General features: G+C 33.4%; 8 protein-coding genes across 14 annotated transcripts; 4 read left to right on the top strand and 4 right to left on the bottom strand.

Moving 5' to 3' along the window:
- Window positions 1–12,522: 12,522 nt before the first annotated feature.
- LOC106708093 lies at window positions 12,523–19,209 on the bottom strand. Of its 5 annotated transcripts, XM_045684763.1 has the most exons (19): window positions 19,110–19,209; window positions 18,787–18,813; window positions 18,550–18,609; window positions 18,100–18,138; window positions 17,760–17,819; window positions 17,616–17,648; window positions 17,386–17,442; window positions 17,195–17,251; window positions 16,294–16,353; window positions 15,854–15,895; window positions 15,650–15,676; window positions 15,538–15,561; window positions 15,409–15,429; window positions 15,075–15,107; window positions 14,909–14,968; window positions 14,272–14,298; window positions 12,891–12,905; window positions 12,679–12,699; window positions 12,523–12,570 (listed from the first exon to the last, which is right to left on the bottom strand). In XM_045684763.1, the coding sequence occupies exons 1-19, from the start codon at window positions 19,158–19,160 to the stop codon at window positions 12,535–12,537; spliced, it is 750 nt and encodes a 249-aa protein (XP_045540719.1). In that variant the 5' UTR covers window positions 19,161–19,209; the 3' UTR covers window positions 12,523–12,534. The 5 variants fall into 5 exon arrangements, with proteins under 5 accessions (XP_045540719.1, XP_045540720.1, XP_045540722.1 ...); XM_045684764.1 differs by lacking the exon at window positions 15,854–15,895; XM_045684766.1 differs by lacking the exon at window positions 17,195–17,251.
- Window positions 19,210–22,647: 3,438 nt separating this feature from the next.
- On the bottom strand, window positions 22,648–31,258 carry LOC106708092 (actin-related protein 2). Of its 2 annotated transcripts, XM_045684711.1 has the most exons (12): window positions 31,118–31,258; window positions 30,924–31,034; window positions 29,084–29,098; window positions 27,762–27,833; window positions 27,002–27,145; window positions 26,600–26,702; window positions 25,471–25,577; window positions 24,646–24,795; window positions 23,902–24,027; window positions 23,229–23,381; window positions 22,922–23,050; window positions 22,648–22,745 (listed from the first exon to the last, which is right to left on the bottom strand). In XM_045684711.1, the coding sequence occupies exons 1-12, from the start codon at window positions 31,163–31,165 to the stop codon at window positions 22,704–22,706; spliced, it is 1,200 nt and encodes a 399-aa protein (XP_045540667.1). In that variant the 5' UTR covers window positions 31,166–31,258; the 3' UTR covers window positions 22,648–22,703. The 2 variants fall into 2 exon arrangements, with proteins under 2 accessions (XP_045540667.1, XP_045540668.1); XM_045684712.1 differs by lacking the exon at window positions 29,084–29,098 and having other exon boundaries at window positions 31,118–31,257.
- Window positions 31,259–31,802: 544 nt separating this feature from the next.
- Window positions 31,803–44,189, top strand: LOC106708090 (CCAAT/enhancer-binding protein zeta). The gene is made up of 20 exons (XM_045684632.1): window positions 31,803–32,047; window positions 32,123–32,231; window positions 32,428–32,528; window positions 32,627–32,714; window positions 33,135–33,308; window positions 34,010–34,119; window positions 34,830–34,975; window positions 35,244–35,379; window positions 35,818–36,020; window positions 37,246–37,516; window positions 37,802–37,991; window positions 38,854–39,053; window positions 39,798–39,933; window positions 40,624–40,797; window positions 41,307–41,391; window positions 42,184–42,302; window positions 42,484–42,639; window positions 42,841–42,903; window positions 43,594–43,680; window positions 43,861–44,189. Exons 1-20 carry the CDS (start codon window positions 31,889–31,891, stop codon window positions 44,178–44,180), a joined length of 3,027 nt encoding a protein of 1,008 aa, XP_045540588.1. The 5' UTR covers window positions 31,803–31,888; the 3' UTR covers window positions 44,181–44,189.
- Window positions 44,190–45,044: 855 nt separating this feature from the next.
- LOC106708114 (ribosomal protein S6 kinase alpha-4) lies at window positions 45,045–121,637 on the top strand. The gene is made up of 18 exons (XM_045684723.1): window positions 45,045–46,471; window positions 55,383–55,451; window positions 78,741–78,874; window positions 79,591–79,675; window positions 86,427–86,542; window positions 87,015–87,203; window positions 113,027–113,199; window positions 113,432–113,513; window positions 113,812–113,974; window positions 114,453–114,565; window positions 115,087–115,206; window positions 115,459–115,563; window positions 116,270–116,437; window positions 117,775–117,893; window positions 118,818–118,917; window positions 119,746–119,848; window positions 120,277–120,416; window positions 120,591–121,637. The coding sequence occupies exons 1-18, from the start codon at window positions 45,661–45,663 to the stop codon at window positions 121,536–121,538; spliced, it is 3,738 nt and encodes a 1,245-aa protein (XP_045540679.1). The 5' UTR covers window positions 45,045–45,660; the 3' UTR covers window positions 121,539–121,637.
- An 8,346-nt stretch (window positions 121,638–129,983) lies between these two features.
- LOC106708078 (mitogen-activated protein kinase kinase kinase kinase 5) lies at window positions 129,984–166,876 on the top strand. 2 transcript variants are annotated; one of them, XM_045684742.1, is made up of 21 exons: window positions 129,984–130,226; window positions 148,536–148,739; window positions 150,389–150,495; window positions 151,158–151,296; window positions 151,376–151,448; window positions 151,530–151,720; window positions 151,851–151,958; window positions 152,191–152,548; window positions 153,358–153,481; window positions 156,082–156,120; window positions 158,021–158,889; window positions 159,280–159,410; window positions 159,482–159,563; window positions 159,729–159,851; window positions 160,170–160,307; window positions 160,595–160,719; window positions 161,437–161,569; window positions 162,319–162,437; window positions 162,869–162,989; window positions 165,510–165,636; window positions 166,723–166,876. In XM_045684742.1, exons 1-21 carry the CDS (start codon window positions 130,116–130,118, stop codon window positions 166,817–166,819), a joined length of 3,519 nt encoding a protein of 1,172 aa, XP_045540698.1. In that variant the 5' UTR covers window positions 129,984–130,115; the 3' UTR covers window positions 166,820–166,876. The 2 variants fall into 2 exon arrangements, with proteins under 2 accessions (XP_045540698.1, XP_045540699.1); XM_045684743.1 differs by lacking the exon at window positions 156,082–156,120.
- Window positions 166,877–174,417: 7,541 nt separating this feature from the next.
- Window positions 174,418–174,917, bottom strand: LOC106708081 (DNA polymerase epsilon subunit 3). Its single transcript, XM_014499553.2, has one exon. The coding sequence runs from the start codon at window positions 174,813–174,815 to the stop codon at window positions 174,456–174,458; it is 360 nt and encodes a 119-aa protein (XP_014355039.1). The 5' UTR covers window positions 174,816–174,917; the 3' UTR covers window positions 174,418–174,455.
- A 746-nt stretch (window positions 174,918–175,663) lies between these two features.
- Window positions 175,664–214,156, top strand: LOC106708079. Its single transcript, XM_045684664.1, has 20 exons — window positions 175,664–175,907; window positions 188,445–189,354; window positions 201,599–201,691; window positions 202,740–202,843; window positions 203,404–203,553; window positions 203,862–203,988; window positions 204,172–204,286; window positions 204,559–204,676; window positions 205,513–205,602; window positions 206,131–206,254; window positions 206,527–206,656; window positions 207,199–207,302; window positions 207,667–207,687; window positions 208,213–208,425; window positions 208,838–208,926; window positions 209,269–209,366; window positions 209,784–209,871; window positions 211,003–211,203; window positions 211,847–211,999; window positions 213,939–214,156. The coding sequence occupies exons 2-20, from the start codon at window positions 188,737–188,739 to the stop codon at window positions 213,985–213,987; spliced, it is 2,685 nt and encodes an 894-aa protein (XP_045540620.1). The 5' UTR covers window positions 175,664–175,907; window positions 188,445–188,736; the 3' UTR covers window positions 213,988–214,156.
- Window positions 214,157–219,410: 5,254 nt separating this feature from the next.
- Window positions 219,411–234,842, bottom strand: LOC106708080 (protein enabled). The gene is made up of 14 exons (XM_045684663.1): window positions 234,187–234,842; window positions 228,017–228,182; window positions 227,308–227,463; window positions 226,968–227,071; window positions 226,606–226,750; window positions 225,068–225,207; window positions 224,006–224,093; window positions 223,869–223,931; window positions 223,580–223,795; window positions 223,040–223,240; window positions 222,396–222,498; window positions 221,235–221,323; window positions 219,584–219,704; window positions 219,411–219,497 (listed from the first exon to the last, which is right to left on the bottom strand). Exons 1-14 carry the CDS (start codon window positions 234,678–234,680, stop codon window positions 219,469–219,471), a joined length of 2,115 nt encoding a protein of 704 aa, XP_045540619.1. The 5' UTR covers window positions 234,681–234,842; the 3' UTR covers window positions 219,411–219,468.
- Window positions 234,843–244,533: the final 9,691 nt, after the last annotated feature.

Raw genomic sequence — 244,533 nt, 5'->3', positions numbered from 1 at the left:
TCGCCCATCACTAGTTTTTTAGCCAAAATAGTGAAGTGACCGTTGTCCATAGACATCCGCATCAGGTGCGTTGCCACCAGTCTTAATCGAAGTAAAGGGGAAGCACAGAAAAAGGATATTTTTCTCTTCCATTGCACCGGTCGAGCTAGTCAATTCGTGCAACAGATGTTGTTGCTGGCTCTACCAATGTCAATACTCCCTTCTTACGCATAATCTTTTTCACATAACCCATCTATACTTTCTTCAATCTTTTTCTACCTTTCTGGCCATAAATCAATCAATCTAATTACTTTCTTGTTTATGTAATCATCGTCTAAGTATTCGACTGATATTCTACTCATCAATAATTTGCAATTAGTGGTAAACGAGCGAAATCTGGTGACCAGTGTATAACTAAAAATCTTGTCATGATCTTGCCTCAATTTTACTTATCACTTTTATTTGCTTTTTCATCACTACATTATGAACAGCTAAGATATTTGAGAAGAGGTATACTTAAACCAAATGCCGACTACTTCTCAATTATAATTCGAATCGCTTCGTTGTTCCTTCAGATTTCGCACAATAGTACTTTATCATTGGTTGATCCACACCACCTCGACATTTGCCTTACATATGGAATCTATTTTCATCGTATACGTATTAAATAGATAATTAGAAGGGAAAAAATAAACTTTGGTTATTTAATTAGATTTATTTGGTAATTTCAAACGCTAATTCATTTTGGTAATCTTCATGAAATCTGAAAAAAAAAAATTTACACGTCATAATTATACTTTTCCATTTTTATTTTACAAATAAACATGTAGTTTTGTGTGGGAAGGGAAAGAGGATTAAAATTAGACTTCCGGTACCAAACTCACCATACCTATCCATACCCGTACCCATACATACCTTATTCAGTTTTCTACATCAACTACATCCTGTAAAAAAAATAAGCTTTAATAATGTAGCCATGATCAGTTTTTTGTATTTATAGTAATTTTCATTAAACTTACCTCATCAATCTCGGGGAAAGCTGATTTCCAAAGAACCTAATAAACATTTGAATAATTAAATTAACGTCACATATAAAACATTTTTAAAATAACACATATTGTTATCTCTGTCTTGTCAAAGATAATGAGAAGGATGACGATATTTGATACAAGGATTATGGTCTCGGAAACCAACATGTCTTAGTGATCATCATTTGGTTTTATTCCAAAGACGTGGGTCAGCTCACAAGGTTTTATAAACCTTTAAGTTTTGGCTTAATTTTTTACGGCCATCCGCCTGCATGTCACCAACTCTACTTGGGAGAAATATTTTTAACAATAATTAAATCACACACAAACAATAAAAAATAATAATAAGACATTGTAAATGGAAAACAACTTCAAGTTCGTGTCTTGATAATCTTCCTGTACTAGTCTTTCAAAACTTTATTCACTCCAATAGATGAGGTCGATATGTCTTAGTGATGTTTTCTAAAAATCAAAGAATTATACTCACGTTTGTGTATACCTAAAACAACAGAAATAATATAAAAGTTGTTATTTATATTAAAGGGTGCGAAATACGAAGATTCATTTCCCACCCTTTTCTTATTAGGAAAGGATTGGAAGGGGAAGTGGATTTGGCGGAGGAGGAGATGCATAGGAAAGAGAAATATCCTCTTTCTGTGCATCCTCTTCTCCGTTGATTAAAGGTAGGCAACGCATCTGCATTTGCGGATGTCTATGGGCAACGGTCGCCTCGCTATCGCGAATCCAGGTGGCCGTTTGCTCGTTTGCCACCTTATGATATAAAAAATATATATCTTTAAATTATGAGGTAACAAAATTAACTTACACGTGGAGCTGCTCGTTCAATCTGAAACAAAAGAATGTACCTTTTAACCATAGTTAATTATTAAAACACTTTTATTTTTTCAATGAAAAGAAATCTATATAAATCTTACTAATATTATAAATGCGAATGTTTAGATGGATGTTTGTTTGAAGGTATCTCCGAAACAGTTCAAAGGATCTTGATGAAGAACATAGTCTGGAAGAAAACATAGGCTAATGTGTCTTTTTTTAATGCCGCATGGACGGAGCCGCGGACGACAGCTAGTAATTAAATAAAGTCATAAAATGTCAAAGTATGAGAATTAAAAATTGCTTACCCTTGGTTTTACGCGTATATCAGTCTATGAAAAATATAATATTTAAATACATAGACACGTACACGTATATACGTACGCAAGTAGAAGTGTACACGTACACGTACGTACGTACGTTATATAACTTCAACTTAATCATTATTCAAAGAACTCAAAATGTTATCTCTGATGAATAATAAATATTAAAAGTATTCTAATATTAGAGAATAAATAAATATTCAAATATTATAGAATAATATTATAATATACTTTTACTCAATATTCCTACCTTCCAATACTGTAAGATGTGTAATAAGAAGGAGAAAGTATTTTCGTATCGTTACTTCTCTTGATTTTTAAACCAAATCACGCTCGTATTGTGAAGTCATATCTCATATTGAAAAAAATAAGTAGGGTCAGTAATATAGATATATACCTAATTTAAATAAAACCACTTACGTTAGGACTTTCACGTTTCACAACCTATAATTTATAATTACTTTTTATCTTTATCCCTTTAAAATGTTACTAAAAATCATTACAAAAAAAATATTGAAAAAAAAAAATCAACTTACATTAACTCCATCTGCTGCTGGTTCTATTTCTCCTGAAATCTCATTGACTTCCTGAAAAAATTACGCGTATTTAAATTGTTTTTATTTTTATTATAAGGTGATAAACAAGCAAGCGCCCACTTTCGTCTTTTCGGACGTATTCGCCGAAATAGCGTAGCGACCGCTACCTATAAACATCTGCAATTGTGGATGCGTTGCCTACCTCTAATCGTCGAAGGAGACCCAATAAAATATTTCCCCTATACTTTCTCTTCTCTGTCAAACCCACATCCCCTTCCGATCATTTCTTTATTAGAAAAGAGTGGAAATTGAACGTGGGTTGAAATTAGGCCTCCGCCATTCAATGCACTCAATTCTACATATAGTTAGATTTCACCAACATATATATGTGTGAGTCAAGTGTTACATCTCAGGCACTTAGATAAAAATATAAATTCAACATTAAGTATTCCATGGACGCAAGGAGGAATTATCGGAAACCATCAAGGATTTTATGATAATATATTTGATCCACAGCAATGTTACGATGCATTTTAGGGCCACTGTCCACGGAGGCGTAGCTTCATAGACGCTTCAAAATACGCCGTGCAGCTTAAGCAGCCCAGCGTACTGTTCTCTATTCACGAGGCGTATTGCAAGCGTACATTGTCAATCATTTGTGAAAATGCAGTCGGACGACGAAGACGTTATTTTGGCTTATCTCTACATTCGAAATCGACGAAAACGACGATTTTATTGGACCCATCCAATATAGAAAGAAATATCAACTGTAGATTTCTTTCGCCACCTCACTCCAAGCCTTTTCAGTTAAATCTTTTCTAGCATATTCAGCAAGATTAGTGTTATACAAACACCGATATTTTTCTATGATCTGAACAAATTTGGCAGCCGTTCCCGCCATTTTTTACAATAAAAATCACGTGCGTTCACTGTTCCTTGTACGCCCAGGCGTACGACAGCCAGTACGGCAGGCGTCATGAAGCTTGCGCGCTGCCGCTCCGGCGACAGAGTTACATTGTTTTGTATGTAAGCTGCAAGCAAGCGTACACCAAGCGTATAATGACGAATACGCGTCTATGAAGCTACGCCTCCGTGGACAGTGGCCCTTAAAATAATGATGTATTGTGTGCCTCTGCTCCCGCACCTCTTACCGGACCACACAGTTGCTACCCCCACCATAGATAACAATGAAGCATTATCGGTATATAAGTCGACCGGCAGATAGTGTGAAGATGGGAACTTAGACGAGAGACAAATAGACATGTAGTTAACTATATTTCATATTTTAATTAGTTTAATCGGGAATCCGCCCATTTCTTTTTGTAATTAAATAAAGTATTTTTTTTAAAGTGAGTGTTTCTTCAACAAATTTAACTGGCGCCCAACGTGGGCCCCTTAAGCAGTTGTTAAGAAGAAAATATTGAAGGACGATCATAAGAAATACTGCAAGATTGGAATTCATCAGTTGTTGGTCCGAACATAAGCACGACCATAATCCTACGAAGTTAGTAAGACTACAACTTAGACAACAACTAAGTCTTTAAAGACTTGAAGTCTGCAGACAGGCAAAAGAAGCCCTGCCGAAGATTAACAGTAGGTTGCTTCAGTTAAAGAAGGCACAACTTCAGTGCTGTGGCTGCCATTACTGGACATGGAAATTTTAATAAACATTTGTTTAATACAGGTATAACGGACAGCCCCCAATGCAGAGCTTGCATGGGTGAAGAAGAAACAGCATCCCACGTGATACTGCACTGCCCACTGATCACCGAGAACACTCCCAGAGATCACCGACAACATCAAGGGGTTGCTGGGATTCTTTGGAGACTTGGGTGGCAGGCATGAAACCAGATCCTGCTCACACGCAAAATACGCGCCAGTCGTGGAGTTGTGGAAATCGAGCCCTTACAACTAACTAACCAATTAAAGACTAGAAGCGTGGAGGACCTTTAAAAAAAAAATCAAGATTGTTAAAAGAACCTCATGAAGCCTGTAATATTTATGTGAGTACCATTCGCATTTTCCCTTTCAAAATTCCCTTCCAACTGAAACCTCCTACTTTAATGTATAAATCAAAAAGAGGTATGACGTATCACCTACATTTAGTTCTAATAATCCTAGTACTTCTAATAATTATAGTTCAGACTTAAGTTTAAAAGAAAAAACACATAATAACATAATATAAAAATAATATAAAAAACACAAACATAATATAAAAATGGACACGTTAAGTAGAATTCATTTGAACCACTGTAGTGACGATAAACTTGATGTGCAGAATAACAATGAGTCGTTATGAAGTCACAATACCTTAATCAACAGCAGTATTAATTCATGGAACGATGACAATAGGTCGTTATCGAATACGGTTCATTCTTGTCAAGATAGTGACACTGGTATTCTAATAGTCCATTGTTACCAGCCGAAACGATTGAATCGTGTAGTGTTTGAGCATGCACCGTTTAAACAAGTAAAAAACCAAAAAAAAATTACATACCTTTTTCATTTTTAAATAAAAAAGGAACACCTTACGAAGTTCATTTTGGTAGAAAACCGAAACTTAGAAGTTTCGACAATTTATGTGTATTTGTTCAACGATATACCGCACAACATAGAGAGTTTGCTAACGATTTAAATAAAAATGTACATGATTTATTGATAAAGCAAAAGGAATATAGAAATAACAGAATAAGTAAACAATTGAAACCAGTAAAAACATTTAAAATAGGGGACACTGCATATTTAAAAAATAGTATGGCAGAACGGCACAAAACAAAAAGTCGATTCTTAGGACCATTTAAGATAGTTAGCATAGAACCACGTAATAAATATAAATTAAGTAATGGCAAAATATATCACATAGAAGAACTCCTTGTTGCAGATTGCTCAACGTCTTCAGTTATGGATATCGATTCCGACAATTAGGACCAAAAGAAAATGTAATAATAGAACAAAAAATTAACAAGAATAATTGAAAAAAAAAATGAGTATTATACACAAATTAAATATAGAAACTATAAAAGAAAAATTAATTAATTTAGAATCACTAATTACACATGCTAAGACTAGAGATAAAAATAATGATTTTTTACACATTTATCAACGCATTAATATTATTTTACAGCACGTCAAAGAAATTTGTAAGCACTTAAACATACAAAGTAAAAATAGAATTAAGATAGGATTAATTAATGGATTAGGTACTATAATTAAATATGTTATATTACTGGAAATTTAGATGATAATGATTTAGATACTATGCAAAACAATTTACAAACTTTAAAAATAACGTATTATAAGCCAATATCTATAACAGAAGATAATTTAGAAGAATTTAATAAACAATTAGCAAATATAACTAACTAGCTTTTACCCACGACTCCGTCCGCGCGGAATAAAAAATAGAAAACGGGGTAAAAATTATTCTATGTCCGTTTCCTGGATCCAAGCTACCTGCCCACCAATTTTCAGCTAAATCAGTTCCACCGAGCTTGAGTTATAAATAGTGTAACTAACACCACTTTCTTTTATAATAGATACAGAATGAAATTAGTAAACAATTCGTTAATGTTATTTCAAATAAAAACGAACAAAAAGTTGTTTTGTCTTTTTTATATCAAGAGCAGACGTTACAAGAAATCGTGGAATGGTTAACAACAGCTATAACTTTCGCAGAACACGGAATGTATCACTATAGTATTGTTCAATCACAAATTTTAGAACGATTAAAAATATCCCTAAAGATAGAATTATTTCAGATAATAGATATAGAACAATTTATTAATGTAGAAAGTAAAATTATTAACAATATAGTATATTTCATTATTAATATTCCTTTAGTAAAAAATAAAACTTATAATACTAGAAAAAGTATACCCGTTATCCTGAACAATCCTACCTGCTCATATCCCTTGCGGATGGTAACGTTTGCGTTACTGTAGATGAAATGTACGTAGGTAATAATTGTATTGAATTTATATGTAAAGATTGTACTAATGTAAGTAATATAAGTAATTGTGAAACTAACATTCTATATAAAAGGAAAGCAGTAAATATAAGATGGTTCCAATCCAATGTCCTAAACAAATAATTAATATTGTTTCAACTAAAGTTATTAACATGTATTTTAACAATACCACTGAATTAAGAATTAAATGTAATAAGCATAAACTGTATGGTCGATTTTTTTTGTGACTGATTAGTCACTGTTTGCCTTAAAGAGGCATTTACAGCTTCACCGGGCTTGACATGGCCGGGCGCAGATGGCGCTTAGCCTAAACCTCGTGTATGGTTGAAGTATTCAAGTGTGTTATATGGAGAAAATTGTGAGTTAAACGTTTCAGGATTTAAAACATTGTATCATACCAAAGAGTCAACAGAAGACATCATTATAGCTACGGTCTACTTACAAAGTATAAATAATTTAACTTATGTATGAACGTGGAGTAAGTATTACATCGGTAAGGGTATGGTCTAGGTTTAAATTAGATTACATGAAAAAGTGACGACTTGACCAAAGATTTATCGATTTGGTAGACGAAAACTGGTGCGCCGACCTTACCTAAGATACACACAACTCACACCTGTAAACCAGAGGGTAGGCAGAGATCACCGACCTCCATTTGGTATGACCAAACATTAAGATAACCTCAAGAAGATAATGATATATTTGTGTTTAGACACGTATAAAAAGAAAAAAAATTTTGTTAGTAAATAAATTAACTTACTTGTACTCCTTCTAATGGCGATGCAAACCATTCTTGGCTCTGAAACATAAATTAGATACGATATAAAAAAAAACTTTAAAAACATTCATAAAATTATTCACTGCAAATGAAAACTGATAATAAAACCTCTTATTATTTCTCTAAGAACTTATAAACTTTTTAAAACAATTGAAAGCATTAACAGCCGTACTCAGAGACATTTAATAAATTTGTCATTTAATGTAAATTTCTTATACGTTTGACACAGAGTTAATGTAGCGAAATGCAGAAAGCAATTTTTAATCAAAAAATTCTTTGATTATGAATTATGGTCGAACTTCGATCAATGGGCGACCTTTAGTAAATAATTATTTCATATAACTTGTATTTTACCGCGTAAACGATAGGCAGGAGAACGCAAACTACGATTAAAAACTTCATTGTTGTTGGGCAAATAAAATTATTCTAGTAACTTTCCATGAGAATACCTTTTTTATATGTTGTGAAAACAATTTGACGCTTCATTTATATTAAACCTTGATACTATCGCTTTTGCGTTTGTTACATTTTAACGATTTTATGCTACTCAATCTTATTAATTTTATAAATGCGAATGTTTGGATGGATGGATGTTTGTTTGAAGATATCTCCAAAACCGCTCAACGCATCTAGATGAAATTTAGCATCAATGTAGAGCATAGTCTGAAAGAACACATAGTCTACTCATTATGTATTTTTTTTAAATCCGCGTGAACAGAGTCGCGGGCAACAGCTAGTTTCTACATAATTGTAGATTGTACATAGCGAATTTAACGAAGGAGGAGACACATAGGAAGGGGAAATATTTTCTTTGTGTACGACTCTCCTCCGTCGATTAAAGGTAGGCAACGCATCTTCACTTGCGGATGTCTATGGGCAACGGTCGCCTCGCTATTGCGGCGAACCCAGGTGGTCGTTTACTTTGCCACCTTATAATATAAAAAAAGCATCGGCAATTGCGTATGTCTGTGGACAGAGGTCGTTTATTTATTTCGGCGAATTCAGCTGTCCGGTTGCTCATTTCCCACCTTATTATATAAATAGATATACTATGTTACAATAAAAAGCGCAATTGAAAGTACATAAGTACTTCATACTACAAATTTGCTTGATTTTTTAACGGTTTTGTAGATTTGTAAGTTCACAATTCTACAAAAATTATACATTCGTAGATCAAAATTATTATTCAATTCAATATTATAAAGTAATTTATTAATTCAGCAAATCATTTATCATTTTTAATTGCTATTTCTATCTTAAAGTTTGATCATAACGCATACCAAAAGAATTTATAAAAGAAATTCACGATATAATTATACGTTACAAACCTTTACAAATGGATTAAATTCCCGCATTGTTTGTTTAACCTTCGCCTTATAATTTTACTACCTGCCGCCCGCGACTCTGTCCGCGCGAAATTAAATAAAAACTTTATAATTAGCCTATGTTTTCTTCCAGACTATGTTTTACATCTGAGCTAAATTTCATCAAGATTCGTGAGCCATTACGGAGATACCTTCAAACATTCATCCAAACATTCGCATTTATAATATTAGTAAGATTACTTTATATTGATTTTTTAATATTAATACCTATTTGTACTAAAATATTGAAGAAATACTTCAGCATTTTTTATGCTAAATAAGATGAAGTTTTATTTAACTCGTGTGTTTTATTTTTCTATATAAAACAGAAATCAAAGCTTGCTTATCTGTCCCGTTCTTAGACTATTGGACAGATTTTGAAAGACCTTTGATAGTACGTCCTAAGTATAAAAAAATAAATTTAAAAATGTTTTTCAGTATTAATTTTTTTTTTACTGTTCTATATCGGTATAGTACAAGAGGTGGGAAGAGATTGGATCAAACACGGAAGAGATAGGGACAGGTGGAAAAGGTTGGAGGAGGCCTATACTCAGAAAGGATACCAAATATTGGAATAAAAAGGCTAAAATAAAAAAATTAAAATAAAATAAAATACCTTTTGAGTATCATTATTGAATACGTAAAGTTTTTTTAACTCTCTTTTTTGTTTTTATGACGATAAAGTAGATGTTATCCAATTAAAGAAGGTTAATTAAAATTTCAATTTAATTAAAAGTACAGTAATTATTAATGATTTAATTTAGTTTTTTTTCATTCAGTTTTCAGCCATCGATGTAGAGACATCATAAATCTTGGAAGTAAGTTAAAAGTAATATTTTTTTAATTATTTTTTTTTTTAGCTTATGCGTATCATCCTTTGGTCACATCACCGCTTACAATCAGGTGGGTTTGTGTTCAAGCACTAGTTATTGTAAAAGAAAAGTGTATGTTTCCAGAAAACGTCTCTACAAAAATATTTAGTCATCCCTTTCATTTAATTTGTAAAAACTATGACAATTACATCGTTTAACAGTGGTAGATCCCGCAACAACAATATTTGTTGGGTGTACGAATTGTCCGGGTCGACCGGTGAAATACCACGACCACACAGAAGACAGGCGTGAAGTGGAAGCAATTCCGCGTTTCGTCTGATGAGTGTAGCCTAATTTTAGTCCTCTTTCCCTTCCCACCCTCTTCTTATTAGGAAAGGATGGGAAGGGGAAGTGAATTTGGCGGAAGAGGGGGCGCATAGGAAGGAGAAATAACCTCTTTCTGTACGTACCCTTCTCCGTTGATTAAAGGTAGGCAACACATCTGCATTTGCGGATGTCTATGGGCAACGGTCGCCTCGCTATTGCGGCGAATCCAGGTGGCCGTTTGCTCGTTTGCTACCGTTTGATATAAAAAAATCGTTTTTATTTTTCAGTTTTAATTAATCAAAATGTATATCAAACCTTTGTTGTTATTTATCTGCACCTCAGCTATTACTACAAAGGTAAATTTTAATAAAAGCATATTTATTTATTTTTACAATTTTTTATATTAAAGTTAAATATTTTCAGCAAGTAACAAACAGACGAGTATTCGTCAATGTACCGGGTTTAGAATCATTTACTGAAGATGCGGATAACAGAAATACGGTAATAAAACCCTTTTTCCACTAAGTGATTAGATTAGCGTGACCTCTTTGAGTGATATGTGCCTTATTTCCATTGATACAATACTATTTGTTAGTTAAAAACTAAAATTCTAACTATGATACTTACGATGGGTTTCTGAGACTAAAATCCCCGGTCGAAATACAGAGATTTTGGTCTTGTAAACCCCCTATTAGAGAAAGTGTTGACGCGGTAATGCGAAAGGTTCTTGAAGTCGGTCGTTGCACGGTGGGACGAGTACAAAACTGCGGGAAAACGATATTTGAGACAGTTCTGCTAAAAGGAAGGAAGCACAGTACCTTGTCTCTTTTCACCGGTCTTCTCCTGCTTCTGGACACCTCCAGCTCGAACTTGCACACACTTTAAAGACTTTTTCGAATAAAAGTTGCGGAGCGGCACACGCACAACGACGACGATTTCAGCCATTATATTTTTTTTCAAAACGCGCGATTGCGGGGCGCGTCCTTCTCGCTCACCTGTACTGTACGGGAAAAGGACGGGAAAGGAAGCAACGACCAAACGCAAAAACGGCGTAACCAGAAAGAATACGAATGGAATGATATCTTACTCGTCAAAATTAGTTCAGACTGACTGACAGAATCTTAATCTTACTAATATTATAAATGCGAATGTTTAGATGAACGGATCTTGATGAAATTTGGCACGGTTGTAGAACATAGTATGGAAGAACACATAGGCTTCTAAAGATTTTTTTAATGCTGTACGGACAGAGTCGCGGGCGACAGCCAGTAATGTTATAAATGCGAAAGTTTAGATGGATGTTTGTTTGAAGGTATCGCCATAAAGACTTAAGAGATCGCGCTGAAATTTGGTATAGAGGTAGAACATTAACTAGAAGAACTTATAGACTACTAATTAAGTTTTTTTTTTCAATATGTTTCATAGGAATTTGACATAAAAAATTTTTTAGCGGCAAGGCAATGGGAATTACCGTACACTTGGCATAAATTCAAGTTTCCATTGCGTAAAAATGATACTAAAAACAAACTGAAATGCAGATGTAGAAATTGGAAGTCTTCTGATTGGAGATCTGGAAATAATTTTGATACAAATATCAGCTTAGAAGATTAACAAATAGATGACGAGAGTAAAGTTATTTATCTAGTTAGCCAGCATCCGATTAGTATGACAGAAAAAAGTAAATTAATTTTAATATTTATATAACATATATCTGAATAATATATAAACTTTTTTTTATATTTCAATGTCACCAACAAATCGTGAATCTCGAAATATTAATTAATTGCAGAATCGTAGTAAGAGTAATTCGCAGAATTAGCAAGTTGATTATCGAACGGGTTCATTCACAAAGTTGTTTTATGTTTCGACACTTTAAATTTAGACATTTTATAAACGGGTGAAATTCACTATTTAACAGTGACATTGATATGTGAAGTCTTGTAAGTGAAGTGAAGAGGGAACGCACAGAAAGAGAATATTTCTCCTTCCTATGCGTCCCCTCTTCCGCCAAATCCACTTCCCCTTCCCATCCTTTCCTAATAAGAAAAGGGTGGGAAGGGAAAGAGGACTAAAATTAGGCCTCCGGTACCACACTCATCGAACGAAACGCGGAATTGCTTCCACTTCACGCCTGTCTTCTGTGTGGTCGTGGTATTTCACCGGTCGACCCGGCCAATTCGTGCACCCAACAAATATTATTGTTGCGGCATCTACCACTGTTAAAACATCCCTTACTAGAGATTTAATTTCAATTACGTTTAAGTTAAAAGAAAACAAACATATTTTATATGCATATTTATTCATTGCTTTATTAATAATAAGAGTTAACGTTTAGTCAATCTGTCACTTCCATAGATGATCTGGATCTGAAAAAGAATATAATAATGCTTTAGTAACGAAAATCTTTTTTTTTTTTACAAAAATTGTCTCGACAAAAAATATTCTGAACCTCGTATATAGTTATATTATTGTAAAAAAAAAGTTGGACAGTATTAGTTTAACGATTTCACATTATAAATATTATTTTAGGTTAGGAAATTTTCATAAAACAAAATTACGAAAAGATTCTTACATCGTAAGTCCGGTTTAAAATAACGGGTGCGGTGGTGGGATAAGAGTAACCTAGAGAAAAATAATGTATAAAAGTTAAAAATAAACTCAAAGCATTAATTAAGATTATCAACAACGCCATCTAGTTGAAGAATTAAAGGTGTAAAACTAGTTACTCACGGCTAACAATCCAGCAGGGTCCTGGAAACAAAATTTAATTAAAGGAATTAAATAAAACAGCCGTAACATGTATGGTTAGAGGCGACGTAGTACTACTCCTCCATACATCTCTATCAGCCGTCATATTTTTCACTCCCTCCTTCCGCATGTTCTCTTTCACACAATCCATACATACTTTTATTTTATTTTTTACATATTTTTTATGTACTTACATGTTCTCTTTTGCCCTGGGAAAAAAAAGTTTTTAAATTAAATAAATTTACTAATAGATGACTTACATAAGTGCTAATTATATCTTACCGAATCATAGGATGTAATTTTATATAGGGTCTTTCAACAAGAACTTTGTTTTTCAATTGGGGCCACACCGACAACATGACAGTTTTGACATTTAGTTTTTTGATCTATTCGTAGTAGATGCTTTGGCAATTGCTACAATGAATTCAATTTCGCTCGAAAATCGCATTAAAATAATTAAAATCCACTATGAAAATGGTGCAATTTATTGCAAACCAAATTTCCCGAAATTCAGCTGTTAAATGGCCAGCCAGATCGTGTGATTTAACACCACTGGATTATTTTTTTGTGGGGCTATGTTAAGGACAGAGTCTATACGGAGCCAATCGAATCGATCGCGGCGTTAAAACTCAAAATCCTTGACGTGATTAACGAAATAAACCCGCCATTTTGCTTTGATGCAAACTTTGATGAAAGAATCGATATCTGTCAGCGTGGTTTTGGTAGACATTTGCCAGATATCATTTTTCATTCATAATTGCCAAACTTTCTCTTTGTAATACAATAAAAATTTGAATCATCTTCATCTAAACTCTTTGTTTTATTTTGTTTTAGAAAACAAAGTTCTTGTTGAAAAACCCTATACTTTGTTCGTTTATTTTTTGATTATTTATTTTTGTACTCTGTTCGTTTATATATATGTATATTTTATATACTTATATAAATATCTCAATCTTATACAAATCTTTTTTTTAATATTGAATAAGCTAGCGCTTGACCACGATCCCACCCGATGAAGTGATGATGTAGTCTAAAGATGGTACGCGCTAGCTTAAAACCTAAATTAGACCCACTTCCCGACGTCAGATTTTTCTGAAATTCAGTACACACTTATCCTAGATGGCGCCACAAAATGGTGGATAACATATTGTTGCACTACCTCATCGACATGGGCATCAAATGGGTTTTGCGAGCAGAGTATGATATACTATAAAAATGGCCGCCATAGCAAAATGGCGGATGACAAATGAAAATGTGATAAATAAAATGTACAAAGATATGTCATCCGCCAATTCATGACTGCAGCTATTTTTTGATTGTTCACAGTACACTGTACTATACTAGTCAAGCCTTATCATTTGATACCCATGTTTAGTTATTTTGCATGTGCAAAAATATTTCAATATGTCATCCGCCATTTCGTAATGGCGGCCATCTTGAATTTAATATAGTGGTGTGTATTCTACTTGTTTTTTTTTTTATATATTACTTGATTTATAGTTGATGGTGGCGCATTGGCATATCTTACCGCCTGAAAATTTATAGATTTGATTATGCTACAAATAAAAATCTTACTCTAGTCAAACCAGCTACACCGGGAGCCTGAAAAAGGATATAAGTAAAGTTTTATATGAGTAAAATAAATTTGCACATATATTAAAAAACTCAATTTGGATGGATGTTTATTACTAGATATCTTCAGAACACCTGCATAGATCTGGTTGAAATTTGGCATTTAAAGATTTAAAGCCATTTTTTGGAATCCTGAAGACGATCAATGAAATTAACTAATTTATAACATACAAAGTTAAATAAAACCGCTTTAAATTATAGTAATTTTCACAGTTTCATGGTATAAACAAAAAAAAAATTAGCGCATCACTCAACTATAAAATATGGAGTCAAATTGAAACCGTTATGTACAGTTGCCTTTGTTCGTGGTGTTCCACTTACGGAAAAATTGCCTCGTTCTACCCAATGAAGTTGAATTCTAACTTTTATATACATATAATTAGTTTGCAATCGATGTCTCAAATTAAAAACTACTATTGTATAATGTGAAGTACGAGATTGATACATTTAACAACATTGATCGTTTCAAAGCATCAGAGATACTCAAACGGCTTTTTAATGGTGGAATACCACAAAAGAAGGAGACTGTACCCTTGAATTTGGTTGTATCGATGTTGTTTAAAAAAAATCAAATACTGACTTGTGGTGATCTTCTTCCCCGACGCGATCCAAGTTCTTCAGGAGGGTCCTCTTGCAGTCCCTGAGGATCAATTTAAAATAAACTCTTTTTGTATTTCCGTAAGATTAAAGCAGAGTAAATCCGCTAGGAAAGAGCACTTTAAAAAAGTAATTGTATAAGTACTTACGTTTGAACGAAGTCCTGTATTATCCAATAGTCCCTGAAGAAAAATAGTTGTAACTTAAAATAGCATAATGTCGATCGCACTTTATTTAAATACTAACTGTTGTCCGCGACTACGCTCGCGTGCGATTAAGAAAAAAGTAAGTATATCAATTGTTCTTCCATATTATATTCTACATCTATGCCAAATTTCTTCAAGTTCCGGAGATACCTTCAAACAAACATCCATCCATCCATCTAAACATTTGCATTTATAATAAATACCTACATACGATCCAATTATGACAAAAATACTACATATTTATTTTATTTCACACATATACTTTCAAAATACTTACTACCCCATTTCGTCTTCTGCCCTGAAATTAAAAAAAAAACTTATAAATGACTAACATAAGTGAAAATAACATAAATTAGTTTTAGTTTTATTTTAAAATACTTTTTAAAATATAAAATTTTACACTTACCCCGCCATTCGATCGTCTTGCCATCTAAAAATTTATATGTAAAAATTAGAAAATGTGGATATATTCATTTCATGATTGATTAAAGATAAATTCAAATAAAATTAAGTCTTACTCTTATCAACCCAGCTCCTGCAGGAATCTGAAAAAGGCAATAATATATGTTAACTATAAAAGCAGTTTTTAAAACAGACGTAGTTTTAAGGAAACGACATAATTCCCGTTAAACGTTAACCTTTTGAGAGACTCGGTTCTTAATCTTTTGTATAAATTTTTGATACATTAAAGATTAAATTTAATCAATTAATAATAGACTTACGGATTCAAATTCAACGCCATTGTTGTTGTTATCCATGAAATTCTGAACATAACAGTTTTGATAAATATCTTTTAAAGATAATTATATTTAATATCAGAAACTATAGATGGCGTTGTCTCCAATCTAAAAGTTTCTATTTTGCTTTTTAATCCTGATGATATAACTTTTTTACCCCTTACTGAATAGGTTGAGCCTCTCATTGGGGACGTATCACTAGCTGATAATAAATTTCAATTTAACATTTTTTTTTGTCGTGGAAAATTTAAAAGAAACTGTTACATAAATATAACAGAAACTCATTAAACAAGTATGTCAATTTTTTTTTAACTTAACACGAACTATTTAAATTTTTTACTTTCGTTTATATTCAGCACCTGTACTCAGTTCCGCACGCTTGAAATTGTACCTAAATTTTTAAAAGAGATCTTTGAAAAACTTACTTGTACCGAACGTTTTCCCCGACTCGATTCAAGTTCTTCTGGAGGGTCCTCTTGGAAGCTCTGAGGAACAAATTTAGCTAATTTATTACAAATTTTATAAAGAGGTTTATTACAAATTTTTAAAAAGAGGGCGGCACAGAAAAATCGCCAGTAGAGATAAATCGCTACTGTAACTTTCGGTTTTCGCGTAGCTTTCTACCGCGTACTGCCGCGTTGTTGAATGTCCTCGGCGGCATTTCCAAACCGCTACGACTTAGGGTCCTTCAAGAAGCGAGCGTATCACCATCTCAAAGGCCGGTAGTACATCTGGTATTGCATATGTCCAGTGGCGTCGATGAACACAAGGTGTTCGCGCTGCTCGTTTGCCCCCCTTCTCTTATAAAAAAAAAACAGAAAACGATTGACTGTGGCCCTATAACACTTTGGATGAGAATATTATGAAACAAATAACACCTTACCACTTATTAAAATCAATTTCGTTGTTTAGGATACATGCGGACACAACATAAACAAACTTACTTGTGGCGAACGTTTTCCCCGTGATTCAAATTCTTCTGGAGGATCCTCTTGCAGACCCTGAAGAATAATTTAATTGTAATTAAAAAAAATCGACTGACTGTCGCCCTATAACACTCAGGGTAAGAATCCGAACGTAAAAATCAGTTTAATTATTTAAGCTGCAGGTGAACACAACATACATAAACACACTTACTTGGGGCGAACGCTTTCCCCGCGATTCAAATTCTTCTGGAGGATCCTCTTGCAGCCTCTGAAGAACAATTTAATTGTAATTTTAAAAAAAAACGACTGACTGTCGCCCTATAACACTCAGGGTAAGAAGCCGAACGTATGAATCAGTTTAATTATTTAGGCTGCAGGTGAACACAACATACACACTTACTTGTGGCGAACGCTTTCCCCGCGATTCAAATTCTTCTGGAGGATCCTCTTGCAGCCTCTGAAGAACAATTTAGTTGTAATTTCAAAAAAAATCGACTGACTGTCGCCCTATAACACTCAGGGTGAGAATCCGAACGTAAAAATCAGTCTAATTATTTAGGCTGCTGGTGAACACAACATAAATACACTTACTTGTGGCGAACGCTTTCCTCGCGATTCAAATTCTTCTGGAGGGTCCTCTTGCAGCCTCTGAAGAACAATTTTAGTAAATTTGTTACATTCAATACCAAAATACCATCTGTTTTCGTATTTTCGTAAGAATATATCAGTGTAATTGCGCCTGAAATTACTAGAAAACTTTTGCTTATTTTGAGAGGTAACAGAAATTAGAAGAGTCGAAATTAAATTCTATTAGCACTTACGTTTACACGAATTTCTGTGTTATCCAGGGGTTCCTAAACAAAGATAGTTGTAACTTTAGAATACCATAATTTAAAAAAAAGTTGACTGATTGTCGCCCTATAACGTCCCGCGTAATTAGGCTACATGATAAAAAACACACTTACATGTGGGGAACGCTTTCCCCGAAGCGATTCAAGTTCTTCCGGAGGGTCCTCTTGCAGTCTCTGAAGAACAATTGTTGCAAAATAGAAAGTTTGAAGACTAAAAACTAGACAATTTTTTACGTAGCTAAGGGACAATTTTAAGCAAGGTTCTTACGTTAATTAACTACATTTTGCGTTGCTTAACTTGCTGAATCAGAATATGGCTGCGTAATTTTGTATAAATTTTTTTTCTTGTTTTGTTTCACACAAAAGCACACTTCTTCCATATATCGAATCAGTTCTTTTTATTATGAAAGTAAGTAACATATTAAGCAGTTTCAAAATGTTATAGTATACTTACGCTTTCAAATTCGAATCTTATCTCTGTGTTATCGAGTTCCTAAAAAAATAGTTGTAACTTTTGTATAGAAATATCAAGGACAATGTCACTAATTTTAACTAAAAAAATAAAATAAAAAAAAAACCCGACTGACTATACGAATCAACACCTCACTCGTTAAAATCGGTTTACTGTCAGTTTCTGACACCAAAATAACTGTACAAAACATATCGTCACCCCTGTCATTATCTTTGACAAAACAGAGATAACAATTAAACGGAGATTTCGGTTCAGAAACCCACAGTTCATCGTTTAGTTTACAGAAGGTCACAATGTAATTTATATACATTCAAACGTATATAAGAGATGCTTTTTCGGTTATCTTTTTAAAGTAGAACATCGCGAACGAAGGTGACTGTACTTTTGCCGTATTTTATGTGAATTTGTTTAATTTTTTTTTTTAATACTGACTTGTGGTGAACGTTTTCCCCGAAGCGATTCAAATTCTTCTGGAGGGTCCTCTTGGAATCCCTGTGGAGTAATTTTAGCAAAGTTCTTACTTTAAGTATACTAAAACGAAACAAGATTTCACGTAGTTTAAATATAAACATGGGAGTGTTATTCTGCCACAAAAAATGTCTAGATAAGAGCATTTTTTTCGTCACTGAGTAACTTAATTTATAATAATAGAAAACAGATTATATTTACCTTCAAAGACTCCAAGCCATTGGGTTTCTGTAAACAAAGTATCAATTTAATAAAATTTGCCAATTTAACATAAACAAAAAAAAACATTTAATGTATATTCCAGCCACGCATTGCTGGATCGGAAACGGTCTGTTCTCGGCAGTATTTCCAAACCAGTACTACTTAGGGTCCTTCAAGAAGGGAACCTATCTCTTTGTTAAGGGCTGGCATTCCATAAGCATCGATGATCAACTCTGGGTTTCTGTCGCTCCTTTGTCCTATTGGGAAGAATCTGCCTCTCAAAAGAAGGCTCTTATATATATATAAAAAAATAAACAGTTTACCTGTCCGTGGATCAGAGGCAGTAAAATACAGAACAAGATTATAAACTTCATCGTGGTTCTTTTTTGGAAAACCGGCCACGAATGTGAAATATTTCCAACGCGATATTTATTTATACGAATGGCAAATAATTTGACGCGAAAGATTTAAATTAAAATAATTTATACAATTTCACGGTATAACCTAAAAATTATTGAGATTGAATGGAAAAATTTAACACACGACCGACGAAGTAAAAACTCGGGTACAGTTTTTAAATGTCAGCCTAATTAATCCATTGCGAATAAAATGTAATTTACTCCGTAACAAAATAGATAGATCGGTCGTACATTTTTCAAACCCTTTTTTTATATTTTTAGGTGGCAAAGGAACAAGTAACCACCAGGCATTCGTCGAAATAACGGCGCGACCTTTGCCCATAGACATTCGCAATTGCAGATGCGTTGCTTCCTTTAATCGACGGAAGAAGAGACGCACACATAGAAAATATTTCCGCTTCGTATGATAATTGTTAAAAAATGTATACAGATAATTTGATAATAAAGCAAATTAAATTACAAACTATGTAAAAACAAAATTCACAGTTTCTGCCTATTCTTATAGGTAACGGGCGGATTGTTTATTTCACATAATCAAACAATTTAAATTACAAATTAGTTTCACGCATCATAATACAAAAGTAATTTCAACATCTGTAAAAAGTAATTTCGTATGTATGTCGTGAAATTTATATTTATTGCATTGTTTTAATAAAATAGATCGCAGAATATGTTCTTGTATTCGCCTCGGCGGGGACACTGCGGCTGACCCCCTTGATTTACATATTACAGTGATTTGATAACACGACTTACCGTAGAATAAGTCGCCAGCAACAACTGTTACAGGAATGAGCCGCCTCGGCCGGTGCAATACCACAATACAGAAGACACGCTTCAAGTGGAAGTTATTCCGCGTACAGTATGATGTTGCCTGCCAGAGGGCTTTTTTAGTCCTTTTTCCCTTCCAACCCTTTTTTATAACGATGGGAAGGGGAAGTTGGTTTGACGGTGAAGGAATAGGAAAGGGAAATATTATCTTTTTGTACGTCTCCTTCATCCATTGCAGGTGGTCAAGGCATCTATAATATCTATGGGCAGGGTTCGCTCCGCCATTTCGAAAAATTAAGGTGGCCGCTTATTTACTTGCCATTCCTTTCATTGTCAGTACACAGAAACAGCAATTAGGATTGAACGTTATCATACTATTATAAATGCGAATGTGTAGTTGGATGTATGGATGTTTGTTTGAAGATATCTCCAGAACGGCTCAATGGATCTTGATGAAATTTAGCACAGATGTAGAACATAGTCTGGAAGAACACATTGGCTAGTAAATAAAAAATTACATTGTGAATTTTCTTTGTATACAATTTTTAAGTACTATAACTAAGCTTGGGCTATCTTAATATTATGAAGCACTAGCTTTCACCCACGACTCTGTTCGCGCGATATTAAAAAAAACTTTATAAGTATCCTATGTGCTCTACATCTATGCCAAATATCATCAAGATCCGTTGGTCTTTCCGGAGATTCTTTCAAACATCCATCCATCTAAACATTCGCATTTATAATATTAGTAAGATTGTTTGTTGTTGATCTAATTTTAGCTTCACTGAGCTGGCTTTCTTTTGCCATATTTTGGTAATTTATGGTTTTTTTCTTTTTTTTTTTTAATGAAACACCATTTATCTTAGTTATAATTTTATTTTAAAATGTATATTAAAAAAACCAACGCCAGTAGTAAAAGTTATTTTATTGCAAATTATAAATGCAATACAGTCTTCATAATAACATTTAATGAACTTAAAGCAAAAAAAAATTATGTCAGAAATTTTTATTACCAATGAACACAAAAGGAAAAAAAAATATTTATTAATAATTCATATGAAATTTTTTTAAAGATGTCTACACACTTTTAGCTTTAATTCAGTTAAAACTCGTGTGTAAATGACTTTATCAAACATGATTTTAAAAACGAGTCAAATTATTTCGTAAATTCTTTATTTTAATTTCATTTTTATATTCACTGCTTTTCTATGTATGATGAACTTCATTTAATACTGGACGATATTGTATGGAGAGCTCAAGTTAATTTGGTTATTAAAATTGACAAGAATTATACATAATTTTTCATATTTAAAAAAATCCTTAAAAGTACATACAAGAATGAATTAACATACAAAGAGGTTAAATAATTTTATTGTATTTAAATATAGTAAAAATCGGTTATAACAACATCAAATGATTGATAATATTCAGGCGTAGAAACCGATATTTAAATTTTTTTATCCATTTAGCAGGGATACTGTTTAGGTTACTATAACCGATAGGTCGTTTTAACCGGTTTCTACTATAATATTTGGAAAGAGATCTTTAAATGATGTACAATCGAACCTTGATAAGTGAGAGTCCAATGTATCATATTTTTCTCGCTCATAGAGTTTCTCGCTCAAAGAGTTTCTCGCTCATAGAGTTTCTCGCTCAAAGAGTTTCTCGCTCATAGAGTTTCCTCGCTCATAGAGTTTCCTCGCTCATAGAGTTTCCTCGCTCATTAGAGTTTCTCGCTCAAAGAGTTTCTCGCTCATAGAGTTTCCTCGCTCATAGAGTTTCCTCGCTCATTAGAGTTTCTCGCTCAAAGAGTTTCTCGCTCATAGAGTTTCTCGCTCATAGAGTTTCCTCGGTCATTAGAGTTTCTCGCTCAAAGAGTTTCTCGCTCATAGAGTTTCTCGCTCACAGAGTTTCTCGCTCATAGAGTTTCTCGCTCATAGAGTTTCTCGCTCACAGAGTTTCTCGGTCATAGAGTTTCTCGCTCATAGAGTTTCTCGCTCATAGAGTTTCTCGCTCATAGAGTTTCTCGCTCATAGAGTTTCTCGCTCATAGAGTTTCTCGCTCATAGAGTTTCTCGCTCACAGAGTTTCTCGCTCACAGAGTTTCTCGCTCACAGAGTTTCTCGCTCATAGAGTTTCTCGCTCACAGAGTTTCTCGCTCATAGAGTTTCTCGCTCACAGAGTTTCTCGCTTATAGAGTTTCTCGCTCATAGAGTTTCTCGCTCATAGAGTTTCTCGCTCATAGAGTTTCTCGCTCACAGAGTTTCTCGCTCATAGAGTTTCTCGCTCACAGAGTTTCTCGCTCACAGAGTTTCTCGCTCATAGAGTTTCTCGCTCACAGAGTTTCTCGCTCATAGAGTTTCTCGCTCACAGAGTTTCTCGCTTATAGAGTTTCTCGCTCATAGAGTTTCTCGCTCATAGAGTTTCTCGCTCATAGAGTTTCTCGCTCATAGAGTTTCTCGCTCATAGAGTTTCTCGCTCATAGAGTTTCTCGCTCACAGAGTTTCCCGCTCATAGAGTTTCTCGCTCACAGAGTTTCTCGCTCATAGAGTTTCTCGCTTATTCAGGTTCGACTGTATTTGACATTTTCTATAAAAAAATCTACAAATGGAATATTTTATTTCTTGTTACATATATGTTTTAAGTATCATTTTTTTTTATCTATAATTCTTTATAATAATACATTTTTGGAATAAAACTCATAATTGTTATAAATACGTTGTGAATTAAATTAACTTGCTCTTGGGCCGAGTTTTCTGAGACAGGATATACCCTGAAAAGAAAAAATATATAACTATAGACAAACTGTCTAATAAAGCTAGTTAATTTCAAGAAAAAAAAACTGAAATAATTATTTATCGTAATGGCCGCCATGTATGGAAATTGAAGTATATTTATTTACATAAATTTCAACATTCGACTGAAAGTATATTATTTTGTCAAATTCACCTGTTCTTGATATTCAGCTCTGGATAGCCAGAAATTATCTCTATTTTTGCAGACTTCAGCGAGCACAGCGCCCCCAATGAACACCATGTCTTTACGTCGAGGTGGATCTTCGATGCGGATCTTGAATTTCTGAAAAAAAAAAAACATAAAATATCTTTAAATTCTAGTAATTAGCGTCATATAAAAAGAACCACAACAAAAAAGTAATTAGGCTAAAAAAAAAACTTAAATGTTTAGTTACACACTACAAAAAAATATATTTTCTAATTTTGTTGATAGCAGCTTCATCGTCAGTTTACAAACTTACAGCAAGTTTATCGCAATCATTCTTCAGCACCCTCTCCAGGTAAAGTTGTTTGATCTCTCTCTCCAAGCGAGAAGGCAGACCGGGGTACATTGTGGACCCACCTGACAACACTATGTGCTTGTATAGTTCATTGCGCATGTCTATATCTGCTGCCTGAAATAAAATAGGAAAAGGATAGATAAATACAGTGTAAATTGGATAAGCGAGAGTACAAAGAATAGCGATATTTCTCGCTTATAGAGGTTACTCTCTAACACGAATTTCTCGCTTATGAAGGACTTCCTTTCCACACTGCATATAACATGTCGATGTTTCAAAACTAGATGGCACCACTTTCGTGTTAAAACACGACATAGAAGTGTTGTGTGATTTATCTATCTTCATATTTCTCTATAAAATACATTCACAATCTTCTCTCTTCATCTCTCTTGGGATATCTTCACAATATACCCTGCTTTTTGGGGGAAAGACAGGGTTATGTGAGACTTATCTCACTAAAACTCGGTGGTTATCCTTAAGTGCTGATGAGAGTCCTGGCTTCTCCAAAGGAATTCACCGAGACTTATTATTATTATAGCATTTTGTATATCAATTTTCGAGTAACAATTATCACTTAAAATCGTAAATAACCTAAAAAGGTAACAAAAACAACAATAATATTGCACAATATTACCTGTATAGTGTTAAACACCAGCTCAGCAATCCCCTGACCCTCAACATTAATGAGATGTGGCTGGAATAGAGCTTCAGGAGCTTCAAATCTTTCACCACCAACTTTGATCACTCTACCATCAGGTAGCTATAAAAAAAATTAATATTTAACAAACTGCCAACATGTCCGTCCTTAATGACGTTTGGATTAAAAATGACATAACACCTTATTCACCAAAATCAGTCAAGTTGTTTAAGCTTAATTGACAGAAGAACGCATAAAAAATATTTTTTTTCTGTGCGTCTCCTTCTCTGTGGATTAAAGGTAGGGTAACACATCTACAAATGCGGATGTTTATGGGCAACAATCGCTTTGCTATTTTAGCAAATTTAGGTCGCTCAGTTATCATCTAAATAAAAAAAGGTGATGATCATCAGCTCATATTAACTAAAGGTTCGGAACCTACACTAAGGGATGATTAAGTCATAGTCAACCACATTAACCCAGTACGGGTTGACTTCACACATATCTTTAGAATTTCTTCTAAGATATGTGCAGATTAGATAAATGTATAGATAATAGCAAAACATATAAGTACACGTCGGGATTCGAACCCAAGACCTTCAGAAACCAATTTAAGTGTCAGTCCTAAGTCACCAACTCTCTTAACTCATAACAAAACTAATTAAATAGAATTCAAAATGAATTAGACAAATTTTATTGTACAATAACTATATTTTACGCGATTTTAGTTCTTATACTTACGACATAAGGTTCAACGAGTACAGTTGTCTCCCAAGCGAGGCGTTGTTCCTGTTCTATATTGTACCCGATATAACAAAGTTTCTCTTTCATCATACGAACAGTTTCAAAATCCGCGGAATGATTGAACGCATACCCGCGTAGTAACAATAACTGTTGACAAATATATAAAAAAAAACTAGATTTTTTTAAAAAAAAAAGTAGCCTATAACATTCCCTCGTGAATTAGCTAACTTTCAGACAAAGTCCTACTAAAGAACTAACTCGGACTTGATCAGAAATACTTCGTGTGTATTAATTTTTTTTTTTAAATAAAGACACTCCTATTAACAAACATTTAAACATTTCTTATAAGTAACAGCTGCAATCTTTAATAATATAGCCTGTAAAATTTGCTAGAAAAATCCAATTCTGTACCTTAATTAGCACCAAACTACACAAATAAACATTAAATTTTCTTTTAAAACAAGAAATAATTAAATTAAAACAGAACGAAATCTCTATATCTCATTACACTACATCTATATATACAAAAGAAAGTGGTGTTAGTTATACTATTTATAACTCAAGAACGGTCGAACTGATTTAGTTGAAAATTGATGGGCAGGTAGCTTAAAACTAGGAGACGGACATAGGAACTTTTTTATCTTGTGTGCATTTTTTTTTTATTCCGCGCTGACGGAGTCGCGTGTAAAAGCTAGTCTTTCATAAAAAGAGACAAGTCTACTTTCATTTGGTAGAGATGTCTCTCGCAATAACTCAAACCAAATTACGACAGAGATAACAATAAGAAGCCGAATTTGTCTTCTAAATATTTATATAACTTACTTTAATCAAATATCTAGTGATATCACGACCAGCTATATCCAAACGCCTTGTCAAATGTGGCAAAGCAAATTCTTCATACACCGGACATATATGAGTTACACCATCACCTAAAATAAACATTGATGTAGGATCTCTTTTATATTTTTTTTCTTTTTCTATATTTATTGACTTTTTATACAGTGGTAGAACCCGCAACAACAATATTTGTTGGGTGCACGAATTGGTCGGGTCGACAGGTGAAATAAAACGACCTCACAGAAGACAGACGTAAAGTGGGAGCAATTCCGCGTTTCGTCTTATGAGTGTGTTGCCGGAGGCCTAATTTTAGTCCTCTTTCCCTTCCCAACCTTTTTTATTAGGAAGGGATGGGAAGGGGAAGTGGATTTGGCAGAAGAGGGGACGCATAGTAAGGAGAAATATCCTCTTTCTGTGCGTCCCCTTTTCCGTTGATTAAAGGTAGGCAACGCATCTGCATTTGCGGATGTCTATAGGCAACGGTCGCCTCGCTATTTCGGCGAATCCAGGTGGCCGTAGGCTCGTTTACCACCTTATGATATAAAAAAAGATCTTTTTTTAAATTAAATGAAAATATATATTGAGACAGAGGAGAGAAGGACGTAAAGATAAAAATGCGATAGTAATAAATCTTATTAATATCTTACTTCTTACTAATACTATAAATAAGAAAGTATAGATGAATGTATGGATGTTTGTTTGAAAGCATTTCCAGAACGACTCCACGGATCATGCTGAAATTTGGCCTAGATGTAGAACATAGTCTGGAAGAATACATAGACTACTAATTAACGTTTTTGTTTAATACCGCGCGGACAGTCGCGGGCGACAGCTAATAAGTAATAAAAAGAATTAACGAAGTCAAATCGAAGTTTTTAAAATACGCTTCACCCCTTTCATACATACAAAGACATTCAAACAAACCATAGAACCAGGTCTTATAAACATACCGAAATCATTTATTAAAACTGACTTCCGAAAAATATTAGATGTCGTTAAAACCGAATATAACTGTATTTAAATTAAAAACCAAAAAACCCAACTGTCTATTAAGTTAAATAGATAGATAATAACTTAATTTACCCTCTAATAGTCGGGTAAAATGATATCTCACCTGAATCAACCACTACTCCGGAGATGAGACCTTGTGCATACAAAGTCAGTACTGCTTGAATAGCAATATATGCACTGTCAAACCCATACTTCTCAAACATCACCTGAAAACAAACTAGTATTATATAAATAATAAAGTATACTAAAGAAAAAAATAAATTTTATCCTTGGTATTCAATGTACATAGTTATATGTACCATATATAACCATTATTAAGAAAAAAACTTAAAGAAAGAATTGAATAACGTAACAATATTAATTAAATTACAAAGTATAAAAAAGATACAGTCTTTTGGAAGCTAAAAAATTTATATCATCAAAAAATATATTGATTATAAAAAAAAAAACAATTAATATGAGTCTAAAAAAATATAATTTTTTACTACTATTCAATAAAACAAACCTCAATCATCTTCTCTCTATTCTTAGTAGGGTTCATAGGGGGTTCCGTAAGGAGTATCTTAGTCTCCCGGGGGTCAATGTTCATCTTGCTGGGACCAAACGTGTAATCCCACACGTGACACATATCCTCCCAGTTACGTACAACCTAAGAATTATAAATTTTTATAACATCATCATGATTAGCTCACTATACATCCCTACTGAGTGACTCAGAGTCTACCCTAAGTTAGGGGTGGCCAAGTAAGTTAGGGTTAAGTTAGGGGTGGCCAACGCTGGCCCAGTGCGTGTTAGTTAACTTTACACATGTCTTTGATCACGATGTTTTCCTTCAACGTAAGAACATCGGATAAATGTGCACATGTAAATCGAATTCGAACCCTGGATCTACAGATTACAAGTCAAGTGCTTAAACGCTGAGCCAACACCGCTTCTATTGTAATATAATACAATATTTCATCTGAGACACCTCATGGAAAGGCTTGTAGTTGTGTGTTGACACTTGCTGCAAATTCATAATTTTGTCTGCGAGGTGACATTTAACCATTTAGTAACACATCTTACTAGTTACTAGGGTTTCTAGTACTATTGAATGAACTACTTGTGGGGAAACCCACTGCGCATATCGAATGATAGGCAGATGAGATGTCAACCAATTGGAACTAGACAGCTAGATAGTAAAGTGCTTGTTATGTACATATATGTATATGAAACATTGGAACCAATGTCTTTATTCAATTTTTTTTCTATAAAACTATGCTTACCCCATTCTCCATTGGATAACTGACTTCTAGCATCGAACGCAATTGTGATGCTTCATCACCAACCATCAAATCCTGAAATAAAGTTAACCTTTAATAATAATTTAAAAAAAAAATTCATGTTAATAATTAGTAAAAAAAAATACAGCTGAAATAACACAAAATTAAACTTTAATTAAGCTATTCACAATATAACAAAATTAAAAAAAAAATTAAAAACTATATCTAATTAAAGAAAATTATTTGATAGCGGACTACATTGCATTTAATATCAAATTATATTAAAATTTTTATTTAAAAATAAAAACTAATAATATAAGCTAAACAAAAAAAAAGACGCAATAGTATTAAAATTTAATGCAATGAAATCATCAAATACCAGTATTAAAAAGTATCATTTGTGTAAATATATTAAACTCTATAAATATTAAGCTATAAAACTTCTTTTAGATTAGGTTCTCATGCCATAAACAATACCTCTATAGAACTATACAATTAAAAGTTATATCTCAATTAATTATTTACAAATGTAACTCTTTATATGAATTGTAGCTATGTGTAAATTCCTAATCTAACTTTCAGTTATGCAAAATAAATTGTGCAAGCGTCTGCCAGTGTTGAAGCATTCGCTTTTACCTGCACAATCTCAGGGTTGAACGTCTGGGATGCATGAAATGTTAGTTTCATATTGTATTAATTAATACTAACTATCGCCCGCGATTTCGTCCGCGCGGAATAAAAAAAACGTAATAAATAGCCTATGTGTGCAAAACTTTCTGTGCCAAATTTCATCAAGAACCATTGAGCTGTTCTGCAGATACCTTCTAACAAACATCCATACATCCATCTAAACTTTCGCATTTATAATATTATAACAAGAAGTAAAATGTCATACGAAATTTTATCTATTTTTTTTTTCTGTCCCCTTTTAAGAACATCGCGCGCATTAACACAATCACATTGTACAAATGCATAAGGCTGTTTAAATCAATATACCAATAGTAAATTTAATTACAACATAATATTTAAAGAAACTAAATAGTCTATCATTTTATGGACCAAAGTTTTTACAAATTAAATTATAATATAAACTATACATTTAAATAAAACTTATAAATGAATTAATATGTATATATACACAACATCAATAACAATAATTAATAATTATTAAATAATTATGATTATTTAAAAATATATACACAAAAAAATGCACAATTAATTTCAACAAAACAAACATTGTTAAAAACTCAATCGTCAATTATTAATAAATAAAACTATTGTTATTTTATATAACATTCGTAAAATCATGCTTATATACCACTTACTCCGATAGTTATTCCCTGAAAAATATACGACATATTAAAAAGAATAAATGGTAAAAAATTGCACATATCACTTGTCGAACTAAACAATGCCTAAAAAGAGTGTCCAGACTTTTGCTAATACCAAGGACTCTATTTGTATAATTTTTTTTATTATTCAAAACTATAAAGGTCTTTACACACTAAGAAACATCTTTTAAATGTGTGTGGAGTGACCCTAACAATACTTGGTATGAACAAACACTAACAGAATTCTGAATTAATAACAACCTTTTATAACATTTTATATTGACTATCTTAATATCTAAGAGTGAGGTCACACTAGCAAGCGTCATCGGAATGTAACAATGTGTCACATAAAAAAGTTATACACCAGTGAGACCTTACCCTTATTGTTGTATTCTACTGTCAAAATTCTTCAAAAACATCTCATTAACTTTGAAAACAACAAACATAATAATAATATATTAATATACAAGTGTTATAGTGGTTTCTGCAGTGAAAATCCATATATATTCCAACAAACTTCATAACCTCATACATATCCCCCCCAAGGGGCTCAAAGTCTACCCAAATCAAGAGTGACTAGGACATAGTCAATCAAACTGGCCCAGTGTAGACTTGTTGCCTCAAAACATATCTTTGAATTTCGTCACAGATAATAATCCCACATTCTTATATCATAAATATTTTATATATTACAATATAGGTCATTTAAAAATAATTTCATTATCAAATTAATTGAATATAATGCTGATTACTCATACATTCATGAATTTAATAAATACAATCAGCATAAAAACAATACACCATTGCAAGTACAGTACAATCTCACTAATCCGGCACTATTAAGAACCGGAGTGTGCTGGATTATTGGAATGTTCAGATTACTGGGTTATACTATATATAATAGAGAGAATAAATGTATATAATGTATTATGGAACAATTGAATTAACATGTAGGCACATATGTAATTAACTAGTTTTGAAATAATCACAGGCACCCTCCGCCCACGCCTGTCTTTCCCCTCTATACCTGTGCGACCAAAGCGCAAAGGGAAGCGCAAGGGCGAAAGGTGCCGGATTATTGGACATGCCGATCTATCAAAGTACCGGATTAGTGACATTGTACTGTAATTAATATGTACAGTCAGCTGCATAAATGTGTATGAATTTAAGAGCTTAGAATTTGTATAGGCCTTTATTTTCAGAAATATGTATGCTTGTGTCAATAACTTGTATTCATTGTAGGAATCATATGGATGAATATGTTAAATCAGTTTTAAACCGAAGGCCAAATTCAAGTTTTTGCATCTTTGTAAATGTATATATATTTTTACAGTTGACTGTACAATTGAGGATATTATTTTCTTATCTGTTTAGGTAATTTCATTTGACTCAATGCAATTCGATTGAAAACTCATCACTGTAATATACTTCTCTTATGGGACCAGTTTGTCTTACATAATTCTTAGGGGAAAAACACAAGGAAATAATTAACAAGTTAATTTCCACACAGAGTAGATAAAAGATCACTTAAAAAGCTTCCTAAATGTAGATTGATATGAGTTATCCGCGGAATTAATTAAATAATTTAAGATACAGGATTTAGGTGTAAAAATTGATATGCTTTGTCAAAAATTTACAGATTTGTTCACTATTATAGAAAATTTATTTTCATACAAGTAGCATATTTGGTTTTAACTTTGGTTTAAGTAAATATTGTACAGATTTGACTAACTTTCTTACCTACTTTAACGTAATAGTGTTAATAGAAAATAACTGATACGCTTAGTGAAAACTATACGTCTTTAATATCCGGTATAAACATTTTTTTTCTTACCTTAACATCAATTTCTCCTATTTTGTTTTCCGCCCGAATGATTGGTCTGCCAACCATTGAAGGGAAAATAAAAGCAGGGAAATTGCTGCCAGCATATCCGCATTTTACAAACTGAAATAAAGTAAATGTTAAGTGATGAATCAGTCGCTTATCTGACGAGTTTACACCTCCTTAACATTTTACACTGAACTTACCCCAGTACCGTTATCGCAAACGATAACTTTTCTTCCTTGATCATCCATAATAGATTTTTAACTTATTATTATAATTGAAAAGTATTGAAACAATATATTCTTAATTAAATCTCTCCCAGAAATCAATGATGCAAAATAGAGTTTATAAGAGTGACAGTTAGTGTTGGTAAGTGCGCTATGTCAAATCCAAGTATTTGTTTAAGAAATATCACACATATTTCGATTGAAATAAAGAATAATTTGAATTGAGTTTAAAATTTTTTGACATGACACACCTACATAAAAGTTATATTTAATTATCGCCTTCAGTAAAAGGTATTTAATATACTGCCACTAAAGAACTTTTAACAAAAAAAAATTAGATTTTTATATTGTTAAATTATTCCGATTTTCCTATAGGCAGACAAACTTAATAAATTTTGAAAAAAAAAAAACACACAAATGATGAGTTATTTTAGGAAAATTCATTAAATATTGTTATGATAGTCCAAAAAAAAATTAAAGGTTTATTTTTAAGAAATGTTTATTTTTTGCTTAAGAATAATCAAAAACACTTTTAATACTAATAATAATAAAACTTTATTTTAGACACATAGTCCATTCAAGAAGTTAACATTTTAAGAAGTATCTAGTTTCTGGCAAGACTTGCCAATCAAACTCAAAATATTTGACAATAAAAGTCAAAGTCTTGTTAAAGTCAAATATCGTGCTTTTCACGTGTTTGTATTTTGGAAATGTAATTGTGGTTCTAATTTGAAAAATAATAATAAAATGAAGCATAAAAGATTCGAAGAGAATATTTTGGTGGATGAGGCGTACACTAATTATGGTAAAGTTGATAAAAATGAGGATCAAAAAAAAGGTGTGGGTATTGCCAAACATTTCGCAGAAACATTAGAGTATGGCGAGAGGAAGAAATGGTTTCACCAGGTAATTAATCGCCATTACTTCATGTTCTGCCACAATAACAGCCACTTTATCTAACTAATTTTTTATAATATATAGATACCAGAAGAGCCAACAGCAAGTAAATCTTTGACTCAGGATCAAATTGAAGAGCTTAGAAAGGAAGCAAACAGTGCCTTACATGGTGATACTTTAGCTTATGAAACAAGTAAGTAATTTTAAACTTTTTTATGTCAATACTGTCCCTAAATATAAGTCTTTTCAAGTCAGTTTACCCCTCTTGGTTATGGTGATGAGTTGTGTTGTTGTTTTGTCTTTTATGGCATTCCAATCTTAAACAAAAAGTCATGTTACCTTTCTTAAAGACACACAGTTTGAATCCAAAATTTTTAAATTTATTCTAGAGTCAAATAGAAGTGGTTCATCTGACCAACAATGGGCCCGTACCCTTTTAAATAAAGGTGCTATTGGTGATAGAGTGGCTGCTGCAACTATCTTAATACAGGTATACTAAATTAGTTTTATTTATTTAAAATTATAGAAAAATATATTTTTACTACAAATATTACTAAAACATGTGCTCATTAATGTCTATTTTTCCAGGATAATCCTATTTACAATTTGACAGCTTTAAGAAATTTAGTCAACAATGTAAAACCAGCCAAAAAGAAAGATGGAATAGTAATTATTGGTGAGGAAAATCTTATTACATACAAAATCATCACCATCATATCTTAATTCCAATCAAATTGACTCCAGATCATCAATCTGATCAATCTTAATATTTCCTTCATAGTGATATATTTATTTATGTTATCTGTGACCTTCTACTATAATATGAGGCACCACTACTTTAGCCTTTGACTCCATTCATGTGGAATTAAAAATAAAAACTTAATAAGTAGCCTACATGTTCTTCCAGACTATGTTCTACATCTTTGCCAAATTTCATCAAGATCTATTGAACTGTTCTAGACTTCCCTTTTAACAAACATCCATCTATTTAAACATTCACATTTATAATATTAGGTATATTATCTGAAGGCCATTTAACTTAAAGAAAATCAGAGTTATTGCTTTTTATTAATTATAAATTTATTTTTCTTTCCAGATGCATTATCAGAACTTTTTGTCTCAGAATTATTGTTGCCCGATTTAAAGTTACGTAAATTTGAACAACATTCATTGGGACATATTGATGAAATGACATCAGGCAATAAGCAAGCTCGTAGAAATATATTGAAACTTTGGTATTTTGAAGATCAACTGAAAGAATTGTATGGATGTAAGTTACTATGTATTGATATGTTTATTATTACAGTCAAAACTGGATAAGCGAGAGTCATTTTCTGTTCCTAATGGACAACCTTCAAATGTGAGAAAGTTCTATATGTGAGAAAATTATTGTGATCCCTTTGACTCTCGCCTATCCTAGTCTAATTGTATACTAAAACTAGCTGTCGCCCGCGACTCCGTCCGCGCGCAGTTAAAAAAAAAACTAAATGGGGGGGGGGGTTATGAACCACAAACACCGCGACACGAGAATTTTATATATAAGATAATAACTGACAACTTTATTCTCCTTTTTAAGGCAATTGCACAATCAGATGAATTTAAAATTCGACACAATAAAATTTTATATAAAAAAGTGAACAAAACTATTTAAAAAAATCTGAAATATGGTCGAATTTCGAACAATTAGTTACCACTAATAATTCAGCGTATACTTGTTTAGAATCTTTGTAACAAAGACATCAATACCTATAAGATTTTAAAAAAACATAAGGAATATGTGCAAACACGGACCAAGAGTCTGTAGATGTCATTTAAAATGAAAGAAAAAAAAATATATCCACAGCCCAGTTATATATACCAATGTAGCAATAACAAACATATATTCATCTCTTTCACTCACCTTTAACAAACAAGGATAACAATATGTACATTTCTCTGCATTTGTTAAAATAGTGTATTTTCTCTTTACAGCATATGTAGAAGCTCTCAACAAATTTGCTCACGACTCTGTCGAAGCTAACAAAGAGAAAGCTGTCAGCTCAATGTCTTATTTATTGATGCATCATCCTGAAAGAGAAAAGGTAACATTTAAATTTAAAAAAAAACATACAATTCTAATAAGGAATTCACTTTTAAAACAAGATATAGGAAAAAATCTGGGGAACTTTAGAAGTTATAATGGCATAGTCATAGTAACATTTAGAAGGAACATCATAAGCTCAGGGATTAAACACTTGATCTGTGACCAGTCCTGGGTTCAAATTCCACATACTAATTTTATTTTTCGATGTACATATGTACATTTATCCGACGTTCTTACGGTAAAGGAAAACATCGTGATGCAACCTGCACATGTCTGAGAAGAAATTCAATGATATGTGTGAAGTCAACCCGCACTGGGCTGTAGTTGACTATGACCTAGTCACCTAACTTAGGGTAATCCGAACCACTCAGTGGGAATCTAAAGAGATCTGATGATGATAAACATTTAAGAAATGTAAGATTCATAAAGTTAAAAGACTTTAGTATTAAGATAATGTAATCCATTTTGTTTAGAGGTCTTGTTAATATCTAATAGCTTAATAAAACAAGCTTAAAGTTACTAAAAAATCAACTGTATTCAAACCTATATAAACGGGAATTCAAAGGATCTCGCTTATAAAGGAATTTCTAAACCATGATTCTCATAGAGGCGGGGATATTAACTCTCGCTTCTAGAAGTTTCTTTGTAGATAAATTAAGTAATTAAATAATTTCGTTCTTAATAAATTTTGAATACTTTGTCTTGTAGATGTTGTTAACAAATATAATAAACAAATTAGGAGATCCATCTCAAGCGGTGGCATCTAAAGTGATATACCATCTTTGTCAGTTATTATTTAATCATCCCAATATGAAGGCAGTGGTGCTCGCTGAGATTGAGAAGATGTTGTTTAGGTAAGATTTATGTAGAATCTTACTTATAAATGTGACCAATTAAAGTTGTTTTTTTTTTCTATCTACTTTTATAATTTTGACAAAATCTAAAATAAACTGGAAAGATTTGATTGTTTGTTTGTTTGAATTTTTGTCAAAAAAATTACTGAAATGATCTGAACAATTCTTTCACAGTTGAGACTGATTGTTACTAGTTTTTTTTAGTCTAAAATAAACTAATTTATTATTATTAATAACATTTATAACAATATAATACATCTGTTTTCAGAACAAACATTTCATCTAGAGCTCAGTATTACGGCATTTGTTTCTTAAATCAATTCTTCCTCGGCAAAGACGATTCAAAGATAGCTGAAAATCTGATACGAATATATTTCTCATTTTTCAAGGCTTCCATTAAAAAGGTTTGTAAAAATATTACAAGTTATTTGTCTTAAATCTATTTTTAATAATTCTCTTGTTATATAAAAACTACTATATTTTCGAAACTCTTCTTGCCCTTTCATTCTCTCTCTTGTTCTTCCTGTAATTTGTTAGTATGTGCTCATATTAAATAATATTAATTAATAAATTCAGTTTTTATTCAAGAATCAGAGTTTTTATTGCTTTTTATAAAAAATGTACTAAAATCATTACGAGAAAAGATTTGTAGTTTTTGTATGTAACGCATAAACTCAAAAACTACTGTACCGATTTCAATAATTCTTTCACCGTTAGAAAACTACATTATCACTGAGTAACATAGACTATATTTTATTTTATTATTATTATAAAATAAAAATAAAAACTAACATTTCACATTTATCCGCTTCAAATCTTAATATATTAGTTATTAATTCCAGGGTGAGATAGATTCTCGTTTAATGTCTGCGATATTAACGGGTGTGAAGCGTGCGTACCCTTTCGCGGACAAAGATCGACTGGCGATAGCGGAGCACGTGTCTGCGGTGCACAGACTGGTGCACCTCGCGGGACTTAGTGTCTCTGTGCACGCATTAGCGCTGCTGTTTCATATCAGTGATGCATCTGAAGGTACTGCGGATAGGTGAGTTAGTGTCTCATTAGCTAGCACAGTTAGACACGAGTAGATCGTGTATAAATACATATTGGTGATAGCGGAGCACGTGTCTGCGGTGCACAGACTCGTGCACCTCGCGGGACTTAGTGTCTCTGTGCACGCATTAGCGCTGCTGTTTCATATCAGTGATGCATCTGAAGGTACTGCGGATAGGTGAGTTAGTGTCTCATTAGCTAGCACAGTTAGACACGAGTAGATCGTGTATAAATACATATTGGTGATAGCGGAGCACGTGTCTGCGGTGCACAGACTCGTGCACCTCGCGGGACTTAGTGTCTCTGTGCACGCATTAGCGCTGCTGTTTCATATCAGTGATGCATCTGAAGGTACTGCGGATAGGTGAGTTAGTGTCTCATTAGCTAGCACAGTTAGACACGAGTAGATCGTGTATAAATACATATTGGTGATAGCGGAGCACGTGTCTGCGGTGCACAGACTCGTGCACCTCGCGGGACTTAGTGTCTCTGTGCACGCATTAGCGCTGCTGTTTCATATCAGTGATGCATCTGAAGGTACTGCGGATAGGTGAGTTAGTGTCTCATTAGCTAGCACAGTTAGACACGAGTAGATCGTGTATAAATACATATTGGTGATAGCGGAGCACGTGTCTGCGGTGCACAGACTCGTGCACCTCGCGGGACTTAGTGTCTCTGTGCACGCATTAGCGCTGCTGTTTCATATCAGTGATGCATCTGAAGGTACTGCGGATAGGTGAGTTAGTGTCTCATTAGCTAGCACAGTTAGACACGAGTAGATCGTGTATAAATACATATTGGTGATAGCGGAGCACGTGTCTGCGGTGCACAGACTCGTGCACCTCGCGGGACTTAGTGTCTCTGTGCACGCATTAGCGCTGCTGTTTCATATCAGTGATGCATCTGAAGGTACTGCGGATAGGTGAGTTAGTGTCTCATTAGCTAGCACAGTTAGACACGAGTAGATCGTGTATAAATACATATTGGTGATAGCGGAGCACGTGTCTGCGGTGCACAGACTCGCGGGACTTAGTGTTAGTGTCTCTTTAGCAATGCTAGATCGTATCTAAAGGTCTGTTAACGTTAGCGGAGCACATTTTCTGTCATTAGACCCCTTTTCCACTAAGACTAGTACAACACCAGCGCTATTTGCGCTTATTTTCGCTGGTTTAAAGTTTATTTTAATCCACGGGCTATCATATTTTATAATTTTCCAGGTACTACACAGCGTTATATCGTAAACTGACTAACGCAGAGATATTCAACACAAGTCATTCTGCGTTACTCTTCTCTCTCATATACAAGTCTTTGAAGCAGGACAAAAATATAGATCGTGTGACGTCTTTTATAAAACGATTATTGCAGTTATGTTGCTATATGACACCCGCACAATCTTGTGGCATGTTGTTTTTGGTGTCACAAGTATTAAAAGATGGTGCCAAGAAAGATGCTATCAAACTAGTATGGACTAAAAGAGATTATAAAGAGGTATTTTATTTTTGTACTCGTAGTTAAATCACAGTTTAAAGGACTGCTAAGGTTATTGTTAAACGAGTGTTGTATTTAGTAATGATTTTTTTTAAAGAATTTTAGCAAATAAAAACAAAATGTCCCTTAAATATTAACAAAAAAATATTTAAAAGGATGTTTATAGAAAAATTAAATTTCATATTTAAACCAAAAAGTTATTAAAGCCAAATTTAAAATGGCAACAATTTTGTATTTTTAAAATGTCAGACAGCAAAATATAAATATGTTTTAATTCTAACCTAGGAAAAAAAAGAAGAAGAAACAATCACAGAAGAAGATACAAAGACAGAGGAAGATGATAACGAAGAGAATACAGAAGTTAATGAGACGGTAAATGAGACAATTGACTCGGCAGAAGATATTAACGAAGAGGTTAAGGTTGAAAGTAAAAAAATAGATCTACTGCGAGGTGACAAGAAGGATTTATTATTAGGTAACTTTTTTTAACATATATCTTGATCCAAACCAAAACCTAAATCTATTCGTATATATAAAACTAGCTTTAACCCGCGACTCCGTCCGCGCGGAATAAAAAATAGAAAACGGGGTAAAAATTATCCTATGTCCGTTTCCTGGTTCTAAGCTACCTGCCCACCAATTTTCAGTCAAATCGATTCAGCCGTTCTTGAGTTATAAATAGTGTAACTAACACGACTTTCTTTTATATATATAGAAAGATAGATAGTGTGACAATGTTAGTTACCATACTCCTCGGAAACAACTTGACAGATTTTTATAAAATTTTATATGCATTTTTAGTAGGTCTGAGAATCTGTCACTATCGATTTTTCATACCCCTATTAAGTTTTAAAAATGATAGACGTCAACAACAACATCAGTTGTAGGAATTGTCCTCGCTTAGTGAAATACCACGACCTTACAGAAGACAGGCGGAAAGTTGAAGTAATTCCAACTACAGTCTGATGAGTGTGGTGATGGAGGACTCATTTTACTCCTCTTTCCCTTCCCATCCTTTTCTTATAAGGAAAGGATGGGAAGAGGAGGTAGATTTGATTGAGGAAGAGATGCATAGGAAGGTTAAATATTCTCTTTTTGTGCGTCTCTTCCTTCGTCAATTGAGGGTAAAAATTAAAGGAATTTCATGCGAATAATTAAAATATTAACATACTAGCTGTCGCCCGCGACTTCGTCAACGCAAAAAAACTAGCCTGTAAAATACCCGCGTACATCAGCTATCTTCCCATTAAGCGATTACGTAAACTTGCAAACAGACGGACAATTTTTTTTTGTATTATTTGGAGTGTAATTTTATTAATTATAAAGATTGTTTTTAGATGACGATGATGAAGAAGTTTATGTAGATCTGAAGATGGATGATGAAGGTAATGTTAAACCGAAGAAGCGTAGATCAGCTGCGGTCACTGGTTGGTTCCACGCTAGAGTTAAATCAGAAGAGAATGGAGAAGAGAAAGGAGAAAAAGATAAAGAAATTGTCACCAAAATACAACTTACAAGAGCCGCTAATACTGATAGGGTGAGTTTTTAAAACATAAATCAGCCCTTCTTTAGATAAAAATACTATTTTGTATATCTTTAGTAATAATTTGTTACTAGCTTTTGCCCGCGACTTCTTCCGCAAGGATTTAAAAAAATAACTTAGTAAATAGCCTATGTGTTCTTCCAGACTATATTCTACATCTGTGCTAAATTTCACTAAGATCCGTTAAGTCATTCTGGAGATATCTTCAAACAAACATCCATCCATACATTTAAACTTTTATAATATTAGTAGGAGTAGGATTCTTTTCAAATATGCTGGCGGTCCAAGGTCATTTTTCTGCTGTGTTCTCCCCCCCACATCCCGCTATCCCTGAACACACCTAATATCGTATTTTGCGCAGCAACTTGCAAGAAGTTTAGAGCTGTTAAGATATCTGAAAACTATAATTCTAACAATTATCCTAGATCTAGTCAAATTAAAGAAACTGATCAGTTTATGCGGTATTCCAACATCCAAATCCGTTCAGACATTCAAATATAACGCCCATTAATCTATACTAATATTATAAATGCGAATGTTTAGATGTATGGATGGATGTAAGAAGATATCTTCAGAACTCAATTCTCGGAATGAAATTTGGCACAGATATAAAACATAATCTGGAATAATACATAGGTTACTCATAAAGTTTTTTGTTAAATCTGCGCGGACAGTTTCGCAGGTGAAAGCTAGTACATCCATACATCCATCCATTACTTATATACTTTGTATTACCAGGTAATATCAGAATACAATCCATACGCTCGCAATCCAGCGTTCGCGGGAGCTTCGTGTTCTGCCTATTTTGAGTTACTACCACTCGCCAGACATTTTCATCCAACTGTTAAATTGTTCGCCGAGAAATTATTGACTGGTGAGTTTGTTTGTTCATCTTTATTTAATAACTAGCTGTCGCCCGCGACTCCGTCCGCGCGCATTTAAAAAAAACTTAATACTGGTATGAATTTTTTCTCGCGTTTTAAACCTTCCCTAGACCTCCACGAACATTTCAAGACTAAGATAAGATAAATCCGTTCAGCCGTTCTCGAGTTTTAGTGAGACTAACGAACAGCAATTCATTTATATATATATAGATATTACAGATTTTTACAATAATTATAAAGTATAGCTGTCGCCCGCGACTCTGTCCGCGCGGCATCAGATTAACTTTATAAGTAACCTATGTGTTCTTCCAGACTATGTTCTGTGCCAAATTTCATCAAGATCCGTTCTGCCGTTCTGGAGATACCTTTTAACATACATCCATCCATGTATGATACAATTTCGTGACATTGTTGTTGGAGAAGTAGTTTAAGAATGTTTTTTTTCCTAATCAATTGAAATATTAATCATATAAACAAAAATGTAATGAGATTGAATGTAGGCTATAAAGGTAGAGGAAAACCAAAGAAAGTATGTATGGATTGTGTGAAAGAGGATATACGTAAGAAGGGGGTAAATTCAGATATGACGTCTGATAGAGATGTATGGAGGAGTACATACTGTGCCGACCTATAGGGATAAGGGCAAATTGATGATGAATCAATTGAAATATAAATTTCAGAACAAATAGTACAATATAGCGGTGATCCGCTCAAAGACTTTGCCGGTATCAGATTCCTTGATCGGTTCGTGTTCAAAAATCCCAAGAAACGTGAAACACAACAATACGGAGAGGTGAAGAAAGTTAAGGGTTCACATCCCAAGTTTGCTATCAGGAAAAATTACTCCGCTAAAGGTAAATTTAAAATTATTAAAATGCTAAAATTAATTAGATTATTTTTCATATTTAACTATTAGAATAAATTAAAGTAATTTAGTTCATTTCAATATAAAATTTGGTAAACAATTTTCATTATTAAATAAGGTTATTTATTTCAGAATTGTTATATTTTTGAGGATGTTTTTATTTTATTTTTTTTATTTAGTAATTTAAGAGGCTTTGTCGCAATGCGACCATATCGCCCCATAAGCCTTCCAATAAAAACACATTACATCTAATTATCTACATTGATTCTTAAACACATGTCGGTCAACTTAAACATCATCCTGGCCTCGTCAGAAGATACCCGTCTTCTGACGAGGCCAGGATGATGTTTAAGTTTAAAGTTATAAAATGTTGCATAAATATAGTGTTGTTGTTTACAATTATTTCAACTTACTTTTATTTACTCTCTTACAGACTCATAAGATGTCTTTTTTAGTTTTTTTTCTTTTTTTCATACATAACTTTATCTTTATCTTCAGGTCTGAAATCAATTCCGGTTAATTCTTCAACATATTTAAATGAAGATGCAAAGAAAATACCAGTCGATGAGAAATTTTTATACGAGTGAGTTTTTTTTACAATTTTTTTATCATATCATTTGATATAAAAGAATATATATGATAACTAGCTTTTACCCGCGACTCCGTCCGCGCGGAATAAAAAATACAAAACAAGGTAAAAAAGTTCCTATGTCCGTCTCCTAGTTCTAAGCTACCTCCCCATCAATTTTCAGCTAAATCAGTTCGACCGATCTTGAGTTATAAATAGTGTAACTAACATGTCTTTCTTTTATATATATAGATGTAGATTTTTTTTTAGATGTAAATTAAGATGTCTAATAATGTTTTTATATAGATAAAACAATATTAATATGATTGTAGTTTAATAAGTAAGTACTTTTCCTGGGTTTCTGAGACCAAAATCTCTCTTTAAAACATTATTATTTCCATTTTGTCAAAGATGGTCTCAGAAATCAACAATAAAACAGTCTTTTAGTATATGTTTCTTAAACTTTTTTTCCCTTCCCACCCTTTTCTTATTAAAAAAGGATGGGAAAGGGAAGTGGATTTGGCGGAGGAGGGGACGCATAAGAAAGAGAAATATCCTCTTTCTGTGCGTCCCCTTCTCCGTTGATTAAAGGTAGGCAACGCATCTGCATTTGCGGAGGACGCCTTGCTATTTCGATGAATTCAGGTGACCGTTCGCTCGTTTGCCACCTTTTGGTATAAAAAAAAAATGTTCATCCCTGTCATAATCTTAGACAAAAAACAGATAATAATATTTTTTAAATGCAGATTTTGGTCTCAGAAACCCATGGTTAGTTTTTTTTTTTAAGTAATGCTTTTGTAATTTCAGTTTCCTCCAGAAACGTCGTGAAGCGAAGACATCAGATGATGAGGACAGTGATACAGATTCCGTCACCAGTGAAGATTTCAACAAATATTTAGATTCTGTTACAGGGAATAGAAGGCAAGGTAAATACAAAAAAAATATAGCTAGCTTTTGGCCGTGACTTTGTCCTCGTGGAATTAAAAAAAAAAACATAGCCTATGTATTTTTTATCTGTGCCAAATTTCATCAAAATCCGTTGAACCATTCCGGAGATATCTTTAAACATCCATCCATCCATCCAAACTTAATTAATATATTTTTTAGATTCAGATGATGAGTTAGATTACTTGGCGGAGATGGAAGCCTCTAAACAGAAACAAGGCTCTAAGAAGAAAGACGACAGTGATGATCAGCTGGATGATGATGACGATGATGATGATGATGGAGGAGGAGGTGATTTCGATGATGATATTGATGAAGGTTGTTTTTTTTTAATTATTTAATTTGATTAATATCAACTTTTCAAGTATGTAATTTAAATTTCACAGAAAATTCTGCCTAAATATAATCTTTTTTCGCTATTTTGGCGAATTCAAGTGACCCCTTGCTCATTTTCTATCTTATAATTGTATGTTTATATGTGTATATTCATATAATAACATAACATAAATATTTTTACAGATGAAGGGGAACTTAATATATCTGGTGATGATGATGAACCGGATCTATCAGCGGACGAGGACGGTGAGAATATACTATTAAGATTCATATTTAAAAGTTAATTTAGATATTATCTTATATGTATATAAGATAATATCTAAATTAACATACTACAGTAAAAAAAGATTTTTTTCTTTTCTTTTTTTTTTCTAAAACTAGCTTTTACCCGCGACTTCGTCCGCGCGGAATAAAAAAAATGTACACAAGATAAAATAGTTTTATGTCCGTCTCCTAGTTCTAAGCTACCTCCCCATCAATTTTCAGCTAAATCAGTTCGACCTATCTTGAGTTATAAATAGTGTAACTAACAAGACTTTCTGACTATATATATATATATATATATATATATATATATATAAGACTGAATCCATAAGTTCAAAATAGCTTAATATTTTCTTTTTATGAATATTTATAATTTTATATTATTAAAATATTTATAAATATTTGTTACTTCACCACATTATATGTTTTTTATAAAACTGTATATACTTACCTTCTTTATTATTAACTAGCTTTTACCCGCGACTCCGTCCGCGCGGAATAAAAAATAGAAAACGGGGTAAAAATTATCCTATGTCCTTTTCCTGGTTCTAAGCTACCTGCCCACCAATTTTCAGTCAAATCGATTCAGCCGTTCTTGAGTTATAAATAGTGTAACTAACACGACTTTCTTTTATATATATAGATTTACCGTATTTTTAATTTTTTTTTTAGAACTCCGCTTAGAAGGCAGTGATGATGATTTTATTGATGAACCTGAAAAGAAATCTGGCAAGGGTAAATCTAAAATGAAACTTAAAGGTAACCTTATCATTTATTAGCAATATAAAAAAATGTAGCCATAGATTCCTACTAAAACGTTTTTGTAAAATTTTTTTTACTAGTAACACCAAAAAATTGTTTCTTAATAATTTCAATATTAATTAGATTAATTATTTAATTTACTTAAAATTTTTACGTAATAACACAATATAATTCCAGGTAAAGATGATTTAGGATCGTTATTCGCGTCAGCAGAAGAATTCTCCACCCTTTTAGAAGAAACGGCAACGAGTAAAGGACAAGGTTCTAGTCAAGCTGTATCCAACACAGACAATGCTAGTACAAAACAATTAGCCTGGGAACAAAAACGGGATAATTGGATAAAAGGATATAATAGAAAAATACTCGGCAACAAAAAACAAGGAAAAAAGAAATTCAACAAACAAAATGGTAGAGATTTCAAGATGGCGGATAAAAAGGGCGCGAAACGTAAAGGCGGGAACGATGGCGGTTCTGGCGGGAAAAGAAAGAAGAAATAATTGCTTTTATGTTATGAATAAAGTGTAATTACAATGATTTATTTGATTATTTTTAAATATTTTCTACTATTATGTGGTAATTTTAATAATTAAAAATATTTATCTATACATTTAGCCCAATTTTGCTGTTAATTCTAAGTTAATTGTCATTTACTAATAACGTATCTACGTACGTACCATTTTTGGACGACATCGTCACATAACACTAGGGAGGATGGTGATAAGCGCTGACTTACTCGATATAAAATAAAATTCATAGTAAATGACTTCCTGAATTCCTACCTCATTGATTTCCTACCCAATTTAGTGATTTATCTCGTCAATAAAAATCCTAGCTTTAAGAATATTCAATAATGTCGTTACAAGTCGGTAAGTACAAATTATAAACAAATTTGTGAATTCTCTTTTATTAATTAAATCAGTACTTTTTGCTCGTAATATGCTAAATATCCTTTATAAATTTCTAACCTATCCAATGTATTTCAAGGGCAAACGCAATAATGTGACCTTGACACATTTGCCTCACAAAAGATGGCGTTAGCTAGTTATTAACGAAGTTTGTGCAAAACTAAAATAGACCGAAACGCGAGCTCTGTCTTTCGATTTAAAATAAAATCACTGGAAAATATAACTCAAATCCCTGATAACGAGTACAAGTTTACGGTGACCTTCCGTGATAATAAGTGTTATAAATTACTACGCCATTCCCGCCTTGAGAAAGAAAAACAACACAATTCCTTTTTTTTATTAGGTATAGAGTTAAAATAATTTAAACATTATTTATTAAAGCATTTGAGCTGACAAGATATATGTAGAAGTATTTTTCCTCGCTCTATCCGCCCAGCGGACATAAAATGATCGGAACTGAGAACTGTTTGTTGACATTAGTACGTCATACGGCCGTGTTGTAGACCGCTCTACCGAGTCGCATCTCGCGTTTTTAATATAAATTACCTGAATTTACACCAAACTTCCACGTTACACCTGTACAGTGAAAGCGTTAAAGTGTATCATTGACATTGTTGGATTGAACGTAATACGAATGGCGAAGTTATTGTGAATGAACAAAAAGAGCGGGGAAAATCTGTGCAAATGTCGCTTGTTCGGCTATTTTTAGCTGTACACACGGCGCGATAACCATGTTATAAATATTTTTGTGTATTAACATTAGAATATTATGCATTTGTCGAAAGTTAATGGAAAATAATTTTGAAATCATCAAGTTTTAATCGCTGAATTGACTTATTAGAAAAGCGAAGGCGCCTAAACACGTTTGACAGTTCGTGGACACACACAGATACAACCGGCAGACGGCGCATGTGTGCGTAAACACAAGTGATGTGAAATTGTTGCGCTTATCGATTAGTAAGATAATTTCAAGGACATTGTTATACAAGTCTTTCCTTTTATATCCAAATATGACCGTCATAAATCAAATATGATATTTTAACATTAACAATATTTTTTATTTTCTTTAATCATGGAGTCGTTTAAAGAGCAAGTAAAAAGTTTTGACACTGAAACAAGTAGTGAATTAGCAACAGGTTGTGATGCAGGACTTTCCGAAAATTTAAAGGGATCTGATGCATTCCTGACAAGTATTGACAATGTCTCTATAATTGGAGAAAACGTTGTTATTGGAGGTAGAGATTTATCTCTAGATCCCAATAGGATTGGGCCAAGTGAATTAGGGGATACTTCCCCGGACATGGAAACACCAAAGATTCTAGATTCGCCAATGCTAGAACATGAACACGTACAAATTATAAACGCAGAAGAGAAAAATATTACAGACGTACAAAATTCAGAAACGTCGAGGGAGGAAAAAGAAGAATCTTTGGACGAACAAAAACCGGAAACTTTAAAAGCACAAAAATTAGATGTTCGAGACATAAAAATGCCAGAATCTCCGCAAAAGCAAGGACAAAAATCACCACAAATATCAGACACTCCAAAACTAAGTGAAGATCTAGAAAAATCTAAACGTCATAAATTTTTAAAACTAACACTGACAAAGAATAAAGACGATGTTTTCGTGAGACCATCGCCAATTGCAGAGGTTATGTCTCCCGCGAGAATGTTACAATTTGAAATTGACGTAACAACCAGCTCCACACCGACTATGAAACGTGCTGCTATTGATTTTAATTTCTTCAACGAAAACAATTTTGAGGAATACTTTACTGACGTACCTAAAAATACTGATGGAGAGGCGAAAACTGTAGAAGAAGCGTACATAGAGACACCGGTTATTGTAAAAACCGATACTGTGCGACACGAAATTGGCTATGGTAAGTTTAATAATTTTCTATACTACCAATTCATTAAAAATAAACGAGTTGCAATATTTTTTTTATATAGTAGAAGACCTCATTATCAGGTAAACTTAATTCTGTGTTTTCACCTTTCTTGATATTAGTAATGCTAATTTATTAGAAGGCAAAACTTGTCTGTGAGATTTTAGGTAAAATAACCGTTCATTCTAGTTTTTGAGAGCTGTTTAAGGATATTCATTTACTGTTTTTGGTTTTTACCTGACATCCAAAAAACGGAAACAAGAAATGTAATTGATAAAAAAACAAATTACCTGCAGCCTAATGAATGCACGAATCGTTCCGTAGCAACTTATTTAATTACTAGTCGCCGGATATTTCGCTAACCGTTGGTGTTTGAGACCAAAATCTCTGTATTAAACATATCGACGCTGGAAAGCGTAAACGCTGTAACCCCGAAAGTATGAACTTTACAGGAGAGCCAAAAAATGATAACTCGTGAGCTGATACGCCTACAAGCATGCGGTATTTAGCAATGTTGTGTAGTTTGTGCTAACCTATAATAAAATCATTATCGTTTGATAATGGTTGAAATTATTAACGTGTGAAAAACATATTCGCGATTTCAAGGGTTACAGCGTTTATGCTTTCCAGCGTCGATATCGTCATCATTGATTTCGTTCTCAGAGACCGACAACAAGTAGTATTGTCATTATCTAGACTAAGCTGAACTCTATTTTAAACGTTTGTTCAAACAACTCCCAGGTCAATTAACATTGGAAATTAATATACACAAAATTGTCGATTTCAATCAACATAACTTTTTTATGTATGCACCGATTAGTGCATCCAGGGCTTTTACGATTAAAGTGAACTCATTTAAGTCTTGAATCAATACAATTACTTTATGGTCTAATTCTAACCGTAATATTCAACTGTAACACTTGTACAAGAACATTTTGTTGTCTTTGTCTTTTACGAAGAGTTTAAGAATGATAGCAATATTTTTGCTATAAATTACTCTAATACATATATTTATGCAAACGAACCGATAATAAAACAAAATTTGCAAAACTCTACGGACATCGCGAACTAATCTAACAAATGGTAAGTACTATGTATATTGATTTTTACGTCCACTGCGGTATTCGAGACTTGAAACTCGATTCGACTCGACTTTTCTTTGAAATTATTTGCTCCAGATACAAAATACCTTAATATACTTAGGAAGCTAATTTTAATCGAACTGTAATATGATTAGAATGTTTGTAAGTAATAAATAATCAAATAAAATATACGTTATTTTTTCTTTTTTTTTACCTCTGCTGGTCTCAAAACGCTAAATGGTTTAAAGGTTGAAAGAAAACCGCTATCGATCTTACTCTAAAATATTCACATTTTTAGCGAAAATCAATTTTTAAATATGGGTTTTTAATTCAGCTGTATGTTTGTTTCTTGGTAACTTTGCTCCTAGTCGACCGATTTTAATAATTATGTTTGAAGATATTTTAAGTACTCAATAATTTACGAAATCTCATCAATATCTGCCCTTTTTCCTATGGAGGGTCTGTCTGTATTCACTTCCTCCTATAATGCAAATGCATGAAAGGATAACCTCTTCTACACAATCTACACTTTAATACGAGTGGTTGATGACATTTGAAACAATTATCCATAACAATGATATTTATTACAGTTAAAAATTAAAGAATTCTTTCTTTGGTGGTAATTTTATCAAGAATCAAGTTATGTTTTGAAAACATCCGTCGGTTAAGACGTGATACTTTTTGCTTTTCTGTTGTAAGTGCGAAGGTCGATCGTACTTCCGTGATTTCAGTAACCTTCCGTATCAGTACAGTAAGGAGTTGCCAGTTAAAAGTATTTTGAAATCATTTTGGGGACATTTTTTTATTACCATCGTGCTTGTTATCCTTCGCCTGAGATTCTTAACATAAACTTTTCCATGGAATTCCACTGTACACTGTACACACCTGTACAAAACTGTTAACGCTGCGACCCAAATTGGTTAAAAATTTACCATAAATCATGCAGATTATGGTAAATTTAATACATACCTAAAACTAGTCTTTTGTTTAGTATTTTAAATGGTAATGACTTATTTTTGAAGAGGTTAGTTACAATGTTTTCATGCCTTAAACTGGTTGTAGTAATGATAATTACGATAGATAAACATTGATAATTATTTCTTGTGGGTTCTCACTGCCGTGACACTCGTAGAATAACATATATTGTCACCCTTCTTGTTCACCTTAAACAACTGATATAGCAATATGTTTCAGTGGAAACTTAAGGCTTGACTGTACTTATAATCACCAAGTTACCATAATATATATAGCATGTTACATCATCTGCCGTTTCATTAAATGGTTAGTCTAAAATACTGAGAAGTCTAAATCATGTTTTTAATTTTAACCAAGTAGATAAATGTCGGTTAATTCAAAATGATATAAATTTCAGACACTTTAGTTTTCAGTTTAAAACAAGACATTGAAAGACAATTTTAATTATTATTTAAAGATATGTAACATCACTATAATTATAACATTGAAAAAGTGTTAAAACTGTTGTTATTCCATTACATTTGCTGTCTTTTTCTGCTTGATAGATAAGCAATACTTTTGTCTCTCTTTGTTTACGTCCATGAAATGGTTACTCCACAGTACAAGTACAAATACAAGCAAGAGCTATTTCTTTTTGTTCCCACAAGCATAATAATATAAAGTACAAATAATATTACAATCGTTTTATGTTCTAAAACTACGTCTGAAAACAAAATGTAATAAAAAAACTAGAGTCGTAATGAGTAGAGATTATAAATTTGTCTCTACATTTTACATGTACTGTCTGGCCTCGTAAATCGTTTTGTAGTGGGGGAACCTCCGCTCGCAAGTTGCACGGTTTCTATTTTGCGTTTCTCGAATTCAGTTACTTTATCGCGTTGAGTGGGGCGTCTCATTCTCGCGAGCATTTTTAATTTATATTATTATAGTTCTAGTTAATTTAAATTTTATTAGACAACCGGACCACTTGTATGTAGTTAGGTGATAAGTAGAAAATGAAAAAATTGTAATACTAATATTTAAAGGTGAAGGAATTATATGACAGTGCAGTGAATTCTTTCAGTTTATGAAAACATCTGGATTGACGTGATCTTTTGTGGACAATCAGACGACAAAAAGGCTGTGATTTTTATAATAAAAAGAAATAAGACCGTGTGATAAAACTAAATATTTGACATCTCAACCGAGTGAACATAGCCGCAAGTGTTATTTGTGTCGGTGGAATTACGCAGGCATTTCATAGTTCGCGTGTACATTACAGTTATATTGCCATTCAATTTGGTCGGATAATAGCCCGCAGCCGCGCCATCTGCACCGAGTCGTCCGAAGTGAACTTCGCGCACGTCACAGTACGAGTTTGAGTATGCTCGCGAAATTTTACGTGTCGTGTTTACTTTCGCTGGAGTAACGTTCCGATTAGTTTGAAAAATAATTGACTTGGAAATTTGTAACTGTACACGCATAAAACTAGTGACAGATGTGTAAAAAGTGAAAGTTGTCGTGAAACCTTTGGGGGTGTGTGAGAGTCTACATGGTTTTGGGGGGTTAGACCATGGCGACCGCCGAAATGAGCCTGCCTGACAAGAAACCGGAACACGAGTCGGGATATTACGAAGGCAGCGATCAGGAGGGTAGCATGGAGTGCGGTTGCCCCTCTCCAGTAAGCTCTAGGAACTCCTCGCACTCTACAAAGTTGAAGCGTCGGCATAGCGCCCACAAGCACAAGAAAGTTCCCCAGAAGAAGCTTCGTAACGAGCACGTGAATGGATGCATGGGTAACGGGCATGCTGGTAACAGTGTGGAAATAGTGGACTGTTCCAGTTTGCCGTCAGTAAAAGATGTGAATAATGCTGTGGAAACTGTCCCTGAGGCAGGTCCGAGCAGCAAACGAAGCAGTTCTGTGGAACTAATCGGAGGAACTGTCCCCGCCCCTGCTAGAGACTCTGTGGATTGGAATTTGGTGTACGCTAGTAAAATAAGGAAAAGAAGTAAAGGTCAGTCAATTTATTAATAGTTAAGCATCTTTAGCTATGTAATATACAACTGTTTATAGGATTTTTACTAATGCTATTATGTTTAATAAATTTGACTTATATTTTTATTGAGGGCTTATTAAAGTACAATCATTAGTGAAGTTAATGACCCTTAACTAATTAAAAATATAATAAAAAAATACAATGAAAGTTAAGAGTTGACTTTTTTGAAGAAACAATGTAATTTTAATTTACTTTCCAGAATTGCTAATTTACTAAACATGTAATGTTCAGTAATTAGTATTTATGTTTATACATTCAAGTGGAAAAAAAAATAGCCGTTTATCTTGAATTTGCATAGATGGACATATTTTAATTTATCACAGTACTAGATTAAATATAGCCTATGTTACTCAGAAATAATTTGTTTCTTATGTTGAAAGATTTTTTTAAAATTGGTCCAGAAGTTTACGAGTTAGTTATAAATGAACAAACCAAAATTAAAATGTCCTCTTTCTCTTCTTTATTTTCTAGGTAAAGATAGTAAGGACAAAGAAAAGAGAAGTTAAATTTTTTAGGAAAGTTTCAAAATTTGACTGCAATGCATCTTTTAAGTTACATAATACAAATTAAACATTTTAAGATGCTATGGAATAAAATATATTAAGTTATTTCTTAATTAAGCCAAAGAAAAAAATCATTAGTTACTTTATACTAAGAAATAATATGCTGAAAAATGTACTTAAAATATATTCTGAAAGTATTTAATGCATGTTGGCATATATTAGGCTTTTTTTTTAATTTTGCACAGACAAAGTCGTGGACAACTGCTAGTTGTAGAAATATTTATAAACCTTATTGTTAGATGAGATTTTTAAATAGGATAAAAAAAAAAATTATTGGTGTTGGTACATTAAATGTCTTCTGCACTCATCTTAATTTTGCTTCAATAGCTATAAAAAACATAATCCTAGGTGAAAAGTATCTCAAGTGTTACTTGACTAAGATAAAGTATCTGATGTGTTGAACCTTTGCAGAATTATAGAGTAAATATGTAAATTGTATCCCATAACTATTTCTGGGATCGAAAATATGGTGTTCATCCAGACTTTCCTTTATATCTATGCTAAATTTCATTGAGTTCCGTTGAGCTATTTTGGAGATACCTTCTAACAAACACCATGCATCTTAATATTCGCATTTAAAATATTAGTAAGATATTTGGTACTTATAAATATGTTATCCTATTTTTTTTTTGGGACTTTTATTCTAATGAACATATCAATCTCATAGTTAAAGATGACAACTATGAGATTGATTTGTGCTTCATCTTTATCTGACTTTCTTTTAACGATCAAAGAATATTTGGTAATTCTACAATTCAATCACTTTTAGCTCTCATCCATTATTATTACTATTAATTTTAAAAATACTATGTCTTGATTAAGGAAAAAAATGAGTTATTGCTGTTAAAGCATTAACTGTTTACGAAAATTTTAAAGTAATTAAATGATTGATTGAATCACTTGCTCAAGGAAAGTAATCAATACAATTTGCCTTTGTGTTTTACACCCCATCCTTTTTATTTCGCACCCCGCCTCGGAGTCGCGACCCCATTTAGACTAACCAGCCAGCCTTTATGTAAGTCTTGCAAAGCTGTATATAAAGAATTTTATTTTTCATTTATGATTTTTTTTTTAATTAATATGACAGGAATCATTTGTGAAAATGGTATCTGTGTTAAAATTAAAAATAATTAAATCAATTAGTTTTATGAAATATCTAAGCTTTTTAAAAAAACCTGTCAGGAGGTATATCACACTATATTCTTTTTTGTTGTCTATACTTAAAAAAATCTTACTAATATTATAAATGCCAATGTTTAGATGGATGTATGTTTGTGAGAAGGTGAGATACCTTCTCACAAACATACATCCATTCATCCACGTTTGCTAGAAGTCTGAAAGAATACATAGACTACTTAATACGTTATTTAGATGCCGCGCGCATAGAGTCGCGGGCGACAGCTAGTATCTAATAAACACATTTTGTCACCAAGTTTTTGTCAGTTACTTAAGAAACCCTCAACTGACCTCATCTGCAAAGGGAGAGTCAAAACCAAACTATAAAAATAAAATTTAGGGTCCTCTAAGAAGCAAGCATATATCTTTCTTAAAGGCCGGTAACGCATCTGTAGTTCCTCTAGTGTTGCAGATGTCCATAGGCGTCGATGATCACCTTGGTGTTCCCGCCGCACGTTTGCCCCCTTCTCTTATAAAAAAAAAATAAATAAAATAAAAAGGAAGTATTATTAATTAAAAGTAAATTTTAATTTGTTTTCATATAGATGTTTTTGATACTAAAAACCCATAGTGAATTTAATTTTGTTGCATGTTACAGTCTGTTTGAGGTAATGTATTGATGTCACAATATTCAAAGCCCCTGGGTAACCGCGATAAAACACCCTAGTCTTATCATAGTGTTGGTGGTTTACTGTTTGACTGATAATGATGTAATAAATATACCAAGGACTGTGGTTAAATTTTTAGAACTATAATTATAGGTATTTGAGTTTATTTACTGTTGTTACCATATTTTTTTGCAAGTGCAAAATTCGTATAAATTTCAATTAAAAGTATTACTAACGCCATCTTTAATAAATTTATTGTAATACCAAATCTGTATAACACATTCATATTTTATCGATACAAAGTACACATTTTTATAACTGTGAAATTGTTGAATAAATTAAACTTTAAATATTTATTGAATTGTATTTTTTATAGAAATTATAGTAATGTAAATGAATTAATAGCATTGTAATTAACATTTAATGATTACATAAAAATGTGTGACCTTTTGGATGTAAATTATTTTTAGAAGGTCAAAAGTACATACTATTTCTATTTTGGTGCCAAATGTTATTCTAATCTGAATTCCTTTAACACTTAGAATACTTTTTCAAGTTCAATTAAAAAAAAATATATTTGTTTTCTGTTATACATTCTTAAACCACTGGACAAATTGTGATAAACCTTTGGTAGTACGTTTAAAGCATGTCAGAGATGGTTCGTGTTCTTGAAAAAAAAAACTTTTGCTTGAACTATAATTAATCTTAATTGTTGTACGGTTGTTAAGGGGTGTAATTTAAAAGTTTTTCTGATCTTCAGACCTAGTGCTATACAATGATGTCAAAATCTAGAAATACTGGTTTTGTCTAAATCTAAATTCTTAGGTTGTTTGCGCGTCACCAATCCGTTGTGTTATTTTACGATGCAAAAATACGTTGGTTTAACAATTTATAGAACACTAGTTGACACCGTCTGCGCGGTTAAAAAGCAAATTAACGTAATAATTGGCCTATGTGTTCTACCAGACTATGTTCTACATCTGTGCCAAATTTCATCAAGATCCGTTCTGCCGTTCCGGAGATACCTTCTATCAAACATCCATCCATCTAAACATTCGCATTTATAATATTAGGAACATATAATTTGGACAATATTTTAAATCTTCCAATTAATTTGTTACTAAGAAATAGACTGAATAGTAAAATGTTCAGTGAAATAATTAACTGGTATCATTGATAATCTTGTTTATTGCTCTTTTTGTTGGGTTTAATAACAGACTTCAAAAAAGAGGTAATTTATGTGTCTGTTCATTGTGACTCCCTGATTCGATTGATTTATTTACGTTATGTCAGTTACCTTTTTTTAATTAACAAATTCTTGAAATAAAAATATTGATAAAGTTGTTAACATTTTATGTTTAACACCATGGTGTTAATCATTTAATAATATTTGCCACGCGACTATCGTGTGCTCTAATACTTCCGTATTGTAATAAATATTTGTTTCATGTTCAAATTAACCTTTGTACTGACTTGTTTTTTTTACAGCGGTTTACCTAAACTTGTTATTATTCCATGTACTTAATGATACTATATGATAAGTAAACAAGTCAACACTGGGTTTTCACTGGTAAAAAATGTAAAACCATGTTATTGTCTTTAAAATACAGAGATAAATACTAAAATTTATTTCATAACTAGCTGTGCCCGAAACTTTTTTCGTGTGAAATATTGTCTTCTGGTAGCAATTTTAATGACTTGGCTAATTATTTTACTTAAAATTATAACAACAGAACATATTAAACTTACAAAACATTTACGTAAACCTTACATATTACACCCTTGAGGGTTAAACTTTTACGAACTGTAAATTTGATAATTATTTCTATCAAATAACAGCCTACAAAATAAACTTCAACCTTCTGTCTGTAAAAATGACAATACTTCTTTATAAATTTCCATCCCAAATTTAAACTCCTCACAACCCTTTATCACGTTAAAAAGTAGCATATATCTTTTCTCAGGCTCTAGACTATCTGTGTACCAATTTTTAATTTAAATCGGTTCAGTAGTTTTACCGTGAAAGCGAGACAAATAGACAGAGTAACTTCCGCATTTATATTACTAAAAATCATGTCTTCAATTTTCATCGAACGAATCTAATTTAAGAACTTATGTTGTATTTGTATTTATTTAATTAATAAATGATAATGCTTCTTCATTAATTTTTTTTAGTGATTTTTGTAGCAGTAGTTCTGTCTTAAGTATTTAAATGTATATTTTAAGTAATACTAGCTTTCACCCGCGGCTCCGTCCGCGCGGAATAAAAAATAGAAAACGGGGTAAAAATTATCCTATGTCCGTTTCCTGGTTCTAAGCTACCTGCCCACCAATTTTCAGTCAAATCGATTCAGCCGTTCTTGAGTTATAAATAGTGTAACTAACACGACTTTTTTTATAGATATAGATGTAGATTTTTTTTAGCTGTAAATTAAGATGTCTTATAATGTTTTCTTTTGTTGCAGTCAATCTGAACGGTGCATCAAAAGTGGATATATCACATTTCGATTTACTCAAAGTTCTCGGTACTGGAGGTGAGTGCATTTTAATTACTTTTATTTATCTTATTTTGGCTTTCTCAGAACAAAATATAATTTTTAAATATATTTTTATGCCTGTTTCGTCAAAGATTATGACGGGGAAGACGATATGTTTAAGAGATTTTGCTCTTTGAAACCAACTGTTAATATATAATCTTATATCACTGTTATCAGATGTCATTCTTACCTCAGTATCCCTTATATTTTCTTTAAAAAAACAGAGACAGTTTGTGTTAATATAAGTGACAGTACAGACAGACGTACCAGTGTTTTGTATCAAGATCCGTTGTGCCGTTCCGGAGATACCTTCTAACAAACATCCATCCATCTATCTAAACTTTCTCATTTATTAGTAAGTTTATTTAGTTGTTTCTAAATGGAAATAGTATATTTAGAAATTTTAATTCGGTGTGGTAATTTCTAGAATCTTCAGTTCTTGTATCGTATGTTATATTACACCCAAGTGTATGTAAACCTTTAAGTACTCATTAATAAGGAGCAAGTAGGAAGCATCTAGTTTACGCAACAACGTATTGTTTGTTTTGTATTGACTATATTATCGGCGTGTAACATACAGACATGCCATTCGCAATATATCTGATCATATTTAATAACGTATTCAACCCATTTCAGGATGGACAATACTAATTTGATCGGTGAAATTTTGTTATTGACACTACAAATTTGTGGTTGAAATGTTTGAGTTTATACGCAACTTAAATATGTCTAGTTCTTCAGATGTTTTTTTTTAAAGATATAGACATATAGACAATCCAATTTTATTAATTGAGATAATTATGAGAGTTTGAATGGCTTAAAACTTGCTAATTTCCACTGCAGGGACATCGAATTTAAACATTACCTTTAATATAGTGTTTGATATTTTTGGCTTACTTTTACGCGCAGGAAAATGCATATACTATTTATTGATTTTATAGTCTACCATTACTTTGTAAAATAGTGGTTTTGTAACTACAGCGCCTTGTAAAGTAGTAGTACATAGTGGTAATTAGAAAAGACTAATTTATTATTTTCGAAACATCATTAAGAGGGAATTACATCTCAAGAACTATTTTTGTTGTATTTCCTTTCGCAAAAGCATCTCGAGTTCCGAAATAACATACGCTCGTCACGAAGACGAAATAAAGACAATGCATTCGCGACAATAAAAAGCGACCGCTATGCATGTGTAACAATGCGGTGCACGGTGCATTGCCGGCCGTGTGGTAAGGGCGATGACCCGGGAACACGTGCTTAGGATGTCCGGGATAGGGGTAGCGAATTTAAAAGATAATTTTTATTTAATTTTAAGAGTCTAGTAAATTGTTTTTGTTATATTTTTTACTAATAATATAAGTGCGAATGTTTGGATGGAAGTTTGTTTGAAGGTATTTCCAGAACGGCTCAATGGATCTTGCTTAAATTTGGCACAGTTGTAGAACATAGTATGGAAGAACACATAGGCTATAATTGAGTTTTTTTTTTAAATTCCGCGCAGACGGAGTCTTGGACGACAGCTAGTTGTATAATAAAAATAATGTAATTCATTACTCGTTAATATAATATTGTTGTGGCTTGTTGGTCCGCTATATTTTTTAATCACTACCTAGTATATTTCCGCATCGTTCCGTTCGACCAAACACGACCGTTAACTCTGAAGTTTGTTATACGTTAAATCCCTCTAGGGTCCTATGGCAACGTAGATAACCGTAATTTCCTTCATATTTCTATTAATCTAATAGGTTACGATTTGTTGGCTATTTTTTATCAGACGAAATATTTAAAGGTGAAACTTACTTGTGGTCAACAGTAATAGAACTTAATCTAGTGCTAGTAATTCATCAAGTTCATCATATTTTAACAGTACATTTAATGTCTGTCTGTCTGCAAGGCCGCGATTGTTCCGGGTAATCTCCGGAACGGCTGGACCGATTTTGACCGGACTTTGACTGGAAGGTAGCTGATGCATGCGGGCATATTATATGCTACTTTTTAATTCCGCGCTAACGAGTTAGTGCGTAATAAACACTACAATTTTTATGTTTGTAGCCGCCTAGTTACTAGCCTATGAAAATACTATCAACAACTCGGATATTTATAATGTATGAATATTAATTGAGCATCGATGGCTCAGGGGTTAAGCGCTTGATTTGCAATCTGCACCTCCTGGGTTCGAATCCCGCTATGTACCAATGTGTTTTTCGATTTACATATGTACATTTATCCGACGATCTTACGGTAAGGATAACATCGTGATGCTGCAAATATCTGTAAAGAAATTCAATGATATATGTGCAGTCAACCAACCCGCACTTAGCCAGTGTGGTTGACTATGGCCTAGTCACCCCTAACTTAGGGCTACTAGTTCTAACTAGTCTCCGAGCTCCTCAGTGGGCACATATAGTGAGCTGATGATGAATAATAATTGCCCTACTTTTGTACTGACTATGATTTTTGTTATTAAATTTCCCATTCCTCAAGCTACATTTTGATGAAATATTGGTACTAATGTTTTTAAGACTCCAGAGAATTTTCATCTCCATTGTCACCCCCTTCTTGATCATGTCATCTTTCACGCAATCCATCCATCTCTTCCTAGACCTACCTCTACCGGTGTACCTCCACACTCATATTTAACGTTCTGTTTGCCACATGCGATTCTTCCCTCCTGATAACACTCCAGAGAATTTTATAAATTAAAAATTGTTTCATGTCATTAACTCTTTGTTTTACACTATGACATTTGATTTTTTGATTTATGTGTGCAAAAAAACATTATAAAACTCTTTTGACATTGTCTTGACTTTGATTTTGCGACCATTCTCTCAAAAGTATAACACTCGAGAAGACGTACAAAATCTTGCTAATTTCGAAATGTCTGGGATGAAATTAATTCCGCAATACCTTCAGAACAATCAACCGACATTGAGCTTTGGTCCAGTCACGTGACATTCGTAGTAAACACAACTCTGTAGGTTTGTGTTTGGTTTTAGCACGTGTATGATATGTCACGTGCCAGGACTTGTGTTTGGTTCGTATATAAATGTTGTTTAGAGTAAGGAACATATCGCCATAGATGTGTCGCGAGGTCTTGCGATGCAAATTGATATTGACATATAGAGTTACAAGTTCTCGCAGACATTACGACTGTCTTAGTGTATTTTTTTAATAAATAAAAAAATCAACGATAGGCGCGTAAATACCCAATTTAAAGTCCTTATTAAGTTCCCCCAAAACAAAACACTATCCACAAAACTTCAAAACATACCGTTACACTGATATTTGTCAAATGGCCAGGAAAGGACTACTTAAGTGACATTTAAACGTCTCTGAGTAGTACTTATACATGTAATTATTGTTTAGAAAGCCGCCAATTTCCGCTACCGAGCATCAGATGTAAACGTGACTAGTTACTAACACGTGGGGATGCTGTTTACGTAAATTGGACGATGGAGGGGCATGTAGTGAGGAGGGGAGCGGGTGAGGGGCATTGTGGAGTCACGTGATCAACATTGGCCCAGCGTGTTGTGATTTTAGTATTGTTTCAGTCTATTGCGGTTTGATTATTTAATTTCTATGCTAATATTAATTGCGAGTATTCACTGCTGATACACCTGTACGAAACATGTTTTTCCTCTCCTATATGCTTAAATTAGATACAATTGACCTGTTTATTTGTGTAAGATTTCATACGAATCATAGCATCTTATCAGAGGCAAAACTAATTATTCGTAACGTATAATATGACGTACGTTAAAAACCTTCCGTCATTTTGTCGTCACGATGACGGACGAAGAAGGTATTAAATGAAATTGAAACGCATTTATTTACGGTTAATTTATCAACAACGTACAATAACGCATGTACTCGTTTTATATGTTTTGCGTATTTGTGACGGATTCCGCTACTCTATGTTGTTAAAGTTATGTATTTTTTGATGCACCAGTGGTGAATGTAGTTGATATATTATGTCAGTAATTGTGTGGGTTTGTATGTATGTATTTGATAATAATTTTTGTCTATTTTTTTTTTTAAACAAGTTTACTTTTGAAATGTTTAATTTTTAAATATTCAATGCAATTTATTTTTATTATAACGTACGTCAATACCCTGTTTGACATTATTGTCTTTTAAAATGTTACCTTCAAGGTCATTTGTATATATTTATTGTCAACTAGCTGTCGCCTACGACTCCGTGCGCGCGAAATTTTAAATTTAATTATAAGCCTATGTGTTCTGTTAGACTATGTTCTATATCCAAGCCTCATCCAGATCCGTTAAGGCGTTGTGATACCTTCAAACATCCATCCATCTAAACATTCGCATTTATAACATTAGTAAGATTACACAATCCGATGGCTCCTACGTGTACTATCGTAAGATTACAGCGATTTAACCCTGTTTTATGTTTTTTTTAAACTAACTTGATAAATACTAATTTTTGTGTAAATTTAAAAGTAACATTAGAAAGAAAAAGAACTGTAGATTTTGGTTGCCTATTGAATGTTCATTTTTGATGTGTCGTAATTAATCATATTATTAATGTTTAAACTTTTGTCACGCAAAATTTGCGTTTTAAACATACGATAGTTTACGAAGAAGCCATCCACATTTTAGGCTACTTATTTCTAGTTACACTTATATGTTTTTCTTTAAATGATTTATTTTTTAAGTGTACAAGTTCCTCTTAGTAATAATATTAATGTAACTTGACTTGTGTTTTGGTATTGAAAAGCGCAGACGCTAAGTATAATTTTGGCGAAGTAAATGTGATAGAAAACGTACTAACTTCGTGTTTTTTTTTTTTTTTTTTTGTGACTGAGTAGTCACTGTTTGCCTTGAGGAGGCATTTACAGTTTCACCGGGCTTGAGGTGGCCGGGCGCAGATGGCGCTTAGCCTAAACCTCGTTTAAGAGTAACTAGGCTCGAGGGCTCCCTCAGGAGCCTCGGCTCGGGCTGTTACTTCGTTATTATTACCGGATTGGGAAGAGCGTCGAACAATGATCCCTCGTATTATATACCCTTGTCAGTTTGTTTGCACTAACTGTAGAAAGTGAATTCGGTGTTTGTCTGCGGTTGTGCACTTGAAATATTTGCTTGTTCAGTCACATGTGCTTACGTCTTGTTTTGAACATATTTCGCTACAATTTTATGCAAATTGTTGTTTGTTTCTTGAGCTAAGATATCGTGAGTCTTCAAGAAAAATATATAGACATCTCAGTCATCGACATTGAAATTATTAAAGGTATAGTTGATAAGTATTCAAAATTTCTCATTATTTACCTTTGGTTTCTGAGCCCAAAATCTTGGTTAAAAACTTATCGTCATCCCTGTCATTATCTTTAATAAAACAGAGATAACAATATGTTTTTAACGGGGTTTTTGGTCTCAGAAATCCACGGTTAATTTTATTGATTTAATTCAAATTAAATTAAACATTGCCTGTTTTGTTTTGTAAGCGTTCAACGACATTTGAAAAAATTTCGAATGTCAATCGATATTCTGATTACAGTTATAAAGGTTTACTTTCTATAAGACGTCACGGATTATTTACCGTTGTTACGATAGTTCTTTCGAAGGTAACTTGGGTAGGCTCAATAATTGCGAGCTCAACGCTCTATGAAGGTTACGTCTACTGAAGGAACATCAGATACGAGTTCAATGTCCTTACAAGTAGTGATATATTAATAATGTCATTGAAGCTTTGATTTGATTTGTTGAATAGTAACGTAAAATATTATTGTAAAAGTTATTTTTGTATGGAAGATTCTGTACTTTTAAAATGTCCTGGTTTTAATAATGTGGATATTTTCAATCCAAACTCAATTTGAGAAACAAAAAATGGATAAAATCTTCTCTATCTATCCTATTCGAGATAAAAAGAGATATAGTTTAAATATTTTTTTTTGTAACAGCAAACTATGTAAAATTAGATATTGTACCAGGGCAGTATGGCGTGGTAGGAGTACGGGCCAGGACGTCGTCTGCGCGGGTTCGTCGACCCCCGAAACTGGCGCGTAGCGGTGCCCGGTCATTACCCGCCCGTCCTTACATCGCTTCTGACCTTATGTCCACCTGGTACTTTGCTAGTGTGTTTTTTTTGTTTAGTAGATTTTTTATTTTAATATCCTATTATTGATATGCATAATGTCTATCATCAAAGATTTGATTAATTACTGTACTTATGTAAAATATATTTGGCTCTATTATAAACTAGCTGGCGCCCGCGACTCCGTCCGAGCGTAATTAAAAAAACTTAATATGCCTATGTGTTCTTCCAGACTATGTTTTATATCAGTGCCAAATTTCATCAAGACCCGTTAAGCTGTTCCGGAGATACCTACAAACATTCGCATTTATAAAATTAGTACGATTAGGTTATTTATTCTATTTATGGAGGCTTCCGTGGTTGGTTACACTTTAAAATTTTAACATGTTAGTATTAATAGTCGTTTCGTCAATGATCTATGTTTTCCTCACTTTATAATTATATAATTAAAAGTTGAGTCAAATATGTTAATCACAATATTTAACAGTGAACTTTATTATTAGGTGATTACCATTTCTTTGTTATTATTGTGTCCATCTGAACATTATGATAAGAGTTAATTAAAACAATTCAATTGACTTCCGTTTCCGTTGAAACTAGAATGGTTTTTATATATATGCCATGTCCCTCATTAAAATGAAAAATTTATAATATTAATTAGAGAAATAAGTCACAATTAGGTATTCGAAATTTATAAGATAGGGCTTTGGATTTTCGGTCGTTGATCCCATGGGCGTGTCTTGTAACAGTATTTTTTATGGAAATGGAATCATATCGGACTTTTACGAGATTGCAGCTCGTATTTTAATAGTCTATTAGTTATATTAACTTACGAACTGAAGTACCATGAGAAGGTAATTTATAAATATATTAGCTGTCGCCCGCGATTCCGTTCGCGTGCAGGTAAAAAAATACTTAATTGGGGTATGAAAAGTAGATAGTAGCCGATTCTCAGACCTATTGAATATGCATATAATTTTTTTTTTAAATCGGTCAAGCCGTTTCGAAGGAGTACAGTAACTAACATTGTGACACGAGAATTTTATATATAAGATTTGAAATAATATATAACAATACATTTGTCAGTTTATAACAGACATCCAAAAGGATGAGGTTGTCAATCTGTATATATTTATTACTTGAGATGTATGATAACATGTTTTGTGTGAGTGTTTCGATAGTGTAAACGGTAGACTGTCTAGTGTTTTATTATGATTTTTTGTAAAAGAAAATTTTGTATTGTTAACGATTTAATTCGTTTGTAGACGTGATATAAAAATTACAATTTATTCGAGTGACTTGGGACAGTAATGTTTTTCTTGTGTATGTATATTTTATGTATGTCAATTCCATTTGACCTCCTGTAGCTTAGACGATATTGTCGAATAAGTTGTCATTCGTTTTGTATGTTGAAATGCTGTACATTCAGTTGTGTTTTTTTCTTAATTTACAACTAGGTTTATTTCTGGGATATATGTAAAAAAGAAAAGTAACACATATTGTTAGTATAAAATTGACGCTAATCGATTTTATGGCTTGGTGAATAAGGAAATGCTGTTAATTGCTATCGACCTTGTATGAAGCTACTCATGTTTTACTTGAAGAAAACTTGTCGACTTGTGGCTATGTTTTAAAACAACTTTGTGGTTATTTTGATATATAATTTATCATATATTTTTAACCATGAGTTTTGTTAGTAATATATCTTGGATTTTGATTACTTTCGCCTTTTGTTAAATGTCCCTTGTATTGAGGTCGTCTAGATGTGTATTGTTATTTAGATCCAGTTTAAACACGTCAATAATTGAATTAAAAAAAAGACTTATGATGTTTTGAATGTAATTTTTGTCAAGTTTTTTGATTATTGCTTTTGTGGTTTACCATTTAATTCTGTGACGTCATTGAATCGAGGTCTTATTGTGCACTGGTATTATTAATTTTTCGATAAACTGTACCTTTTACATTCTTAAATAACTATAGGCTAAAGAACTATACTTTATACAAAAGAAATTGAACTCTTAAACTATTGAACATAAGGTTAAATATATTCTGAACAACTATGTGAGTTGTAATTTGTTTGTACTTAAAGGATAGCCCATTTGTGACTAAAATAGACGCAGTGCTGTAAGTTTAAATTCAAGTGTTTGATAATTTAAAATTACTTCTCACTAATATTATAAATGCGAATTTTTGGATGGATGTTTGTTAGAAGGTATCTCCAGAATGACTGTATGGATCTTGCTAAGATTTGGCATAGATGTAGAACATATTCCGGAAGAACACATAGACTAATTAAGTTCTTTTTAATCCGCGCGGACGGATTCGCTGGCGACAGCTAGTTTAATATATTTAATCGCGTGATTAAATTATCAGATTTTATGGGTCAATGGTACCATAATTTATAATACATAATACAGTATTATAAAATAATATTTCATCTTTGAAATATGCATTTTAATAAAGTAATAAACTAAAAGTAAATAAAACATAGAACCATATAAAATGGCTGCTGCACTAAGAATGTAATGTGAATGTATGTACTCGCCCTGTACAAAACCACCGCCAAACAGAAGACACGCCGACTGATGAGTTATATACAACTACATAGGACTAATAGTTAGTCCTATTGTACACTTATTGTACCTTAGTATGTCTATACATCATACTAATATTATAAATGCGAATGTTAAGATGAATGGATGGATGTTTGTTTGAAGGTATCTCCAGAACGGCTGCGTGGATATCGATGAAATTAAGTGTAGAGGTAGAGCATAGCCTGGAAGAACACATAGGCTTTATTTAATTCCGAAAATAGTTACGATTCTCGTGAGATACGTTTATAATGTTGTAAAGAGGATAGATTGTTTGTTTGCATTGAATTGGTTCCGATACTGAACCGATTTGATAATTTCTTTCACTGTTGGGATGCTTCACTATCCCCGGGTGATATAGGCTATTTATTTCTAGTTTTTTTTTAATTCCGTGCGTTTGAACTTATTGGTAACTACTAGTTCCTTAACTGAAAAAAAAAATACACCGATTGTTAAAAAAAATATAATGTTTTCAATTATATAGTAAACTGTTCAATTAGCGAGTAATTGTTACAATATCTTTTTCGTTATCTGTCTTTCCGGGGAAAAGTATAATTAAAGGAATCTTTTCTTACGTTCATATTTAAGTTATATTCGTTGCGTGATCTTTTAATTACGTATTATCTTACATTGAACAGTCTGTCCGTCCTGGTGTCAGGTTTCGGGTTCGATCTCGTAACTTGCAATGTCAACGTTTGCTTGGTCACTGACCTGCCTCAACAATTCGGCGCATGTCCTTTGCGCATCTCACACATAAGCCAAATGTGTCGGAAGTTACTAAGACAGATTTGTTTCAAATTTGAACTTTATTATTATGATGTAGAATTGATTATTAAGTAAATCGTCTATGTTGATCTGATGTTTGTGTATTGGGTGTTGCGGTTTGTAACTGCAATTTCACTGCTAAAACATCTGTATAAAATACCTATATTATCTCTATTTTTGGTTCCTTATCGCGCGTTGTGAAAGGGGGCTAGACGGAAAAAATTCTTACGAAAAGTTGTCACGACACTTTTTGCTATAGTATGTTAACGACGAATGAGCGCTACTTCACCATGGCAACGACGTGACAATATATAACGAAAATTCATAGAAATAAAATGTATTTCTTGTGAAGACTTAAGTTTTTTATTCATAGAATAAACATTGGTTCCTTCACTAATTAATTGAAAGGAACTTCGTTCCATCCGGGTTTCCCAACACACCTCTCAAGTTTTTTTTTTAATAGAATGGGAAGGATGGTTGTATGTTTTATTCTAGTAATTTGACAACGGAAACACATAGTAATGCTTTGTAATGGTAAACACGATCAACAACAGATTAACATGTCTCACAAAAGATACTCAACCACTAATAAAAGTGATATAAAGTTCTTAGACCAATTATGTCTGTGATGCGATAATATAGCGTATTATGATAGCATAGCACTGTAAAATAGTATAGTCATGGTGAAGAAACGAAGCTGGTTATGATTGATCAATTAATTGTTAATTTAACAAATGTCATGATTACCTTGCTGATTTTACGGGTTTTTATCCTTTTTGTTAAAAATGTTAACTTGAATGAGTATTTAAAAGATATAGTGATAATCAATGGTTCCCGCGTAAACTATGGTAAGTCGCAATTTTGTGATTTACCAGATGTTTTATGTTATTTTTTCGTTGGGAAGAAAAATAATTTTCGATTTTGTTTGTTTATTGCATGTTCATGTTTTATGCGTTGTAAATAATCATATTAATGTTAATGTCTTGATAAATTTGCGTTTCAAATATACGATAGTTTACGTTGGAGCCATCGTTTTACACTGCCCCGACACTGGTATTGACAAATATTGGAACGAAGTTCCTTATCGCGCGTTGTGAAAGGGGGCTAGACGGAAAAAAATCTTACGAAAAGTTGTCACGACACTTTTTGCTATAGTAAGTATGATAACGACGAATGAGCGCTACTTCACCGTGGCAACGACGTGACAATATATAACGAAAATTCATAGAAATAAAATGTACTTCTTGTGAAGACTTAAGTTGTTTATTCATAGAATAAACATTGGTTCCTTCACTAATTAATCGAAAGGAACTTCGTTCCATCCGTGTGTCCCTTGACACCTCTCAAGTTTTTTTGTTGTTTCTATTGTTTTCAAACGTATAAGAGAAATGACAGTCTGAAACATCGGGCGTAGATCAACAATGGAATCCAACAGGCAATATGATGGTGACATTTATTATGTGAAGCTTTTAAAAAATCTAATTGGTATTAGATTTTAAAACCATATACTTATTTCTTTTGAAATTAATCTTGCCAGCTTAATCGGTACTGAACGTGTTGAACTGTCGTATATGTTACGGTTCAAAATATTCGTGTATCACTTTAGTCATAATGCAAAACGTCTGGGATACTTCAGTGTTGAGGGTCGCAGTGCGTTGACACTACCACCCGTGCGCTGGAGATAACGTTCGATCCCCTAGCCGTGCCCCCGATATGGTTATTTCGATCTCTCCGCTACGGTGACCATGATATACTAGAACACATCCGACGAAAAGAGTTACAAGAGAGGGAACTCTTAAGAGATGTAACTATTTTCGTCGGATGGACCATTTCAGTCATGCTTAACCATGTCATTACTTTCTAAATGCAAAACTGATTATATTCAAGAAGCTATTACCGATTTCAACGCGTTATTACAACAAATACGTAGATAAATAACGATATTTTATGGTGTGGTTTCGTAAACATAAATGATAATATTTGGAAATATCACAATAATTTATAAAGTATAAAAAAAATCACCTTTTTTATCTCCTAAACATGAAGCTAAAGGTATTATAAACATGTAAACGCATGGTCACCCTAATAAGTAGAGTTGTCTTTATAAGTGATCTTTTACTTTTTGTAAATTAACAAAGAACGGAACTTCTTAGTTTTGTTCTTATTTTAACCTTTATTATTTAAGCTGTTATAACTTTACGTAATATAAGCAATAGTAAATCGTAGGCTTGTGTGTTATTTTTTTGCTAGATTTTAATTTTACTCTTTCATTTTCATTGGTTTTTTAGCCTAGAGGGCCTAGCACGTAAATTCCTGAAAACGTTTTCGTAACGTAACAGATGAAAGTATTATGATTGGTGCACAGTAAAGGAAATCAACAAATCTCATTAATTTTGACATATATTGTCGATGATGTTACAAAGGCACGTGTCGTATATATTCGTTTTAGACCCTCAGAACCAATGTGTCAATGCAGGGAATAATTTTTACTCTATATTTCAATTTATATGAGACAGCTATTTTCTTTTGAGAAGACAATTTTTGTTCAGTGCAATCTTACTAATAAATGCGAATGTTTAGATGGATGGATGTTTGTTACGAGATATCTCCAGAACGGTTGAACGAATCTCGATGAAATTTGGCTTAGATGTAGAATGTAGTCTTGAAGATCACATTGGCTACTAATTACGTTTTTTTTTTTCGCGGGGACGGCTTTGCGGGCGACAGCTAGTAAGTTATATAAATTTACCCTTTGGTAATGTACGGAGTAATATGAATAGTGGCTTTAATATTGGCACTTTTATAACCAAGAATTTAAGTATTTACTATACCATAAAAGTTATTACGAACGATATTATACCTTCATTTTTGCAATTTAAAAGAGATATATGCATTATTTTGCCACCCTTTCTTAAAAGAAAAGGATGGACTATTTTTATGATGTATTTGCAGTCTTTATACATTCCTCTTTGGTATGGAAAAAAGTATCTAGGGGAATCTTTTCCTATAATTATTTGCTCATATATGCCTCTTTATAGATCTCTTCTTGAGATCTGTGCAAAGACAGTAAACTATAAAATTTAAATTTTATTTTCAATGTTGACGGTCTAGTGATAATGTTAGATTATCTATATATATATATATATATAAATAAAAGAAAGTCGTGTTATTTACACTATTTATAACTCAAGAACGGCTGAATCGATTTGACTGAAAAATGGTGGGCATGTAGCTTAGAACCAGGAAACGCACATAGGATAATTTTTACCCCGTTTTCTATTTTTTATTCCGCGCGGACGGAGTCGCGGGTAAAAGCTAGTTTAATAATATATCTTAATAAATCACGGTAGAGGTAGGCCTAGGAAGAGATGCATGGATTGCGTTAAAGGTGACATGATCAACAAGGGGGTGACAATGGAGATGTCGGCAGACAGATTGATTTGGAGGACGGAAACCACGTGCACCGACCCTACGTAAGTGGGACAAAGTCAGGGAGATGATGATGAGTAAAGAAGTAGAAATGTGCCTAGCCATTATCGCCTCAGATCTCAGATGCAAAAGTGTAAAATAAGATATATTATATGGAAATTAATCCGGTAGTAAAATTCAGTATTTAAATTAAACATCATTCATACTTGGGATTGCGATTTAAAATTTTTTCCCTCTTTTAAATTCAGTGCCTCAAATTAAGATGCTGATTCTCTTTAGTGGTGAATTTTAACAAAAACGCTTTCGTGAAATGGACGGGGTTATGCAAAGTAGTTGAGATCTTGGAAAGCGCGTTGTTAAGAGCTTTTTGAATTAATTTTATTTAATACTTTATGCTGTCTAACTTTGCGATTTAGTGATATCTTGAATCTTTTGAACATACTTTGTGTCATTTTTGTATTTAGGTAGACGAATTATAATTTGTTTCATTTTAAAAAAGTTCCGTATTATTATCGTAAGGTATCATTACATGTTACTCGATTATAATTCAATATTATTTGTAGTTTCAATATCATTAAATATCATTTAATACAAAGGAGATATTAACAATAATTATTTAAAAAATCATGGGTAGTCTTGCATAAGTGCATGGTTGTTCAGTCACTTTTAATTAGTTCATTAACTTCAACTTTAACAAATTAAAAAGCCAAAGATCAACGCCCGTACCATCGTAAAGGTTTTAATTTTAAAAAATCACCCTCGCTGACCATGTGTTGTAAAAAATTTGCATTTATAATCGGCGAATGGTCATAACGCACATCCGCTCTGTTGCGTGGCCGGGGCGTGAATGTGACGGTGCACGCGATTGGGGCCCGCAGCAACTGGCCGACGCCACCTGTGCGCATCCATGCTAACGACATAATTGACCGGTCAAATTGTAACGTTTAGTGTCTGTACTCATAGATTTTTTTGAGAAAAGACTTTATTTTTTTCGGTAACTAATAGACTAGATTCCTCACAAATTAAGTTATTAAAGCCATTTAAAATTAAAAAGTCTGCTTATGTAATTTCGTATAAAAGATTCAATTTAGAGAAGATGATTATGTACTAGGGGACACCCGCGACTTCTTTAGACAGAATTTTAAAAAAGATGTTACATTCCCTCCAAAGTCTCGTCAAAATAGGTCCAGCGGTTCTGGAGATTACCCGGCCTTGCAGACAGACAGATACACAAAAATTTAATGTCATGATGACTTGTTTATATCGAAGGTTTAATTTAGTTTGACCCCTCATTATTGTGAGAGGTCATGGACATTAGTCATGTGAATTTTACATAGGAGATATAAGGGTCAATTATTTGACAAGGGTTTCCAGGGTTTATTTGATCGTTCTGTTGTGATCACCTGTAACATATTAGGTCCTTACATATGAAATTGGCGTTTTTCGTACTGGCCACTTTAATCACGAATTTCTCCTCTTTGGTAAGGAATTCCAAATTCAAATTTGTACAGCTATAGACTCATGTATTTTTGGTTCGATGACCGTCATTCATTTGTTTTTTTTCTTCTGTTTTTTTCTGTTTGCGTCACTCATTTTACAAAATGGAAAACTTAAAATATCGCATTATTTACGAGTACGAGTTCCGCCGTGGCACTAGTGCTGCGGAAACGACTCGAAGGGTGAATGATGTGTATGGCGGTCGTGTTGCAAAAGAAAACACAGTTCGTTTTTGGTTCCAACGTTTTCGTTCTGGAAATTTCGATCTGCAGAACAAGCCCCGTGGACGGCCTGAGACTCAAGTTGATAATGAAGAGTTGAAGGCTATTGTGGAAGCGGATCCATCGCAAACCACGTCTGAGTTAGCTGCAGGCTGCGATGTTAGTGATAAAAATGTTTTAATTCACTTGAAGCAAATTGGGAAGATTAAAAAGCTTGAAAGGTGGGTACTTCACGAATTGACTGAAGCAAACCGGCAAACGCGCGTCGACTGTTGCGTTACATTACTAAACCGGCACAATAATGAAGGTATTTTAAACCGAATCATTACCTGTGATGAAAAATGGGTTCTTTACGATAATCGGAAGCGCTCAGCGCAATGGTTGGATCCTGGCCAGCCAGCCAAATCCTGCCCCAAGCGAAAATTAACCCCAAAAAAGTTACTTGTAAGCGTTTAGTGGACTAGTGCCGGTATTGTTAATTACAGTTTTCTCAAATCTGGCCAGACTATTACGGCTGATGTCTATTGTCAGCAATTGCAAACCATGATGGAAAAGCTAGCGGCTAAACAACCTAGGCTGGTCAATCGCTCCACGCCACTGCTGCTTCACGACAACGCTAGACCACACACTACGCAACAGACGGCTACTAAATTAGAAGAGCTTCAATTGGAAAGTCTATGACATCCTCCGTACTCCCCGGACCGTACTCCAACAGATTACTATTTTTTTCGAAATTTGGATAACTTCTTGCAAGGGAAAAAATTCAACTCCGATGGGGCAGTCCAAATCGCCTTCAAAGATTTTAGTGATTCCCGTCCGACTGGTTTTTTTAGTAAAGGGATCAATGAAACTACCTATGAGATGGCAAAAGTGCATAGAAAATAATGGTTCATACTTTGATTAATTAAATATATTATATTAAAAAATATTCGACTTTTTGTTCCTCCCATACAAAACGCCAATTTCATATGTAAGGACCTAATATTTTATAGAGTGAGCTGTCATTCGTTATGTATTCTCCCACGGAGTACAACGACGTGCTACTTGTTCTTAATTCTATGCAGTGTACCTAGCACGCATATTAGTGACTATCGTTATCGACAAAAGTTGTATATCCGGCGTAAAGTACACCAAAAATCTCATACTAATTTTAACATAACTGACGATGGCGATATGAAGGCGCTTGTCGAAAATGTTCGTGCTAGGTCCACAGTACTGTTACGTTATTGCGTATAATTCGTCAGTGACCCAGTCGATATTTTGATATTAGCCTAAACAAACGTTACATATAAATTCTCTGTGTAGCTTGATCTATGACGTTAAATACACTCGTCTCGCAATATAGTTATTTTCATGTCGCACTTGTAAATATTATCTGTTTTTGTTTTTTTGCTTTTATCTTTATATAGGGTAATGATATGATATTAAAATTCATGTTTTGTCAGTATTGACTTCACGAGACAGAGTTAATGGCTGATAAGTGTTAAAGAAAGAGATGGTGACTGTTTCTAGAATATTCGGTGATATGTTTTATTCTATTTTTGTTTACTTAAGTTGTGACTTTAAAGATCATTTTATAGAATTCTTATAAAGGTTGTATTTACATAAAAAGGCGAAAGATGTTTAAAAAATACGTAGGTTTATACATTTCAGGCTTGTCGTATAACCTTTTTGATTTATTAGGATTAATGGACTTCAACTAGTCTAAAAATAAACGTATATTTATTTTAATGGACCTCACCGTGTTTATTTTTAATTAAAATGACTATTATTTCTTGATTTTTCGTTGTTTTATTGAATAAAATAATTTTATTTAATTTTATCCAAATTTCAAGGCCATCTGTCTGTGACATTTATAATTATTTACGTGATAGACTAGTAAAGTAATAAAATGATATGTAATACACTACAGATCGTCCGGGGTCACATTGTGGGCCGATGACGCGGCCAGGTGCCGTGTTTTTTGTACCCCCTCCCTCAGCCCCCACTCGGGCAGATGCTCTTAGGGTTGTTTACCTCGCGTGTACTAATAAAAGCGATGTATAATATTAGTGATTTAAGATTATTGTATAATGTTTAGTTGATGTAAGGATTAACACAGATTGTTAAGTTGGTATTCAGTTTTCATATTTGTTACAGTTTTAAGGCAACCAAATAGATGGTAAAATGTTTACAAGATTTAAGAAAGAGATTTTATTCTATTAGGAACTAGCTTTTACCCGCGACTCCGTCCGCGCGGAATAAAAAATAAAAAACGGGGTAAAAATTATCCTATGTGCGTTTCCTGGTTCTAAGCTACCTGCTCACTAATTTTCAGTCAAATCGATTCAGCCGTTCTTGAGTTATAAATAGTGTAACTAACACGACTTTCTTTTATATAAATAGATATATATAAAGAGATGTATACATTTCTTTATGCAAGATTATTGTGACGGAAAGTTGAGATTTGTAAAATATTTAGCCTCAGTCAACTTTTACTCTCTTGTAACTCTTTAGGGCAGGCTTGATAGATTATTTTTATAACACGTGTTCTTTTAACAACTGGTTCAATGTCTGGAATCGTTGCCCTTAAAGCCTATAGGAGATGAACTCTAAAATGCCGCCCTCCAAAGCTCGGCTACGCACCCCAAAGGTCTTCGCCCTAAGCGACCCCTTAAGGTTCTTGTCCTGCGTTATTTGAAAAGCCTCTAAGATCTTTTAACTTTATATATTTAAATTATTTGATATTGAAACGCGTAGATTAATGTATCTTAACCTTCGAACTTGGTGAAGTGGTCTTTTATTTCACGAAACAAACCACATTTCAAATAAGGAATTAATAAAAAAAAATATTTCAATTATTTAATGATTGATGATACTCTATTGAAAGTGTTTTTAATTCGTTTAATCTTATTCAACTGCAACAAGCAAATCTTTTCCCTAATGTCTATATCATTATCATCAACCTAAATATATACCCCCAGTGGCTCACAGCCTAAGATAGGGGTGACTGTAGTCAATGCTGACCTAGTGCGGGTTGACTTCACACATATCTTTAAATTTCTTCTCAGATATGTGCAGATATTCTTCAACGTAAGAACGTCGGATGTCACTTATTTTATAAATATTGCTTGTATTTTTTTTAATTTATACAAAACTAATAGATCCGTATTATTTAGTTTTAAATGTTTGGCGATCAGACGCCGCAATAAGTTGTTCTAGAATATATGTAAGGAATAGCGATACATATCATTTATTTTGTTGTACTCATTAAAAGTAACAATTGGTGTACGTCACACGTCAATGTCCTTTGCTGAACAAAATTTGCATATTATCGCCTCGTTGGTTGTAAGTTTAAATGAGGATAGTTGTGTAGGGTAGCAACTGTCTCGTTATTTAATATTGTTCAGTTTAGTGACTATTGAAATTGAGTGGCTCAAACTGGGAACTACGTCTTTATAGAAGACTGGCGTTTATACCACTTTTCTCTGGAATCCTAGTACTTTTTGATGTTCCCAAGCGTTCTAATCATATATATGACATCATATCATCATATATTTTGTTGGTGTGTGGTCTGGTTTTAATAGGCTAGGGCAATTCCGTGTGGACGTCGTAAGATGATAAAGATTTGTCTTGTTACGATCTGTACAAGACTCACTGTCATTTGGCCATTATTGGAACGAAGTTCCTTATCGCGCGTTGTGAAAGGGGGCTAGACGGAAAAAATTCTTACGAAAAGTTGTCACGACACTTTTTGCTATAGTATGTTAACGACGAATGAGCGCTACTTCACCATGGCAACGACGTGACAATATATAACGAAAATTCATAGAAATAAAATGTACTTCTTGTGAAGACTTAAGTTTTTATTCATAGAATAAACATTGGTTCCTTCACTAATTAATCGAAAGGAACTTCGTTCCATCCGGGTGTCCCTTGACACCTCTCAAGTTTTTTTTTTTAACCTATATTATATTTTCATTCAATAAGTGTTTTGTGTTATGTGCAAGAATGCATACGTAGTATTAGTTCTGGATTCAAACGTGTTTACTTCGATAACATTTGAAGTTCAGTGACCGTCCTTGTATCGGTATTTGTGTTGCTCCCGAAAGATGGAAACTTCTCATTGCCCCTCGATGAATTTGTCAGGTTATTGAACTGCGCTATCGAATACTCGTTTATCGTTTTTCGATCGATGATAAACTTGTATGTTGAACATGCAAATATAAAATCACCGGAAACATGGTTATAGGGTAAAAAGACCAGAGTGTCATGTTTCAATGTCTCTTTGAGGCACCACAATCCTACGTGTTCATTAGAGTCATCATCATCATCTCCTTGACCTTGTCCCTCCTACGTAGGGTCGGTGCACCAGGTTTCCGTTCTCCAAATGAATCTGCCGTCATCTCCATTGTCACCCCCTTCTTGATCATGTCATCTTTCACGCAATCCATCCATCTTTTCCTAGGCCTACCTCTACCGGTGTACCTCCACACTCATACTTAACTTTCTCTTTGTCACATGCGGTTCTTCCCTTCTCATGCCCATACCACGCTAACCTTTTAATTTTTAATTTTTCTACTACCGGTAAAAAACTTATAAAATAAACATGTTAATACAATGTCCTGTCTATCTTCTTTGTATGTTTGAATTTATCAATCTCTTGGATTTCAAATAAGCAACAGATGTTCCACATTAAGGAATATAATTCATGTCATTTAGATGCACGTAATATTTTATTGTTGAAACTTTGTTTGGTAGCTATTTTGACCCCTGAATCGTCTTACAATTACGATATGTTACCTACATATGTTGTTAAACCTTTCGAAAGGTCACGGTTTTAAAAAACTTGTATAATTTTTATAATTAACTCGAGATTCCGGCTCTTCAGCATCATCTTGCGTCCTTTGTATGCAGTTGGTACACTCGCGTAGATAATTGATTTTGTACAACAGAGTTTTTTTTTTTTTACCGTGGAAGCAGTTGTATAAAAAATGTTGTGAAATGATTATTGTTTAAAAAAAAACAGTCAACAAGATGTTAAGATCGTAATAAATTATACCATCAGATGGTATCTTTTATTATTATACTTTTTTTTTTCTGTTTACATTTATGTTCTGTAATAATGTCAAGGTTTTTAGTTTAGATGACTTTTTTTTACTTTAGACCATTCTATTGCGTTTATTGAATCTGTTTTTTTTTTTTCATTTTTATAAACACAAGTCATATGTCTGTTTCTTGTTTGTTCAATTCGCTGGAATTTTTGTATGTGACTGTACATTGTTACTTCCCGAAGCGATTACACCTGACCTCGTCTTGAGATTGATTCACGTAAGGTCGACCGCAATATACTTGTTGCGTATTTTTGGAAATTTGTAAGAAAGCGAGGTGGACGACCCGTATAGGTCGGGATACTTTGATTTTGTCGAGTTAACTCTGGATCGAGTAGGAAGGGAAGTTAAACTACTAGATGGAACTATGAACTGAAGTAGGAAGTCATTGGATATCTTAGTCGTATAACTTGAAGCATAATAACTTACTACTTACTTAGCTGCCCAATATACCTGTAAAAAAGATTTTTTTGTTTGCTAATTTTTTTTAGGATGTATATGGGGGATAAAATGAAAATCTTTGTATGAATTTCTATTTATTAGGTCCTTACATATGAAATTGGCGTTTTGTATGGGAGGAACAAAAAGTCGAATATTTTTAATATAATATATTTAATTAATCAAAGTATGAACCATTATTTTCTATGCACTTTTGCCATCTCATAGGTAGTTCATTGATCCCTTTACTAAAAAAACCAGTCGGACGGGAATCAATAAAATCTTTGAAGGCGATTTGGACTGCCCCATCGGAGTTGAATTTTTTCCCTTGCAAGAAGTTATCCAAATTTCGAAAAAAATGGTAATCTGTTGGAGCAAGGTCCGGAGAGTACGGAGGATGTCTTAGACTTTCCAATTGAAGCTCTTCTAATTTAGTAGCCGTCTGTTGCGCAGTGTGTGGTCTAGCGTTGTCGTGAAGCAGCAGTGGCGTGGAGCGATTGACCAGCCTAGGTTGTTTAGCCGCTAGCTTTTCCATCATGGTTTGCAATTGCTGACAATAGACATCAGCCGTAATAGTCTGGCCAGATTTGAGAAAACTGTAATGACCAATACCGGCACTAGTCCACCAAACGCTTACAAGTAACTTTTTTGGGGTTAATTTTCGCTTGGGGCAGGATTTGGCTGGCTGGCCAGGATCCAACCATTGCGCTGAGCGCTTCCGATTATCGTAAAGAACCCATTTTTCATCACAGGTAATGATTCGGTTTAAAATACCTTCATTATTGTGCCGGTTTAGTAATGTAACGCAACAGTCGACGCGCGTTTGCCGGTTTGCTTCGGTCAATTCGTGAGGTAACCACCTTTCAAGCTTTTTAATCTTCCCAATTTGCTTCAAGTGAATTAAAACAGTTTTATCACTAACATCGCAGCCTGCAGCTAACTCGGACGTGGTTTGCGATGGATCCGCATACACAATAGCCTTCAACTCTTCATTATCAACTTGAGTCTCAGACCGTCCACGGGGCTTGTTCTGCAGATCGAAATTTCCAGAACGAAAACGTTGAAACCAAAAACGAACTGTGTTTTCTTTTGCAACACGACCGCCATACACATCATTCACCCTTCGAGTTGTTTCCGCAGCACTATTGCCACGGCGGAACTCGTACTCGTAAATAATGCGATATTTTAAGTTTTCCATTTTGTAAAATGAGTGACGCAAACAGAAAAAAACAGAAGAAAAAAAACAAATGAATGACGGTCATCGAACCACAAATACATGAGTCTATAGCTGTACAAATTTGAATTTGGAATTCCTTACCAAAGAGGAGAAATTCGTGATTAAAGTGGCCAGTACGAAAAACGCCAATTTCATATGTAAGGACCTAATATTTTTCTAACCAGTGTTTGCTGTTTTCTCGTTTTTTCGCTACAATCCTAATAGTGAGGAATAACCAAACCGCCACAATGCAGTCGCTAGCACGACACAAACAAAGCGCACTTTTAATTATAGCTTTTTGTGCAAATGCCTCGCTTGCTGTTGTTAGGAAATGAAAATGCGTATGCGAATATAGTCTTTATTTACAATGCCTCGTACGCATTCTAATCTACGATTTATTTTTCAATACTGTATGGTGTAACTGAAATTAAAACCAACTGATTATGACGCTTTAAAAACGGTTAATCTCTTAGACCTCAATGTAACAAATGAATGTATGGAAAGCTCGACTACCATGAGTTTAGATTAAGAAAATATATATTAAAAAAAAACATATCAACCTTGTCTTTAACTTTTAAAAAAAAAAACTAAAGATGTCTATCTCTGTCTACACCAGTTAAGTAAAGCTACTATCTTACTAATATTATAAATGCGAATGTTTAGATGGATGGATGTTTGCATGTTTGTTTGAAGTTATCACCGAAATAACTGTATGGATCTTGATGAAATTTGGCACAGATGTAGAACATAGTCTATTTTTGGCTATTTTTTTTTTAATTCCGCGCGGACGGAATCAAAACCAAACCTTGTAAAGGTCAATAAAAGGACCATGATTTATCACTCGAAATACCTGTTCAAAAATTATTGATACCTCTTTTTGAACGTGAGAAGTGATACTGTTTTCATAGATGTGTTTCTGTGTAACCCCATGGTAACAGTCAATGTCAACACAACATACCATGAGTAGTGGTAATACAAGCTAAATCTCATCCGGACAGCTGGCGCGACCCGTAACTGGATACATCCGGTACTTACCCATCTCGGTCACAGGGCTTGGTGCACGCGATGATTATTACTAGTTAGTGAGATTAGTAATGTTTCCAATCGAGTAAACAATAAATATTGTTACAGGATTGTCCGCGCGGAATTAAAAAAAGGTCTTAAAATGTAGTCTATGTGTTTTTCCAGACTATGAACTACATCTGTGCCAAATTTCAATCAAGTTCCGTTGAGCTGTTTTTGAGATACCTTCAATCCATCCATCAAAATTTTCGCATCTATCTATCTTATATATATAAAAGAAAGTCGTGTTAGTTACACTATTTATAACTCAAGAACGGCTGAATCGATTTGACTGAAAATTGGTGGGCAGGTAGCTTAGAACCAGGAAAAGGACATAGGATAATTTTACCCCGTTTTCTATTTTTTCTTCCACGAGGACGGAGTCGCGGCTAAAAGCTTGTTTATAATATTAGTAAGATCTTTAAAAGAAATGTTATGATTTTTTGAGAATTATGTCCTTCGTACTTCAGGCAACGCAAATCTTTTTAGGATATCCTTGTATCGTATTAAACGCGCTTCGTACCCACAACATTGAATTGTCGACGCGAGTCTTCTTTTCGATCAATACCAGCGATTTACCATCTTAGCGACCATATGTCAACTGTATAGAATTGGTCCGCCATCTTGAAAATTTCAGCAACTTTTCTCTCGACGATCTTGACAGTTAGGTTGCGAGCGATTAAAGAACAAAATAACGGCGACGCGCGCTGTGAACCTCCATGACATTGTGTCGCGTAAGTCGCTTTACAACTAAAATCGTCGGGTTTCGAAATTTAAGTTGCCTTGTGTATGAAAGGCCTTAGGCGACAAAAATAAAATATAAAATGTTTATATCCTACTATAAGCTATTAATTAGTAAATACTAGAAATCTATTTCGGACAACTTAGTAACGGTTTATAATGTAAATCTTCTGTCTTGTTCTAGCTTACGGGAAAGTGTTCCTAGTTAGAAAGAGATGCGGCGTGGACGAGGGCAAGCTCTATGCGATGAAGGTTTTGAAGAAAGCTTCAATTGTACAGAAATTGAAGACCGCAGAACATACAAGGACCGAAAGACAGGTTAGTATTATGTCACCGAACATATCTGAACTTGGTTACTTTAAAAACTAACTAAGAGTTAGTTCATACTGAGTAAATATGTAAAAAGAAAACCAGTGTATAACGTGGGAACCGTTCGTTTTTGTGTTCTACCAAATTTTATCCGGATCCATAGAACCGCTCTGGAGATACTTCATAATAAACATCCATTTAAAAATTCACATTAAGGTTATTGCTGCAGGGATTAGTCAGTTAAGTACAGTTTTAGTGACCGTTAAATGTCTCTGATTGATATGTTTTTACATATTTAATTTAAAAACTAAATTGTTTAGTGTTGATATCCTATTTCCTGTAATTGTATTAACACAAGGGTTAAATACTGTAAGGTAACCCGACAACTAACAACGCTTATGAGATTAGATGTACGAACAGTACAGGCTTCAATCCACTTAATACACTCTATGCTCTTCTTACGTTGGTAACACTATTCGAATAATGTCTTACATTGTATTAACTAGGTAGAGCAAGTGGAAACGCACCTTTAAGGGTCTTTAGACACTGAAACATACTTACTAATCATTTCTTACTTGAAAATAATTGTAGGTCAACCATAATTCATCAATTTTTGGAACATTAAAAAATAATCTTTTAAAGCCAGATATTCCCTCACATGTGTTGTATTTTTAATAGTTTTTTTGATTATTTGAATGTAACTAATATTTATTTAATTCCGACAGGTTTTAGAGGCGGTGAGAGCGTGCCCCTTCCTTGTCACCCTACACTACGCCTTTCAAACAGACGCCAAGCTACATTTAATATTAGGTAAGTTGAATACAGACTAACTTTACCCTTTGACTATGGCTCGATTACATTGCCTTAGTGACTTGGTTTCAAGTGTGAGGACAAAAACATATTGATATACCCTTTATTCTTGTTGATAAAATAGAGATAATGATGTTGTTATTTTATACTAGCTGTCTCCCGCGACTCCGTCCGCGCGCAGTTAAAAAAAAATAATGAAAAATAGATGTTGGCCGATTCTCAGACCTACTGAATATGCTCACAAAATTTCATGAGAATCGGTCAAGCCGTTTCGGAGGAGTATGGCAACGAAAACTGTGACACGAGAATTTTATATATTAGACTAGCTTTTACCCGCGACTCCGACCGCGCGAAATAAAAAAAGTAGAAAACGGGGTAAAAATTATCCTATGTCCGTTTCCTGGTTCTGAGCTACCTCATCACCAAATTTCAGTCAAATCGATTCAGCCGTTCTTGAGTTATAAATAGTGTAACTAACACGACTTTCTTTTATATATATAGATATAAGTGTTTCTTTAGTGGGATTTTATGGTAGAGTATGAACGCGGTTATAGTTTATGATTTAACGGATTTGATAATTACATTAATTTACTTCCAAAATCTATATTCGATCTTTAATTACTTGTATATGAGGAAGTATTAAAATTGATACTTCACCTACTAAACATTCTATTTAAGACTGCTATTTCTATCCTTAGATTGCTTATTGAAGGAAAGAAATCAATCCTTAGAATTGCATTACAACAAATAATCTACATTATCTTTTTGTTACTTTGTTGATATCGTACCTTGCATTAGGAAGTACAGTCGTACGTCGTAAGACTCACGTATACAGGTTCTAGTATATATTTTATTGGATGTAATTCTGTCTCCTCATATATCTTGTACTTGGCCTGATACTAGATGATACTGGCGTAATTCAAACTGAACTAAATAATAAATTGTGTATTTTTAAAGAGATTGAATTTTTATACGAGTGTTTCGACACTGGGAAATAGATACTTAACAATGTTGAACCTTCTTTCTGTTTTTTTTTTTTAATTTATTGCTAGCTGTCCCCCGCGACTTCGTCCGCGCAATCTTTATATGTATACTATGTGTTCATCCACACTATGTTTTATATTCATGATAAATTTCATCGAGATCCGTTGACCCGTTTTAGAGATACCTTCTAACATCCATTGATCCATCTAAACATTCGCTTTTACCTTACTAATATTATAAATGCGAGTGTTTATATGCATAGATGAATGTAAGAGGGTATCTCAAAAACGGCTCAAGGGATCTCAATTAAATTTAGCATGCATATGCAGCATAGTCTGGAACACCACATAGGCTACATATCAAGTTTTTTTTTAATTCCGCGCGGACAGTCGCGGGCAACAGCTAGTAATAATATAAGTAAGATAGATTACTCGTTACTATATTTCAAGGTCCCTATACCCTAGGGCTGGTGGCTCGGTTTCAAGGTGACCTGTTATTGTGAAGGACAAACGTTATCCTTTTATAATTTACGGCCTAATTGAATTTCCAATAGTATTTAGTAAAGTACTTGTTTTTACTTTGGTCGGTTAATATATGCCATCTTGACTTTGCTAGGATTTGTTGATGTTTAATTATTTTTTACTGAAATTGTATGAAAACTGAAATATTTTATATGTTGTCTCTGTAATTCTCTTTGATTTTTTGTATGGATGCCGTGGTAGAACAAGCGGATAAGATGTTTCCACTCTTATATTGACACTAGAAATTGGTTTCGTTAGGAAGCTTTAAATAAATTATGGTATATTTCTTATTTTGCATGTATTTTACCCACAAGAAATGTTCAATGAAGTCATAAGACGCGCGATCAAATAATTTTGACTTAGTAATTATTTGAACTTTGAAATTTATTGATTGTCGGTGGCTCAGGGGTTAAGCACTTGACTTGCAATCTGCAGATCCTGGGTTCGAATCCCGCCATGTATCAATGTGTTTTTCGAGTTTCGATTTACATATGTACATTTATGCGACGTTCTTACCGTGAAGGAAAACATCGTGATTAAACCTGGACATATCTGAGAAAAAATTCAAAGATATGTGTGAAGTCGTCCAACCCGCACTGGGCCAGCGTAGTAGACTGGTGCCTAGTCACCACTAAATTAGGGTAGGCCCCTCGGTGGGGACGTATAGTGAGCTGATGATGATGAATTATTTGAACATCCCGTTGTGTATCAGTCGCGGTCTCTCCTCATATTATACCTATGTAAAAAAAAAAATTGTAGTGCATAATGAATTTTGTAATCAATGACGTGCCCAAAAATGTTGTATCTCGTACCATTGATTTGCCATCCCTGTTTATAAATTGTATTTCGACGTATTATCACTGTCTTGTTGTTTTTTTTTTTTTTTTATGAAAACAAACTCACCATTCTTGTCTGCCAGTGAAAGTGTTAAGTGATGTATCTAATAACAAGATGTTTTATGTAACCAGTGGTTCTAAAATTGAAAAGATACAGTTTCCGTATTGTCTTGTCTGTCAAATAATCGATCAAGACGATGGCTAAGCATGATTGATGTGATTCTGTACCCGATATTACTGACAAGCGGGTCAAGGGGAGCCTAGACTTACGCAAATTGACCACCTTTGTGCATAATACACTTTATTGTGTAGGTATTAAGGTTGCAATTACCTTGTAGTTTGTTATAATTGTAGATCAACTACCGTCTATTGTGTATTTCTTTGTACATTTTGTTCTGTTTTGATGGTTGCGACAATTTCTTTTAGCGCTATTAAGTCTAATTGGAACAGACAGGATTATAAATCGATGTTAACCATAGAATTGTTTAATTAATAAATAAGGCTATGTTGAACGAAAGCTATAATTTAAATAGATGTTTGGAACTCGAAGAAAAGCTAATTAGATCATTTTAAGGTATTGTTTCGTTGTTTAAAAACTTTAATACAAAAGCGTCTAATAACATGTATTTAGAGATCCAATGACTTCCCTTTTGAATGAATGATACAAACAAGTATAAGTCTGTAAAAAATCTTGAATGAATTCTTTAATACTCCTTGAGTAAATATTTTTTTCCTTAATACGTAGTGTATTCCTTATAGTACTTGAAGTAATAATACAAAAGTATCAATAAAAATAATATGTAGAAGATGTCGGAATCCCGCATAGAAACAATATAATAAACGATAATGTAGCGAACTGTTTCCATAGAAATTTTGACCTCGAGTACGATCATTACATTTACCTCTAACATGCTTTGCTAAACCCAAGGGAAATAACTTAATGCTGTACTGTTTATCCATAAATCCGCTAATAATGTAATGCTTATAAAATCACATTAGTTTCAAAGACACAAAATTGATTATCTATTAAGAGTAATAAAGTTGGAGTTTCTGTATGTAATAACGAAAAAAAAAAACATATTTCTTATTAATAATGGATTTGCGTTGATGTTAAGGAAAAAACAATTTTTTACATTTTTGTCTGTTTGTCTGTATATTTGTTCCGGATAAATTCCGGAACGGCTGGACCGATTTTGACGTGACTTGTATGGGAAGGTAGCTGATGCACGCGGGCATGTTATAGGCTAATGAAGTCACGGGCTTCCACTAGTATACTTATATTATTTCAAATTTGAACCCAAAACTTTTAAACAAAGAGATAATAAAATACATCTTTTATTCTCAAGTTCTATGATGTCTTCATACATTTTACCTATATCAATAACCACAAAATTACAAAATGTCGATTTAAAATGAATAGCGGAATTTTATTGTATATTCTTAACGTTTTTTATTTAAAAAATTTAGGTCTTGATTTGGTATTATTTCCTTACCAATGTTTTAGTCACAACCTTTTATATTTTTTAAAAATCTTTGAGTATATGTTACTTTATTGGTATATATAAACACTAAAACAATAACTCCAGTTACCACTACTTACGTTCCGCGGTGCATATTTCACAAGCGGAGCGATTTCCGTCGCCTTGACCTGTCGACGGACGCTCTGCTAGTCACCCCCCGCACCCTACCTTTTGTTCTTCGCTTGCACGTGTACTTTTGAGCGGTGACTTAAGATAGAGGATATAGTGGATAAGAAATGCAAATTATTAAAATTAATTGAATCTATAAACTTAGATGTTTTAGGATTAATGATTTCTTAATATGTTTGCAAGAATAAAGTACGAATCCTAATCGGACGCCAAATTGTTTTATTTTGATTAATGCTTATTTATCTAGTTAGTTTACTAGTCTATTGCATGTTGTTTAAAAGATATTCTTGTAAAAAAATTAATTAGAAACCTTTTCAAATATTGATATTTGGAAATATCTAAGAATATGTGACTGTTACAATAATAAAAAAACTTGAGAGGTGTGTTGGGACACCCGGATGGAACGAAGTTTCTTTCTATTAATTAGTGAAGGAACCAATGTTTATTTTATAAATAAAAAACTTAAGTCTTCACAAGAAGTAAATTTTATTTCTATGAATTTTCGTTATATATTGTCACGTCGTTGTCATTGTGAAGTAGCGCTCATTCGTCGTTAACATACTTACTATAGCAAAAAGTGTCGTGACAACTTTTCGTAAGAATTTTTTCCGTCTAGCCCCCTTTCACAACGCGCGATAAGGAACTTCGTTCCAATATATAGCTTAAAAAAATATCCGTGACACGCCATTTCTCAACACTTGGACCACACATAATCTTGCATCGTTGCACGTTGGGAAACTTTGTAATCTCATAGTATGTATTGTGCACTCTGTACACAATCTAACAGTAGCTAATCAAGTGTCTGCCACACTGTCATTACTGATCTACACACAATCACATTTGTGTTATATCAATTGATAACTACGATTTGTTGCTTTAAAAAAACAACTGCCTGAACTCCTGTGACACTCAAAGTGTTAATACGAATCTAATGAACACCTCACAAGTCAAAATTGATTCAGTTGTTTAAGGTCTAAGCTTGTGGTGTCAAACTCAATTTTACAGAGGGCCGTATATTAAATTTTTAGGTGGGCCAGATTGAAAAGGAAATGAAGTGAATTTTTATATCATTTTATTTATTCAATTAGAATCGAATGAAGTCTAAAAGCTCTGAAAAACATGATTCTTCTTTCCGTGATACATTGCGATTGCGGGCCATATCTTTGACATCACAAAGGAAGTCTAATACATAGTAACATACGTTCTTACCAAAATCATTAGTCTACTGAGTTAGTCAGCACTGATACCCAAAGTGATCCAGGTGGATCCCCTGAGCTCTATAGAAGAGCTGGCGGGTATTTATAATGGCGAGAAATTAAGGGTTCACAAATTGAAGAAATATAGAAGCAAGAGGGTTATCAAAAAAAGTAAAATCTTGAAAAAGGTCTTGTAGAATATTGGTCTTTGAAAGAAAGTTAAGTACAGCATTTGACCACTGTGCCGATGGTAGAGTTATTTTTAGGTCTATACACTTCATAGGCTTTTATACAATATGTCCAGTTGAATTAGTAATCCACATTCATTAAAATCCAATTTGAAATTAGTAATCCAATTTGGTTATAGTTTTTTTTTAGTTGAATTAAATATTTTCATCACGAAACACTTTTAACATTTATCTGCTCTACAAATAATTATTCTTTAACCAAATCACGAATCAAGTTTTTTTTTCTTTAATGTTTAATCTATACCTAAAGTTTAAGAACTGTGTCAAGGTCTTTTGAAATTCAATATATTGGATGAAGTACGTAATAATTTTATTTTATTGTTAACTTTAAATATTTGAATTTTATCATTTCATTGAAAAAAATCGAAAGACTAACGCTACGCTGCAGTGTACAATGTTAGAACATTAGAAAATACATAATGACAATATCATGACTAAATCCAAGAGCACACGAGCGATTTATCATAATAAGGAGCGTCTCCTGTACAATCGCGCACGAAAGTGTTAATGTAATTGAGAGAAGCAATAATAAAAATAGTTTGGTATTTAATAACATATCTTATTCATTGTAGCACATGATAGTATTGAATTTGTTATTTTTGTATTGTAATTTAAATATTTACATCTTCCTAATATTATAAATGCGAATGTAAAATCATCTAATTCTAACAAACATCCATCCATCAAAATATGGATAGAAGTTATCTCCAGAACGGCTACAGGTATTTCGATGATTTGGCTTAGATGTAGAACATAGTCTGGAAGAACACACAGGTTCTAATTAAGTTTTTTTCTAAATACCACCCGGACGGAGTCACGGGCGACAGGTTGTATAAATAAACACATTGGACTAATCATTAAATCAAAATATAAACTATAGTTATATGTATGATAATTGATTATGTAGCCGATTGTACACAGATCTGGGTCGAAATATCTAAGTGAGCGTTTGACCTAGTTGCGAGGGAGACGGCGATAAAAGTATAACACGAGACCTAAATGCAACTTGTTTTTTTTAACTTACGTTAAAACCTTACCGAAATACGGAACGAGAGAAAATGTTTACGGGATTTTGTACTTACTGTATTTAAAATCTTTAACATATTAATATCTAAGTTTTTCAATGATAATGCGAGGAATGATAATGTTCTTGTGAATGTTTCGTTGATGGAAATGCTCTTCGGTTATGATACCATCTTCTGTGGTTAGACATTCTTTCAAGGGTGAGATAAAGAAATTTGATGGTTTGGGATGATTCGGGAAGCATTGACTTTTTTTTGTTTACATTTATGCGTAATACTCGTTATCCTTTCGCAGATTACGTAGCTGGTGGCGAATTGTTCACACATCTATACCAGAGGGAACACTTCCATGAAAACGAGGTCCGGATATACATCGCAGAGATTATACTCGCACTTGAACAGTTGCATAAGGTGAGAAGTTGGTTATACGACAGAATTCGATAGGTCAATGAAACATAAGAGGGATGTTCTAAGTCTTATTACAACTTATTTTAGTTTATAGTTAAATCCAACTTCAGAACGGTTGAAATTTGATACTATAGAAGATTCTTGAAATAAATTTACAAGTTTATCCAAATCTAAATAGTTTTTGTTAACTTTAAAATGTTTAACGATCGTTGAATCTTCACAGTTGATTGCATTACTTTATCTAGGAAGTAGGAAGGTCAATAAAAAGTAAAGAAAACAAATTGGGAGATGCAATAATATAATTGATTCTGTCTATTCAGAGAATAGGAACAATTGAATTTAGTGACTTCGATTTCTTTTTTCCACTACTACTTAAGAATTTTTTAAAAGCTGATTTAGTTGATAACTAGAAAGTTGAGTAAAGATTCTAGTATTGGTTTATTGATTATTGATTCTAAATTCTTTTCTTCTCCAGCTCGGCATCATCTACCGAGACATCAAGTTAGAGAATATTCTACTGGATGCGGAAGGTCACATCGTGCTTACGGACTTCGGTCTATCCAAAGAGTTCTGCGGCGGAGAGAGTCGAGCGTACAGCTTCTGTGGTACCATCGAGTATATGGCGCCCGAGGTGGTCAGGAGTGGCAGCCAGGGTCATGATATTGTAAGTAAATTTTATTACTTTTTAAATTGTTGTTGGTGCTATTGATCCATTTCTTGTTTGTTTACTCTACCCCGGCCTTATCTTATACGGTTATGATGGCAATGGGTAGAAGATTTTGCAGAGGTGTAAAAATTATTGGTTGAGGCACAAAATTGCATTATGAATTTAACGAATTGTTTATGACGCATTTTTTTCCTGTCTTTACACTAAATAGTCAATTTATAAAGCTTTATCAAGAAAATCTTTTTCGTGGAAACACCTCGGCCTTCGTTATTACGTGTTTGTACGTGGAACTTAAGCTTTTCTGATAACTACTTGAATTGTAAATAAACCGTAACCCAATTATTATTGTGTTCAAAAAATGTTTAATCGTTTATTAACTTAATATTTATTGCATATTTAGACAAATTACTAATAGTATGTTAATAATAATATTTGCTGATCCTGGGTTAGATCTCGCCATGTACCTATGTGTTTTTCGATATACATATGTTCATTTATCCGACGTTCTGACGATATAGGTAAACATCGTGATGCAATTCAAAGATGTATGTGAAGTCAACCAACCCGCACTGGATGGTTGTCTATGACCTAGTCACCCCTAGTTTACGGTAGACTCCGAGCCCCTCAGTTGGACGTATAGAGAACTGATAATGATGTTGATGCACCCATCTTAAGAATACTATGTTATAGTATTCTGTTATCATTGATTTTTATCGAATTAAAAAAGCTACGATTTCAACATATTACATTATCATTTACACAAATTCAAATAATGTTATGAAAAAAAAAAATGTATTGCACAAGAGGAAAAATATTTACTTCCTAACGAAAGGTTTCCTCTACTGAAAAACTTGTATAAAGAAGGCATTGCATTTATATAAATGTGTTTATGCAGTGGAAATCCAAAGTTACTTATGCTTCGTTTGCATTATAAAATACAGTAGGGCACGCTGGCTTGATATGGACTGCTTTGGCTCACTGGCGCCAGTTAGTTCTTAAATTATGCTAATTGTATGTTAGCTAATTTGAGCGCTACTGTCTTACTGTACTGGCATAATGTAAATCAGACATTAAATTGTGAACAAGTCAGTAAAATGAATCATCAAGCCCATTGTTGAATGAAGTAGAATTATGTAGCCATATGTTCAAACAATGAATTTATCAGTCGTATCGGTTCAAACTAGATGGCATTGCACGTTGACTTTTTGAATGCTATGCCCGCAATTATTGCTTAATGTTAACGTGTGTTTCCACTGCGGATAAACTTGTACAAAAACGTATTATCATCCCTGTCAGTTGCATTAGGAAAAGAGAGATAACTATGTTTTTTAAGTGTAAAAATAATAACTCACCATTAATCATATCACTAAATACTGCTGGACTATTCATTTTTTCATTATATAAAGGTTGAAATTATTTGCAACTATAATGAAAATTAAATTATCGTCGCTTTTAACGTAAAAAATAAATTTTTAACATTGCTCCCCGAACAATGCCTTGTTAGAAACCAACAATGACTGATTGAATTTCTCGTTGGATGTCATCTGAATTATTTAACGCTAAACTACGTTACTTCACGTCTTGCAATAGTTAACACAACGCTAAGAAGCCAACGGTAGGGTTGCCAACATAAACAACAAAAAAGTAACGAAGAAAAAGATAACTTGTAAACCGTGAGTCCATAGATAAAGTCACATTTTGTTAGTAGAATTGACAAAATGTGTCAAAATGTGTCAAGCACATGATATATCGAAAGGTTTTGTCAGTTTCATATGTTATATTGTCTACGAGGGTTAGTATCTTTCATACACGATTAAATACAAATAGCTTATTTCATCTGAAGATATCGAAGTTCGAATATGCCATACCAAACTTGAATTATTGTCAAAACAGAAAAGGTGGCAACCCTATTGCAAATCAGCTGGTGAACGAAAGCGGGCGAAAGTTGCCTGCATCGCTCGATTGCTTGCGTTGATATTGTTAAAGCAAATTATGCTTCTTTTACTTGCAATATTTATTTGTTAAATTAATTTACAATCTATATTAAAGCATTATTAGCGAGTACTATAAAATTATATTTGCCGAACTGAGATCCGACTAATGTTTCACAAACATGTATTTATTTATCCAACATAAATTCCATTCCATGGATCTTGCTGAAATTTGGCATAGATGTAAAACATAGCCTGTAAGAACACATAAGCTATAAATAAGTTTTCTTTTAAATTCTTTGTATATTTTAATAGTTGGATGCTATGAAATTTAATTTAATAGATATTTAACTTTAATTTATTGAAATTTAATGTAACGATAATGCTTTTTTTATACCGTTACATTTAAAGAGGTCGCAGTACTGTTTGTTTTTACAATTTAGATTTTTGGTAGATACAGTTTTACGTGCTACGCATATTGTTAACAATCTTCAAGTTCAGAGAATAACCTCTACACACAGAGTTATAAACCGGTAATGGAAGTCTTTAGTGAAGATTAAGTTAGCTTTTACCTTTGAGAGTAGGGATTAATGTTTTTATAGAAGAAATGAATTGAGATTATGTGCTTGACTCTTTAATAGGCAATCTTTTGTTAATATTTACAGTAATGTAAATCTCTTTGGCCTTAATTGTTGCCAAGTTTTAAACATTCAATATAATATTGTATAAAACAAAATTCAAATAACATTGATGCTTGTCATAATTTGTTTTTAATTATTTTAACTCAAGAATTAAATTAATTATCATAAATCAAAACCTCAGTAAAGATAAATTGAATGTTTCTATTAATAAATTATCTCTATGTGATATACTCTATCTAATGTAATGCGTTGTGACATTGCTACGGTCAGCTGACGCGTGCGCGGGAAGTTTTGTAACGGCATTCCAAAATGGCCGACTCGTTTAACGTCAAAATGGTTGCTATTCTTATTTAACCAAGAATTTTTATTTCCAACTTGTGATTAAGGAAATGGATGTGTTTTTAAAAATAATTTTCGATTTCATGGACAATTAATTAAGGTTAAATATACACAATTTTTGTTGCAAATTTATATCGATACAGAATATTATTTCTACCTTTTGTTTATATTAAAAGTAATAAAAAGACGGTTTTTAAATTATTATGACATAACAAGTAACAATAAGTCGTCAATCTTACTAATATTATAAATGCGAATGTTTAGATGGATGGATGTTTGAAGAAACATCTATGTATCTCCGGAACGGCTCAACGGATCTTGATGAAATTTGGCATTAATGTAGAGCATAATCTGGAAGAAGCATAGGCTTACTTATAAAGTTTTTTTTTAATTCCGCGCAGACGGAGTCGCGAGCGATAGCTAGTATCCAATAAAATTCAACGTTCTCTGACAATTTGAGCATGATATGGCATTTAAAACATTACACGATTTTTTCCGTGTCTCTATAAAGTCTTTTAACAGGAACAAATAAATTTAACAACGTCGCAAATACTCTGTTATTGTTTTTAAAGCTGAATTATTTTTAAGGAGTATATACACTAGAGTACTGCTACAATTATATTATTTAACTTTTTTTTTATTGTGAAAAAGTTGACTCGGAATTTTGGTTACTAAAGTTATTTTTACTGATATCTTCCTTAGTAATTTTTTGTGTATAAAAAATGTATTATATCTTAATTAGATTCACCTAAAATTGATGGTAATTTGAAACAATTAAAATCATCATTTCATGTTATGTAACTATAAAATGTATGGATATCCAATAGAGTTATAAGAAATGGATATTTCGTACTCAAATACAATGGAAATACAAATTAATTTTACGCATATTTTCAGTGTATTGGCTTTCCTCGTCTCTTCAATGAAACTCAGTCTTTTGTCTCTCAGTCTATCAAGAATAAACCTATATAGTTCATCCCGCTCTCGCACAACCGTGACCTCCTTACCGCTCAGTCGAGCTAATTCGGGTGTAATACTAATATTGTACCAACAATTGTATGAGAAAGTTTTATTATTTTTATCCATTACGTTTAAAATTATGAATATGAATTAAATATTAAGGTTGAATTGCAGGCGGTTAGTTTTTAGCATATTTCTTTTTCATAATAAGGTGGCAATCATTACGTGAATTAGGCGAAATAACGAAGCGACCTCGGCCTATAGACATTCGCAATTATAGATGACATTCTACCTTTAATTGATGCAGTAAGGGCTGCACGGAAAGAGATTATTTCCCTTGCCTATGTGTCCTTTTCTAAGGGAATTCCTGTGTTTAGGTAAAGAGGACTAAACTTCGATCTCTGGCACGGACACTCATCAAACTGTACGCGAAATTGCTTCCACTTGAGGTCTGTCTTCTGTGTGATCTTTGTTATTGCACCGAGTGTGCCGGCAACTGATGTTATTATGCAGGCATCTACCATTGTTATAAACGTATATTTTATAACTCCATATAACAGAGACTTACTTTTTAGTATCTCAAATATTTTTGACTCTATAATTATTTTAATCCATTTCATCAAGACTGCTAGTAACTGCTGCTGCTTGTGTTAAGGGTTGATTTTTTAATTATTTATTATTGTTATTAACATAGTTTGTTATATCCGTTCTGTCGACTTACTTTACAGCAGTCTTATAGTCAGTCTAGTACATATTAGGTTCGAGTTTTATTGTTGTTATACACCTTGAGACCAGTCATCCGAGCTTGTGCCATTTAATCGCGCATCGTGAATACATTATCATGATAATTGGATGTCTTTGACCGTGGATTACGACCAAGGTCATGTTTGTTTACGTCATTTGTTACCTTAGTGTACCAACATTTTGATTTCCACAAGTTGTTAGGAAATTACTTCGTCATCATCCCACCTCAGTCTTCCCTAATTCCCGATAATACGGTTCTCAGTTTTTCATATCTAGCGACTTTAGATAGATAGATAAGCCTTTATTCACTGACCAGATTTTTTTTTTTTACTTATATTATTATCTTACATAAAACTAAACAAAACAATTATAAGTATAAACAAAATTTTCAGCTTCCAGTTTCTTTGTCAGGTTGTCCTTCGACATAGGCCTCCCCTAGATTCTTCCACACTTCTCTGTCCCGGGCTAATCTTCTCCACCCCTTCGGTAGATCATCTTCCCATCTCTTTACTTGACGTCCTCTTTGTCTTTTCCCATTTCTGCGGTACCATTCCATTACTTCTCTGGTCCATTTATCCTTATTTGTCCTCATTATGTGTCCTGTCTAATTCCATTTCAGTTGTTTGATTTTTTTAGAGACGTCGCTTACTTCATTACGACCTTACTTCATAGGATCATCTAGCGACTTTACGTCTTCATAAAGATTTGAACTTTAGTTTACGTATTAATAACGTCACTTTTTCTTTGTAATTTTGAAGAGCTAGAATTAGTAGAATAGAACAGTGGTAGATGCTAGCAACATCAGTTGCACGAATGGGCCGGGCTGGCTCTCCCAGTGAAATACAACGGCCACACAAAACAGGCATTAAGTGGAAGCAATTCCGCGTACACTCTGATGAGTGTGTGGGCGCCGAAGGCTTTATTTTAGTCACTTTTCCTTTCCACCTTTTTTATAAGGAAAAGATGGGACGCATATGAAGGGGTAATATTCTTTTTCTGTGCATTTGCATTTGCGGATGTCTATGGGCAGCGGTCGCTTCGCTATTTCGCCGAATTCAGGTTGCCGCTTCCTCATTTGCCACTTTATGATATAAAAGAATACCTAGAATTGATCGTTGAAAAACTAAATTAATATTCTGTGAGAATGTTTCTTCTGTATTTGAAAGTCACGAATCTCGTACTTATTTTGTTTACAATCTTTGTACGTTCTATTGCACTTGATAAACGAAACAGATCATAATCAACCTTATGCAGTTGGAATAGATTTTATTTTTGTATATTTTTTTTTTCAATTCGTTATGAATAACATAGTTCGGAATGCGTTGTAAACAAGCGAACGTCGTTGACCGGTATGTCTTCTATAACCTATACGAAATGCAAATAATGGTGTAACACTCTTATTTTTATAGGAATATGTATCAAAATCCTATGACAGGATTTATAATAAGCGTAAATGAGCATTGCACTTCAGTTTACAGACGTCCAAATTGTAATCTAGGTAGTGAAATGTGAACTTTAATTGTTATGTGATAAAGATTATTTTTGAACAATGACATATTTTTAAAACAATATGTCACCTTTTAAAAGTACAAGTTATATCAATCTTACTTATATTGTAAATTCATTGTTTCGATGGATGGATGGATGGATGTTTGTTTCTTTGTATGTATCTCCAGAATGTCTCAACGGATGTCGATGTAATTTAGTACAGATGTAGAACATAGTCTGGGAACATAGGAAAACATAGGATGCTTCTTATGATTTTTTTTAATTTCACGCGGAAGGAGTCGCGGTAGCTAGTATTGGATATACAATGCAAATAATTTGAAGTTTTTTTTTCACAACTAATAATACATACAAAAAAGAGTGGAATAAATAGCTAGTCATTAAGAAATTTTTTGAAGTAAGAAATACAACTATAAAATCTTAACATTATGCATTACGTTAACCTAACCTAAGGATTTATTTAATAAATAATGAATGTGTCAGATTAACAAACAAAACTAAGTTATTGACTTCAATTGTGTAAATAAATGTGTAAATTACTTGTGCAACATCTGCACTAAATTAAAGCAAATATAACAAATCCCATGCTTTTATGACAATTAGGGTAAGCAGAAATAATGATTAAAATATTTCAAGGATATTGTCAATAAAGAAAATGATCCTTCGATTTGTAATCATTGATTGGTCATATTATAAAATCATTAAAATATAGATCTTCATTTTGACTGAACTAAACTAAAAAACTGAAATCAAAAACTAATAGTACTTTTTTCAATTCATCCACCAGATGGAGTTATTCATAATTACCTTTAGTGCCGACTCGGCGTTCTTTACAATGTCCAAATAAAGTGCTGCATAACTAACTAATAAATAATTTAACTGACACATAATACTTTCAGTTAAAATAGTTTATGTTTCACAACTTGTTTGGAGATTGTGGAACTCTAACGACCACTTAAGAAAAGGCACTCAGTGTTAAACATCGTTGAATATTTGACATTTTCCAAAAAATTGTGGGTCCTTAAAAGGGATAGTATAATTAGGATTCTTTAAAAAACAAGAGCATCGATAACAGAAAATGTGGCATCGCTGTGCGCAGGCGCAATATCCAAAATGGCGGATAGCGTAAGTGGGTCACGGTGAGTCGCCACTCTTACCGATTTGTTAACCGAAATTCTGTTATTACGTGTGAAATTACTACTTTAGCATTCAGTTAAAAAATATTCTAAAAGGTTCCCATGATATTTATGGAAAATCTAGATAGATAATATTGCATAATACGATCAAGTTAGAAGCAATAAAGTTGATTATGATTTTATTTGCATTTTTGTATGTATGTATGGTTGCCTGTTAGAAGGTATCTTCGGAACGGCTCGATGGATGTCGGTGAAATCTGGCATATATGTAAAACTAGCTTTTACCCGCGACTCCGTCCGCGCGGAATAAAAAATAGAAAACGGGGTAAAAATATCCTATGTCCTTTTCCTGGTTCTAAGCTACCTGCCCACCAATTTTCAGTCAAATCGATTCAGCCGTTCTTGAGTTATAAATAGTGTAACTAACACAACTTTCTTTTATATATATAGATAACCACGTAACATTTCTAAACTTAATTAAATAGCGTATTTAAATTAAATTATATCAGTAAATAAATCAGTTAACAAAGATGGTCTTAAACATCTAAAACAAAACAAAAAAAATAATGAACGTTACAGCAACTTGCCATTTTGAAATACCTTGACAATACTGGTGTGTCAACACCTTTAATTTTTCTAGTTATGCAAGCGTGTGTCTTAAAAATGAAGTTTGGCCAGTCGAGTGGTTTTCAATCACGTTTCAAATTATTCTGTTGCGTTATCAAAATAATATTGGATACGGTGTTAGTGAATTGTTTGAATATAGAGCAAAGTACTAATGGAATCCAATAAACGAGCTGTAAGATCGATCCAAAGGTTAGTTTTACTTGGTTAGCTTCGAGGTGAGTATATAAGGTGAGCGATCACCTACAAAACGATATATTTTCGAATGCGATCTTTGGATTTTATATTTGTAACAAATGGTTTTAAATTCAAAAAATCGGATAAGCAAAACTTTATCAGGATCGTTTATTGTTCAGTACAACAACGCATTTAGGATGTTGATGGGGCTGCCTCGCTTCTGTAGCGCTTCAGGGATGTTCGCAGAAGCGCGCGTCGACTGCTTTTATGGCACAATGCGGAAAAAATGCGCATCTCTGGTGCGTACGGTGCGAGCCAGTCCGAACAACATCCTCAACATGATTGCCTGCAGGCTAGATTGTAAATATGTAAGTCACTGCCTAATGCTCCACATGGCGGTGAATAACTGTATGTAGTATCCAATTATATTGTTACTAACATAGTTAATAAGTGTTTTTTACTAACAAAATTATGAGCATAACATTTGTAGCTTGAAATAAAATTATTATTATTATTGAGTTCAGTCGTAAATCCACAACGTATTAATGATTGGGTGGTGGTCTAAAGCCGAGAACTACAAATCTAATCGATGATATTTTGTTATTGTAAGCAAAGATGTTATTAAAATTTCCGTTATTGCATTGTAATTTTTTTAACGTATTCTTGAATCTTGTCGTGTTCTTTGTGAAAAAACTGCGACAATATGTTTTTGTATAGATTTTTCTACAATGAAAACCCATGGTTACAATATTGTTTTAAAAATAATCTATATATATATATAAAAGAAAGTCGTGTTAGTTACACTATTTATAACTCAAGAACGGCTGAATCGATTTGACTGAAAATTGGTGGGAGGTAGCTTAGAACCAGGAAACGGACATAAGATTTTTTTTACTCCGTTTTCTATTTTTTTTTCCGCGCGGACGGAGTCGCGGGTAAAAGCTAGTTTAATATAGTTTAATCTTTATTGTTTATTAAATGGTAAAGATATTAATAGTTGCTAAAGTAACGTTAGTCCCTTATCAGTTTATTTATAAAATGTATAATACTATGATCGCTTGCGTTTGTTACTATTCGGAAGTGTTCGTTTATTTCCGAAGTAAGACGAAGTGCACATAGATAATAAACTTGAACTATCTCACTCGTGCTTATGTTTAAATACGAATAGCGTCTCTCTCGTACGTCTATAAACTAAGCTGTCTCTGTCGCACCAATGGGTAATTGATAGCGAAAAGGACCACCTTTCAATCTCCTGTCATACTGACGGGAAAAGAAAACAGAGCTTGGATGTAATGTTAGAAAACGACAGTTTTTTTTTTAATTGCAATTTCTTAATCTTGCATCTGCTTCAAAAGCTACCTGGCTGAATACAAAAATGCCTTTAACACAATAACAGAGTAAAAGCAGCCGTGGAACCTTCGTTGAAAATCAACCATAATAAATTTACCTTTTCCTTATTCCGAAGGTATACGATTAAAAATGTCGCGCCATGACACAAATAAAAAGAAAGTAACCCTTTAGATGTTAGGCAGACTAAAAAAAAAGAAGCATGTAGTCGTGGCGTCTGCAGAAAAAGAGAAATAAAGCATATAGGGGGATTTCTAAAGAAAATCTTGAAAGTAATGTGGGACATTCTGAAAAAGAAGTCGCGGGCGACAGCTAGTAGCTGATATTATACATTTTAAATGTATACGCTTACCTTGTTCATAAACTTCTTTCGTATTTAATTATGATAATAGGCTATAGAATATAGTGTTTTCAATCCGCTGTGCTCAGAAAATTTATTGTGAAACAGTGAAAGTCTTGACAGCGGATTCCGCGCTATTCTTTCCACTTTCCTTTGTTAATACAATGTTCAGTTTTTTGCGTCTTCATTTACTTGATTAAATTCTTATAGTGATCTTGTAACGGCTTAATGTTTCGATTGTTGTGACACTTGTATCGAGACATATTGGTATCTCTGTCTTTTCAAAGGGAATGTAAGGTATAACTATATGTGTTAATATAATGTAACTGCAGTCAAAACTCGCAGTAAAATGAACTTGAACCTTATTTCATTACTTAGTTTTAAATTCATTTGACATATCAAAAATATTGTATTAAGACATATTGATACTCTTACATTATCTTTTGTATAATAGAAATAAAAATGTGTGATAAAATGAATTAAAAAAATTAAACCTATACTAAAGGATCTAGCATTTATTTTATACTAGCTTTTACCCGCGACTTCGTCCGCGCGGAATAAAAAATAGAAAACGGGGTAAAAATTATCCTATGTCCGTTTCCTGGTTCTAAGCTACCTCCCCATCAATTTTCAGTCAAATCGATTCAGCCGTTCTTGAGTTATAAATAGTGTAACTAACACGACTTTTTTTATATATATTAGATGTTGATATTATCTAATTTATAATTCCATTCTCACGCTCGTATTAATTTCACTTTATTTGATATCAAGAGTAGATAAGGAACTATATATGTACTAGTTTTACAAAATATGTTGTAATATTGCACTTGAATATGTGATTCATGATGAGGTGATATAAGTACTTCGATTTTTAAAAAAAATGAGAAGTTACAGATTTAATACACAAAAAAAAGGTGATAAGTATGTAATTTTAATACAAAAATTCTTAAAAGATCAACAATAATGAAAGGAAGGCAAAGAGAAAGCTTGCAAAATTGTTTATTAAACAGAGCGTGGTGAGTTTTGGCGAAAAATTACGATCGAAATGTATACGAAAACGAATCAACTACAGAGTTGACATTAAATTTTTAGGTTTTTTACAATTTAACTTTATAATCTAAGATTTAAATTCACCTTTTATTTAAGTAAAAGGAATAGATATGTCTATGTATGTGTTATCATTAGGTAACAAGATTTAAATTGTATGTGAAATGGTATTTGTTTCTAATTAATGTTTCTGATGTGTTTGTAGGGATTTTTTTCGAATGTCCGCTCTGTAATTGAGTTATTTTGAATCACTTTGATTTTATCAAATTAAAACGTGATCAACACAGAAATGTTACTTGGTCCACATAAAATTCACCGTGGGTTTCCGAGACGTTTGAAACTTATTGTTACCTCTGTTTTGTCAAAGATAATGACAGGTATGATGATATGTTTACAAAGATTTTGGTTTCAGAAACCATCGGCTAGTCTGTTAGTTTAAGACAAATGTCTATAAGTCCATTGATAATTCAGCTATTTCTACAACATACGCGTTAAAAATATCGTACGGTTTGATGGTATGTACTATTTTTAATAATTTTATTTTAGGAGCGGGCGGCGCGGGCGTCCGTGCTATTGCGTTGTCGCGTTCGGAATGAGGTCGCTATGCCAATTTTGTATTTTCAATCGTTAGTCGCGAACCGATAGCGGGTACTTTCACTGGTGTTTTTTCTTAATTTAATTAAGGCAAAGGCGTATCGAGTGTCTTGATTCTAAATTAAGTTGTGGTAAATCGGAAAGTTTATTTGAAAGTTAGGCACTTATAAAACATACATTAAACGTTACCTTTATTCTTAAACTTATAAAAAATCACAATTATTAAAAAAGGAAGTGGTTCTCAATTAGTCTGTACAGTCCGAAAAGCTTATCGGTGTCTGTAAGAGACGCTGCAATCACAGTTACTTCAGTGACATGACAGTACGAAAAAATCGTGTGACACTTTTTTGACAATAACAAGAGGGCGTTAATGAGCTGTCATAATTTATTTTGACTTTTACCCACCGGAAACCTATAACTTTGTTCGTCCAAAGTTTGAAGAACGAGATGGTATTTCTCTCCAAAGAGACTTGATTCGTTATTGTAAAGAAAGTATGTATGGATTGTGTGAAAGAGGATATGCGTAAGAAGGGGGTAAATTCAGATATGACGGCTGATAGAGATGTATGGAGGGATAAGGGCAAGTTGATGATGAGACTTGACTCGTTATTGGCCGTGGGTTTCCGAAAACATAATCCCCGTTTAAAACATATTGTTATCTCTGGTTTTTCAAAGATAATGACAGAGATGACGATATGTTTTATACAGATATTTTGGTCTTATAAACCAATGATGAGTGTTTGTACCAACATTATATAAAATTCATGGTTTTATCTATTAAAAAACTAAAAAAGTACACTACATTTTATCATTTAGTTTGTTATCTGTCATTGAAAGTGTTATACTTTCGTCCTTACCTTACGTGCATTATATTTATATACCTTATCTTATATATTTATTATGTACTTGTATTAACATATCTTTCTGTTTGTCGTGGTCCAGTTTATTAAAAGAAAACGTAATGACCGTACGTATGTACTGTCTCTCTCGCACCAATTTAAAAACATATAAGAGTGAATAACATAGTATAATCTGTCGCAATCCTCAACCAGAGGTTTTCCCGTGGTTGGAAATGCAGTTTGTGAGATGAGATGTTTATCTTTTTAAATAAAAATTCTTTGACTCATGATTTTCCTTGTTATCATTATGTTGACATTTAAATAATTGATTTACTATGAATGTAGGAGTTTTCTACATTTGATTTTAAATCTTCCGTTTCTCAAAATAAGTGCCGAATTCCAGTAACGCAGTGTCTGATTTATGCGAACAAAGTAATTTTGAAATAAGCCGTTTTCTCTTATGATTGTTTTGATTATATACCCGCGACACAAAGATGCGTCACATCTCAATGTATATAACAAAAAGCAACCAGTAATGTCACCCTCAATGCAAATTAAACTTGTAATTACGCTAAAAGGTCGCGCGGAATCTATTCACTATAAATAAAATTACATTATAAACATTGGTTTACACGGTCTTTAAATCTGTTAACATATTACATCAACTTTAAGAGAGTAACAAGGATTTTATGTTTCAATACAAGCACTACATCAGTGGAAACCCACGGCTAGTGTATACAAGTTTAATAGTATATTACAGCCAGCGTGTTTTCCACGTGAAATGAGAGCTTAGGGTGACCTTTTTTTTAACATCCCGAGATGTTATTTCCTATGGATGACGATATTGTTTTTGTCTACGATAGGGTAGGGGTATCTATATTCGTATGCTTTTTCTGTTGTAGACTAGATGACTTGCCCAAATTTATTATTACTATGAACTATACATGATTTTGGGCCATTTTCAGACTACTTTTTTAACACTTATACACTACGATTTTCAAGTGTTAGTTGTCATTTAATCTGTATTATTAAATTGTTGATTTTTACTTTAAAAAAGCACTAGTTTCTTTTTTTATACATAAACTAGCTGTTGCCCGCAACTCTGTCCGCGCGGCATTAAAAACTTATTAAGTAGCCTATGCGTTCTTCCAGAATATGGTCAACATCTGTGCCAAATTTCATCAAGATACGTTGACACGTGCCGGAGAAACCTTCAAACAAACATCCATCTAAACATTAGCATTTATAATATTAGTAAGATTATTGTCACCCTATCGTATTTAACTATTTGTTTACTGTGCGGAATTCAGTTTAAGGTCGTCTGTATTTGTATGTTACTAGATTATTTTGGTGTCAGCAGTTAACTGTGGAGTTAAATATCCATATTACTTCCTGGTTTTTTGTAATTTTACTCTATGAAAATATTTTTCTATAGGCCAAGGCTTGTTTAAATACTGGCGTAATGTTTAACCATGCTGAAATATTCATGCAAACGAATAAGTGCGACAACGATGTTTTAAGAAGTGGAGACACACGGTTAATGTGGAGACTTATGACGAAAAGCGATACATCTCTAATATATTTCAAATGTAACTCTCTTCGTCTGATGACTTGTAGTTTCTTCAACAATAAAATGACACAAGTTTAGTTACGGTTCTATGGAGGTGGGGCTCTGCGCGTGCGCATGCCCCAACTGCCATTACTACTATGAAATGAATACATATGAATATGAACCCCAACACTTATAAATAAAGTTCATTTTCAATCGACTCATATGAGTTGTGTGGAGATTACTCGAGCGAATGATCTTAAATATCACCACGTTTGATTTTATACTGTATCGTTTAGGAATAAGGTTTCTTTTTCAGTGTTTGTAAGTCGTACCGTTAGCAGTGAAAGTGCTCAGTGCAAAAGTGAAACGGATGATTTAGAATGGCGCAACTTGTACGAGATTGGAGTATTAAAAAAAAGTAAAGAAATGTGAAAGGTTGAGGTTTTTCCTAAATACAAGGATTAACGGTTTTATTTATTCTTTCATATATTTTTACTGTGTGAAATAATGTTTTGTACGTTTCATAGTACAATAGAGTTAAAACTACGTGATCAAATGCCTCACGATCGAGGGGTGATAGGGGAGGGTGGTTAATAGTAAAAATCATTTATTTATTATTTCGAACGAAATGCTTTGGTCTATAGATGAAGTACAATTTTGTAATGGAATAATGTCAAGTAGTTTTGAGTTATCTATGTGTTTTAATTATCTATTAAACATTTTGCAACTGATCCCCTCCCCCTCCCTATAGAATACCAATAGAGGTTTATTTAAGTGGGAATATGTTACATCAATTTGGACAGTTGTTTGAATAGTGAATACAGGATATGACGGCCCCGTTATTGCATACAAAAATGGTAATCTGCCATCCGAATCACTGCTACGAAAGTTGCCATTTGAATGGTATAGAAGTGGAGGAGTGGGGAGAGGGGGTGTACAATAGAATTAAATTGATATATTGATAAGATTGGGGACTTTAAATAACATTTATATTGAGAAAGTGAATAACTTTTGTATAAGTGTAGTGATCGTATGGATATATCGTACTTCATACTAATATTATAAATGCGAAAATTTAGATGGATGGATGTTTGTTTGAAGGTATTCTTGGTACGGCACAATGGTTCTAGATGAAATTTGGCACAGATGTCAGAACATAGTCTCGAAGAACACGTAGGCTACTTATTACATTTTTTTATTTTTTTTTATAGTCGCGAGCGACAGCTAGTCTTATTTTTACTAATATTATAAATGCGAATCTTTAGAAGGATGGATGGATGGATGTTTGTTTGAAGGTATCTCCGGAACGGCTCAACGAATCTTGATGAAATTTAGCACAGACGTAGCATATATTCTGGAAGAACACATAGGCTATTTATTAGATCTTTTTTTCTTTCCGCGCGGACAGTCGCGGGCGACAGCTAGTAAATAATAAAGCAATTTAAAATTTAAAACAATTTAACTACGACTTAATTAATTCGCAATACAACAGCGGGTTTTGACTGCTGACATATCTATATAAAATATTTCTTGTCCCTTTCATTCTCTTTGTAATAATAAGGATAGCATTATTTTGAGTTTGTAGAGTAAACGTGTTTGTATTAAGAGCTAAGAAGAATAATCTATTCCAGACACAGTTGGCAATGTAGTGCTTATTTGCCACCCGTAGTCTGATAACTATAGACCACTTTGGGAGAGTATGTTCTAATCTTACTAATATTATAAATGCGAAAGTTTAGATGGACGGATGGATGTTTGTTACAAGTTATCTCTAGAACGGCTTCATGGATCTCGATGATATTTGGCATAGATGTAGAATATAGTCTGAAAGAACACGTAGGCTTACTAATTATGTTTTATTTTAATCCGTGCAGACGGATTCGCGGGCGATAGCTAGTTATATATATGTCCTAATGAAGTAATCGAATTGTCTTTTCTGACGGTTTCAAATTAGGTAACCATGATTTAGGATGATCCTGGCTTACAAAATAGATTAACTTTTTTACAGTGGTAGACGCCAGGAACAAAATCTGTTACCAATTGGTCGGCTCGCGCGGTATTATACCACGAGCACACAGAAGACAGGCGTCAAGTGGAAGCAAATCCGCATACAGTCTGATGGAGTGTGCTTTCCGAAAGCGTAATTTTAATCCTCTTTCCATTAGGAAGTGAATTTGACGGAGCAGGGGACGCTTAAGCAGGGCAGATACTCTCTTTCTGTGCGTCCCCTCCTTTGTTGATTAACGTAAGACAACGCATCTGCAATTGCGGAGGTCTATGTGCAGCGGTCGTTCCGCTATAAAGTCGCTTCCCAATTCATGTGGCCGTTTGCTCGTTTGACACCATTTGATATTTAAAAAAATCTGTACCTATTTAGCGACCATAAGTGTGACAGTTGAATAAATTAAATAATCCATTATCAAATATCGTGTAATGATATGGCCAACATTATCAAACATTTGTACCAATATTAGCCACAAACTCGCGTTCGGCCTCCTGCGGCCTCTGGCGGCCGGCTGACCTACATACACCGTGCTCGCAACACGAAACTGACGATTACTTAGAAAAATTCTTAAATGAAATATTAATCAATTTAAAAAAAACTATAGGACCTGACAATTAGATGTTTCAAATGACACCTCACACTTTAAAATCATCAAGCCCTTTATGATACAGGAGATGAAATAGAAAAAAATATATACAACATCCGCATTAAATTTAGTTGCCACGAGATAGTTAATCTAGAATTTAATTGTACGTTATCACTCAATTTTTATAATTTATCTCTGTTTTTATGTACGTGGCGTGAAACTTGCTCTATACAATTGTAACTTTATACATCTATAATAAAATATTGTTATCCCTTTCATTCTTTATGTAAAAAACAGAGATAACGTTACAGGTTTTTGCTACAGTGAAAACTCACGTTAACAATAAATTGAGGTATATAAATCGCTTCCTTTAATAAAGTCGACCACACATTATCCTTGCGGTAAAGGTCAAACTTTGATAAGATTAAAATGTTAGTACAATTATTTGTTTTGTGCATTGTTTTTTTAAAATAAACATAGCGAATTGTTTCTTTAGAAAGCTATGTATTTTTGAGATTCAAATCATGTATCAAAGATTTTTATTTTTATTATATGACATAGGATATAATAGTCTCAATCCTATTGCTTATTTTATTAATATTATAAATGCAAAAGTTTAGATGGATGTATGGATAGATGTTTGTCGGAATGTATCTCCAGAACGGCTCAACGGATCTCGATTAAATTTGGATATAAAACATAGTCTGGAAGAACACAAAAGCTACTTATTAAGAATAAATTTCGCGCAGTCGGAGTCGCGGGCGACTGCTAGTAACAAATATACTAAGTACATCATATTTACTTGTTTCTTTGCCTCATTAAATCGTGTTGAAAATTCAGTGTTATGGATTCGAACATACGACCTTTTTACTCTATTCGTACTCTAAACATAGCGCTTAGTTATATAATATTAATTTCAAGGTCTTATGCCCTTAGTTTGACCTTGAGAAGTTCTTTGTGTCTTCTTTGTCTTGTAATTTGCCAATAATTGTGTCCTTGAACAAGACAATTACTCATAAATATTTATAACAAAACTAGTTAATATCATATCTTCATGAAAAACTCCAATCCCACATCAAATGCGACTAAATAATGAGCTATTAACTATACACAAAGGAATAACAACTTTATGTTATTGAAATAAAGTATTAAATCGCATAGCTATGACAGCAGCGCTAAAATGTAGCGGTGTATTGTAGGTCGTCAGAACGGGGTCAGTGGGTTAGACCTTACTCGCGTGTGTGATTGCCCTGAACTTGATGTTGAGTAGCCAATGTTATGTCAGTTGTGTAGCCGATGGGTCACTAATAATTAATACTGCACAATAATCTACAACTAGAGGGGGTCCAGGTTCGATTGACACAAGTATATGTAGTGTAAATTGTTGTATACTTCGTTGCGACAACATCGGCCTCGGGATTGCGAGGCCAGTTTGTACCGCTTGTCATTGTTAGACATTTTTTTTCGTTTATTTTTTTAATTCTGTAATTATTCATATTAGTCTTGTCATGATCATCAACAGTTAAAAAATCTTTTATTAGTACGTCTTTGATTTTTCTAAATATTTTTTTTTTTGTTTAGTAAAATTCAGGACACATTCAAGAAAACACCATAGGTACTTTATTAATGAAAACTTAAAACATGGCTTAGTTCTAACTAGGGGTTTACGACAACCTTATCAATAGTGATAAGTTAGTCAAATGCGTATATTTAATATGAGATATCAGCATCAGCTCACCACTATACGTCCCCACTGAGGAGCTCGGAACCTACCCCAAGTTAGGGGTGGCTAGGCCATAGTCAACCACGCTGGCCAAGTGCGGGTTGACTTCACACATATCATTGAATTTCTTCTCAGATATGTGCAGGTTGCATCACGATGTTTTCCTTCACCGTAAGAACGTCGGATAAATGTTCATATGTAAATCGAAAAACACATTGGTACAAGGCGGGACTCGAACCCAGGACCTGCAGATTGCAAGTCAAGTGCTTAACCCCTGAGCCACCGACGCTTTATACATGAAATATACTTTATATTAATTCAGTGATTTAACTGACCAGAAATACATACATGCTTTATTCTTTGGAAAACTTCATAATTTCCATATGATTAAAGGCTACAAGTTTGTAATAATCATTGAATCTTATTAAATTAGAACATTCTACAAGCACTAGTAATTTATATATACTTTACGAGTCTAGATCAGTAATCTTAGGCAATTTGCTTCACAACATCCTTAACAATTACCCTTCTTGTATTTACATATTTAAATCTTACGCCTATTGTATTAGGGTTTAATTTTGAATAGTGTAAATGGGTGCGCTAAAATGTTACTCGCTCTAGGTTGTATAACTGTGTCAGTGTGTCAGATATAAGCTCTCTCCCACCAGCGTACCTTAGCCCTGAACTTGAGAAATATTTTATGTAATGTTTTAACGTAATCAATGTGATCCATATGTGATATCCATCAGTAGTGATGTCAGTTATGGATATCAAATGGATATCATGGGTATCAAAGTAATTTGATCACATTTCTATTGTAAAGAAATATTAATAAATATATAATGTCATAAGGGATGACGATATGCTTTTTTAAAAGTTTTCCAACAATGGAAATTCACGTGTAAGTTCAGATAGACCAGGGCGGAGAGCAGATTTTTTATAGCAAATAAAATTGAACTTTATACGATAGAAACAAGGTTTAATTTTACTTGATATAAGGAATATTATGTTTAAAGTTAAAGGAATAAATAATACTATATTATAAAATTCTATTATCAAATAATTTTCTATTATTTTCATATGAGACGAATTATTTATTAATATTGCTTAAGAAATATAATTTATATCTCATATAAATTAACATCGTTTGTTTGTTACAGAACAAGCTAACCCAATTAAACTCACAACAAAGTTAAATTACAAACTGGAATCAGTATTTGTATTCAAATGAAATTCAAATGGAAAATACAAGTTGGTTTTCTATTTTTGTATATTTACAATAGAGAAATCTAAATGTTTTTATACTTTGTTACCGCAGTGGAAACATAAAATAAACAACATAGAAATCTGGAAATCTACAATTCTAGATCATTATGTATTTTATGTTTTTATTGATTATAACCTAAAAAAAGTCGTAACTCGGTCACGGCACAAATTCGACTTTCGGCATCCGATAGACGCTCGTTAGCCTCAAATTAATTAAGAATAAATTAAAAATATCAATTTGTTATTCCAGAATGTACCAATTAATATTGATAAAAGTATCACCTTTCAGTTCAGTTCAGTTTCTTGATTATGGCTCTCCTTTAGCCGATTGGGTCAGTTTCGAGTGTTTATAGTTTTACTCTTGTATTAAAGAGACTGGCTAAACACTCTACTTATGAATAAGTCTCGTGAGCATACAAGTATGACCTTTCATCATCATCGAATAGAAATTATGACATACTTTAAGTTGAATATGTTTTTGTACAAATATTCCTACAGTGGAAACTTAAGATCATTCAACAAAATAATTTCAACTTTCAAGTAATTAAAAAGTTTAATTTTGTGAAAGTAATTATGGTTAATAACTCTTATTTGCATTTCGTTAATCATTCATCAATCAATAACACGTTCACTCAGTCGGCGGGCAACCGCAACGTGACATTATCACGTGTCCCGCTCCGGTTGTCGTCGCGTGACACGCAGCACGGCACGTCCGTCACTCAACTGGGTAAAGGATTTGGTTCATGACACGTTTTAGTTGCCGAATTATCTTAGTTTAATCTGATACAGTTAAAGAATTAAATATTAGGAACTAGCGAAGAAATTCAATGATATGTGTCAAACATTTGACTAACGTGGTTGATCTCAGCCTGTGATGGCACCCTTAACCTTAATTATTTATTAGAATGTTTAGATGAATGGATGGATGGACGGCTCAATGGATCTGCCTGAAATTTGGCATATATGTAGAACATAGACTGCAAGAACACATAGGCTCTTAATTAAGTTTTTTTTTTTTTAATTCCGCGCGAACTGAGTCACAGGCAATAGCTAGTAAGTATATATTTCTTTTGTTTGTCTGAAAATCTCACGTTTATTTAATGTATTCAAATGCAAATTAATTGTGAAATATGAAAGTTTGCAATATGTTGTTCATCAAACGCCATTTTAGCGAAGCGGGCCAAGGATGTTAATATAAATTGCTATCGATACGGTTGGTATACCTTTTGAGGTATGCACGCGATTTTAAACCTTAATATCTTTGGATTAAAACTGATAATTGATTATTATCTAAATATAAGGGACATTAATTTAGATCTTTTCATTTTGCATTGATAATTTTTTAATTTTTTTTATTTAATAATTTTTCATATAAATTATGAGATCTTAAGTAAAATTATTTAATATTTAAACTATATACAGATAGTAAATGTTTTAATTATAGGATGAGATGAAATTGTTTTTATCAAAATATTTAGCAATTTAGAAATTTCGACGTAATGCAGTGACGATGAGTCTTGTTAAATATTACGTTCATATATGTACCAGCATACAGAAACAGTAAGTACTGTACAATGTAAACAGAAAAGGTAATGGTGGGGCGCGAGGATTTGGGTCAGTCGCGCTGTTGACTCACAAGCCTGGCTAACATGATTGTCGACGTGCGTCTAGTCATGTAACGTCTAGATAAGGGGTCGTTCATTAGACTACCCCTACCCCCTATACTGAAAATATTTTTATAGTACATTAGCTATCGGCTTCGACTCCGGCTGCGCGGAATTAAAAAAAAACGTAATAAGTAGCCTTCTTCCAGACTTTGCCTTCTACATCTGTGCCAAATTTCAATCACGATCTCTTTCCATATGAATATTCGCATTTATAATATTCGTAAGATTGAATAATTTTTAGATAGTAATTAAATACACTTGATATCTAATTTTAGGACCCCCTTCGTCCTCATGATGTTACGTGATTTTTTTCGGACCCTTTCGAGCCTCACGGGATTTAATGGATAGTCCCTTAAATCTTATAAAGTATTGAAAATAGGTCATCGTGTCAATTTAGAAAATGTATTTCGAATTAACAAGTTTCCAGGATAAATATTACAAACAGCCTCTTAAGTTATTAAAATTTCATCACCTTTTTAAATTAGTTATGATATATATATTTTACTTTGTAGTCAGTCAGTGTTGAATGTGTATAATAAAACCTCTTTATCTATACTCAAATATTTGTAATTGCATTAGGAAATAGTACAGAACAATGGACAGCACGTTATGTATTTATGTCCGCGCTCCAAATCTGTATTTGTCCTATATACCTGCCCCTTTGCGATAGTTCCAACTAGTTCAGTCGTTGTACTACTGTGCATTGCTTTATTGAATGTCGGTTAGTCGGGTAATTGATGGTCGGGCATTCCTCCATGGACTGGAGGATAATGTTTTTCGTAGATATGTCCGTTTCATTGTGAACTGAGACTTGACTGACTTTGACGTGTGAGTTGTCATTAGATTCCTATTCTTCTAGAGTATCAAGAGTACAGTCAGTCGAGCATTTTGTTTTTTCTAATTTTAATTAACTGCTACTTTTATCTATGAGCTTATCCCACTTTTGGTACGGTCGGCGCAAAAAGATTTCGGTTTTCAAATCCATGTATCTCTTCCCTTACATTTATTTCCTTACACAAACTAATTACGTTAAATTGATAAGTGACGTCACAAATTTAATAGCAATAATATGAAACACTTTTTATGTTAACCCGGTTTTTTGGAAGGTTCTCGAATTCATTAGCACGCTACTTGTCGTCGACTGGCGATAGCGCAAACTTTACCTATATTTGACTAACTAGCTGTCGACCGCGACTCCGTCTGCGCAGAATTAAAAAACAAACTTAAGTAGTACTTTTGTGCCAAATTTCATCGAGATCCGTTGAAAGGTTCCGCAGATAGGTACCTTCTAACAAACAAGTTCCATACATCCATCCAAACATTCGCATTTATATTAATTAAATCAATTGTTTATTAATTCTAATTGTACCTACATACGTATCAATGCGTCTACAATTGCAGATGTCTGAGCAGCGGTCGCTTTGTTATTTCAGCGAATAGATGGCCGCTTGCTCGTTTGTCACCTTATTGTATAAAAAAAATAACTATAAGAGCCATAGTTACCCTTAGCTAACCTTATTTAATTATCACTTTATATCTTGATTTATACAAAATAATAAAAATATCAATATATCGTAATAGCTTCCATGTAATTTGACGTTTATTACGCGTTCTTAAATTAGGCTTTCAAGTGAAACGATGGTTAAATGTGTCTTATCACCTTGTAGTGTCTATCTGACTGACATCTTAAGAGGTGATGAGATCTTTTGTACTTTAATGTACTTGTTACGTAACGTATTAAAATGTATCCGTGCGAAGATGTTTTCACAATATTAACAATGATTCTTGTGCCAACCAAACAATTAAATTAAATCTCTGCAGAAAATATAAACATTGTTATCATAACTAATTAAAATCTTAACCACTTTGTAAAATCTGATTGTAGTATGTTTGATTTGAATTGTATATTTTGTAGTCTGTGGGGCGGGCGCCTGGTGATCCATCACACAGGGTATCACCCTAGTTTGGACACCAGTCCCTTACCCATAGGGAAAACAATAAAGTTATTTTATTTTATTATTTATTTATAATTAAATTAAATAGCAATCTTATCTCCTTGGAATAAAGTTAAAATTACTTTAAGACTAAAGCAATGAGAATCAAACCTTGAACGTGATAGGATCGAGGCCGCTATATTCTTGCGGAAGGTTATGTTGCATGCTAACAGTAATTTTTTATACTTATACCATCTAATTTACACTTTATTGTTGTCAAAATAGAGTTGAAAATGATTATTCATAAAATTTGGTACTAAAACTCAAGCCATTTTTAACTCTATTTTCATACAGGATTAGGTGTCAAATAGCTTGTATGAACATCTAGGTCAATTAGGTATAGAATTTTTTGACATTTGATTGCCATGGCAACGGGTTTTCTCTTCCATGCGCTTAGTAACCGAACGGTTCAAAGCGCGATTTTTTTTCGCACGTATTAGACGTAATATTACCGTTAGTTTGATGGGAACTCGAGACTACTTAATGCCACACTAACAGTATTTTTGTGGTCTCCCTTTAATTTTAAAATAGAATTAAGAAATCTTTACTGCTCACTAAAAATTACGAATGGTGTTGTCCTGGCTAGGAAGCTTGTCCTGATAGAAAGAGCTACTGACTTCTATTACGTATACGCACAAGTTTTGTGTGTAATAATAAATTTAACCAATTTTCTACTAATAAATAGGTTTAATTTAAACTTGGAACAATCCCTTAATTTCTTTTGTTTCTTTTTTAAACAAATAATATTCCTTTTTTAATCTGTGTAAGATTGGCGCGTTCTAGTTATGAAGAAAATAATACGCCGTCAAGGTTTCGAGGAAGTTGTGCCAACATCGGCTTTCTTCGGAAATCTTCGTACGTGTAAAGGTTAGCGATAATTATGTCACTGTTAAATTGTGTATACAGACCGTTTGTGGTATGCCTAGGTTAATCATTGATTTGGCAAATTGCAAATGGTACGAATTCGAATACGACCCGTTGTAAAGGTGAACTTCATTGGTAGTTCATTCTGTGTAGCCATTAAAGTTTTTGGACTGGTGAAAACCTCTTCGCAGATAAAACTATTATATCAACCAACCCGCTCTTGGCCAGCGTGGTTTACTACGGTCTAGTCACCCCTGACTTAGGGTAGGCTCCGAGATCCTCGGTGGGGACTTCTAGTGAGCTGATGATGATAACCTTTAAGATAACGCCTTTTACAAATTTCCGAATAACCCGTAATTTTTTTTTAATCGTTCGATGTCTTATTTGACCTGTATTAATAATTTGCCTAGGCAAATTGCATATAGGCGAAGCACAACATTTTCCGGTGACATATATCTTGGCACGCGTCATTCTGATAGGTATTGTGTTTTAATTAAATACGATTTATTGCATTGTTTATTATTTAAAATTAACAATATGCAATGTTATTTACTTAAATTAAACCTATCCTACTATCTTAGTAATACGAAAGTTTAGATTTAGATGGATGGATGGATGTTTGTTAGAAGGTTTCACCAAAACAGCTAAACGGATCTCGATTAAATTTAGCAAACATGTACAGCATAGTCTTTAAGAACACATAGACTACTAATTAAGTTTTTTTTTCATTCCGTGCAGACGGTGTTAAGGGTTAGTTAATTATATTAATTTGAATATGTCGTGAACATATTATTAAGAAAATTTGCGCGAACGGATCCACATGAAATTTGATACAGAGTTAATGTATAGAAGTGCATAAAGGTCTAAGGACAAACATATAGATAGACAACAATTTTAAAAGTTTGTTTTTCGTTATCAACAACACAAACACAGTCACGTGTACGGAAGATGATTTTTATAGCTCTAACTTTATTCTCTAACGATGACCTATTTAATATGAGTAATCTTAGAATTGTTATAATCTAAGAAATCTGATAATTCGACTTAACAATTATTAAGTTTTTCAACACTGATAGCAACAAAAAACTACGTTCAGTCGTTATTACAAAAAATAATAAATTATTACTAAGAAATAGTTTTATTTCAATCACGCAAATACAAGTAAAAACTGTATTGAATGAGATTAGAAATTCAAAGATTTACGTTCATAAGAAACGTTTTATATCTTTTTGAATCGAGAATCAATTTTCCTTATCCTTTTTATATCAATTTATTTCTAAGTTTTAGTTAACATTTTGATCTATATATCGATGGGAGCTATGTATAAGGGCCAAAGTAAAAAATTAATGATTTTTACTTTTTTGTGCTAAAAGCTAACTCTTAATTAACGTAAAATAAACAAAATACACATTTACAGGTGTAAATGTTATTTTTTGCTATAGGCCTATGCGGCCTTTTTTCCTATATGGTTGAAACTTTTAGAGCCTCTACTGAAAAGTTATCCATCAGCTGTGTTGCCAGTCTCTTCAATGCAAGAATAAAACTATAAATACTCGACATTGGTTCTATCCGCTGAGGGAGAGCCATAAGAACTAATGAAAAGTTATCAATTTACATTTTGGCCCTTATTCAACGATCAACGATTTTATAGTAGTTATTCTACTAGTCAAGCCATCTCATTTGGTAACCATGTTGTGTTAATTGTACAAAAATATATGATTCGCCACTTGTAGTGGCTAAATTGGAATTACATGGACATTGTATTTAAAAAATTGCCACGTCAATAAGTTAATAGAAATGCGAATAAAATAATTTATTAAATTCTCCTATAAAAATATGGAAGTCTGAGGACTCTACCTCTAACATAGGTTATGGGCGTGAATTATTTTGCTGTAAAACGGAATTGTTATCTTTAACCAATACCTCATTAATTTGCAGGCAGTCGACTGGTGGTCTGTCGGCGTGCTTACATATGAGCTACTTACTGGCGCGTCTCCATTCACCGTCGAGGGTGAGAGGAACACGCAGCAGGAGATCACTAAAAGAATTGTACGCTGCAGCTACCCCGTGCCTAATGAAGTCAGCCCTCAAGTACAGGATTTTATAAAGAAGTGAGTTATTCTGTGCCTAATCATTGGTTTCTGAGATTCCAAATTCCTGAATAAAACTTATTGTTATATCTGTTTTTTCAAAGATAATGAGAGGGATGACTGTGGTGTAGGTTTTGGTCTCGGAAACCTACTTTAAAAGATAGCACGAAGTTTTGGTGTACCCGTCATTCGTTAAGTTTTATTGCAAAAAGATGTATTTATCAACATATAATATGTAAGTATAATATTCCAGGCTCCTGGTGAAGGATCCAAGAAGACGTCTGGGAGGCGGCGAGGGTGATGCTGAGGAGCTAAAGAGACATCCATTCTTCCAGGTTAGAGCATATTTAAATCTAGAAGTAGGGAAATTTAATTTATTAATTTAGGAATTGTTTTGTTTATTGTATGTCTTTTCAAATATCTACCTTTTAAAATTGTGTTTTACGCAGCGACTCGTACGATATTCTGAGCGTCGAAGGTGTTTGAAAAATACAATCGTATGGCTTCGATTTTCCGTTATTCCTTAACTAAACTACGCCTAATTTTTTAGATTTGATATTCGGACATAAAGTTATTCGTGTATTATTAAGTTGCTTGTTGGAAAAGAGGTTTAAAAATCCCTTACCCTACCAGGATTTGGATTGGGGCGCGGTGTCCCGCCGGGAGGTGCCCGCCCCCTTCGTGCCCGCGTTGTCGCACGCCGCTGACACGTGCAACTTCGCGGACGAGTTCACTCGCATGCCGCCCACTGACTCGCCTGCGCAGGCGCCGAGACATCACGATAAATTGTTCCTAGGTAAGTTATGTTAGGTAGCTTTGGAAATTTAGAAGTGGCTAGATAATACTGATTTTTATCTAGATTTATATATCTTTGGATGTCTAGTAACTTTTTTCTTTTGTTATAGTATGGCTAATATATTAGTTTTTATTAGATGTGTTTGAAATATTTTTTCATGGTGTATTAAAGGTAAAGAAGAGGCTTTGGTGAAGAATAACGCCATTTTACAAATTTAACTAGCTGCCTTTAACATAGGTTAGGGATTCCCAGAAAGGTCTTAAAGCATTGCTAATTCTCACTCTGTCTTCTTCTATTGACCTAAGTCAGAATTAATAATAATAATTGATCTTAAAAGTAGGTAATTTGGCCATGTGGGGGTCTGATGTAACAGTTCATTTAGGAAAAGGAGGTCACTTGTCCAAAATAGTTTGGGGATCTCTGTCTAGGTTCATATTTGTTTAAATTTGTAAAACATTTAATATTAATATTGTTGCAGGTTACTCTTACGTGGCTCCGAGTATTCTGTTCTCAGAGAATATCATCTCTGACCAGATTTGGATGCAGGCGACGGGACAAAAACACGATAAACTTAAAGGCTGGGTGGCAAAGGTACTACATTTTAATCTAAAATCTGTACCACTCGAATTTCTTTTTCGCTACAACACTTTTTTGTCACAACTACATATCAATTTTACAATATTCCTTCACTTATCATAATACTAGCTTTTGGCCGCGACTCTGTCCGTGCGGAATTAAAAAAAAAACTTAATTAGTAGTCTATGTGTTCTTCCACACTATGTTCTACATCTTTGTCAAATTTCATCAAGATCCGTTCAACCGTTCTGCAGATACCTTCTAACATTCGTATTTATTTGAATACTAGCTTTTACCCGCGAGTCCGTCCGCGCGGAATAAAAAAAAATAGAAAACGGAGTAAAAATTATCCTATGTCCGTTTCCTGGTTCTAAGCTACCTGCCCACCAATTTTCAGTCAAATCGATTCAGCCGTTCTTGAGTTATAAATAGTGTAACTAACACTACTTTCTTTTATATATATAGATAGATATTTTATTCATTTCACTTCTTTCGTTCCTTATATGTACATTTTAACATTAATATTATGTTTCCAGGACTCTCCGTTCTTCCAGAAGTACGCGGTGGACTTGAGCACTCCTCTGTTGGGTGACGGCTCCTACTCCGTCTGCAGGAAGTGCATACACAGACAGACGGGCAAAGATTACGCTGTTAAGGTAATAGTACTAGCTGTCGACTGCGTCTCCGTCCACGCGGAATTAAAAACAAACGTAATAAGTAGTCAATGTTTTCTTACAGACTATATTCTACATCTGTACCAAATTTCAGCAATATCCGTTGAGTTGTTCCGGAGATACTTACAAACAAACATTCATCTATCCATCCATACATCTAAACATTCGCATTTATAATATTAGTAAGATTTGTTTACGTACAAAATTAATAAATAGGATGTATTCTATTTTCAGATAATCTCATCACAAAAGAAGGACGTGAAACAAGAAATAGAACTACTGAAGGCGTGTCAGGGATGTCCATACATTATCACGCTGCATGAAGTCTTCCATGATTCTGTAATTATCTTCAGATATCTTAGCTTGGCTTTAAACTTAAAAGAATTATTATTGAAAATGACTTACAAATACTATGTTATTTATAAGTCAAAATTACTTATACATACTACGTTATTTATAAGTCACTTTTACTTGGCCTCTCTTTTAGTTATACTATTTTATTGTTAGGAATATTTCTTTGTCATAAAGATTAAAACTATTATAGTATGTAGTCCGGTCGCACGAAGAATTTCGTACAATGACCTCTTTACCTACTGACAGTGGTCACAAACATTTTTGTATTTAGTGCGGTTTACATGAATTATTTGAAAGTGAAAGAAAATTTACCAACTTATGAAATATAGTTATTATTATTATATAAATTATTTATTTAGATTTTGTATTACAAGTAAAGTCAAAGTCAAGCAAACCAAGGACTTTTTGTCGTGCCTCAAGGCTAATCAAAACCACATTATGCAAACAAGAACAAAATTTATAGTCTCCAGTAAAAGGTTTACAATCCCTGAGGACGGCGGCCGTTGTATCTGTGCGAGCGAGACTCATTGTATTTATTTTAGAAATATATTTATTCTTGTCTATGAAATTTAAAATTATGTAACAAAGTGAATTTACAAGTTGAAATGTTTGAATAAAAACTGTCTAAAACCTTTATATGTGTCATATAACTTATTCTACAACAATATATTTAACTTTAATCTAATTCCAGGCATTCACATACATAGTAATGGAGCTGGCTAGCGGTGGCGAGCTGAGCGGTCACTTTGGTGCGGCCGGTCTTGGGGAGCAGGTGGCGCGCCGGCTGCTCACACAGCTCGCACTCGCCACACGACACATGCACGCTCGGAGAACTGTACACAGGGACCTCAAGCCGGAGGTAACTTTAATCTTCTTAATATATATAAATCTCGTGTCACAATGTTTGTCCTCAATGGACTCCTAAACCACTTAACCGATTATAATAAAATTCGCACACCATGTGCAGTTCGATCCAACTTGAGAGATAGGATAGTTTAAATCTCAAATTATAGTCGCAATTTTAATTTATTGCTAATTATTTGTCTGTTATTATTTGACAGTGACAATTATCTGTTAACTCCAAATGATTCTAACAGATGTCGATACCTTTCGACTGGGTTGAGTAAGTAATCAATAGATGGCGCTGCTATGGTAAATCTACGAACGTGTCATATAAGCTTATTAACTGCGCGCGGACGGAGTCGCGGGCGACAGCTAGTACAACTATAAGTCAGTTGGTTTGATTTATAAGTCACATGTAAAATGATTTAGTTTATAAGCCAGGTCAAGTAATCTATATAAATAAAAATTAATTGCTGTTCGTTAGTCTCACTAAAACTCGAGAACGGCTGAACGGATTTATCTTATCTTAGTCTTGAAATGTTCGTGGAGGTCTAGGGAAAGTTTAAAAGGCGAGAAGAAATTCATACCGCTATTAAGTTTTTTTTAACTGGCGGGCGACAGCTAGTTTGACTTATAAGTCACTTGTAACTAAGTACTTTCGCTTGTAAACCAAATGTAAGCTAATTTATTTGCCCTAAAAGTCGCGTGCGTCTATGTACTTTGGCTTAGAAGCCAAATGTAAACTCGATTCAAGCTTACAGTATAAGATCGGCTGATAGCATATAAACCAGATTTGTCTTATTTTTTTGATCCTGGGTTCGAATCCCGCTATATACCAATCTGTTTTGCTATTTACTATATATTTATCCGAGGTTCTTACAATGAAGGATAAAGGTGATGCAACTTGCAATATATCTGAGAAGAAATTCAAATGATATGTGTGAAGTCAACCCGCACTGTGTCAGTGTGGTTGACTATGATCTAGTCACCCCTAACTTAGGGTAGGTTCCGAGCCCCTCAGTTGGGATGTATAGTAAACTGATAATGAGTAATTAATTGTTACTTAACTCCACTGAGTACAGTTTTAGTGAAAAACTTTCTGATCTTCTATCTATCTATATATATAAAAGAAAGTCGTGTTAGTTACACTATTTATAACTCAAGAACGGCTGAATCGATTTGACTGAAAATTGATGGGCAGGTAGCTTAGAACTAGGAGACGGACATGGGAACTTTTTTATCTTGTGTGCATTTTTTTTATTGAGCGCGGACGGAGTCGCGGGTAAAAGCTAGTATTTAAATAGTTCCTCAATAAGTTTTTTTTTTTTTACTAAATGTGGTTTCATGTTCCAGAACATTCTGTTGACGTCATCTCGTTTGCACGAGGCTCGTGTGAAAGTGGTGGACTTTGGTTTTGCACGACGTCTGCCCGACCACGAGGACAGGCCTCGTATGATGACGCCCTGCTTCAGGTAAACTATTTGCCCTACTCATGGGATGGGTAATGTTTTTCAACAGATATGTATGTACATTGTGATCGTAAAAATAGAGAAACGAAGACAATCTTACTAATGTTATAAATGTCAATGGATGGATGGATATTTGTTTGAAGATATCTCCGGAACAGCTCAATGGCTCTTGATGAAATTTGGCATAAATGTAGAACATAGTCTGGAAGAACACATAGACTACTAATAAAGTTTTTTTAATTTAAGAATCTAATGTTTATGTAACCGTAGAACTCCACTGTAGTGAAACTTGTTTTAACATGTATTGTTGTCTCTTTCTCTTTTCTTTGACAGAACCAAGACAATATGTCTAAAAGGTGATTGTTCCGATTCGCTTTCACTGAGTGCTAAGAACTTTATACTAATACTAGCTGTAGACTGTGACTTCGTACGCGCGGATTAAAAAAAATTAATAAGTAACCTATGTGGTCTTCCAGACTATGTTCTACATCTGTGCTAAATTTTATCAAGATCTGTTGAACCGTTCTACAGATACTTTCAAATATCCATACATCCATCTAAACTTTTGCATTTATAATATTAGTAGACTAGTGGATGCTCATTGTCAAAATTCAACCGTAATTCATTATTAAAGATTTTTTTTATTGAAATTTGCACTAACCAACAATTAACTGTCTTTCAAAGTTTTTGCTTCACTAACTTTTGCACTCGACTTTCTGCGTAAAATAAAAAAAAGGATGAAATATATTCCAGGATATAAGGATCATAAGTATGTATTCATCTAGATTATATTCTACATCTATGCCAAACTTCATCAAAATCTATTTATCAGTTTTGGAGATACCTTCTAATAAATATCCATTCATCCATCCATACATAAACCTTTTCATTTATAATATTAATTAAGATTTAATTGTATTACTATAGTTTGCCGTACGCTGCTCCGGAGGTGGTGTCTTGTGCGCGCTCCTCCACTGCTCCAGGCTACGGCCCCGCCTGCGACCTCTGGAGTCTTGGTGTTATATTTGTAAGTTTTATATATTTTATATTTACTAATATTAAAAAGAGGAATATTTGATTGTTTGTTTGTATTGAATATATTGAACCGATTTGAAAAAAAAAAACGTGAGCCGTCATGGGACGCCTGGCAGATGTGAAACATCGTGTGTGTACAAGTAATATGTATAAAAAATAATATTATTAAAATAAAATATATATATATGTATACCTCAGTATAGCTTGGCGACCCGTCGCCACGGCAAGCGTCGCCACGCCAACAATTCGGTTTACAAGTGATCCTATAGATGTTTCACATCAAAAATATTTTTTATAAATTTGGTCAAAAAGTGGTGTATTGCAGGGACGTATAGCGTCTAGGAAGTGGGCTTTTACATACCTCGTGCGTTCTCTTTACCAATCGTCAAAATAATGTCTAAAGTTTCAAAGCTTTTATGATTCTTGCGAATATTTCTAAAAAGAAGCTACTAATTTGTTTCAATGTCAGATTTAATGATTTGATTCAATTAATTAGGTTTCATTTCATATCATCTCATTAAATCTATATATATAAAAGAAAGTTGTGTTAGTTACACCATTTATAACTCAAGAACGGCTGAATCGATTTGACTGAAAATTGGTGGGCAGGTAGCTTAGAACCAGGAATAGGACATAGGATAATTTTTACCCCGTTTTCTATTTTTTTATCCGGCGCGGACGGAGTCGCGGGTAAAAGCTAGTGTCATATAAATAAAAAAGTCTACTGAAGACTTGGCTGTATAGGCATAGTTCCTTTTGTTGTGTCTGTAAAATGTATGCGTATATTTGAAAAAAATACAAATTTTATATGTAATTCCAGTACTGCATGTTGTGCGGCAAAGCGCCATTCCAGCCGGTGTCCAACAAGGAACCAGTCACCGCCTTCATGGATAGGATCAGAACTGGAAGCTTCTCTATGGATGGTGAGGATTTATTATTGTTAAGAAGTTTTTTTTTATTTAAAAAGAATGTTTTTGGTACGAATGTATTACTAAATGTATATAAATCTTACCAATATTAAAAATTTGAATGTTTAAATGGATGAATGGATGGATGTTTGTTTGAAGGTAACTCCGGAACGGCTGAAATTAACTTGATGAAATTTGGCACAGATATAGGAAATAGTCTGGAAGAACACATAGGCTATTTATTAAGTTTTTTTTTAATTCCGCGCATTCAGAGTCGCGGGCGACAGCTAGTAGAAAGTAAATCTGATTTAACGACTGAACAAATTTTGACAAACAAAGTGTCAATTGATCCGTATTTTTTTCTCTAGTGTCATAGAAGTGAAAGGCAGTCGGAGGATAACAAATAGTATTATTTTTAATTAACTTAAGTTTTCCGTATATAGGTGCAGTATGGGAAGATATATCAAGTGACAGTAAGCGACTGGTGCGCGGTTTACTTTGTGCGGAGAGTGCTCGGCTCAGCTTAGCTGAGCTGCTGACTGAGCTCGGCTGCAGCGAGGATAGCGCAGCCTTCAAACTGGCTGTAAGTAAAGAAATATTTGATTGTTTGTTTGCATTGAATAGGCTAAACTACCCCCAGGTGAAATGGGCTATATTTATTACTAGATTTTTTTAATTGGGCTCGGACGAAATGTCTGATACATTACTGACGCCTCTATACCCCACCTCTTGTAAATATTAAATGTTGTTATTCCAGGACATGACCAAAGCGGACCTCTACAAACGTCGACGTAGCAAGAACAAGCAGCGGAAATCTAGTTCCGATACAGAAGGCGCCATCGAGGAAGATGACACACAAGAGACCTCACTCCTCCTCACCATAAACAACCTCAAGAGCAGAATGAACAAGAATTCCATAGAGCACGATGTGGAACTAATACGTGCTAACACTCAGGACACGCCCCTTACAGAACAAGACCCGCCCACTTACGATGCAGACGAAGTACCCACAGTCAAACCGGTTGAAAAGACCTACGCAAAATCTAGATCCAAATTAGATGACTACATTTATATAGAAAGCAGTCAAGGTTTAGATGAAACAGAAGTCGCTTTCCCCAAAGGTAGCAGGATAAAGAAGAAAGAATCACAATCACCACCGACTAAACGGCGGAGAATTGAAACTAGACAATCAAAGAAACTAAATGGTGATGCAGAGAAACCACCAACACCAAAACGTGGTAGAGGTAGACCGAAAAAGAGTCAGCCAGAAAAAAGAGTTCTAAGAAGTAAGAGCGTAGAGAAGAAGACAAGAGCCACAAATGAATCGATCGAAAATGATAAAAACACCAAAGTAACAAGAAAGAGGAAACGAGAAGATACCAAACCGGTATTAAGAGAGAAAGGTCAGAATGGACATTCTTCTAGAACAAGCGAAGAGCCGAAAACTAGGAAAATTGTTAGAGCTAAAAGAGAATTACCACAGATTAATATAGAAGACAATGTTAGAATGACTCGTTCTAGACGGAGAAGAATGGAGATCAGTTTATCTCCTTCTCAAGTCAAGAGCGTGATACCAGCTTTCTCTTTTGAATCGGATCGTAGAGTTGATTCTGTGGAAAGTGTTAATACCAAAGGTAAAAGAAAGACGCAAAGCAAAGCTAAAAAGACTCCGGTTAGAACGACGCGCGCCACAACTCGTAGGTGAAAGTAATATAATCCGGTTTGCGTCTTTGACACACATTTGTCATGTCATAATAAAAACATGACTATTTGAATCGGTGGGCAAAATTCAAACTAAATTATCCACAGCTTAGTAGCGCCCCCCAGATAATATCAAAAAATCTTTTTTATACTGTAGTTGTTATGTCATTTTTCTCTTTTAATTAATTTTCTAAATGTAAATAGGTTTGATTTATATTCTGACAGAACTAATCGCGACAGCAGCGCCCCCCAGTTCAGATATCCTTGTTTGATTACTATTAGACGAGACTTTAATTATTTGATTAATTCAAAACTTTAAGAAATCTTATAAAAAATACTGATATTTAACTGTGGTTAACTGGAATATGGTTTAAAAGTGTTTAAGGTTTATATGTACTTTTAACCGTGTTTAGTTTCTACTGTTGAAAATTCTGTAAGACTTATATAGTGTTGTCTTTCTTTTTTCATAGACAATAAAAGGGATAGAAAATACTTGTCTATGATGTCAAATTTTCTCTGTACATATTTGATAATGATTTAATCCAGTGATTGTCAAACTTATTTCTTTCACCGCCCCCTTTGAAAATCAATTATATTTCAGAGCGCCCCTAATTTTTATTCAGCCCTAAAACTTAAAAACCACAATTTCGTAACTTCAATTAATTTCAATGCCCCCCATTTTTTGAACCTCTTATCGCCCCCTCTTAGTTCAAACGCCTCCAAGGGAGCGTTATCGCCCACTTTGGGAAACACTGCTCTAATACAATTAATTAAATAATTTTTCCACATCTTTTCAAACTAAATAAGTTGATTTAAAACAAATTTTTGACATGACTTATGTGTGAATATAAACTACTACCGGATTAATATAGTATGAGATTTAATTTAAACAAAACTTAAGATATATTACTAATATGTTTAAAGTTTTTTTTTTATTTTGCATCGATTGGCTGTAAAAAAATATTGTTGGTAATATGTCAAAAAAGTTTTGTTTCACGAAAAAAAAATCTCATGCTATAAAAAAAACGTTATTCAATATGGCGTCGTAACCTTCAAATATCCGAGACAGGAATAGTGATTTGATATTTTAATGGACGCTTGCTCACGCGTAGTTTAATATTAAAATAAAAATGGTTTTTAAAAAAGAAAAATTAATTAAAAAATCTATTTATTCGAACGGATTGTATAAAACTTTGGGTTGATTCAAACTGTGTTTTTTTTTTTCTTTTGTATTTTCTAATTTAATGCTTACGTTACTATTAATTTTAAGATGACTCCCCTTTTTCTCCTAATTACCATTAGTTAATAATTGATTAACGTTGTTTAATATATATTTTTTTTTAGTTAATAGATTAAATTAATTGTAATTTTAAGTATTTTTTTGGGCGTGGTTGTCTTCTTAGATGAAATTTCTCTTTTATTCTTTAATCCATACATGCATACATAAATTAATTTAATCCTCATTAAATTGAGGCCAAATGCCTCCAGAGAACTTTTGATGCGGATTTTTTTTAATATTTTCTGGCCTGGATATTTCCTTTTGGCCGAAATGCGAAAAATTATTTCAGTGTTGTCATTTAAAAAATATAACATCTAAAATCGATTCTCGATTATATGGAAAAATTTTATGAAAATTCGCATCTATAAGTTGAATATTCTATGACTGCATGTTTTTTTTTATTAAAAATTATTTTCAGACCAAAACTCTTTTACGATTTATGTATGACTTTATTTTTTTTAAAATAATAATTTTATGAATTTGAAAATGATTTTAATCAAATTTTACAATTACCATAGTGAATTGTTTTTTTTTTTTAATTTAATTACTAATTGCTCGTCTGTCTGTTGTCTATTGTTATATTACTGTTGTACAGAAATGCTTTTTTTTTAAATATTTATTTATATAAAAAATTCTTAGACAATTTTAATTGAAATTCAGTCTTATAATCCGTTAAATACTTTGACTGGATTAGTTCTCTGTATTATTAATATACAGTTAAAAAAAAAAAACTAAAATGAAATATGTTGTAGTTGGCAAAAAATATCAAATTACTTTTTAAAGACAGATACTAAAAAAAAACCATATTCAATAGATCTCTATCAATTATATAAAAATGATTTTTGTTTGTGTGTGTGTATATCTGTTTTATTTTTTAATTTCTAGAATTAATAGGTTAAATTTGTAAATGTTTCGTTGAATAAATATTATTATTAAATAGGATTTTATCTATCGGCGATAATACTAACTTCCATTTTGAAAATTAAAAAAAAAATTAAAAAGCTGTAAAGTGCCAAAGTTGTTGGGAATTAGTTTGCTTCTATCTCACTATGGTTTCACTATGGTTTTCAATTTGTCCATGGATTTGTCTCCTTTACCAAATATGATAGCTTTTTCACTATAAAAAAAACATTTTGTACAAAAATTTGGTGGAAGAATTAATTATTAAATAGTAAACTACGTAGTTTTTTTTTGTAATAAACATTTTTTTTATTTCGTATACGCATAGACAATTTTTCCAACATGCATCTTTTAGCCTGAATTTCCAAACATTGTAATAACAAATATTGTCTCTGGTTTTTTTTTTTTTCAAATACTATAAAAGGCAATGACAATATTGTTTTGATACAATTTGTTTAAAGTAGTTTTTTTTTTTAATTTAATTAATAGAATTTTTAAAATATTTAATCTATATAGAAATGCTATATTCAAACATTAGAAATATGAATTATCGACTATCGCAAATATATTTTAACAAAATGAAAATTATATAAGTAAATAATACTAACCGTGCGCAAAAACATGATATCATCACTTTACAACAACATCGTGATATTTAAAAAAAAACTTAAAACAATTAAGCGTTGATAAATTGAATTGATTTTTTTGCTTGTTTTCCGAAAACATATTATTCTAATAATTTAATTTCTAGAAGTCGTGTTAGTTACACTATTTATAACTCAAGATAGGTCGAACTGATTTAGCTGAAAATTGATGGGGAGGTAGCTTAGAACTAGGAGACGGACATAGGAACTTTTTTATCTTGTGTGCATATTTTTTTTATTCCGCGCGGAATAAGTCGCAGGTAAAAGCTAGTATTATAAATAAACTAGCTGTCGCCCGCGACTCCGTCCGCGCACAGTTAAAAAAAAATTAAAAATAGATGTTGTCCGATTCTCAGACCTACTCAATATGCTCACAAAATTTCATGAGAATTGGTCAAGCCGTTTTGGAGGAGTACGGTGACGAAAACTGTGACACGAGAATTTTATATATTAGATAATTTATAGTTTAAATGTTTAAAATTACTCTCCTATAAAGTTTTGGTTTAAAAAATATCACTTTTTTTCTTGTTAAGTGACGATATGCTATTCATATTAACGAACAATGTGTGTGAAAAATTATCGTAATTTAGGAATACAAAATAGAGGCTATTGTAACGTAAAAATTAATTTGAACTTATTAATATTTATTTCTAATGTATTTTAATTCATTAATATTTAAATAATCTCTTGGGTTTTCTTTAATTATTTTTGCGTATCGAATATTTGCGAGAATCGATCATTCAAATTTTTTAAAAATATATTATATTGTTGTATATATGCATACATATTATGTAATATTTGTTAAATTTGACAAAATGATAAAAAAAAATGTTTACTTGTTAATTCAAATATAATACAAGTACAAATAAATATATGAAAATATCAGAAGCAATATCGATTTCTATCAACTATGTTATATACTGTTTTAACATATAACCGTTGACAAATTAACAATATCTAAAAAAAAAATTCCTATGTATATATTATCTATGTATAAATTTTTCATATATTCTGTATATATTTATATATTTACAAATATATTCTTGGTGTAAAGAATTCAGCTGTTATACACCAAGAAAGCTTTAAACATAACAATAAAAAATTAATATGTATAATAATGTTGAATACGCCATTGATGTGAAATCTGAAGTTAGCTACAGAATGCTTGTTAGAACTAAAGAAATGAACAGATCCAAAGTTAAGTGAAAAAAACTTTTTCTATTGTTGCTAACTTCAAATGGTGAACATGGCTTGGTATTCGCCGATATATTAGTTGAATTCCGCGTGAATTTAAAATGCCTCAATTTCAAATTGCATACATTGTTTTTCTTGTATTAGATAATAATAGATTATATTAGAATAATCTTTATTAATTATCTTTGCTTTTAATAGTTGTGATAATTTTTAAACAGATTAAATCATTCATACTGAGTCTAGTGTGAACTGTGTTATAGTTATGCATCTTACCCAATTATCTATGGTTCGTCTAATACAAGAATGAATGTTGCTTTGTAAGCCCGCGCGTTGTAAAACTGAATAGGAAATTTTGAATTTCCATAGTGTGAGACTAGCCTTTACATCACATACGTGGTAACGATTTTTGAAGTGCACTTAAATGGATTGTACCAAAAGATTATATAATTTTATAATAAAGTGTTAGAGGTTATTATAGTGATGTCGGCCATTAAACAAATTTTTGTAACGCGTTACATAAATGCCGGCCGGAGATATTGGATTGTAATAAATATACCATTTTAACATTTGTCATGTGTTTTATTCTCGTACGTAATACAAAAATATTAAATAAATTACTCGGAATACCTTTAGTCAAGTCTATGACACGGTAATAATAATACCGTGAGTGAGAGAGATACAGTTATACACAATTCCTGCGACGTGACAAAGACAGGGATAACTATCTTCCGTCCCTTTCTGCGTACCAGGGTTTGGGCTTTGTTTGGAACAAAGGTTGTCCCCTACAAACAACCTAGGTTGTCCCTAACAAAGTTTGACATTCGTGCTATTTTTCGAAAATTGTGAGTACTTAGTGGCTGTAATTGTGCAAAAATATTTTGATATTACAGTTTTAGTAAGGTAAAGTTTATAAAACATGGTATACTGCTGTATCGTCGGTTGTAAAAGCCGTAGTGAGCGAAAAGAGAAAAACATAACCTTTCACTCGTAAGTACTGAAACTACGCACTTATTCACATGTATTCATACAAAATAAGGAAGAAAATACAAACTAGTTGTTCTTTACAGTCTTTGTAATAACTAATATGTTAAAATACGGGTAAAATCAGCTAAAATAAAATAGTATTTTTCGAACATTATGCGCCCAAACGCAGATGTCATTTGTGTCAAATAATATACTGTAGATCTGGGAAACAAGCGGCCATATTAAACTTCTTTTCAAATTGGTTGGTTATTACCCGTAAAAATAATACCACCATCTTGTTGTAAAAATTACCCTGAATTTAGGGGAAATAAATTATAGTATGTATAATGTATATAAATGAAACAATTCACATTTTTTATACTATTTTCAACAGATTTCAAAAGGAGTTTTTAATTCTGGTATATGCTGTGTTTTTAAATATTTGATACTTTCTTATCCCGTTGATTTTAAAGAGTATGCTTTTTAATTTGTCCCATGTAAATTTTGTTTCTTAGAAATTACAATCAAAATAGTTTAATATTAAGTAGTTTTACATGTAGTGTTCACTGTAATGATATACAGAGTAATTTAAAATTATATGACTATAATATTGGTATGTTTTTTGTAGCTTTTTATGAAGACTTAGGGCTTCGTGCATATCGAAGAAAAATAGGACATCGTTTGAATGCTCGTCTAATGGACCTAAGACTGAAGAGATGCCGCGCTTTGTTGAAGCAGTACGCGGGAAAAAATATCGGGAAATTCTTTTTTTGGAGTCACTCAAGACATCCTTGATTAAGGCAGCCGCCGATATTGACATGGACCTCGTTCGTGCTGTGATAGACGACTGGCCGAGCAGATTGAAGGCCTGTATTCAAAATCACGGATGTCATTTTGAATAAACTTTAGTGTCATAAGAATCTATGTTTTGTTAAGTTCATTTTGGTATATAAATGGTCACATAATGAATAAACTTGTTTCAATTATTTTATATTAAACATGTAACAGAATTTATGACCTGACTAAGTATTACTAAAAAAATCTGTTTATGTAATCTTAGTCACATAAACAAAAATTACGCATTGTTTTTTATATTTATTACGTTTATTAATTACAATTTAATTGGGAATATATAAATTGGTCTATATTAAATTATATCGTAATTATTCATTTTCGGGACAAAACAAATAACTGGTAACCCCAATCCTTTTACATATATATAGGTATAGTCTATAGTACTCTCTATCTGTCCCTTACGGGTGAACGCGCATGCCATATCTATATAATTCTTCATCTGAGCCTTTAGTAGATCATAAAAATATAAAAATGTTATGTGATGTTAAGTATGTTTATTGCTTAAATATTAGGAGGGAAAAACGTGACATTCTTTGATAAATTGTATGCATCAATGCATCCAATGTATCAAAATTTTAAAGCAACAACCCTAATAATAGTTTTATTCTTTTGTTGAAATGAGTTCCTTGTCTATGAGTAACAGAAGAAAATTGAAAATCTATGTTTAAAAGATAAGATCCATTGAGAAAAGGCGCCATCTTTTGTATTGTAAATTTGAATTTATGTCAATTTCGATGACATCTGGTGGAATTGCTAGCTTTCAAAATGTTCATTAAATTTATTTTTTTAATTTTTTAAATTATATTTAATACAAGAACTTGTAAAGCGTTGTAATTTAAAGCACTATTTCCAAACTTGAATTTTATTTAAAAGCTATGAAATGAAATTTGAATTTTGATAATTGCAACTCTGGCACAAAATGGGCGTATCATAGACGTAGAAGACGTTACAAACTCAGATGAAGAATTATATAGATATGACATGCGCGTTCACCCGTAAGGGACAGATAGAGAGTACTATAGACTATACCTATATATAAGTAAAAGGAATGGGGTTACCAGTTATTTGTTTTGTCCCGAAAATGAATAATTACGATATAATTTAATATAGACCAATTTATATATTCCCAATTAAATTGTAATTAATAAACGTAATAAATATAAAAAACAATGCGTAATTTTTGTTTATGTGACTAAGATTACGTAAACAGATTTTTTTAGTAATACTTAGTCAGGTCATAAATTCTGTCACATGTTTAATATAAAATAATTGAAACAAGTTTATTCATTATGTGACCATTTATATACCAAATTGAACTTAACAAAACATAGATTCTTATGACACTAAAGTTTATTCAAAATGACATCCGTGATTTTGAATACAGGCCTTCAATCTGCTCGGCCAGTCGTCTATCACAGCACGAACGAGGTCCATGTCAATATCGGCGGCTGCCTTAATCAAGGATGTCTTGAGTGACTCCAAAAAAAGAATTTCCCGATATTTTTTTCCCGCGTACCGCTTCAACAAAGCGCGGCATCTCTTCAGTCTTAGGTCCATTAGACGAGCATTCAAACGATGTCCTATTTTTCTTCGATATGCACGAAGCCCTAAGTCTTCATAAAAAGCTACAAAAAACATACCAATATTATAGTCATATAATTTTAAATTACTCTGTATATCATTACAGTGAACACTACATGTAAAACTACTTAATATTAAACTATTTTGATTGTAATTTTTAAGAAACAAAATTTACATGGGACAAATTAAAAAGCATACTCTTTAAAATCAACGGGATAAGAAAGTATCAAATATTTAAAAACACAGCATATACCAGAATTAAAAACTCCTTTTGAAATCTGTTGAAAATAGTATAAAAATGTGAATTGTTTCATTTATATACATTATACATACTATAATTTATTTCCCCTAAATTCAGGGTAATTTTTACAACAAGATGGTGGTATTATTTTTACGGGTAATAACCAACCAATTTGAAAAGAAGTTTAATATGGCCGCTTGTTTCCCAGATCCACAGTATATTATTTGACACAAATGACATCTGCGTTTGGGCGCATAATGTTCGAAAAATACTATTTTATTTTAGCTGATTTTACCCGTATTTTAACATATTAGTTATTACAAAGACTGTAAAGAACAACTAGTTTGTATTTTCTTCCTTATTTTGTATGAATACATGTGAATAAGTGCGTAGTTTCAGTACTTACGATTGAAAGGTTATGTTTTTCTCTTTTCGCTGACTATGGCTTTTACAACCAACAATACAGCAGTATACCATGTTTTATACACTTGATTTCACTAAAACTGTAATATCAAAATATTTTTGCACAATTACAGCCACTAAGTACTCACAATTTTCGAAAAATAGCACGAATGTCAAACTTTGTTAGGGACAACCTAGGTTGTTTGTAGGGGACAACCTTTGTTCCAAGCAAACCCCAAAGCCTGGTACGCAGAAAGGGACAGAAGATAGTTATCCCTGTCTTTGTCACGTCGCAGGAATTGGGTATAACTGTATCTCTCTCACTCACGGTATTATTATTACCGTGTCATAGACTTGGTTACAAAGTATTTTTTATTCTATGGCGACAGACGTCAGGTGGAGTGAAGGAGATGTCTATTTTGTGTTGTAAAAATAATTAATTTCACGACGTTCTGTGCAACAATTATGTGAATAATGAGATGAAAGTGTAAAAAAATCTTAGTTTAGTGCTCAATAGTGATTATGGCGCATAGTGGTGGTGTTCTAAGTTCGGATATATCTCGAAGGAATCCACAAGATGAATACGAGCTGGTGCAACGGATCGGTTCAGGAACGTATGGCGATGTGTATAAGGTGGGAGACCTTTCTAAACTTTATTTTTTCATTTCATTACGCGACTAATAAGCTTAATATTTCGGCATGTCACTGATTCACGCTATTGGTGAACGCTACTAACGGGTATTGAATACGTTTTGTGAATACGAAATCCGTTGGTATAATTTATGAATTTAAACAAGTAAAATAAAATTTAATGCTAATAACACGATCATATACACGCTAGTGTTATTAATTGATGTACCGATATGGCTTTAGTACGCATTTTCACCAAATATTTTGAGATGGCACACCCATGTGTTTATAGTTGCACCAAGACAAAGCATTCATTTTTAATTTGATGTACATTTGAGACGTAAATGAGTATGATTTAGGTTACATCATTACGTTTTAATATTTAAAAGAATATCTAGACTTCTATAGTTAAAAATATTAATCATTTTTAAACACTAAACTTTGATAATAACCCTCTAATTCTGTGATCTCATTATGTGTTTGCTTAGAGGCTTATTAAAGTTACGTTACACAATGATTCACATCTATTCATAGCCACTAATTTTGTGGCAACATCATCATAAATAAATGGTTAAGAAACTATACATTGCTTAGAGTGTATTATAAATATTTTATTTATTTATTTTAATTCCGCATGGACTGAATTGCGGGTGACAGCTAGTATTTACACATAGAATAAATTGATTCTGTATGAAACAGATACAAAAACTTACCCCTATTAAGTTACCAGTTAGTCTCACAATCTTAAAAATGTAACCCTATTCATTCACTTTTCTATAAGTCCCTTAGAAGAAGGAAGATTAACTAAGTATTACCATTAAACTCTTTCTATGGTAAGACATCTCTGATAAATAAAATACTCTACTCTTACTTGTATTCTTAACAAATAATGAGCAAATAGTGGACTTGATAATTTCATTATATACTTTATTATATCATCTTTTTTATTTATCTTTGTTACTTTACATAATAATGCAATAATATACTTAAACAATGAGTAAAACTCTTTACCAGTTAATACAAGAGCTAACTATTGTACTATTATAATTACAATAATTGAAACAATGCATCACTCTACAACAGAAATTAAATGACCTTGCCATTGCGGTGATTTTGTAACATCCAATGTGACAATTTAACATTGACACATCTATAGGTGTAAATACCATCTAGTGGTGAAACATTTGCATGGAATCATGTTGGTGTCTTAGTTTTGTAAAAGAGAGAAAAAGATATGCTAAAAGTATCATATTAATACTGTGTCGCCTGTGACTCTGTTCTCTCGGGATTTAATAAAAACATCAATTAGTAGTGTATTTTTTCTTCTACAATATGTTCTATAATTATGTGTAACTTCAGTGAGATCAACGCAGCAGTTCTGGTGATACCTTCTAACAAACATCTATCCATCAATACATCCAAAGATTAGCATCTTATATATATAAAAGAAAGTGTTAGTTACTTACTATTTATAACTCAAGAATAGCTGAATCGATTTGACTGAAAATTGGTCGGCAGGTAGCTTAGAACCAGGAAACGGACATAGGATAATTTTTACCCCGTTTTCTATTTTTTATTCCGCGCGGACGGAGTCGCGGGTAAAAGCTAGTTTATAATATTAGTAAGATTTAGAATTTAGATTAGCAAACTATTAGAATATTATCAAGTAATTTTTTCTATTAAATGTTCTATTAAATTAAATGTTATCAATTATTGTTGATTAATTTTAACATGAACTAAAATTCTAGTTTCCCTATTGTTAAGGATTTTATATAGGTTTTTTAAAAATCTTCCAACTAGTTTGATCTGTAAAATTTTTATTAAATGTTTAATAGTATTTTTATTAAATGATTTGTACAGATGTTTTGCATTGAGAACTCACTAACGTTAAATAAGATTTTATACATTTAGACAATTTGCACCATTTACATAGTTGTATCCATGAAAATACAAACTGTTTTCTTATGTACAAAACAAGATGCTACAGTCATAGAGTACTAAATGTGTGTTTCATACAAATTACTTTGATTGACATAGACAAGAGAATTTTATACAAGAAATTTTTACGAAGAGTGATGAATGCAACGGAACAGAAATACATTCTTTCTCTGTCATAGTGTTTAACACGTTAACTGCCACGTCAGGCACCAGTGCTTGACAGATATGGTATCTGTTAGGGCCATGTCAGTCACGAGTGCCTGACGCAAACACATGTAATTCAAAAATTCAAATGAACCCAGGGAGCTGTCAAGCACCTTTCGGGGCTTTTTCTCTATTGAAATTGACTGACAAGGCCCCCAACAAACTATATTCATCTTGGCCTAACATTTTTACGTGTAGAACTAGTTTTTATGTACATAAACTTTTTAAAGAAAATAAATACAAATAATTGATGTCAATATAACACCGAAAACAAAAAAAAAGAAAATGCCATCATCAAAGTTATGCTATGGCAGTTAACGTGTTTAAGTAAAAAAGGGGTAGAAGAATACTAGTATCAACAACAAAAACATAACCATAGACCTTTATTTAGTGTGGTTCTGAAACACCTCTCTTGCTTCTTCCACATTCATACATATTGTTATCAAGTAGTTTAATTTCCACTTAGAGTACTATACTTTATGTATTTTTATAAAGTGATCTAATAATTTGGATTTTACGATGATAAGTATGGGCATATCTTTGTTAGTCCTTTACCAATCTTTCCAGGACATTACTATCTTATCATGGTCACTGTTTTAACAGATTTGGTTGAATAAATTGTAGAATGCAGCACTTCATTTAGCACATCAGGCAAAGTATGATTGTTATTGATATGGCATAATATAATTTAACAAAGATTAAAAGCCCTTGAAGTTAATACATCATATAATTAGTTCTCTATGAATTATTTCCTAGTGTCATATGTCATTGAATATGGTAAACTGACTCATTACTGATGTCGACCCGCGGGCTTTGCGGGATCAGGTGATCGCGACGAATTAATCCAGTGTAGGGTGACCATATGTGGATAATATTTGTTCTCACATAATTTTTTTTTTTCAATTAAATATATTGGTGGCTCAGAACTTCATAAGAGACACTGTGCAGAACAAATTTTTATGTGTATCAGGGTTTAGGGTGTGGAGAGCGGGAAAGTAAAGTTGAGCCATAAGTTGACATAACCTCTACCCTGAAAATTTTATTTCCTCTTTCTTATAAGAAAGGGTGGGATGGCAGAGGATTAGAATTTGTTGTTTGCTACACAAACACTTTTGTTTCCCAATAATTTTAAAAACTATGGTGACCCTCGTACAATTCATGACTCAGAAACATAGAGTTGTTTCACTCTGTTGAACACAAAATAAGTACAAAAGTATTCATGTTTTTTACAGCATTCGTTTAATTAGTCATTGCTGCCGGTTTTCGGGAGAGCTTTGTCATATTTTAGTTTATAGTTTAACTTAACCTTACCTAATAAGTTTTTTATTAAACTGAAGAGTCTTGAATTCCGCTATATTTTATTGTTACAGTACAAACACCACCTTGACATTGGATTATAGTACACATTTACAATATCTTAGACTTTAGAAATTTTTGTTGGACTCAAATGAGTTTTATTTATTTATTTATTAATCTCAGAAATCACTAAGGGGACCCGTATTTAAAATTATGATCACTCAAGTCAACAACTCGTAGACTAATTGGTGGTATCCCATTGGAGTGGGAAACGAACACTAACAGTGGTAGATCCCGCAACAACAATATTGGTTGGGTGCACGAATTGGTCGGGTCGACCGGTGCAATACCACGACCACACAGAAGACAGGCGTGAAGTGGAAGCAATTCCGCGTTTCATCTGATGAGTGTGGTACCGGAGGCCTAATTTTAGCCCTTCCCACTCTTTTCTTATTAGAAAATGATGGGAAGGGAAATTGGATTTGGCGGAAGAGGGGACGCATAGGAAAGAGAAATATCCTCTTGTATCTCTTGTTGTGTGTAGTCATAAAGTACACCCATAATGCATAGAGTATTTGAATATTGAAATTGCCCCTTAAATTCAAACAGTTCTCGTACAGTTGAAGAAAAAATCTTAGATAACAATTGTATAGGCAATTGATATAATGATCATTTTGCTAGATCAATAAAAACAGCGCAATACGAAACTTGGTGCGAAGGTCGACAGACAATGATTCAAGTGTTAATAATTGTTACGATACCTAGGTACGTAATCGTACTAATATTATAAATGCGAATGTTTAGATGGATGTTTGTTTGAAGGTATCTCCGGAACAGCTTAACGGATCTTGATGAAATTTGGCACAGATGTAGAACATAGTCTGGAAGAACACATAGGCTATTACGTTTTTTTTTAATTCCGCGCGGACGGATGCGCGGGCGACAGCTAGTAAGTTATATTCGAAGAAAAACATCAGTTGCATTTTTAAATTTTTACTAACTATGGGTTTTTAAAGCGAAGTAGATGTTACAGGACCGCCTACCTCTCTGTAGACGACAGACAGACAGGCGAGAGACAAATGTGAGTTATGTTGTTGGGTTAGGTGGGTCTCTCTCTCCTTTGTCACCTTATAATATAAAAAAGAGTAACGAAGAGTTTTAAAATACTGCATGCGATGTGTTTAGTTTAAAAAATGCTCTCGTGCCAAATTACTAAGCTACCGACCACAATGTACCGAGCTTGTAGCGTGACCACTTGACTAAATAATTGCTTTGGTTAAATTGTCGCCTCTAAAGTGGGGCATGACTGAGTAGGGGTGAAGAGGGGATTACATTGTTAGTAACTTATCAAACATTGTGTCTCCTTATACGAATATATTGTAAGGAAATCCAACGGAAACTGCAGTAAATTTCCACTGCTAAAAGATTTCTATAAATCTACTAGCTGTCGCCCGCGACTCCGTCCGCGCGCAGTTAAAAAATGGGGGGGGGGGTATGAAAAATAGATGTTGGCCGATTCTCAGACCTACTGAATATGCTCACAAAATTTCATGAGAATCGGTCTAGCCGTTTCGGAGGATTGTGGCAACGAAAACTGTGACACGAGAATTTTATATATTAGATTATTTGTTACTTAAATTGTTAATAATATCACGAGACCCGACAGACTGCAAATAACAGTGCAGACAGACACATGTATCTGCATTAATATGCAGTATTAATTTTTATGATAGCGATTTCAATATAGGACTAAAACTGCCGCGTGACTTTTACAGTCGTATATCGGATTAAGACATTCAGAAGAAGGATACGTATCGAAAGACATCGCATTCGTCGAAATTGGTTCAGTTGTTTAGGCTAAAAACAGTCACTATGAAATTAATGTAATAAAGAATATATAAACAGACGTAAAGGAAATATTAAACTCCTGAAGTCAGTCAAAGATACTAAGACTAGGTGTTTTCTGTTATGATGCTAAGGCAGTGGAAATCAAGTGTTTTATTTATAATCAATATTTTCACCAGGTGTTGCATATTCTCAGTAAAAAATGTACAGTTTGTTGACCGGTGCTAGCGTGCACAATAGCTCGCCTGTCACAAATATTTAAAACTAGCTTTTACCCGCGACTCCGTCCGCGCGAAATAAAAAATAATAATAATAGAAAACGGGGTAAAAATTATCCTATGTCCTATTCCTGGTTCTAAGCTATCTGCCCACCAATTTTCAGTCAAATCGATTCAGCCGTTCTTGAGTTATAAGTGGTGTAACTAACACGACTTTCTTTTATATATATAGATTATAACATAATTTATTACAATTTAGATATTTTTTATTTATTTCACTTGATAAGGTTTGTTGGCTTGAATAATGTGTGTCGGTGGAAATCTACTTTAAAAGTGTACAAACGATACTTATATTTGTAACGTATAATTTAGCTTTCGAATTTACGAATCCACTCAGTTTAATTATTTTTTTAACTAGCACTAGGCCATGATTCCATATAACTTAGATCAATTAAGGATGGAATATTAGTTTCTATTGTTTATCCTTAGTCGTGTAATGAATGATAATGTTTAAAGCTCGTTACGCACGCTTGACAAACAAAGGCAAACAGTAAACACCAAATAACAATCATGAACGTGTGGATTGGATTAGTGGTGCCTCCTTTTGTTTGGTATTTGCTTGTATTTATCAGGTGTTCACTGTTTGTGCCAGTGATCGTCGTCGTGGGCATGCCTGTTTGTGTTCGGTGTTTGGCAAGTATTTGATGATTGTGGCTGTTTGTAGAAAACGCCAGGCATGTGTAGCGGCCGTTATTATAACATTACAATTTATTTACTCAAGATCACATGTGTCGCACACACTGTGGTTATCACAATGACGTCATTCACCATATTTATAACATCATATGTACACTTTCTTATTTTTCTGTGTTAACCATGTTTTGTACGCTTTTTACTGCAAGGATGTGTTAATTTTATATTAAGACTTGTTCTTCACAAGTATGTTTTCTAGAAGCATATAAAAATTGCCATTTTATTTTCTCTTTATTAATCTTAAAGTTAGATAAAACTGTTTGTTTGAAGGTATCTCCTGAACGATTCAACTGATCTGTCTAAAATTTGGCAAAGTTGTAGAACATAGTCTGGAAGAATACATAGGCTACTAATTAAGTTATTTTTCAACTCAGCGAGTACGGAGTCGCGGGTAATAGTCACAGCATATTTTATAAGTTTAATAGGGATCCCAATATGTTTTAGTTTAATGCTTCGGTAGTGAGAACCACAGATTAGTAATATTGAGGTTTTGCTACGACCATATGTGTAGGTACACTTTCGCGCCGACCACGCATCGACCTTGGGGTGGCCGTCGAACTTGCGTACCATTGACAATGCTTCACGCAAACCGGATCCAAATACGTTGGGAATTGCAGACAAAAAGACCAATAAATGACTGCATCATCGGTCACAGAGAGAGTCCCTTAGTGTGGATTACTTATATTAAATCATTAAAATTTTAAATTCCCTTGTGTTTTTTATATAAAGCGTTAGTTCAAGGATCAGATCTTTGGTCATTTTTGTTTCTTTGACCGAGATATACAAGATCCGTTCAGCCGTTCCGGAGACACCTTAAAACAAACTTTCATCCATTCATCTAAACATTCGCATTTCTAATATTAGTAAGATGACATCCTTTAACACTTTCACAGATTAGCTGTGAGTTCGCTTTTGTACGAAAAAATGATAGTGGCATATGTTCATCGCAGACTAACTCCCTACAGAGAGCAATGAACTAAATATACGGCAGGAAGCCAAGGGGGGTCTGTAGGGGTTCGGTAATAACATCGGTCAACAAGTCGCGACAAAATATTAATCCCTTCCCTCGGTAATTGTACGATTCGATCAGTTTTAGGATTCCGCACATCTATATTCAAATCTTACTAATGTTATAAATGCGAATCTTTAGATGGGTGTTTGTTTGAAGGTATCTGCAGAAAGGCTCAACGGATTTTGATGACATTTGGCACTGGTCTAGAACATAGTCTGGAAGAATACATAGGCTACTTATAAGGTTTTTTTTAACACAGTGAGGAGGGATTCACGGGTAACAGCTAGCAAAGATAAAAAAAAATTAAACATATTTTTATCCAACTGATCTAGTAGGGTAATGTTTTTTTTATGTTTTACACTTGATAGTGTAATAAATATAAAATTACTTATTCAAAATTTACAATTTCTTTTCAATAATACAGTTCAGATTAATTCTATTGTGACGCGCTGAATTAAAAAAAAATCTTGTAATAAAAGTGTGTAGCTTTACAACAGTGAAAGAATTTTTCAAATCGGTTCAGTAGTTTTGGAACCTATTTAATGCAAACAAACAAATAAATCTTTCCTCTTTGCTATAGTATAGATGTCTATGCCATCTTCTGGATTACTCTGTATTACTTATTAAACTATGGCTAAAGAGTCTAATATTAGAAATTTTGCTATATACTTGTTTTCGTTTCTTTACCTTTCATATTTTCAAAAAGAAATACATAATCTTTTGTACTATTTCAAGACAACATTCTGTCTCGTATACGGGACCGTCTCGTATGCACTTGTGCGTTTTCATTGTCAGACGTGGGGTGGAAGGAAAGCAGTCGAGTGAATCAGTTATTTGGCGAGACGGTTCGACGACATTTAATTTAAGTATATCCCGTCTATCTTACTAATATTATAAATGCGAATGTTTAGATGTTAGAAAGTATGTCTGTTATGGTTTAGCGGATCTTGGTGAAATTTGACATATATGTAAGAACACGATCGACTTATTAAGTTTTTTTTGTATTCCGCTCGGACGGAGTCGCGAGGAACAGCTAGTATATCTATATATACTGAACTATGTGACACATAAATGCGATTCATATATGAGATTTATGCATATTAAGTTGCTTGGTGCGATTTTAAATAAAAAAAAAAACTCACAGTTATATACAAGTAACTAAGGTAGACTTTAAGTGTTCTTTAGTATATGAGAGTGTTGATTTCATATGAAAAGTTATAATTTAATGGATTATTATAGTACAAGTTATTTACATTATTTACTGTGATATTTTATCTAGACGTAGCGTCGTCACGGTTTTGTAGAAGTGAGAGTGTTTGTTCAAATTAGACTTGCATAAACGTTTTGCACGCTGCATCTGTTGAATGATTATGTGAAAGTCACAATAATAAATACGGTAATTCATAGTCTTTCTAATGGTTGGTAAGATTCGAAGATCGTACAAAGCTATATTGGAAATCCTTCACATTTTCCTCAAAAACATAGAGATAACAATACAGTGTTCTTCTACTCTGATATCACTGTTTATTTTGTACCCCTAATCTATCTAATATATAAAATTCTCGTGTCACAGTTTTCGTTGCCATACCTACTCCTCCGAAACGGCTTGACCGATTTTGATGAAATTTTGTGAGCATATTCAGTAGGTCTGAGAATCGGCCAACATCTATTTTTCATAAAACCCCCCCCCCATTTTTTAACTGCGCGCGGACGGAGTCGCGGGCGACAGCTAGTATCTACATATAATAGAATTGGACTATCTGTGCGTAATATCGGAAATATTAATATTTCATACATATGACATTTTTTAAATTATTATCTGTCTGTCTGTATGTCTTCGTAAGTCTGCATTTCTTCTTTGTAATATCCACAATGGCTAGACCGATTTTTTCTAAAATAATAGGCTACTTATTTTTTAAAATTCTGCGCTGACGAAGTCACGGGCGATCGCTAGTCATGATTTAAGATCTTACATTTAAGATTGTTGTGAAGCTTACAGATACGAGCCTTTATTACCATCCCTCTTTTATTAAGAGGGGGTACATTAGCTCTGCCAAGTGCGAGACGCCAAGTCTTTTGTTCCTGCACGTCTGTGTTGATTACTAACGTTGCTGCAAGGCTCAATAGAAAGTAGTATGTTTATTAAAACTAGTTTAATTTAACTAGTAAAATTGAGCAATTGATGGACAAATTGAGGAGCAAGGTTACCGTTTTATGAACAGATTGGAATTGGCTACAAAGTTAGAGAAAGATCGAAACAAGAATGGAAGTTGGCTGTCGCTCGCGATTCCGTCCGCGCGGAATTTAAAAAAAACTTGATAAGTAGCCTATGTGTTCTTCCAGACTTTGTTCTACATCTGTGCCATCATTAAGATCTTTTGGGCCGTTGCGGAGATACCTTCTAACAAACATCCATCCATCCATCCATGTAAACTTTTGCATTTATAATATTAGTAAGATTTGTGTGAAATAGTAATGTAGTGGATTCAGATATGAGGGCTGATATATGCTTAGAAGAAAGGTACATACTGTCTACATTGCATAGGCCGGAAAGATGATGAGTTTGTAGATAGAGGGTGTTTCAAGTTCGATTATGTTTCAGCCTTTAAGGGATGGCATTGATATTAGATTAGTTTGAAATTCTTTGTTGGTTTTTGAAATTTTTTTAAACGATTCAAATAAATATTATTTATAGTTTTCTAGTTGCAAAAAACATTATGGAAACCTCTTTATAATATAATTTTATAATAGACAACGCAAGTAACGTAACTGTTGTTTTGTTTTAGCTTTTTTTTTAAAATAATAACATCTATGCTTATAATAACTAGGCTAAGTGATACGAAACTGGGTCAAGTTTGTACTTGAAACAAGAATATATATGTTGATGAACGGTTCATTTGAACTTACGAATATATTGAGTTACCGTCGCTTTTATTAGAAGTTAGTTATGTATTATTACACATTAAAAACATCTAAAATTATAAATGCGAAAGTTTATATTGATGGATGTTTGAAGGTACCTCCGGAATGATTCAACAGATCAGATGATATTAGGTACGTAGAACATAGTCTGGAATAACACATAATCTACTTATATTCTTTTAATTCCGCGCGGACGCAGTCCCGGGTGACAAGTAGTATAATATAATATTAAACTGTTTGTCAGCAACTTTGTCAACATGGATTGAAAAAATGCTTATGTTAATCCTGCAACCATTAACTATATCCTATTAAAAATCCTGTTAAAACTTGTCCAGCCGTTTCGGAGATCAGATGGAACAAACTTTCGAAGCTAGACAGACAGACTGATAAAAAAAATATTTCTTCGTTATAGTTCCCTAATGCAAATATATCATGTAAATGATATATTAAATTACATACAGACACTCCATTTTTATTATATGTAAAGACCTTATTCGCGACTACTGTCTCGTTAATATCTTCATTATCACCCACAGAGAGTTTGTATTTTTGTATGTTCGTAATGAATTATCTAAAAAATATTAAAGCACAAACCTTGTCTGCTATCCTTAAAACATTCTAAAAAGTTTAGCAATGTAAATCTATCTATCCCTATTTAAAATAGAGTCGTGATAGCTTTGCGTTTCTAATTATCTCCTAGAGATGGATGCGGAAACCCGCAGTGCGGCAAAATTATGACGAGACGAATTTTTTCCCATTAAGTCTTATTGAAATGTTAAAATAGAGACCCGTATACGACAACAGACGTATTATTTACAACTAGCTTTTACCCGCGACTTCGTCCGCGCGGAATAAAAAAAAATGCACACAATATAAAAAAGTTCCTATGTCCGTGCCCTAGTTCTAAGCTACCTCTCCATCAATTTTCAGCTAAATCAGTTCGACCGATCTTGAGTTATAAATAGTGTAACTAACACGACTTTCTTTTATATATATACTAGCTTTTACCCGCGACTCCGTCCGCGCGGAATGAAAAATAGAAAACGGGGTAAAAATTATCCTATGTCCCTTTCCTGGTTCTAAGCTACCTGCCCACCAATTTTCAATCAAATCGATTCAGCCGTTCTTGAGTTATAAATAGTGTAACTAACACGACTTTCTTTTATATTTATAGATATATATATATATATAGATAGAGATAAGAAGATGTGTTTTGAAGATATTAATTTACGTACAATATTGTTACTATTAAAAATATAATTTTGAAAACTTATACGAAACCTGGCGATTTTAGTGGCTAAGTGCGAGGCAACACAATGTCAAAGATTCGTCGATTTTTTATTTAGTCGCAAAAACCAGTCACTCACTACTTATAAAAATTGTCGTGAGAAAAGTTGCTTCCATTATTAGGATTGCGTCGCTATTCGTATAGACGACTCCCGTCGACGATTCAAAGTTGAGTATACGCAAAAAAGGAGTTTCTAATATTTACGTTGCTTTGTGTACGAAGAGCCTTAAGTTACTGTGACGTCAGAAACCTTAAACAGAGACAGCATGTATGTATTGACACATATTGTTGTCTGTTTTTTCGAATCGATCTAAATAAGGTGTAATGCACGTCTTTTTTACGCTTGCTCTTGAAAAGTAGCTCTGCTCTAGGCTTCTGTGTGAATGGACCCTAATATGAAAGTTTGGATATTTTACTAGTAATTTAACAATATCTATTAGTTATTCATATCTTCATCTGTTAAAAGCATGTCAAGTGAAATTACTTTATTCCAACTTGAGTTACATCGAGCTTAGAACCTGTCTTCATGACAGGTTTGGATGTTTTTTTTTGTTTATTAGAAAGTTGATAGATGTATTTGTTAGCTATTGCTATTAAGATGACTGAGCGAAATGACACAAGCAGTGATAGGAAGTAGAAAAAGCTTTTTTATTTTCGCATCTCCATAAATATTTAGCTTTCGACGGTTATCATTCTGTTAGCTTTCGACTCCGTCATCGTGGAATTAAAAAAAAAAACCAGTAGCCTAATGTGTTCTTTCAAACTAGCTGTTCTATACATACGTTAAAACAAATATCCCTCCATCTTAACGTGACATTCTCTAGCCTAAAAAACTTATCGATTTTGAAGAATTGATTATTTTTTTACTTATATCATTTAATCGGTAGTTTTCTGAAATACCATTAGTATATTGTAAGTTATACTAATTCAAGAAACATGGCAAAGTATTTGCCAGATTAAAGTGCTTTCGCGTACAAAATTACGATCAAAAACTAGTGTTACATTGCTTGAATATTCTTCATATGAAGTTATAGGCCAATCCAATTTGATTGAGCCCGCTAAACGTCCAGGTTACTGACCCCTGACAGTTTGACAGTTATATGAGCTGCACGTGTTTCGAATGACCGTAGAATATTTATCGATGTATCGAATATGTGGTAAGGTCGATAATCGAGTAAACTTTTCCTTTATGGTACTTAGAGACAAAAATAATGTTGCACTTAAAATCGATTTTTAATTCATATGTCGTGATCGAATTGTTTGTTCTTGAAATTGATTAAGTATTTGAGTTTAAATTATCTTTGAGAGAATAGTTGTAAAATTTATCCGTGGATGTCCAACTGTCGAAATAACTTTATATAAAATAATTGATGTTTCTAAAGAAAAAAAATGTTTATTGTGAGAAAACTATAAAAGATAGATATATGCTATCACGGACTTTTATTTAGCACATTTAAAGAGCTACAATTCTTCCATACATCATTTTTATGTAGGTCCTATATTTTAGCCTACGTAAGCGCTGAAAGTAAAAATGTCCCTAATTTTCGCAAAAAAATTTGAAGTTAAATTCAAAATCTACTAGTCTTCTAGATATTTAAAAAAAAAATGGGACCCATCTGCAAGCACTTTTTTTCGATTAAAATATTTTTTATCAAAATCGGAGCACTAGGGGCGGAGCATCGCGGTAACACACATAAAAAAATACAGTCGAATTGATAACCTCCTCTTTTTGAAGTCGGCTAAAAAATTAGAATCTCTTTCATGTAAAATAAAAATGCGATAAAAAAATTCTGTTCGTTTCGTGTTGAAAATGTTCCTTTTGCGTTTACATTGTTAAAATTAATATACGTTACGAGTACCAAAAAAAAAAAAACATATTACCTATAATATTTTAGGTCTGTCAACTTTTTTTTTGTCAACAAGCAAACGAGCAGACGGCTACTTAAATTCATCAAAATAGCAAAATTGCGGTTGCCCATAGAAATCGGCATTAGAAAATGGATGCAGATTTCTAAAGTCCCGTTCTCTGCCAAACCCCTTCCCCCCATTCCTACCTTATAAAAAAACGGTGGGAAGGGGATGAGGACTAAAATTAAACCACCGGCATGCACACATCAGTCGAGAGGCGGAATTACTTCCACTTCACGCCTGTCTTCTGTCTGGTCGTGGTATTGTACCGGTCAAACGTTAATTGTCCAAACATACGGCTGGAATCCATCCTTATGTAGTAGAAGTGCCGCGCGTTCGAACGAAAAGGTTTGAATCATCGTTCCTTGTGCGTACTGCAAAGGATTGGAATAAGTTGCCGGCGTCAGTTTTTCCGTCCAAGTACGACGTAGGGGCCTTCAAGAGTAGAGTGAATAGGCATTTATAAAGCTAGCGCGTACCATCTTTAGACCACATCATCACTTCATCGGGTGGGATCGGGGTCAAGCGCTAAGTTTTTCAATATAAAAAAAAATAATCTGGCTAAAACATACGTAGCACTGAAAAAACAGAGATTGCAGTGATTATTAAATTTATTTACACTCGTGTGCTGAAAAAAATGTAACGTGTTTAAAAAAAAAGTGAACAATAGATTTAAAATGGTGAGCGTGTTAAAAGCATAATCAATTTTCCCAGTCCGACGACTCGCAAAGGGTTGGCGTGTGTCTAAAATTTAATTCCGTGCATTTTTTCACCCTCTATCCGTGCAGAAAGTAGGGCGGCCATGTTTGACACAAAGCTAGGTTTAGTGTTCTAGTACATTATGTTGATGTTAGCCACTAACATTAACAGCAAAAGACTAAAATGCGATTGTAAAAAAAAACAAACTAAAATTCTTGACATCACAAAATCTAATATATAAAATTCTCGTGTCACAGTTTTCGTTCCCGTACTCCTCCGAAACGGCTTGACCGATTCTCATGAAATTTTGTGAGCATATTCAGTAGGTCTGAGAATCAGCCAACATTTATTTTTCATTTTTTTTTTAACTGCGCGCGGACGGAGTCGCGGGCGACAGCTACTATCGATATAGTTTCTTTCCACTGCAGAAACACATACAAAAATATAGTATTGTCATATTTCTCAATGTATTTAAGATAGAGATATCAATATGTTTTTTGAAACAATGTTTCGACAGTGTAAACTCTCAGTAATATGTATATAATGCCGGAAAGTGTTCCCAATCAATCGGGTGTCCCACTTGGCTGGTACTACACAGCTCGCAGCCAAACATTAGTAGGTTACATTTCTTAAATTGATTAAAAGTTTCAATTATATGATGCGGTAACTAATACTCGAAGGAAAGGAATAAATGATTATCAAACTTGGTGTTTTTACAAAACTAAGTGATGCTTCGTCGGTGTACAATTAAAAAAATAGACTAAGTTAGTCTCGTATACATGAGCCACCTTCCAATAAAAGTCCCATGTAAATTGGTCCAGCCGTTTAGGAGATTACACGAAACAAACACAGATTTGCGGACAGAAAAACAGGCAGACGGACATAAACTTTAATTTTTTATATATATACAGACACTCCAATTTATATTAACTATTTAGATATGTTTGATTCTATTCTCTTTACAATAAACTAAGCTTACCTGAGATAAGTTTAAGTAGTCTCTTTGTGTACCTACATTTTTAATAGGTACTAAGGGTCTCCTTTGGTGTCTAAATAACTCTTTTGAGTGTGACAGTTAGTGTTAATTAATTCGCTAGATAAATCATACAAAGAATGGTTGTAAAGGTTTGGTTTATCAAGAGCTCTCGTTAATCCCATACAATTATAGGAATTTATATCCATATCATATATCCATCATCCATACAATGTTTGCCTTATAGATGGAGTTTTTTATTTAAGTTTAATGTCTAATCTCGAGTAGATACGGAATATCTATGGTTATTTCTATATGGAGCGACTCTTGAATACTTGTCTTGTGTCTGCAAACTCCTTTTCACCATGCGTTTAAATTCCCTGCACAAAAAATCTGTTATCTCAGATGAATTTTGAAAATTATGCGTTTTAGCATTTTAGACCTGTACCAATGTATCGACAATAAAATGTCCAATCTCATTTGTAGATAGCATTACACTAAATGTCCGTTATCCCCCTTATCATCCGATAGCACGACCTTGCGATAAGCCTTTGTTTCGGAAAACGGACTGCTTACGTAACACCATTGTTGTATTTGCACCTGCACAATATTACCCGACTAGTAGCGACGTCTGGTGGAAAACTATTCACACTAATAGAAAACAAAATACAATTTTTGGGGGTCTTGAAAACATGATGGAGTTTGGAGTTGCTGTAATAAGGCTCATCTGTCATCAGTAAGATTTGTATTAAATTTTGTGCAGTGTATCGAGCGTGATGTAGACCAGAAGTCTTATAATTTTGACATAATTATACGATGGTGATTGTCACAAATATTTGTGCTAGGCCCACTGTACACTTCTTACTTAGCCAGAGGAGAGGAAAAACAGAAGAGTATACCTTTTTCATTCCTTATCAGAAAATAGTAGAATAAATATGAGTTTGGTAGCGATGCTTTCCTTGTGTCAAACTGGTCTTTAGTGGCCATTAGTTACAATATTTTTCTCTATTTAACAATATATCGATAGCAATGATTAATTATCGAATAAATATCGATATTTGAATCGAATATTAATTTTCGAATCGATTGCGTGATAAAATTAATTCGGTGCATCAGTTTCTCTTACTTGTACTAACTCGTAAATGTTTCGTCGACCCCGTCTCTTAACTGTTGCAAATTAACTAGTCACTTTAATCACTTACGCGTTGGTGCGCAATCCTTAATCTAATTGGTAGATAGGAATAGCAATTTATGAACAGTCGAGGACGTTTATTTCCTACCCAATTCCGTGTAATGTCAATTGATGCTCACGATGTAAATTAGTCGAATATTTGTTATAGCAATTAACATTCGAGCTACATTATACCTCTTAGGTCCTTCCTACACAAGGCACGCAAGTCTTCAATCGCAAAAACCAGTCGCTCGCTACTTTTTTGTCAGAAGTTGGAAAAGTTGCTGCGATTTTCTAGATGACTGAACAAATCTGTACAGTTGATATGTAGTCGCTTTGCCTCTACTGACCGAATCAACTCACGTCGACGATTTAACGTTGCAATATTAGCTTTGAATATTTAGATTGCGTTGTATACGAAGGGACTCATGGTGACAGTTTTCTGTACGATCCCAAGGTAAAAGCGAATTTAATACTTTGATTGTAAAAAAAAATATATGTAAATATATTAGATATCTATTATAATCAAACTTTCCACAGCTAAAAAAACTATATTTTAAAATTATATTGTCATCTCTAAAAATCAAAGATAACAATTTGTCTCGTATACTAGTTATGACCAGTGGAAACCCACAGTAAACAGGCGATGGACACAACTAGGCCGGCGACTGTTACAATCACAAATTGATATCTTCCCGGTAGAGTCGTCGCAATGTTCCTAATTATGTAACTGATGTTCGAATGCAACCGTATATGCTTGTCTGTCTGTTATATTGACATAAAATAGATCAGAACAGCACCATACGTATCTCCTCTCTTTAAGTCCATGTACTCTGTACTGGTGTCTTGACGGTCGACAATCGACAGAGTAAGGGACGCATCTTGCTTGCTTGTCACCTTACTTTGATCTAAGTGGATCCAGCGTGCATAGCCGTTTTCTTTAAATAGATGTAGTTGAGGGAAAGTCTTTATGTGTATCTAGAATGGTTAAGAGATACGAAGAGATGGATGGATTACGTGAAAGATGACATTTTTAAGAAGGGAATAACAACTGAAATCTTACTAATATTATAAATGCGAATGTTTAAATAGATTGATGGATGGATGGATGTTGGAAGGTATCTCCAGAACGGCTTATCGGATCTCGATGAAATTTGGCATAGATATAGAACATACTCAGGAAGGACACGTAGATTACATAAGTCTTTTTTTAAAATCCGTGTGTACGGAGTCACGGGCATAAGCTAGTGAATAGTAAAAACACAAAAACCTGTAGCGTAAAATAAGTGCATGGGTTCTAGGAAAGACTGACTATCTCTTACATTGCATTAAAATTATCAATTATATAAGTACATAAATATTAAATATAGGTCCATACGTGGTCGTTGTAAGAGGAATAATTAGTTACCGCGTAGGCGGTGACCCGAATGCGTTCGGTCGACCACTTTGTTTATTTAAGTATAGCAATAGACTACCGATTGAAATTGTAAGTACATGCACTAACAATAAACAAATAATATGAAAATTCCTAATTAGGTGAATAATCTTGGTTCAATTTAAGATTATTTTTAACTAGCTCTCTGTCCGCGCGGAATTAAAAAAAACGTTATAAGTAGCATATGTGTTCTTTCAGACTATGATTTACATCTATGCCAAATTTCATCGAGATCCGCTGAGCCGTTCTGGAGATACCTTCAAACAAACATCCATCCAAACATTCGCTTTTATAATATTAAGTAAGATAAGAAAGAATATTTTTAACGTTGTCATCCAAAATGTGTTAAAATTATATTTGAAGTAGACAAATTAAAATTGTCATTTCTTTTTTTATTGAATATTAAAAAAAAAAAGAATAAATATTCTAACCTAACTCAACAATCGATTCATAAAATGGATTTTATTTACTTTTATGGGATGTACCTATAGTTATAAATGGCTTAATCGTCCACTAAATGTGTACTGAATAAGTTCTTGTTACTAATGCGATCAAGATATCTAGGAAAATCAAATATTAAGTATAATAATTTGTAGCAATGTAATAATTTAAGAGACTTCGTTAATATATGAACAACTTTTAAATTCCAGGCCAAACGTCTCAACGGCAATGGCGAGCTGGCCGCCATCAAGGTGATAAAGCTGGAGCCGGGTGATGACTTCGCCATCATCCAGCAGGAGATTCTGATGATGAAAGACTGCCGGCACCCCAACATCGTCGCCTACTACGGCTCGTATCTCCGTAGGGACAAGCTTTGGATCAGCATGGAGTACTGCGGTGGGGGCAGTCTGCAGGTACTGTGAATGCTTAGTCTACTGTGTGAGGGAGAATGTTTAACAGTGAAATACCACGACGAAACAGAAGAAAGTGGATGCAGTTCTGCGTTTTGTCTGATGAGTGTGCGTGGTAGAGCCCTTTTAGTCCACTTTCCCTTCCCACAATTTTATAAGGAAAGGATGTGAAGGGATTTGATGGATGTCCACTTTCTGTGCGTCTCTTCCTCCGTCGATTAAAGTTAGGCAATGCATCTGCAATTGCGGATGTCTATGGGCAGAATTCGCGTAACCATTTCAGCAAGTTCAGGTGGCTGCTGCCACTTTAACAAAAAACCGTTGTAATTTATTAGGTCCTTACATATGAAATTGGCGTTTTGTATGGGAGGAACAAAAAGTCGAATATTTTTTAATATAATATATTTAATTAATCAAAGTATGAACCATTATTTTCTATGCACTTTTGCCATCTCATAGGTAGTTCATTGATCCCTTTACTAAAAAAACCAGTCGGACGGGAATCAATAAAATCTTTGAAGGCGATCTGGACTGCCCCATCGGAGTTGAATTTTTTCCCTTGCAAGAAGTTATCCAAATTTCGAAAAAAATGGTAATCTGTTGGAGCAAGGTCCGGGGAGTACGGAGACTTACTCTTAGACTTTCCAATTGAAGCTCTTCTAATTTAGTAGCCGTCTGTTGCGCAGTGTGTGGTCTAGCGTTGTCGTGAAGCAGCAGTGGCGTGGAGCGATTGACCAGCCTAGGTTGTTTAGCCGCTAGCTTTTCCATCATGGTTTGCAATTGCTGACAATAGACATCAGCCGTAATAGTCTGGCCAGATTTGAGAAAACTGTAATGAACAATACCGGCACTAGTCAACCAAACGCTTACACGTAACTTTTTTGGGGTTAATTTTCGCTTGGGGCAGGATTTGGCTGGCTGGCCAGGATCCAACCATTGCGCTGAGCGCTTCCGATTATCGTAAAGAACCCATTTTTCATCACAGGTAATGATTCGGTTTAAAATACCTTCATTATTGTGCCGGTTTAGTAATGTAACGCAACAGTCGACGCGCGTTTGCCGGTTTGCTTCAGTCAATTCGTGAGGTACCCACCTTTCAAGCTTTTTAATCTTCCCAATTTGCTTCAAGTGAATTAAAACAGTTTTATCACTAACATCGCAGCCTGCAGCTAACTCGGACGTGGTTTGCGATGGATCCGCTTCCACAATAGCCTTCAACTCTTCATTATCAACTTGAGTCTCAGGCCGTCCACGGGGCTTGTTCTGCAGATCGAAATTTCCAGAACGAAAACGTTGGAACCAAAAACGAACTGTGTTTTCTTTTGCAACACGACCGCCATACACATCATTCACCCTTCGAGTCGTTTCCGCAGCACTAGTGCCACGGTGGAACTCGTACTCGTAAATAATGCGATATTTTAAGTTTTCCATTTTGTAAAATGAGTGACGCAAACAGAAAAAAACAGAAGAAAAAAAACAAATAAATGACGGTCATCGAACCACAAATACATGAGTCTATAGCTGTACAAATTTGAATTTGGAATTCCTTACCAAAGAGGAGAAATTCGTGATTAAAGTGGCCAGTACGAAAAACACCAATTTCATATGTAAGGACCTAATATATATTGCACTTGAACGTGTGATCATTCCAGGACATCTACCACGTTACGGGCCCGCTGACGGAGCTGCAGATAGCTTACATGTGCCGGGAGACCCTCACCGGCCTCTCATATTTACACAGCATGGGCAAGATGCATAGGTATGTAGATTTTCAAATATCTTTGTAGCTCGGAACATCGTAAGAGTCGCTACATCACAGTATTGTTAAAGAGGTGAAGAATTGTGGGGAGGGTACTGCACAGCGCACAGATAACCTTGAGCCTTTAATATATTTATGTAATAATTTAAGTTTATAAATTTCAATGCAGAACGTCCGGAAAGCGGTCAAATATGTTTGATCTAGTCATCAAATACTTATTTATCAAATAGTGTGACAAACAATAAATTAATTAAGCACAGCTTAACTCACGTGTGATCGTCCAGTGACGGCACCGACTAGTTTAGTACTAGTAGAGTACTAGACGCGTCCTCAAAATAAACACTCGCCCTGATGAACCCCCGATGGGACCGAAACTAATCGGTGCCGTCACCGGACGATCACACGTGAGTTAAGCCGTGTGACAAACATGGAAAGTGTGATCATTTTCAGGGCGTTTCATCTCTGTCGATCAATATTGCCATGTGTTTTCTAGATACGTAGATGTATGAATGTGGAAGAAAAGACAGAGGAACCGCGTCAAATTGAAGTCCATGGATTCTGTCTACCCTATTATTGTTGTCTTCAATTTCTATTGTCCATCCATTGCAAATATATCGTGGTTAGAAAATATATATGTAATGTTTAATTTGATATCATTTCAGAGATATTAAAGGTGCTAATATACTGTTGACTGAATGTGGAGATGTGAAACTAGCGGATTTTGGAGTGTCAGCTCAGATTACAGCCACTATTAATAAAAGAAAGTCCTTTATTGGGACGCCATATTGGATGGCACCTGAGGTAAGACTATGTCTTACATTTTCAACATATAAATAATGGGATAAAACAACGAAATGGTGATAATTGATTGTATTTTCAGGTGGCTGCTGTTGAAAGGAAGGGTGGTTATAACCAGCTGTGCGATATCTGGGCTTGTGGGATAACTGCCATCGGTAAGATATTAATATTAATGAGTCTTGTAAAGTTTGTTTATATTGCATTATCTGACTTCTGGTAAATACTCCTTATTCCAGAACTGGCAGAACTCCAGCCACCGATGTTCGAACTGCATCCGATGCGGGTTCTCTTCCTGATGTCGAAGTCTGGCTTCAAGCCGCCGCAGTTGAAGGAGCGTGAGCGCTGGTCCCAGGTCTTCCACGCCTTCCTCAAGCTCGCACTCACCAAGAACCCCAAGAAAAGACCCACCGCTGACAAACTTCTGCAAGTTAGTGTAAACCGTTTTTTTTTTGCGAAAGTACATAATTATGATGAGCTTAACAAGTTACCTTTACTCTCTAAAAAAAGAGTTCTTAATGCATGAAGTAGGAAAACAATGTTTTGTTGTCTTTCCGCAGCACTCGTTCTTCCAGCAAGAGATGAGCAAGCGGTTGGCGATAGAGCTGCTGCAGAAGTACTCCAACCCACCCAGCCATTGCAGCAGTCAGGAGCTGGACGAGGACGGGGTGAGAGCTTATAGTAACTTTACCGGTCACAACAAAAAAATCTTCATTTACCTTTTGTTATTTTAAGTAGGAAATAAATAGCGCCTGCTAATAATATCGCGGCAAAAGTAGCTAGAATATAAATAGCGCCTGCTGAAATTATAGCAGCAATTATGCAATAAAAATGAAATTTCGACTAAATTAATTTTCACTTATAAAATCTACATTTATATTTTATATTTATTATTTTCAGGCAATTTCAAACGTACCACAACGTATAGCATCAAAACACACCGGCCGAGGTCGAAGAGTGTTAGGGGAGCCTGATATACCGGGCGCTGCGCCCTCGAGACCTCGAAGTCTAGCCGATAGGGCTCCAACAAGAGCCCTAAAACCTGTCACCCGTGTGTCAAGACCTACATCATTGCTCGATGAAATACCAAACCCAAGGTTACTGGGTGAAGTGCCCCCAGATAGAAGGGTGTATGATGATTCACCGGTGGTGGATTTGGATGAAGATGATGAAATGGGATTGAGGTCTATGCCACAAGTGATCAATTTCAGCGCTGATGTTAGCAGAAGTTGTGATGGTGATACTGTCAAACGAAATGGTAAGTGTTACAGAAATTCTAGTTTTATATTTAGTTATTTGTTAGTTTGTCAGTTCATAATGTTTTTATATAAATTAACAAAGTTAGTAAATGTTTTTTTTTTTAGCTTAAATATGCTTATAAATAATTATTAAAGTAACTAACTTTTGCCCGCAACTCCGCCCGCGCTGTATTAAAAAAAAAACTTAATAAATAATCTATGTGTCCTTCCAGAGTATGTTCTATATCTGTGCCAAATTTCATCAAGATCCGTTCAACCGTTCCGGACATACCTTCAAACATACATCCATCCATTTATCCATCTAAACTTTCTCATTTGTAATATTGGTAAGATAAGATATAAATGGTCTAAATCAGGGATCCCCAAACTATTTTGGACAAGTGACCCCCTTTTCCAAAATGAACTGTTACTACAGACCCCCCATGACCAAATTACCTACTTTTAAGATCAATTATTATTTTTATTTTTCATTGTGACTTAGGTCAATAGAAGAAGACAGAGTGAGAATTAACAATGCTTTAAGTTCAATATAGACCCCTTTGGGAATCCCTGCTCTAAATCTATACTATTTTATTCAAACTTACAAAATTTTGTTGTAAGATACTGTCTAAAATAGTTGTACCCATCGCCATTCCTTTGTATTTTTATTGCTTCTAATCAAGCATGGTATTTCATACTTACATACTATGTTTCCTTTTAAAAAAAAATAATTGGTCCTTCGATGTTCCAATAACTTTCAAAGTAAATAAATTTTCTATATAATTACCACTACTTAAAAGTTTCAATCATCGTTATTATTTCCTCGCAGCGGAATTCCATAGACAAACAAGCGACGATTGGAGCGTAGCCTCTCTCATGAGTTGTCCGAAACACAACCCCCTGTCACAGGAATTGCAAGATCTGTCCACAGATACGATGCCATCGAGCGAGAAGTAAGTGATGATATGTTTGTTATCTATCGCTTCTTATTGTCTATACTCTATTACAGTGGTTATCAATCTTTAACACGACCCCCCAAACCATGTTAGAGACCCCCCAAAACAAATGGGACAATAAATAGTCTATTGATGTATTTTTCGCCTTAACTGCTTTGTACACTAATAGATGACAAAAAAATTATTTATTTTTCAAGTTTTTTCGTTTGGGGGTCGCAATCCATAGATTGAAAATCACTGATCTATGATCTGTCATTATTTATTTATATTTTTTTTTCTGTATATTATTATTTTATAGCAAGTGGTGTCGGGTGATCACTGGTGATGATATATTGAGAATGAGTTTAAGGTATTTTTTTTTTAATTTAAAGTTTTCTTTTTCTACCTTTGATGTCCTAATTATCTATGGTTTTGCGGATTTTCTTTTGATTTCTAACATATTAATGGGTGTTTTTTTTTGTATCTGTTCGTTGATGTGTGTGAAGGCAGTTTTTATTTTGATCTTTGTTACGTAATTTTTTATTACTTCGCTATAAGAATTATTGCAAATCTAATTAAAAAAAATCCTAATATACTTCATACTATCAGGCGTAGAAAATGACAAGACAGCCACAGTATGTGGATCTTGAGGTGCTTTTTGACATTGGCAATGGGGGCGCTAATGTGCTATTGTTGTTTTACTTAGGTCTAGTCACTGATCTCAATAAATAGATAGGCGATTGCTTGGAAATTACGGCTATTACTTCGTTCCGATTTAAACGCACCTGTTGATGTTACGTGATAGTTAATACTTTCTATATTACTAGTTCAAATAGGCACAAAATACTACTTCTTATAGCCAGTCTATTTATAATCTTTGGGTACAGTGTATGAAATTAGTTTGTCGCACTTTACACATTTCGATCCATCAGACGAAAAAGTTACACGTCTTAAAAGATCCCATGGCAACTTCCAAGGATAGGCCAATTAAACTAATATACGGTTAAAACACTCACATATGTCCGGTGTCGGCACCGACTAGTTTTGAGCCCATTGGGGGCAATTCATCAGGGTGAGTGGGACTGATTAATTCGCGGACGCGGCCCGTTGATCACTTGATTGCACAGTGGGCTCGAAACTAGTCGGTGCCGACACCGGACATATGTACGTGAGTGTTTTAGCCGTTCGTATATTAGTTTAATGATAATGTCTCACGAAAGTTTGAATAATTTCACATGCCAATTGTTTTAGTTTTTTTAGACTTGCAATAATTCAAAATGCGGCAATAGGCGATGTTGTTGTGTGAAGAGAATGCACTATACATTAGTATAGTTATCACGGAATGCATGGACATGGCTTAACGCCATTGGCTTACATGACACTGCCACATGGGGTCTAAAAACAATATGACTTATGCGCATAGCAGGGGTAGGCAGATATTACGGACTACAATTTCGCTCAGTTCTGCACACCGTCTTGTTACTGTGAAAAAAAAAATAGTTGTAATAAATTTAATGGGATATTTGAAATTTCTCATTATTGAATGATCCGTTATTAAGAAACAAAAAACGATGCTACTAGAAATCGAAATTTTTAAAATTTGATTTTCAAGGTTGTAGTACTTTCCTTTGGGTTACTTCATTATAATAAATAATCATTTTATTGATTTATGTAAGCCTAACTTAAGAAATGAATTTTGACAATATTTTCACTGTAAATAAAATAGTTTTCATAAAAACTACATAATGTAAATAATTTTGTGAACAGCAAATAGTCTAGTTTTTTCTGTTAAATAGTGAAATTATCCTTCATAATAATTAATCAATAGATTTTTTATTAATAGTGGATTTTTAAATATTATATTCAATTTAGAAAACACATTCAGACACATGTCAAACTTTCCCGCCTAAATGTCAGGTAAGTGTACAAAATGGCGGGAATAGATGTGTAAGCTTTTTTATCTGTCCATCATTCTCATTGCACATAAAAGTATGGTTTAAAATTGTGAAAAAAAAACTAGAAAGCTGTGATAGTTTTTATTTGTTTTTAATTTTAATTTTGTCAAGTTACGATGATCTTTTAAGTCAATAATAATTGTTATGTTTTTAATTCTTAAGATAACCTGAAAAATTTACAATATTTTTGTTGATAAAATAAAATAAATCAAGTAATCTTAATTATCTGATAGATGTTACTAAATTAACATCGAAACTTCAAATGTTAAAATACGTAAAAATAAACATAATTGCTTCGACTTAACTGCTTTGTTTCACTTACAAAATTAAATGTGTCTCCCTCGCTCTATCCGTCTCTCTTACTCTTATCAGCTTATATATTTCTTACATCGCAAATATATTTAATATTGTTTAGAATCTATCTATCAACTAGAGCTTGTTAAATCCACATTAAGTATTTTTTATTAATATCTTATAACATATTTTTTAATATAATAATTCTTAACTTTTTATTATTTTCTTTTTTACGTTAACGATTTTTTTTTAAAAACAAACATCCTGTATATAGTCTTGTCAATCAACTTTAGACCATACGTACATACGAATAGAGTTGATAACGGCGCATCGCCGGCACATGTCTGTAAGATGTCTCTTTTGTTTTAGGAGCCTCTTGCAATACATTGACGAAGAGTTAATGCTCAGGTAAACGCGGAGGTTTTACACTGCATGAATGAATTCATTGTTTGGTGATTGTATTCTTCATATTAGATCAACACTTTAATCTTTGCAAACAAATGTTACATATATAAGTAACTAGTAAAGTTTGTGAATTCAAAAATGTTACTTGAAAGTAAGCTTTCAAAGTTTTACATTTAATTCCTACATTTAGGGGTCGTCATTTAATCACATGATGTTTTTAAGAACTTTTTGACCTACATCCCCTTTTATGATATGGCACAATTTTTAGACACCCCCTTTATCTAAAATCATGTGTATTTTCTTAGTATAAAGTGATAATTAAATTTTCAAAATGTAATTAACTAGCTTTAAACCGCGACTCCGTCCGCGCGGAATTAAAAAAAAACTTAATAAGTAGCCTATGTGTTCTTCCAGACTATGATCTATTTCTGTGCCAAATTTCATCAAGAACGGCTCTAGAGATACCTTCTAACAAATATCCATTCATCTAAACATTCGCATTTATAATATTAATTAAGATTTAATTTACGTAATCCATCAGAAAATATATACACGTGATATTTTATTATACCGTCCGTCCCTCCTTGTGATATTCCGTGATTTTAAGGAATCTATTCCGATTTTCACGTGTTTAATGGAAGAATTGAGAAACGAACAAATTGTCACGTGATATCATTTAAATAACTATGTGACCGTTGTTCATTTAATTAAATCTTATATATAAAATTCTCGTATCACAGGGTTCGAACTTGAACTCCTCCGAAACGGCTTGACCGATTCTCATGAAATTTTGTGAGCATATTCAGTAGGTCTTAGAATCGACCAACATCTATTTTTCATAACCCTATTAAGTTTTTTTTTTAACTGCGCGCGGACGGAGTCGCGGGCGACAGCTAGTTTATATTCTACAATTTTACTTCCCTTAACGTTTTCATTATATAGCGAATTTTTTGATTACCGTCAACTATGGGAACATTTGTTTTCAAAGCTTATGTGTTGAATTTCAAAAACCTATAGTTGTAAAAGTTCGAAGTAACATTAAGTATCTATATATATGTATATAAACGAGTTTATGTAATACATTTAGTATATATTTTAAATATTATCATCTGTAGACGTAAATAGAAACGACAGATTAAAATAAAATAGTATTAGGTTAACATATATGTAGATAGTTGTACTGCTTTTTCATATATCTATTTGCTTAAGAAAGAAAGAGATAGTTGAATCTCGTTTATATGTTACTTGATTTTATTTCGAACTATATTTATTACGAACATATTTTTTTTTTCAATAATAGTTAAGAATTATGACTTTTAATTATATCAAATTAGTTATTAACACATTGAATGCCAGTTCACTTTAGTACGTGAAATTTAATATGGCATTTAACGTGTTGAGTGTAATTTTACAAATATGTGTTTTGATATAATTTATAGTCATATTAGATAGTGCTTTAAGCTTTAAAAGTATTTGCTTGATTACGTTGTAATAGTAAATCGGAACATGTAAATTAAAAAGTTATTTTTAGCATTTGCATGACATTTGAGGTTATATCTAAGGGAAGTCGGTTGCTATTTTGTGAGCCATATAATAAATATTTGTCATAATATAAATAAGATCTTCAAATGAAAAAAAATCCAAAATTAAAAAAAGACTTAATTTTTTTTAATGTTTTTACCTCTCACAATTTGATAAAAATATCCCACCAGCACCACTTGTTATTTAAATTAAAAACTATAAACAAAAATTAAAAAAAAAATAATTATTTATACAAATAAAACCACATTCCATTTTTTGTGTCTAACAGCACAACCTGAGCTTACGAAAAATCCTAACCGCACTGCATTCAACGCTTACACGAAAAAAACTACCAAAATCGGTAACATTATTATTTCCACAGGGCAACACTACCATTGACAGCGGAGACAGCAAACATGGCGCAGGGCAACTCTGCATTATCTATACACGATCAACATTTAACACAATGTATACAATTAAAGCAGAATTACCTAAACAGTTCAACAACAAATATATATCAAAGTTTAGCATCAAACTTTCAAAGTCCCATAACCGCTTCCCGCATATCTATAGACGATCCATTATGTAGGAAAATGGGTGAAACAGAAATAATGTTCGCAGATCAACCGGAAAATGATCTGAACATAGAATCCCCACAAGTTAGGAACGCAAATTGCGAATGCGGACAATGTCCGAAACCAGAAACGAGGGATAATAACACATTAAGCGATTTACAAAGATCGGTCGCTTCAAAATGTTCCTGTGACGCGTGCAATTCTAATGGAGATATACTAAGTTATTATAGAAATTGTTCTAATCAGAACCAAGAATCGGGTATCGTTTACTGTGATAGTTGTAAGAAGCAAAAGATATCGGTATCCAATTTCAGAGCGTTACAAATCGCTAATCGACTAAGAATTTCGGATACTGATAAATTAGAGAACGGGACAACGTCTGATGAAGATTTATGTAGGAAGATTGATATCAGTATGAACATGGATGAGAAGAGTTACGAACACAGAAAGAGACATAATAGACACAATTCGGATACGGTGACGGCCGGTATCGATTTAAGTCAATTCTGTCAATGTGAGTTGGAAAAGAGAAAGACTTCTTCAGTAGATGAGATATTCAAGTTGGCTGAAGAAGTGAGAGATGGAAAAGAGGTGACTGATGAAGAAATGAAGATCAGTCAACGACAACGAAGTTTATCCGATAGTCAGAGAGATAAAGCTAAAGTTGACGGTGAAGGTAATTAATTCTCTACATTCGTCCGCTCGGTATTAAATAATAAGTACCTTGCCTATGGACTCTTTCAGACTATGTTCTACATCTGTGCCAAATTTCACCGAGATCCGTAAAGCCGTTCTGGAGATACGTTCTGCCAATTTTTTCATACGTCATTCTAGCGATTTAAAAAATATTCCTTTTTTCTTTTTTTATTACAATTTATAAAGTATCTAAAAAAAATACATATTTTTTCAGTGAAATTTGTATATAAAATAAAGTGTTTTTGTATATCTGTGGTTAAGTGCTACTTACTCTTTATCATGCTGACATCTATAATGAGTAAAATACAGTTTTTCTCTCCATTAGTATGTATTTATATAAATATCGTTCGCAATCGTATCTGTGGTATAGCGGGCAGTGTGTCAGTGCCGCCGGTGCCCCCAAGGCGCGCGAGGTCGCGGCGCACGCGCACGCCGCCGCGCCCCGCCCCCAACGGCCTGCCGCCCACCCCCAAAGTACACATGGGGGCGTGCTTCTCTAAGGTAACAAGATTATTACCTCGACTGTATGTATCTATGTATGTTATACTAAAATATTTATCGTATTATTTTAGGTGTTCAATGGATGTCCTCTCAGAATAAACTGCACTGCATCTTGGATACATCCTGACACGAGGGACCAGCATATATTGATAGGTGAATTATTAAATAATAAAATCTCATCTGTTTCGTTGTAAAAAAAAAAGCCAACAATATGTTTTTGTAACATAATAGTATTGTTGCAGTAAGTGTATATTGCTATGACTTTTCTGTCAGGCGCTTGTGACAAGTAAGTTTATATTGCTATGATATTTCCCGTAGGCGCTGAAGAGGGTATCTACACGTTGAACCTGAACGAATTGCACGAGACCGCCATGGATCAGCTCTGTCCGAGGAGGACGATCTGGATGCACGTCATCAAAGATGTTCTCATGTCGCTCTCTGGTTAGTTATAAAAATTAAATGTATTCAATATCTTTTTCGTAATGTCGCCTTGCAAAGACCTTGTATGAAACTTAATTTAAGTATTAAGCTTTTATGCATTTAAGAGATTTTTGCCTGTTGTGGAATAAAAGGCTGTTATGTATAGTTTTAAAATATGATGTAAGTAAGTTAATGACTCCTCTACCTCTCCTCAAAAAATCTCAAAAAAATATACTTTTATAGTTCAATACAACAGTCTAAGCCCCCCAAATGCGGTCAAATCCCCTCAAACCATAATCTTTTACTACAACTACCAGATAAATGAACTGTATGTTCCAGGTAAAACACCATCACTGTACCGACATGAGCTACTTGCTCTGATCGGTAGTGCCCGAGGCGGACGTTCTCTGAGAGTGTTACCACCGAGATTGCTACCGAGACGATTTGCGCTCACTACACGTGTGCCTGACACTAGAGGTATATAATAATAATAATATAGCCTTTTTTCAGATACAATATACATGACATTAATTTAAATTGATTTATTATACATACAAGCTGTCGCTCGCAACTCCGTCCGTGCGGAATTGAAAAAAAAACTTAATAAGCCTATGTGTTCTTCCAAACTATGTTCTACATCTGTGCCAAATTTCATCAACATCCGTTCTGCCGTTCCGGAGATACCTTCTAACATCTAAACATTCGCATTTATAATATTAGTAAGATGGAACACCTTGTATGTATGTATGTATGTATGTATGAAGGTTGCATGCGGTGTGCGGTTGCCCGCAATCCATACAATGGGTACAAGTACCTGTGCGGAGCGACGCCCGCCGGCCTCTTCCTCATGCAGTGGTATGACCCGCTCAGGAAGTTCATGCTGCTCAAGGTAAGCTGTGGGGAGTAGTTTGGTATTGCCGGAAGAGTAGTTTTATATTGTCTGGGGAAGTAGTTTTCTATTGCCGGGGGAGTAGTTTTATATTGCCGGGGAAGTAGTTTTATATTGCCGGGGGAGTAGTTTTGTATTGCCGGGGGAGTAGTTTTGTATTGCCGGGGGAGTAGTTTTATATTGCCGGGGGAGTAGTTTTGTATTGCCGGGGGAGTGGTTTTGTATTGTCTGGGGGAGTAGTTTTCTATTGTCGGGGGAGTAGTTTTGTATTGTCTGGGGGAGTAGTTTTGTATTGTCTGGGGGAGTAGTTTTCTATTGTCGGGGGGAGTTGTTTTCTATTGTAGGGGGAGTAGTTTCTATTGTCGGGGGAGTAGTTTTCTATTGTCGGGGGAGTAGTTTTGTATTGTCTGGGGGAGTAGTTTTCTATTGTCGGGGGGAGTAGTTTTCTATTGTCGAGAGAGTAGTTTTGTAGTGTCTGAGGCAGTTTTATATTATTAGGAATTATTACGCTTAAAAACTATAAATATATAGTATTAACTAGTACACAATGAATTACAAAAAAGTAGTTAGTAATAACTAACTACTTTTTTGTAATTCAAATCGTAACTATTCATACTTGATTTTAAGTAATTTCTAATGAAACTTTTATATAACTTTGAATCATATTTTATGTTTGATATAGTGTAAAAAAATTCTTTATAATTAATTATTTTACAGAACATAGAATGTGTTCTACCCACACCATTGTCTGCCTTTGAGTTGATAATAACTCCAGAATTGGAGTACCCTCTGTTATGTGTCGGCGCCACCAGGAAACCGCTGAGACTTAACCTTATTAATATTAACTCTGGTAAGTAAACTATATTCTAAAGTAAGGTGTAAACGTTTCCTGAACATAAAATTTTGCCTAATTATTTGTATTAACAAACACATTACAAAAGACGCCGCTAGATGGCGGTGGTACTGAGTTAAAACACAGTTATAAATGCTTTAGTTGACTTAATGGAGATCAGATCATGGTTCGCATGTTTTAACCAATTCAGGGAATCTATTCTGAGTTCAACTCTAATTGTTATATTACACTAGCTGTCGCCCGCGACTCCGTTTGTGCGGAATTAAAAAAAACAAGTAGTATATGTGTCTTTCCAGACTATTTTCTACATCTATGTCAAATTTCATCAAGATCCGTTGAACCGTTCTGGAGATACCTACAAACAAACATCCATCTAAACCAGTGATTGTCAAACTTATTTCTTTCACCGCCCCCTTTGAAAATCAATTTTATTTCAGAGCTCCCCTAATTTTTATTCAGCCCTAAAACTTAAAAACCACAATTTCATTACTTTAATTAATTTCAATGCCCCCATTTTTTGGGCCCCTTATCGCCTCCTCCTAGGTTCCAAACGCCCCTAAGGGGGCGTTATCGCCCACTTTGGGAAACACTGATCTAAACATTCGCATTTATAATATTAGTATTGATCGGTGAGTTGTCAAGTTGTTGAGTTACAGCTCAATTCTAAGTGAATTGTTGAGTCTATTATAGTTAATATACATACATAACCTAATATTTTAGATATAATTAACTATTATATATGTTAGGTGCGACTTGGTTCCACTCAGACGAGCTGGACTCTTGTGCGGGAGGTTCCAACACTGTCATACCTCGACCTGAACGTCTTCACACACTCAAAGCAGTGCATCAACTCAACAAAGATGCTGTGAGTTCATACAACAAGTTTGGGGGGGGGGGGTATTCATCCAGTTTTTTAGTAGACGTCAGCAACAACATCAGTTGCACGAATTGTCCTCGCTCAGTGAAATACCACGACCTTACAGAAGACAGACCTCAAGTGAAAGTAATTCCAACTACAGTCTGATGAGTGTGCTGATGGAGGACTCATTTTAGTTCTCTTTCTCTTCCCACCCCTTTTTTATAAGGAAAGTATGGGAAGAGGAAGTGGATTTGATGGAAGAGGAGATGCATAGGAAGGTTAAATATTCTCTTTTTTGTGCGTCTCCTTCGTCAATTGAGAGTAGGCATCTGTAATTGAGAATGTCTATGGACAGGTCGCTACGCCATTTCGGCGAATTCCTTTGTCACTTTATAATATATATTTTTTTATTATTTATAACTTTATTATAAATTTAGGTGTTGGTATGTCACGAGAACATGGTGGATATAATTCCGGCGTTACCTACAGCATTAGCAGAGCGCAGACGCACCAAGCTCGTCTCCAGGATACAGTTCGACTTCCACATCGAGACCATACGTGAGTCATACACTGTCATACAAACTTCTTTACAATAGGAGATACCAGCAACTGAAGGGTTGAAGTAACTTTATGGATAAAGTGATCTTAAATTGATACCGGAAAGTTTAAGATACAATACAGTCAGCAGTGAAAGGGTTTTTGGAACGAAGTTTCTTATCGCGCGTTATGAAAGGGGGCTAGACGGAAAAATTCTTACGAAAAGTTGTCACGACACTTTTTGCTATAGTAAGTATGTTAACGACGAATGAGCGCTACTTCACCATGGCAACGACGTGACAATATATAACGAAAATTCATAGAAATAAAATGTACTTCTTGTGAAGACTTAAGTTTTTTATTCATAGAATAAACATTGGTTCCTTCACTAATTAATAGAAAGGAACTTCGTTCCATCCGGGTGTCCCAACACACCTCTCAAGTTTTTTTTTTAATTAGGATCAAGTTTAATAAGACTCAGATCATAAGATTTCGACTCCTTTCTATTTTGCGCCAGCTAGTGAAGACTGTATCAGAAAAGTATTTAACTCCCTAAAAACCAAAGCTGTGGGATGCGACGACATTGGACGCGTCATGTTGATGCACATTATTGACCAAGTACTACCTATCATCACACATATCGTAAATTTCTCCCTCACGTCTGGTACCTTTCCAGCACTATGGCGTAAAGCCCATGTGATACCACTCCCTAAAACACCTAACCCCATTCTACCTAGCGAGTACAGACCTATATCAATTCTGCCCTTTCTTTCCAAAATCATAGAATCAGTTGCCCTCACTCAAATCAATGATTTCCTCACTAATGCCAAAGTGTTTAATCCCTTCCAGTCCGGTTTCCGCAAAGGTCACAGTACTACAACAGCTTTATTAAAAATTACTGAGGATATTCGTTCCAACATGGAACTTAAAATGATAACAGTGCTTGTCCTTGTTGATTTCAGTAGCGCCTTCAATGCTGTCGACCACGATCTCCTTCTAGCTCTTTTAAGCCAGCTGTATTTCTCTCCCTTCTCCATTGACTGGTTCAGTTCATATCTGCGTGGTCGCAGTCAAGCTGTTCGATGTGGTCAGACTATATCCGACTGGCTTGAAGTGGACACGGGCGTCCCCCAGGGCGGATTACTGTCCCCTCTCCTTTTTTCTCTCTTTATAAATCTGCTTTCCCCTCATCTCAAAAGTAATTACCACATGTATGCCGATGACCTGCAATTATATAGTGCTGCATCAGTCAATGATCTAAATTCTGCTATACTATCACTGAATAATGATCTATCTCGTCTCCAAAAGTGGTCTGAAGCATACGGCATCGTAATTAACCCACACAAATGCCAAGCAATCATTATAGGTAGTTCCCGCCAGTTAACTAAAATCATTACTGATGACATCCCGTCCCTTTCACTCAACGGTTGTGTCATCCCGTTTACGAGCACAGTCAAGGATCTGGGTGTCATTATTGACTCCGAGCTGCGATGGTCAGCCCATGTCAAAGAAATTTGTCGCAAATTCTATGCATCTCTCCATTCTATCATCCGATTTAAACACTTCCTCCCCGTCAAAACAAAGCTTACTTTAGTAAATTCCCTTCTTCTTCCCATTATTGATTATGCCGACGTTTGTTTTATTGATCTAAATACCGACTTACTGAATAAGCTGGATAGACTACTTAATAACTGCATACGATACATTTATGGTCTTCGCAAGTTCGATCATGTGTCGGATTTCCGATCAAAACTAAAATGGCTGCCCATCAGAGAACGTAGGAACGTTCGTATTCTCTGCACTCTTTACTCAGTATTAAATGATACAAATTACCCCACTTATTTAAAAGACTTCTTCAAATTTCTGTGTGAAAATCACGAGCTTTCTCTTCGGTCCTCTGATAATCTCTCACTATCCGCGCCTATTCATCACTCGTCCTTCTTGGATAAATCCTTCTCTGTGACAGCTGTTAGACTGTGGAACGATCTTTCACCTAACATTAAAAGAGCCTCCTCCAAAATTATTTTCAAGCGTCTGATTCGGCATCATTATGTTATGAGACTCCATTCATAAGTAGCCTTCTCGCTGTTATCGCTTATTATTGTACTTATTAATCTAGAGTTTTTATTTATCTTATTCTTTTTCTTCTACATGTACAATGTTTTATTAATATTATATACAATATTTTATTTATACTTATTTATTTCTAATATATTACTGTATTACATAATATTGTATTAGTAAAATAGTATCTTCAATTCATATCTGCCCTGCACATAATTATACTTTCCTCTCATATACCGGATGACTGGTAGAGAATGCCTTTAGGCATTAAGTCCTCCTTGTACTTATAAAAGTGCTAAAGAATAAATAAATAAATAAATAAGGTTGAGACTGTTTGGCATAAAATGAAACTTATTTTTAGTACAAGATCCAAGATTATATCACATTTTAGAATATTGCCTGACAGACTTTTTCTTTTAGTTAATTATGTTACCATGGTAACCGGATATTGTATGATCCTGTATGTATGTATGTCAGTGTGCCTGGCTGACTCTGTGCTGGCTTTCCACCGACATGGAGTACAGGGCCGCTCTCTGCGTAACGCTGACGTCACTCAGGAGATCACAGACCTGTCGCGAGCGTACCGCCTGCTCGGACATGACAAGTATGTACATACACAAAAATACATAAATATACTCACACATGTACACACACATACACATACACGCACATACACAAATAACGACCACCCCTCCGAAGTAATACCTGAAGGTAGTCTCGAAGGGGTACCAAAAAAGTCCATAGAGAGGGTTGTTTTAGTCGGTAACGGGACTCATGTTAGGTTAGGTGAACACCAATAAGCCTGAGCCAAAAAAATATATATAATTAAGTTAAATTATATGTCTTTATAAGTAATATATATATAACTTACTGAGGAACAAACAATGTAGCACAGGGATATTAATAAAAAAAAGATAACTAAAACCTGTGCAGAAAAGAGTACGGACCAAGCGTCTGTAGATGTGATTTTATATAAAAAAAAAGCTTGAGCCCGACACCAGGCATGTAGCTCCCATGTCTGATGATGCCCTAAGGCATTTTTTCCCTCTATAAAATAAAACATACACAAATAACTATATATGTTAAATTGTACACTAATACAGTTGTAGACGACAGCAATAATAACAACAGTTGTAGGAATTGTCCTCGCTCAGTGAAATACCTCGACCTTACAGAAGACAGACCTCAAGTTGAAGTCATTACAACTACAGTCTGATGAGTGTGCATGCGAGAGACCTAATTTTAGTTCTCTTTCCCTTTCCCACTCTTTCCTTATTAGAAAGGTGGGAACTGGATAGGTATTTGTCGGAAGAGGGGACACACTTCTCCGTCACTTTCACCTTCATTGGGGTTGTCTTGCAGCGGTCACTTCGTTATTTCAGCGAATAAAGTTGTCGTTTCCATGATTGTCACCTTATAAAAATAAATAAAATAAAAATGTGCCAAAATGACACTCGAATAATGAATGACAATTTAATGACACCTCACTCGTTAGTATTCATTTAATAGTTTAGGATACAATTGTCTAAATTTAATTTCAATATATAAAAATTTTATATGTCAAAATATAGTTCCAAAGTCACTTGTCTGTCTTCCCCAGACAAATAAGTATGGGTTAGGCATTTCCACACGAAAAAAAAGGTTCACAAAACTGTTTCTTTTTTAAATTATAATTATTGTTAAATTTCAGAGTTGTGGTGTTAGAATCACATACATTAAACAATACATTATCCAGTGATGATGGAAACGACCTGTATATACTTGCAGGACACGAGGCTTCATACTAAACAATGTATGGAATACATACACAAACATACACAAAACTTTCAGTTGTATGAAAATATTTACTGGAAGTACTTTATTTTGTGATAAAAAATTGAATTTCGAATTCCAAATTTTACAAAATTGAATTCAATATTTGAAATAATAATTATTATTTAAATTCTATTTTTCTTTTTCAAATTGTATTCCAAATTTAAAATTAATTTTCCATTTTTTTATATTTGGATTTAATTTGTGAAATTATGAATTTGAAATTTAATTTAATAAAGGTTGTAAAATAATAATAATTATAATGTTTTGACTTAATACTAATTATGTATTCTCGCATTTAAATTCATCTGATAATTTCCATATTATTATTATTTTTGTGTAAAATAACAATATCATAAATAATTTTGAAAATTTTAGTTAATAATTTTAAAAGAATTAATATACGCAAATAGTAAAATGTTTTGAATAAAATATAATTTTTTATGGAAAATAATTTACATATATAAAAAAACTAATATCTGAAACATACAAAATTAATAAAATACCAAAAATAAAAATCAGAAACCAACACAAGAAATAAAATTTAAATTTAAAAACAACTAATTATCTTACTAATATTATAAATGAGAATGTTTAGATGTATGGATGGATGTTTGTTAGAATGTATCTCCGGAATGGTTGAAATTTGGTATAGATGTAAAAAGTCTGTAAGAACACATAAGCTATGATCCTGGAAATGTGTCTAGTTTCCATGAGATATATTTAATTTACATATTTACTTAATAACTCCACAACATTTCAACACATTAACATTTGAAACATATATAGAACATAGTCTCCAAAAATACATTATATATTTTTCACTCTTTATTTAATTCTATGCAAACAAAGTCGCGGGCATAAGCTAGTATTATATATGCTGAAATAAAAGATATAAATTTAAGATAATTTAGTTCCAAAATAACTTGTTTGCTTAGTATAGATTACTCATATTAAAACTACGCTAAGGGAATTCCTAAGTGGCCATTATATAACTGATTGTGGAAACTTGAAAAAACAGACGATGCTCGTGTTGTTATTTCTGTACGCATAAAATATATAAATATACGCAGGACAATGAAATTGTATGGAAAGATGTAATTGTGTGTTATTTATGTATGTTTGTTGTATGGAATGTTGTATGATTATTGAATGATTGAATTTTATTTGATAATAGATGCTCTAATCCAGTCCAAACTTATTTCTTTCACCGCTCCCTTTGAAAATCAATTATATTTCAGAGCGCCCCTAATTTTTATTCAGCCCTAAAACTTAAAAACCACAATTTCATTACTTTAATTACGAGTAATTTCAATGCCCCCCATTTTTTGGGCCCCTTATCGTCCCCTCCTAGGTTTCAAACGCCCCCAAGGGGGCGTTATCGCCCACTTTGGGAAACACTGCACTAATCGATTGAAATGTGGTTAAAAAACAGTTTTTTTTTTAGTTTATATTGCAGATAGGATTATGGTAGGCGCTTTTCAAAAAATCCACCGTCGATTTAATTAGGAAATTCAATTTATAATCCAACTAGGTGTATTATAAACTTCATAAACAGTAAAGAAATGAATTTAAAAAGATGTATGTAGATGTATGAATGTGTATGAGATTTCCCGATCAATGTAAGTCTGTGAAAGAACCAATAATGAACTAATAGTTTATAGTTTAACCTCTCACTGCCATTACCATTCCGGTACTGAAGCAATACGTTGGTATTTCGTCATAACATTATATTGTTAGCAATAATATTGTAATATGAACTTTAAAGCTTAAAGAATAAGGTTGATAATGCTATAAAATAAAAAAAACATTCACTTATGGTTGGTTTCTGAGATATCCCCTATATAAATGATATCTCTGTTTTTTTAACAGATGTCTCAGAAACCTAAGATTTCTCAATAAATTCTCTAACCGTTTGTGAACATTAATGGACTTTTAAATGTTATATGTTTAATTTCGTTACAAGAGAAGGAAGATATAATGGTAAGGTGAGAAAAGGAGACAAGAGTATAAAAAAGTATAAATTAATCTATCTATATATATAAAGAAAGTCGTGTTAGTTACACTATATATAACTCAAGATCGATCGAACTGATTTAGCTGAAAATTGATGGGGAGGTAGCTTAGAACTAGGAGACGGACATAGGAACTTTTTTATCTTGTGTGCATTTTTTTTTATTCCGCGCGGACAGAGTCGCGGATAAAAGCTAGTTTATTTTATAGCATTATTCATCTTGTAAATGACGAAATGTTACAATTATTTGTTGTAACTTAAAATGGCGTTACATTAAGTCTTTAGGAATCTTCCATAGACTATTTGTGGGTCGATTTAAGACTAAACTTATTAACCCTATTATGACAAATAGATGTGTAAAATTAATTTTTTTTTTTAGTTTAATTTCGCATTCACCAGTTCTGATTTCTAGAGCTACTAGATCTAGTATTTAAACTGTTTGCATTTTTTTTTAATTTAGTAACAATTATTGTTTATTTATTTTATAGATCTTACAACCAAATAATTGTGATTATTATTAATAAGAGTTTGGTCTTCAAACTTTATGGGTAATTAAAAAAAAAACATGTTACGAAAAAGACAATTTTTTCTCTATGTATTTAAAAGGCTTACTTTTCTTTTTTTGTAAATATAACAAATTATTCCAAATAGAATTAGTCAATTGTATATCACTAGAGTAGAAATAATTTTAATATTATTTTTTTGTAATGGCAACATTTCAAAATTTGGCGCGAAAAATCTACATTTTATCTGTACACAATTTTTGATATTTCCGTGTCTTTTTCAATAATCAGTGCTTAGATTTTAATAGTTTGAAAAATATAAATAATTATTTTATATATTTATTATCGAATTATTTCGAAATTATCGCTCAAATAATGTTTTTTTTTTGCGCTTGTTAATAATTATCTCGCTTTTATAATCTGTAACAATATGCAGACAATAAAAAACTTTTAAAAAGTTATCATCAGCTAATGAAGTCGTCGGACATATTTTAATCTTATAAAAGAAAACTTAAGAAAATATAATCATTAGCTTTTTTTTGTAGTTTTCTTTGCACAAATACTTTGAAAAGATAAAAAATGTCAATAAATATTGTACTACAACGTTTAGTATTTATCTCTGATTTAATTGATTTAACAAAGACTTTCAATATATAACAATAGATGGGACATTACGAGACATTTTACTAAAATATAAAGACTTTGTTGCCTTTAAGTAAGAAATCTAATTTGACATATGTCAAGTGACATGTGTTTTTTTTATATTGAAAAAGCTAGCGCTTAACCACGATCCCACTAGACCAGTGATTGTCAAACTTATTTCTTTCACCGCCCCCTTTGAACATCAATTATATTTCAGAGCGCCCCTAATTTTTATTCAGCCCTAAAACTTAAAAACCACAATTTCATTACTTTAATTAATTTCAATGCCCCCACATTTTTTGGGTCTCTTATCGCCCCCTCTTAGTTCAAACACCTCCAAGGGGGCGTTATCGCCCACTTTGGGAAACACTGCACTAGATGGAGTGATGATAAGTTTATTTGTTTATACGAAAATGTTTGTAATGTCCATTCTAAAATTGATTTGAATCTCTTTGTTTTAACTCTATGGAACAGAGATAACTGATATTTTATAACTTTAATATAATATCTTATATTAAAGAAGTATATTCTTGTATAAAACTTACTGATGTATTTGTATTTTTTTTGTTTAATTTCATGCCCTTGTAAAAATACTGGACTTGTGTTGCTTCGTAATCTTTAATTTAATATTTGTTCAATAAACATTTATTTTTATTTTTTTGGTTGTTTATTTTTTTTCTTTCCTCCTATTTATGACAGTTTTGATGCTAGCGATGTTTATTTTATTATTAATTATGGATTTGATTAAATTACGTAGTTCTTTATATTATTTTGGTGGCATTCATAAAATACGTGAGATGTTTAAGGGGTGGCAAAATAATGAAGCAAAAAAAAATTATACTATTTTGGTCCATTTAATCCGGATTGTACATGCTTAAATAAAAACACGAAGCAAATTTTCTTTTCTTTTTACAATAATAATCTGACGCGTTTAGTAAGAAACCCACATTTTGAAAACTCTCGTGAGATGGGGGAGGGGGTTGAATAAAATCTCACCAAGGGGGGGGGGGGGGGAGGCTCTGAAATTTCAAAAAAACACCTCACGTAATTTATGAACGCCCCTTTCTTATATTATCTTGAAGAGACCGACATTATTCAGTTTTTATGCGGCCTACAGCCGATGAATTACGTTATTTTGTTCGCTATAACCGATATGTCATTTTAACCGATGCATTCAATGATTTCTACTGTAATTCGAATTTTATTCTATTTAACTTATATATTTTTAATTAATTAAGAACTGCTTAACTGTTTTATAATTGTCTGTTGACGGCACCGACTAATTTCGGACCATATTCAGCGCGAGTGTATATTTTGAGGACTTCGCGGACTGAAACTAGTCGGTGCCGTCACTGGACTATTATACGTGAAATAAGCCATTCTTAATTAATTAATTATTATGTCTCACGAAAGTTTAAATAATTATATACATGTTTTTTCATATTATTTTTATTTAAGAAATTGCCAAGTCAATATAAGTACGGACTGAACAAGGCTGTATTACCCAAAATAGTGTATGTTCTAAAATTAAGGGTAGTTTATGCATTTTATAGATTATAGCAGTAAAGCTAGTGTTAACCGTTATTGATGAGGTTCGATTATAAACATCATTTTACATTTATAAGTTACAAATTAAAAAAAAAAGAAAGTTAAACCGAACACCAAATACTAACTTGAATTAAAACCTATGGGAAAGATTCGATTTTTCAATCCATTAATCAAGTTCCCAAGAGATATTTTCATTATTTTATTTAATGCTAAATTTAAATTTGATTCAAATTGCAAAGAGATGATGCAATGTTAGATGTATTTGCTAAACGAATAATTTCGTTAAAAATATAAGTTTACTAATATTATAAATGTGAAAGTTTAGATGGATGGATGTTTGTTTGAAGGTATCTATGGAACGACTCAACGGATCTTGATGAAATTTGTCACAGATGTAGAACATAATCTGGAAGAACACATAGGCTACTTATTAAAAGTTTTTTTAAATTCCGCGCGAACAGTTTCGGACGACAGCTAATGTAAAAGAAAGTTGTGTTAGTTACACTATTTATAACTCAAGATCGGTCGAACTGATTTAGCTGAAAATTGATGGGGAGTTAGCTTAGAACTAGGAGACGGACATAGGAACTTTTTTATCTTGTGTGCATTTTTTATTCCGCGCAGACGGAGTCGCGGGTAAAAGCTAGTGTTATATAAAAACAGACAACCTCATCAATAATTGATTATTTCCTAGTATATAACATTTTGATAGTTGTATGTGAGATTTTAGTAGTTTAATGTGAACTTGGAAATAATTATAAGTCGTTTATTATGAACAAATCGAACACCAGTAGTTATTCGACATTAAATCATAGAAATGTTAGGTCATTTAATTATTATTAATAAAGTTTCGTTATAACGAAACAATTAAATTCATTAAAATACGAAAAGTATTTTCTAAATATTAATTTAGATTAAGTCTGGCATAAATTCTATTAAAATAATTCAGCATAGAATGCTATCTTTGTTTATTTTGGAATGTAAACAAAATTATTGAAATATTAGAGCGGTTTTAGAATATCCTTTGTCTTAATTTGGTATCAAGATTGTCAAATAAAAATGTCGATGGTCGACTAAAGGTTGGTAACACATCTGCAATTAGAGATGTCTATGGGCAGAGGTCACTTCATTATTTCAATGAATGGCGATTGCTTTTTGCCACCTTATGATAAGATTATCTCCACTTTGTTAATGTACATACACTGTGTTCAACTTTAATTTTCAATAACGTCTATCTTCTTTTTTACCACAAAAAGTCAGTTTTATTTTTAAATAGCTGATTTAATGATATAACTAAGGATCCCTATGAAAATAATGTTACATCAGCATGAATGAAATAAAACTGGACATTAAACAAATTAATCTCTATCAAAAAGGTTTAATGTTAGAATATTAACATTAATAAAAAAATTACAGCTCTAATATTTCAAATGTTGCCAGAAATACAAAGTACATGTCGTACAAATGTGACACCTTTCATAGATTTAAGTCTTTCCAATTTTTCTCTATATTGTATTTAATAAAAAAAACAATAAAAAAATTGAATTTAATCAAAGAAATTTAATGTAGATTATCAACAGAATATATTTAGAGATGATAATAATAATATTTATTTTCGTTATGGAGGGTAGTTGCGGAATTCCAGAGGAATGTAAATAAAGGCAGAGACAGGATGTAGGTAGATTGACAAACATTGGTTCCAATGTTAAAATTCCAAGTTGTGTCTCAACAAATTTTATTCCCAAATAAAATAATAATACAAAAATGGTGTTTTATTACATATCCCACAATTTATCATCTTAAAGGTGTTTGTAGAAAGTAATATTTAAAAAAAAACTAATAGTATATTTTTACACTGTTCAAGAAAGATTACATGTATGTAATTTCAATTGTCTAAATCAGGGATTCCCAAAGAGGTCAATATTGGTTTCCTAGGGGTCGACATAAACGAAAACTGACATTGGTGGTTGACGAGGTCTAAAAATCGACCTCTATTAATAATAGTCTGTTAACTTAAAGCATTGCTAATTCTCACTCTGTCTTCTATTGACCTAAGTTAGAATGAAAAATAACACTCTCTAGCAGCTGTTTTAAGTTAGTTGACCATTATGAATAAGGGGGTTGATCTTAAAAGTAGCTAATTTGGCCATGGGGGGTCTGAGGTAACAGTTCATTTTCGAAAAGAGGTCACTTGTCTAAAATAGTTTGGGGATCCCTGGTCTAAATCATGGATCCCCAAACTATTGTGGTGACACACTTTAAAAAAAAAATTGAACTGTTACCTCAGCCCACGGCCAAATTACCTACTTTTAAGATTACTTATTTTTATTATTTTTTCATTAGGTCAATAGATGAAGGCAGAGTGAGAATTAGCAATGCTTTAAGTTTGGGAATCCCTGGTCTAAATCATGGCTAACAATCATAGATGAAAAACCTAAAGATATCTAATCCAGAGATAAAAGCAGCACGATGAAAGAGCACAGATTAAAGCAGAAAAAATTATAACGAGGACCGTTTATTAAGATAAAGTTCCTCAGTGATGACATTCCGAAATCCTACTCTCTGTAAGACAAGAAACTTTTGTGAAACATTCCATCCATAGGTTCTATATCTATGGGTAACATTCATAACTTTTTTAGATATTGGTACTAACCGAATGGCAAATTAAACATCTATAGACCATAGTGGTACAATTTGGAGTTGTCTTCAGTTTGACGTTAAATGTAAAATATGTACAAAATTCTTTCTCTATTTTAATGTCTACATAGTACCCAAAATAAAAGTTAACTGATACACGATCTTAACCTTAAAATTAAAAAATTTATTGGTCACAACATCAAAGTTAGCATACAAAACATAATTATATTAAATAATTAAAAACAAATTAATCACAGTAACATTACCTTAATCTTCTTCAATTGTTTCTATTTCTTCAACGTCTTCTTTTTTCTTTCCAGCGCCGGATTTTCTCGCAGAAACAGCTTGTTTGTAGTTTTCCAGCGCTTCCGTTAATGGACCAACGAATCTGTCGAATTCTATATCTTTCATGGCTTCTAAGACATCTTGACCTGTTAATGTTTTCCTTTTGTTGTTTTTAACAATGTTAGTCGCTGCCGAAGTCACGTATAATACGAAAACAGAAGCGGCTTTTGCTAGACCGGTACGAGCCTCTTTGGATATAGCTACGCCTTCAGGTAAAGATTCTTTAACGATCCGAGTCACAACAGACATGGGCAGGTTCAGATCCTCAAGTTTCTCGGCCATTTTAAGCAATAAATCATATCACACAATTCTACTTTGATTTATAAATTATAAATACTAATAAATGCAGTTTTATTTTACCGCCAACGAGATTCTCACTTAAAACCTCAAATTGTCAATGTCAAATTTGATTTCAAAGACAAAAATATCAAATCAATTATTGTCACTAATAATATAGGTTCAACATTTAACACGACGTTTTTTTGTAAATAACTTATTTTCTTGTCTAATTACATTTATATAATTTCAAAAATTTCACACATTGAAAAACTACTAAAATCGTCACTCGATATACATTATGGTAAGAATTTCTAACTTTACTTTTTTTAGTGCTGCCAACACTATGCAACTCTGCCATCTATTGTTTGGTAGCGTAAATTCAACAAAATGTAAGAACAAAATACAAAATGTAACTTAACCAACTTGAAGGTTGAACTTGAAGGATTTTCAAGTAATTATTTTTCCTAAATATTATATAATATAAATGACGCTTAACTCAATTACAATAAATTATGAATTTTACAATATATCAAGAAGTTTTTACACTGAAAAAGCTGCGTGATTTTATTTTATTTAAATGAAATAACTAAGAAGAGAACTTAAATCAGTAATTCTGTCGGTAAAAACATTTTCTCCATTTCTTTCGCTTACAAAAATGCTTGTCGTTTGCGGGTAAATACATTACTTTGTTTTAATTAAATTTATAATGTATTTAATGCTTACAAAAACATAATTAAACGAAAAACAACTTTGTGAAAACACCTTTATATTGCGCAAACTCAAAGTAACCACGCCATTTTGTAACTTTATGTCAGCACAGCATAGTCAGCAGGTTTAGTATGGTATTGACAGCGCCGCTGTTTGGTTGCTTTCCCGCTCTTTCCTATCGATTTCTACGTTTGTTACAAAATTATAGTGTTATTGTGATGTTTTGAACATTAACATGACAAATAATACAAAGATTGATGATAAATAATAATATAGTTCATGTATTTGTCGGGTTTCATTGTTTATTGTAAGAAATACGTGGGTTTTGTTTTAAACATTGCAGTGGATACGTACGATCGTTGAAATATTTTTTGGACATAAACTATGGTGAGAACAATTTACTTGTTTTGTATAAAAAATTGTAAAATTTTTGAAGTATATTATCGTTAAATCAAACTACATTTTAACGGCATTTACCTTATTGTAATGTTTATTTTGTTAAATAAACATGATAAAAGATTCAACGACAGAAATAATTTTTCTTATTTTGGTAAATAGAATTTAAAAAATAATTTCTTTAGTTATTTATCTTCACAATTTAAAATTAATTGTTATATAAGGACCAAAGTACATATGAATTTTTACATTGCGGAAAAATATATATTGAAGCATTTAAAATTTACCCTGTATACGACTTTTCGATGATTATTATAATTTTGCCATTCGTCTTTTTTATACTTTTTTTTTTAAATTTGATTCTAATTAGAAACATAATGAACTACAGATTGGTTTAAATCGGTATTTCAGTTTTTTCATTATTGAATAATATAAATAATATTTATAAAATTAACGGGAATTTAAACAACGATATAAAATATTTTAAAAACAACTGATATTTGTTTTTTTATATAATTTCGTAATTATGTAATGTATTATATACTAGCTGTCGCTCACGACTCCGTCCGCGCGGAATTTAAAAAGGAAATTAATAATTAGCCTATGTGCTCTTCCAGACTGTTTTACATTTGTGCCAAATTTCATTAAGATCCCTTGAGCCGTTCTGGAGATACCTTCAAACATCCATCCATCTAAACATTCGCATTTATAATATTAATAAGTTAAGCAAAATTAAAACTTTGTCTATGTAAACGTATATTGAGATTATGTTACATAACCTCAGTATATGCTATACTCGTATTAAACGGAACATACGCATTACGATCTGTCTAGCATAACGATAAAGTCTGTACCACACAAACAATAAAAGCTACATGGAAGCTAATTAAAATAAAATCATTATATTTCTATCTTGTTTATATTCAGAAGATTTTCATTTGCAAATATTTTATTTTTAATTATTTACAAAAGGTTTGCAAAAATATGAGGGTGAACTCGGCGAGTACCTCTGTCACATTTACCCCATTAAAAGGCATCTGGAGACCTTTTTTACGGTTTACTTTTGTGTTCCTTATTTTTGTCTTACTTACTAACTATTAATAATACTTAATATAAAAATGAGATTTGTATTTTGTTTGTAACGTATAAATTACTGGACCGATGGCATAATTCTTTTGCTATTAAAAAGCTACATTATCACTGAGTAACATAGGCTATATTTATTACTAGTTTTTTTTAATGCTCCGTCGATTAGGTTGTAAAATCAATTATTAAAACATTTCATTTCCGTAACGTCGTTCAATTGTTTTGAAAACATTTGTTCGTGTTTTTCGTTTTGTTCTTGTAATCTTGTAATGTAACGAACAGGTCGACAAAGTGAACGAGAGGTCAATGTACTCGACCACTGCAATGCACACAATTTAAAACTAACTAAGGAAGACATGGATTTAGTTTTAATAATTATATTAAAACTTTTTACGAAATTAACACAACGAAAATCAATTATTTTCCATTTTTAATTGACGTAAACACACCGCAAAAATATCGAAACGCTGAACATTAGACAAAATAGCAAAAGACAAAGATCTCTATTTTTTAAATATTTAATTATTAATTACCTCAACCCTCATTTTTACAGACGAACTTTCGCCCCTTGGTTATCCTCTGAATCTGTAAATGACAAATTATTCATATCTACTAGTAAAAATGTATTTATTCCTGTCACTGAGTCACCATAAGATATCGAAATGGATAGGAAATTATCTTCCTCGACTGTAAATCACTAGTGACTTCCCAAACAGAATAGTTTCGTAGTTTCTTCTATGTACAATCAGGGCCCTTCGCGTTGTTCAACTTACATAATTTTTTTAAAAGCTGCGTACTATTGGTTGTTATTTGGTTGCTGTTAAGGTGAATTACCGCCACATTTCCTGATAGTATCGTTGTATGGGCTGTTAAAGTTCTAGTCGTGATTTGTGACACATTTCGACATAGTACTTTAGAAGCCGTTCACTTTTTAAACTGTAGGTTTAATTTATTTTGCTCAATAAGGTCACACCTTAAGTGTTTACTGGAATATAACGTAATACAAAAACATATGTACTTCATAAATATTTTACAGACCGTTGTAAGTTATTTGCCCCGATGGCACAAGTCAAACTGTATAATGTTAGCCCACTAGCGCCACTCTGTTAATATGAATAAAGCGTCACAAAATCTTTGTGATCCTTGTCTTTTTATGTTTTTAATTTTTGTAATTTATATGCCTAACAGCGATAGCACTGCATTTTTTAACCGCTCAGATAATCAGTGGTAGATCCCGCAACAATATTTGTTGGGTGCACGAATTGGTCGGGTTGACCGGTGAAATACCACGACCACACAGAAGACAGGCGTCAAGTGGAAGCAATTCCGCGTACAGTCTGATGTGTGGTCCTGGAGGCCTAATTTTTAGTCCTCTTTTAGTTCCGATTAGGAAAGGATGGGAAGGGGAAGTGAACTTGGCGGAAAAGGGGACGCAATAGAAGAGGAAATATTCTCTTTCTGTACATCCCCTTCTTTGTTGATTAAAGGTAGGCAACGCTGCATTTGCGGATGTCCATGGGCAACGGTCACCTCGCTATTTCGGCGAATTCAGGTGGTCGTTTGCTCGTTTGCCACCTTATGATATTAAAAAACTCTTCGTAATACGGTATCGTATGAAATGTTGTATGTCAATTAACTTACTCAGAAATTTTATGTATGTAATAATTCCTTTCATTATGTTTTGTTTGAAACACAAGGTTCTTCGTTTATGTTGATTCTATAATCCAGCATGAATCTACAAATCCACTCAACTACCTTCAACTATTTAATCTATTACTAGTTTTTATTACCTACAGTTACGGTGTAAGGTAATAAATATTTTACGTTACATAAACGTTTATTTACAGTGATAAACTTTAGTTATAACAGTTATTTAAACAAATAGTGCAGTTTTTTTCTTTTGTGAATCGAAAACTGTTTGTAAAACATGAAAATATACAATCGTGGTCTTAATTGATATTAATAATAGGGATATTGATGATTCCAGATTTTTTTTTATATCAGAAAATGGCAAACGTACAAGTGGTCACTTGAATTCGCCCAAATAACGTAGAGACCGTTGCTAATAGAAAAACGCACAGAGGATGATGTCTATTCGTAGTATTCCACTGTTGAAACACTCGTACAAAAATATATTGTCGTCCCTCACATTTTCCTTGAAAATATATGAGATAAAAATGTTTTTGCACACGTGTTTAGGCAATAATTCTTCACATTAAATTATCCATCACTTTTTTCTCCTTATTTATTTTTTTCTGATTTAAATGGCACAAGTCTCCGTGTCTCCATAGCGTATCGCAAATAAAAACACAAAAAAGAACGTCTATAGACCATAGTAACGAGGTTAACAACCTTCGCGCCATTTTTGACATTGACGTATTGCTTTTTTTTTTAAAGCCGAAAGCCGTGATTACGCAATCGTTATGCCAAGATTACAAAAAGTATAGAGCATTAACTTGTCGTATTGTGTTCAGAAAGCATAACCTATCTTAAAGCATATAATTCTTTTACTATTGTTGCTAAGTTCAGTAGTTTATCTGTACAAAAAAAAAATTCTTATCTCCATTTTCTTTAATGTTTACATCCATTAAAATAATCATAACAAAAAGCATGTTTACATGAACTTTGTTTTATATCTTAATTTTGATTTAATAGGTATTTAATGTCACGTTACGTTTGTTCTATTGAGTTTTTCCGCTAAAAATAATAACTTATTTCCACATACCCTCATCCCATTCAGGTAGGGTTGGAGCACCAGGATTTTGTCTTCTAGATCAATCTTCTTGTGAGCCACGTAACGCCCACTGCTGGGCATAGGCCTCCCCCAAAGATCGCCACGATGATCGGTCCTGTGTAACCCGCATAGAGGATACTCCCGCAACCTTGACCAGATCATCGGTCCATCTTGCGGGAGACCTGCCCACGCTGCGTCAACCTGTCTGTGGCCAGACCAATCAATTCCTTCTAAATTATGTCGCCTTTTCCGCAAACCATCTTTTCGAACTCCTACCGGTGTACCTACGTTTTTAAACTAGTTTTATGCGTGCCGGAGGCTTAATTTTTAACCCAACCACCCTTTTTTTTTTAAGGAAATTATGGGAAAGGGAAGTGAATTAGACGGAGGAGGGGAAAATTCTCTTTCTGTGCGACCCTTCCTCTGTCGATAAAAGGCAGGCAATGCATCTGCAATTGCGGATGTCTATGGGCACTGTTAGCTTCGCTATTTCAGTGAATTCAAGTGCCCGCTTTCTAGTTTGCCAACTTATGACATAAAAAAATACAAAGTAGTAAATTCGTGTCAGATTTTTTTTATAGATCAAACCAACAAATCTGACCTAATTATAACTATGATAACAAACGGACAAAGGAGTATAGAGTACAGTCAGGGTCAATACAGACCGGGTGATATCACCCGACCTCGCAGGCGTGTACCGAAGATATGGACAGATTTAAGAAATAAAAAGGATAAACACGAATATGTACAAGTTAAGGAATTTAATTTTCTATCCACTTAGGTTGTATAAAAAAATCTAATCTTACGTACATTACTTTAAACTTTCGTGGTTTTTACTAATATACTGTTCGTAAGAAACGGGATTCTTACCACGATTAGGCTGTTTGAGCTCCCGATATTTCGGCACAGTTGCATGCGCCATGTTCACGGGCTGACTGGTGTTGTGGCACCGCACAAACAGCTTAATCGTGGTAAGTCAAAATCGTCAAAATTTAAACATTCTTGCTAAATTATATCTCCTGTGATCGATAGTTTGACGATGTTCGATAAATGTGAAGCTGTGGGTAGCGAATTTAATTTTTTGTGATGTACATAATGTTAGTAAGTAGTGAATGATTACTCTAATATTTCGTTTGTACACAAAAATAACTTAATTTACATTAATTAAGATCGATTAGATACTATTTATATAACGTTGAATCATCGTTTGCGTTGAAACAGTTTGATATCGTCAGTTAAATAATACGGCATTGAAAACCGCGATTTCCCATGAATGAAATACGATGGCCCAGTTTCTATTGTTTGTGTAATCTGTGGGAAATCTCGCGCCTTTTTTGGTGTACTTTTCAAGGATGTATTCATAAAAAGTATGGTAGTCTATTTTTTTTTATATCATAAGGTGGCAAACGAGCAGACGGCCACCTGGATTCGCCGAAATAGCGAGGCGACCGTTGCCCATAGACATCCGCAAATGCAGATGCGTTGCCTACCTTTAATCAACGTAGAAGGGGACGGACAGAAAGAGCCCCTTCTGCCAAATCCACTTCCCCTTCCCATCCTTTCCTAATAAGAAAAGGGTTGGAAGGGAAAGAGGACTAAAATTAGGCCTCCGGTACCACACTCATCAGACGAAACGCGGAATTGCTTCCACTTCACGCCTGTGGTCGTGGTATTTCACCGGTCGACCCGGCCCATTCGTGCACCCAACAAATATTGTTGTTGCGGGTTCTACCACTATTTATGTTTGGAATTTTGTGTTCGATTGATACATACTTATTTTTAAGGTTATTTATTCCTATTTAGTGTAATCTACTTTTGTATATATATTTAAAGTTATTAAACACGTTAACTTTAAACGGCATATCGTACGGTTATACCTAGTGTAATGGTTAATGCAAGAGTGAAGCAATACGTTTAGATATGTGCATACGACCTTGAATAGCGTCATCCAACTAAAGTCAAGTCTTCTGTGATTCAGTGTGCATTATTGAATCATAATACTACTTTGAGATTAGTATTAATGTTTATTTATTTACAATTTAATTCTGGCAACACTAATCGTGGGTTTTGACAGCGGAAACAGCTGTAGAAAAACTTTTTTTTTTATAAAAGCAATAAAAAACTAAATGATCATCACCGTATCTGTAACACCAAAAGATCTCTAAATGTGTTGCTGGCTTTTGAGAAAGATGTGTGCGGGATACAAATTAAGAAAAAAAAGTTTCATTACGGAAATGGGTCGATACTATTTGATAATAATTATTAAATAGTCAAATTGGTTTCATAGTTTTCAGTTTACGTAAAACTAGTTGTGGCCTGCGACTACATCCTATTATTAGACTATGTTCTTCCAGACTATTTTTTACATGTACGAAAAATCTCATCAAGATCTGTTGAGCCGTTACGGAGATACCTTCTAACAAACATCCATCCATCTAAACATTAGAGTTTATAATATTAAGTACTGGCTTCTACCCGCGACTTCGTCCGCGCGGAATAAAAAAATGCACACAAGATAAAAAAAAGCTCCTATGTCCGTCTCCTAGTTCTAAGCTACCTCCAGATCAATTTTCAGCTAAATCAGTTCGACTGATCTTGAGTTATAAATAGTGTAACTAACACGACTTTCTTTTATATATATAGATAGATGATAGATGTACAATTGGTATATTTCTAGTAAATAATGTTCCCATTGAAACGATCTAATCAAACGGTCCAATGGTAAAAAATCTGATTGATCAATAGGCTAATCGGAAACACATATTTAATTATTATTCTTTTAAACATACCAGCGTCTTTGTTTGGTCATTTAAGGGTCAATATCCTCTTAGTGTAATACGACAATCTATAAAAACCATTTATAATGGACCTTGCTTTACAACATACATTATGCACCAAAGTGTCATGACCTTAACACTTAATTTGGTTTGTTCTTCTAAATAGAAGTTTTTAAACGAGATTTCATTCAGTCATTCCGTGAATATCGTGCAAAGAGGTTGTATTTTTTTTAAATTAATGATTTGTTTTTTAATCTGTGATCGTTTTTAAATGTGTATAGTTCTTGAGGTAAATGTTTTTTTTAAGTTTTATTATCTATAATTTCGATTGTAGTTAGAAGATGGAATTGTTTTTGTCAAAGGTGACAGTACTGATTATTGTCCTACTAACTGAAGGGAAATGTTTTCGCGGGAACATTTTGACATTTCTTAGAATAATTTATCTTTTTTAATTAAGTTTACATATAATTTTATTCGAAATTAAACTAATCATTGTTTTCATTTACTTATTTTTATTTAAATATACAAAATGTTTTCGTAAACGTATTTCAACAGTGGGAATACACGTTTATTCCTGTCGGTATACTCTTATAAATTGAGTTAACAAGTTTCAAACAACTGTGAAATTATCAAGATGCTGAGCATCATGAAATATTTGAAAGATCTATAAATATCTTCTACGGTACATTATGTTGAAATTTTAATTATTAACCATCGATAATTCGTCTAAAGTATCTATGGCTCTTACGTAAATAGTCATAACCCACTATTTTGAAATTTTTACAATGTTTTTGAATTATTTTTTGCTGGGTAATATAATCTGTTTTTTTTTAATAGTTAACTAGCTTTTACCCGCGACTCCGTCCGCGCGTAATAAAAAATAAATAGAAAACGGGGTAAAAATTATCCTATGTCCGTTTCCTGGTTCTAAGCTACCTGCCCACCAATTTTCAGTCAAATCGATTCAGCCGTTCTTGAGTTATAAATGGCGTAACTAACACAACTTTCTTTTATATATATAGATGCCGATGGATGGATGAATGGATGGATGTTCGTGTAAGTTATTTTCTATACATTGTTTTTAATAATAATAATATTATTTTAAATTCTCTTCGGACTTTAACTAGACATATGTACATCGCTACAAAAGATCATGTAAAGACATAAACAACGAAAACCTATTATATAGTGGAATAAGGACAGGGAGATCATGACAAAAAAGCAGATAATTTTCCATTCTTAAAAGCAAATTATTAAATGTCCATCAATAATAAAAATACGAATATTTGGACGTTATTTTTATGTATGAGTCAGTTATTACATCATGGCTAATTTTTGCAACATCAAAATAAGTTCAGTGCTACTTTAATGACGTCATAGTTAAGTCATGGTAGGTACGTCTGTATAGATTAACTTAATTGAACTTAAACAATATCAGTTAAGTACATAACATCAAGTCTTTAATAAAAAATTAAAAAGGTATTCTTGTACATTTCTTTCGGCCATAGAAATCTACATATTACTAATATTATAAATGCGAATGTTTAGATGGATGTTTGTTTGACGGTATCTTCGGTACGGCTCAACGGATCTTGATGAAATTTGGCATAGATGTAGAACATAGTCTGGAAGAACACATAGGTTACTTAACAAGTTTTTTCTTTAATTCCGCGCGGACGGAGTCCCGGGCGACAGCTAGTATAAAATAATACTATGTTACGTACTATTCTTGTGACTTATTACATCGTAAATATGCACATTAGACTTGTGTCAACAATAAAATATTAGTCATTAGGTGCCAAGATTTAGATTTACGTTACGATCGACTACAACTTAATGCGCAGACCTTACGTGAATGGAATAAGGACAGAGAGATTTTTTATAACATAAGGTGGAAAACGAGCAATCGGTCATCTGTGTACGCCTAAATCGAAGCGTCCGCCCATAGACATCTGCAATTGCAGATAAATTGCTTGCCTTTAATCGACAGAGGAGGGGACGCAAAGAAAGAGGATATATCTACTTTCCGTTAAATCCACTTCACATTTCTTTACAAGAAAATATTAAATCTTGATAATGTGGTGCAAACATACATAAGTACTAACGGAAAGCATAATTAAATTACCTAAAGCTAGCAAATACAGGGGTCTAGGCTTCGAATATGAATTGGTCCCATTCGGTGTAGACACCATTGGTCCGTGAGGTCCTAGCGCTAGAAGGCTTTATAAGGATACAGCAAAAATGTTAGTCGACATCACAGGAGACCGAAGAGCTGGCAGCTACCTCGGACAAAGAATTAGTCTAACCATTCAAAAGGGGAACTCTGCCAATATGTTCGGAACCTTGCCTAAAGGGACTCTTTGTAATGATATATTTTAGTTTTTATATTATACTAGCTTTTACCCGCGACTCCGTCCGCGCGGAATAAAAAAAAATGCACACAAGATAAAAAAAAGTTCCTATGTCCGTCTCCTAGTTCTAAGCTACCTCCTCATCAATTTTCAGCTAAATCAGTTCGACCGATCTCGAGTTATAAATAGTTTAACTAACACGATATAGATTTTTAAGGTTTTAGTTTTAGGTTCTAGAGTAATTTTTATTTTTGATACCCAGATAATGCTATATTTATGTAATTAAATACTTAAATATTAAGTTATATGTACAGATAAACATAGTATGTGGATGACGTAATCAACTTAAAACGATCGTAATAGGCCCTGTGATTTTTTAATTCAAGGTAAAATTCTGTAAGCCATGTTTATTTGTAAAATGCCAAGCTAATGCGTGAATATTTATTTTACTTATATATTTATTGATTAAAGAATAAGAAGGAATAACTTTAATCTTACTAATATTATAAATGGGAATGTTTAGATGGATGTTTGTTTGAAGTTATCTCTAGAACGGCTCAACGGATCTTGATGAAATTAGCATGGTTGTAGAACATAGTCTGGATGAACATAGGCTACTTATTACGTTTTTTTTAATGCCATATAACAATTATGTCTATAACTGTTACAAAAGCTATAACAAAGTCCGACATAAATTACTGTTTTAATTTAAATTTCGGTCAGACAGCGTGACCTTGCGGTGATGTCATGGCGTCGAGGTCACAGGCTATCGCCTCGGGGCCGATTACGTATGATGGACATTGTTTATTAAATTAATTGGACTATTAACAAGAACCATGCAAACTTTTAATTTTATTAAATATATTTCAACTAGATGGCGTTATTATTTATTTCTGTCGTGAATATATTTTTTCTTTTAGATATGGTCAAGTTGAAATAATAAGTATGGATTGTATTTAAAGTTATTGAAAATATAAACGGTCGATAACCTTGATTGTTAGAAGTTAATCATAGATTATTTTGTAACAAATTGATGTGTTATTTAAATAAATTATTACTTTGGTTCTAACGATCTCACAGAGAATTAGATTACTCAGTCATTTCCTTATAGTATGTTATTATGCTGTTTTGCTTTAGAGGCCATTTATAGGCCAAAGTCTGAAAAGTTCTACATGTACTGATGTTATTATGTACAAAGTAACCGACTACACTTTGGTTTCTGAGACATAAATCTCCGAGTAAAACATATAGTTATCTTTGTTTTGACAAAGATAATGACAAGGATATGTGTTATACATATATTTTGGTCTCAGAAACCCAAGGTAAATTTTTGAGATAGATTTTATATACGAATCAATGACTTTTTTGTATTGGGGAGCGGCATATTTCTGCCTTTTATGGTTTAAATAAGGTTATGAAAGACTTGACCCATAAAAACCCCTTATGGTGTCTCAAGTGAGAATGAATCTGGAGTAGAAAAGGCTTACCTTTCAACATAAGTGTCATTTCAGATTTACCTAATGTTGTTCGGATCTGTTGTAGTTTTATATAATGGTGATGACTGATGATTTCTTATTCATGCGTTAACAACGCGTTGTACGCATGTTGGTTGTGAATTATTCATGGCGCTTGACATCTTGACAATCTGAATATTGTTAGGTTCATACTTTGATATAACATACAATGTTGAGAGTGGAGAGCAAACTATGGAATCAGTTGAATGGCCTGATATATAGATTATCAGAGAAACAAATTGATACTATAAATAAATTCGATTCGACTTACACTGGTTTTCCTTGACCGTTTTGGATCAAGAACTGACTGACATGTTCTAGTTGAAAGGTCAGGGTTGTAAATGGATAATAAATAAAACCCATTCTATACTATTCATTAATTTAATTATCACATGATAATAAGAAAATGACTCACAGTAAAAAAACTCATCCCAGTCTCCAAGACTTTTAACATGTTCAATACTATGATTTTTGCGAATGAAAGTTTGCTAAGCGCGACAGCATTGTGTTAGCAAAAATGTTATTAGGTGACGTTCAATTTAAACGTAATTTGAAACACATCGATACATTGTAGACGTATCGGAATGTGAGATAGTTTGTTAAAAGTGTAGCTTTTCACTGCACATAACATTTATATAATTATTATCTCAAATTTTATAGAGAGAATGAGAGGTATGACAATATGTTTTTGTAAAAGCTTTTCGGCAATGAAAACCGACGGCTAACAAATCGTATCGCAAGGTAAACTCGTTTTATACATTTTTAATCCATCGCGCGGGAAATATTTTACGACGTTTCGTTTTACGGTTTACTACAATCGGCAAATTGTTTCTGTATTTATTACTGTAAATTTTATTGCATTTTTAAATTGCTATTGTTTTTCTTTTACTGATATAAGTTAATTTTGAGTTTTTTTTTAATAGTAAGGATTGTGTGAAACAAATATTTTAATCGATACGTAATTGACTCCTTTTAAGAAAAGGAAAAACATAAGTCGTAAAACACATGCATTTAATTTGAATTCTAAATAGGATAGACATAGATGGATTAATTAATTTTTGTAATCTCTATCCGTAACAATATAGCTATCCTTTTGCTGTTAACCGATTGAATGAAAAATTGATGTCTACAGAAAAAATAATTCTAGACTGTTCTGAATTATTAATAAGTACTAATAGATATAATGGTCTGCAGTTGTTGTAGGAATATACTATAAGTTTAAACCTAGTTATGACTTACTAATGTTATAAATGCGAAAGTTTAGATGGATGGATATATTAGATTTATTAGAAGGTATCTCCGGAAAAGCTCAACGGATCTTAATGAAATTTGGCACTGATGTAGAACATAGTCTGGAAGAACACATAGGCTACTTATTAAGTTTTTATTCAATTCCGAGCGGACAGAGTCGCGGGCGATAGCTCGTTAATTATAAAAAGATCAAAGTTATTGTATATTTCTGTCGTATATATTAGTAAAAGATTAAAGTTTTTATTGACCATGAAATTGCACTGCTTTGTTACATTGTCGTTTCTGTTTCCAAAGTAAAGTGATAAAAATATGTGTAAAATCAAATGTTTCAGTGGAAATCCACATTAAGAAATTAGACTTTAAACAAATAAACGTTTTACCTACGTTTTATGCTTAACAAATAACATAAGAATAATACAATAATGAACCCAGTGATTGGAATCATTAAAGACGCGATTGAAAAATCATCTTAACTTAAAAGACAGGGAAAGAATCAATTACACTTAAGTAATACATCTTACTAATATTATAAATGCGAATGTTTGGATGGATGGATGAATGTTTGTTTGAAGTTATCACCGGAACAGCTGAACGGATCTTGATGAAATTTGGCACAGATGTAGAACATAGTCTGGAAGAACACATAGGATAGAACACAATTAATTCCTTTTAAAAACTTTTTTTAAGTCTGCGCGGACGGAGTCGCGAGCGACAGCTAGTATGTAATATTTTTTACCTGCTTGCATTTGTTTCAAAAGACAAATTATTAATTGGTCCTTACTCGCAAATATTGACATTTATTCCTTTTGTTACAGAGCTTCGAAAGCATGGATTTGAAGAATTGAAAAGTGACACGACACCACGGATTGAATTCACCTCGAAACCGCGACCAAATACGAACGAACGAACAATTAAATTTATTAAAAAAAACATACCAACAAAATAATGTGTTCATTTTATATTCATATTAATTCAGAAAAATAAAAGAATTAATAATTGAAATAAAATCAGATTATGCGTTAATTTGGAACGCATCTATAATTCGAAAAGGGAAGAGCGAGATAGAGAGCTGCGTCCCAAAATAGTGCGTTCGGAAATAGATAAAAAATGTCGGGCTCAGTGAGAGAGGGCGAGGCGGTGGGGACGGACGTGTCATGGTGGCGGAAACCATGGAAAACTATGGCTGACCTCGCGGAAGCCGTCGACGATCTCATATGCAGTTTTGATTACATGGACACAGCTATGGACAATCTAGTCATGTTAATATTTATCTGGATAGTGTTCTCTATCATCTTACTGGGTGTCGCCAAATGGGCGTACGGAAAATTCGGAGGTACGAAGCCGGCGGAGGTTGAGAAAGTGACGAAACCGATCGACGATGTCAAAAAGTCGACAGCGACCGAAATCATAACAAGTTCAGATAGTGTTCTAGCTACAAGTGCTAAGGTTAAGAGTGGGTCCTTTAAACCAGCTAAGACCAGCTTTGTGCCGGCGACTCCGCCTAACAAGAAGCGACTGGGACGTATGTCACCTGGCCCTGAACAGTTAAATATAAAGAAGCACCAGAGTATTATAGTGCCGACTTGCACAGGCCCCGACCCAGTCAGCGTCACCTGGGTCAACGAATTGTTGACGTGGTTATATAACGATCTTGTTATTGTGAATGAACTTGTGCAACAATGGATTATTTCTATGAACGAGTTCTCCAAGAAATCCGTAGAAGAGGTAAGATATTTTTATTTTCGCTCTTCCTTCACGAGTTCATCAAGCATCTACATAAATTTGACCAGTGCTAAGATGTTTTAATTTTGAAGCCGAATTAATAGAAATTAAAAGAGGAATATCATTCATATTTTAAGCGAAATTGAGCAGTACGCAAATGCCACGTGGTATACGAATCTAAAAATATTTACCTAACAACAAATTTTATTTTGATACATACTTCTTTAGTAACAACAACAAGATAGCAACATTAACTTTAAATAAGATATTCAATTCAATTTTAATTTCCGAACGTTAATACTTTTGACATTTGGCAGCTGTCATTCGATGGCGGGAAATTGTAAACATACTCGTATAGACACTGGCCGAAAACAAACTTGATTGCATTTCTTCAGGATAAAATAATCTTACTTTTTAGTAATATTATAAATGCGGATGGATGGATGAATGGATGGATGTTTATTTGAAGGTATCTCCGCAACGGTTCTACACATCTTGATAAAATTTGGCACAGATGTAGAACATACTTTGGAAGAACACATAGGCTACTTATTAAGTTTTTTTTTAAATACCGTGCGTAAGGAGTCGCGGGCGACAGCTAATATTAATAATAAAATGATAGAAAAATAAAATATTAAGGAAAAATGTACCTTACCACGTTGTAATAAAAGCATTCATCGAACGTGGTAAAATTTAAATTGATTTGTACAGATTAATAGGTCAGGAGAAATAAAAATAAAATGGTTCAAGAACGATTTGCATATTACTGGCCGTTTACAAGCGGGTAGAGATAATAAAATGACGTAAGATGTAATCATACTAACCGTGGATTTCCACTGCTGGAATACTCACATAGAATCAAGTTCTTTCTTCTCTTCAAAAAAAAAACAGATAATGATATATTTCTGTAAATGTATTTTATTACTAGGAATGCACGAACTCTAGCATTGATATCTTTAAATTCACTCTGCATTTTTTTCCGGGACGAAAGGAACTATTAATTAATTCTTAGACACAGTTTAATAATAGCTAGGCATAGCAAGAATATTTGTGACAAGCGTCTTTGTATAGTCATAGTCAATTACACAAAAAAAACTTAAGAAGTAGCCTATGTGGTCTTCCAGACTATGTTCTATCACGCCAAATTTCATCAAGATCCGTTCCGGAGATACCTTCAAACAAACATCCATCTAAACATTCGCATTTATAATATTAGTAAGATTAGTATGAGTTTTCGGTGTACTTTACGCCAGATAGTACTGCACAAATTTTAATAGAATTTTTTTCTTTGACGACACGATGGCGCTTATTACATATTCATGTTAGGTCCACTGTTGTGATTATCGACTTACCGTCAGTTTTTACTTACGACACGTGGATGAATATTATCTCTGATGTTTGAAAGAAAATAATAGATTGTGTTAATAATTTCTTTGACCTTGAGAAAGTCATTGGCCGAGTTGGCCTCAGCAACAACATTGTTTACTATCAAGCCATATAAATTGCATGATGCATCTTATGCAACTATAATCTATTTAATAATATCAACGTTATTAATAACCATAGTTGTTTCTCATAGTGATTTGTTACTAAGTTCTCATAGTATGTCTTAATCTAATATATAAAATTCTCGTGTCACAGTTTTCGTCACCGTACTCCTCCGAAACGGCTTGATCGATTCTCATGAAATTTTGTGAACATATTTAGTAGGTCTGAGAATCGGCCAACATCTATTTTTTTTTTTAACTGCGCGCGGACGGTGTCGCGGGCGACAGCTAGTCTAATATATAAAATTCTCGTATCACAGTTTTCGTTCCCGTACTCCTCCAAAACAAAAACCGATTCTCATGAAATTTTGTGAGCATATTCAATAGGTCTGAGAATCGGCCAACATCTATTTTTCATTTTTTTTTTCAACTGCGCGCGGATGGTGTCGCTGGCGACAGCTAGTATCATATAGATTTATCTGTATTTCTATCGTATCTACATTGGATTTATGAAGCTTAAGTGCTCTGTAAAGTATAATAGTTTTTGTCAAACTTTACGCGTTTGTTATCTTATTTGACAGTTGGTATACTGCTTTTGTTCAGTCTAGTTTCTTAATAATGGCTCTCCCTCAGCGGATTGAGTCAGTGTCGATACGACTTTTGAAGCTCTTGTCCATATTTATACCTAAACCATAACTTTAAATATAGAATTTTAGGTATTTTTTAAATCTTTGTTTTACTTTTTCTCATGACATTTTTGTCATTGTTTTCTTCATTTCCTTTCAAAAGCATTAAAAATCAATGATAAAATCCCTGCTCTTGTATTCTTAGTTGGGGTCCCGTCACACCGGACTGTTTGCCAAAACTAATAAACTAAAGTATAGTAAATATCTTAAAACAATTTTATAACGAACGGTGTATAATGTTGCCAGATCAGGTTTTTGTGTTGCAGTGCTATCTTCTTTAAATTATCATTTGCTAAAACATCAGAACCAGTTCATAATAAAATAGTCTGCTTTAGACAAAGAATTAAGACAATTAGTATGAAAAATTTATTACAGCTTTCAATTATTTGATCTGATATCTTGGAAGGTGATATCGTTTCATTCGGTAGTTAAAGGAAACATTTGTCATAGACTTTCATCTAGATTTGGAATTGTTAAATATTTATGTAATTCAAATCAATACAATTAATAAAACTGGAATTTCTGTTAGTAATATCAAAAAAAATCGCGAACATTATGTATTTTCGTGGTTTATAACGAAAATCCAGGTTTTTTAAATATTTCTCTGTCTGCCCCGCAAAATCTCAATTGTTCCGGGTAATCTCCGAAACGGCAGGACAAATTTTGACAGGAGGTAGCCGATGCACGCGGGCAATATTATTATAAGCTTCTTTATTTCTGTGCCCAAAAAGTCCGTCGTATTATAAATGTTCACTTGTCTAATACCGTAAAAACATCCTATTTCCAAACATAAATTAATCAAGCAAATATACCAAAAGAATATCATAAAGTAGCCGAAAATAGGTCTAGATTTTATAGATTTTCCACAGACCACGATACGTACAATATATTCACGCATAAACCACACGACCTAGATAATTTAGTACCAGTAATACTGGGCCATATTGACACTAACGTAATAACGAGACCACAAATCAATAAAATATCACTACATATAATACGAAGCTAGTACCAGCGTTGGGAAAGGGCACGGTTGGGCGACCGCTCAGGGCGCCGGTCAAAAAAGAACGCCACAGGTCTGCGAATTACGCAATCTCACGTAACATTGTTACCCCCTTATACGTAGCATAAAAGAGGGCGCAGTAATGAAATCGACACCGCACAAAGTTACTTCGCCACACCGCGAATGAAATAAACTTAAAACTACTTAGACTAAGATCCCGTGAATACCAGACTGACATTTTCGTAATGCTGGCTGCTGAAATCAAGTACCAGTCTTAAAAATCTCGAAATATTCACATTTTTTGCCTAATTTAGTTCTCTTTCCCTTCCCACCCATTTCTTATAAGGAAAGGATGAGATTGAGAGTAGGCAACGTATCTGCAATTGCGAATGTCTATAGGCAGCGGTCGCTTCGCCATTTCGGTGAATTCATGTGGCCGCTTGCTCGTTTGCCAGCTTGTAATATAATTTTTTTTGTCAGTTTCATTAAGCTTCAAACAATTCAAATGTGGTCAAAAGCGATAGCTGATTACACCTTATTTTTACTATTAATAAAATAATGTCATGAAATAAATCCTATGTGACCTCGTTGTTTTGAACGTGAAATAAGACATTTATGGGGCAGAAATATAATAAAGTTCATACTTTGTAGACGTAGACATTGAAATGACTATAAAGGTTATACTTGTAATAAAATTCACCCTCAAAACTTTGTTATTTATTGCTAATCATTCTTGCTCGGTTTTGTCTGATTGAATTTTACCTCGTTTTGATCCAACGATTCCGAAATCTTACTAATATTATAAATGCGAATGTTTGGATGGATGTATGTGTGAAGGTATCAGAACGGCTACATGTATCTCGCTTAAATTTGGCAAGGAAGTAGAACATAGTCTGGTAGAACACATAGGCTACTAATTAAGTTTTTTTTAATCTCACACAGACGGAGTCGCGGGCGACAGCTAGTTAAGTGTGAACATCAAATTATAATAATTATACCATATCGGTTATAATCGTGAGAAAAAGTTATATGACATTGAAATATAAGAGTAGCTTATATACTTAATAATATAGAGGTAAATAGGAAACATTTATTTGTTTGTTTGTATTGAATAGGCTTCGAAACTACTGAATCGATTTGAAAGATTCTTTCATTGTTTTGTAGCTACACTATTCCTGGGTGACATAGGTTAACTTTATTACTAGATTTTTTTCGCGCAGACGAAGTCGAAGGCAACTGCTATGTTATATTGTTATAAAAATTGTGGTATTTATGATGTGATCTATTTCTATGCCTTTTCCCAATTATTTGGGGTCGGCCTTACTTGTCCTAATTCTCCAGACAGCACGATCCTTGGAGTCTTGTTCGTTAAGGTCAAATTCTTTTAGATCCTTTTGGATCGTCGTCAGCCAAGTCGTCGGCGGTCTTCCGCGATTTCGCGTCGTCGTGGGCAAGTATAAGGCCAGTTTGACCATGTGATGGTGTCGCCTCTGAACATGGCCATACCAACGCAAACGTCTCTCTTTTAATTTTTCAGAAATGGGAGCGACTTTAAAAATTCCTCTTATATTTGGTTTTATTAAAATACGAGTATGTAATTTATTATTAATAAAAATTCGTACAGATGGAAATTTTTGATAACATCGAAATTCATCGAATCATTGATAAAAAGCGCATATTTGAATAGTTGTCAGTTATAGATAAAATTATTGATAAAATTAAGAACACTGAATGACAACAAACTAAAATACATAATATGTCGTAAGCGTGTAAAAATTGTATTGTCCACTTTTACGTTTCAAACAATAAAAAAAGTATTGGAAAAGATGAAAAAAAAAAATATTTTTCTGTCGTACTCAGAGACGTTTACTGATTGCTTCAGCAGACCCTTCTTAAGTCTACCCTTTTTTACTAAATCTGTACTTAATGACCAATTAATTCGATAAAATTATTTGAATTAAGTTTGATTTCTGTCTGCTCTGTTACGACATAGCGTGAGTCACGACCTCGCCATATCCACAGTAGCTTGACTGACTGTCGTATTTATAGATGCGATCGTTATTCTACTAAATTAGACTTTATACGAAATGTCCGGGAATGTACGAATTCAATTTAGTAATGTTTTTATAAGTACCTAGCAGTTTATAATCGAAATGGTAAATGAGACGAAGTTTATTTAATAAAAAACACAATTTTCGACTTAAAACTGCAATCCTATTAAGATAGTGCTAATGCATATATCTAATTTCCTCTTATTATCAACTTTATCATATTGATATGGACGGAGCTCTTAAAAATAAACAACCAGAATTCGACTACTTATCTTATCTTACTAATATTATAAATGCGAATGTTTAGATGGATGGATGGAGGTATATTTGTTAGAAGTTATCTCCAAAACGGCGCAACGGATCTAGATGAAATTTGGCAAAAATGTAGAACATAGTCTGGAAGAAAGTCTACTTTTAAAGTCTTTTTTAATCCGCGCGGACAGAGTCGCAGGCAATATCGAGTTGCCAATAAAATGTTAGTTATTTCGCATTATGACAATTTTTGAATACTAACTACAACACCGTCTATTTTGGCCGCCGTCGCATTGTGTCATCACAGCTTACGTCAGCCATGACGTCATGAAGCCTAGGCGTAGACTTTTTTTGTTATGAATCAATGAATTTTGATTTTCTACTGCCTTCTTCTTCTCAATTATTTGGTACGTCATTTAAAAACTAACTAAAAGTTTGCAGACTAGCTTTATGTATAAATGTTCATTGCTATGGTATGAATATGAAGTTGAAAGAATAAAATTCGTTTGCATTGACCTTATTTTTACTTATCTGACTTATAGATGATTTTTTTTCAGCTGCGTTTTCTTTTGCAAATGCTTTATATATTTAGATAACATAGGTTGTTTTGGTTATCATTTCAGATACCATATATATTGTATCTTATCATTTGGTTTATATTTGAAGAAGTAATCTTAAACTGTTATCTTTAAAGATCGATTTCAAGTTTTCAGTTCGAAACTAAAAGAAATTTACACCACTTAGGTAGAGCCCCACTCTACTAGTCCAATCCTACGATCACACAGAAGACAGTCGTGAAGTGGAAGTATTATTCCGTGATGAGTGTATACCGAATACGAAATTTTACTCGTTTTCACCTTCCCACCCATTTTTTTAGAAGGAAAAATGGGAATGGGAAGTGGGTATAATTTCTTTGCATCAGATATGTTTTTTTTTTCTTGCGCCTAAATAAGTATAAATCCAACTATTACAAGACGATACACTTTAGAATAAATGGGGTCATTTTAGGGTTGCCACCGGGTTGCGGTGGATATTCGAACTATGGGTCTGATGGATATATTCAGGATATATTCATCATGGTGTAAAAATCACTTGATTTTCCTCATTTGAACGTCGATTTTTTTTTAAAATAGATATTTGTCGAACTCACGACCACTTGAGCGGATACCTTTAACCTTAACAATCGGACTTTTGGTGCTTTTATGAGCGCTATTTTTATCCAATTAGGATTTAAAGATTGTCTAGTCATTAGTTGTTTTTGCAGACAGTTTTTAGGTCGTATTTTTATTCAGAGTTAGCAGCCCTAGGTGAATCGGAAGTGACGGTGGCATCAAGAATTCCGTAAGCCGACCCTTAGAGAGCGGGAATGTAGGTCGAATACTACTGCTTACAAAAATAGGTCCGCAACGTGTATTTACACAATGAAAATGAACTTGTTAAATAAAAGATTAAACTTGTAATGCGCCATAATACATAATAGACTGATTACATCTTAAAAATAACAAATAACTTAATGATAATTTAATGATACCTAATCAATAATTAAATTCTAAAAACGTATACAAATAATGACGGAAAACATACGCTAATTTATAGAACGTCAGTTGGTCTCTAAATGTCATTACGTGAGACACTTAGAACCCCCAATTTCGCCTCGTCAAAGAGTGAACGCTGCGCAGACGCGGCATAGACGCGTGATCAAACCATAAATCACTGGTAGAAGGCTAGTCGTCATAACGTAACCTAATCTAAAGTCAAAATATAGACTAGGTTCATGATGATTTAATTCTGATTAAGGAAATATTGACTTATTAAACACTAGCTGTCGCCCACGACTCCATCTGCGTGATCCAAAATAGCTTAATAAGTAGCCTATGTGTTCCTCCAGATTATACATCTATAATAAATTTCAGCGAGATTCTTTCAGCCGTTTGTAGATACCTTCCATCCATCCATGTAATCATTCGGATTTATAATATTAGTAAGATTCATATCGCAGAGTACTGAAATTAATGACATCATCGTAGAAGTGTAATAATTGATGATATCAGAGCAAAGGTCGACACTAATTTGCAAGTTCAAATCGTAATTGAATAGGTATTTTTTTATTTATTCATTGATGTCATATGTGTGTTGTTTTATGTTTTAAAAACAGTCGGTTTCCACTGCTATGTATAACAAAGTTTTAATGTTGATAGGGCCCAAGACTCTTTGGAAATAGATAATGTATTGCTTGACAGTTAATTCTATCATTATTATTAACTAGCTTTTACCCGCGACTCCGTCCGTGCGGAATAAAAAAAATGCACACAAGATAAAAAAGTTCCTATGTCCGTCTCCTAATTCTAGGCTACCTCCCCATCAATTTTCAGCTAAATCAGTTCGACCGATCTTGAGTTATAAATAGTGTAAATAACACGACTTTCTTTTATATATATAGATTAGAATCCTCACCACCGCTACCAATCGCAAAACGTTAGATAAAAGATGGAAAAGATCAAATAGGCACAAAATACCACGGTTAATAGCCTGTCCATATACAGTAGTACTAGCTGTCGCCGCAACTCCGTTCGTTCGGAATTTAAAAAATGTGTTCTTCCAGACTATGCTCTACATTTATACCAAATTTAATCGTGATCCTTTGAGTAATTTTTATAAACGATTTTAAGACCATCACTAATGAATAAAAAATACTTTACTTTATTTTGTTTAAGATTTGAGTTCTCATGTTTTTTTAAATTTAATCAAATAAAATTAAAAAAAATATTTTATACTACATTTTAATTCTTTACTCAAATGTAAATATTTATGTACCTTTGTTTCGTACAACACGTTATTCTCTCAGCATTGTTCCTACACAATGGAAAAACAGATAAACTGGCAAAGTTTTTGTATTAATATGATAATTATTAACCAATACAACTAAATAAATGTAATCAACTATCTTAAATATAATATAAAAGCTAAAATATATCATTAAAAGGAGTCCCTTTAGGCAAGGTTCCGAAGATACTGGCAGCATTCCCCCTTTGAATAGCTAAACTAATTCTTTGTCCGAGGTAGCTGCCAGCTCTTCGGTCTCCTGTGATGTCGACTAACCTTTTTGCTACTTCCTTAAAAAGCTTTCTAGCGCTAGGACCCCACGGACCAAGGGTCTCGACACCGAATGGGACAAATTCGTATTCGGTGCCCAGACCCCTGTATTTGCAAGCTTTAGCTTTTTCAGCCGCTTCACAAGCCGCACCAGCTCTGTTGATTGTTCCATGTAGATGGGAAGGGGCCAGTGTGTCTGAACAGGTTGCATCCCATACCAGCACCCGACCCATCTTCCATGGAATCAAACTCATACCCAATAACCCCCCATAACCAATTAAATGACAACGAAACTTATTAATTGTGAGAACAAGCAAAATACAAATAACATAGATATTACCCTGATATTACCCTGGATACGTTTCGGAAAAATGACAGTCATTTTACCCGCGACTCCGTCTGCGCGGAATTAAAAAATGCACACAAGATAAATAAGTTCCTATGTCCGTCTCCTAGTTCTAAGCCCCATCAATTTTCAGCTAAATCAGTTCGATCGATCTTGAGTTATAAATAGTGTAACTAACACGACTTTCTTTTATAGATATTTCTATAGGGCAATGGTTTCTAAAGTGGTTTAAATATCACCTGGAATCCACGAAAGACCTTATCATCATCATCAGCTCACTATACGTCCCCACTGAGGGGTTCGGAGCCTACCCCAAGTTAGGGGTGACTAGACTATGGTCAACCACGCTGACCCAGTGCGGGTTGACTTCACACATACCTTTGAATTTCTTATGTGATATGTGCATGCATCACAATGTTTTCCTTCATCGTAAGAACGTCGGACAAATGTACATATCGACGCTGGAATGCATAAACGCTGTAACCCTTGAAATCGCGAATATGTTTTTCACACGTTAATAATTTCAACCATTATCAAAGGATAATGATTTTATTATAGGTCAGCACAAACTATACAACATTGCTAAATACCGCATGCTTGTAGGCGTATCAGCTCACGAGTTATCATTTTTTGGCTCTCCTGTAAAGTTCATACTTTCGGGGTTACAGCGTTTACGCTTTCCAGCGTCGATATGTAAATCGAAAATCGAACCTGCAGATTGCAAGTCAAGTGCTTAACCTCTGAGCCTTCGACACTCTAAAACCTGGTGTTCAATAAATCGTTCTCTATTTGTACATTAACTTGACCAAGTATTTTTCAGAAGTATACTCGTAATATGAAATACAAAATACCAAAGCTTACAGTTGGGGGAGGCAAATCAAGTGGCAAGTTGCCAGCTGGTTGCCACAATGTGAGAACCCCTGGCATTCAGAGGTTATTGGCAGACGAAATAATCGATCTATTAATTCTATATATATCAACAACTGTCCGTCTGTTAACTGGGAATTGAACGTGTTTAGGTTATTAACTTTGCTATTGATTTTCTTATGGTTGTTATATTAATTATGTACCCAACTTTCGTAGGTATACATAAATCGCTAATAATACTAGCTATTATAACGACTCCGTCCGCGAGGTATTAAAAAATAATTAGTGGCCTATTTGTTCTTCCTGACGTTGTACATTTCTGAAAGATTCGTTAAGCCGTTCTAGAGATACCTTCCAACAAACATCCATCCATCTAAACATTCGCATTTATAATATTAGTAAGATAAGTCATAAGTTATCTCGAAATTTGAGTCCGAACAAATTTTTAAAGCAATCAGAATTAGCTCAAAAAATTACCAACATGTGGCGTATAAAATCGAGTATCATTATTCCAACAATCGTATCTGTGGACTAACAGTGACTTCATCTAGTCACCCTTAAATTGGGTAGGCGCTGAGTCACGGTGGGGTCGTATAAAGAGGTGACGACGAGAACTGATCAATATCTTAAGAAGCTCTCGGTAAAGAATTGAATTAATGGTATACATAAGTCAGTTATTTTGGGAACAGCGAGCATTATGAAGATATTCCTTTCGCTACAGTCTTGACCGCTGCTTGCTTGTGTTATTTACTTTTGAAGCCAGTCATACACTATTTTTATATAATATATTTTACACTATTATAATCATTATAAATTACTAATTTTTATACACTTTTCTTAGAATAGTAATTCGTATATATAAAATATTTTATTTGTGAATAATCCTATAAATCAGGATTAACTTATTATAGAAAGGGACAAAATTATTATATAACATCAGTGCGAAAGAGACACCCTAATCCAGGCATTGAACGGAATAGGGAAATGGCGGCAGCCGGTCTGGCGCCTGTAAGTCTGAGTACAGTCAAGGACATTTATTTCCCACCCATTTCGGTAAAATGTCATTTGACGCTTACATTATATAAGGAAGCTTATAACGTCCGGTACAAGATGCATTGCTATCTCGGTTCTAGTTCTGTTGGAAAAAATGTAAAACGTTACATTTAGGGAAATAAAATTACATTAAAAAAAAACTTGAGAGGTGTCAAGGGACACCCGGATGGAACGAAGTTCCTTTCTATTAATTAGTGAAGGAACCAATGTTTATTCTATGAATAAAAAACTTAAGTCTTCACAAGAAGTATTTTTTATTTCTATGAATTTTCGTTATTTGTCACGTCGTTGCCATGGTGAAGTAGCGCTCATTCGTCTATAGCAAAAAAGTGTCATGACAACTTTTCGTAAGAATTTTTTTTCACAACGCGCGATAAGGAACTTCGTTCCAACATAACAAGACGTCTTAAGTATGACAAGGAAGTTGTGTGACTTTTTTAATAATAACAGGGGGCGCTAGTGATCTATCATAATTTAGTTTAATTTATCTCCACCGGGTCAGATAACTCTGTCGGCTTATATTTATAACTAGCTGTCGCCCGAGATTCCGTCTGCGCGGAATTAAACAATAATAAGTAGCCTATGTGTTCTTCCAGACTATGATCTACATCTATGCCAAATTTCATCGAGATCCGCTGAGCCGTTCTTGAGATACCTTCAAACAAACATCCATCCATCCATCCATTTAAACATTCACATTTATAATATTAGTAAGATTCCTATCTACACTTAGTTTTTCTATATTGGATAAGTGGGAAGCGAATTAAATTCTTTGATTGTATTTTTACACTAGTGTGAGTGAATTTCGGTGAAATGTTGCCAGTTTAAGTAACTTAACAAATCGGTAGCTTTTATATTTGTATATGTAAGTTTTTAATACGATGCTTTTGTTTTGTAAGCGTCTACATAAAAACATTATTTCGGTTTACATGAACATATGGAACAAAGTTGACTACCGTTTAATTCTTCCTTTAATAACTTATCATTAATATTCACCCCTTATAAAAAAAATCAATAACTTTATGATTTTTAGACATGAAATGAAAGCTATAAGGTCGTGAATTCGAATTTAAAACGTAACTTTACCATGAATTTCCATTTGGAATGGAACACGTAACAAATATATTGTCTGCCAACCTTACTTTGGAGATATAAATTAAAGTATTATAATATTGTTATAAATAATTATAGTTAAAAACTTCAATATTATTTCTAAAAATATACGAACAATATTAAAAAATAAACAAATTCAATGATTCAATAATAACAACAAAACAACAACTGTGTAGGAAAAAACCGCTGTCTTTTGAGACATCATTTGTAGCGATCTTTGCACACCTTTTTCGCATCATCCACATTCATGCTTTAATAATAAAGCTATAAATTAAATTTTCTTTAATTGTTTTCAGCATGGAATTGGCGTGGAGCTAGTAAGAGCATTGGACAGCCATCCTCCAAACATCTCTAATGTCTTCTGCGAATGTGACTCCAAGGATGATGTGGTGAGTTATAATATAGTGTAGGTAATTTTTAAATAATGTAATTAAACCTATCTATAATAACACGAACAGCGTTGGTGGCGCAGTAGTTTAACACCGGACTTATAAACTAAAGGTTTGGGTTCGATCACTGTCGCTACTGAATTTTTGGAAATACCTTTGGATTGTCAAAGAATATGTGGCTCGGTAAGAGAAGCGTTACTATCGCGGTCAAGTCAAAAACCTAATATATAAAATTCTCGTGTCACAGTTTTCGTCACCGTACTCCTCCGAAACGGCTTGACCGATTCTCATGAAATTTTGTGAGCATATTCAGTAGGTCTGAGAATCGGCCAACAGCTATTTTTCATTTTTTTTTAACTGCGCGCAGACGGAGTCGCGGGCGACAGCTAGTATTATTGTAAAACTGACATGGGAATAGAAAATGGCATAAAATAAAAACATGACAGCTCTAGTATAATAAGGATTTTGTGCCACTTTGCCAATTTGATTTATGACTACCGGGTTCTGATATCTTTGTCAGTATATAAGTACCAACGAACTTATGACGAAAATATGTTAAACCCTGCTATTTGCGAAGATATCCTTAGACATGTGTGAAGTCAACCAACCCGCACTGGGACAGCGTGGTTGACTATTGTCTAGTCACTGACTTAGGGTAGATTTGAACCCCTTAATGCATGAGATAAACACATGGTCTCAATTTACTTGTACAATGTTCGATACTAATTGGGCAGCGAATTAATTTCTTTGACTACATCTATGTTTGAACAGTTCAAAGTGCGTATAACAACTTCCTGCAATCACAGCCAATTGATTGTTCCGTTGTGAACACATTTTGTTTGACAACAGATTATTACACAGTTTTCACTGCAGAAACACATGTAACGAAACATTTTTATCCCTTTCATTCTGGTTAAAAATAATTAGCTAGATATTTTATACAAGTATTTCGGCGGTAGAAATGAACAGTTGGACATCCTATTGACATAATCCCTGTTTTATATCAACTAAGCTAAGAAAGGAGATTCTCTATTTTTTATTCTTCCAGACTATAACATGCGACTGCGAGGCAACGCCCGCTTTCCAGCTTAAAGCATTCAGCCAACGCGGGGAAAAGGTGGAGGTCTCACATTATCGTGTCAATGTTAACAGGTATACTTCTAGAATATTCTAGAATTGTCTATGCTTAAACATTACGGGGCTTGTTATTTGCGACCGTAAACTATCTAATATTAAATACGAAGGTTTGAATGTTTGAACACCAGATAGAGAGCGTCTGTGGCTCAGGGGTTAAGCACTTCACTTGCAATCAGCAGGTCCTGGGTTCGAATCCCGCCATGTACCAATGTTTTTCGTTTTACATATGTACATTTATCCTGCACATATCTGAGAAGAAATTCAATGATATGTGTGAAGTCAACCCGCACTGGACTAGCGTGGTTGACTATGGCCTAGTCACCCCTAACTTGGGGTAGGCTCCGAGCCCCTCAGTGGGGACGTATAGTGACCTGATGACGATAACACATAGACTATACCAGACTCCTACAGAAAACTAACCTTAAGTATAGACAAAATAATAACTTACTTTAAAACTAGAACTGAAACTAGACTATTAAAGGAATTTCAAGTTACTCTACTTAATTTCAGCTTTGGATTGAAGGTTACTTACCCATGTATTAACCTTTTTTTCAATAAATAACTAATGTCTGCAGGTTCCGTGCTCGTCTTAACGTGGTATGCGTGACGGATAAATTGACAGGCGAGCTGAAGTGCGACGGCTGGCCCGAGGTGAAGGTTGCCCTCGCGCCCGTCGGCCCGCTCAGACCTAATGCCACCGAGAATAATCTGCAGCAGACAATCAGGTCAGTGAAATATAGAAGGTACTTTAATTAATTTAGATTGAAAATTCTGACTTCTTTTTTAATTGAACTCTAAAAATGTTTGTTATTGTTTTATGATACGGTCTAAGAGCAGTAGACTGAATTTACTTCCGAAACGTCAATACAGAAATATAGTTATCTCATTTTTTTTATAGAGAATAAAATAGATGATATTAAAATTTATCGGAAACACATGTATAATATATTTTTACAGTCATCTATTTGTTAAATGCCAGGTTTAGAAGTTACTCAATTGATTTATAAATAAAAAGTATTTGTATTGACTATAGCGATATAGTTGTTGCTGCGCTCCGCAACACTCACTTGCCATTCAACCTCGCGCCGCATCCGACGTGCCCGCGGCTGCGCAGACATGTCGACGCCGCGCCGCGTCTGCCGTTGCACTACGATTCTATGGTAATCATTAAAAAAAAAATTAGAAAAGGAAAAAATGATTAAAAAAAAATTTTTTCCCTCTTCCCTTTTGAATAGACATACGCAATGTAACAAGTTACTTGCTTGCTTATTTGCTGCCTTTTTAACATAAAAATGAGAAGATTTGAACCTTGATTAATTAAATAATATATATTAATATTTCAGTTACAACAAGACAGACATATGTACACATCTACGCCAAACACAACCTCGGGTACAATACAACTGTTGGGTGACAAAAGGTTACTGGTCAAAGTCGTCGCGGCTAAAGATTTAGGAGGTAAGAAATAAAGGACATTTGCATTTTTAAATTGTATTTAGTCGTTATTCAAAAGTTATTCGTCATGGTGCGTCTCAAAAAAGATTTTTCCTTGCAATTATTAAAAAAAATATATTTCCACAGATATTATTTTTTGAATTTAAAATATAGTAGTACTGGGATAAACGAGATCGCGGTCTCTTGGACTCTCAGTTATCTAGGTTTGACTGTATTTACGTCACAATATGTCAGTTAAAATACATTGTTTAAATTTGGTATAATACAAATTGCAGGTAAGACAGGTTGTGTGGCGCCATATTGTGTGGTAGAAATGGACGAGCCTCCTCAGAGGAACCAGACAGCTTTCAAGAAGGATACAACATCGCCGCAGTGGGAGGAACACTTCCTGTTGTATGTATTCACTCATTCAATCTCATTTAATCAATTATTCAACTTCATTCATTCATTCAATCGTTATAATAATTTGTATATTGCTAAAAAAAAAAATGTGAGCCGTAATGGGACGCCTGGCAGATGTAAAACATCGTGTGTGTACAAGTAATATGCATAAAATATTAAATATTATTAATTAAATAAATAAATAAATAATGATAATGACAACGACAACGACAGTAATGATATTAATAATAATGTATACCTCAGTATAGCGTGGCGACCCGTCGCCACGCCAACAATTCGGTTTACAAGTAATCCTATAGATGTTTCACATCAAAAAATATCTGGTCTGTTAAGGCGCTGTTATCGCGGATTGTTGTCGACGATTTTAGTCGCTAAGCGACTTGTTCAATTGAATCTCATAGAGCTTCGTATTAAGGCACTAGTCGTTGATATTTTGTTCTTACCTCGTCAAAGACAGTCGCTAGCAACTTGTTTATCAAGATTGTTGAGAGAAAAGTTGCTGTGATTTTCAAGAAGTTGCCATTTAGTCGCTATACCTGTACTGACAGAATAGACGACTCACGACGAGGATTCAACGTTGTATGTATGGAGATCGCGCAACGCGATTCTCACGACGCAACCGTACAATTCAGTTTCGAAGATTTATGTTGCTTTGTGTACGAAAGGTTTTTCAGTACTTGAAATCGAAATTACGGCTTTGAGAGCTATTTATAAATAACTTTTCCAAACTAGATCAGATGTTGATAAAATTTTCGACGTAATATATATTTTAGATGTTTTTTTTTTTGCTTTTTTTTGTTTTTACATTGTTTGAATGTATATTTCAGTGATTTATCTCCGCAAACAGCAGAACTTCTGTTCGAAGTGTATGACCGCATCGGGCCGCCATCACCTGGAGGAGCAACCTCTCAACACAGGTATTTTTATCTCTTACTAGCTTTTACTCGCGACTTCGTCCGCGCAAAATAAGAAGAAATGCACACAAGATAAAAAAGTTCCTATGTCCGTCTCCTAGTTCTAAACTACCTCCCCATTAATTTTCAGCTAAATCAGTTCGACCTATCTTGAGTTATAAATAGTGTAACTAACACGACTTTCTTTTATATTATCAAATAAGCAGCCTTAGAAAGAAGTTTCAAGCTTCTAACTGTAAAAATGACGATAATTCCATACAAACTTTCACCCCCACTTTCAACCCCTTACAACCCCCTTTTTGCGTTAAAATGTAGCCTATGTCCATCCTCAGGCTCTAGACTATCTGTGTACAAAATTTCATTGAAATAGGTTCAGTAGTTTTGGCGTGAAAGCGAGACAAACAGACAGACAGAGTTACTTTCGCTTTTATAATATTAGCAAGGACTAGCTGTCGCACGAAAAAAAACTGTTTCAATTCAACATACAGTGGGATAAGGTCAGGTAATGAAGATCTGATTCCTCGTGTTCAGGTTCCTAGGTCTAGGTCTGGTGGGTATTGATGAGCTGCTGGCCGCACCTTCTCAGAGGCAGCAGATCGCGCTCCAGACCCGTCCTATGGAGGAGCACGATGTCAGCGGCACCCTCACTGTGGAGGTAGGTCTTAGGTCTGGGCCTTCTTTGTAAAGGGAGGGGAGAATCTTCAAAAAATACCTGCTTTTTCGGGGGAAAGACAGGATTATGTGAGATTTTTACTCTAGAATCCCGGAATACTTTACACTGAGCTTCTGCACGATCCTAAGATGACCTATATCTGGACCTAGGTTAACTCACGATCAAACGTGAGTTAAGCCGTTTCTTAATTAATTAAATCTATGTGTCTTTATAAAGTTGAGATTCTTTCGGTAAGGTTATTTATATGTTTTCAGTTCCTGTTTATAGAGGGCGCTGATATACCAGACTTGGGCTCTAAGCCGTTAAAAATAAAGGAAAGTTTGCGCACTTTGTCACCACAAGGACATCTCACAACTACCACCAAGACTACCTTCCAGCAGAATGGTGGGTAGTTTAAAAAAAAACCTAACATCCTCATTACAATATATACAAATATGCCAGAATATCAGTAAAACAAGGGATATTATAAAATTTTTTTTTTTTTTGTAGAAATTATCTTTAGTAACTTTTTAACTTGCAACACTGAATTAATAAATGTCATATATCACTTGTCATGTCGAAAAAATAAGTACGATTCGTTTTTGGTCTAAGAAAGATCCTTAGAGTAGAATTAGTATGGAAAATCTGAACTAAAGGAAATACTTAAGGTCCCTTGAGTACGGCAATTGATTTAAAATAATGTCTATCTAATTTTAATTTATTTTAAACTAGCTTTTACCCGCGACTTCGTCTGCGCGGAGTAAAAAAATGCACACAAGATAAAAAAGTTCCTATGTCCATCTCCTAGTTCTAAACTACCTCCCCATCAATTTTCAGCTAAATCAGTTCGACTGATCTCGAGTTATAAATAGTGTAACTAACACGACTTTCTTTTATATATATAAGATAATAGGTATATTAAAAAAAATCTATGTCTACATTTCCAGGTCAAAATAATACACAATTAACGGAATCAGCGCTAAGGGAATTAGAACTAAGTCCCACCAGCGCCGCCAACAAGTCTACACTCATCATACACTCTGTACAACGGGTAATATATACATCTCTCTCACTCATATACATACATTTCCCCTCTCACTTCCACATTTGACAGGTGACAATAGTTTTGTATAGAAATTTCAACCTTATTTCTAAGAAGTTAAAGTATACAATACATTGATTGATGTTACTCCAGTCGTAAATGTTACCAGGTTAATTTCCTACCAAATTGGTAGTTTTTATGTCATGTACAAAACTATTTAAACTTGAATTATTCAATCTCTTGTATTTAACATGCATTTACGCGAGTGAAAATGTTTATTTATATATTTATTTTGTATATAATCCCGAAGTAAATTGATTTGGTTTTCTTCCATTGTGCCTGACGCATGCGTTTGGTCTCAACGAAAATGTAGGAGCCGACGAAGTCGATAAAGGTGAGATTCGCATGATTTTTTTTAATAAATAACATATACATTCAATATAGAAAGCTTAAAAACATCTTAGCAATAATGATCCTTAAAATTAAAAAAAAATCGTAAAAGTGTGACATTTTGCATTCATTTTTATTTCATCTGTCAAAGCTTAACAGATAATTAATTTTTCAAATTGTATATATTGTTGCCATATGCGAAAACATGTTTTACCAAGCATGTTTGTTAGTTGTCATAACTAAGTTTAGATTTTTTTTCCTGTTACCATTTTGTCGGGAGTTATTTTGAAATTTAATTTTTTTTTTTTTTAAACGAAAGAAATGATTCCCAGTATTTACTTTCATTTAGCGTTTTATTTTTAAATCTGGCACATAAAAAAACAAACATTATTCATGTATCAGATTTCTTTTTCAAACCATAAACACATACTTATATTATTATCTTTGAAGTTTGCTTTTTGAAATCAAAATAACTCTCAAAATTCCGGAATGCTGTGTTATACTAACTCAAAATGCCTTCACGAAAAAGGTGGAATTAACCGAATCTGGAAAATTCATCGAAGTCGAAAGAGATGCTGCTGATTTGGACCGAAACGTCGAGAAAATCGAAAAGGGGGTAGCCAGTGATGTACAAAAAATAACACCAAGTCCTAATCAGTCTCCGGGAAAAAGTGTCAGGATAAAAGAAAATGGCGCCAAAGAAAATGGCGCGAAAGCAAATGGGGATACTGAGCCATCAAAGGTTTTTTTTTTGCTTGATTTTTTGCGCTTCTTCCGACTAAACTTGAAACTTATTTTGCACTTTTAACTTCATTCCTTCTTCCATTCATTTATCTGATGTTGCCTGAATTAATTTCTGTGTTGCACGTTCAATGTCAAAATACAAATTTATTTTGATCGAAACTTGTGGTAAATGCAATTTATTAATTTTATTTAAAAACAAAAAAAACTTAATATTTAAAGTGAAATATTATTGTAAAAAATTAAACATTAATTAAACTAACAATGAATTACGAAAAAAAAATCTTTTCGAAACAAATTCAAAATTTTAACTTTTTAATTAATTATATTGACAGTTAAACTTCAAATTATTTTGACAGATCAGTGTTGTCATATAATAATTATAAAAGTTACCATCGATTTTTTATTTACAGCAAGGTGATTACGTAAACAATGAAGACAACCCGCCAGAGCCCGCGCCGAGGAAGCGGAGAAGAGATTTCTTCGGAACTATAAAGAGAAGGTAATTAGTCATAGACAATTTGCTATCATACTTATATTATAATGCGAAAGTTTGAAATTTTGCACAGATATATCTGCCTGGAATTGTACAATGTTCTGTTTATAAACTGACTAAATATTTGTTGTTAAAACGGCAATCTTTTACTTTCTATTATTTTAATATTGATAGTTAAGTTAACTGTAATTACTCAAAAAAAGTGTCACGATGCATAAAAATCATAATAAAACACTGTGGGCTTGGTTTTTGAAACATTCGTATGAAAAATTGTCATATCTGTCTGTCAGCGTTTCATTTAAAAAGCAGTTTTAGTACAACAGACCACAGACAAAGTGTTATTTCCAGACTGGGTCGTTCCCGCACACGAGGACAGTCTCTGGACCTTCAGGACTCCGACGTGGACCAGAAACTGCGCAGTGTCAGCGCTGAGAGAAATACACATGGTGAGATTCGACATACATACATTTTCATACAAAGTTATGTATCCTTCGTCCCGGCACTACAAATTCCATACATGGCAGCCATAAAAAGATTTGACTTTTTATATTTATTTGCAAAAATTATAGTTGGGGATAAAGTGTAGTGAACAAGTGTTTCACCTTAAAAAAAATTGTAATTTACGAAGTTTAGTGTAAGTTATAATTTGTCTGTGGTCAAGGTTTGGATTAAAATCCGGTATTTTTCAGTGATTTTCTTAAAAACACTTACATATATCTTAATTACGAATAATTTATTGTTTTTACCTATTAATTTATTTTTCGCATAAAGTATTTTTTGCAAAACTTCTGATCCCAAAATATTTGTGTCTAGATCGTTAAATAATAATCTTTGTTTTGTACTAAAATATATATTAATTCCAGATAAAGTGTTAGCGCTGCCCAATAGAAACGTATACTCAGCGGGCGCGTCTCCCGCACAGTCGGGCGACGAGTCTAGAACTTCCCGAAGGTATGTCAAATATATATTGTCTTTATCTATCTTAATACCTCACCTTAAGTCCTTAAGTAGTCATTTAGGAGGATCTTTAGTATACATTTTTCATACAGAGACAGGCATTAAATGACTCAGACTGTGTCTGTTGGTAATTTTTTGAATTTTGGATGGCAACACTAAAATTGTTACCATAGTCAATGGTATTATTTTCTACCAAAATATTTGAGAGTAAAAAAAGCATAAAGATAACTCGTTTACTTTCGTTTATTTAATATTTTACCTAAAAATGTATAAATTACTTATAATAGTTTTTGTAACAAAATTGTAGTTTTTGAATTAACGCGTGAAATAATTAATGTAGGAAAATAGATAAAAACTAAATTGGCTAATTTTTGCGCAACATTAATCTCGGCAAAAGCATGGCAAGACCACATTATGCTACGTTTAAAAATATTGTAAAAATAATTAATATTTCTGAAAGAAAAATTAATAAATATATGACCAATAGAGTTTGAGTTTTGTGAATTATGCTTTTTGCTTTGTACTACACATTAATTGAATATGTTTTTACAATTATTATGCTTATTTAACTAAAATTACAATAATTTAGAAAATTAGGACTATAACAAAAAAGCTAAGCTTTTTTTAAATAATAATGCAGTCTTGCCACTATAATAAAATAAATGTATCGTCCGTGACGTTTATAAAGCGGTAACACCGGCACTAATTGTGATTTTCTTTCTTTTTTTCATCTGCCAACACTCATGCGCGGGGGTAATCGCACTCTGCAATCTGGTAACATTGGTTTTTCATACTAATTGTTAAATTGTATATTATATATATATGCTGGAATACAAATGCTTTTTATATCTTTTTATTTTTTCTGCTACATTTTGAATGGTTTTGTTTTTTTCATTTTGCTTGAACTATTTCATTACTATCATTTCAATTTTTATTGTATTTTACGATCATACCAACTTTTCTAAATGAACCCTTGAATTTCATTTTGTTTTTAATATATTTGTGTTTTAATGGCGGTAAACATTTTTTTTACAAAATTCATTTTTTGTTTTACCAACTGTCATATATTCCCGCCATTTTATCATCTTTTTTTACAATTAATTAACAACGAAGGTCGTCTCTTAGCGAAGTGTCCGGCTTTAGCACAGCGTCCGCAAGGACATTTATCCACGAAGCATCCACATTGGTATTGGAAACGATCGAGGCGGGAATCAAGAAGCACTATTTGGTGCCATTGACAATCGCACAGAGATCAAGATGGCGACGGAAGGGTGTGAAACTGCACATTTACAACGAGCACACCTTTATCGCTAAACATCTTAGCGGGTGAGTGATATTTTTATTAACTTACAAAAGAAACATTTAATTCATAAAGAACTGTAATATATGCGAATTTTATTTTTGGTATATCAATTCAATTCCCAATTTAAGATATCTTAAACTAAGCAGTTACACCGATAAGATCAAATTGGATACACAATTTCTTATTTAAGTAACACTAAAGAACTGCGTATTTCCACCAACTAAATTGTTAAAGTATTAAAGTTGATAATCATCATCATCAGCTCACTATAAGTCCCCCTCAGGGTTCGGAGCCTACATTAAGTTAGAGGTGACTATGTCATAGTCAACCACAGCTCAGTGCGGGCTGACTTCACATATATCATTGAATTTCTTCTCAGATATGTGCAGCATCACGATGTTTTCCTTCACAGTAAGAACGTCAGATAAATGTACATATGTAAATAGAAAAACACATTGGTACATGGCGGAATTCGAACCCAAGGACCTGCAGATTGCAAGTCAAGTGCTTAACCCCTGAGTCACCGATGCTTCCAGTTGATATAAAAACATATTTAAAAGAGAGGTGTGCCAATTGTGAACTATTTGGCTTCAGCTTCTTTAAGACTGTTCATTCACTTCGTTCATTCATTCGTTCACTTCGTTCATTCGCTGGTTGTTTGTGTAGCGGCACTGTGTGTGAGGTGTGCGGTAAGACAGTAGCGCGGCGGCTCGGCAAGCAGGGCTACGAGTGTCGCGACTGCGCTCTGCGCTGTCACAAACACTGCCACGTCAAAGTCGCCACAACCTGCCCCAACTCCACCGTACACAATATGGAGCTGTAAGTCACATTTATACTGTCTACTCTACAACTTTTTTTAACTCTGTGTTAATTTTACAGGTCCTATCTTGATTTATCATATACTAGCTTTTATCCGCGACTCCGTCCGCGCGAAATAAAAAATAGAAAACGGGGTAAAAATTATCCTATGTCCGTGTCCTGGTTCTAAGCTACCTGCCCACCAATTTTCAGCCAAATCGATTCAACAGTTCTTGAGTTATAAATAGTGTAACTAACACGACTTTCTTTTATATATATAGATTTCTGAACTCTATGATCTAGTACAGTTTATATTCTTTATCCTAAAGTCATATTACAGGATCAGAAATAATATATATATATATATATATATATATATATATATATATATATATTCTTTGCTGTGTGCTTTCCACTATGTAACTATTTTATATACTTTCATTCCCATATACTTCATCCCGCGATAGATTATTTTCATTAGAATATTTTTTTTAGATGTAAGTAGATTAGTATATAGTATTCTTTATTTTATTTACCTCATCCATGTAGTCACATTAATACTAGCACTGCATGCTGCTGTCAGAAAAAAACCTAGCAGTGATAAGAATGTTTAAGAAAAAAGGTTTATCCAATAAAAATTCTTTTAATATCATAGAATTGAATTTCATATTAAAGATTTCACGAAATGTTGTACAATTTTTTTATAGTTGCAACACAATTCGATAACACTAGCGCCATAAGCGCAAATTAAATTAAGTTTAACTTTTTAAATTTAATAGACTATAAAGAATTTAGTTTAATCTTGTCTTAGATAGATTTTTCGAGCTCAAATTTTTTTTGTTTTACTAAAAATATATTGTACTATATGTAGTGTAGTAAGATATAATATTTGCTAAGTATTTATTATATTTATGGATTTCATTGCTATTTGCTTATCTGTATTTTTATTTTCAACGCTGCCAAGGTCCCATTCCCATAGCTTTGGAAATGGAAGGTACTGATTAGTTTATTAATATTAATCAAATCTCGTGTTGTGAATTGGTCCTTTAAAATGTTGCCATTAATTTATAATTATCATATTTGGTAGATTTTCTTTTTTTTAAATTTAAATAAATGTTAGCCTCTTGCTTTAAAATAATTTTATTTTGATCAAATGCGAAAAAAACATGGTTATCTATTTCATGCATCATATTATGAAGCTTGCTATTAAATGTCATTGCCATGTCATAGCGCACGCTATAAATTACAGATTAAAATTAAATTTACTATCTGTATAGAACCATAAAGAATTATAGATTATATTTATAGTTGTTTATCGGTCAGTATTAATTGACAATTTATATAATTATTTTAGATCCATGCTCCCCGTGCTAAGCGAATAATCAAGATATGCGAGAAGACTGCAAGAAAAATACAAAAAAAAATTAAAAAAAAAACAAGCTTCGTTCAGGTCCTTTAAATGAAATAAAGTTTGTAGTCGCGATGTTATTCTTGATTTGGCTTTCGTTTCAGTTGTGATTTGCATGGAATTAGGTCCTTTGCACTTTTTAATTCACAAATAAAACATGACGTAGGACTTTAAAAATATTTTTTTAATTTCTCATGAACAGAAAAAGTCCAATTATTCTGTCTTAAAAGTGCTAAATAATTAACACATGAAATATGCATCCTTTTCTATATAAAGTTGTACTAATATGCATTTATTGTCCTTTTCCTTGAATGTCGAAGTCCTTTCTGAGTAATTTTTTGAAATTTCCTACTAAAATTTTATATTTATTATAATATATTTGAAATTATTATGCACGTTATTTCGTTTTGTATGTTTTTTCTCTTGCAGTTATGCTTTATCGTGTAACTGTATGTTTTTAATTTCCTTTTTTAGGTCTTTTTTGCTTCTGTGTTACCTGAATGAAAAAATATATATTTTAGTAAGAAATAAAAGTATGTTTTTTATTTTCAGGGCTTACATCTCGTCTCCATATACGGACAAGAATTTAAGAATGTTGTGAACTCTCTAAATGTGGGTTTCCACTGTTTACTTGTATATAAACATATTGTCTGATTCTCTTTGGAGAAAAAGATACGGAAATATGTTTCAGTACAAGTTTTAAAACAGTGGAAATCCTCAGAATCGCTTTCGAGCACAAATATACAAGCTGTCTATTTAAATTATTTAAATTAAATAATATATACAAATCTTATTAAGTACAATAATTATGTACGATTAATAAAAATATATATAAATACAAAATGTATAGGCTTTTTTACAAATCTATAACTCGAATATAATAAAGATTTAAATCTTTCGAATTGTATTTTAAATATTTTTTTTTTAAATACGATTAATTTTAAAATATGGTACAAATATGGCAATATTCTATTACTTTTATGCAAAATTAAAAAAAAAATTGTTTTTTTAATGTTCAATTAATGTTGTATCGAAAGATTTAAATCTTTACGCTTATATATTTAGATTTAAGAGTTAAAAAGTAGATGTTTCCCAAAATTCGTCCCTTTTACATTCTAAATTAATCCGCTTGATAAATTGTTAGATTAGGTTAGAAAACGCTAGAGCCTGCCAACACAGTTGCAGTTACCTTTTTTTTACTACCAAAGTCTACCACAGCGAGAATATTTCTACAAAAATATACCGCTACCTCAAATCTCAAGGTTACGACAATATTGAATATTATTTGATAATTAAAGTTACCATATTTGTACGATTTATGTTGTTCATGCACAATTATACTTATAAAATAATAAAAACGTCGATTATTTCTATATTTTACGTCAGATTTAAAAACTAAAAAATCTTTCGGATTACCTTCATTATATATTCAAAGACGTTTTATCGATTTAAAATTTTATAACATTAATAAACTGCGTTTTATAATTCTGACGTAAAAAATAGTTTTTGTCTATGTTTTATTTATAATTCGAATAGAATTAGTATTTAAGTGCTTCGCACATGTGATGTGTTTAAACGTACAATAAGTTTAACCGAATAAAATCACTTGCGCTTGAAGCTTTAAAAAATTACATATTAATTTTAATGACACGGCCATACTTACGAGTGACCATCTTTGAAATATGAATTGGTTATAATAGTTTTTCCGAAGAGTGTTTGAGATCACTTATTTGTTATGTATCTATAAATGTTTTGTACTAAAAACCTACCAATTTGGTAATTAAAATTACCTGGCAACACTATTCCATAAATGTCAAGTCTATGGAAAAAGTTGCAATTTAAGTACATAATGTCTATAGTTTATATTTTCAGAATATTTTTTAATGTTATGTTGAATAGACGTTGTTTGTGTTTACAAAACATATTTTGTACTCTTTATTGTTATAAAAATTACGTGGTTAAGTCCGAATAAAGTTTAAAAATTTATTTATTGATGTTGGTATTGTGTTCTGCAATTTTATTTTCTTTTTTTTTTAATAAAAAGCCTTTTTTTGAATAATTTGTTTCATTTACCTCTTGTCAAAGGACTATTTATGACGTAAAATTAATACTTTGGAAAACAATGTAATTAGGGTTTTTTTAAATAAAACAACACAAATATACATTTTAATTTCACTTAGGTACAGTTTATTGACTACAGCGTATGTACACCAACAGTTATCAACACTGCATAGTCTGTAACGTTCGAGATCATCACGTGTACATTTTTAGTCTGTGGCAGTTATCATTTTTATACTATTGATTTTAAAATGGCGCGCGAACGTTATGTCAAAATAGAAACGCAATTTTAAACCATTTTTAGCGTTATAGTCTTAAATAGTTAATTTCCTATTATAAGGAATTAAATACAAAAAAAAACTTTAGTAAGTTTATTTTCGGTAAATGCATTTCGATTGCGCGCCATTTTGTCGCTGTTATAAAAACAAACAATGTTGTTATATCTGTGATATTGTGTAACGAAATAATAAACTCTACGAGTGATAAAATCACTTTGCGGAAAACTAGGAATTTGTGAAGCTAGGAGTGTTAGAATACATTAAGGATTAAACGTTTTTAGCTAGATATATCTACTCAATTTTCACAATAAAATCCAAAAAATTAAATTAAAATTATTTCATGTATCAGTTCACAGCCAATAGATGTCACTGTTGAAACGTAAAACACGCGTTTAAAATTTTTAACTTCAAAATTTTCTAGAAATTATAGATATTATATTTAAAAACATTAAAAAAACAGCAAAAAAATTGTATTAAATGTTTGTATTAAATTCAGTAGATATATATAACTGAATAAAAAAACATTTTTTATATATAATGCATTCCATACATACAAAGATTCTACGACATTTAATATGATGAAAATTTACACTCTTTATTTTAATATATACGGGATATATATAAATAAATTTATTATATTACTAAAAGATTGTCTTTTACATAAACATGACAACACTAAACATAACCTCAAAATTGTTCGCAGTCGGATTTTTCGCTTCATCAATCTTTTGGTACATAATAAATCTAAAACACACTGAAAAATAAAAACAGCTAGATTATGAAGCACAGAAAAAAACAATATTTTATGATCACAAAAAATAATATAATTCAATACAATATTTACAATATTAATGACTTTTTTTTACTGCAAAATGTTTGTAATATTAGGGATGGTCGTTGGTCTATTTTGTTAATTATTATCTTCCTTAAAAATGTTAATTTTCAATGATATTGAGACCTTTACATTTATTACGTTAATTAATGGTAAATGAATCATAAAATTTACCAAACATCGATATTTATCGATAATTTTAACGACATCGTACATCCCTAAACTAATGTAATAAAAATGTACCAAACGGTAGAAAATTGCTACAAAATTCAATCAAAGATGTTTATAAAACGTTGAAAAATATCTTTTTTAGGCAAAAAGTACAGATTATAAATCAAGCATTAATCTGATGTACAAAAAATTATGTCCAAATTTTCCAAAAAAAAAATAATCAAATGTCATTTTCTTCGCGGTATAAAAATTGGCGGGAATTCACGCGTCAAACGCAAACATATAAAAAAGCTATTTATAAATTAAGCTCATTTTACGTAATACAGATAACCTATAAAAAAATACATACATAAAAAACACAGCAAACGTAAGTTTAATTGCGTAAAAGATAAATATAAAAAAAACACAGACAATAAATACAATCTTTGATATTATTGAGACCAATACAAAATAAAATCGTTTAAAAAACAAAAAAAATTAGAAAAACCGACTAAAATTTGGTTAGTTTATATCAAAGTACGTTAAATATAATCCTATAATTACATATTTGTATAAATATCACTAACGATAATTATATTGGGAATAAAAATTACGTTTTTTTTTTTCGATATACATAGGCCCTTTTTAACGCGCCATATTAACTGTCAAACTGACAGTATCAGAAAGAGACAGACATATCAGATACATTCAAGTAAGAAAGGGACAGTAAACGTCTGACTTTTGACAGATTACTTTTTTTTTAAATTTATTAAGGCATTGGAATCGGTGTCCTTTAGCCTTGACAGATTACAAATTTAATGTTGCCATTACAAGGACCTATGTTTAATAATCTATGAATACTGGATTTCTTATATAAATGCGTATTCCGTGTGTAATGGAAAAAAAAGCACCGGAAAACCTCAACAGAGGATTTTTAAGATGAAAAAAAAAAATGTCGATTTAAAGAAATGTTTTCGACATAATATAGGCCGATTACTAGCCTTTTGGAATGATCTATCAGTCCTATACTTATATACTATGTCAGATAACTAATGGTTTTATGACTACCCACATGTACTTCTAAGCTTAATATTTTTATACTGTGATACATTTTTTTTTTAATTTATACTTCTCGTGTTGGGAGTTAAGCGCTTAGTTACTAGTTTGGCTTGTTACGCTTTTATTTAAAAAAATATTTATACTTGAAATTAACTGTGGAAGCAATTTAAAAAAAAACGTATTAAAGTTTAGAAGTTTATTTAATATTATTTTATGGCTGGAATAGTTTTTTTTTTTTACTTGAAGATTTTTAGCGTAGCAGTAAATGAGTCTAGTTTTTTCAATTGTTGGATACTTAAAATTTTTCCAAAAACAAAATGGAATTTGCTTTTAAAAATAAATTTAAACAAAACTTTGTACTTTTTATGTGTGAAAATAATAAAATTTTGATAATTACGTAATAAAAATTCGATTTTTAAATTAAAATAAAAATTCGGCATTATTTTTTTGGAAGACTATTAACCTTGTAGTTTACAAAAAAAAAATCCCAACACGAGAAATGTAAGCCTTTACATAAATATGTCACCATAAAGTACACTTTATATATTATTTCGCGTACGAGCGGCGACAAAGTTTTCAATTTCAAATATTAATATTACAAAACGGATACAGACACAATCAGTGTTGCCATCCGCGATCTCAATAAATATTGATTAATACTATATTTTTAAAATACCTTGACTTCTAATAGTTGCGTTTCTGAGACCAAAATCTTAAAAAAAAAAAACATGTATGTTTAAACATCTATGTTTTTTTTTTTTAAGATTTTGGTTTCGGAAACCAACGTTGAGTTACATACATATGAATATGTCAATACATTCACTATTTAAATCTTTTAAAGTTAAAAAAAAATCGATTTTAATGAAATCATCGAAAAAAATATCGATAAAAAAATCGATTCTTATAGGAAAAATAATGTTGCCTGTAAAAAAAATATTGAAAAATCTAAACAGTGAATATATGATTGATAATTCGTTACCTTATTTACTAATACGCATTCGAATAAATATATATTAAGTATAAAATTAAAAAAAAACACAAGTCGCGTTTATGCCGGAATTAGTGCGCTAATTTTTAGGTCAGTTTTTTCTTATACAGAGGTTTATTAAAAAAAATTAATTCAATAATCGTTCATTTTTGAACATCCTTTACTTATCACATATTATAATTACTAAGAACACTCTGTATAAGAAATCCTAAACCTTAAGACGTCCGTCAAATGTTGCCATGCTTTAATAATATTGATGCTGGCAACTCTAATACATCGTTTAATCACAATATACCATTATAGGCAACGATGAACAATTATTTTAAATATAATGACATGACAAAAAAAAAAATTAGTGCCATTTTATGTAACGCTAAAAAAGTTTTACATAAAAAAAGTAGATTTAAGTCATCTGAGAAAAACATTTCAAAATTAATAAACTGTTTTCTTGAAAATGTATTTTAAAATCGATGAATATTTATTTTTAATTATTTCCAATCATTCCACATGGCAGTAACACTGTTCATCCATTAACTTACAAGAAAAAAAAACAAATGTCAAAAAACATAGAGTACACATTCAACTGTCAAAGTGACAGATGACATATGATAAAGTTTATTACATAGAGATAATGTAATACAGAAACCAGAGGATTATAACAAAATAAATGTTCACCGCTGTCAGGCAGACTAGTTTCACTCGGCGCTCGCCCCGCCTTTACCTGCGCGCGAATTCCGCCTTCATTGCTATAACAATAAGGTTCATTATTACATAAACACTATTTCTATGAAAATTAAAGTCATATAATGTAAGTTTTAATATCATTACGTACCATCTAGTATCTCCTTCTTGATCTGATTGAGCTGAGTGCGCATCTCGCGCAGGACATCCTGCTTGAAGGCGTCCCACTCAGCCGCGGACACACAGCCACCTTCACCACCACCGTTCACCTGCTGTACATCATCCATCAACATCATCAGCTAACTATAAGACCCTATTGAGATTTTCGGAGAATCCCTTAAGTTAGAGTCGGGATTCGAACTCAAGACCTGCAGATAATAGGTATGTTCCGATATGCACTGCGACCACTGTTGAGTGTGACGTCAATTCAGTATACTGTGAAGCCGTTCCTTTATAGCCAGTTATACTGGTTACGATTTAAAACGGAATGCAATCCCGTATACTGTCAGCCGCATTTTTGACACACCATTCAAATGAGTGTATTCAAGTGTTCTAGTACATTAAAAAAACTGTTACTGTCAAATTAAAAATATTTTAATTAATATTAATCGTAAATTGAATTTATCTATATATATATATATATATATATATATATATATATATATATATATATATATATATATATATATATAAATAAAATAATCTAAATAAAAAATTGAACATGTTCATTCCAGTTAATAGTTTTCTATTAATGATAATTAGAGTACAATGTAGCAGTTAAGATAAATACGCCTTTCTGATATGCTATTAATTTGAATTATTCTGCATTAACAAGTGTTGTTTAAAATAATTCCAAGCATTTTTCAAATTTCGAAATTTAGTGATTTTTAAATAGCTGTAATTAGTCTTTATGTAAAGATAATTGTACTTTGTAATAGAGTTTTGGAAAGCTCGAAGACTCTACTTTAAGAATATAAAATCGTTTTTTTTATAAAAAAATTGCGTTAATTATGTGTAAATTCAATTTAAAACAAAAAACGATTTTCCCATGTTAATTATATGGGAAAATAAAAAAACAGTAGCGACCCCTTAGAGTTGAGCTATAGGGCTCGGGTTTGGTGAAAAATTTTTTTATATCAAATAGAAACATTTGAGAGGGTATCGGTTAAAAAAAAAATTAAAAAATTTTTTTTGAATCACCCTAATATATATATATATAGTCAGAAAGTCGTGTTAGTTACACTATTTATAACTCAAGAACGGCTGAATCGATTTGACTGAAAATTGTTGGGCAGGTAGCTGAGAACCAGGAAACGGACATAGGATAATTTTTACCCCGTTTTCTATTTTTTTTATTCCGCGCGGACGGAGTCGCGGGTAAAAGCTAGTAATATAATAAAAGTAAGTACTTTTTCATAAAAAAGAATATGTTTTTCATTATCACCACAGTCTAATAAGGTTAATTTTTGCAATTCTTCCATTGTTTTATTTATTAATCCAAACTAATTACAGAACTTTAACATTTTCTGATTAAACTGTAGCTTTGTTTATAATACGTTAGGCACTCGGGTGGTTTTGACTGATCACGTGATCAAGGTACTGCGAGTACCTTACCTCGAAAACGCCAGTGCTCACAGTAGAATATGGCGGCGATTTATGAAGTCATATATTTCCCTAGGGTACTGCGGCAGTATACTGGCAGTCCATAACGGAACGAATTTTTCTACAGTGATAGCACTGTGCAGTGCTCGCAGTGCATATCGGAACATACCCAACAAGTCAACTCTTATCATTAATCATACCTTAAGTATGGTTTCCTCGCTGGCAGAACCAAAGCGCTTTCGTACGGAGCGCGGAGACTGCGGCGGTTGTTGGGGTGATTCTGAATTCGCTGCAAAAAATAACAAGTTTGATAACTTTTGACTGAAATCAAACAAGAATATCTGAAACTGTGAGAGGCGCTACTGTCGCGGATTACTTCTGACAGAATATGTATAAAACCTAAGACAAAGAACAATACTTAAAATAAAAAACTTGTGAGGTGTGTTGGGACACCCGGATGGAACGAAGTTCCTTTCAATTAATTAGTGAAGGAACCAATGTTTATTCTATGAATAAAAAACTTAAGTCTTCACAAGAAGTACTCATTTTATTTCTATGAATTTTCGTTATATATTGTCACGTCGTTGCCATGGTGAAGTAGCGCTCATTCGTCTATAGCAAAAAGTGTCGTGACAACTTTTCGTAAGAATTTTTTCCGTTTAGACCCCTTTCGCAACGCGCGATAAGGAACTTTGTTCCAAAAAATGACATGATAGCTACAGTGTAAAGAAGATCCTGTAGCATTTTTGACACTGACAGGGGGGCGCTAGTGAGTTGTGATAATTTTGAGTCATTCATTCACTCAATGAACATTCACTTTACTTTATGAGACGTCAGCAAATTACAAACTGGTAGTATATAAGATTTGCTGGTGAAATAATACAAATCCTACTAATATTATATTGGATGTATGTGTGTATGGATGTATGGATGGATGAATGGATGGATGGATGGATGGATGGACGGACGGACGGACGGACGGACGGATGGATGGATGGATGGACAGATTTTAAAACAGTCAATTAAGACACTTAAATTAATTTAACACAACATTGACAGAAATGAATAAAAAAAGCAATTCTGCGATAAAGCTTAGCTCGTTTCTGCAAATTTTTTGTTGCTGAAATTTCAACTCAAATAATGTACCACACAAAGGACATCTGCAGCACCAGAATAACAACAGATGCATTTAAGTCTTAAAGTAGCCCTAAGTGATCGCCTAAAGATTCTTAGTAAGACCCTTAAGGGCCTTACCATAAAAATCTTGAGACATTAATACATTTTATCTGTGATATTTTGCTTTAATAGTGTTGCTATATAACAGTGTAAGCGCAAGTAAAATAATAAAGAAGCAAACTCACGAGTGTTGCCATTACAAGCAGCTGGAAGTCTATGTGGTAGTGTTGCTGATCTCTCCCATGTCTTGAGTGGTGTTGATGTCGCAGAGTTGTCTGCGGAGGACTCCTATACACATATATAAATATAGTCGAGGACGATAATTTCCTACCCATTTGTAACATTAATTTTAAACCCATAATGCAATTAGATCGATTAAACAATGATCGAGTGTATCTTAAATATTATAAACTAGCTTTTACCCGCGACTCCGTCCGCGCGGAATAAAAAATAGAAAACGGGGTAAAAATTATCCTATGTCCGTTTCCTGGTTCTAAGCTACCTGCCCACCAATTTTCAGTCAAATCGATTCAGCCGTTCTTGAGTTATAAATAGTATAACTAACACGACTTTCTGACTATATATATAGATATATATCTAGTTCTAATTGTATATAACAGAGGTCAAATTCTAGTCTTTTGTGAATGTTTAAATGGATGGATGGATGGATGTATATTTGTAGATATCTCCGGAACCGCTCAACAGATCTTGATGAAATTTGGCACAGTTATAGAAATTAACTTTTTTTTTAAATTCCGTGCGGACAAAGTCGCGAGCGACAGCTAGTTTTTTTTTTTTATATAAAAGGGGACTATAATTAGGTTCTTACCTCAGCTTTGTCAAGATGTGCGCGGCGGCGTGCCAGCGTGCGCGCCATCTCGTGCATCATGCAGTGCAGCGTGCCCGCAGCACGACCAGACCCTGAGGAGGAGGAGGAGCCCGAGTGCTCCGCCCCTCCAGTCCCCGCAGCCCCGCCTGCAGCGCTTGCTCCCGGTGGGGAAGAGTCTGTACCACCTGGAGCTGCCGCTTGCTGAAACACAAAGTATTGCTTTATGTCAGAGATTACAAACATATGGTTCTTTACTAAAATTATAATTCATACAAAAACATGTACGTAGCAGTTATTTTATTTAAGCAATAGAGTGATCCTTACGATATGGAATGTTGAGTCAAAATTTGTTGGCATGTCTATGACCTAATTAGACGTTCTTTTTACAAGTACGTAGATGCGTAAATGTTTGTCATCTCTGTTTTTAACTTAAGAGGCTCCAAAGATCTCAATTACGCAGAATACAATGTTAAATTTTGCAACACTTGACCTTGAACCGACAAAATATTTGAAAAGACATAAAGAATAATGTAAACACACCTTGGCCTGTCTCTTGAGCCTGGCCTGCTGCAGCTGCGCCGCAAAGCCTGTTGGGTCTGCAGGTGGTGCTGGGGGTGCAGGGGGCGGCGGGGGCGGGGGCGAGGCGGCTGCGGGGCCTGGCGGTGGTGGTGGGGGCGGGGGTGCAGGCGCTGCAGGGGGCGGGGCCGGGGCAGCGGGAGGCTGCGGGGCCACCTGCTGTTGCTGTTGTGGTTGTTGCTGTAATTTAAACTTTATTAGATAAAAATCATGTTTTCTAAAATGAAGGGTCGGTCAGAGATGTCCTGCTTACCATTGGGGGTGGCTGTGGTGCTGCTGGCGGTGTGGGGGGCGCCACCGGACCTTGCATTGGTCCCTGTGGACAGTTACAAATTATATAACATCAAAAATTACAAATCATAGAGAAGAGTAACAAGTAAAGTAACTTACATTAGCGGGGGCGGGCAAATTCTGATGTGGGGGTACAGGGGGTGGGGCGCTGACCGTCGACAACGACATGTTGGGGGGCATTGGAGCGCTGTAATAAAAAAAAAAATCAGTCGAATTGATAACCTCCTTCTTTTTGAAGTCGGCTAAAAATACGACACATTATGCACCAATATCATTAAGTTGAATGCGGTGGGAAGCAAAATGCATCTGTTACTATATCTCTTATTTTCCAAAATACAGTCGAACCTGGATAATCGAGAGTCCAAGATCCGCGTCTTCCGAAGTTTCTCTCTAAACTGAATATCTCACTTATGAAGATCGTCCGTCAGAAGCGAACAATGGATTTTGATCGTAAAGGTTTCTCGGTTATCCAGTTATCACTTTTCCAAGTTCGACTGTATTTTGTTCTCAATATTTCATAAGACTCAGAAACACAATTTTAGATATCAAGGAAACGAAGAGAAACACCCCCTACTCTATATCTATTCAGACATTAGCTCGATGATCACAAGCTGCTGTAGTTTTTTTAAGACATTCAACGCATAAAAAAATGCATCTGTCAATTTTATTCTAAGGTCCGTAATTTCCATTCTATAACAAGGGCAACGCCAGGTGATGATCTAGGCTAGATTAAACGGGGGGTAGGTAGGAAAAAACCACCCTTCGCGAGATGGTCAAGAGGAGAGATCGCGACTCTCAGGAGTGAGGAAAAGATGCGCAGAGAGAGAAAAGTACGAAAAAATCTTTTTATTCTTATTTCAAAGCTAATATTTATTAGATAGAAAATGGAAGAAACTAAAAAGTAGTTTTTGAGTCATATATTTGGATTTTTAAGTAGTTTATTTATATACACATACAAATCACGCCTATAACCCAGAGGGGTAGGCAGAGATCACGGATCTGTACTTGATGTGGCCAAATGAAGCTTTGCAATCCACTTTTCGCCATTTCTGAAGACCTTTATTATATATGTATTTAATATTAATACCGTTTCTCTAGGAGAGGGGTTTCCCCCATTGCCCCTCCCCCACCTTGGTGAGGCACTATGAGTGTGAGATGTACCTGCTGGTGCGGTGGTGTCCGGGCGGTGCGTGGTGTGGGTGCGGTGCGTGCGGCAACGTGTGTGCGGCTGCGGCTGCGGCGTGCGGCGGCGGTGCGGGGGGAGCGCTGTTCCCCACACTAGGACTCTGCCCCACCACCTGCTGTTATTGTTACAAATAAAATGTTCAAAGTGTTTGACATTTGTGATTAGTGACATGACAACTGTCAGTTTACTATATGTCAATGTGTATGCAATATTTTTTAAATACTTGCAACACTGTTACGCTCTCTTCCTCTTTCTTTTAGGAAGATGGCTCATGTTTTGTCCTCTCAAAATAAATCTAATTATTTAAAGTGAATGTGATGTTTTTGTTCATAAAAGTTATACTATCTCTTATGGATATATTTATATGTATAGTATTAAACATTTGAATTTTTATTATTTAAAATAACTATTGTTACAATATAATATAAATCCGACCTTCTAACGGTAAACGAAAACATCGTGATACCTGCACATATCTGAGAAGAAATTCAATGATATGTGTGAAGTCAACCCGCACTTGGTCAGCGTTGACTATGTCCTAGTCACACCTAACTTAGGGTACCGAACCTCTCAGTGGGGACTTAAAATGAGCTGATGATGATGATTATCATAAACAGTACTATGAAAAGTGGTAGACGTCAGAAACAACAAAAACTGTAGCAAGAATTGGTAGACTCTCTGTTATACTATGACCATAGAGAACACAAGTTTCAAGTGGAAGTCACTACAAGTACAGTTTGATGAGTGTGCATGCCTCTTTCCCTTCCCACCTTTTCCTTAAATGGAAAGAATGGGAAGTAGATTTGACGGAAGAAGGGACGTATAGAAAAGGGAAACATTCTCTCTCCGTATGTCTTCCGCCTATGTAGGTTAAAGTTAGGCAACGTATTTGCAAATGCGTATGCAGATTTCGGCAAATCAAGTGTCCGCTTGCTTCTTTCTCAACTTAATATAATAAAAAAAAGCTTTCTTATTTATTACAAGGTAACAAACGAGCAAGCGGCAACATGAATTCGCCGATATGGCGAAGCGATCGCTGCCCATAGACATTCACAATTGCAGATGCCTACTCTCAATCGACGAAGGAGACGCACAAAAAGAGAATATTTAACCTTCCTATGCATCTCCTCTTCCATCAGAACTGCGAAAGTTTTCATGTACTGATGTTAACGAAAATAGGAACAATAAAATCAAATAGAAAAATTGTGTCGTTTTTTTATTATATATAATTAACTAAATAACTCTACAATTAAACTAAATCAGGAAATTATTTTTACATGTCTTAACTTTTTGACCCTGTAAATAAATATATCAAAACTAGCTTCTACCCGCGACTCCGTCCGCGCGGAATATAAAATAGAAAACGGGGTAAAAATTATCCTATGTCCGTTTCCTGGTTCTAAGCTACCTGCCCACCAATTTTCAGTCAAATCGATTCAGCTGTTCTTGAGTTATAAATAGTGTAACTAACACGACTTTCTTTTATATATATAGATGATTAATAAAAAATTACCTGATGATGTTGATGAGGTGCATGATATTGGCTCGGTTGGTGATACTGTTGTATAGGTTGATGTACTTGTTGTGGATTGTGTTGAATGTGAGGAGCATGGTACTGAGGCTGTTGAAGCATCGCCGCGTCCTCTCGTGTCATCGTTCTGAAATATTATCACATAAGAAATCACTATGTTTACAATTTAACATTATCTTGAATAAGTATTGGTAATGTAAAGAAAATTTGTATGTGTTTTAAATATACTAAAAATAATTTTAGTAATTTTTTTGCTGATATAAGCAAGCTAAATAAATAAATATAACTAAAGTCTAGTGTACAAAGCAATTAAGACCCCCAGAAGCAAGCTAGGTCTATCCCACCTGTACCCCATGTCCTCGTCGTAGTGGGCGTGGCCGTTGTAGGCGGGCGGGTTGGGCGGCGCGGGGGGCGGGGCAGAGTTGTTAGTCACTTTATTCGCCAGAATCTGAAGGAAATTAATCGTTATTGTAAAAAAATAAGATTCAAATTCAATTGATACGACTAAATAGCTATTTTCTTTTATTTAATTACGTTATAAAATCAAACATATTTAACTGAGACATATAAAACAATTTAAATATACTTAATTTTTAAATAAAAAGACAGTCAAATGACGTATTTGATCCCACTACCTTATGGCCTGTAGTCTACTTACCCTTAACTACTAAGCTACTAGCCTACCTCAAGCGTATGCATCATGGCCCGTGCAAAGCTGTCAGCATCCTCGCGACAGGAGAAATTGAGACCGTAGACTTGTCGCGCATCTCGCCATTGGTGGAACGTAGCTGTAGCCTGGTTGTATTTGAGACCGCGGACTATACCACAGTTAATTACCACCTGCAATTAAGAAATAGGAGGGTTAAAGATTTTTAAATGGATAATTATAGCTCGTGTCGATCTAATAGTTACATTACTCAAGGAACTAAAGAAAATATTTTTTCAATTTAAATACATACCTAGAATCAGTCTAATTGAAATTAAATTTTAACAACGTTGACTATTCATTAACTATTAATTAACTTTAAAAAGAAGTTTTAAAAGAAATCCATGTTCTTTAAAAGGTATTACTAGGAAATCCTAATACCAAATCGAGTATATTCCGTTCAAGGACGTCCACTGATACATTTATTGAGTCCGTACGACTTACGAAATGATTTCAAAACTAAATGCGAGTAAGAATATATTATTTAGAAAAAAGTATTTCTTACAATGATCTTATTCATTGCAATTAAATATTTCTTCTTTAAAAAAAAAAACTCAAGTGGAATTGCAACTGGTGCTGTCACCTCTTTGGGTTATACTAATATAACAAGGTCAGTACCACCAACTTGCATATAGAGTTCAAATTCGTATGTCAAATTGTAATTGCATGTTGCATAATGAAGGTTACCTCATGATCGTTCAATTTCCTGCCGACGACGCGGAAGGTGTTGTGCTGCGTGTGGTGGTAGATGTGGACCTTGGAGAGGCCCGAGCTGGATCCGGATGGAATCCAGCGCTTCGCGTGATCGTCGTACACCATAACTGATGCACGCGCACTGCTTATCGACTGCTCACTGAAAGAAAATAAATAAAACATTAATTTAAGAGCTTAGTTTAAGAGCCAGCGGTTACCAGACTTACGTAGTTTTAATAAAGCTAATAAAAAAAAATCGATAGGACTTTTTATAATTCAATAATAAAATAGTTAAGGTAACATGTTTTGTAATTCTTATGAATGGTAACGAGGGATTAAAGGTTTATATGTGGGTTCACTTTACATAACATTGTTACACAATCTTTAACCTTTAAACGCCTTCGCAGAGTTGACCTTTAGTGCCCGACGGGTTACGCTTAATTTATTAAGTAAAATTTGACCACAGAAATTTCATCATTTACATATTTTTAGTAATCCCACAGAATTACAATATTTTTGGCCATGAAGACAGGACAGACAAGATATTTGCCGATAATTCGAAGATAAATTAAAATAATTTCCAGAAACGAAAGCGAGCAATTTCTTGAGTTAGTAAAGACTAAATAGAAAGAATTCTAGTTCTTTCATTTCACAAGATACTAGATTAAGCGAGGTTTAGAAGGTCGCTGTTACTGGAGTTTAATCTAGGTTAACGTAAGCGTTGACTGCTATTAAAGTGAGTTTTCACGGCGCGTATTCTGCGGGTATAACTATGAACTATTTTCAACGATCCGAAGTCACTCGTCGTCTGACAGACCGACAGACGGCCTAAAATCTTGTACAAACATATGGCTCACAGTTACACGGACTTGTCGGTACTGTCAAATACGAGAGTTTCTATGGTGCGTTGGTCGACTGGTGCAAAATCATAGACCGTGAAAACCTGCCTTTCGACTGAATTAAGAATGAACGAGTTCAGTTATACGTTAGAAGGTATAGACGTAACCTTTCACTAACTCTAGTTTCTCAAATAATCATTTGGTATAGTTCAGAGAGAAATATAGTCTGTTCAGTTAGTATTTATCTTGATAAGGTTTTTCCTTAGTTTTTTATACTCCCTGTAACATAACTCAAGTATAATAGAAACTTATATCTTGAAAATTCAACTAAGTTAGAAGTTCAAAAGCTTCATCTATAAAAAAATAGCCACAAGTTTCTCCAAAAATCATCTTGAACTGTTTCTTTTATTTCTTAACAATAAATTATAAATAATTAATATCACAAAAGCAAATTACAATTTTCAATCTTCATAAATTGTCAAAAATTAATGAACATCATTATTTATGCAAGTAAGTGTACAAATAATTAGCCAATATCACTTACAACACACTTGTAGTTCAGAAAGTGACAGTGTGGTTTACATTCGCAAATTTGCATACAAAACAATCGCAGGTTCGATTTCGTAACGCAAAAACAGGTAACAAGATGATTCATAACGTAGACAGCCGCAACGTAACTAAAATATACGCAGTTTCAAATTAAAACGAACATATTTCTATTAATTACTATTCTTCAATCATCTACACTAATACTATTAAAGAGGAAAGATTTTTTAAGTCTTACTAATGTTATAAATGTGTAAGTTTAGATGGATGGATGTTTGTTAGAAGGTAACAGCTCAACGGATCTTGAGGAAATTTGGTAAACATGTAGAACACACATGCTACTTTTTAAGTTTTTTTTTAATTCTTCGTGTAAAGCCGCATTCACATTTGTCTGACGTGTTGTGTCGTGATGCGTCAGAAAGGTATCGGTCTCATAGAATTAATATGGTTGCGTGCACACTTCTCTGACGCAGTGTGTTGTGATGCCATGTTGTGTGTGTTGTCAGTTGGGTGAGGTGCGGGGGACGGCGCAGCGACACGACACAGCGGGTCGGACTAGTGTGCACGCGCACGTGTTGTGTTGTGACGCGTCAGAAGTTAGACATTCTAAAATACTGATGAAATTTTTCAGCATCACTCTCAAGCTCTTTAACGAGACAATGAAACTCGCCTTTAGTCTCTCTTTTTGTATTTACTGGATGTATCCAATATCTTCTTCTCTTTCTTTGTTTTATTAGAAGTGTTGCCAGTGCCAATAACTGCATATCTTCTTCATAATCTGAATCTGAATCGTATGATTCATGAAAAAACATTGCGAATGTGTAAACTCTCTGAGAGCTATAACGGAACTGATTAAAAATGCGTCATAACGCGTCACATAGATGTGAACAGTAGCCATCACGACACAAAGCATCACGACACAGCACGTCAGACAAATGTGAACGCGGCTTAAGTCAATAAATTCCAAACTACTGGACCGATTTCAAAAATTATTTTACCATACCAAAGCTACATTAGTTACTCATATTATGAATAAAATAGGCTACATTTATTACTAGTTTATTTTTTAAAATTCCGCACAGACGTAGTCGCAGGAAAAATCTAGTTTGTATTTATCATATGAAATAGTGATTTGCCAATTGTAGCGATTGACATTTATCGGTTTCATCATATTCACTATACACACTGAGGGGCTCGGAGCCTACCCTAAGTACGCTGGCCCAGTGCAGGTCTTTGAATTTCTTCGCAGATATATGCACAGGTTGCACCCCGATGTTTTCCTTCACTGCAAGAACGTCTGATACATGTACATATGTAAATCGAAAAACATATTGGTACATGGCGTGTTCGAAGCCAGGACCTGCAGATTATAGATCAAGTGCTTAACCCCTGAGCTACCGACAATCTCGACGATTCGCACCGACGTTTACAACGTTTTAATTTTTTATTTGAAACGTTTTAGCTTGCGTGAATTTTATTAGTCATGTGAGAATAATCAACAACACACAAAATAAACTCAGGTGATGTGATAAAGTGATTGATGTTGGTTACAGTATTTTATCTATTTTAGGAATGTCGTGTGTATATTCGTTGAATATGTACTTCAGTTTTCAATGAAATCATAGCGTTTCAGTGAACGAATGAATGAAATATTACTACATAATATGCTAATATTATAAATGTTTTGTAGTTTATATAGGTACTGGCTGGCGTCCACGACTCCGTCCGCGTGAATAGAAAAGAACTTTATAAGTAGCCTATGTGTTCTTCCAAACTATGTTCTACAAATTTCATCAAGATCCGTTCAGCCGTTCCGGAGATACCTTCAAACAAACATACATCCATCTAAACTTTCGCATCTTCTATATATAAAAGAAAGTCGTGTTAGTTACACTATTTACAACTCAAGAACGGCTGAATCGATTTGACTGAAAATTGCCGAGGAGGTAGCTTAGAACTAGGAGACGGACATAAGATAATTTTTATCCCGTTTTCTTTTTTAATTCCGCGCGGACGGAATCGCGGGTAAAAGCTAGTTTATAATATTAATAAGATAAGTTTTTTTTATGTTTTTCGCGGTATTATTTTTAATACTGGCCTTTCTTTATGCATTTACTATAAGACGTCACAGAGTTCCGACTTATTGTCTTAGCACAAAAAAAAAAATCGGAGATCCATAATGGCACACTTTCTATATTCCAGGTAAACGGACAAATAAGCCCGGTTATAATTGCTCTGTATAGTTTTACTTCGCAGTAAACATTGTTGGCTGACTGGCTTTTTGTTTTAAATCTCGCCTACGGTTTGATGTTTTCGCGTAAACTTTGGTAAACTTGCACAGAGCACAGAGTACTTGGTATAGAGTGTTTTAGAATAAAACAAAACATTTTGATATATATGTGACTAATGGAGTTTTCAAAAGGAAACAATATATTTTAGATTTAAATTAATTATAATTTAAGGTAAAATGTATTCTGAAACCGAACTTAAATTATTGCTTGAATATATTAATAAAAGTTATATTGAAACAAGTGTCTTGATATAAACTATAAATGTATAATAAAACTATAAACGTTATTGATATATAAAAATAAAAACATAAAAATTTTGTACAGTCTATCTATTAATTACTCTGTACATCCGTTAAAGATGTTAAACATGTGTGGGCAGAATAAACAATTGAATATAGTAAGCGAATATGAAAAAAAAATTGATAAATTACATTTTGGACAGTTAGAAAGACGTAATAGGCAAAAGTAATTCAAAATAATAAATTACTGACATACTTCATAACTTTACAACAGACAAGACAAGCAAAATTTTCAGTCAGTTGAATTGGTGTTAAATGCACGCAGACATATTATGAAAAAAATCCCTAAGAAAAATAAATACCCCTTAATCTAAGAAGTTTCAATTTTAACTCATGTCAGCCAATTAGATTAAAATAGTCTAAGAGCTACTTAAATCCATAACATTGTTTTATATTGCATAAACCTTCACAAATGAAAACGTTTATATTCGGAACCTCAATTTACATCAAAAGAATCAAGTTGTTCAGCTTATGGAAAACTTTAGAAGCGAGGTTAAAGAGGACATTAACTTAGCGTAATGGTGACTTTATCTTAATAGTTAAGTCGTTTTATTTTTATCATGAAAGACCTCCTGTTTGGGTAAAACTGACGTGTCTTTGGTACCTTGGGACTCTTAGTATCTAAATTAGAGCTCAAATTACCTCCACCGTAGATTCCAACTAAACAATATCTCCGAAACGGCTTGACTGATTCTCATGAAATTTTGTGAGCACTGATATATAAAATTCTCGTGTCACGGGGTTCGAACTTGAACTCGTCCGAAACGGCTTGACCGATTCTCATGAAATTTTGTGAGCATATTCAGTAGGTCTGAGAATCGGCCAACATCTATTTTTCCTAACCCCCCCCCCCATTTAGTTTTTTTCTTAACTGCGCGCGGACGAAGTCGCGGGCGACAGCTAGTACACTACAACAAACACTACACAGCTACAACAAAATAAGGCTCGTAACCTAGAGGAGTAGGTAGAGACTCCGTACATCCATTTGGCCCGGACCTGACACCTATCTCACTTCTACATTCATACATCTAAGTTCTACGCATACATGCACGTCGGTTTCGGATGCTCTTAATATCGCCCTTCCTGAGTATTTCACCAATCTGGACGGTTAAGTCCGTCTGGGACGGCCCCGACCGACGCTGCCGCTCACTTTCGCGCCACAAATTTTCTGTGTTAATCTCCTTTTATTTTTTAAACTTAAATAAGTTATACAGTTAAATACTACACATTAAAAGAGTTAATATTACGTCATTTAAAACAAAAGAAATTAATGGGAACTAATTAGAGTAATATTTTTCATTGGAATGTCGCAAAGATTATAGAATTACCTAGTATTATAGAATTCCAAGAAATAAAATGTTTTATTTCTCATAATAATGAATCATTTAAGTTACAGGGAAAAAGGTTTTAACTCATTAGTCATGAGTTATTATAAATTATTTCAAGTTTGTAATAACTTCAAATATGGTATACCAGGATATACTTTATTAGGATCTGTTAAAACTAGCTTTTGCACGTGGATTATACAAAATATACGTGTAAAAAATATACGTATAAAAATATTTTTCGTTAAAATATTTGTATCAAACCCTACTATTTTCTATTTCATAAACATATCGCAAACAAATGTTTCGCTTTTATTTGTTTGATCTTTTAAACATTCCCAACAATTAACAAATTAAGACGTTTACACATTTTCAGTTTTGACTATAAAATGTGAATGATCAATTAATACTAAACAAGTATATATTAAACTACAAGAAGTATACTTCAACAAACATCATACCCTGGGTTTCGACTATTGAAACATGTACAAAAACAAGTAATCCCTTTAATCCTATTTAGAAATATAGATTCAAAATATGTTTTTGTACATGTTTCGGCAGTGGAAACAACATCTTGAGATAAACATGAAAGACTAAATACCACTCACTTATAAATTGATCAGTAAGGGACTGATTGATTAACTAGTCAGTTCGTCTGGCAACTGAATTCGTCAGTTATCTTACTAATATTATAAATGCGAAAGTTTAGATGGATGGTTGCTTGTAAGAAGGTATCTCCAGAACGGCAAAAGAAATCTCACTAAAATTTTACACAGATGGAGAAACACATAAGCAACTATGTAATTTTTTTTTTTAAATTCCGCTCTGACGGAGTCGTGGTTATTAAATAAAATAAAAACTTACTATGCCCAGTAGTCTTCCCATTTATCCTTCGTAGAACCATATCCACGTGGTAAAGTTGCTGTTCTTCCTTTACCATTGAGAGAAGATGATGACACTCTTTTATCAGACATGTTGAACAACGATAGTCTCTGAACTGGCTCCGAACGAAAAGACTGGAATGAGATTTGTGATACTGCATCATCTGATTTCAAACTACTCTGTGATCCACGTAAACTCTCGTAATGTTTCCTCTCTTCACCTGGAGATTCGTTGCTATTTATTTCACTGTTCATCCTTGTTAAAGGTGGCCGTGGTGCTTGGCGACGGTATATAAAAGTGTCCGATTTCATTGGATTTTTCTTCATAGGTTTTGGTGACTCTTGCACGTTAACAACTGATGATATCTTAGACTCTTTTTCTAGATCGATTTCGTGTTCTAACTGATTTTGTACATGTGCTAACATTTCTTCTAAATCACCCAAATCGGGGTCCAAATTCATTTTGATACGGCGCATTTTTTAACTACACAAACAACACAACTATTTAACTGTTAACCGATGGGTATTGATTATTGTTTATACACTACACGACACAGATTCCGGTAAAGTAATAAAAAATGGGGAACTAGGACACGTGCGCGCGCGCCGACGATCGGCGCGAGAATGAGATAATCTTGAGTCTGACAGACCTCTCACGTTATCATGATATCCGATAACTGGTCTTTTTTAAATCAAGTACTGTTTTATTACAACATGTACAGTCGAGGACGTTTAATTCCTATCCATCGGTGATTTATTTAACGCTCGTAATGCTAGGTTTATATTATATCAATACAGTAGGGTTCAAAATCAGCCCTGGCATACAATTGACATTATGTAAACAGTTACTGGCGGCAGGGTGGTAAAACAGTCAATTCCAGGCCAGGATTAGTGTCCTACTGTACTGGTATAATGTTAACCAGACATAATGCAATTAGGTCGAAAATTTGTCCTTGCAACATTCACACATGTATAGCTCCTATGGGAGACAGATTGTTGTACGTTATTTGGTTCTTAGTGGGAAGCGAATTTAACCATAATGCCATTCCTCTCATTCACTTTGGAAAAACAGAGATAAAAGAATATTATATAGGTCTTTCGGCAATAGAAACGCACATTAAACTTAAACTTTAAGGAAATAAGTAATTAAATTTTAGGAAACCAATCGTTTGTTAAATCTTTTCCAGTGATAATGACTCATATTATATTATGACACATGGTTTAAAATCGAATGACATTTCGTTAAGAACTAGGTTAGGTATTTTAAAAGGAAAGTCGTTATTTCCTTTGCTGAAGAAACGATATAAGAATTAATAGGACAAATGAGAGAGGTCTGCACTAGTTGCAGCAAAAAGTTGTATTATTACATGAAAGTACTGGGTTATTATTAAAATTGAATTTTAGATCCTATTCCTATGTACAATAAAGTTCAATTCACTTTAAATAAAAATTTAGTGATGTAACAAAGCTTTCAAATACAACGAAACGGGACTTTAGGCCTTTTTAAAGAATCTAGGGTTGTTAAAGTTTTTTTTTCAATTTCAATGTTTGGTTTAACAGAAACGTGTTTTTTTTAAATGAGACGGCAGCATGTTTCACGTGTTTCCAACAGTGTACATAAAAAAACTGTTCGTATGATTGTAAGGTTTTTTTTTTTGATAACATGAAATTATCAAATTAACCATATGGTTTGCCAGAGACAATCCACTGGATTTGATTAAAACAGAGCAAAACAATGAGTTAGAGCGATTTATGACTAACTAGCTTTTACCCGCGACTCCGTCCGCGCGGAATAAAAAAATAGAAAATGGGGTAAAAATTATCCTATGTCCTTTTCCTGGTTCTAAGCTACCTCCCCATCAATTTTCAGTCAAATCGATTCAGCCGTTCTTGAGTTATAAATAGTGTAACTAACACGACTTTCTTTTATATATATAGATATAAGATTTAGATTTAATTGTACGTCTAATACGTACGTCACAATATCTATCTAGTCATTTGGTCCATAAAGCACTTTTATCTTACAATACTAGCCATAATCATCAACCAGATGACACTGTATTCGTAGTGATAGCTGCCAATAGACATCCGCATTTCAGATGAGTTGCCTAATTGAAGGAAGGGACGAACAGAAAGAAAATATTTTCCCGACCTATGCATCCCTATCTCCGTAAAATGCACTACCTCTTCCCATCCTTTCCTTGTAAGAGAAGGGTGGGATGAGAAAGAGGACTCAATTTAAGCGTCCGGCACGAACACTCATCAGACGAAACATGGAATTGCTTCTACTTTACGCCAGTCTTCTGTGTGGTCGTGGTATTTCACCGGTCGACCCGGCCCATTTGTGCAACAGATGCTGGCGCCTACCACTGTATAATGTGTATATGTAAATAATAATAGTGAAGCTTACAGGATCAAGCAATTTCATTTTTAAATAAAATAAAATTTTATCGATAATCTATATACATAAAAGAAAGTGGTGTTAGTTACACTATTTATAACTCAAGAACGGCTGAATCGATTTGACTGAAAGTTGGTGGGCAGGTAGCTCAGAACCAGGAAACGGACATAGGATAATTTTTACCGCGTTTTCTATTTTTTATTCCGTGCGGACGGAGTCGCGGGTAAAAGCTAGTCTTATATATATAAAAGAAAGTCGTGTTAGTTACACTATTTATAACTCAAGAACGGCTGAATGGATTTGACTGAAAATTGGTGGGCAGGTAGCTTAGAACCAGGAAACGGACATAGGATAATTTTTACCCCGTTTTCTATTTTTTATTCCGTGCGGACGGAGTCGCGGGTAAAAGCTAGTAATATTTAAAAATAATGTTTGTTCTTAAAACATAAGATGTCTACACTCATGTTCGTCGGTCGTCTATTATTTTATCGATATTTATTTGCAGTACAGTACATCACTAGTTGCGCGTACATCTCGGGTGACATCAGTCAAGTATTATCTAATTGTTACATGTCCCTAATATGTACAGGTCTGATTTAATTGGGTTAAACAGAATTTTAATTGATCAGTTTGCATTTCACAATTGTAAGAACATAAGAAAACAAAGAATGAATTATTATGAGAGAGAAACAAAACATGAAGTTCGTATGGAAAAATGGTTTAGGACAAGTGATTTAATACTTTATCTTATCCCAATTAATATATGTTTCCTACTTAATTTACTAAGATGTTAAACGGATTTGTTTAGACGAACGGATTAACAATGGAAGGCTTTTAAACCTAGTTTTTTTTTTTATTTTTAGTTTTTTAATTTTTTTTATGTTATAAGATGACAACTGAGCAAGCGGACATCTGAATTTACCGAAATAGCGAAGTGATCGCCGCCCATAGACATCCGCAATTGCAGATGCGTTGCCTACCTTAAATCGACGGAGGAGAAGACGTAAAGGAAGAAAATATTTCCCCTTCCTAAGCGTTGTTTCCTATATCAAATCCCCTTCACCTTCCCATTCTTTCCTTGTACGATAAGAGTAGGAAGGGAAAGAGAACTAAAATTAGGCCTCCGGAACTCACACTCATTATACGAAACGCAGAACTACTATTACTTCACGTCTGTCATCTATGTGGTGTTTTACTCGTAACATACGAGGTAACATACGTAATAAAGTTAATAGTTTTGTCTCAATTTGAATGGACCATCTTGATTCGACTGGAACAGATCATACATTCCGATATGCCAAAATAATAATGTAACAATCTTACTAATATTATAAATGCGAAAGTTTAGATGGATGGTTGTTTGTTAGAAGATATCTCCAGAACGGCTAAACGGATCTTGTTGAAATTTGGCACAGATGTAGAACATAGTCAGGAAGAACACATAATTATTAAGTTTTTATTTAATTCCGCACGGACGGAGTCGCGGGCGACAGCTGGTATTACTATAAATATTTAGCGTTAATTATTCAAACTTGGGCCTGTATTTGTTGTTAGACATATAAACCGTTTCCCTTCACGATATTAAGATGGTCACAAGAAAAGGAATTAAAACTCAATCGAGACTTTCTAGCGGTGACCTGAAAGATAGGCACGATTTCTCCGCACGCCTCGCGAGGGCTCATTCTGAACAATATTATATATAAGGTATATAGTACAATAGTACTATATTTAACATAAATACTGAAAAAAACTTAAGAGGTGTGTTGGGACACCCGGATGGAACGAAGTTCCTTTCAATTAATTAGAGAAGGAACCAATGTTTATTCCATGAATAAAAAACTTAAGTCTTCACAAGAAGTACATTTTATTTCTATGAATTTTCGTTATATATTGTCACGTCGTTGCCATGGTGAAGTAGCGCTCATTCGTCTATAGCAAAAAGTGTCGTGACAACTTTTCGTAAGATTTTTTTCCGTCTAGCCCCCTTTCACAACGCGCGATAAGGAACTTCGTTCCAATAACAAAAGAGTACACTTGATATCTTTTTCTCACCTCCCTTGTACCTCTGACGTCATCAATTAACCTTTGTTCCAACTTATTTCATTGCAATGGGTTTTATACAAAACATTTTAATCAATCAAGTGCCTCATAGGCAAACTTATCAGTAGTTACGCCATAACATCCTGCGTACTGCGTTCGTTCCCGTTACGATAACGTTGTACTGCATCATACCGACACATAAGTACGTTGTTATAGAATACTAGCTTTAGCCCGCGTTTCCGTCCGCGCGAAATTACAAAAATAAAATTTATGTTCTACATCTATGCCAAATTTCATCAAGCTTCTAACAAACATCCATCCATCCATACATTCAAACATTCGCATTTATAATATTAGTATGATTGAATGAGCGACAATTAGTTATCTTTGTTTTTATTAATAAGAATGAAAGGGATAGCAATATATTTTTTTTATTAATAAGAATGAAAGGGATAGCAATATATTTTTCGGACAGGTGTACGGAGTCGCGGGCGACAGCTAGTAGTTCATAATAAATGAGATGATGTGTGTACAGTCAGTCGGATTCTTTGATTTTTTTCAATATTTATATAATAAAACCATATTAATTAAGCCTATTCTAAAGTAGACAATTAAAAAAGCAATAATTCGCACAGTCACCATCTATTAAAAAACCGACATGGTACTCGGTATTACATTTGGCACGTTGTTACCGAGCACACTCTAACACTCGCTGTGCCAACTCAAACCCCCCCACAACTTACTTCAACATAACTTACAAACGTAACACCGGATACAGGACGTCACAGGAAGTTGCCAATAACGCACTCGACTGTCATTGGACGACAATTAAATATGCTCATACGACTGCGTCAACCGGTGCGTACAGGATAAGCCTTGACACTTAAAGAGGTTAGGTTTTATATTAGACTAATAAACTTCAGAAAGAGATATGATATGTGTTAAGCCCTATTAAAACTTTCTTATATTGTAATCCTAAGTAATCTCTATTTATATTTTAATGAGAGGAGATACACCCTAGAGAGAGATGGTCAAGAAGAGAGGTCACGACCCTCAGGAATAAGAAAAACTGAGAGAGAGAGAGAGACGTGTTAGAAATTTTCTATCCTTTACGTAATTCTTACCACGTCCTCCACAATTTGGACGAATGTAATTCAAAAGTGATAAATCTTTTAAATTGGATATATGGATGAAAAAAGAGTTAGTCAGCCACCTTTAGTTCGTTAACTTTCACCATAGATTAAAAACTTTTCCAATTAACTTAAGTAATTCACAAAAAAAAAATCGAATTCAGAATAAAAATGTCTGTTGATAAAAGATCTGCGAAATCCGGCTCGAAGGACTAAAACAATGGAACTATACATTGTTTTATAGCCGCAAGCTTCCAATCAGCGCATCGCAAATTGATCCTTTTGTTATTAAAACTAAGGACTACCTTTGCGGGTAGACAATAACTTATAGAGCTATCTATTCCCGAAGTTTTAATATCAACTTTATTTCGTAGGTCATAAAGATGATATTACAAAGATAGTTATTTCAACTGAACCGTAACTTGAATGTTATAGAGCTTCTGGAAAAATTGAGACAATTGGTCTGCTTTAAAAAAATATTAAAGCAAACTGGTAATTGTATTATCAAGGATAAATAGAGTAGTGAAGATATTCTGTTTTTTTTTTTGTGAGGTGACAATATAGATCTATCAAATCTTTATATATATATATAGTAGTTAATATTCCTCGACTAAGTAATGTTAAGTAATGGCTATCCGTTGTATTAAACCATCCAAATAGTACGTAATTACTAAGTCGATAAATCTTTACATTCAGGAAACGAGTCAAACTCAATCACCGCTGTCCACCCCATTCGTAACGCATTCTAAAGCGTATCTTAGTCCCGTGGAGACTCATCTTAGTAGTTCCTTTCACAAGTTTTTATATAAAGAAATTCTAACATTCCAATACCAAGCCGATCTGAACCGAGAAGATTGTTGCTGGTTCATTGTATGGGAATTGAGAGATGTTTGTTTTTTTTAATGTTGGGAAAATAGTGTGACATTTGGTGACAAGAAAGTGTATTGTAATAACAAAACTATTTAAGATTAGCTAAGTTGGTTAGGTTAGATCTCACAAACTAAATCCATGCTAAGGGTAACCTTAGTGACCTTTGTTACAAAATCTTATATGTTTCAATTGTTATTTTTTCATGGATAAAAACCAATTATGTATGTTTTAAAATAAGTTTTTTTAAGATATATCGCCTAGTAATGAAATATATAAAAATGGTAATATGAAATAAATAATAACCATTCAATGACAAAGTGACGTAAAGATACAAAGTGATTCTACGAAACAGCAAAATAGAAATGAGATCATAAAACGATATGGCGCCTTCATAAACAAACTTTAATTAGCTATCACAGCCCTAAAAGGACGTCCGCTCCGTTCCGCCGCCAACGCATGAATGACTTTAAAGGGATATCAGTTTAAAATTGGGCGTTAACTTTCATCTACCCACGTGTTATCAAATACAGAATTGCGTTGGTGCTAACCCAATGGATGACGAAATTAATGTTTTGATTGTTATATGTACTAACACAAGTAGTTATTTTTATGAAAATTATTAGCTCATGTAATAGTAAGCCTTATGCTGTATTTCATGACTTTAAATAAAAAGTAATTAAAGGAGTTATTTAGTGAAAAAAAATAATCTCACGTTCATTTTAAAGATTATCACTCATATGACAATCCGGTACCAACACATCTAGGAATGGGCCACACTCAGTCGCCTCGCCTTCGCCGATTTACGAGCTAGTGTATGGGAGGTCGATACATGTGAAGTAACCTTAAATAACTTTAATAAAATACCAATTGTCTTCCAATGTCTTGTAATGTCAATAAAGAAAACAAAAACCTTGACCGCATTACGTAGAGGATACATCGTGAATAATTATGTATCATCAGACATACATACGGACGGATCGATTTTGTGGTCTCAAACCGCAAACAGAAGCGTAACTTCGACCCTGACAATGCTATAGAGTTTAAAGTTATAATAATTTTTAAATAAAAATTAATCAATTCGATGTTGTGTAGTGTGTAGGAAAAGACAGGTTGGTGATTTTTTTTTTTTTCATATTAAAAGAAGGCAAAAAATATTCGCTAAAATAGTGACCGCTACCCGCAGATTACACATTTTAAAAACTTGCTAGAATATTTTAAGTAAGGCTCAACTTCAAAGATTAGATCAGAAAACTGAAAAAACTAAATCGAAAGAGTAGTACTTCGTAATAATATCGACATACTCTCTTAATATACGATATTCAATGGACATTTACTACCAAATGGTAAAGAAATTATATCAATTAGACTTCCTGTGGCTTCCGATATCAGCCAATCATTGTGTATGTTGTAGTTATGATCATAGTATGAGTACTATAATTGATTGAATCGTAACTCTTAGGACAGGTCACGAGAAAGCTCAATAAGTCCAATGTATTATGCAAAAATAGTTTGAATTAGTCGCTCACAACTTTGATCGCTTTTCGCTGTCCAGGCTAAGCTGAAACTTTTTTGTGTGGTTCGGTTCGTATTGGAATTTTTAATCTACGAAACCGTCTATTGATATAATTTTTTTTAATTATGCATTGATTGAGTTGAAACAAACATTAAATTTTAAATAAAGCTTACGAGAGTAGATAAATAAAAGCGCATCTAAATTGAATTACTTATTTTATAAGATTAGCGTACACGAACTCACAGACAACTTGACACACAAAATAACAATCCTCGTTTCCATAGCGTTTTGTAGAGAATAAAAAAAACTAATAATAAATATAGACTATTTTGTCATCCGGGGATAGTGTAGCTTCGCACCGGTGTAAGAATATTTCTAATCAATTCAGTAGTTTCGGACCCTATTCAATGCAAACAATCAAACCATTTCTCTTTATTATATACTAGCTGTAGCCCGCGACTCCGTCCGTGCGGCCTTAAAAAACATAATAAGAAGCCTATATGTTCTTCCAGATTATGATCTACATTTGTGCCAAATTTCGGCCGGAGATACCTTCAAACATCCATCTAAACATTCGCATTTATAATAATAGTATGAAGTATAATATGATAATGCTATAGAATACGCTATCCTTGTTATTTTCATAGACATTATTAACTATACATTAAATTACATTTTTAAAAATTATATTAAATTTAAAACGTCGTGGGAATTCTCTGCGACAAACGGCACTCCCATTTAATTTCATAGAGGGCCGTTCCACTTCCCCATAATGATATTGAGCCGCGACCTGAGCTTTCTTTTTAATTACAATTTTTTTTTTCAATTCAAAAGATCATTTAAAAAGATTAAAATCTGACTCAGTGACACAGATATACCGACCGAGTTTTATACTTTGATATTCGCAATTCTACGGTATTTAGGCTTTAATATATTTGGGTTAGGCTAAATTTTTACTGCTAGTAATAAATTGCTTTTAAACGTTGATTTATGAAGAAATGAGAAGTATTTCCAACAAATCTTACTAATATTATAAACAAGATAAAAAAGTTCCTATGTCCGTCTCCTAGTTCTAAGCTACCTCCGCATCAATTTTTAGCTAAATCAGTTTGACCGATCTTGAGTTATAAATAGTGTAACTAACACGACTTTCTTTTATATATATAGATATATAGATAAGATGCGTATGTTTGGATGGATGAACGGCTCAACGGATCTTGATGAAATTTAGCACGGATGTAGATCACAGTCTTGAAGCACACATAGGCTACTTATTAAGTTTTTTTTATTCCGCGCGGACGGAGTTGCGGGCGACAGCTAATTAAAAATAATGCAAGAAAATAAAACAGTGAACCAATTGACTATACGACTATTCCTTAGTTTCTGAGACCAAAATACATGTATAAAACATATGCATTTTGCGGCAACACTAAAATCTTTCATGTCACGTCAGTACTATTTGTGAGCGTCGTCAATAAATCAATACAGACAGACAGATGTATGTACGTAATTATAGGGAAACACAGGTTGTTTACGAACGTGCCCTGTCCTTATCACCTCCCTTCGCTAACCGAAGTTCTGTGAACATAACGTCCTAATTACTTGTCAATAGTGATGTGCTAAATATCGATAAATTAATAATATTTTGTAGTTGTTTTCTTGTTTTTTTTTTTTGCAAAACAACTTGATATATGTAAAAGATCTTACTTATTAATGAAAAATGTAATTCAATTTGTTTATGTTACACAATTTCTATATAGTAATTATAATCATTAAGATTTGATTTGTACATAGAAGCTATTTTTAGGCTGTTGGTAATCCAGAAAATTTCAAATAAGTTTAACTGAGTATAGAATAATTGAGACCAAAAACTTTATGAATACATAAATCACTGACGTATACATAGTATTTTTATCGTTTGATCACGTAAATCTGAATATATCGATATCGATACAACGAATTTATCGATATTTATCCTTGTTTTTCCATCACTATGCGTAGTTTCACCGAATATTGAATTTAGGACGCAATTGTTGATGTTTTGATACGGATAAACAAACAGTTAATATGTCATTTAGGTAAAGATTACTAATTAATGTATATAAGACTTTACTTAGGATGTTTATGTAATGAAAGCGATGGTGATGATGATCTATTGATAAAAATAAAAAATAAAAACTTGAGAGGTGTGTTGGGACACCTGGATGAAACGAAGTTCCTTTCAATTAATTAGTGAAGGAACCAATGTTTAATCTACGAATAAAAAACTTAAGTCTTCACAAGAAGTACATTTTATTTCTATGAATTTTCGTTATATATTGTCACGTCGTTGCCATGGTGAAGTAGCGCTAATTCGTCGTTAACATACTTACGATA

This window comes from Papilio machaon, chromosome 27 (genome assembly GCF_912999745.1).
Source record: "Papilio machaon chromosome 27, ilPapMach1.1, whole genome shotgun sequence".
Classification (NCBI taxonomy): Eukaryota; Metazoa; Arthropoda; class Insecta; order Lepidoptera; family Papilionidae; genus Papilio; species Papilio machaon.
Note: the sequence above shows the minus strand (reverse complement) of the source record. Positions and strands in the feature narration are given on the sequence as shown.

Coding starts and splice junctions, on each gene's coding strand:
- LOC106708093 (XM_045684763.1), bottom strand. CDS start 19,160: ATGAAGTTTATAATCTTGTTCTGTATTTTACTGCCTCTGATCCACGGA. Junction 15,562..15,649: donor CAGGAGCTGGGTTGATAAGA/GTAAGACTTAAT, acceptor ATAAATTTTTAG/ATGGCAAGACGATCGAATGG. Junction 14,969..15,074: donor ATACAGGACTTCGTTCAAAC/GTAAGTACTTAT, acceptor ATTGATCCTCAG/GGACTGCAAGAGGACCCTCC.
- LOC106708092 (XM_045684711.1), bottom strand. CDS start 31,165: ATGGATGATCAAGGAAGAAAAGTTATCGTTTGCGATAACGGTACTGGG. Junction 31,035..31,117: donor TTTGCGATAACGGTACTGGG/GTAAGTTCAGTG, acceptor ACTTTATTTCAG/TTTGTAAAATGCGGATATGC. Junction 23,051..23,228: donor ATGATTGCGATAAACTTGCT/GTAAGTTTGTAA, acceptor TTTTTTTTTCAG/AAATTCAAGATCCGCATCGA.
- LOC106708090 (XM_045684632.1), top strand. CDS start 31,889: ATGAAGCATAAAAGATTCGAAGAGAATATTTTGGTGGATGAGGCGTAC. Junction 34,120..34,829: donor ATCATCCTGAAAGAGAAAAG/GTAACATTTAAA, acceptor TTTGTCTTGTAG/ATGTTGTTAACAAATATAAT. Junction 36,021..37,245: donor TCTGAAGGTACTGCGGATAG/GTGAGTTAGTGT, acceptor ATAATTTTCCAG/GTACTACACAGCGTTATATC.
- LOC106708114 (XM_045684723.1), top strand. CDS start 45,661: ATGGAGTCGTTTAAAGAGCAAGTAAAAAGTTTTGACACTGAAACAAGT. Junction 86,543..87,014: donor CACTTGAACAGTTGCATAAG/GTGAGAAGTTGG, acceptor TTTCTTCTCCAG/CTCGGCATCATCTACCGAGA. Junction 115,207..115,458: donor GCAAAGATTACGCTGTTAAG/GTAATAGTACTA, acceptor TTCTATTTTCAG/ATAATCTCATCACAAAAGAA.
- LOC106708078 (XM_045684742.1), top strand. CDS start 130,116: ATGGCGCATAGTGGTGGTGTTCTAAGTTCGGATATATCTCGAAGGAAT. Junction 150,496..151,157: donor AGCATGGGCAAGATGCATAG/GTATGTAGATTT, acceptor ATATCATTTCAG/AGATATTAAAGGTGCTAATA. Junction 162,990..165,509: donor CTTCCACATCGAGACCATAC/GTGAGTCATACA, acceptor TATGTATGTCAG/TGTGCCTGGCTGACTCTGTG.
- LOC106708081 (XM_014499553.2), bottom strand. CDS start 174,815: ATGGCCGAGAAACTTGAGGATCTGAACCTGCCCATGTCTGTTGTGACT.
- LOC106708079 (XM_045684664.1), top strand. CDS start 188,737: ATGTCGGGCTCAGTGAGAGAGGGCGAGGCGGTGGGGACGGACGTGTCA. Junction 201,692..202,739: donor GTGACTCCAAGGATGATGTG/GTGAGTTATAAT, acceptor TTATTCTTCCAG/ACTATAACATGCGACTGCGA. Junction 203,554..203,861: donor AATCTGCAGCAGACAATCAG/GTCAGTGAAATA, acceptor TATTGACTATAG/CGATATAGTTGTTGCTGCGC.
- LOC106708080 (XM_045684663.1), bottom strand. CDS start 234,680: ATGCGCCGTATCAAAATGAATTTGGACCCCGATTTGGGTGATTTAGAA. Junction 225,208..226,605: donor CACCTCATCAACATCATCAG/GTAATTTTTTAT, acceptor TAACAATAACAG/CAGGTGGTGGGGCAGAGTCC. Junction 221,324..222,395: donor TGCTTGTAATGGCAACACTC/GTGAGTTTGCTT, acceptor TATTTTTTGCAG/CGAATTCAGAATCACCCCAA.